At 49.2% G+C, this 281,326-nt stretch overlaps 11 protein-coding genes and 1 long non-coding RNA gene across 16 annotated transcripts in view; 6 read left to right on the forward strand and 6 right to left on the reverse strand.

Moving 5' to 3' along the window:
* The first annotated feature begins 7,758 nt into the window (after positions 1 to 7,758).
* ANO8 (anoctamin 8) lies at positions 7,759 to 49,863 on the forward strand. 2 transcript variants are annotated; one of them, XM_083720266.1, is made up of 18 exons: positions 7,759 to 8,293; positions 20,706 to 20,816; positions 23,985 to 24,117; positions 25,783 to 25,921; positions 26,645 to 26,741; positions 28,923 to 29,039; positions 31,507 to 31,634; positions 32,653 to 32,814; positions 33,503 to 33,655; positions 34,634 to 34,760; positions 35,377 to 35,432; positions 36,982 to 37,056; positions 39,435 to 39,578; positions 40,881 to 41,645; positions 43,455 to 43,646; positions 44,935 to 45,066; positions 46,083 to 46,193; positions 47,803 to 49,863. In XM_083720266.1, exons 1-18 carry the CDS (start codon positions 8,185 to 8,187, stop codon positions 48,484 to 48,486), a joined length of 3,435 nt encoding a protein of 1,144 aa, XP_083576392.1. In that variant the 5' UTR covers positions 7,759 to 8,184; the 3' UTR covers positions 48,487 to 49,863. The 2 variants fall into 2 exon arrangements, with proteins under 2 accessions (XP_083576392.1, XP_083576391.1); XM_083720265.1 differs by lacking the exons at positions 7,759 to 8,293; positions 20,706 to 20,816; positions 23,985 to 24,117; positions 39,435 to 39,578 and having other exon boundaries at positions 25,440 to 25,921.
* A 5,465-nt stretch (positions 49,864 to 55,328) lies between these two features.
* On the reverse strand, positions 55,329 to 67,131 carry DDA1 (DET1 and DDB1 associated 1). Its single transcript, XM_083720843.1, has 5 exons — positions 67,049 to 67,131; positions 63,560 to 63,640; positions 59,249 to 59,300; positions 58,057 to 58,118; positions 55,329 to 56,553 (listed from the first exon to the last, which is right to left on the reverse strand). Exons 1-5 carry the CDS (start codon positions 67,049 to 67,051, stop codon positions 56,443 to 56,445), a joined length of 309 nt encoding a protein of 102 aa, XP_083576969.1. The 5' UTR covers positions 67,052 to 67,131; the 3' UTR covers positions 55,329 to 56,442.
* Positions 67,132 to 68,411: 1,280 nt separating this feature from the next.
* MRPL34 (mitochondrial ribosomal protein L34) lies at positions 68,412 to 72,567 on the reverse strand (the record flags this gene model as incomplete). The annotated part of the gene is made up of 3 exons (XM_083720102.1): positions 68,412 to 68,968; positions 69,930 to 70,148; positions 72,446 to 72,567. The coding sequence occupies 3 exons, from the start codon at positions 72,565 to 72,567 to the stop codon at positions 68,674 to 68,676; spliced, it is 636 nt and encodes a 211-aa protein (XP_083576228.1). The 3' UTR covers positions 68,412 to 68,673.
* On the forward strand, positions 72,462 to 127,740 carry ELL (elongation factor for RNA polymerase II). Of its 2 annotated transcripts, none has more exons than XM_083720426.1 (12): positions 72,462 to 72,781; positions 100,772 to 100,819; positions 101,801 to 101,922; positions 103,065 to 103,228; positions 111,369 to 111,622; positions 113,181 to 113,305; positions 118,025 to 118,121; positions 120,559 to 121,030; positions 123,779 to 123,845; positions 123,984 to 124,155; positions 125,508 to 125,552; positions 127,302 to 127,740. In XM_083720426.1, the coding sequence occupies exons 1-12, from the start codon at positions 72,566 to 72,568 to the stop codon at positions 127,416 to 127,418; spliced, it is 1,899 nt and encodes a 632-aa protein (XP_083576552.1). In that variant the 5' UTR covers positions 72,462 to 72,565; the 3' UTR covers positions 127,419 to 127,740. The 2 variants fall into 2 exon arrangements, with proteins under 2 accessions (XP_083576552.1, XP_083576551.1); XM_083720425.1 differs by having other exon boundaries at positions 72,608 to 72,781; positions 103,062 to 103,228.
* LOC310835913 lies at positions 107,673 to 110,335 on the forward strand. The gene is made up of 2 exons (XR_014559790.1): positions 107,673 to 108,020; positions 110,220 to 110,335. It is a non-coding gene; the product is annotated as an uncharacterized lncRNA (long non-coding RNA).
* Positions 127,741 to 127,883: 143 nt separating the features above from the next.
* On the reverse strand, positions 127,884 to 141,183 carry LOC310835714 (uncharacterized protein). Of its 2 annotated transcripts, none has more exons than XR_014559738.1 (3): positions 140,897 to 141,183; positions 140,158 to 140,720; positions 127,884 to 131,735 (listed from the first exon to the last, which is right to left on the reverse strand). XR_014559738.1 is itself a non-coding variant. In XM_083720648.1 (3 exons), the coding sequence occupies exons 2-3, from the start codon at positions 140,671 to 140,673 to the stop codon at positions 138,819 to 138,821; spliced, it is 942 nt and encodes a 313-aa protein (XP_083576774.1). In that variant the 5' UTR covers positions 140,674 to 140,716; positions 140,889 to 141,183; the 3' UTR covers positions 138,540 to 138,818. The 2 variants fall into 2 exon arrangements, 1 of the variants encoding a protein (XP_083576774.1); XM_083720648.1 differs by lacking the exon at positions 127,884 to 131,735 and adding an exon at positions 138,540 to 139,244 and having other exon boundaries at positions 140,158 to 140,716; positions 140,889 to 141,183.
* On the forward strand, positions 139,844 to 157,163 carry ISYNA1 (inositol-3-phosphate synthase 1). The gene is made up of 11 exons (XM_083720462.1): positions 139,844 to 139,979; positions 141,692 to 141,815; positions 142,488 to 142,649; positions 144,433 to 144,562; positions 145,079 to 145,272; positions 146,296 to 146,445; positions 147,629 to 147,844; positions 150,558 to 150,722; positions 151,620 to 151,733; positions 153,069 to 153,286; positions 156,788 to 157,163. Exons 1-11 carry the CDS (start codon positions 139,849 to 139,851, stop codon positions 157,005 to 157,007), a joined length of 1,824 nt encoding a protein of 607 aa, XP_083576588.1. The 5' UTR covers positions 139,844 to 139,848; the 3' UTR covers positions 157,008 to 157,163.
* Positions 157,164 to 159,813: 2,650 nt separating this feature from the next.
* On the reverse strand, positions 159,814 to 201,977 carry SSBP4 (single stranded DNA binding protein 4). The gene is made up of 17 exons (XM_083720572.1): positions 201,679 to 201,977; positions 196,003 to 196,075; positions 194,205 to 194,266; positions 187,490 to 187,574; positions 182,853 to 182,942; positions 180,594 to 180,671; positions 178,282 to 178,341; positions 176,691 to 176,751; positions 175,363 to 175,430; positions 171,232 to 171,299; positions 169,392 to 169,437; positions 167,753 to 167,788; positions 166,882 to 166,981; positions 165,778 to 165,845; positions 164,515 to 164,593; positions 163,311 to 163,339; positions 159,814 to 161,887 (listed from the first exon to the last, which is right to left on the reverse strand). Exons 1-17 carry the CDS (start codon positions 201,732 to 201,734, stop codon positions 161,618 to 161,620), a joined length of 1,329 nt encoding a protein of 442 aa, XP_083576698.1. The 5' UTR covers positions 201,735 to 201,977; the 3' UTR covers positions 159,814 to 161,617.
* A 112-nt stretch (positions 201,978 to 202,089) lies between these two features.
* Positions 202,090 to 224,775, forward strand: LOC310835736 (uncharacterized protein). Its single transcript, XM_083720683.1, has 3 exons — positions 202,090 to 202,144; positions 214,496 to 215,332; positions 224,480 to 224,775. Exons 2-3 carry the CDS (start codon positions 214,497 to 214,499, stop codon positions 224,622 to 224,624), a joined length of 981 nt encoding a protein of 326 aa, XP_083576809.1. The 5' UTR covers positions 202,090 to 202,144; position 214,496; the 3' UTR covers positions 224,625 to 224,775.
* Positions 224,776 to 241,964: 17,189 nt separating this feature from the next.
* Positions 241,965 to 250,442, reverse strand: GDF15 (growth differentiation factor 15). 2 transcript variants are annotated; one of them, XM_083720653.1, is made up of 3 exons: positions 250,411 to 250,442; positions 245,060 to 245,476; positions 241,965 to 243,922 (listed from the first exon to the last, which is right to left on the reverse strand). In XM_083720653.1, exons 2-3 carry the CDS (start codon positions 245,355 to 245,357, stop codon positions 243,144 to 243,146), a joined length of 1,077 nt encoding a protein of 358 aa, XP_083576779.1. In that variant the 5' UTR covers positions 245,358 to 245,476; positions 250,411 to 250,442; the 3' UTR covers positions 241,965 to 243,143. The 2 variants fall into 2 exon arrangements, with proteins under 2 accessions (XP_083576779.1, XP_083576778.1); XM_083720652.1 differs by lacking the exon at positions 250,411 to 250,442 and adding an exon at positions 246,874 to 247,334.
* On the forward strand, positions 249,940 to 276,504 carry PCSK4 (proprotein convertase subtilisin/kexin type 4). The gene is made up of 14 exons (XM_083720858.1): positions 249,940 to 250,289; positions 253,853 to 253,957; positions 255,126 to 255,221; positions 257,552 to 257,680; positions 259,945 to 260,021; positions 262,210 to 262,298; positions 264,672 to 264,844; positions 265,852 to 266,064; positions 268,769 to 268,869; positions 269,986 to 270,089; positions 270,412 to 270,529; positions 272,325 to 272,510; positions 273,280 to 273,524; positions 275,902 to 276,504. The coding sequence occupies exons 1-14, from the start codon at positions 250,113 to 250,115 to the stop codon at positions 276,381 to 276,383; spliced, it is 2,295 nt and encodes a 764-aa protein (XP_083576984.1). The 5' UTR covers positions 249,940 to 250,112; the 3' UTR covers positions 276,384 to 276,504.
* Positions 276,505 to 278,251: 1,747 nt separating this feature from the next.
* The window catches only part of LOC310835684 (uncharacterized protein), a 9,020-nt gene continuing 5,945 nt past the window's right edge, over positions 278,252 to 281,326 (reverse strand). The window contains exons 3-4 of the mRNA XM_083720597.1: positions 280,500 to 280,713; positions 278,252 to 278,766 (exon numbers count right to left, since the gene is read on the reverse strand). Of these exons, the coding sequence (XP_083576723.1) occupies positions 278,565 to 278,766; positions 280,500 to 280,713 (416 nt within the window). The 3' untranslated portion in view covers positions 278,252 to 278,564. The remainder of the gene's footprint in view (positions 278,767 to 280,499; positions 280,714 to 281,326) is intronic.

The following is a 281,326-nucleotide window of genomic DNA, read 5'->3' on the forward strand; positions in this document are numbered from 1 at the left end:
CCTATATAAACTCGATAAATAATAACAATAATAATAATAATAATAATTTGGCTGATGGTTTTGTAAAGGCTTGCAAACGCTTGCCTATATAAACTCGATAAATAATAATAATAATAATAATAATAATAATAATAATAATAATAATAATAATTTGGCTGATGGTTTTGTAAAGGTTTGCAAACGCTTGCCTATCTAAACTCGATTAATAATAATAATAATAATAATAATTTGGCTGATGGTTTTGTAAAGGCTTGCAAACGCTTGCCTATATAAACTCGATAAATAATAATAATAATAATAATAATAATAATAATAATAATAATAATAATAATAGAGAGGGCGATGGGTTTTCTTGGGGTCCTCAGCACCTTTAACCCAAGAGCTGCAAAATAATGGACCGCTTCCCGGCCCTATAGCTCGCTTGCTGCTCTGTGAAGGACCGTGGGGGAAATGCACTCTGCGTATGCGCAGGTGCACGCTTGCCTCCCTCGCGAAACGAGCCCTCGCCTGCATTGCATCCCCCGAAAGGGAAGGTGCGTGCACCCAGCTGAACCCTGGGGTGACGTCACGTCCTTGCTGCTCCGGGGTGGGGGAGCCTTTTTGGAAATAATCACTGAGTGATCCATTACGACCTGGCCTGTCGCCGGATTGCAAAGCGAGCAACCTGCAGCTGCAATCTTTCCTCCTCCCTCTCGGCGTCTCCTGCCTCCTTTATGCAAAAAAAAGAGAGGAGAAAACCAAACGGGCTTCTCCTCGCCGCAAACCCGCCCTCCCGCATTACAGCGGTTGTCTGTGAAACATAACATTTTATTTGGGATCTCGCCCTGGCGCTGGGTTTTTGCAGGGCTGCATGGTCCTCTCTCTGTGTCTTGCAAACACCGTTGCACAGGACTCCTCCTGGGTCTCCTCCTTATCCACAGGGTGCTGTGCCGGAGGGTCGAGGAGGGTCTGGAAGGGTTGGTGGGGGCTCCCATCTGTTTTGTCCTCCATTCTGGTCTGTGAGCGCATGGGGAAGATTGCAAAAAAGTTTTACCCTAGTTTTATAGGAATTCTAAGGTCTTTATAAAAATTTATATATCTATATATACATATACATAAATATACATATATTTATAAGTATATATATATATATATATTTATACACATATATACACACACACATATATATATATATATTTATATAAATGTTCCGAAATGTACAAGGCAAACACATAAGTATACAAACCACGTGTCTGAAATAGTAAGGTAAAGGTAAAGGGACCCCTGACCATTAGGTCCAGTCATGGCCGACTCTGGGGTTGCGGCGCTCATCTCGCTTTACTGGCCGAGGGAGCCGGCGTACAGCTTCCGGGTCATGTGGCCAGCAGGACTAAGCCGCTTCTGGCGAACCAGAGCAGCGCACGGAAACGCCGTTTACATTCCCGCTGGAGTGGTACCTACCGTATTTTTCGCCCTATAGGACACACTTTCCCCCCTCCCAAAATGAAGGGGAAATGTGTGTGCGCCCTATGGGGCGAATGCAGGCTTTCGCTGAAGCCTGGAGAGCGAGAGGGGTCGGTGCGCACCGACCCCTCTCGCTCTCCAGGCTTCAAGAAGCTATCCGCAAGCCTTGGGAGCCCGCGGGAATTTCTGCGGGCTCCCTAGGCTTGCGGCTAGCAGCGTGCATCCCAAAGCCTGGGGTGCACTGAGCAGCACGCCCCGGGCTTTGGGCAGATATCCACAAGCCTGGCAAGCCCAGCGGGAGTTCCCGCAGGGCTCCCAAGGCTTGCGGATAGCAGCCTGTTCTGGGGGCTGGGGCCCTGCGCCTGGGGGGGAAATGATTTTTCCCCCTTTATTTCCCCCCCCCAAAAAAAAACTAGGTGCACCCTATAGGGCGAAAAATACGGTATTTATCTACTTGCACTTTGACATGCTTTTGAACTGCTAGGTTGGCAGGAGCAGGGACTGAGCAACAGGAGCTAACCCCCTGGCGGGGATTCGAACCGCCGGGCTCTGTGGTTTAACCCACAGCACCAACAATTCTGAAGCTGTTTTGACTCTCCTAAATTGACCTCAAATGTTTCTCTGCAAGGAGGAAGGAAATGGGAAAAGCTTTCCAATTGTCTTTGGCCCATAGGGGCTTACGCTTCCCTTTGCAAATACAGCCTGGCAAGTATCTGCTAAGCTGAGCGCACTCTCAACATGCGTAAGAGATTCAGGAATTAAGTATTTACCATCTCCAAGGAATGGCCCGGCTACCCAGAAAAGGCAATCAGATAAGCCATTGTCAGGTATCCTGGCAGACAGGAGAGAAGTAACACACTCAAATTTCAGCCAGAGACCACCTCTTTCTGTGATGTATGCATGATGTTTTGGGTGGTGGTCTTGGGCTACAGGGTGGGCAGTTTCAAAAGTATATATAAGAGCTTGCACAACAATGTTCTGGATTCCTCCCTCCCTGCGTGGGGTGAGCAGGGGACCCTGTTGCAACAGTTTAATAAAGATCAGGCTTACTTGCTGCTTTGCTTCTCAATACCTCGGGTTACATACGCTTCAGGTTACAGACTCCGCTAACCCAGAAATATTACCTTGGGTTAAGAACTTTGCTTCAGGATGAGAACAGAAATTGTGTGGCTGCAGCAAGAGGCCCCATTAGCTAAAGTGGTGCTTCAGGTTAAGAACAGTTTCAGGTTAAGAACGAATTAAGTACTTAACCCGAGGTACCGCTGTATTTACACAATGGTCCGCACATGATTGGCTAATTCTGGGGTTCTCCTGTAGGCCAATCAGGTTGTAGATTCACTTCCATCTGGAGCTGGATTGGGTGGCTCCTGTGGACCAGTCAGACTGCTGCATTTTGGGTCCTAGTCAGCTCAGTACCTAACATCGGCCAACCTTGAGAAGGGGGTGCTGGATGTTGTAAATAAAAAATATGCCCCTTTCCCTTATGGGGTATCCAAGAGCCCATATAGAGTCCTTACATAGGTTCCCTTTTGGTAGGAGAGAATAACAGAGGCCAACCAGAGAATATTGAGAAGCAAAGCAGCTAGTAATCTTGATCTTTATTGATCTGTTGCAACAAGGTGCCCCCCTCACACGCAGGAGAGGAAGAGGACCCACAAAAATGCTGTGCAAGGGCTTATAAAGACTTTTGAAATTCCCATCCTCTAGATCAAGACCACCCCCAGAAACATTATGCATACATCACAGAAGGGGTGTAACCTAAGACCACCCCTCAGATACATCCCACCTACATCACAGAAATTTAAATGTTGTTTTTCTCCTGTCACAGTTTATCTCCTGTCTGGCAAGTTACTTGACAGGATTGCCTGGGGAGCCTGGCCATTCTTTTGTAGTGGTAAAATACTTAGTTCCTGGGCCAGGTCACAGGCTCACACCCTAGTCATATCTTAAATGTGTCCTTAAGACAGGATTTGTGAGGAAAGACAATGGGGAGGCTTTTCCAGTTTGACCTTGCAGAGAAAACATTTGCTCAGTTTAGGAATCAAAATGGTTCCAGGTTGGCCTTCCTGTGTTGATCTATGTATGTGCGGTTATGAACATTGTTGTTGTTGTTTAGTCGTTTAGTCGTGTCCGACTCTTCGTGACCCCATGGACCAGAGCACGCCAGGCACTCCTGACTTCCACTGCCTCCCACAGTTTGGTCAGACTCATATTAGTGGCTTCGAGAACACTGTCCCACCATCTCGTCCTCCGTCGTCCCCTTCTCCTTGTGCCCTCCATCTTTCCCAACATCAGGGTTTTTTCCAGGGAGTCTTCTCTTCTCATGAGGTGGCCAAAGTCTTGGAGCCTCAGCTTCAGGATCTGTCCTTCCAGTGAGCACTCAGGGCTAATTTCCTTCAGAATGGATCGGTTTGGTCTTCTTGCAGTCCATGGGACTCTCAAGTGTCTCCTCCAGCACCATAATTCAAAAGCATCAATTCTTCGGTGATCTGCCTTCTTTATGGTCCAGCTCTCACTTCCATATCTAAGACCATAAAATTCCTATCACATGGACTAGTTGGGTGCTCCCTTTGGCCTGGTCCAGGAATCGGACCAGAAGAGGAACCTGCTTTAAAGCGGATTGGGCCGATTTGTGGAGAAGGAGGATTGCTATGTTTTCCATAGAGACATCGACCCAGGGTTGGGGACAAGGGCACCTCTGAATTCTTGCTGCGGATCACGAATGGAGGAGAACCGCTGTGGGTTTTCTGTTGGGTCATCTGCCTGGCCATCGTGAGAACAGGACACTAGACTGGCTGGGTCCCTTTTTGCTCTGCTGCAGCTGATGTCCTTAACCAGCAATATCTCTGGATTTTGTGTGTGTGTGCGCGCGCACACACAGTGAATTCTGAAAATGGGAGGCCAGCCATTTAAACCTAGCTCTGTTTCCACCAAGAAAAACTGTATTTACTGCTTAATCATTGTTTGGAATAAAGGCACTCTGCATGTTGACATTGGACGGCCTTAAAAACAATTATACATCTTTTTTAAAAATATATTGTTATGTACATACGGTACAAGTAAACAAACAAATAACAGAAAAATCAAACAAACCACCAGACTATAAGATATAAGAAGATTAATACAATTATCATCCTATATACTCCTGATACTGAACACAATTATAAAACTTATAGAGAAGAAATTTAAAACTGACTTCCAATTAATCTCACTGTACTTTATCTATCTGTTACTTTATACCGCACAGTTTGATATTTCTTATATAGTTTCTTTTTACCTCCCTACGAACTTATATTTATACTATACAGGGATCAGTCTAATTCTGCCAAGATGTTTCCTTTTATTCCATAGTTTTCTAAATATTCTTGTGTGTATGTGTGTATGTGCAGATTTTCAGAATGCTCAGCCCCACACTCGTTTTTTTAAAGGAAGCCCATCTAAATGCTACACGGTGCTGGCAAATTCAAGTTTGCGGAATGATCTGGAGCTTTAAACAATATCCCCAAAAAGTGCTCCCCTACCCACAAGGAAGCCAGTCCCTTGCAAAGTGGTGATGTTACCCCAAAATGACACTTCACACATGCATACACTGAACCCAAACACATTACAGCCCTTAAATTCAACCTCAGCAAAGGGACCTTGTACACCCCAGGTCAAGTTACCTTGCTGGTATTTTTAAACCCATCTCGGGTCCCTGTCTCTAGAAATAACAGCCTGACCTTTGGGGGACCCAAGGAGACGTCTGAGGTCAAGACAGGAAAACAACCCCGGAGAAAAGAGAAATCTGGGAAGGTTTTTAAGGCGACTTCAGCAAAAAGAAGCGGTGAGACGAAGTGGGGAAGGGGAAAGGCAGAAACAGCCTCCGAAGCGATCCGCAAGCTATTTTGGAGTTCTAACTCCCGGAGGGCCAAATATCACAACAATATCTAAGAAGAGGGATTATTTAGCTGTGATTCCTTTATTGCATAGATGGTTCTTGGGTCCCTTTTCAAGCCCACGATTCTGTGATTCTAAGAGAAACCCTTTCTCCTTGTCCCATAAATACCAAGGCTGATAATAATAATAATAATAATAATAATAATAATAATAATAATAATAATTTATTTATATCCCACCCATCTGGCTGAGTTTCCCCAGCCACTCTGGGCGGCTTCCAGTCAAGTGTTCAAAACAATACAGCATTAAATATTAAAAACTTCCCTAAACAGGGCTGCCTTCAGATGTCTTTTAAAGATAGGATAGCTGCTTATTTCCTTCACAACTGAAGGGAGGGCGTTCCACAGGGCGGGTGCCACCACCGAGAAGGCCCTCTGCCTGGTTCCCTGTAACTTGGCTTCTCGCCGTGAGGGAACCGCCAGAAGGCCCTCGGCACTGGACCTCAGTGTCCGGGCTGAATGATGGAGGTGGAGATGCTCCTTCAGGTATACAGGACCGAGGCCGTTTAGGGCTTTCAAGGTCAGCACCAACACTTTGAATTGTGCTTGGAAACGTACTGGGAGCCAATGCAGATCTCTCAGGACTGGTGTTATATGGTCCCAGCGGCCACTCCCAGTCACCAGTCTAGATGCTGCATCCCATGGGCAAACCAGTTGGGCAGTAATTTCAAGAGAGAGGGTGTCTTGGAATTGTGGTGGCCTTTTTTTAAATATAAAAAAGGAAGATTATTATTGTGGCAATGACAATTTGTCAAATAAACTCCGCAGAGGATAGAGGCCTAGGCAAACCAAGCCTCCATATTCAGGTGCGATCTTATCTCTCAGGAGCCGGATGGCCAAAATGAGATGTCCTTTCACACCCCGCTGGCAAACTCACACTGTTTCATTGATTTACTGGGTTCAACTGAGTTTGTTTGTTTTTTAATTCTGTGCACATGCATTAAAAACAAACAAACCACTTACAGATAGGTAGCCGTGTTGGTCTGCCATAGTCAAAACAAAAAAAATTCTGAAGAAGTGTGCACGCACACGAAAGCTCATACCAAGAACTGACTAAACAAACCACTTGTTTTATTGTAAGCGTTTTTGGGTTGCCTTTGCAGGAAAGCAGGATATAAATACGGTGTTTCTGTTTTGCTTTGTCTCGGCTAAAAATCCTGCCATATCCTTCACTAGGAATGTGGGGGGGGGGGATTAAATCAAACAATGTATTTTGGGTATATAGGATAAGTTATTGGAGAATTCCACCCGCCTCCTTCCATACGCTTCATTCCATAAGAGCCAACTCCTAGGGGCCGAAGTCCCTTCAGCCCCCTATCAAATATGTGAGCTCCCTAAAGTTAAAGTTTGAGCCTCCTAAAGTTAACAAGGGTGGCGGGTGGCGCTGTGGGTTAAACCACAGAGCCTAGGGCTTGCCGATCAGAAGCTTGCCGAACAGAAGGTCGGCAGTTCGAATCCCCGCGACGGGGTGAGCTCCCGTTGCTCGGTCCCTGCTCCTGCCAACCTAGCAGTTCGAAAGCACATCAAAGTGCAAGTAGATAAATAGGCACCACTCCAGCGGGAAGGGAAACGGCGTTTCCGTGCGCTGCTCTGGTTCGCCAGAAGTGGCTTAGTCCTGCTGGCCACATGACCCGGAAGCTGTACGCCGGCTCCCTCGGCCAATAAAGCGAGATGAGCGCCGCAACCCCAGAGTCAGTCACGACTGGACCTAATGGTCAGCGGTCCCTTTATCTTTATCTAAAGTTAATGGGCATTGCCATTCAAATGGTGTGCTTGTCTTGCATCTTGTGATCGATTATGTGGGGTGTCAGGGATTACCTGTTCCTCCCATAATATTTTATTCAAGTCCCCCCCCCCCCTGCTTCATTCCAACTGGGTATAATTTTTTTAACTGAGATGGCATGTCAGTGGAGCATAGGAGACTTGCCTGACCTTTGGCTTGGAATCAACTTGATCCCCTCCCCCTCTTTCCTTTTCCCTTTCTCCTTTTGTGATGGAACTCCTATTTGGGGACTTCCCTGGCTTTTTTCTGGCCCACGTAGGACCAGTCTGGATAGTTGGCCTTGGTGAAGACTTGACGTTTTCATTCCCCAAAAAGTTTTCGATTTGAGTTTCTGCTGAAATGAGGCTGCATTTTAATCTTGTTTTTAAGTTGTATTTCAATCAATTGTTTTTATACCTGGTGCCAGCCACCCTGAGCCCGGTCTTGGCTGGGGAGGGTATAATAAAATTTATTATTATTATCTCTCAAGAGTCGTGGGTTCGAGTTCCTTTCCAACGCCACAGTCCGATGATTCTGACTTATCTGCTAGCTCTCAAGTCTCAGAATCTTGAAGGAGGGAGGAAATTGATCCCTCGCAGGCTGCTGGCAGATGGCGCTGAGGAGACGCAGGCCAACCAGACTATTAAAAGCTCCTTGCCTTTTAACTTAACAGCTCCCCCCACCCTCTCCTTTGTCCCTCCTTCTGGCTGGCTGTCTCCTCGCTCGCTCGGAGGCACCTTTCGGCGCTGGTTGTGTTGGAGGCTCTCCGGCAGGGGCTCACCTGGCCCGGGAAAAGAGAGAGAGAGAGAGAGAGACCCCTCCTTTGCGCACCTGCCTCGGGTCTTTGCACCCCTCTCCTGCCAGCTCGGATGGCGCTTCGGATGCGGCAGGTAGTCGGCCGTCCTGCGCTCCCGCTGCAGCCGCCGCCGCGCTGGCTATTGTGAGAGCAGCAGCCCGGGGTTTCTTGGCTAGCGGGGAAGCCTGCATCCCGGCCTCTGCAATGCTGTCTTTGCGGTCCAGCCCTCAACCTTGAGCTCAGTCGCGATGCCAGAGAGCGGGGCAGGAGCGGCGCCGGGCTCCCAGGACAGCGAGCGCCACAAGAGGGGCGCCACAGATGGCGAGGCGTCCGGGCCAGCTGCCACCGGGGTCCTGGGTGAGTATTTGGCGAGGTTTGGGCCACCTCCGTTGCGCTATCCCTTGGGAGGGTGGGGGAAACAACAGTGGTGCAAGGGTGTGGGGGGTGGTAGAAGAGAGATGAGGCCGGATTTTCGGGGGTGCCCAGCAGACTTTGCCAAAGTTGGGGGAAAAGGAACCGTTGGACCCGACTAAACCCTGGATGGGGGAAGCAGGGTCGTCCGGCGCGAAAGGAGCGATGCGGAGCATCCGTGGTACCCGGGAAAGCGCATCTCTTGGGCGTCGAGCTATTGTCTGGAAATCGTTAAACCCCTTCCGCTGTCGAGGAAGGAAGACCCTCGCCCCAGCCTTTTGTTGTGCAATGGCCAGCCACGGGTTTTCGGGAAGAGGGTCTCCGGAAGCTGTTTCGGAAGGGGGTCCTCTTTTCCACCGGTGCGTATTTTTACGCACGCTTGGACCCGACACCGTTTCGGTCCGCTCTCTCTCTCTCTCTCTCTCTCTCCGCCTGATGTCATCCTTCCACAACGTGCCGGCGGGGGGGGGGAGCGGGGGATGCTCAGCCCATTCAGAAATTCTCCTCTGCCGTACGCTCCTGCGGAGGAGGAGTGCGGAATTGCCGCCGCGGGCACAGCGGAGCGGGAGAAGCAGCCCCGGCGCTGCGGTCCACTGCAGATGCGCTCCTCGGGATGGCACCGCCGGGGAGGCGTCCGAGGGGCTCGGAGGAAGCACGTGTCGCTTGAGCTGCGGGCGAGGAGGAGGCCGAGGGCCGTGGTCTGCCGCGGTGCCGAAGGACAGAGGGAGTGCAAATCCAAACGCCGAAGGCCTTTCGACCGGACCAACCAGGTTCTCCATACTGGACCCTTTTGGGTACACCGAGGCGTTGCGCCTTGACGCTTTTCGGCACGGTTCGTAGATCCGGGAGGATTGTTCTGCCCCCATTGGCCTGGGATTTATTTACATATTTTTTTAAAAAAATAAAATAAATAAACTCAGGCGTCTCCAGAAGAGAGTCCCTCCAATTCGGATGCGCTTAACAGCTGGAGATTCCTTGACCAGTTTGGTCCATCTTCTGCCCCTACAATGGGTGCAAATATCTCCATGGGACAGATAGAAGTCTATCCATAGGTGCCAACTCCCTGGGTGCCCGAGCACCCACAAATTACCCCTGCGAAGGAGCCGGGCACCCACAAATATCTGGGCCAGGGTCATGCATGCTGCGTGATGGCACCCTGTTGAGGCCAAGCTGACAGCCCTGAGTCTGACGGAGCTTTCTCTTCCACCACCAAGCTGCCAAACCACCCCAGTTGTCTGAATGAGCGACAGCTTTTTGATTCTGCAGCAAAGGTGACCTTAATTCAGCCTATCCAAGGTTAGAAAGGGGGAATCTGGGGAGGGATGCCTGCAGAACCGGCAGAAAGAGCTCAGGGGGACGGGGCAGGCCTGCTAGGGACCTGAGGCTCAAGACCCCGGGAACACCCACCTTTTGCTAATGAACACAACTGCCCCAGGACATGGTGGTGGGGGAGAGGTTCCCGAGCTATGGTTTAAAGCAGGGCATCTTGGTGCCATGGCATGCCGCAGAGGTCCACCTTGGAGGTGTATTATTCGGCCGCCCCCTCCCCCCTTGCTCTTATGTCTTGGGCCTTCTGGGAATGGAGAATTATTTCCAGTGCAGCTTGTTGGAAGATTCGGGACAGCTTAAAGCAGGGATCAGCAAACCTTTTCGGCAGGAGGCCGGTCCACTGTCCCTCAGAACCTTGTGGGCGCCGGACTATATTTTGAAAACTATAAATACCCTGCCTCCGGGCCTGGAGGAGGAACGTACTCTGCATGCGCTCAGGAGCATGTCTCAGCGCTGCCTACTCACCGGCGTTGTTGGCTAGCAGTGGCTGCTCCATCGGCCCATCCCCGCAGAGCTCCCAGGCGGCGTGCACCATGCGCTGCGGCCCGTCGCCCAAGGCCAGGTCGGCGGGCAGGCCACGCACATGGAGCACCGCCAAGCGTGCCACCTGCAGCAGCGCCGAGGTGGGCACCAGGCACAGAGCCAGCAGGAGTGCCAAGCTCTGGGTGAAAATAATAAGAATAAGAATAAGAATAAGAATAAGAATAAGAATAAGAATAAGAATAATTTATTTATACCCCGCCCATCTGGCTGGGTTTCCCCAGCCACTCTGGGCAGCTTCCAACAAAGTATTAAAATACAGTAGTCTGTTAAATATTAAGAGCTTCCCTAAACAGGGCTTCCTTCAGATGTCTTCTAAAAGTCTGGTAGTTGTTTTTCTCTTTGACATCTGGTGAGAGGGCGTTCCACAGGGCGGGCGGCACCACCGAGAAGGCCCTCTACCTGGTTCCCTGTAACTTGGCTTCTCGCAATGAGGGAAGGCCCTCAGAGCTGGACCTCAGTGTCCGGGCAGAACGATGGGGGTGGAGACGCTCCTTCAGGTATACTGGACCAAGGGCTTTCAAGGTCAGCACCAACACTTTGAATTGTGCTCGGAAATGTACTGGGAGCCAATGTAGGTCTTTTTATGTGGTCTCGGCGGCCGCTTCCAGTCACCAATCTAGCTGCCACATTCTGGATTAGTCACAATGCCCATGGCGCGGCCCAGACCCGCTGCCCGTTCGCTAACCTCTCTGTCTATGGCCACGCCGGGTTTACCTCAGCGCACGGGTGGCAAGGCTTCTGATTGGCTGCAGGAGCTTCCTGCAGCCAATCCGAAGCTGAGTCACGGAAGTCAGTCCCCGCACTGCGATACGTCCGCAGCTTCTGTTCAAGGAAACGCCGCACCGCGCCGGTTTAGCTCACCACAGGGACTGACTGAGCGGGCAGCAGGGTCCGCGGACCAGATTTACGAGCCTGGTGGGCCGCATCCGGACCCCGAGCCATAGTTTGCCAGCCCCTGGCTTAAAGGAAAGACATCTTCACACAGAGCAAGTTAAACATATACATATCATTTCCAACAATCATAGAACATAACTTCTTATCTTATACAATATTTTAGACTTCCGTCAACACCTCTGATGATTTTTCGTTCTTTATCACTTATTCTGCATTTCTTAATTTCTCTATTACACTTAATTATCATTAACTAGCATTTCTTCTTATAAACTTTCCTGCAATATTTCAAATAGTCCTCCTTGCAGATCTTCTTGCGATCCTACTAGCGTGATCTGCTCATTACCGTTCCTTTTCAAATAGTTCATATATTTACTCCAGTCTTCCAAGAATCACTGGTCCCGCAGGTTTCGAATCCTTCCTGTGAATTTATCTAATTCTGCATAGTCCATCAATTTCGTCTGCCGTTCTTCTTTCATCGGTAATTCTTCTTGTTTCCATTTTTGTGCCAATAATATTCTTGCTGCTGTCACTGCATATAAAAACAACTTACAATCCTGTCTATTAACATCATCTCCTACAATGCCAAGTAAAAATGCTTCTGGTTCTCCTTATGTCCTTACCTTACGTTAGGTCAAGTTTGTTAGGAGCTCCTGTCCAACGAATGCAGTAACTTACCAAGGCTGATTCAGTTGGGCCTATTCTGTTTTGAAGAGAAGTGTGCCGAATTTCTTCCTGCTAACTCTGGTGAGCGGGACACGGGTGGCGCTGTGAGTTAAACCACAGAGCCTAGGACTTGCTGATCAGAAGGTCAGCGGTTCGATTCCCTGCGACGGGGTGAGCTCCCGTTGCTCGGTCCCTGCTCCTGCCAACCTAGCAGTTCGAAAGCACGTCAAAGTGCAAGGAGATAAATAGGTACCGCTCTGGTGGGAAGGTAAACGGCATTTCTGTGCGCTGTTCTGGTTCGCCAGAAGCGGCTTGGTCATTCAAAAGCATCCATTCTTCTGTGATCAGCCTTCTTTATGGTCCAGCTCTCACTTCCATACATCACTACTGGGAAAACCATAGCTTTAACTATACGGACCTTTGTTGGCAAGGACCTCAGCTGCTAGGCCATCACAAACCTGCAGGCAACAGGTTTTTGTTTGGGTTTTAAATCCCCTCTGCCGGTTAATTGATGCCACGGTCCTGTGTGCACTTACTTGGGAGTAAGTCCCATCGGATTCAGCAGGACTTTTCTGCTGAGCAAAATGCACATAGCTCTGGGCTCTGTGGGAAGAAATAGTTGCAAGCTTTGCAAAAGGTGTTTGGGTTCTTGTCGGCACTTTTTGGTTAGTGACAAGAAGTTTATCCGGAGCCGACGTGTTAGAAAGGAAAAGCAGACCTCTTTGTCCCAGGGGCTGATTTAATCGGAACTAAGTCAGGGAACAGGATACACTTTGCAGATGTTTCCGGACGTACGGGCAACAAGAAAACACAGGGCATAGTCTTCCTGATTCAACATCACTGGAACTGTGCTGATTCCGAGTGCTGAAGGGAGTCTGCAACATCAGAGTTCTGCACTGCATCAAACATTCATCGGAAAGCCAAGTTGTTGCTGTCCCAGCCACCGTATTTTTTTGCTTTATAAGACTCACTTTTCCCCTTCTAAAAAGTAGGGGGAAATGTGTGTGCGTCTTATGGAGCGAATGCAGGCTGCGCAGCTATCCCAGAAGCCAGAACAGGAATTGCTGCTTTCGCTGCACAACGATCCCTCTTGATGTTCTGGCTTCTGGGATTCAGAATATTTTTTTCCTTGTTTTCCTCCGCCAAAAACTAGGTGCGTCTTGTGGTCTGGTGTGTCTTATAGAGCGAAAAATACGGTATGTCCTGTGTTTTTCCGTCTCCTCTGCGCTGCTATCAACGCCCTCCTCTAAGCCTAGGCTGCTGCCTGCCAGTGTGCATCTATCATGTACATATATTCTCCCAGCAATGCCAGCCTCTGCCCCCACTATTCCTGTGCCAAGGCTCTCCCTGGCCAGCCACAATGCCTGGACTGTTTCTTTCCTTGCTCCAAGAGAAGCAGTCTTTATTCCCGCCCAAACAGGACCCAGATGACTGTGATGGGTGAAGAGAGACCTTCTTTGTCAAGGCTCCGATCCATTCTGGATGAGTGGGGGTTTTTTGGAGGCTGAGCGGAGTTTTCAACGTCCTTCTCCAGAACCTCCCTAGCTTAGCAGGGGATGCCGAATCCTGAAACCGATTCAGCCTGGTGCGTAGGACAAGTTACGAGCCCATCAACATACCCCGGAAGAAAACTGGATTTGCTGAAGCCTGCGAAAATGGACCAGATTCACAGCTCACTTCTTAAGCATCCCAGAAAGGATGGAGCTGGGAACCGTGCAAGACTTAAACTCTCATCAGTCCCAGTAGCCAGCATGGCCAGTGGTCAGAGACGATGGGAACTGCAGTACGGGAACATCTGGAAGGAGGCAGTCTGTTCCAAAACCAAAGCGTTCCAAAACCAAGGCTCACTTTCCCATGAAAGTATTGCAAAACAGATTAATCCGCTCCAGACTTTTAAAACAACTCCTAAAATGGCAATTTAACATGGGTTTTACTATCTAACGAGACCATTGATCCATAAAATGAAAGCAATAATCAATGTGCTGTACTATAAAATGAATAAAACAGTACATGGGACGCGGGTGGCGCTGTGGTCTAAACCACAGAGCCTAGGGTTTGCTGATCAGAAGGTCGGCGGTTCGAATCCCCAAGACGGGATGAACTCCTGTTGCTCGGTCCCTGCTCCTGCCCACCTAGCAGTTTGAAAGCACAGCAAAGTGCAAGTAGATAAATAGGTATCGCTCTGGCAGGAAGGTAAACGGTGTTTCCGTGCGCTGCTCTGGTTCGCCAGAAGCGGCTTAGTCATGCTGGCCACATGACCCAGAAAAACTGTCTGCGGACAAACGCCAGCTCTCTTGGACAGTAAAGCGAGATGAGCACCGCAACCCCAGAGTCGTCTGCGACAGTTACAACAACAACAACAACACAGTGGTACCTTGGGTTGCATATGCTTCAGATTACAGACTCCGCTAAGCCGGAAATAGTACCCCGGGTTAAGAACTTTGCTTCAGGATGAGAACAGAAATTGCACGGAGCAGCTGGAGGCCCCATTAGCTAAAGTGGTGCTTCAGGTTAAGAACAGTTTCAGGTTAAGAACAGACCTCCAGAATGAATTAAGTTCTTAACCCGAGGTACCACTGTAATAATAATAATAATAATAATAATAATAATAATAATAATAATAAATAAAAAATAAAAATAAAAATAAAAAATATATACCCCTTCTGGCTGGGTTGCCCCAGCCACTCTTTTTCTACAGATGACTAAGGGCCGGGTGGAACTGAGCGGGGGCTTTTGGGGGCCAAAGGACTGACGGGGAACGGATTTGGGGTGAAGGATCTACAATAGGATTTTTCCGTGGGCACCATGGGGCAGGAGGAGCCTTCCGCACGACGCTTGGGAGCCTGAACCTCTGTCTCTGCATATAAATGAGCATATATGTAAGATTTATGCAAATTTGTGTCTCCAAGCCAGGGTGGGGATGGGCATGCTCCAAATCTTGCTAAGCCCTTAACGAAGCGGACGGAAAGCTAGAATTAATTTTGGTCGGCGCAGAGCTTTCGAGAGGGAGGTGCTTCAGGCCCCAGGGAACTCCCTGACCCCATTATTCCCCTACTTAGGGCGGCGAACCTTTGTTTGTTATCACTCTGCGAGGCCCGATCCGAGAGCAGCCGTGCTCTTTGCACCCCCTTGGCTTTCAACCAAAGCCTCTGGCCGTCCACACCCATTTCCTGCCAGCCTGCCACCCGTTCCAGTCCGGCCAGATATTTTTTGTGTGGCACAAGGTATCCGTGTTGGAGGCAGTAAATGTCTCTAATAACCATTTCTGGAAATCACAAGTGGGAAGAGTAATAATAATAATAATGGTAATAATAGTAAACACTGTTCTAAGGAGAACATGTTGGTGTGTATAGACTAAGTCTGTAAAACAGACCTAGGAAATAATAATATTCCAAGAATATTAAAGAAGAGATGTGTAAGATGCGATGTAAAAAAGAACTTTAAGGGGTACTGAGTATTGGAGGAGGGAAGTCTATTTATATTTCCTTTTTCTTTCTTTCCTTTCTTTTTTGTTTTTCCTTTATCATATGCATTATTATTTGTATTATTTGTATTTGTATTATCTGTGTTTCTGTTTAGGTGAGTGATGAATGTTTGTTTGTTTGCAAAATAAATAGTTTTATAATAATAGTAGTAGTAGTAGTAGTAGTAGTAAGGTAAAGGGTAAAGGGACCCCTGACCATTAGGTCCAGTCGTGGCCGACTCTGGGGTTGTGGTGCTCATCTCGCTTTACTGGCCGAAGGAGCCGGCATTCAGCTTCCGGGTCATGTGGCCAGCAGGACTAAGCCGCTTCTGGAGAACCAGAGCAGTGCACGGAAACGCCGTTTACCTTCCCACCACAGCAGTACCTATTTATCTACTTGCACTGGTGTGCTTTCGAACTGCTAGGTTGGCAGGAGCAGGGACTGAGCAACGGGAGCTCACCCCGTCGCGGGGATTCGAACCGCCGACCTTCTGATCGGCAAGTCCTAGGCTCTGCGGTTTAACCCACAGCGCCACCCGCGTCCCTCTAGATAGGCCTCCTTTGGGCCAGATCCAGCTGCCGGGCTCTTATGAATCATACGAATATGTGGCAAAACTGAATGCCCTTTGGACCTGTGAGTATTTCTACACAGACGGACGTACAAAATAGCCAAGCCTTGTTCTTGCCCCTTAATTTTGGACTTTCCGTTGCTCGGGAGAAGCAGAACGGGTGGGAAACAGAACAAAGGAGACCGCCTGGCCCCGTGCATCCGTTCTGGTGGGAACTCCATCACCGGAGGCGGTTGCCATAGAGACGGGTAGCGTTTAGCATCCCTGCTCCTTCCCCTCCTTTCTCTCCCCCTTTCCACTGTTTTCCCAGCGGAAGGCGCTGGCGTGGGGAACATATTGGCATCTTTCAGCAACCAGGTAAGGGACTTCTTTGATCGAGTTGCTGAGGGGCAAGTTGTTCGCACAGCAACGTCCTTCAGAGATGAGACAAACCAGGGAGCTTGCAGGCGCCGAGTTTTAGGCCTGTCGTAAAAAATTAGCAGCTGTCGGCTCACGCTGCGAACCTTTCATTCCGGCTGCAGAGCAACAGAGGAGCGTGTTTCTGTTCTTATCATTGTGTCGCTGGTTTTCATTCTGATGGCTTTTCGGGGTTACCTGTTTCTGAACGTTGCCACCTTTGTCCCTGTGCTGTGCAGCTGGGTGGAGGGTCAGGATTGCAAATGAGCTGGACGCGAGGTGGACTGCGGGACAGAAAGCCATACCTGTTGGGTTTTGGCTGCCAGGGTGGCCATTGAAAGCACAGGAACACTGCCCTTGAGGGGAGGTTTGGCAACCCTGCAGAGGAGAGAAGTATTGGTGGAGGGACTCCAGAGGTGCTTTCTGGCACATTTGTGATTATTTGTGCTCAGAACGGCAGCAGGGCGATTAAGCATCTTGTTTTCAAGACTTCAGAAGTTTCTGGGCAGGCGTTTCCCTACCTGTGCATGTCACCAAACTTCCTGCTGAAAAGGCTGGAACTTTTCACATCGTCAAAGTTCCGGTTATTTGTTTATTTTCTGCCGCTTTCGTTCTGCGGAAGCGCCCCCTCCCGGGCGGCGTTGATGCAATAACACTTGGGAAGCAGTGCAGAAAGGCGGATGGAGTGGAACGACGCATCGAAAGGGAAGGGTAAACCCCACCAGCGAATGCACAATTGTTACATCAGTGACATGTTGCAGTAGACCCCTGACATAGGCGCCTACTCCCCTCCCCTGGTATGCAAGGATGGGCTCAGAGGGCCTTCTCGGTGGTGGCGCCTGTCCTGTGGAATGCCCTCCCACCTTCCATCTTCCAGCCCGTACACTGAGGTCCAGCTCCGAGGGCCTTCTGGCGGTTCCCTCCCTGCGAGAAGTGAGGCTACAGGGAACCAGGCAGAGGGCCTTCTCGGTGGTGGCACCCGCCCTGTGGAACACCCTCCCATCAGATGTCAAGGAAATAAACAACTACCTGACTTTTAGAAGTCATCTGAAGGCAGCCCTGCTTAGGGAAGTTTTTCATGTTTGATGTTTTGTTGTGTTTTTAATCTTCTGTTGGGAGCCGCCCAGAGTGGCTGGGGAAACCCAGTCAGATGGGCGGGGTATAAATAATAAATAATAATTATTGTTATTATTATTAATCTGGGCCTCCCTGTGGCAGTGGCAGGCCTCTCCAGGCCTCTTCGATCCTCATGGCCATTTCCCGACGCACGTGATGTCACACATGTGACATCATGCACACAGAATGAGCTCCCCCGAAAATGTTGGGTGGAACTCGACGCCTCTCACCCCCAAATCCTCCAATCTGAAGGGACTCTCTCTCTGTGTATGTTTGTGGAGTTTATGAGCTTTAATCATAAAATCGCAGAAATGTAGAGTTGTAAGGGACCTCCAGGGGTCATCCAGTCCAACCCCCTCTGCAATGCAGGAATCTCAGCTAAAGCCTCCAGGTGGCCCTCCAACCTCTGCTTCAAAACCTCCGAGGAAGGGGAGTCCACCACCTCCCGAGGGAGAGCGTTCCACTGCTGAACAGCTCTTGCTTTCAGAAAGTTCAGTTGGAATCCCCTGTCCTGTAACCTGAATTCGGCAGAAAACAAGCTCGCTCCACGCGAAAGATTATTTGGTGCCATGTTTTTTTTTGGCCGCCCTGAACCTCTCATGCCAGGCCTTCCTCCTGTGCCACAGCTTCCCTCTTGCACCTGCAAGAGAAATGTCCGTAGATCCCTTGCCAGAGGAGCGAGAAACCCAGATCTCCCCGTGGGTATTTTAAGCTGGCAACTGACATCTCTCAAAACACGGTCGACGGTCAGGTGTCCAGCTAGGTCAAAACACGAGGGGGCCTGGCTGAACGAGGAACAGGGCCCAACCCTCACTGTCATCCAAATGCACTAATTTTTTTATTAATCTTAAAAAAGGACCTCATCAATGTAAACAGAAGCTTATTTCTCAGAGTTAGCCTGATGGACTATTAATAGGTTTAGCGTCATTCATTCAGAACGAGATGCCGTGCAGACACAGATCTGTTTATTTCATAATTGGACACCAGAAAAGCCCAGGTGCGCATTTTGGACTCACAGCTGCCCATGGAGGCGCAGGTCAATTCTGTGTCCAGGGCAGCTCCATATGGTACGTAGGATGAGACCCTCTATGCCCACGGACGGTCTCGCCAGAGTGGTGCATGCTCTGGTTATCTCCCGCTTGGACTACTGCCATGCACTCTCCGTGGGGCTACCTTTGAAGGTGACCCGGAAACTGCAATTAATCCAGAATGCGGCAGCTAGACTGGGGACTGGGAGTGGCCGCCGAGACCACATAACACCAGTTCTGAGAGATCTGCATTGGCTCCCAGTATGTTTCTGAGCACAATTCAAATTGTTGGGGCTGACCTTTAATGCCCGAAACAGCCTCAGCCCAGTATACCTGAAGGAGCATCTCCACCCGCATCATTCAGCCCGGACACTGAGGTCCAGCTCCGAGGGCCTTCTGGCGGTTCCCTCCCTGCGAGAAGTGAAGTTACAGGGAACCAGGCAGAGGGCCTTCTCGGTAGTGGCATCCGCCCTGTGGAATGCCCTCCCGCCAGATGTCAAAGAGAAAAATAACTACCAAACTTTTAGAAGACATCTGAAGGCAGCCCTGTTTAGGGAAGTTTTAATGTTTGATTTTTTTATTCTGTTTTTAATCTGTTGGGAACCACCCAAAGGACTGATAAATTGGAAGAATAGAGATATGATCCCCCTTAATCTATGGCTCAACAACGTGGAGATATTGGCAACATGAACGGACTGCTTATAGATGCAGACTTTCTTTGGAAAAATGCAACGATAACTGGATGGAGTTTAAGCAGACATATTAGTTTATTGGCAATTCATTATGTGTATTAGGATAATAAGAATATACACACCTGTATATTTTTCTTTCTTTTCCTGTCTCACTCTTAGATTTTTATAAATGAAATTCACATATATATTTGTATGGGTTTGGGACAACTTTGTCAGCGACGCTGTGAGCCAGACTAGTTTTTAAAGGCGCAGGAGCATGCCTAGCTTTGCTTTCTGATAAGTTGGCAACCCAACGGAGATGAAGATGCAATGTATAGATGGTATATAACACCGGTTAACTTAGGAAAAATGTATAAAGTTAGTAACAAATGTTGGAAATGTAAGGAAAAAGAGGGAACATTTTATCACATGTGGTGGGAATGTAAAAAGGTGAAATGCTTCTGGGAGATGATATATAATGAGTTGATAAAAAATGTTGAAATATACATTTATAAAGAAACCAGAAGCATTTTTTTGGGTATTGTTGGAAATGATATAAATAGAAAGGAATGTAAGCTTTTCTCATATGCAGTAACAGCAGCAAGAATACTATTGGCCCAAAAATGGAAGCAAGAACAATTACCAACGATGGAAGAATGGAGGATGAAATTAATGGACTATGCAGAACTTGACAAACTAACAGGAAGGATCCGAAAATGGCGGGACCAGAGGTTTACCGAAGACTGGAGTAAATTTACGGACTATTTGAAAAGTATTTGTGATGATCAGACGACGTTTGTAGGATTGCAAGAAGTTCTGTGAGGAGTATTAGGGGAAATATTGTAAAAACGGAAAAGGAGAGATGATATGTTAAAAGATGTAAAGGCAATATTAAGTTAAGAAATGCATAAGAAGTGATTAAGACGGAGGATTATCAGAGGTGCTGATGGAAGTCCAGTAAGATTGTATCTGTGATATATTGTGTGGTAGGTTTTATAATTCTGTATGCTAAAATTAATAAATATATATATATATAAAGAGATGAAGATGCAGTGTTGGTCTTGTTCCCACCTGCCATCGTACTGCACACCGCTCTTGAATCATAGAATCGTAGAATCATATAATCATAGAATCATAGAGTTGGAAGAGACCCCAAGGGCCATCGAGTCCAACCCCCTGCCAAGCAGGAAACACCATCAGAGCACTCCTGACATATGGTTGTCAAGCCTCTGTTTAAAGACCCCCAAAGAAGGAGACTCCACCACACTCCTTGGCAGCAAAATCCACTGTCGAACAGCTCTTACTGTCAGGAAGTTCTTCCTAATGTTTAGGTGGAATCTTCTTTCTTGGAGTTTGGATCCACTGCTCCGTGTCCGCTTCTCTGGAGCAGCAGAAAACAACCTTTCTCCCTCCTCTATGTGACATCCTTTTATATATTTGAACATGGCTATCATATCACCCCTTCACCTCCTCTTCTCCAGGCTAAACATGCCCAGTTCCCTTAGCCGTTCCTCATAAGGCATCGTTTCCAGGCCTTTGACCATTTTGGTTGCCCTCCTCTGGACACGTTCCAGTTTGTCAGTGTCCTTCTTGAACTGTGGTACTCCCTTAGCCGTCGTACTGCACACCGCTCTTGAAAGGCGGGATGTTTTAACTGGCTCATACTTGCTCTTCTTCACCCCACAGATAAGCTCTTCGGGAAGAGGCTGCTGCAGGTTGGTCGTTACATCATGTCTCACAAATCGTGGATGAAAACGGTGCCTACGGAAAACTGCGATGTCCTGATGACCCTGCCAGGTGCGTTTTGCCAAATTCGACAGTTTCAGTTCTTCGGTTCAAAACAAAGGGACATAGCAGACTGCCTGCTGCCAAGTCAGAACTCTGCTCCAACTAGCTCAGTTTAGCTTACACGGGCTGGCAGCAGCGGCCATCCAGGGTTGCAAGCAGAGGATCGGGTGGCGCTGTGGTCTAAACCACAGAGCGTCTTGGGCTTGCCGATCGGAAGGTCGGCGGTTCGAATCCCCGCGACGGAGTGAGCTCCCGTTGCTCTGTCCTAGCTCCTGCCAACCTAGTAATAATTTAATAATAATTTATTATTTATACCCCGCCCATCTGGCTGAGTTTCCCAAGCCACTCTGGGCGGCTCCCAATCAAGTGTTAAAAACAATACAGCATTAAATATCAAAAACTTCCCTAAACAGGTCTGCCTTCAGATATCTTTTAAAGAGAAGATAGCTGCTTATTTCCTTCACATCTGAAGGGAGGGCGTTCCACAGGGCGGGCTCCACCACCGAGAAGGCCCTCTGTCTGTTTCCCTGTAACCTCACTTCTCACAATGAGGGAACCGCCAGAAGGCCCTTGGTGCTGGACCTCAATGTCCGGATAGAATGATGGGGGTGGAGACGCTCCTTCAGGTATACTGGACCGAGGCCGTTTAGGGCTTTCAAGGTCAGCATCAACACTTTGAATTGTGCTCGGAAATGTACTGGGAGCCAGTGTAAATCTTTCAAGACCGGTGTTATGTGGTCCCTAGCAGTTCGAAAACACACCAGCGCAAGTAGATAAAGAGGTACCACTCTGGCAGGAAGGTAAACAGCATTTCCCTGCGCTCTGTTTTCTATCACGGTGTCCCGTTGCGCCAGAAGCGGTTTAGTCCTGCTGGCCACCTGACCCAGAAAGCTGTCTGTGGACAAACGCCGGCTCCCTTGGCCTAAAAGCGAGATGAGCACCGCAACCCCATAGTCGCCTTTGACTGGACTTAGCCATCCAGGGGTATTTACCGTACGGTCCTTCCCCCCCAGTGAACCCAGAGAATAGTAGAGACGGACAGTTAGGGATGGAGCCTCCACATCCAGGCACTGTCTACCTGCAAAGCCGCAAAGGAAAACGGGCAGGTGTAGAAGATTCCAGATCAGTTCTGCGTGCTGAAAAAAGCCGAATTTGCCAAGGCCCTGGCAGTTGGTGGCTCCCTTGCCTCCCCCCCCCCCAATTCTGGGCACCGAAACGAATATCGCTGCATGTTGGTTTCAGGCTCGATCTCTTGTAATCAGACACCAGGCTGGGCGAGAGGCCAGACCATAATGTAGTATGGAGGAAAAGGGGAGAGAGAGAGAGAGAGAGAGAGAGAGAGAGAGAGAGAGATGAGTTTCTCTACTTAAGCCTTCCGATGTGATCCCCCCCCCCCCCGCATTTCGATCAGGAAGGTCCCCCGAGGGAACCTGGCAATTGCGTCACTCGCCCGATTTATTTATTTTTAATTCGTTTCGTAACATACATAAACAGAGAGAGCGTAACGACACGTGAAAGTGCAAAAAGAGGAAAAGTGAACTACGAAGCAGGCACGTATAATGCACACTGTGGGAGCTTGTTATGCAAGAAAAAAACGTCCGCGTTATCGGATGTTCAAGTTTGGTTACAGATTCTCCAGGCTTGGGTTCTTAAAATGGTGGTTCCACTGTATATAACAATAACAATAACAATAACAATAACAATTTATTACTTACCGTATTTTTTGCTCTATAAGACTCACTTTTTCCCTCCTAAAAAGTAAGGGGAAATGTGTGTTCATCTTATGGAGCGAATGCAGGCTGTGCAGCTATCCCAGAAGCCAGAACAGCAAGAGGGATTGCTGCTTTTCGCTGCACAGCGATCCCTCTTTCTGTTCTGGCTTCTGAGATTCAGAATATTTTTTTCCTTGTTTTCCTCCTCCAAAAACTAGGTGCGTCTTATGGTCTGGTGCATCTTACAGAGCGAAAAATATGGTATACCCCATCTGGCCGGGCCAGTTACTCTGGGCGGCTTCCAGCAGAATGTTAAACACATAATAAAACATCAAACATGTGTTAAAGCAATGCCAAGTCATGTTAAAAGTGCCTGGAGGTTCTAGTCCTCATCGAAATCTCAAACTGCATGCAATTTCCCCCCTTATAGCTCTGTTTCAGAGGGATAATAATAATAATAATAATAATAATAATAATAATAATAATAATTTATTATTTATACCCCACCCATCTGGCTGGGCTTGCCCAGACACTCTGGGCAGCTTCCAAGAAATATTAAAATACTGTAATATATCAAACATTAAAAGCTTCCCTAAACAGGGCTGCCTTCAGATGTCTTCTAAAAGTCTGGTAGTTGTTGTTCTCTTTGACATCTAGTGGGAGGGCGTTCCACAGGGCAGGTGCCACTACCGAGAAGACCCTCTGCCTGGTTCCCTGTAAATTGGCTTCTCGCAATGAGGGAACCGCCAGAAGGCCCTCGGCGCTGGACCTCAGTGTCTGGGATGGATGATGGAGGTGGAGACACTCCTTCAAGGATACTGGACCGTTTAGGGCTTTAAAGGTCAGCACCAACACTTTGAATTGTGCTCGGAAACGTACTGGGAGCCAATGTAGGTCTTTCAGGACCGGTGTTATGTGGTCTCGGCGGCCGCTCCCAGTCACCAGTTTAGCTGCCACATTCTGGATTAGTTGTAGTTTCTGGGTCACCTTCAAAGGTAGCCCCACGTAGAGCGCATTGCAGTAGTCCAAGCGGGAGATAACTAGAGCATGCACCACTCTGGCCAGACAGTCTGCGGGCAGGGAGGGTCTCCTCCTGCGTACCAGATGAAGCTGATAAACAGCTGCCCTGGATACAGAATAGACCTCCATGGACAGCGGTGAGTCCAGAATGACTCCCAGGCTGCGCACCTGGTCCTTCAGGGGCACAGTCATCCCATTCAGGACCAGGGAGTCCTCCACACCCGCCCGCCCCCTGTCCCCCCAAAACAGTACTTCTGTCTTGTCAGGATTCAACCTCAACCCGTTAGCCACCATCCATCCTCCAACCGCCTCCAGGCACTCACACAGGACCTTCACCACCTTCACTGGTTCTGATTTGAAAGAGAGGTAGAGCTGGGTATCATCCGCATATTGATAACTTCTCTCTCTTCTTCTTCTCACTCTCCTTTTCCAAATGCCTCTCTAGACACGACCGACGACCACACGCTTCTGTGGCTGCTGAACCACATCCGGCTAGGTATCCCGGAGCTCATCATTCAGATACGCCACCACAAGCACACCCGGGTGTACGCCTTCTTCGTCACAGCGACTTACGAAAGGCAGGTCACGTCTCTGGAGGGTGGCAGATTTTGGGCGTGTGGGCGTACGGTGGGCCAGCGGGAAGCGAGGAGGGTCTTTCTTCCTTGCCGGACAACCCTCCTTTCCCTGCCTTTTAAAACCATGTCAGAATTATAAAGAATTCCAGTCGTGCCTCGGATCCCGAGCGCCTTGCGAGTCGAACGTTTCGGCTCCCGAACGCCGCAAACCCGGAAGCGAGGGTTCCGGTTTGCGAACGTCCTTTGGAACCCGAACGATGGACGGGGCTTGCGATTGGAGCCAATCGGAAGCTGCGCCTTGGTTTCTGAACGTTTTGGAAGTCGAACGGACTTCCGGAACGGATTCTGTTCGACCTCCGAGGTACCACTGCTTGGGGATCAGAGAATTCAGGATGTGGCCTCCAAGTCCACTGTCTCCACTGGATATGGGCTAGAACCTTTCGCACGCCTACCTAAACATGCTATCAGAGATGCATGGCACTTTTTGAATGGATGGGAAAAGTGTAGACAGCATTCCCTTCCCTAAAAAAAAAAAAAATAGTATTTTTTATTCTGCCCTGAGCAAATCCATCGTCTGTTGCTTTAAATCAAGATCAAAAGTCAAAGCAAGCTCATTTCGCTCAAGTCTGATCAGCAGTGCAATATAGAAACTTAATTGCGCAGGTCTGTGTCTCGAGGTATATTATATATAAATTGGTCATCGCTGTAGTTTAATGGTGTATCTTTGCGTACAGTGGTACCTCGGGTTAAGTACCGTATTTTTTGCTCTATAAGACGCACCAGACCACAGGACGCACCTAGTTTTTGGAGGAGGAAAACAAGAAAAAAAATATTCTGAATCTCAGAAGCCAGAACAGCAAGAGGGATCGCTGCGCAGTGAAAGCAGCAATCCCTCTTGCTGTTCTGGCTTCTGGGATAGCTGCGCAGCCTGCATTCGCTCCATAAGACGCACACACATTTCCCCTTACTTTTTAGGAGGGAAAAAGTGAGTCTTATAGAGCAAAAAATACGGTACTTAATTCATTCCGGAGGTCCGTACTTAACCTGAAACTGTTCTTAACCTGAAGCACCACTTTAGCTAATGGGGCCTCCTGCTGCTGCCGCGCCACCGGAGCACGATTTCTGTTCTCATCCTGAGGCAAACTTCTTAACCTGAAGCACTATTTCTGGGTTAGCGGAGTATGAACCTCAAGTGTATGTAACCTGAGGTACCACTGTATTCCTCAAAAGTGTGAATAGAATATCTTTTATCTCCTTTTTTTGGCTGAAATGCCCAAGGATGGTTGCAAACAACAACAAATAGACTTTGACTCAAGATTGTTGCCGTAGCTAGCAGGGGTGAAACCCTGAAATTAGGTTAGAGAATATTAAGTTGTCAACGGGCTGCAACATCTTCTATTGGATATGTCTGGTGGGAATAATGCACAGCAAAAACCCTTTGAAGGGGAACATAACTTTGACAGGAAATAAATGTTGCTATTGTGAAGTTAAGGGTGCGTTCGGCACAGCTGGGGGATTAAAAAAGGAGGAAAATATTGCTTTGCAGACCGAAAGCTGCAATAGCTGATAGGTTTGTCTAGTCGCCGCTTTAGCTGCTTGGGCTTCAGAGCACGTGCAGACTTCCTGCCCCTCTTAGTCTCCTTTCTCCACCCCCGTTCTTCTCGGCAGTTTGCTCCGGGGGGCGGATGAGATCGGCTTGCGGAAGCCGGTGAAAGCGGAGTTCGGAGGTGGGATGCGGAGCTTCTCCTGTGAGGAGGATTACATCTACGAGAACATCGAAAACGAACTTTATTTTTTCACTTCTCAGGTGGGTGTTGCCCGCAGGACTAGGTTGTGTGGGATGTGATACATAGATGGCAGTCAAGTGCAACAATCCTTGTTTTCCTAGAGTGGACATGCAGGGGGATGTTTGGGACTACAGTTCCTATCATCCCTGACCACTGGTCCTGCTCGCCCATAGCTGTCAACCGTCCCTTATTTGGCGGGAAGGTCCCTTATCCCAGCGCCATGTCCCGCTGCTGTCCCTTATTGATGATGTCCCTTAAATTTCCTGGGTTTCAAAGGAAGCAGCTCCTCTCCCTCCCTCCCTGCCGGCCAGGGAGGAGGGAGGCTCCAACTGTGTTGCTTGACTGCGTTGCTCACCCAATAAGGAGTCTAAGAACGACTGGGGGGTGGAGCTTGCATGCCTTGTGCCAATCAAATCGGCCGCGTTGCCTGGGGACTCGCCTTTGCTCAGCGCTTCCCAGCGGAGAGGTGATGTGGTTTTCCTTGCTGCATCCCCTTTGCCGGGTTGCTGCGCTGTGGGAACCACCGCTTGAGGCTTCGTTTGGCTGCTGGCTGGGCTTTCTGCCTTTGGCTCGGAGGGGCTCAGAAGTTGAACATACCTGTGCCAGGGAAATCCCTTATTTTGGCTGCTGATCCCTTATTTTCAAGGCTGCTGGTCCCTTATTTTCAAATCTGTTAGTTGACAGCTATGGGCTGGTGACCCCGGGTGGTCCATTCACTGCTTTCCCCTTCCCCCCTCTTTCAGGAACGTCAGAGCATCATCAGGTATTGGCTGGAGAACTTGCGGGCCAAACAGGGCGAAGCTCTGCACAACATCCACTTCCTGGAAGGCCAGCCAATCGGTGAGGGGGATGGGGCCAGAAGGCGGGGCATGTGGAGCGGCGTCTGTCTGTCTGCCTGAAGAGCTGGACTGAGATTTGTGTACCGTCAGAACAACCAAAGAGAATCCTTTGCTGACTCTTCTGAATTTTGGATCGTTTCCAATTTTGCTTTTGAAATTTGAAATTGAGTGGTGTCTGTCTGTCTGTCTGAAGGAAGAGCTGAACTGAGATTTGTGCATGTTAAGTTGTGGGTAAACATATCAGATGACACGGCAATTCTTCAAACAGCTCTTGTTTATTCACAGGCCAGGACAGAACTGAACTGAAGGGTTCAGTCAGCCTGCTTATATACAGCTCCAGTACAACGTTACTGTAGCAACCTTCTAAAACTATCCAATCACCGAACGTCACTTTCGATCCTTCATTTGCATAACTATCTATAGTATCCCCCTGCTGGCCCAGGGTGAGAACTTCAGTACATAACAGAGCGCTGTCCGAGCAACCAAACAGAATCCTTCGCTGGGTCTTTTGAATTTTGGAGAGTTTCCCATTTTGCTTTTGAAATTCAGCGACGTTTTAAAGAGCCACAAAACTCTGGGATATTATGGCATGTGTGCACCTTTTAAAAAGTAAGGGAGGAATTGAGTAGGATACAGCAGGCAGAATTCCTGGCCCAAATCCACCCCCCTTTTCTGAAAGGGGAGCCATTACAAATTTGTTAACTCCAGCGGGCGGGAGACAGGTTTGATATCCCCAAATTTAGATGCTTTTATCCTTTACTTTGCCGCCCCTCTCCAAATCATGACCATCTCCATAACAGGGAATACAGTGGTACTTTGGTTCTGGAACAGCTTAGTCGTCAAACAAATTGGCTCCCAAATGCTGCAAACCCGGAAGTAAGTGTTCCAGTTTGCGAACGTTTTTCGGAAGCCGAACGTCTGACGCTCCTGCAGCCAATCAGAAGCCGCGCCTTGGTTTCCGAATGGTTTCGGCAGTCAAACAGGCTTCCAGAATGGATTAAGTTCAAGAAGCAATGTTCCACTGTATTAAAAAAAGTTTCAATCGCACGTAAATTTCCAAATGAAACATATATTGTGATATTGGCAACATGTGTTTCGTCTAACTTTAGCTCTCAGATTTTGCTTTACGTTACTCTGGGCACCGCAATGAGGAGAGTTATATATCTATCCGTCTCTACATTACATAAAAGGGACGCGGGTGGTGCTGTGGGTTAAACCACAGAGCCCAGGGCTTGCCGATCAGAAGGTCGGCGGTTCGAATCCCCGTGACGGGGTGAGCTCCAGTTGCTCAGTCCCTGCTCCTGCCAACCTAGCAGTTTGAAAGAACGTCAAGTGCAAGTAGATAAATAGGTACCACTCCAGCGGGAAGGTAAACGGCATTTCCGTGGGCTGCTCTGGTTCGCCAGAAGCGGCTTAGTCCTGCTGGCCACATGACCCGGAAGCTGTACGCCGGCTCCCTCGGCCAGTAAAGCGAGATGAGCATCGCAACCCCAGAGTCGGTCACGACTGGACCTAATGGTCAGGGGTCCCTTTACCTTTACATTACATAAAATAACCAGCCAAGAAATAAAGCTCAGTTTAAAGTCAGTAAACACCAACCAGCTAGGAGCCCAACCGGAAGAAGGAAACATAACTTGGCCATTGTTGTCCTTCTGCCAGAGCCAGTGTGGTGTAGTGGTTAAGAGCGGTAGTCTGGTAATCTGGAGAACCGGGTTCGCTTCCCCGCTCCTCCACATGCAGCTGCTGGGTGACCTTGGGCCAGTCACACTTCTCTGAAGTCTCTCAGCCCCACTCACCTTACGGAGTGTTTGTTGTGGGGGAGGAAGGGAAAGGAGAATGTGAGCCGCTTTGAGACTCCTTAAAGGGAGTGAAAGGCAGGATATCAAATCCAAACTCTTCTTCATCATCATCCTCGTCCTAAGGGTCTACTCGTTCATCCATTTGGCAGACATTTCTGGGGGAGGTACCACTTCTGAGGAGTGGGCTTGGCCTGCCTGCCCACCCACCCAAAAGCTCATTCCAATCTTGGGGTCCGACAGGGCAAAGTAGGTCTGTTTTTAAACTTTTAAATTGCAAAGGACTGGAGCTTTGGTAGCTGCTGTTGGGGCATCCAGGGTCGCAGGGGGCATCTGTGGCACCCGTGCACCGCTCAACTCCTGCGCCCCCTTTCTTTTCTCCGCAGTTCCCGAATTGGCTGCCCGCGGCATTCTCCAGCAGGTCTTCCCCATCCACGAGCAACGGATCCTCAACCGGCTGATGAAATCGTGGGTCCAAGCCATTTGCGAACCGCAACCTTTGGGTATGCAATTCCATCTTTCCCTGTCTCCCTCCTGTTCCGAGATCACTTGGGGGGGCCACAGGTTCCCCTCCCTGTCCCTGATCTAAGGAGAGACGTTCTCCCCCTTCTCTCAGGATGCGGGTGGCTCTGTGGTCTAAACCACTGAGCCTCTTGGGCTTGCCGATCAGAAGGTCGGCGGTTCGAAGCCCTGCGACAGACCGAGCTCCCGTTCCTCTGCCCCAGCTGCTGCCAACCTAGTAGTTCGAAAGCACACAAGTGCAAGTAGATAAAGAGGTACCACTGCGGTGGGAAGGTAAACGGTGTTTCCATGCGCTCTGGTTTCTGACACGGTGTCCTGTTGCACCAGAAGCGGTTTAGTTCTGCCGGCCACATGACCTGGAAAGCTGTCTGCGGACAAACACCGGCTCCCTCGGCCTGAAAGTGAGATGAGCGCCACAACCCCATAGTTGCCTTTGGCTGGACTTAACCATCCAGGGGTCCTTTACCTTTTACCTTTTACACCTTTAGGCGCCAGGCAAAAACCTTCTTCAACCAGGCCTTTGGCTGATTGATATTCTACAGCTTTTCAAATGTACCGTATTTTTTTGCTCTATAAGACTCACTTTTTCCCCTCCTAAAAAGTAAGGAGAAATGTGTGTGCATCTTATGGAGCGAATGGAGGCTGCGCAGCTATCCCAGAAGCCAGAACAGCAAGAGGGATTGCTGCTTTCACTGCGCAGTGATCCCTCTTGTTGTTCTGGCTTCTGAGATTCAGAATATGTTTTTTCTTGTTTTCCTCCTCCAAAAACTAGGTGCATCTTGTGGTCTGGTGCGTCTTATAGAGCGAAAAATACGGTATTTTGTTTTTTGGGGGGAGTTGTTTTGTTGCTTTTAACTACTTATTTGTGTTTTTATCTTGCATTTTTATCCTGAGATCTTTTGATGAAGGGTGGTATAATAATAGTAATAATAATAATAATAGAAATAATACCCAGTGCTTTTTTCTTGGGGGGTACAGAGGGGTAAGCTTACCCCTAAACAATTTTGTTAATCTTTGTACTTTTGTCCATTTGCTGTATTTATTTTCCCCCATTTGAACTAGAAAATGGTTATTTTCTTGAATCAAAATAAAGAAAAAAAGCACTGATAATAAGAATAAGAATAAGAATGATATCTTGAGGGTACAGCCTTCTCCATTCCTGAGCAAAAAGAGAGGCGTGTTCCCTTCTTCATCCAGGAATGCATCTTTGAAATAAGAGAACAGGGTGGGCAGTATATTAACAACAACAACAACAACAATTGTTATACCTGAAGGAGCGTCTCCACCCCCATTGTTCTGCCCGGACACTGAGGTCCAGCTCCGAGGGCCTTCTGGCAGTTCCCTCCCTGCGAGAAGCCAAGTTGCAAGGAACCAGGCAGAGGGCCTTCTCGGTGGTGGCGCCCGCCCTGTGGAACGCCCTCCCATCAGATGTCAAAGAGAAAAACAACTACCAAATTTTTAGAAGACATCTGAAGGCAGCCCTGCTTAGGGAAGCTTTTAATGTTTAATAGGTTATTGCATTTTAGTGTTCTGTTGGAAGCCGCCCAGAGTTGCTGGGGAAACCCAGCCAGATGGGCGGGGTATAAGTAATAAATTATTGTTATTATTATTATTATGTTGTTGTTGTTGTCTGTAGGGTACAGCCTTCCCCTTCCTGAGCAAAAAGAGAGGTGGTACATTTCCTCAGGCAAGAAGGCATCTTCAAAATAAAAGAACAGGATGGGCAGTATAATAATAATAATAATAATAATAATAATAATAATAATAATAGAAATAATAATATCTGGAGGGTGCAGGCTTTCCCATTCCTCACGCAGGATTGCATCTTCTAAATCTAAGTTTTAATTCATATATATTTTTAACTGTTGCTATATCTGTATTTCGGGACGCAGGTGGCGCTGTGGGTTAAAGCCTCAGCGCCTAGGACTTGCCGATTGAAAGGTCGGCGGTTCGAATCCCTGCGGCGGGGTGCGCTCCCGCTGCTCGGTCCCAGCGCCTGCCAACCTAGCAGTTCGAAAGCACCCTCAGGTGCAAGTAGATAAATAGGGACCGCTTACCAGCGGGAAGGTAAACGGCGTTTCCGTGTGCAGCTCTGGCTCGCCAGAGCAGCGATGTCACGCTGGCCACGTGACCCGGAAGTGTCTCCGGACAGCGCTGGCCCCTGGCCTCTTGAGTGAGATGGGCGCACAACCCCAGAGTCTGTCAAGACTGGCCCCTACGGGCAGGGGTACCTTTACCTTTACCTTACCTATATCTGTATTGTCCCTGTTATTCCTAATTGCAAATTCAAATGTATCCCTATTGTGTTTTATGACTTCCTTGATATTGTATGTGGGCTGGAACTGGTCTGTGATAATAAAATTCATTCATCTTCTAAATAAAAGAACAGGGTGCTGAATTAACTTTGCTCCAGCTATGTTCTTATTTCCTTCCCCTTGCCACCCCCAGATGATATCTGTGACTACTTTGGCGTGAAAATCGCCATGTATTTCGCCTGGCTGGGCTTCTATACGTCGGCCATGGTTTACCCGGCTGTCTTTGGCTCCCTTCTCTACACCTTTACGGAGAACGATCAGGTGAGGACGGGTTACCTATAGAACAGGGGAGGGGAAGAGAGAGTAAAATAACAAGGGAGGCAGGGCCAGATTTCAGTTTGATGCGGCCCTCCGCTACTGAAGGTAATGGGGCCCTTTATATGTCCAGCTGTCCTTTGTCAACAACAAATTGCCGCTGTGTTTTTGTGTTGAATATATGCTATATGGTAGGCAAACTCGGCCCTCCAGATGTTTTGAGACTACAGTTCCCATCATCCCTGATCTCTGGTCCTGTTAGCTAGGGATGGTGGGAGTTGTAGTCCCAAAACATCTGGGACTACATATGGTAATTTCTGGACCTAATAGGTATCGAAAGCCATTTGCACATGGCAAAATATGTATTTTATCAAAGTAATTGTTGAACTGAAATACAATGAAGAAGAAGTATATATGAATAGTGAAATTCAGTGAAGAAGAAGTATGTGAATAGTGGAATAATTATTAAGCTCTAACTTAAAATGATTTTTGTATTCATAGCAAATTTAATGATGCAAACACACTGGCGTTTGGCAAGAACAAAAGTTCCTTTCGAAACACGGTTTACAAAGACTCATAATCTAGTCTCTAGAAGCTTGCTATAACATGAAATAATAATAGGTGTAACTATTTGATGCAAACTACTAATCATTAGGGACGCGGGTGGCGCTGTTGTCTAAACCACAGATCCTAGGGCTTGCCAATCAGAAGGTCAGCGGTTTGAATCCCCGCAACGGGGTGAGCTCCCGTTGCTCTGTCCCTGCTCCTGCCAACCTAGCAGTTCGAAAGCCCCTCAAAGTGCAAGTAGATAAATAGGTACCACTCCGGCGGGAAGGTAAACGGCGTTTCCATGCGCTGCTCTGGTTCGCCAGAAGCGGCTTAGTCCTGCTGGCCACATGACCCGGAAGCTGTACGCCGGCTCCCTCAGCCAGTAAAGCGAGATGAGCGCCGCAACCTCAGAGTCGGCCACGACTGGACCTAATGGTCAGGGGTCCCTTTACCTTTACCTTTATTCCCCCACCAGACCAGCCGGGACGTCTGCTGTGTGATCTTCGCCATCTTCAACGTCATCTGGTCCACCCTGTTCCTGGAGGAGTGGAAGCGGCGGGGGGCCGAGTTCGCCTACAAATGGGGTACCCTGGACACGCCGGCGGAGTCCATCGAGGAGCCGCGGCCGCAGTTCCGGGTCAGTGGCAGCACCGGATCCAGCCCTGGGAACTGGGGCAGGGGAGAGAACGTTGTGGGGAAGCCCAGACCATCCCCTCCCTCCCTTAAGAGAGAGGGTGTGGCCTAAGGAGTCTGCCGAGGGCCAGATGGAAAGGCTCTGGGGGCCGTAATCACCCCTCTGCTGCTGAGGTTCCTAAGGAGACCCTCAAGGGCCAGATAGAAAGGCTTCGGGGGCCACATTCACCCCTCTGCTCCTGAGGTTCCTAAAGAGATCCTCAAGGGCCAGATAGAAAGGCTTTGGGGGCCACATTTACCCCCCTGCTCCTGAGGTTCCTAAAGAGGCCCTCAAGGGCCAGATAGAAAGGCTCCAGGGGCCGCAATCACCCCTCTGCTCCTGAGGTTCCTAAGGAGACCCTCAGGGGCCAGATAGAAAGGCTCTGGGGGCCACATTCACCCATCTGCGCCTGAGGTTCCTAAAGAGACCCTCCAGGGCCAGGTAGAAAGGTTTTGGGGGCCACATTCACTCCTCTTCTCCCGAGGTTCCTAAAGAGACCCCCCAGGGGCAGATAGAAAGGTTCCGGGGGCCGCATCCGCCCCCAGGGGCCTGAGCTCTCCCTGCTGCAAGCGGGCCCACAATCTTCCCTCGCTCCTCCGGGCAGGCAGCTCTCTGCGGCCGCCACCTTGCTGACCCCTCTCCCCGCCCGCAGGGGGTGAAGCGCGTGAGCCCCGTCACCAACTCAGAGGAGTTCTACTACCCGCCCTGGAAGCGGCTGCTCTTCCAGTGCCTGGTCAGCCTCCCGGTCTGCCTCTTCTGCCTCTCCTTCGTCTTCCTCGCCATGCTGGGCTGCTTCGAGCTACAGGTGAGCGGGGAAGGCCGGGCGTTTTCGGAGGGGAGGAGGTTTTCGCGGGAGGAAGTTGCTGCGTAGAGACAGATTAAGGGTTTGTCGTCATCATCATCATTAATTAAACCTAGCTGTTGCTTTCTTCTTCTTATTTTTACAAGAAGTAACTGGATCCATTTCGGTTTCTCTGGACAAATCTCTTTCTCTCTCTTTTTTTTTTATCACCAGTACATTCTTACTGGACTTCCATCAGCTCCTCTGATAATCCTCCGTCTTATTCACTTTTTACACATTCCCTAATTAATATGGCCTTAATTAGAAACATATCCTCTCTCTTTTTTCATTTTTACAATATTTCTGCTATTAATTCTTCACAGAGCTTCTGGCAAACCTACAAACGTTGTCTGATCATCGCATATACTTTTCAAATAATCCGTAAATTTACTCCAGTCCTTGGTAAACTTCTGGTCCCGCCAGTTTCGGATCCTTCCTGTTAATTTATCAAGTTCTCCATAGCTCATTAATTTCATTCTCCATTCTTCCATCGTTGGTAATTCCTCTTGTTTCCATTTTTGGGCCAATAATATTCTTGCTGCCGTTACTGCATATAAAAAGAGCTTACAATCTTTCCTATTTATATCATTTCCAACAAGACCTAACAGAAATGCCTCTGTTTTTTTAATAAAAGTATATTTCAACATTTTTTTCAATTCATTATATATCATCTCCCAGAAGCCTTTCACCTTTTTACACTCCCACGATTCTCTGGACAAATCTCTCAGCTTATTTATTTGCCATACACAGTGGACCCTCCGGGTACGAACTTAACTCATTCCGGGGGTTCGTAAGTACCCCAAAAAGTTTGTATCTAGAGGCGCCACTTCTGCGCATGGTATTGGTTTTTAAAGGCATTTCCAAGCAGCGAGTTTTTTCGGGGGGGGGCCCTCCTTGTTGCCCTCCCTGCGCGGACCCCCGCTTTCTCTCTTCCCTCGCCAGGAATTTGTGCTGAGCATTAAGGAGCTGCCGCGCATCGTGCGTTTCCTGCCAAAAATCGTGCTGGCCGTCATCGTCACCGCCTGTGACGAAGTCTACAAGAAGATCGCCTACTGGCTGAACGACATGGGTGAATTCTTTGCAGGATCTGCCTTCCTTCCTTCCTTCCTTCCTTTTTTCTTTTCCTTCCTTCCTTCCTTTTTCTTTCCCCTTCCCTCCCTCCCTCCCTCCCTTCTTCCTTCCTTCCTTTTTTCTTTTCCTTCCTTCCTTCCTTCCTTCCTTCCTTCCTTCCTTCCTTCCTTCCTTCCTTTTCTCTCTCTCTCTCTCTCTCTCTCTCTCTCTCTCTCTCTCTCTCTTTCTTTCTTTCTTCCTTTCTTCCTTTCTTCTCTCCTTCCCTCCTTCTCTCCCTCCCTCCTTCCTTTCTTCCTTCCCTCCTTCCTTTTCCTTCCTTTCTTCCTTCCTTCCCTCCTTCCCTCCCTTCCCTCCCTCTCTGTTTCCCTTTCTCTCCCTCCCTCCCTCCCTCCCTCTTCTTTCTTTCTTTCTTTCTTTCTTTCTTTCTTTCTTTCTTTCTTCCCTCCCTCCTTCCTTCCTTCCTTTTTTCCCCCTTCCCTCCTTCCTTCCTTCCTTCCTTTTTTCCTTCCTTTTTTCCTTCTTCCCTCCCTCCCTCCCTCCCTTTCTTTCCCTTCCTTCCTTCCTTCCTTCTTTGAGATAGACATCCTAAACATGACATTTCCCTCTCCTTACAGAAAATTACCGCTTGCAGAGTGCCTACGAAAAACACCTCATCATCAAAATGGTCTTGGTGAGTTTCAGCTCCCCGGGTGCAACGGTTGGGCTGCCACACGTTTGTGGGAACGGTGGAGGGAGCCACTGATTTGCGTACAGAACGTACCAGGTTCAGTCCCCGGGAACCTGGAGGGCTGCTGCTGCCACCCAGTGTTGACATTACTGGCCTCAGTGGACCCGATGGTCCAAGTCCGGTGCGTCAAACTAGTGGGTTTGACAATGTCAAGACAGGAACAAGAGCCTTCGATAACCTGCTTGGCTTCCCCACTGGTGGTGTGTACAGCTAGAAGTGGGCTGCGTCGTCCTACTTCACCTGTTGGACAGCAGCCTGGGGAGCCCCAACAGCCCAGTGGGCTTGACAGTTTGTCGAGACAGCAAAAAGAGCCTTTGCTAACCGGCTGTAACCTGGCTGGCTTCCTCGTGGGTGGGGGGGGCAGCTAGAAATAGGCTGCGTTGTCCTACTTCACCTGTTGGACAGCAGGCTGGGGGAGAGAGAGAGCAAGGGAGAAAGGAGGAGGCAGCAGTACAAAGGAGGAGGTGCTGACCTTGAAAGCCTTAAACAGCCTCGGCCCAGTATCCCTGAAGGAGCGTCTCCACCCCCATCGTTCATCCATCTCCCGAGGGCCTTCTGGCGGTTCCCTCCCTGCGAGAAGCGAGGTTACAGGGAACCAGGCAGAGGGCCTTCTCGGTGGTGTCACCCGCCATGTGGAACGTCCTCCCACCAGATGTCAAGGAAATAAACAACTATCTGACTTTTAGAAGACATCTGAAGGCCGCCCTGTTTAGGGAAGTTTGGAGAATCTATAGTTACGCTGTCAGGGCATAACAGGTTTACAGGAAATGTGTCTATCTAGGAAAAACATGAATGGTTGTTTTTGACTGCCTTTTAAATATCCCACACTTATTCGGCTCAATTGACTAGTAAACTCAGAGGAAACTCAAAGCAAAAATTTGCGGAAAAGTGGGATGGTTATAGAAGATATGTTCAAAAATACAATAATAGTTTTGACTCCATGCTAGCATTCGAGTGATAAAGGAACTAAAAGGAGGTGGATAACAATTAAGGATTTATTATGTTTTGAGAATGTATTATAATAATTATATAGAAAGGTTTATTCTTTTGTGTACATTCAAATGTAAGATAAAATATATGCAAAGGGGCTTGACAGGAAGTCAAAGCTGAAGAAAAGATTTTGGAAGATAAAAAGGAAAAAAATATTTACTTTCATTATTATCATTTTGTGTGGGTGTGTGGGTGTCTGCACATATGTGTGTTGTTGTATGCAATGTTTGGGAGGAAATAAGACCGTAAATAACAAATAACAAACTAAATATCGATGTATGTAATTTTTATTTCTTAATTATATTTAGTGGTAGTATGGCTGTATTGTTTTTTGTAACATAAAACCATTCAATAAAAATTATTTTTAAAAAATAAAATAAATATCCCACACCTTATGCAGCCTTCCCAAGTTAGGTTAACCGGGGACAGACCCCAGGAGTTGGGGAGCGCAGCGCAGTAAATATATATATCTATAACATCTCCCCTCTCTCTTTTTCTCTAGTTTCAGTTTGTAAATTCATACCTAAGTCTTTTCTACATCGGATTCTACCTCAAAGACATGGACCGCCTCAAGGAGGTACGGGATTCGTGGGGTATAAATAATAAAATTATTATTATTATTATTATTATTATTATTATTATTATTATTATTATTATTATTATTATTAGGTCACAGTGCCCGAAGCTGTGAGGACCGGGGAAGAGGGTGGGAACCCTCCATTTCATTTTCTCTGGCTTTCCTCACTTCCCTCCTCCTGGATTCCATCTTCCACCTTCCCATTTCAGTCTGTGAATCAAGTACCACATTTTTTGCTCTGTAAGATGCCCCAGACCACAAGACGCACCTAGTTTTTGGAGGAGGAAAACAAGAAAAAAAATATTCTGAATCTCAGAAGCCAGAACAGCAAGAGGGATCACTGCGCAGTGAAAGGAGCAATCCCTCTTGCTGTTCTGGCTTCTGGGATAGCTGCGCAGCCTGCATTCGCTCCATAAGACGCGCACACATTTCCCCTTACTTTTTAGGAGGGAAAAAGTGAGTCTTATAGAGCAAAAAATACGGTATTTTAAAAAGTCATCACGAAAGCTAACCGTAATACTCACATTCCCATATTTTGCGATTTGGCCCAAGCACTCGCAATGAAGACTCCCCACTGACTCCACCCCACCTTGGAGAACCAAATTGCAAAATTCAGAAAAGTGACAATTTTGAACAATCGTGGCATTTCGTCCCCGCCTTGTTTCTAGAAGAGGGAACCCAAGTGGGTTGTGCAAATGGAACCAAAGTTCTTCCCATCCCCTTAAGGTAAAGGGACCCCTGACCATTAGGTCCAGTCGTGGCCGACTCTGGGGTTGTGGTGCTCATCTCGCTTTATTGGCCGAGGGAGCCGGCGTACAGCTTCCGGGTCATGTGGCCAGCAGGACTAGGCCCCTTCTGGCGAACCAGAGCAGCGCACGGAAACACCGTTTACCTTCCCGCCGGAGTGGTACCTATTGATCTACTTGCACTTTGACTTGCTTTTGAACTGCTAGGTTGGCAGGAGCAGGGACCGAGCAACGGGAGCTCACCCCGTCATCGCAGGGATTCGAACCGCCGACCTTCTGATCAGCAAGCCCTAGGCCCTGTGGTTTAACCCACAGCGCCACCCGCGTCCCTTCCCATCCCCTTAGCACCCGCCAATTCCTGCTTTTATCGCTGTTCCTCCGCCATGAGCTGTAATAAGAGCATTCCAGCTTTCTGCTCGCTCCCCAACGGATGCCAGCTTCGCAGAGCCAACGATAACACCAGAAACCAGCTTGGGGGGGGGGACCAAGAAAATGCATAGAGGGGAACGCTATCGAAGGGCTACTCAACACCGTAAAGATGTCCTCCAACCAATGTTGGAGACAGTAAATGCCTCTGTTTCCCCGACATCAGTTGCTTGGGGAACCACAAGAGGAGGAAATTGCTGTGGTTGTTCTCAGGACCTGCTCGTGGGGCTTCCCTTTGGGGGGAAGCATCTAGGTGACTTTGAGGATAAGAGTCTGGCCTTAGATGGCTCCCCTTTGGCCCGATCTAGCTGCAGAACATACCTTGGTTTCTTTTGAAAGAATGAGTTTCTCATTTCTTCTGCTGTCCGGATAGCAGAAGTCACTTGCGTGGTCAGTCCACAGCAAGTCCAAAGAAATGAGAAATTTCATGCAGTATATATATCCTCCAGGCACCCTCTCGCCCTTCCCCAGGAATCCAGCCACGTCAGCTTGTACACGCGGGTTGACATCACAGATGTTCCTGCTTTGGTACTCTTAACCATAAAAAGGGTGTTCCTCTTCCTGTACTCTCGACCATATAAGGGTATTCCTGTTCCGGCACTCTTATCTTGGGGTAAGAAGGTCACCAACTCTCCTGGCGCTGTTCCCGGACTAGGTCTGTGCGTCAGAGTGTGGTCGGATGTAAGATAAGACCCAGACGTGCCATCCCTGCTCCACTGGAACAGCCAAGGCCACTCATTACCGTCACAGACAGATAAGGGAGAGGGCTTTGAGCACTTGTTTATACAGCTTGTTTTTCTGTTTATACATCGATTCAAGCTCAAGCTTCCTGAGCTTGAAAAGCTCAAGTTAATGCATTTTAGAAATGCTCCCTTGGAGGAGGAAAAATGGGGATTTTGAGTCAGTTTCAAACTGACTGCACAGAAACCCATTCCTTTATTTTCGATTCCTAAATGGAGCCTCCATGGGCAGGGGCAGTCTACCTCTGCCTGGCGCAATCCTCCCTCTGGTACGTGAACCTGACGGGCGTCCATCAGCATCTTAAAGAACCCAGCCAATGCATCCAACATGGGTCGCCCGCCACTTTGAACCCTTCGTCTTCCCGTTCCGTTGCATCGTTTTTTGGTTCGCTTTTGATTTTGCATTTTCTCTCTCTCTCTGTGTCTCTCTCCCTCTGTCCGTCTGTCGGCCCTCCGCCTTCCTCAGCTCCTGCTCATCTTTTCCCTCTTCCAAAGCCTCGTGCGTCAGCTCAGAGACGCCCTCCTTCCTACCGTCATTCTCCAATTCCACCTCTGTCTCATCTCCTTTAAGGGCCTGTTGAGCTTCTGTTGGCAGCTGGCTGTCTCCAAAGTAGGAGCGCTGGGCTGGGGTCTTGGGGGGAGCGGAAAAGGCAGAGGGATGGAGTGGGGAGCTTGGGAGAAAGACCTGATTTTTAATCTCATATTGGTTGGCCTGTGCTGTTACGGGAACGTGCCTAGGGCCCAAGGGTCAAGGGTTGTGCCGTTCGAGACCCCGACAACGTCTCGCACAAGGGAGACATGGGCACCCGTTCCCCTATCTAGGAGGCAGCTTACAGCTCACTCCCAAAGGTGGCAGCAATGCTCCCAAACCTGGACGGTTTCCAGGGAGTAAAGGTAAAGGGACCCCGGGCCATTAGGTCCAGTCGTGGCCAACTCTGGGGTTGCGGCGCTCATCTTTCTTTATTGGCCGAAGGAGCTGGCGTACAGCTTCCGGGTCATGTGGCCAGCAGGACTGAGCCGCTTCTGGTGAACCAGAGCAGTGCACGGAAATGCCGTTTACCTTCCCATCGGAGCGGTGCCTATTTATCTACTTGCACTTTGACATGCTTTTGAACTGCTAGGTTGGCAGGAGCAGGGACAGAGCAACGGGGGCTCACCCCGTCGCAGGGATTCGAACCGCTGACCTTCTGATCGGCAAGTCCTAGGCTCTGTGGTTTAACCCACAGCGCCACCCGCATCCCTTCTTAGAGGGAGTCAATATCTCCAAACAGTCGCAAGGTATCACAAGCGAGGAGAGAGAGGATGTTTGTGCTTTCCCTTCTTGATTTTAGGGTTCCCATTGGGAGGATGGGGTTGGTTCATTTGGTTGGATTTAGGTAGGCCCAACTCAGCTGCCTAGGGGCTCTTCTTACGGTTCCTAAATAGAGCCCCCATGGACATAGCCAGTCTACCTTAGAACAGGAGTGGGAGAAGGCTGTAGCGCTCATATCCTGGTTCACCAGGAGGCTGGACTTATTGGGCCCCCTCTGGCCCAGCTCAGCTGCCTCGGGGCTCTTCTCATTATTCCTAAATAGAGCCTCCATGGACATGGCCAGTCTACCTTAGAACAAAAGTGGGAGAAGGCTATAGCTTTCTAGGGACTTCCCTTTTGGGGGGGGGTCTGCTTGGCCGCTTATGAAGACAGGAGTCTAGGCTTGGTGGGCCTCCTTGGGCTTGGCCCAGCTCCCGCTACAGGGATTCTCTTAAGTTAGAATTATAGCATTGGAAAGGACCCCCTGGGGGTCGTCAAATCCACACACCCCTGCAGGAATCTCAGCTCAAGCGTCTGGGTCAGGTGGCCACCCAAGGAAAGACGTTCTCGAAGTTGTCCTTTCCCTTACCAGCCTCCTTCTTCTCACGTCCCTCCCAACAGATGCTGGCGACTCTCCTCATCACTCGCCAGTTCCTTCAGAACGTCAAGGAGGTCTCCCAGCCACACTTGTACAGCAAATTCAAGCGCGGGGATCTGAGCGCGCAGAACCTCCGAGAGGCGGCCCAGACTATTCTTCGCCTGCTGGCCCAGAAGTGTGCCCCGGCCAGGCCCCGCGGAGCCCACCACCGGGGCCCCAGGCCCGGTGAGGACCCCCTGGCCGGCCACGGCCCGGAGGCGGCTGAGGGTCTGGAGGGGGCTCCCCGCGGGGAGAAGAAATGCCTCAACGGCGGGTGCGGCGTCCCCGAGGAAGAGGACGAGGAGAGGAAAGACTCCGACTCTGAGGACGAGAGCATCATCGACTGCGGGCTGAAGCTGAAGAAAGTGAGCTTCATTGAGAAGGCCGACCGCAAAGCCGGTGACCCGGGTCTGGAGGAAGGGGCCAGCTTCCTGGAGGAAGGCAGCCCCACCATGGTTGAGAAAGGAATGGACCCGGCCTCCGTCTTTGAGCTGTGCGAGGACGACGACGAGAGCGACGGGGCCTCCGGGAGCCCCTTGCGGGGAGCGCCGGAAGCCAAGGAGCCGGCGGTGACCATGAGGGCGCGGAGGCCACGGGGCGCCAGAAACCCCCTGGAAGAGGGCGAGGAAGGCGAGGAGGGAGAGGAAGGGCGGAAGCCCAGCAGGAGCTCCTGGATCGACCCGCCGGAGGAGGTTTTCGCTGCCCAGCTGGCCCAGGCCGAGGTGGAGAGCTGCATGAAGAAATACGAGGTGAGGCAGCCAGCATCCGGGGCAGCGCAGAGGAGGAAAAGGAAAGGAAGGCACATCAGGGTGAAGCACGGGGGGACGGACAGGGCATAGCTGTCAAGCGTCCCTTATTTGGCGGGAAAGTCCCTTATCCCAGCGCCGTGTCCCGCTGCTGTCCCTTATTGATGATGTCCCTTAAATTTCCCGGGTTTCAAAGGAAGCAGCTCCTCTCCCTCCCTCCCTGCCGGCCAGGGAGGAGGGAAGCTCCAACTGTGTTGCTTGGCTGCCCGGCCCGCCCCCCTCCGGCCTCCTCTCACCAGCCTTGGCCCCTGGGAGCCCCTTCCTGCCGGGACTGAGGAGCCTTGAGAGGAGAGCGAGGGCAACCATAGAGAAAGCAGTTCAGAGAGAGGAGGAAGAGGAGGAGGCGGAGGCGCGGGCAGGTGTTCCAAGGGCTACAAGTGAAGGACCGCAAGCGCTTCTCCCGTAGATTTGTAGTGGTAAATTAGCATAAATGGTCTGATCTGCGGGTTTACTTTGGGCGCTATTTCCCCCCCCCCTTACTCCCGCCCCACCTGATGGAACTGAGAGCTACAGATGGAGCACGAGAGAAATAATACAGAACTGCAACAGCATCTTCATAGCTCGGACTTAGTTTTGCGCAAAAAGTGGTTGCTGCTTGTAATTATTTAATTGCAGTGTTTCATCACCTGGTGTCTGGAGCAGCAACCTCTGGAAACGAAGGGCTAAAAGCTGCTCTCCCAAATTATCTGGTCCCTTTTAACTTCGTATTTCAGCTGGTTGGCTAAAATCCCTTATTTTGGCTGCTGGTCCCTTATTTTCAAATCTGTAAGTTGACAGCTATGGGACAGAAATGTGGTTGGGGACCTCAGGAATGAACGAGAGACAATAACCCAGTAGTCTCAGAGGCAAGAATAGGGGTCAGCAAACTTTTTCAGCAGGGGGCCGTCTGCGCATGCGCGGGTTACGATTCGGCACTTATGCGCAAAGTGCGATTTAGCGCCTCTGTGCATGCACAACCACCAAAACCCATAAGTAACCGGTTCCAGTACTTTTGGGTTTCGGCGGTCCGTAACCAGAAAAAACACAACCTGAAGCAGCTGTAACCAGAGGTATGACTGTATTATAATATATCCAGTTGCGTCCTCCTTGGACGAGGCGGGTTGAAACAAAGGAGTCATCATCAATGTACCGTATTTTTCGCTCTATAGGATGCACTTTTCCCCCTCCAAAAATGAAGGGGAAATGTGTGTGCGTCCTATGGAGCGAATCCAGGCTCCTTGGCTTCAGCGATAGCAACGCAAAGCCTCCGAAGCACAGAGGGAGCGCTCCCTCCTCGCTCCGGAGGTGTCGCGTTGCTTTCGCTGAAGCCTGGAGCGTGAGAGGGGTCAGTGCGCACCGACCCCTCTCGCTCTCCAGGCTTCATGGATAGCTGCCTGGAGCCTTTTGAGCACAGCGGGAACTCGCGCTGCGCTCCAAAGGCTTCGGGTTCCTTTTGATGAAGCAGGGAGAGCAAGACTCTCCTGGATTCAGCAGAGAGGGAGAGCTGCACAGCCCCTTCAGCGAAGCGGGAGGAGAAATGGAAGGGGCTCCATTTCTCCTGCTGCTTCTCTGAAGGGGCGCTGAGCAGAGAGGGGGAGAATTTTTTCCCCTTGTTCTCTCCCTCTAAAACGAGGTGCGGCCTATAGAGCGAAAAATACGGTAATAACATTATTGTTATTCTCTCTTGCAAACAAATAACCTCCCTTTCTCTCTCTCTCTCTCTCTCTCATACACACACCCATATTTCTCTTTCCCCCCTCACCCCCGATCCAGGACACTTTCCAAGACTACCAGGAGATGTTCATCCAGTTTGGCTACGTGGTCCTCTTCTCGTCCGCCTTCCCTCTGGCCGCCACATGCGCCCTGATCAACAACATCATTGAGATACGGAGCGATGCCTTCAAGCTCTGCACGGGCCTCCAACGCCCCTTTGGCCAGCGGGTGGAAAGCATCGGGGAGTGGCAGGTAAGGTAAAGGGACACCTGACCCTTAGGTCCAGTCGTGGCCGACTCTGAGGTTGCGGCACTCATCTCGCTTTATTGGCCAAGGGAGCCGGCGTACAGCTTCCGGGTCATGTGGCCAGCAGGACTAAGCCGCTTCTGGCGAACCAGAGCAGCGCACGGAAACGCTGTTTACCTTCCCGCCAGAGTGGTACCTATTTATCTACTTGCACTTGACGTGCTTTCGAACTGCTAGGTTGGCAGGAGCAGGGACCGAGCAACGGGAGCTCACCCTGTCATTGCGGGGATTCGAACCGCCGACCTTCTGTTCGGCAAGTCCTAGGCTCTGTGGTTTAACCCACAGCGCCAGATGGCCTGTATACCTGGAGGCTCCATTTAACTGTCATAGCCATCCATTAGGGCCTCACCTCACTCCCTGTGACTTGACATTCACCTGCCGAACCCAAGGCTGTGTCCTGAGGCAGCAGTTTCTGTAAATTTATTCTTCTTCCATGAAGCAAGTTGTTCGTTCCGTTTGTCCCAAATCTCCAGGCAAGTCCGTTACAACGGATGACCCTGACTTTCAGTATTATTGGTGATCCCTCCCTCCCTCCCTCCCTCCCTCTCTCTCTCTCTCTCTCTCTGTCCCCTTCTTCCACACCGGCCAATGTTTTATAAAACCATTTTTCTAAAAAAAGGTGAATTGCTTAGAATTCATGCTTTAACTTCCTTCCGATACTGTTCACGGGCCTCGGCCCTGTAGACCTGAAGGAGCGTCTCCACCCACATCGTCCAGCCCGGACACAGAGGTCCAGCTCTGAGCACCTTCTGGCGGTTCCCTCCCTGGGAGAAGTGAGGTTACAAGGAACCAGGCAGAGGGCCTTCTCGGTGGTGGCACCCACCCTGTGGAACGCCCTCCCACCAGATGCCAAGGAAATAAACAGCTACCTGACTTTTAGAAGACATCTGAAGGCAGCCCTGTTTAGGGAAGTTTTTAATGTCATATGTTTTATCGTGTTTTTAATATCCTGTTGGGAGCCGCCCAGAGTGGCTGGGGAGGCCCAGCCAGATGGGCGAGGTATAAATTAAAATAATAACAATAAAAATCCCCACAAACGAAACAGTCCCTGACTTCAGGTTTATAACTCTTACGAAGCCACGACACAAAAGGAAAACGGGTTGGTTGGGAGGAGGAAATAAGCAATCTCAGCAGCAAGTTCTTAGCTACGTAGCTGTTCTGGTAACCAGCAGGGGTTCTGCCAAAAATTGCTAGTCTCTTTTAGAAAAAAATGTCCTTCTTTTCCCTTCTGCAGAAGGTGATGGAAGCCATGGGTGTCCTAGCCATCGTGGTGAACTGCTACTTGATTGGTCAGTGTGGGCAACTTCAACGCCTTTTCCCCTGGCTCAGCCCAGAGGGGGCCATCATATCCGTGGTGGTGCTGGAGGTAACACCTTTTTCTGCCGTACACACACATACCCAATTCGGTTCTCCCCCTTCGGACCGCGATCCCAAGCTGAAATACCCCAGTTCCGTAACTGGGAAGTCCCAGGTCCACCCACTAAGATCTGCCTTTCTGCTTGGGCTCCATTTGAGCTAGAACACCAAAGTCGTGGTTTGGTGCTAACCATGGTTTGCTGAGCAAAGCACAGGTTGAGCAAAGAAACCAACGGTTTGCTCCTTGTGTGGCTCTTGCCTTTGCACCCCAGCTCAGCGAACACCATGGGTTGGCTTGCCGAACAAACGACCATTCAGCAAGGCCACCAGGTTCTGACATGGCAGCAAACTGTCAACCGTCCCTTATTTGGCGAGAAAGTCCCTTATCCCAGCGCCGTGTCCCACTGCTGTCCCTTATTGATGATGTCCCTTAAATTTCCCGGGTTTCAAAGGAAGCAGCTCCTCTCCCTCCCTGCCGGCCAGGGAGGAGGGAGGCTCCAACTGTGTTGCTTGGCTGCGTTGCTCACCCAATAAGGAGTCTAAGAACGACTGGGGGGTGGAGCTTGCATGCCTTGTGCCGATCAAATTGGCCGCGTTGCCTGGGGACTCGCCTTTGCTCAGCGCTTCCCAGCAGAGAGGTGACGGTGGTTTCCCTTGCTGCATCCCCTTTGCCGGGTTGCTGCGCTGTGGGAACCACTGCTTGAGGCTTCGTTTGGCTGCTGGCTGGGCTTTCTGCCTTTGGCTTGGAGGGGCTCAGAAGCTGAACATACCTGTGCTTGGAAAATCCCTTATTTTGGCTGCTGGTCCCTTATTTTTGAGGCTGCTGGCCCCTTATTTTCAAATCTGTAAGTTGACAGCTATGCAGCAAACCATGGTTCTAAAAAGCCATGGTTCGCAAGACTCTGGCAAACCATGGTTTCGCATGGGGAGGTGTTGGAAAGCAAGACAATAGCAGCAATGGCAATGTCTTATGCCCAGGGAGCTGTAGACCTCAGCCCTTCTCACCCCACTGTTTTCTCCCCATAGCATTTTGCCCTCCTGCTCAAGTACGTCATCCAAGTGGCTATCCCGGACATCCCCGGCTGGGTGGCGGAGGAAATGGCAAAACTGGAGTACCAGCGGCGAGAGGCTTTTAAGGTGAGTCTGGCCCAGTCACACGCGGTTACTCAGGAACAAGCTCTGATGACCCCGAGGATAACTTTGAACGTGCTGCAAGGGTAAACTCAGAATCCTGACAAACAGAAGTACTGTTTTTGGGGGGCAGAGGGTGGGCGGGTGTGGAGGACTCCCTGGTCCTGAATGGGGTCACAGTGCCCCTGAAGGACCAGGTACGCAGCCTGGGAGTCGTTTTGGACTCACAGCTGTCCATGGAGGCGCAGGTCAATTCTGTGTCCAGGGCGCCTGTCTACCAGCTCCATCTGGTACGCAGGATGAGACCCACCCTGCCCGCAGACTGTCTGGCCTGAGTGGCGCATGCTTTGCATTTAGGTTAAACACATTTAGGTTAAACAACAACAACAACAACAACAATAATAATATTTTACTATTTATACCCCACCCATCTGGCTGGGTTTTCCCAGCCATTCTGCTGGCTCCCAACAGAATATTAAAAACACAATAAAACATCAAACACTAAAAACTTCCCTAAACAGGGCTGCCTTCAGATGTCTTCGAAAAGTCAGATAGTTGTTTATTCCCTTGACATCTGATGGGAGGGCGTTCCTCTAATTGATGCTGTTAATTTTGCCATCGCCGCGAAGTCAAGAAATTTGGTTCTGCATTCTAATCATTCTAGTATCTCACGCGGTTAGAGGGAACTGCTGGCTTGCGGGGGACGGATTGGAAGGGATTAAATTGTTAAAGATCGGTTTAGTATTTAAGAGATTAAAATTTCTATAAAGATTCTATAAGTAAAGCAGAAAGCGGCAAGAAATATTAAGTAAAGGTATCAGAGAGGAGACCAGTGTAAATGAAAACATGAGACTTACGGTTTTGTTACATATGATTTTATTATGGAGTTGTCTGCTTATTCTGTAGTTGTTTGTTGTAAAGAATGTATATTAGGTAAAGGTAAGGGTAGCCCTGACCATTAGGTCCAGTCGTGGCCGACTCTGGGGTTGCGGCGCTCATCTCACTTTACTGGCCGAGGGAGCCGGTGTACAGCTTCCAGGTCATGTGGCCAGCAGGACTGAGCCGCTTCTGGCGAACCAGAGCAGCACACGGAAATGCCGTTTACCTTCCCGCCGGAGCAGTACCTATTTATCTGCTTGCACTTTGACGTGCTTTCGAACTGCTAGGTTGGCAGGAGCAGGGACCGAGCAATGGGAGCTCACACCATCGCGGGGATTCGAACCGCCGACCTTCCAATCGGCAAGTCCTAGGCTCTGTGGTTTAACCCACAGCGCCACCCGCGTCCCTCAAATAGGAGATCATTCATCTCTAATTCAAGAGCCTGCAAGAGTTTATGATGAGGACTAGCGACATGCCTGGTTTTGCACACACCTTCCCGCTGGAGCGGTACCTATTTATCTACTTGCACTTTGACGTGCTTTCAAATTGCTAGGTGGGCAGGAGCAGTGACAGAGCAATGGGAGCTCACCCCGTCATTGCGGGGATTCGAACCACCGACCTTCTGATCGGCAAGTCCTAGGCTCTGTGGTTTAACCCACAGCGCCACCCATGTCCCTGAATGTATATTATGTGAATTAAAAACAAGAAACATGACCCTGTGTTGTTCCTTCCGCAGAAACACGAGCGCCAGGCGCAGCATCACTTCCAGCAGCAGCAGCGCCGCAAGCGAGAGGAGGAGGAACGCCAGCGCCATGCCGAATACCACGCCCGCAAGGAGAGGGAGAGCGGCCGGGAGGAGGGCAAGTCGGACGGAGGGGGCCCCGAGACCAGCCACGAGAAGAGCCAGCCCAAAGGGAAGGGGCCGGGGGGCTCGGGCCACGGCTTGGAGAAGCCCAAAAGGCCCAGCTCCCTGCTGGCCACTAACAACGTCATGAAACTGAAGCAAATCATCCCATTGCAGGGGAAATTCCTTTCCGGTGGCGCGGGGGGCAGCGGCGGCGGCACGTCGGGGGCGCGCTCCCCGCAATCCCCCACCGGCACCGACAACAAACTACCCGGCTTCCTCAGCTTCAAGTTCCTCAAATCCCCGGAGACCAAGCGGGAGGCCACCACCGAGAAGGTCCAGTCGCCCACCAAGCCTTTCAACCCAAGCAAACTGTTCAACTTCAGCAAGTCGGAAGGGGGGAACGGCGCAGCCCCTCTTCCGCAGCAGCAGCAGCAGCTGCGGCCCGGGACCTCGGCGGACGAGAAACCCGCAGCTCAGAGATCGCACCTCAACGGGCTGGTGGACGATGAGGCTGACGAGGAACCGGAGATCCGAACGGCGGCGGAGGACGAGGGTCCGGGGCACAAACTCTAACCGTCCCCCTACCTCCGGGCGAGGGCTGGGGAGAGAGAGAGAGGGAAAGAGAGGACAGGGAGGGAGAGAAAGGAGGAACTGGGTTGCCGGTCGGTTCTTCAAGCAGATTTGGGGCGGGCGAGGTTTTTGAGCGGATCCACCATTTGGCCATGGTGGTGGCACTTGGGGGAGTCAGGGGGAGATTCGATTTGGCAGCTTGCTGAGGTTGCAGCCTGAAAAGGAGAGGTGAAAGGTTGCCCCTTCCCCAAATATCTCTTATGTTCCGGATGGATCAAGTTTGGTACCCGGTTTTGGCTACCACTGGCGGCCGACACGTTTGAGGCACGGTCCAACTCAGGACCGCCAGAGGCAGAAGAACCTCAAAATGGAGGGGATGTCTGCAGATTTTTGGGGTGCGGTCGTTGACTGGCGACACATGGCTTCCTCCCCAACCTCATCAGTTCCCTTATCAGAGCTGTTCCTGCAGTCTCTCTGAAGGGCTTTCCGGTGTATTTTGGAGGAGAGGACCGCATTCCACCACCCCCCTCTGTGGGCAAAAATCTGTGGGGTCTCAACCAACCCCCTATTTTAGGCTAGGGAGGGGAGCCCACAAACAGTGAGTTTGGGGGAATTCTATGAGGAGAACAAGGTCTGTCCTGACTCTCAAGAGTCCTGTCGGATTGTGTCCCCTCCTTCCAGGTAACCCACCCCCCTTTGTGTTTTGAGGGGCTGTTGAGCCCCACTTCTTAGTCTTGCAGCTATTCTACATCCTTCCTGAGGCAGATTTTTACAGGATGCGAAACCTCAGCTCAGATTTGCTCCTCAAATCCCTCCGCTCAACATGAGGAATGATGGGTAATGTTAAATCTCGGGTCTGTGTTTCCTTCTCCCACCTCGCTCTAACAGCAAAAAGTATATTGTATTTGGCAAAGTAAATCACTGCCTTAAAACAGAGATGTTGCTCTAAGTACCTCCCCTCAAAGGCTGCGTTTGAAAATCTGGAAAGAGGCAACCTTCGCAGCGAATTCATAGCCTCAGCTTTGCCTCATGTTGCATTAGCCAAATTTTATTCCAGTGATTTCAGAACAGGGTGTCTGCAAAACCAGCCATGTCGCTAGTCCTCATTGTAAATGCTTGTGGGCTCTTGAATTAGAGATGAATAATCTCCTATTTGAGGGACGCGGGTGGCGCTGCGGTTAAACCACAGAGCCTAGGACTTGCCGATCAGAAGGTCGGCGGTTCGAATCCCCGCAATGACGAGGTGAGCTCCTGTTGCTCAGTCCCTGCTCCTGCCAACCTAGCAGTTCGAAAGCACGTCAAAGTGCAAGTAGATAAATAGGTACCGCTCTGGCGGGAAGGTAAACGGCGTTTCCGTGCGCTGCTCTGGTTCGCCAGAAGCGGCTTAGTCCTGCTAGCCACATACCCGGAAGCTGTACGCCGGCCCCCTCGGCCAATAAAGCGAGATGAGCGCCACAGCCCCAGAGCCGGTCACGACTGGACCTCATGGTCAGGGGTCCCTTTACAGTGGTGCCCCGCAAGACGAATGACTCGCAAGACGAAAAACCCGCTAGACGAATTTCCCTATGGGCTTGCTTCGCAAGAAGGAAGCCCATAGGGAAATCTCCGGGGACCTCTTTTAAATGCTGGCAGAGGGGAGCAAAGCCTTTCCCCCCCTCCGGCCTTCAGAAGAGGTCCAGGAAGGCCGGCGGGGGCCAAAAGGCTTTGCTCCCCACCGCCAGCATTTTAAAAGCAGTCCGGGATAGCAGGGAAGCGCTTCCTGCTATCCCGGACGGCTTTTGAAGGCAGGCGGGGGGAGCAAAGACTTTTGCCCCCCCGCCGGCCTTCAGAAGAGGTCCAGGACCTCTTCTGAAGGCCGGCGGGGGGCAAAAGTCTTTGCTCCCCCCTGCCTGCTTTCCCGGGAGAGCGGAGAAACGCAGCGTGTTTCTCCGCTGTCCCGGACGCAGCGTGTTTCTCTTCTGTCCCAGAAGAGGTCCGCTGTCCAGGACCTCTTCTGAAGGCTGGCGGGGGGCAAAAGTCTTTGCTCCCCCCTGCCTGCCTTCCCGGGGGCTTTTAAATCGCCCCGGGACAGCGGAGAAGTCCTCCGCTGTCCCGGGGCGATTTTAAAATGCTGTCCCGGAGTTTTTTAAAATGCTGGGGGTGGGAAGAAAAGCCCTTGTCCCCCCCCCCAGCCTTCAGAAGAGGTCGGGGGACAGACTGTCCCGGACCTGGTCTGAAGGCGGTTTCCATAGGAACGCATTAATTGATTTTCAGTGCATCCCTATGGGAAACCGTGCTTCGCAAGACGAAAAACTCGCAAGACGAAAAAACTTGCGGAACGAATTAATTTAGTCTTGCGAGGCACCACTGTACCTTTTAAAATCTCCTATTTGCCTCTCACCTCTCCCCGCCGTTAAAATCAGCCCAGTAAAACAGAACAAGCCCCCTTCCCTTTTTCTGCTTGAAGAACAGAGGTGGAATTTGAAGTACCAAGGAATCGTTTGGGAGCAGACGAGACACTGTTTTGAACCAACCTCCATGCATGGTCAACATATCTTGCACTAAACAAAATGAAAACAAGGGAATTTTTTTTGTTTTTGCTTTTCCTGACGGTGCTCGTAAAAAAGCAGACTGGGGGTGGGTGGGGGCGAGAAGGGATGGTTCTGGAAAATCCATGATTTTTTATTTATTTTTTTATAATTTTCAGTGGCAGGGAAAACGAAGGCCGGGGAGACCTTGCCTCGCCTTTGCAACATGTGAAAGAGACCGGTGTGTGCTTTCTCTCTCTCAAAAAAGGACAAAATTATTGCAATAAGGACTTCAGCTCGCAGTAGCAGTGCCAAGGATGGAACTTAAACACCCACCTGCCGCTGCCTTTTCTTAATTTGCTGTGTGAATAGGATAGAAGCAGGGAGAGTTTGGGCCAGATTTTTTTTTTTGGGGGGGAGGGAAATTCACAATCAATTGCAGGTATTCTGCCGTTTTTAATTTGGTGCGAGCTGGAAAATTGGTCACTGTAGCTTAGAGAGGTAGTCACAGGTAGAACTTTTAGCCATTTGGGGGAGTGGGCAGGGCGTGTGCCTGGCAAGGCTTTGTGTGGGGTCGGTTTCTGCCCCCCCTTCTTTCCCCACAGTCGCGAAACTCTATGTCCTACGGAGGGGAAAACCCCCAGCCCTTTGCGCCCAACCACAGCTACACAGGTCTCCCTGCTCCAGCTGTTTTGAAATCACATTACCATCACACGCACCGACTCCCAGCTTGCAAAACGGTGCGGTTAGTGCTTTGCTCACCTTAGAAGGGATGGAGTTAGGGCCACCTTTCCCCTCCGTCCGTCGCGGCCCCCCCAAATGGATCACGCCGCAAGCCAAGAGACAGAATCTCAGGTCAGATCCCGAGGAAACGGCATATTTTGTCTTTTCCCCTCCATTCGCCACCTGACTTACGGAGAGTGCCGCTTTGCAGAAAGAAAAGAAAAATAAGGGAAAGAAATCGCCCCGCTCTCCAGATCTCTAGCTGTGTTTCCCACGACTTCGCTGGATTCGACGCACCGTTGCCCAATAGTGCAATTCCCCCCCCCTTGCTAAAAAAGCCATTGAATGCAGCCATGTGCTGCGAGGAACTTAAAGACAAGACGGCCGCTTCTATCGCCGACCCTTTGGGTTGGCGAGGCAAGGAAGAGCAGTACCCACATGTCTACATCTGCAAGCCGCTCTCTGAAAAACATCAGCCGTGGCGGACGAATGGACTGCATTTGCTTATATCGTTCTTCTGCGGCGGATGTGCTATGTTATTATTATTTTTTTGCAACGGGCAAGCTTTTTTTCCTTTTTTTTTTGGTAACAGCAATAACGCGACGTTAGCAGGTGGGGATGGGTGCCGACGACCCTTACGGATTTCTTGCAGATTACCACATTTTTTGCTCTATAAGACTCACTTTTTCCCTCCTAAAAAGTAAGGGGAAATGTGTGTGCGTCTTATGGAGCGAATGCAGGCTGCGCAGCTATCCCAGAAGCCAGAACAGCAAGAGGGATCGCTGCTTTCGCTGCGCAGCGATCCCTCTTGCTGTTCTGGCTTCTGAGATTCAGAATATTTTTTTCCTTGTTTTCCTCCTCCAAAAACTAGGTGCGTCTTGTGGTCTGGTGCATCTTATAGAGCGAAAAATACGGTACGCATCAGTGCGAGAAAGGCTTGCAAGGTTCTCGACACCCGCTGCCAAGGCGCTGGGACGAGGGTCCAGCTAGGAGTTCAAGGAAGGGTGGACTGCAGGCCCCTGAACCCCATCGTTGTTGTCCCCCCCCGAGAGCAGGACACAATTTAGCCAAAGTGGGCGAGCTCTGAACCCACTGTAGAAAAAGCGAGACTTGCAGCAGGTTATAGACGCTGCCTTCGCATTGCCTTTATTGTAGAAGGTGCTTTGACGGTGGCCCAGAAATTCATCAACCTTCATGATGTCAGCCTACCAAAGCTTCAAACCCGGCGGGGGGAATTTGGGGGAGTGCCTCTCTGATGCAACAGGGATCTTTGAAGGCGACAGGGAGGTGGTGGTGAGAATGCAGAGTTTGTAAACCCCCCAAAAAACCCAGCACCCCACCCCACCTATGGCAAAGCCCGAACACAGATCCCTGCGAGCAATTTATAAGAGCACCTGTTTCAATGTCTTACTCTTCCAAGCAATGAACTGGCCGAAAGAATTGTGGGGAGGGGGTTTGTGGTTGTCGTCGGAGCGGGACAAGAAAAGGGGGGGGGAGTAGTACTATTATTATTTATTAACTTGCTGCCTTTTAATTTATTTTTGGCGTCTCGGACAAAGGAAGGAAACAAAAGAAAAGTAAAGCGTGTGGGCGGGTTTTCAATTTCTTTTAAGTTATTTTTTGTCATATTTTTGTAATATCAGCAGAAATGCAATAAAAAAAAAAGATATATTTCAACAAGAGGGGAGCGAGATCCCCGGGGAGGAATTATTACACGCACCTCACAAACGATCCCTTCTCCGTAGGTAGAAGATACACACAGGGTCCCTTCTCCCAAACTCTTGGATTTGAAAGAAGTTTTAAGAATCAAATGGGAGTATGAAAAAATCACAATGGTGGGGGAAACTGTGACTCCAATCAACGGCATGACATAGCTCCATCCTTTTACAGTGGTACCTTGGTTCTCAAACTTAATCCATTCTGGAAGTCCATTCCAGAACCAAAGCGTTCCGAAACCAAGGCATGCTTTCCCATAGAAAGTAATGCAAAGTGGATTAAACCGTTCCAGACTCTTACAAACAACCCCTAAAATGGCAACTTAACATGAATTTTACTATCTAAAGAGACCACTGATCCATAAAATGAGAGCAATAATCAATGTACTGTACTGTAAAATAAATAAGACAGTGTAGTAGATGGTTAAAAAAAAATCTTACTTGCACTGATGATAGTCATTGTTTAGATGAGGGGCTTTTATCCATTTCCGCAATCGCACAATCAATCAATCAGTAGCTGAACTGGGTTCCACACAGTCACAAAAACAAATGAACCGAAAAAGCCTCAAAAACAAAAACGCAAAATAAATAGCAAAAACAAAAGCACCAAACTTAATGCATTCCAGAAGTCCGTTTGATTTAATGTTCAAAAACCAAGGCGCAGCTTCTGATTGGTTCAGGCGCCCCAGAAACAATAGCCAACAGCTGTATTGGACGTCCAGCTTCCGAAAAACGTTCGAAAACCGGAATGCTCACTTCCGGGTTTTCGGCGTTTGGGAAGCAAGGCGTTTTGAGAACCAAGGTACCACTGTACCAGACATTTGGGATATATCAGTATATTGCGATGTTTAGCTAGCGATGCATGACCTCTAAATCGAGTCCCGGGGGGGGGGGTGTCCCCCAACCTGGAGCAGATTTATGGGGTGCCTGGGAGGAAATGTCCCATTGCACAGCTAAACATCTAGCGGAACTGTTGGGTTAGATTCCATGGTGTGGTTCCTGCACTCCAGGAGGGTTGGACTCATAGCTGTCAACGTTTTCCTTTTTTACAGGGAAATTCCCTTATTCCAAATAGGATTCCTTGCAGCAAAAGGGAAATAGTTGACAGGTATGGTTGGACTTGGGATGCGGGTGGCGCTGTGGGTTAAACCACAGAGCCTAGGACTTGCCGATCAGAAGGTCGGTGGTTCGAATCCCCGCAATGACGGGGTGAGCTCCCATTGCTCGGTCCCTGCTCCTGCCTACCTAGCAGTTCAAAAGCACGTCAAAGTGCAAGTAGATAGATAGGTACTGCTCCAGCGGGAAGGTAAACGGCGTTTCTGTGCACTGCTCTGGTTCTCCAAAAGCGGCTTAGTCATGCTGGCCGCATACCCGGAAGCTGTACTGGCTCCCTCGGCCAGTAAAGCGAGATGAGCACCACAACCCCAGAGTCGTCCACGACTGAACCTAATGGTCAGGGATCCCTTTACCTTTTTATGGTTCGACTGCGAGTCCCTTGGGGGGTCCCTCACAACTCTATGATACAGCGCCCGTTGAAAAGGACGGCTTTTACTTAACTCAGGTCTGTTCAGTTCAGAAGAGGAGGAGGAGTTTGGATTTGATATCCCACTTTATCACTACCCTAAGGAGTCTCAAAGCGACTAACATTCTCCTTTCCCTTCCTCCCCCACAACAAACACTCTGTGAGGTGAGTGGGGCTGAGACTTCAAAGAAGTGTGACTAGCCCAAAGTCACCCAGAAGCTGTGTGTGGAGGAGTGGAGACGTGAACCCGGTTCACCAGATTACGAGTCCACCGCTCTTAACCACTACACCACGCTGGCTCTCAACGGGTTTCCTGCTAAATTGGGAGTCAACCCGGCACAGCTCACGGTGCAGAACCCCGAAATAAACCCAGCCAAATTGGTGAGAAAAATCCTTCTTTATTCTACTGCAAAAGTTGCACAGAACTGGTCCATTCATAGAGTGATCTGAGAGAGAGAGAGAGAGAGAGAGAGAGAGAGAGAGAGAGAGAGATATTGATTTGCGGGGGGTGGGTCAGGGGATGGAGGGAGAAAGGGGTCGGTGACAAACAGAAATGTTTTCCTTTCCTCTTCACAACCTATGGCTGACATGCTAACAAAACTCCCCAGAACAGAAAGCTAAAGATGGGTGTGTTTTTTTAATAATAAAAATAAAAACAATACAGCAGTTATCAGCTAAAGAGGACACCGACACGTCTGGTGAAGAGAATCCATCGAAGAAGGAACGTTGACGATATTTTTTCTAATTAAAAAAAAAAATGTTTCCCAGAAAACGAAAACATCGAAATGAAAGGGGAGAGGGAGGTCAGGATACGGCCTCCTCGCCTCAGATCACACTTAGATTAGGAGGTGCAAAGGAAGAATTTGAAAACCACACCCCCTCTTTTACGCACACCAGTAATTGTACAGATGGAAGGTTTGATTCCAGAAAAAAGTCAGGGGGGTGTTTCAGCATGAGCTTGGATACAGTTCACGTTAGTACAAAGATATTTTTCTTTTTTTGGGGGGGGGGAGAGATTAGCCGCAAAAGTGGGGGGGGGTGTCCTTTTTTTTTTTGCCTTTTCCCCCAAACAGAAAGGGAATGGATCACAGTTTAAACATCATTTTGTATTCCCAACTTGTTGCAACAGAGAGAGCGAGAGAGCACATAAATAATAATGGAGAGAAAAAATGGAAGAAGAAACCCCTCTCTCTCTCTCTTCTGCCCCGCGACACCCCCCCCCCGCCATGCCTCTTTCGTCCCCGCTTTCGCCAACACACACACAAATAAACAGAAATAAATACATTGGCTGCTACAGATCTAAAGTGGCTGCATAGTGAAGGGTGGACCAGCAGAGGAAGAAAGGCAAGCTGATTGTGGAAATGTGTGTGTTGGTGTGCATACATGGTCAACAGACACTCCCCCCCCACCACAAAAAAAAAACCCACACAGGAAGCCCCTGTAAATTTTAACACAGAAGACAAGCAAAAAAAAAAAAAGTTTGTTTTAGTTTTTAAGTGTCCTCATTCATATCCTGGCTGTCCGTCCGAGCGATTTTCCGGGGTGGAGCTGAATTCTCGCCTTCTATTTCCACCTGTTCGGGGTCTCTTTTCTTTGCTGCGTTCTGATGGGAGCAAGAAGAGTAGAGAGATGGAGGGTAGATAAGAGAAACCAGGGTGAGATTGATCCCTGATCGGGTTCGGAGCGATTCGTACACAGGTTTTCGCCCCCCGAAGTAAAGGAACGAGGCGGTTCTCCCACAAACAAGAACGGCAAAGAGGCAAGTTAAATTGGCAATGTACGCCTCCAACATCCTTAGGGGTCGACCCAAAGAAATGAACCGGGAGGGGTTTGTTTGCTTTGACGGGAGGCGAATGTTACACTCTAGGCCAGTGTTTCCCAACCTTGGGCCTCCAGCTGTTTTTGGACTACAACTCCCATCATCCCTAGCTAGCAAGACCAGTGGTCAGGGATGATGGGAATTGTAGTTCAAAAACAGCTGGAGGCCCAAGGTTGGGAAACACTGCTCGAGGCAGACCCACCAAAATGAATGGACACAAGAGACTCGGGTCTGTTGGTTTCAGTGGGTCTACTCTGGGTGTAACAGGGACGCGGGTGGCGCTGTGGGTTAAACCACAGAGCCTAGGGCTTGCCGATCAGAAGGTTGGTGGTTCGAATCCCCATAACGGAGTGAGCTCCCGTTGCTCGGTCCCTGCTCCTGCCAACCTAGCAGTTTGAAAGCACATCAGAGTACAAATAGATAAATAGATACCACTCTGGCGGGAAGGGAAACGGCGTTTTCGTGCGCTGCTCTGTTTCGCCAGAAGCGGCTCAGTCATGCTGGCCACATGACCTGGAAGCTGTATGCCGGCTCCCTCGGCTGTATGCCTTTACCTTTACTCGGGGTGTAACACAGCTGGATACAATTTCAAAGGGTTGCGTGTGTGTTTTGGGGCTTAGGTGCGTAATTCATTATTATTATCATCAATTTTGTTTACGGAGAGCTTCCCAGAGCACTTTGCTATGTAAGAATTCAACTGTTTATATATACAGTCGTACCTTGGATCTCAAACGCCTTGTGAGTCAAACGTTTGGCTCCAGAACGCCGCAAAGCTGGACGTGAGTGTTCCGGTTTGCGAACGTTCTTTGGAACCTGAACGTCCGGCGTGGCTTCCGATTGGCTGCAGGAGCTTCCTGCAGCCAATCGGAAGCCGCGCCTTGGTTTTCGAAAGTCGGACGGCTTTCCGGAATGGATTCTGTTCGACTTCCAAGGTACCACTGTATATATAGAATCAATCGCTTTTAAAACAACGGTGCGTGCAAAATAATTGTAATATAAAGAGAGCAGAAAAAACGACCACGCACATACAGAGATCAATTCAGAACCAACAGGGATAAAATTCTCATAAGGTTTATGGAAAGATGAGCAGGTTTAGCAAGAGCCCCAAACAGAACAGATGTGTTCCAGGAACGTAAGGCCAGGGTAGGCAGGTGCCGGTGTACGAAAAGAGGCTCTGTAGCCTTTTCCTACCACCCACCTTGCAGGGGACCTGAAAGAAAGTTTGCTGGGGGATGCTTTTGAAATTAGACAAGATTGCGCAAATTGCTAGCAGAGCACGTTCCGTACCTTTTTGTCCCACTGCTGATGTAGGTAACGCAAAAGTATGTTCGTCTTTTCTGTTACTATAACTGTTGGAAGAGAGAACCGGGGAAGGGGGGGAGATAAAGGACATTATCACAATAAATTTCTTTGTTTTAAATGGCCGTATAGTTTTACACATCACTTGGGAAGACAGGAGAACTAGGGCCAGCATACTGGAAGAAGCAAAGATCACCAGCGTTGAAGCGATGATTCTTCAACATCAACTTCGTTGGACCGGTCATGTTGTTCGGATGCCTGATTATCGTCTTCCAAAGCAACTCCTCTATTCCAATCTTGAAAATGGTAAGCGTAATGATGGTGGACAACGAAATAGGCTTAAAGACTCTCTCAAGGCAAATCTTTTAAAATGTAGCATAAATACCGACAACTGGGAATCACTGGACTGCGAGCACTCCAGTTGGAGAACAGCCTTTACCAAAGGTGTCCTGGGCTTTGAAGACACTCGAACTCAGGACGCAAGGGAGAAATGTGCTAAGAGGAAAGCACGCTTGGCAAACCCTCACCGGGATCAACTCCCGCCCGGAAACTTATGTCCCTACTGTGGAAGGACGTGTGGATCCAGAATTGGCCTCCATAACCACTTACGGACTCACTGTTAAAAGCGTGTTCATGGAAGACAATCTTACTCAGCTACGATGGATTGCCAAAGAAGAAGATATGGGGAAGGGTGTGCAGTTTTTAAAATCTATTTATAAAGACATTTATATACGCCTCTATTATTCACAACTGTCGTGCGACAATAAACCACATAATAAAAGCCATGCAGGAAGTTAAGATCAGGCAACTATTGCGGAAAGATATACTTTGCTGCCTGCATAAGGCTAACAGAAATGGAAAGTTTACAGCAGGCGCTAGCTGAGAAGCTGCCCGCAGGACCTTGTGGCAGAGAGTTCCATAGGCTCAGTTTATTATAGCCAAATGAACCTCACCGGCTCGGGGAACGACCGGTGGTGTTCCTGCAGGTGATCTCAGGTGATCGAGCGGCGAGGCAAGCGCTCACAGCCTTCTCAAAAATTGCATTGCCCAGTTCTCTTTTACACTGCCGACATTCCTGGACCCCGTCTCCCAGCAACCACCAGCAAAATCCGGAGGGCCACAGATATTTCCCAAGTGGAAAGCTCATGAAAAGAGGAGGAGCGAAAAAGCCAGTGCTTACTTTGTTCTGACGGATATTCCCTCGTAGGGAGATATACTGATGGCCTTCTGTTCTGTAAATTGAAAAAGAAGGAGAGAATGAGATTTTTTTGCGTGAGAGAGAGAGAGATCTTTGAAGTTCAACCATCATCTTGCTGATTACCCACATTGTCCCGTTAACTTGGTTCTTCTTGAAGATACTTGCCCACAAGGGCAAGAACAAAACTACAAACAAACCTCTGCCTGCAAAGAGCATACAGGTTAAAAAATAAAAGGTCCCTGGGGTCACTGTGCCCCTGAAGGACCAGTTGCGCAGCCTGGGAGTCGTTTTGGACTCACAGCTGTCCATGGAGGCGCAGGTCAATTCTGTGTCCAGGGTGGCTGTCTATCAGCTCCACCTGGTATGCAGGATGAGACCCTCCCTGCCCGCAGACTGTCTCGCCAGAGTGGTGCATGCTCTGGTTATCTCCCGCTTGGAATACTGCCATGCGCTCTACACGGGGCTACCTTTGAAGGTGACCCGGAAACGACAATTAATCCAGAATACGGCAACTAGACTGGGGACTGGGAGTAGCCTTCGAGACCATATAACACCGGTCCTGAAAGACCTACATTGGCTCCCAGTACGTTTCTGAGCACTGGGTGCTGACCTTGAAAGCCCTAAACAGCCTCACCTCAGTAGATCTGAAGGAGCGTCTCCACCCCCATCGTCCAGCCCGGACACTAAGGTCCAGCTCCGAGGGCCTTCTGGTGGTTCTCTCCCTGACCTTTTATTGTGTTTTTTTTCTGTTGGGAGCCACCCAGAGTGGTTGAGGAAACCCAGCCAGATGGGCGGGGTATAAATAATACTAATAATATTAACACTACTACTACTACTACTAATATCATTGTTATTATTCTAAGTCCAAAGATCCCAAAGTCAGGGCTGTAACCAATCTCTGGTTAGGAAAGACCTGCTGAAATTGACAGGCCCAAGTTAGCCACGCTCCTTAATTCCAACAGGTTTACTCCTGAGTATGGCTAGTATGGGATACGATCCTCACAGTGCTATTATTCCTCTAGTTTGCATTTTCCTTTCTCCAAAGGAGCCTCGCTGCGCAACAGCAAAAAAAAAAGCAGGAAAAGAAAACCAGGACAGACTTGTTTCAAAATGTCATCAATCCAAGTAAGTTATTTTTTCAATCATTTTGAATTGATCTTAAGCTACCAATCGATACCAGCTGCTTAAATTTCAGAAATGATAATGAATGGTTTAATGCGGATTGATAAATGGAGTAGTAATCCTCACAATATTGGGAATGTTAACTAACGTACGAGGAGTTGTTAACAAATGAAATCGCTATGAAATTATAAACAGCAATAAGGGGTAATTCTGGACACATCTAAGAAGGGGGCAGGAAGTCATTTTTTTGGAAACAGTTGTATAAAATTTGTTATGGGTTTGTTGAAAATGTGGAAAGTCGCTAAAAATTAATCTGGCAAGAGATAAAAACAGTTGGTTGTCATAACTAAAAAATGGAGTCAGATATGATAAGCACCCCCAAAGCAACCAGATATTAACAATAACATAACCAGCGGTACTATCCGAAGTGGTAGAAAAAGCGACAAATTACCGTATTTTTCGCTCTATAAGATGCACCAGACCACAAGACACACCTAGTTTTTGGAGGAGGAAAACAAGAAAAAAAATATTCTGAATCTCAGAAGCCAGAATAGCAAGAGGGATCGCTGTGCAGTGAAAACAGCAATCCCTCTTGCTGTTCTGGCTTCTGGGATAGCTGCGCAGCCTGCCTTCGCTCCATAAGACACACACACATTTCCCCTTACTTTTTAGGAGGGGAAAAGTGAGTCTTATAGAGCAAAAAATACAGTAATCACATAATTCTGCCTCCCCCGAAAGCTGGCTGCAGCTGGGTTGCATGCTACGAAGAGCTCAAAAACCACATCACACGAATCCTAGAAGGGAGGATAGACTGCAGTTTCATTAACGCATTTTCTGACGACAGGCTTATTTACTTTGCTTCTGATTTTCAAAGACTTCACCCCACTTTGCCACTAAAAACCACACAGGCCTGTTTCTCAATGGAGAAGGAGCTTGCAGACAGCTTGAAAGCTGTGCCTTATTTTTCGCTCTATAAGACGCACCAGACCACAAGACGCACCTAGTTTTTGGAGGAGGAAAACAAAAAAAACATATTCTGAATCTCAGAAGCCAGAACAGCAAGAGGGATCGCTGCGCAGTGAAAGCAGCAATCCCTCTTGCTGTTCTGGCTTCTGGGATAGCTGCGCAGCCTGCATTCGCTCCATAAGACGCACTCACATTCCCCCTTACTTTTTAGGAGGGAAAAAGTGAGTCTTATAGAGCAAAAAATACGGTACTTTGCTAGGATATGTTTCTCCTAGACACCTTCCTGTAGACTCTCCTTCTAATCCAGCAGGAAAACACCAGGGTTTTCCGACGGGGAAACACACTGCCGCTTACAGACAAGCGAATCTCAAGAGGCTGCGGGTCTGCGCTCTGGGAGAGAGACGATCTTGCCAAGACTTTAAGATGCTAGCCCTCATGGTTCTGAATAAAGGGCTGATTCCAACAGGAAAATAGAACAGGACCCAAGTTTCTGCATTTCTAAAATATTAAGCCGATGCACACTCAGTTTTTACACAGATAAACATGAAGGCACAGATGAACTGTGAGGTCAGACTTTGCCCGTAATTTCTGAGAACATGGTTGCAGATTTGAAAGCCATTTGTGTGTTGATGCTTTTTTTAAAAAAGGACCTGCTTATAATACGGATATTCCATTTTTGTTCATTCCCCTCCGCTGCCCAATTCCTACAGACAGATAGCACAATCTATTGATTTATAATCCATTGCTTTGCCTCTGCCTTCAACCAAAAGGAAAGCAGTGCCTAACAGAATAAATGATGTAAGGAGGGAGCTGCAATCCAAAATAGGAAACGAGGTGATAAGGAAAAACCTAGTGACTTTAAATGATTTTGAGGATCTTGCGGGTGCAATCTCAGAGCCTCTGTCTATAAACTTTGTGAATTCTTGGAGAACAGGGGAGGTTCCTGCAGAGAAATGTTGTCCCTCTTCAAAAACCCAGATAACTACTGACTTGTCAGCTTGACATTTAATACTGGGAAAGGTATTACTGTAATTCAACAGCCGGTCTGCGAGCGCTTAGAAAAGGATGCTATGATTACTAAGATGTAGCATTGTTGTTTAGTCATTTAGTCGTGTCCGCCTCTTCGTGACCCCCTGGACCAGAGCACGCCAGGCCCTCCTGTCTTCCACTGCCTCCCACAGTTTGGTCAAACTCATCCTGGTAGCTTCGAGAACACTGTCCCACCATCTCGTCCTCCATCGTCCCCTTCTCCTTGTGCCCTCCATCTTTCCCAACATCAGGTTCTTTTCCAGGGAGTCTTCTCTTCTCATGAGGTGGCCAAAGTCTTGGAGCCTCAGCTTCAGGATCTGTCCTTCCAGTGAGCACTCAGGGCTGATTTCCTTCTGAATGGAGAGGTTTGATCTTCTTGCAGTCCATGGGACTCTCAAGAGTCTCCAGAATATCTAAAGTACTACCACACAAACGACAGAGCAAGATTGTTTTCTGCCGCGCCAGAGGGGAGGACCCAAACCAATAGAGATTCCGACTAAACACCAGGAAGAAATTTCTGAGGGTAAGAGCTGTTCACCAGTGGAACTCACTCCCTCAGGAGATGGGGGACTCTATAATTCCTTGCGGGTTTCTAAACAAAGGTTGGATGGTCTCCACCCCCATCGTTCTGCCCGGACACTGAAGTCCAGTGCCGAGGGCCTTCTGGCAGTTCCCTCCCTGTGAGAAGCCAAGTTACAGGGAACCAGGCAGAGGGCCTTCTCGGTGGTGGCACCCTCCCTGTGGAACGCCCTCCCATCAGATGTCGAAGAGAACAACAACTACCAGACTTTTAGAAGACATCTGAAGGCAGACCTGTTTAGGGAAGCTTTTAACGTATTACAGTATTTTCATATTTTTTTGGAAGCCGCCCAGAGTGGCTGGGGAAGCCCAGCCAGATGGGTGGGGTATAAATAATAAATTATTTTTATTACTTATCATGCATGATTTAGTTGAGATTCCTGCACTGCAAGGGGTTGGACTACAAGATCCACAGGATCCCTTCCAACTTCACAATACTACGATTCTATGAAATCGTGCACAAATGGAGTGTCTTGGTGGGAGATCAATTCTGGGTTCACCCCCCCAAAAAACCCTGAAATAACCAGGACCCTCAACCCTCGAAAAGACTCAAGTGCGACTCTTTGTTGGATCTTCAAGCCAAGAGTTGGTACTCACCGATGCTTTACATACAGAATCTGCGTGGAAACGGCTGAAATTGCTTTTATTGTAGACAGGCAACCCTTTCAGAAAATCAGCCTGGAATGAAGCAAAACAGAAAGTGAAACCACAGACAGGCTTTTAAGCAGCAAGCATCTTTTGGGGCGGACGCTCCCCCTTTGCTTTTCTCTTGCTCTCATCAGCTCCATTCAGCGTGCCACAAATTCAGGAAGCTGCCTGACCTTTCGCAGCCCTTAAGGACTAGAAACTTGATCCCTCCCCTCCTGCAAAAAACCCCTTAATTTTAGCAACATATTTTTATTATCATTATATCTATAGGTAGAGGTAAAGGGACCCCTAACCATTAGGTCCAGTCGTGGCCGACTCTGGGGTTGTGGCGCTCTTCTCGCTTTATTGGCCTTTATTTTTGGTTTCTATGGAAGCCGCCCAGAGTGACTGGGGAGGCCCAGCCAGATGGGCGGGGTATAAATAATAAATTATTATTATTATTATTCTTACTGGTCAAGGGAGCCGGCGTACAGCTTCCGGGTCATGTGGCCAGCAGGACTAAGCCGCGTCTGGCGAACCAGAGCAGCGCACGGAAACGCCGTTTACCTTCCCGCCGGAGTGGTACCTATTTATCTACTTGCACTTTGACGTGCTTTTGAACTGCTAGGTTGGCAGGAGCAGGGACTGAGCTCACCCTGTCGCAGGGATTCGAACCACCGACCTTCTGATCGGCAAGTCCTAGGCTCTGGTTTAACCCACAGTGCCACCCGCGTCCCTTTCATTATATATATATGTTGCCTCTAAACAGTAAGTTACTAGTCTTCGTGGTTCCAAATACAGCCAAAATAGGAAGATGCCTTATATAAAGCCCTAGACTCAAATTGCTACATCTGCAATCCGCTGGGTAGCTTAATAATAATAATAATAATAATGATAATAATAATAATAATATTTAAACCCCGCCCTCCCCAGCCAAGACTGGGCTCAGGGCGGCTTAGTTGGTTAGAGTGCAGTGCTAATAACACCAAGGTTTGATTCCTGTCAGGACAGCTGCAAATTCTTGCATTGCGAGGGGGTTGGACTAGATGGTAGTCAGGGTCCCTTCCAAATCTATGATTCTGTGATTTCTTCTATGATGTCACCACACCCTATAAGCACCCCTGAGACAGGCAGCTGACTCACCCCAATGCAGAATCCGCTAACCTTATATTCTTGTGGTACAGAAACCGTCCAGACCAACAACAAAAAGTGTGACACAACGGTTTGGGTGTCAGGCTGCAGCCTGGCAGAGACCTGGGTTCAAATCCCCACTCAGCAACACAAAGTTCACTGCAGCGACTTTGCGGTCATCTGCTGCCTCTCTCAACCTAGCCTACCTTTTAGGGCTGTTGTAAGCACGGAGAATTGATTGCATAAAATGCCTGGAACCCTGACAACAAAGCTTGCTCTCTGAGCAAAGCCAACACCCCCAGCAGGAAACCTACTCAACAGTCGCCCCGAATCCCTTTGCCCCCCCCCCATGCCGACAGCAAACCCCAAACCTTTCTGAGTGCAAATCCTAAAAGCAACATTTTCCAGACACCCCACATGCAGGTCTGGGGTCTTCCCTAGTCATCCCAGCCTCACTGATGGATGCTTTTCCTGTCCCCCAAAATTTGCACCTCCTGCCCTATAAGCTCATTAAGACACCCCCTAACCCCCACCCCGACTTTGTTCACACAGCAACCCAACAGGGGTGCTTCTCTCCGCCAGCGCCAGTCGTAAGAAAGCCCCTCCCTGATGGAAGGGGGATGGGATGGGATGGGGGGGGAGAAGCTCCATAAAGCTCCCAAACAGCTCCCCCATTCATTGGGGGGGTGGTTTGGAGGCAAAAACAAGGACCACACCAATGGCCCCCTCTTTACCTCATCAGGCTCCCCTCCCTGCCGCCGACCTGAAAGCACCCCAGACCCAATCTGCCTCCCCACCCCACAGATGAGACACCCCCCCCCCGCTTAGCCCCACCAGTTCGTAATGCACAGCACCCCAACCCCACTGGACCCCCCACACTCTGTGCTGCCCCCTAAAAGCACATGCTCCCCCCACAAAAAATAACAGAGACCCAGGCCTCCTCCCCTTGCAAACCTGTGCACAGCCCCCCCAAATAATAATCACCCCCAGGCCCCTTTGCAGAGCCCCCTGCCCCACCTTGGAAGCCTGTACACAGGACCCCCCCCCAGCCTCACTGGACACCCCCAGCCTCAGTGTTCCTCCCCTTGCACGCCTGTGCACAGGACCCCCCCAGCCTCATTGGACACCCCCCATCCTCAGTGCTGCCCCCTAAAAGCACATTTCCCCCCCACAAAAAAACAGAGACCCAGGCCTCCCCCCCCTTGCAAGCCTGTGCACAGGACACCCCCCCCAGCCTCACTGGACACCCCCCAGCCTCAGTGTTCCTCCCCTTGCACGCCTGTGCACAGGACCCCCCCCAGCCTCACTGGACACCCCCCCACCCTCAGTGCCTCCCCCTAAAAGCACATTCCCCCCCCAAAAAAAAACAGAGACCCAGGCCTCCCCCCCCTTGCAAGCCTGTGGACAGGACCCCCCCAGCCTCACTGGGCACCCCCCAGCCTCAGTGCCTCCCCCTAAAAGCACATTCCCCCCCCAAAAAAACAGAGACCCAGGCCTCCCCCCTTGCAAGCCTGTGCACAGGACCCCCCCAGCCTCACTGAACACCCCCCATCCTCAGTGCTGCCCCCTAAAAGCACATTCTCCCCCCCCAAAAAAAAACAGAGACCCAGGCCTCCCCCCCTTGCAAGCCTGTGCACAGGACCCCCCCCCCAAGCCTCACTGGGCACCCCCCAGCCTCAGTGCCTCCCCCTAAAAGCACATTCCCCCCCCAAAAAAAACAGAGACCCAGACCTCCCACCCTTGCAAGCCTGTGTACAGGACCCCCCCAGCCTCATTGGACTCCCCCCCATCCTCAGTGCTGCCCCCTAAAAGCACATTCTCCCCCCCAAAAAAAGAACAGAGACCCAGGCCTCCCCCCCTTGCAAGCCTGTGCACAGGACCCCCCCAGCCTCACTGGACACCCCCCAGCCTCAGTGCCTCCCCCTAAAAGCACATTCCCCCCCAAAAAAAACAGAGACCCAGGCCTCCCACCCTTGCAAGCCTGTGCACAGGCCCCCCCCAGCCTCATTGGACTCCCCCCCATCCTCAGTGCCTCCCCCTAAAAGCACATTCTCTCCCCCCAAAAAAACAGAGAGCCAGGCCTCCCCCCTTTGAAGCCTATGCACAACCCCCCCCCAAATAATAATCACCATGCCCCCCCAGGCCCCTTTCCAGAGCCCCCTGCCCCACCTCCCCCAATGGGACCCCCCCACCCAATGGAGGCTCCCCTCCCCCCCCTCAATGAGCCCCCCACCCTCCGCCCCGCCCCCCAAGGAGGCCCCCCACCCGTTGGGGGGGCTCCTTCCCCCGGGGGAGGGGCTTGCGCGTGGCGGGCGGCCGCCCACCTACCATCTTCCCCCTCCAGGCGCCTCCTCGGCAACTTCTCGCCCCCCCTCCGGCCGCCGCCGCCTCCCCGGCCCCCCTCCCACAGCCAGGCCACGCCCTCTGCCGGCGCCCATTGGCTGCCCCGAGGCGGAAGCGGCGTCGCCATTGGACCGCGCGGCTGCCGCTCCGAGGGCCACGCCCCTCCTCCTCCGCCCTCCCTCGCCGCCCTTTCGCTCTCGCCGCCGCCGCCGCGGAAAAGGGAAGGCGAGTCAGAGGGAGGGAAGGCCGGATGTGGGTGGGCGGGGCTTCCGGGAAGGCATGCCGGGAAATGGAGTTTCTCCAAGAGGCCTGGGTTTTTAAAGGGGCTGCGGCTTGCAAGAGTCTGCGGGCAGGGCGGGGCTGGAGGAGGCAGCTGCACCTGACGGGTTCCTGCCTGCGGAAGTGGCTGCCTAGGCAGGAATCTGGAAGGCGCTGGGGATTTTTATCCAGGCATGGAGGCGCAATGGTGTGGGGCTGGAGGGTTTCTGCATAAATCACCTTCGTATGTTCCTATATGCCTGTTGTCTTTCTCCATGGAGTTTTCTTGGCAGGGATACTGGTGAGGCTTGCCGGTTTTCCCAGTATGTAGTGATGTATGGAAGTGAGAGCTGGACCATCAAGAAGGCTGATCGCCGAAGAATGGATGCTTTTGAATTCTGGTGTTGGAGGAGACTCTTGAGAGTCCCATGAACTGCAAGAAGATCAAAGTGATCCATTCGCTCAGCCTCGGTCCAGTATACCTGAAGGAGCGTCTTCACCTCCATCGTTCTGCCCGGACACTGAGGTCCAGCTACAAGGGCCTTCTGGCGGTTCCCTCCCTGCAAGAAGTGAGGTTACAGGGAACCAGGCAGAGGTCCTTCTCGGTAGTGGCGCCCGCCCTGTGGAACGCCCTCCCACTTGATATCAAAGAGAAGAATACCAAACTTTTAGAAGACATCTAAAGGCAGTCCTGTTTAGGGAAGATTTTAATGTTTAACAGGTTATTGTATTTTAGTGTTTTGTTGGAAGCCGCCCAGAGTGGCTGGGGGGACCCCGCCAGATGGACGGGGTATAAATAACAAATTATTATTATTCTGAAGGAAATCAGCCCTGAGTGCTCACTGGAAGGACAGATCCTGAAGCTGAGGCTCCAAGACTTTGGCCACCTCAGGAGAAGAGAAGACTCCCTGGAAAAGACCCTGATGTTGGGAAAGATGGAGGGCGCAAGGAGAAGGGGACGACGGAGGACAAGATGGTGGGACAGTGTTCTCGAAGCTACCAGCATGAGTTTGACCAAACTGCGGGAGGCAGTGGAAGACAGGCGTGCCTGGCGTGCTCTGGTCCAGGGGGTCACAAAGAGTCAGACACAACTATACAACAACAACAATTTATTTGCTTTGCAGAAAGGTGGGAAATAAATCTTGATTCCTGTATGGCAATGACACCTGCAAAAGTTTCGATTCAGTTGACAAATCCCCATAGAAAAATCATTGGCTTGCAATCCAAGCAAGGACCCCCACGGACATTGCAGAAATGGGAGACTTTCTGTTCCAATTTGTGGTGCGCAAGGCTCTTTAGCGCATTACAGCAAAATGAACCGGTTTGAAGCTTTTGACGCAGGGGACGTTTTTTTAATGGGTCAAAGATTTCCTGCCTTTCAACATCCGTCGGAGGATCACCTCGATGCCGCTCCGAGTGCGGATGCGCTTGATCCAGCCGTGCTTGTGTTTCCTCTTGAGGTTTGAGGGTTGGTACTCATTGCCGCGGGCTTTTGTCCGGATCTGTTGGCAGCCCCATGGCGTCACCAGCTGAGGGAAACTCCGGCAGGCAGCTGCTGGCTCTGAAGACAGCGACATGGAGAAAAGGGAACTGATCCCTCGCCGGTAAAGCACAGCAACCGAAATCCTCTGCATGAGGAGGAGGGATCTGGGGGTGGAGTGGGGGGAGAAAGAAAAGAAAACTTCGTTTATTGAGGTTTCATTACGACAGACATTTCTGGTTTTTTGTGTGTTGAGTTTTATGTTTTTATAAGCGTACAGTCATACCTCTTGTTACGCTTGCTTCAGGTTAAATCTTTTCATGTTGTGTCCCGCGGCGACCAGGAAGTACCGGAAAGGCTTACTTCCAGGTTTCGCCGCTCGCACATGCGCTCAAAATGACATCATGCGCAGAAGCGCATACACGCGTTGCGTTCTGCTCATGTTGCGAACAGGGCTCCGGAACGGATCCCGTTCGCAACCAGAGGTACCACTGTGTAAATTTTGATGAGGACGTTCAGGTCTCAGTAGAAAGGCTTAGACCTCTCCTCTCCAGGCAACAAATGCACTCTGTACATGCTCAGGAAGTACACTGTCTGCAGGGGGAAGAAAACACTTGCCTGTAAGACAGAGTTGTTCCAACTGGCCTTTGGCTTAGAATCAGTTTGATTCCCTCCCCATCTTTCTTTTTCCTTTCTCCTCCTGTGAAGAGGCTGCACCCTAATGTTTTAATGTTGTATCTTGTATTTTTATCCACTTGTTTTTATTATTGGTTGTTAGCCGCCCTGAGCCCGGTCTTGGCTGGGGAGGGCGGGGTAAAAATAAATTATTATTATTATTATTATTATTATTATTATTATTATTATTATTATTATGTTCACAGGTATTCTGTGTATGCTCTAGTGCATATTCGCACTCTGGAAGTGGAAGGAAAAGGCCCTGCACAAGGAACACCACGTCTTGCCACATGGCTTTAACAGATAAGGTGCACTCTGTGCATGCTCAGTGGCTTCAACCACCGGGGCAATTCTGCGCATGCGCAGAAGCTTCAATCACTTTGTGCATGCTCAGAGGCTCCCAGCACAATCCAGGCCTCCCCCTCTCTGCTGCTGCTCCGGCCGAGCCCTTACCTGCCTCCTGCCAAGCTGACCATGTTATCCTCGTCCCTCGCCTTGTCCTCTCTCTCCAGAAACGGAAGCGCTGCTTTGGCCCGTGACGTCGCACCAATCAAGATCGAAAGATTCGACCGGAAAAGGCGGTGCGCGTCCGCCGCTTTGCTTTCTGGGTAGCGTAGTTTTTTTTTGCGGAGGCGCGCTTCTCGGCTTCGACCAATAGAGGGCGGCGTCTCGCTGACGTCGGAAGGGTCGGGAAGAAGGAAAAACACATTGGCCCCGCCCCCTCGTGATGCAATACGTAGGCGTCATTTGAATGGCCCGCCCCCCTCAGCCACAGTATTATGAGTTTGACCTGTGACGCGCCTAGCAACAAGGAGGCGGGGAGAGAGAGAATTACCCAGCATCCTTTGCGCGCCTTATTTATTTATATTATTATTATTCCTTATTTCGAGAGATACACATAGCAGGCTGCTATGGACAGCAAGAATTATGTAATTATTTGGAAAAAATGTAATAGCGACGCTGTTATCCAGAGTGAAAAACAACACTTCCCAGCGTGCTTTGCGGCAAGGCGCTTGCGCACTGCGCGCCAAAGCGAAACGAAAGAGGCTTTTTGGCCCTCTCGAGCTGCCCTACATGTAGTCTTTCTCTACCTATGCCTGAGAAATTAGATTTCTATACTGTATAAAACTTTGTTAAGGAGTATAAATGCCACTAAACGCATAAGTACAATCGTGTGATCCATCAACATAGACTGAAATATAAAAAATTAATAAATAAAAGAATTGCCCAACATGCAAATAAGAGTTTAAAACCACATGAAATATAAATTGGGGGCAGTTGTTGCATAACCAGAGTAGACCCATTGAAAATCACTGGGCACAGCTAACGTAAGTCTGTTAATTTCCACACGCTTCATATATACTGTATATAAAAAGAACGATAAATTACACAAATAGCTGTTTATGCTAAATTAACTTGTTAATCAAATCTGCATCCAACTTCAGCCATGGGGCGGGGAGGCCCTTTGGAATTAATAGATTCTATTGGTTTATTATTATTTATACTCCGCCCATCTGGCTGGGTTTCCTCAGCCACTCTGGGCGGCTTCCAGCAAGATATTAAAATACAATAATTCATCAAATATTAAATATAATTTAGTATTAAATATTACTTATTATTTTCCCCCCAGTTTTTTTATTGGTTTTCACAGCATTATAAACAAACAAACACATAAAAGAAACAAACATACATCATAACCTTATTAAAAAGTACACTTATTAATTATTCAATTAATTATTATTATTATTTATTATTATTATTGTGATCACCATTATTTATTATTATTATTTATCATCGTGGTCGTTGTTGTAGAAGACAGCATGCCCTCCCCTCCCTTGTTTAATCTAGCGTGGGGCAGAGAGAGGGGCGGAAGAGAAGGGGAAGAAAAGGGGATCACACTTCAAAACGACCTTGACAGATTAGAGAACTGGGCCAAAACAAACAAGATGAATTTTAACTGGGAGAAATGTAAAGTATTGCACTTGGGCAAAAAAAATGAGAGGCACAAATACAAGATGGGTGACACCTGGCTTGAGAGCTGTACATGTGAAAAGGATCTAGGAGTCTTGGTTGACCACAAACTTGACATGAGCCAACAGTGTGACGCGGCAGCTAAAAAAGCCAATGCAATTCTGGGCTGCATCAATAGGAGTATAGCATCTAGATCAAGGGAAGTAATAGTGCCACTGTATTCTGCCCTGGTCAGACCTCACCTGGAGTACTGTGTCCAGTTCTGGGCACCACAGTTCAAGAAGGACACTGACAAACTGGAACGTGTCCAGAGGAGGGCAACCAAAATGGTCAAAAGCCTGGAAACGATGCCTTATGAGGAACGGCTAAGGGAGCTGGGCATGTTTAGCCTGGAGAAGAGGAGGTGAAGGGGTGATATGATAGCCATGTTCAAATATATAAAAGGATGTCACATAGAGGAAGGAGAAAGGTTGTTTTCTGCTGCTCCAGAGAAGCGGACACGGAGCAATGGCTCCAAACTCCAAGAAAGAAGATTCCACCTAAACATTAGGAAGAACTTCCTGACAGTAAGAGCTGTTCGACAGTGGAATTTGCTGCCAAGGAGTGTGGTGGAGTCTCCTTCTTTGGAGGTCTTTAAGCAGAGGCTTGACAACCATATGTCAGGAGTGCTCTGATGGTGTTTCCTGCTTGGCAGGGGGTTGGACTTGATGGCCCTTGGGGTCTCTTCCAACTCTAGGATTCTATGAAACAAACATACATCATAACCTTATTAAAAAGTACACTTATTAATTATTCAATAATTAATATTATTTTATTATTATTATTATTATTATTATTATTATTATTATTATTATCATCATTATTTATTATTATTAATATTTATCGTCGTGGTCGTTGTTGTAGAAGACAGCATGCCCTCCCCTCCCTTGTTTAATCCAGCGTGGGACAGAGAGAGGGGCGGAAGAGAAGGGGAAGAAAAAAAACCATCCCCAGACTACACTTCCCGGCGTGCCTCGCGGCTGCGCGATGGCGCCACGGGGGCGGAGCGAGCGTCGGAGGGCGCGAGGGTCAGGCGGAGGGCGTGGAAGGCGGGGCACGCGGCGCCGCATAATCTAGGCATGAGGGGGCGTGGCCGGGCGCCTGTGCCTCCGCCGCTGCCGCCGCCGCCTCCTCCTCCTCCTCCCTCGGCGGAGGTTCCCAAGATGGCGGCGCTGGCGGAGGGGGGCTACGCGCTGTCGTGCGGGCGGCTCGGCCGCGGCACCCGCGTCTCCGTCTTCCACGTCAAGCTCACCGACTCGGCCCTGCGCGCCTTCGAGGCCTACCAGGGGCGCAAGGTGGGTGGTCGCGGGGGGGGAGGGGAGGGGGCGGGGCTTCTGTGAGGGGGGAGGGGAGGCACGGACCCCCCCATATATAGGGGACCCCCCCACCACCACACACTCTCCCTCTCCTCTTGTCATTATAAAGGACGGTGGAGGGAAAGGCCACCCCCCTCATTAATGTGGGGAGCACCCCCTTTTTAAGAAGAGGACCCCCCTATTTAAATAGAGTCCCCCCACACACTCTCCCTCTCCTCGTGTCATTATAATGGACAGGGGAGGAAAAGGCCACCCCCCTCATTAATGTGGGGAGCACCCCCTTTTTAAGAAGAGGACCCCCCTATTTAAATAGAGCCCCCCCACTCTCCCTCTCTTCGTGTCATTATAAAGGACGGGGTAGGAAAAGGCCACCCCCCTCATTAATGTGGGGAGCACCCCCTTTTTAAAAAGAGGACCCCCCTATTTAAATAGAGCCCCCCCACTCTCCCTCTCTTCGTGTCATTATAAAGGACGGGGGAGGAAAAGGCCACCCCCCTCATTAATGTGGGGAGCACCCCCTTTTTAAAAAGAGGACCCCCCTATTTAAATAGAGCCCCCCCACTCTCCCTCTCTTCGTGTCATTATAAAGGACGGGGGAGGAAAAGGCCACCCCCCTCATTAATGTGGGGAGCACCCCCTTTTTAAGAAGAGGACCCCCCTATTTAAATAGAGCCCCCCCACTCTCCCTCTCTTCGTGTCATTATAAAGGACGGGGGAGGAAAAGGCCACCCCCCTCATTAATGTGGGGAGCACCCCCTTTTTAAAAAGAGGACCCCCCTATTTAAATAGAGCCCCCCCACCACACACTCTCCCTCTCCTCCTTTCATTATAATGGACAGGGGAGGAAAAGGCCACCCCCTCCTCATTAATATGGGGAGCACCTCTTTTAAAAAAAGAGAACCCCCTTTTTGAAATAGACAGTCCCCCCCTTCCTCATTATAATTTGGGGGAGAGGGAAGTGGGATCCCCTCTCCAAAAACACTCCTCATTAACAGGATACGAGGACCCCTGCCTCATGTATAGTGGGGGACCCCTGTTAAGGTAGGGAAGAAAAGGGGGGCCCCGACTTCATCACTAGAGTGGAGCACCTTCTTTTTTTTAAAAAAAGGCCCCCCTTTTTAATAGAGTCCCCTTCCTCATCATAATTGGGGGAGAGGGAAGATGGACCCACCTCCACACATATTGATAGGAGAGGAGGACCCCCCCCCACATCATGTATAGAGGGAAGGCAAGGGGGGGGGTCCTGTTTCGTCAGTAGAGAGTAGCCTTCCCCCTCATTGAAAATGGGACACCCCCCCCACAGTCCTCATTAATAGGAAAGGAGGACCCCGCTTCATGTATAGTGGGGGACCCCCCCACTGATAGAGAAGGGGACCCCCAGTTTGTCACTAGTTAGTAGCCTTCCCCCTCATTGAAGTAGGGGAGAGGAAAGGAGCCCCCCCATCAGTAGAGTGGGGGGCATTGTAATGGGGGGAGGAGGGGAGGAAAACCCTCCCCACCTTAGAGAAGGATCTGGGGACAGACACCCCTATATATTTACAGAGGGAGGACTCTTATCACCTATGGAGACCCCCCCTCTTATAACAGAGGAAGGAAAAGGGGTCAGCCCCCCCCTTAGGAACAGGCAAGAGAAGACTCAGTCCCTTATTAGTATGGGAAAAGGGGGGAAGAGAGACCCCCCCATCAATAAATGCCCCTTTTCTTATAATAAGGGGGTGGAAAAGAGGAGAGAAGTATAATGAGGAAAAGAAAGGGGGTCCCCCACATTGTTTAGATGGGGAGGGGACAGTGAAACCCCCCTTTTTTAAATGGGGTCGTCAGAGGTGGTAGCCCTCCTTTATTTCATAAAGGGGGGGGGAGGAAGATGAGAAGTGGCTCCCCCCCTCAAACCATGTAGGCACAAGATCCTCTACACTGAATGAGATGGACTCCCCCCCCTCAAATATATTAAGGGCTGGGTTGGAGGGGGTGGTTACGGGATTGGGGAGACAGATCCTTCCCCCCCCCACCACAAAAAAGTGGATTTTGCCCCCCTCCTTCTGTCGGCTCTTCCAAAATTAGTCTGAATAAGCGTGGAACACCCCCCCTTTCATAATTGCTTGGGAGGGGGGATGTTGAATGAATTGGGGGTCCCTTTTTCCCCCCTTCCCCAAAAGGGCCATTTTGTAGTGTGATTTCTTCTTCTCCCTACCCCCCACCTCTGGAAAAAGTAACCTGGAAAAGGAGGAAGTTGATGGAGGAAAGTTTGGGGAGGGGGGGAGGAGGTGTGTCCTTGGGGTGTGGTGAAATGAGGAAAGACAGAACTCCCCCTCCTTAAAAAAAAAAGGCTACTATTGTGAGATGCCCCCCCCCCAATACACAACGAAAGAGGCCTGAATACAAGCAGATCCATGTTTTTATAATTATGAATAGAGGTGACTTGGTTTGGGGGGGGGGATGTGACTGTTACAGGACTAAGGAAACAGAGACAGAACTGCCCCTCCCCACTAAGCACCTGTCTCTAAAGATCCCCCCCCCCCCGTTCCAAAAAATGGGCACCTGGAAAAAGAAGGGAATCCCCCTCCCCATTTTCATAGGGGAGCTGTGTAATATTAGAGCGTGATGTGGAAAGGCAGATTTACAAACTGCCCCCCCCCCATGTCCCAGCAGAAAATTGGGAGGGTGAGCCATAGACTGGACATACCCCCCCCCACTTTAAATATACCAGTTTGGGTGGTGAGTTATGGGCCTGACTTTGCCGACTCCAAAGTAACCCCCACAGAGTTCTATGGCTCTTCCTCCAAGAAAACAGGTCTAGCATTGGCAAGTTTTGAGTGTCTATTTGTGCCTCCTCCTTCTTCCCGACCCCCCCCCCACCCCAAAAAAGTCTGCTTTCTGAATGAGCATTGTATTGTACTGGAAAGACTTAAGGTGGAGGTTTTAAATCAATACCCCCCCCAATAATAATAATAATAGGGCACAGCTGAGTGGTGTTCCGACTAAAGACAGACCCCTCAAATTTATGGAGAATCCCTTATATGTGGGGAGGGGAGTTTAAAGGAGGTTTAATGCCCCCCTCCTCCAAAAAACCCAGTGCTCAACCCCCCCCCCAAGAATGCCATGTCAATCAAAGAGTGGGTCAATTTGGAAAGGGGAGAGTCTTTCAGAGGTGTTTTTTAACGACTGACCCCTCCAACAGCTTTTAAGAAATAAGTGCTTTTTCCCAAACCCCAGAGCTCTTTACTTTTAATCCATCCTTCGCTGCAAATTGCGGCATCCATTTGAGTAACCCGCGCGAAGAGACCCGTTTCTCAGTGGCAGGAAAATCGGGGTGCGTGCTCGCTGGACCCCTCAGTCTTCCTGCTAAGCGGGGGGGGGGACCCCGCTTTCTTTGACATGTGGGGCTAGGCTTGGGAAATGAGGGGCTCGGCTGCTCTGTGTGGGGTGCCCCATGCTTAGGGAGAAGATTAGAGCTTTATGTCCTTGGCTATGTTGTATTGCGGGCCTCCGTGTCACACAGGACTCTTCGGCTGGATAGTGGAACAAAACCAGCAGGTTCTTGCCCCATATTTCTCTTTCCCCCTCCCCCCGGTCCCCAAAATCTGGAGTTTTAAAGAGAACAGAGAGAGGAAGTCCATACTCTGCATCAGTTACAGAACCAGCTCTCCACCCACCTAATCTCTCTATCCCACCTCCAGCCTGAGAGTCCTGTGTAGCCCAGAAGCTTGCATCCTGCCTTTTTGACCCCCAGCCCCTACCCCCAAGCTGTGCGACAGGTTGAGGCCCGTTTGGGGCTTGCTTTCCAGGCTTTCTCAGGGCGGCGGGGGCAGCCAGTCCGCTTCCCACCCCCCTGGCAAAAACCCTTGGCACCCAGCTGCTTCGGTCTGAGTGTTTGTGCTCAACCTAGGGCACCACCTCTGAACTGACTTCAAAGGCGCAGGAGGGAGGGCTTGTCTCTTGCTTGCGTCGTGGGGCGAAGGACGGGGCGAGTCTGGCTTGTTGGGCGACCTCCTGGTGACGGAGATCCCAACTCTGGATTTCCTGGAGGGTTGCCAAACAATCCTCCGGATGTGCTCTTGCTGCGGCTCAGCAACTGTGTGAATGTTTTGAAACACTCCCTGGCCTCTTAAGACGGGCTCAAGTTTTTCCAGCGAGAAATAAAAAGTTTCCGCTCAGCAGGGACCCCTGAAAAATCTAATATTCTGGGTTTTTTCCTTCCTTTTTAAAGGGCACATTTCCCCTTGCCCGATCCATAGGCTGCCTGCCTGCTTGCCACCCCTCCCTCCGAGACGGGCCGGCAGGAACCAGGAGAGGCAAACCTGTTTATCGTTGGCAACCTCAGCCTCCGGTGAGGGCAATTTGGGACTGCGTCCCGGACTCTATTTTTAACGTAGGGTGTTGGTTACATGGCAAGGGCCTCAGCCGAGGGCAGGAGGAGGGTTTGTGCTAATTACACACTGGATGGCATGCCTGCTGCTTCTTCTTCTTCGTTACAGCAATTGCTTGCTAATGAGTGTTTATCAGCTGTAAGAGAAGGCAGAGCAAGGTTGCAGAAGGCTGCTTTGCTCTGCAACCCCGGAACGTGACTTTTTGGCCCGTGCGGTTTATTTTTCGGCGGGTTGCATGGGATGCATGTAGAACGAACAGGCCCGTTTTCATAACGGGGACAAGTGTAGGATCCCACCCCCTCCGGCGCACAAACCTTAAAATGAAATCGCAGGTGTGTATTGAACGAGTGGGTGCAGAACCAAGGAAATGGGGTCATTCTGCTGTTCTCAGCCTGTTTTGAGCCCCCCTGGGTGGCTGGGGGAGCCAGATTGTTGCTTGGGCATCAGCACTGTCCAGCTAGTCCAGTGTTAGAAATTAGCCAGGAGCCAGGCGCTCTTTGCTACTGGCGAGGGGTCCGTTTGCGACCGCGTGGCGAGCACAGTTAAAAAACCTCTTCCGTAGTCCATTTTTAGTGCCATTTCCATTTCCACTGTGTGTGTTTCTCCTTATTGCTAGCGAATTATTGCAAAATAGAATTGCCGTACGTCCAGAATTTCCCGGACATACCCGAAATACTGCAGCTGGAAATAGCGTCTGATCAAAAATCAGCTAAAATAGCTCAAAAAGCGGCATTTGTTATTTTAGCCCAACCCCCTGGCAAACAGACGTTCTGTGGTAGTGACCGTAACCTAGATTTTTTCTGAGTTTCTAACGCTGGAAGGGACTTTAAAAGGTAAAGGGACCCCTGACCATTAGGTCCAGTCGTGACCGACTCTGGGGTTGCGGTGCTCATCTCGCTTTATTGGCCGAGGGAGCCGGCGTACAGCTTCCGGGTCATGTGGCCAGCAGGACTAAGCCGCTTCTGGCGAACCAGAGCAGTGCACGGAAACGCTGTTTATCTTCCCGCCGGAGCGGTACCTATTTATCTACTTGCACTTTGATGTGCTTTTGAACTGCTAGGTGGGCAGGAGCAGGGATCGAGCAACGGGAGCTCACCCTGTCATTGTGGGGATTTGAACCTCCGACCTTCTGATTGGCAAGTCCTAGGCTCTGTGGTTTAACCCACAGCGCCACCCACGTCCCTGGAAGGGACTTTATAACCTCGCAAACCTCTGGCCCCACTGGCCCAATAGCACACAGATTCTGCAGGGTCTCGAATCCACATCCTTGCTCCTGAGGTTTGAGGAGTCGGGTTTGAGGAATCTAGCCCAGCACCCTTACTGTCTTCGCAGTGGCCCACCGCGACGCCTGCAGTGGGAAGCCCACTGCCAGGATTCAAGAGCAGCCTTCTCCTGCTCTTATTCGCCACTGAGGTAGACTGGCTCTGTCCATGGAGGCTCTGTTGGAAATCCACACTCTCACTGTGAAGCTCACTGGGTGACCTTGGAGTCAGTCACAACCTCTTGATCTACCTTGGAGGTTCGTTGCAGGGATGAACTGAGGAGGGGGCTGAACCACAGAGAAAAGGGTGGGAGATCAGCCCAACAAATAAGTTCTCCTGCTGACCTGCTTAAGAAAGCTGGAGGGGCCAGCTTGATGGAGATGTCAGCCGCCAGCCTTGGCACCCAGAGATCCCCACGTAGTCGCAACTGGACCTGCACCAGTCACAAAACACGCCTTGGCGCCCGGCTAATTTCTAACAGTAGAAAGCTACTGCTGCCACCTCCTACTCGAGGGTTTGCCTTTGGAGCACTGTGAGGACAGGAGACTGGGCTTAGGTAGGCCTCCTTTGGGTCGGATCCAGCAGCCGAGCTCTTATATGAACATGCGGTCTCAATCGGACCTGTGCCCGTTGCGAAACACGCCTAGCTAACAACAAGCCTGTGAGTCAGGGCAAGGCCGAGAGCGAGTGGCCAGGGAACTACCGTGTCCGAGTGCGGGGACTTGAACCCTGGTCTCCCACAGAACCCGAGCGCAGCTTCCTCGCCAGTCGGCTACTCTCTCTCTCTCTTTTTTTTACAAATAATTTTTATTAATTTTCCAACATACATTTATAATATCCAATCTAAATTTGTCACATATTTTCTCTTTTAGACTTCCTTCAGCCTCTCTAACAATCATCCATTATGCAATTTTTAAATTACGCATTTCCTAATTTTTATATTTCATTTTATATACCTTCACCCTTTCATTTTTCTTCCATACAATATTCCTCAAACATTCACAGAACTTCTTGAAATCCCACTAGCGTTGTTTGCTCATCACATATACATTTCAAATAATCTGAAAATTTTCCCCAATCTTCGATGAACTTTTGGTCTCGTAGATATCAAATCTTCCCCGTTAATTTATCCAGTTCTGCATAATCCATCAGTTTCATTCTCCATTCTTCTAACGTCGGTAGTTGTTCCTGTTTCCATTTTTTGGCCAGTAATATTCTCGCTGCTGTTACTGCGTAATGGAAAAGTTTACAATCCTTTATATTTATTTCATTTCCTACTATTCCTAAAAGAAAAGCCTCTGGTTTCTTAGCAAATGTATATTTCAACATCTTTTTCAACTCATTATATATCAATTCCCAGAAACCCTTCACCTTCTTACAATCCCACCACATATGATAAAATGTTCCTTCGGCCACACTCTCTCACGCCAGAAAGCCTGTTGCAACCCAAGGCCCGCTGTCAACGCCACAGCAGCTGGGTTGGTTGTGACACTCCAAAGTGAGTTGGCCCACATACACCCAGCTGGGCCTCTTTTCCTGGGGATGGCCATCCCAGGATGACTAGCAGCTGGGCAGAGAGGAAATCCGGTTAGGAAATTCCGGCACCCGATCTTGCTTTGAGAGAGAGAGAGAGAGAGAAAGAAAGAAAGAAAGAAAGAAAGAAAGAAAGAAAGAAAGAAAGATATCAGCTCATAATAATAATAAAAAAGATTTTTTATTTACACCCCTGCCCTTCCCGGTTCAAAAACTCAGGGCGGCTAACAACAAATCTAAAACAATTATAAAAGCGGCATAAAATACAATATAAAAACATGAATAACAATAAAAATCAATTTGGGGAAATAAGCATTAGATAATCTCCAGGGCTAGCTGGCTGAATTGGTCCTACTTGGGCCAGCGAGGAGGCCAGGGGAGAATTAGCTGTGGGGTCTTATGATCTTCATAAAAGGGGAGGGGAAGGGAAATAAAAGATCAGGCTGAATTCAAATTAAAGGCCAGGCGGAATAGCTCTGGCTTACAGGCCCGATGGAAGGAGGTTAAATCCTGAAGGGCCCTAGTCTTGTGGGACAGAGCATTCCACCAAGTCGGAGCCATCACTGAAAAGGTCCTGGCCCTGGTGGAGGATAGTCTGACTTCCTTTGGGCCCGGGACCTCTAAACTATGGTTATTCGTGGACCTCCTCTGCGGGGCAGACCAGGAGAGGCGGCCCTGTAGATACGAGTGCCCTAAGTCACAGCTCAGCAGTCTTTCTGTGTGCAGAAGCTCCTGGTTTCAAGCTGGGTTCGGGGAAAGGCGGCGCTGTGAACGTCCCTGGGACCTGCAGGTATAGGGCAGGATATAAATTCAATAAATAATAATAACCCACCAAGGGGATGGGGAGCAGACTTACAAGCTACAACATTTGTGGGTGGTTGTTTTTTTATTTCCAGTTTAGAGAAAACTGAAAGATGGGAGCGTATAAAATAATGCATGGCATAAAGAAGCTGAGTTGAGATTATTTCCCTCCCTCTGTCCTAACGCTAGAGCTCAGGGACATCCAGTGAATTTCTCTGGAGCGTTTTCCTTGCCGGAGTCATCGAATTGTTGTGTTGGAACTGACCGCGAGGGTCGTTTAGTTCTTCCAGTGCAGGAATATGAGGTCAGGCCCCCGTCAGCTCCTCTGACGACTCTCTCAGGTGCAAATTGCCATCTCGTATTTTTCCATGGGCATTGCCAGGATTGAACCAGGAGCTCTCTCTGTGTAAACCGTGTGGTCCGCCCTGTATTTTTAAATAACAAACAACCCATACCTCTCACCCTGCTTTGCAAATTTGCTTCTCTTAAGTTACTAGGTAAAGGTAATGGGACCCCTGACCGTTAGGCCCAGTCGTGGCCGACTCTGGGGTTGCGGTGCTCATCTTGCTTTATTGGCCGAGGGAGCCAGCATACAGCTTCCGGGTCATGTGGCCAGCAGGACTAAGCCGCTTCTGGCGAGCCAGAGCAGTGCACGGAAACGCTGTTTACCTTCCCGCCGGAGTGGTACCTATTGATCTACTTGCGCTTTGACGTGCTTTTGAACTGCTAGGTGGGCAGGAGCAGGGACCGAGCAATGGGAGCTCACGCCGTTGCGGGGATTTGAACCCCTGACCTTCTGATCTGCAAGTCCTAGGCTCTGTGGTTTAACCCACAGCACCACCCGCGTTAAGTTACTAGTCCACAGTAAAGGAAGAAGAAAAAAAGCACTTCCTGCTCGCACCCTCTCCCACACCTGTTAGTTAATTACTACTCACCATCAGCTGAAGAGTGACACAACTCTTCCTTCTCTTCGCCCGGCGATTGCTATGTCGCCATAGGCGAGCAGGTGCAAGGTGAGTGGAACTGTGACCAGTTTTCACCTCCAGTTACTTTCAGACCTCTTCCAGCGCTGTCAGGAGGGAAGAAGGATGTGTGCATGAAATTCATATGTGTGCATAAGGGACGCGGGTGGCGCTGTGGGTTAAACCACAGTGCCTAGGACTTGTCGATCAGAAGGTCGGCAGTTTGAATCCCCGCCATGGGGTGAGCTCCCGTTGCTCAGTCCCTGCTCCTGCCAACCTAGCAGTTCGAAAGCACGTCAAAGTGCAAGTAGATAAATAGGTACCGCTCTGGCGGGAAGGTAAACGGCGTTTCTGTGCGCTGCTCTGGTTCACCAGAAGCGGCTTAGTCCTGCTGGCCACATGACCCGGAAGCTGTACACCGGCTCCCTCGGCCAGTAAAGCGAGATGAGCGCTGCAACCCCAGAGTCGGCCACGACTGGACCTAATGGTCAGGTGGCCCAGTTGCTACGCCCGTAACTGGACAGGGATAGCCTAACTACTGTCGTCTATGCTCTGCTAGCCTCAAGGTTAGATTGCCGCAATGCGTTCTACGTAGGGCTGCCTCTGAAGACGGTTCGGAAACTTCAGCCGGGGCAGAATTCAGCGGCCGGGTCGCTCGCTGGGCGGCAAGACGGTTTGAGCACATCGCACCAATTCTGGGCCCAATTCAAAGTGCTGGTGTCGACCTATAAAACTAACCAGATATTTAACTGATAATCAGTCATGGTCAGTCTGTCATTTGAAAAACAAGGCTTTGCAGCTGTCTTGCCCCAAAAACAACATTTCGCTTTGGCGACAGAAACCTGGGTCTCAGGAGCCATTGGGCGCCTAGCTTATATATCTTTGGGTATGTCTTTAAGTTAACACCTTACATTACAAACCTGACAGTACCAAACTATCGAAGGCTTTTCACCAAAGCCAGACTAAAGGTCTTTCCTTCTGCAGTGTTGGATGGCAGGTTGAGAGGAGTTCCCTACCAGGACAGACTTTGCTCATGTGCTCAAGACATCAGTTCCATAAATCATATTTTGTTGCACTGTGCAAAATATGAGCAGGCCAGGGCTGAACTGATACTACCCTTTGCTGGTACCTTTCCCAGGAAAATCAGAGGCTCGCTATGTCAGGTTCCTACTGGAAGACCGGAGAAACGCTAGAACATTAGCAGTGGCAAAGTTTTTATTGGTGGCTTGCAAGAACCAATGATCCCTATATTCTGAACAAAGTGCTTGTTTAACCTGGAGGTAGGCTGTCTGAATTGTGTATTGCTTTGTAATGATTTGTTGGGTCTCTGGACTGTAGTAAAGATTGATGATGATATAGCTTTGAGTTTCAAACTTTGGCAGCAGTGTTTCCGAATACCAGTCACTAGAAGCTGCGGAAGGGGAGACTGTTCTTGCGTTCAAATCCTTTTGTTTTTTAAAAGTGATATTTATTAAGGTTTTAAGGGTTACAAAAAACAAAAGTAAAAACACCATATTAAACAAAAGCAAAACAACGCATCACAATAAGTAAAAGAAAAAAGAAAAACAGAAAAATACAAACAATTAAACACAGCAAATCTTCCCATAACTTATCTTTCATTCGCTTGTTTCCTTGACCTCCTCACACCTCCCTTTTTTGTATTCTAGTTCGGTTAGCTATTTCAGCAAATCCTTTCCATCTTTTCCAATTTTTGTCCTGTAATTTATCTTAATAATGTAACTTTACTTTCCCTCCTTTCACCAATTAACAGTCTGTTTTTTTCTAAACCTTTATAACTTTTCTGCTAAAACCACATAACTTCATAACTTCATAACATCCTTCTAACATTCATTAATTTTACAATGTTTCTGTAGATAGTCTTTAAATTTCTTCCAATCTTCCTCCACCGACTCTTCTCCCTGGTCTCGGATTCTGCCAGTCATTTCCGCCAGTTCCATGTAGTCCATCACCTTCATCTGCCATTCTTCCCGGGTGGGTAGATCTTGTGTCTTCCAGTACTTTGCGATAAGTATTCTTGCTGCTGTTGTTGCATACATAAAGAAAGTTCTATCCTTCTTTGGCACCAATTGGCCGACCATGCCCAGGAGAAAGGCCTCTGCTTTCTTCAGAAAGGTATATTTAAATACCTTTTTCATTTCATTGTAGATCATCTCCCAGAAAGCCTTGATCCTTGGGCACGTCCACCAAAGGTGAAAGAATGTACCTTCAGTCTCTTTGCATTTCCAACATTTATTATCGGGCAAATTCATTAATCTTTGCAAGCTTGACTGGTGCCATGTACCACCTGTAGATCATTTTCATTATATTTTCTCTTAAGGCATTACTTCATACCTGTGGTCCATAACTGTTCCCAGTCAGCCATCATAATATGTTCTTGCGTTCGAATCCTGCTCGTGGGTTTCCCATTGGGAGATCTGGTTGGCCACTGTGAGATCAGGATGTGAGGCCTGGGTGGACCATTGGCCTGTATTTGTGGATTTCAGCCGTCAGTGTGGAGTTGGGGGACCAGAATACGAACACTAAGTCTTAGTAGAAGGGAAGGTTGGGTCTTGCATTTCAGGAACTCTGAGCCTCCCTCCCTCCCTAACCTCCAAAAGAGCCCCTCCAATCCAGTCGAAACCTGAGCCTTTCTCCCCGAAGCTCTTTGGAATTATTGCCTGTGAAATTTACCTCTGAAACAAATACAGTTGCTATGGGATTCAGCAGCAAATCAGAAGGCTGTTGTGTTATCTTTCCCTTCCTCTCTCTGAGCACGCATTGCAGGTGGTGGTTGGAAGAGGGGTAAGCGAAAGATGCGGATATTTTGGGTAGGTCGGGTTGTAAGCTTCATAAATTTTATTTTGGGGAGCAGTGAGAAGGCTTGGCTTTTAAGGGCTTCCTGGAAAGTGGTTCGGTCAGCTGCGTTTGTCCCGCCAGTTGTGTTTAGCAGCCCTATAGCAAAACTCTTGAAGGGAAGCGGGTGGCGCTGTGGGTTAAACCACAGAGCCTAGGACTTGCCGATCTGAAGTTTGGCAGTTCGAATCCCCGCAATGACGGGGTGAGCTCCCATTTCTCGGTCCCTGCTCCTGCCAACCTAGCAGTTCGAAAGCACGTCCAAGTGCAAGTAGATAAATAGGTACCACTCTGGCGGGAAATTAAACGGCGTTTCCGTGCGCTGCTCTGGCTCACCAGAAGCGGCTTAGTCCTGCTGGCCACATGACCCGGAAGCTATACGCCGGCTCCCTCGGCCAATAAAGCGAGATGAGCGCCGCAACCCCAGAGTCGGCCACGACTGGACCTAACGGTCAGGGGTCCCTTTACCTTTTAGCAAAAGTCTTAATCCACTTCTGACACCCTGTTGCACTAGGGGAGTTGATGTTGCGGCGTTGGCCCCTGACATGGGTGACTTTGCCCGTGTTTGAAATTAGCCAGGCGCCAGGCCGCTTTGTGTACTGTGTGCATGCAGTCAGGGGCTGAATCCCCACTTAGGTCACACCCTGACCTCTCCTGGAGTCCAGCACTCTAACCATTGCCCCTCACTGCCTTGCATGCATGCAGCACACCTCAGCGGGACCAATGGAGCGGCTTAAAATGCCCAGGTAAAGTTTCAACCTCTCCTAGGAAGCATCTCTCGAGAACCTTTTATTGTTGGACTAGGCACTTGCCTCATAAGAAAACCAAAAAACTTGCTCCTATGAAATCACATGCAACACACAAAAAATGTGTTGCTTGGTCATACAGGTGAAACTCGAAAAATTAGAATATCGTGGAAAAGTTCATTGATTTCAGGAATTCATCTTGAATGGTGAAACTAATACAGTGGTGCCTCGCAAGACGAAATTAATTCGTTCCGCAAGTCTTTTCGTCTTGCGAGTTTTTCGTCTTGCGAAGCACGGTTTCCCATAGGAATGCATTGAAAATCAATCAATGCGTTCCTATGGAAACCGCCTTCAGACCAGGTCCGGGGACAGTCTGTCCCCCGACCTCTTCTGAAGGCCGGCGGGGGGGGGGTGAAAGTCTTTGCTTCCCCCCGCCTGCCTTCCCGGGACAGCGGAGACTTCTCCGCTGTCCGGGGCGATCTTAAAATGCTGGCGGGCGGCAGCGCTGCCGCCCGCCAGCATTTTAAAATCGCCCCGGGACAGGGCCTCTTCTGAAGGCCGGCGGGGGGCAAAAGTCTTTGTCCCCCCTGCCTGCCTTCCCGGGGGCTTTAAAATCGCCCCGGGACAGCGGAGAATTCATCCGCTGTCCCGGGGCGATTTTAAAATGCTCCCGGACGGCTTTTGAAGGCAGGCGGGGGGGGGGAGCAAAGACCTTTGCCCCCCCGCCCGCCTTCAGAAGAGGTCCAGAGGGCTCTCCAAGCTGCGGATAGCAGCCTGCTGCCCCGCGTGAGGGGCGCTCTGCTTAAGAGTGCCCCTCGCGCGGGGCAGGAGGCTGCTATCCGCAGCCTAGGCGGGAACTCTTCTGAAGGCTGGCGCGGGAGAAGGGCTTTTCTTCCCACCGCCAGCCTTCAGAACAGCCCTCTGAATGTTGGCGGTGGGGAGGAAAAACCCTCCTCCCACCGCAAGCCCCGGGAACAGAGGAGAAGCGCTGCGCACCTTCCCCTCTGTTCCCGGACCTCCCACCGCAAGCCTTAGGATAGGTCCGGGAACAGAGGAGAAGGCGCGCTGCGCTTCCCCGCTGTCCCCAGAGATTTCCCTATGGGCTTTCGTCTTGCGAAGCAAGCCCATAGGGAAATTCGTCTTGCGAAGCCGCTAAAAAATCGGAAAACCCTTTCGTCTTGCGGGTTTTTCGTTTAGCGAGGCATTCGTCTTGCGGGGCACCACTGTATATGAGATCGACTCGTGACATGCAAAGTGAGATGTGCTTCTACTTCTCCGAGGTCCAATCTTGCTCGCTTTGCAATCCTTGTTTTGCTGATTTCCTTGAACATTCTAATTTTCTGAGATGGTTAATTTGGGGTTTTCACCAGCTGTACGCCATGATTATCACAATTATCACAAATCAAGGCTTGACATATCTCGCTTTGCATGTCACAAGTCAATCTCATATATTAGTTTCACTTTTTAAGTTGAATTACTGAAATCAAGGAACTTTCTCACGATATTCTAATTTTTCGAGTTTCACCTGTAATTAAGCCCTCCATGCTTTTTATAAGGGATATAACCAGTCCAGATCTCCCTCCTTTTTCCTTTCCTTTCTTTCTTTTTTTTTTTTTTTTGCTTTGGGCACAGGGTGGATTTGGTTTAAATAAAATCAATTTAAATCACTAGTAAGTAAGACTCGATTTAAATCTCTCTTTTTTTTTTTAGAGAAAGACTCATTCTTGCTGATATAATCTTAATGTTTACAACCAGATGGAGGTCTCATTTTCAGAATAACAATTTTTCAGAGCATTTTTTACAGTTATATAAAAAATTACTGATTTGTTTTACTGATTTTTTACAGTTATATCAAAAATTACTGATTTGTTTATACCCTCAGAAATACATAGACAGAAAATTATGAAATTATTGTGAGGTTTAACAAGTCAACTGTTTACATTTGGACAACTTTTCTGCTGTGCTTTATTGGCAGGAGAAAAATAACCATTACCTTAGTAACGATTTGAACAACTTATTTAACTAAAACAGTAACATTATAGCATATATGTATACCATGTTTGCTAACTGATGTGGTTAAACGATTTTTAAAAAAACCAAACTTAGACTGAGTTTTAGCACACATGAAAAACTTAAAACAAATCCTTGTTTCCTGATGATAGCCTTTGGACCAGGGGTCAGCAAACTTTTTCAGCAGGGGGCCAGTCCACTGTCCTTCAGTCCTTGTGGGGGGCCGGACTATATTTTTTGGGGGGGGGGGGATGAACGAATTCCTATGCCCCACAAATAACCCAGAGATGCATTTTAAATAAAAGGACACATTCTACTCGTGTAAAACACGCTGATTCCCGGACCGTCCACGGGCTGGAATTAGAAGGCGATTGGGCTGGATCCAGCCCCCGGGCCGTAGTTTGCCTACCCATGCTTTGGACCATAATAGGCGTCCTCAACCTTGGCCCTCCAGATGTTTTTGTCCTACAACTCCCACGATCCCTAGCTAGCAGGACCAGTGGTCAGGGATGATGGGAATTGTAGTCTCAAAACATCTGGAGGGCCGAGGTTGAGGAAGCCTGGACTGTAATGTAACTTAAATAGAAAACTATCTTTAGAAAGATTTTCCCTCTAAAAGCATTTTACAGTGGTACCTCGGGTTAAGTACTTAATTCGTTCCAGAGGTCCGTACTTAACATGAAACGGTTCTTAACCAGAAGCACCACTTTAGCCAATGGGGCCTCCTGCTGCTGCCGTGCCACCAGAGCACAATTTCTGTTCTCATCCTGAAGCAAAGTTCTTAACCTGAAGCACTATTTCTGGGTTAGAGGAGTCTGTAACCTGAAGCGTATGTAACCCGAGGTACCACTGTATTTTAAAAATCCGATTAAAATAAAATTAAAAATCTGATTAAAATTTTAAAAAATCTGATTTATTTTTAATCATTGATTTATATCCACTCGGATTGGGCAGTTGTTGAGATTGGGGGTTCTTGCCGTGTGTAGGTTTGTGTCTTGTGTATGCATGTGTGTGTGTGTGTGTGTGTGTGTGTGTGTCCCGCCTCCGTTCTTTCGCAGTCTCTTCTCGGAATTAGCCTCAAGCCTCAAGCGCTGGGCTGCAACTCTGTCTGTGCAAATCCTGCAATAACAACCTGGCTTTCACAGCTGAGCCTTGTAATAACAAACAGGGAGAGGTGGGGGGGGGGGGAGAAAGTTGAGCAAGGAAGTGGGTTTCTGGTTTCCAAGCCTTCCCGGAGACTTTCATAAGCGGGAAGGCCGGCAGTGTGTATTGCAGGCCGTCGGGTTTTTTTTTCTCTCCAAGAATATTTATTAAAGTTTTCAATAATAATACAATAAAAATCAAAAAGAAAAAATAACAAAAATACAAAAATAAAAATAATTAAAAACACATAAAGTTTCCATTACTTATTTTTCATTAACTTATTTCCCAGACCTCCTCGTACCTCCCTTTTTTGTATTCCAATTCAAATTGTTGGTTCAGCAAATTCTTATCAATAAATTTTAACCTATTTCTAACCCTTCCCCCCCCCACCCATATTCTCTTAAAGCATTACAGCTGAAAACCACTTAATTTCTATCCGACATCATTCTAACATGCATTAATTTTGCAATATTTCTGTAAATAGTCTTTGAATTTCTTCCAGTCTTCTTCCGCCGACTCTTCTCCCTGGTCTCGGATTCTGCCAGTCATTTCTGCCAATCCCATATAGTCCATCACCTTCATCTGCCATTCTTCCAGAGTGGGTAGATCCTGTGTCTTCCAGTACTTTGCAATGAGTATTCTTGCTGCTGTTGTAGCATACAAAAAACCGTCGGGTTTTTGGTGGTGGATGGGGGGGTCCCCTTTCTGCCTTGGGGTTCTTAAAACCACCGCGTATCACGAACCCAGCGCCATTATGGGGTGTGCCTTGGGGCAAAGGAATAGAACCAAAGAACTGGAGTTGGATGGGGTTTAGTTCTCATATTTTGCTCAGGACTTCATGACATGCAGTGGTTAAGAGTCTCGGACTGGGACCTGGCAGAGGCCAGGGTTCGAATTGCCACTCGCTGGCTGTGACGCTCGCCGGGTGAAGTTGGGACACTTGCAAAACGCTCGGCCTCGCAGGGTCTCCCTCGCAGGGTTGTTGCGAGGATGAAACTTTGTACGTCCCCTTGAGCTGCCCATGGCCAGGGAAGGTGGCATATAAACGCAGTAAACGACAAGACTATAAATGCCGTAAATGAGCAAACTTCCTTGGGTACAGTGTTAGAAACTCAGATCTATAAGCTAGGCGCAAAATAGCTCCTTAAACCCGACTTGCAGTGGCCGAAACGGAATGCCTGGTTGCCATTTTGGGAGCCAGGTGGCTCGAAAGTGGTACAGTGGTACCTCGGGTTACATACGCTTCAGGTTACAGACTCCGCTAACCCAGAAATAGTGCTTCAGGTTAAGAACTTTGCTTCAGGATAAGAACAGAAATCGTGCTCCGGCAGCACGGCAGCAGGAGGCCCCATTAGCTAAAGTGGTGCTTCAGGTTAAGAACAGTTTCAGGTTAAGAACGGACCTCCGGAAGAAATTAAGTACTTAACCCGAGGTACCACTGTATTTCTCCATACAACTTGGTTCCTGAAATCCATTGTGCAGATATATTTTACGGGTAGAATTCTGCAGGATGTGTTGCCGGTGTGTGAAAACAGCCAAGATCTAAGAATCCCCAGGCATGCGTCTCCAGATAGTGGAGGAGACATCGGGGAAGTGGCCGGTAAAGGTAAAGGGACCCCTGATCATTAGGTCCCGTTGTGACCGACTCTGGGGTTGCGGCGCTCATCTCGCTTTACTGGCCGAGGGAGCCGGCGTACAGCTTCCGGGTCATGTGGCCAGCAGGACTAAGCCGCTTCTGGCGAACCAGAGCAGGGCACAGAAACGCCGTTTACCTTCCCGCCAGAGCGGTACCTATTTATCTACTTGCGCTTTGACGTGCTTTCGAAGTGCTAGGTTGGCAGGAGCAGGGACTGAGCAACGGGAGCTCACCCTGTTGCGGGGATTCAAACCGCCGACCTTCTGATTTATTTCCATTTCCACTGTGTGTTTTTCCCTTCTTGCATACTGGGACAAGTGAATTGCTGCAAGAGCGAGCTGCAGTTGAGCGATGAGATTGTAGTATTGGAATGGGACCCCATGGGTCATCTATTCCAACCCCCAGGCGAACAGACATTCCATTGTGGTGACCGCAGCCTAGGTTTAAGGTGCCACGCAGAGAGAGTCAGTATAAAACCCTCCCTGCGGCCTAGTCCTGCAGCCGGACAGCGTGCGTTCTGTATTCAGACGCACGGTTTACTCTGTACATGTGCCCGTGTTTTATAAAAATGTACACACCGTTTGGTTGTAAAGAGAGAACGGGAGGAAAAGCTCAGGGCAGTTCACAGAACAAAACAATGAAGCGATCAGCAGAAACAACTCTTTAAAAACACTTGAAAGATAAAATAAACCATAAATGTAAAAGCAGATTAAACCCAACACCTGAATTCTGCATGTCAGGGCAGGCTTGCTTAAATGAAAAATGCTTTTTGGCAGGTGCTGAAAAGAGTAAGGGCTTCGTCACACTAAAATGCACATTGTATTCATTACCATTGTGGAGTGAATTATGCGGAACCTCAGAGCAGTTGAGAGGGTGTTTATGGTAAGGCGATATTTGCAAGCGAACTCGTTCCAAGCTGTTAAGGGCTTTATATACTAAAAATATACTCATTTTTAAACTGTCTTTCGCCATTGGTCGCCAACTTTGTTTTCTGTACCATAGAGCAGTGGTTCTCAGCCTTGGGTCCCCAGATGTTTTTGGCCTACAACTCCCATGCTCCCTAGCTCACAGGACCAGTGGTTAGGGATGATGGGAGTTGTAGGCCAAAAATATCTGGGGACCCAAGGTTGAGAAAGGCTGCCATAGAGTATTAGCTTTCGCCCAGTGTTGGAAACTTGGGTATAAAAGCTAGGCGCCAAATGGCTTCTTAAAACCAGGGTTAAAAAGGTAAAGGGACCCCTGACCGTTAGGTCCAGTCGTGACCGACTCTGGGGTTGCAGCGCTCATCTCACTTTATCGGCCAAGGGAGCCGGCGTACAGCTTCTGGGTCATGTGGCCAGCAGGACTAAGCCGCTTCTGGCGAACCAGAGCAGTGCACGGAAACGCCGTTTACCTTCCCGCCGGAGCGGTACCTATTTATCTACTTGCAATTTGACGTGCTTTCGAACTGCTAGGTGGGCAGGAGCAGGGACTGAGCAACGGGAGCTCACCTGTCATTGCGGGGATTCGAACCACCGACCTTCTGATCAGCAAGCCCTAGGCTCTGTGGTTTAACCCCCAGCGCCACCCATGTCCACCAGGGTTAAGAGTCGCCAAAATGGAATGGCTTAGTTGCCATTCTTGGGCCAGGTTGCTTGAAAGGTGTATTTTCCAGTACGACTTTTGGTTCCTGAAATTCTTTCTGATGGTGCTGAGAAAATAGAATGGATGGAATTCTTACAGGATGGGGTTTGAGAGTGTGAAAACAGATTCAAGGATCTCCAGGCATGCACCTCCAGATTTTGGAGATACCGGGTGCAAAAAGCGCATGTTGAGTTTTGAACTCTGCTTTCACCCTTGATTCTAAGAACCAGCAGTCTAAAAAGCTTTTGTTCGGGCTGTTGCTTGCTTAAACTATCTCTGGCAACCAGACGGGCGCCTGGGTGGTTTCGAGAATTGCCATCTTTCGCACGCAGAGCCTTAGGTGGTTTGGTATCAACTCGGATACGAAGAAATATATTTAAGTTACTACGCTGATGGCATTTGACACCATTACGGTGTACCTGTGTTGATAAAACTATCCCACCGCTGTTCTGCAGAGGCTTCAATAGTTATAGGTACATTATTTCACATGTGGTGGAACTGCCCTGAAAGCCTTGGGGGTATAGGGCTGTATATAAATTCAATAAATCCATCCATCAATAAAACGTGAACTCTTCTGGCAGAGAGCGCTCACCGGAATAACCTTTAATATCAACATGTGCAACGTACCAAAGTTTGAGATTGTTAACTATTTTTTAAGAAGAGCAATCTGACTTTAGTTAAAAAAACTAATTAATTTTATTTTAGTAGCAGCTCCGAATCGGAAAGGGACCTCTGTGTATCTCTCGTTGGAAACAGAATGTACGGTCTCCCGCTGTTATAAGAAAAATTATCGAAGAGATATCCATTGCATAATACGAACAATGCGTAGACTGTTTTGTTGAAATGGGCTATCCTTTTGAGAAAACACTTTCCTGCTAACTTTCCTGGCAAGCTACCAAAATTGTCACTTTTGCAAACATCCAGTTTTCAAAAAACGCAAATACCGCCTTTGACTTCCCTGCCCCACGCAATTTCCACGCTACATCTCCTTTCTAATTCCAGTGATGAATAAATCCCTTAATATCGCTTGACGTAAATTTTGGCTGCGAGTTCCAAATCAGTCCTGCTGCTAATGAATTTAGTCATTTGCAAGGATTTATCGAATACATTGTATACTTCCCCTTTTCTTTATTAAAAGAATTGATATTTCCTGGTTTCTAGTTCTTCCTGCAAGTTTCGGACATTTCGGCGTAGTCCATTTCGCAAATTTAACTGGATTGATCCGCCGGGGAGTGTTGAGTTTTGCTTTTGTATTTTTCTCTCTATTGCAATTGCTAGGTATTGGAAATTAATAAAACTATGTATATATTTCTGGCAGGATCTTCAGGTTGGGCGAGGGCAAAGGGATCTCAGAGCAGTTTCCCTGGGTCTTATTTTTCCAGCAGTGTCTGCATGGGGAGGTACCACCCCCCCAGCTAATTACCGCCCCGGCGCCTATTAGCTGTGAGCTCTCGGCTTGCCATCTGACCCCAGCCAAGCTTGCTTTCCTTTGGGTTCTTCCCTTGGCACACCCCGCAAAGCCGCTTGGAGTTTTCGAATCTCTCTTTCTCTCATTAGAGCTGGCGGGAGGCAGGGAGAGACCTGCGCCTTCTCCCAGCTTCGTAAGGACTCGTTTTTTCCTTCCTGATACTGTCTCTTTTCCTTCCTTCCTTCCTTCCTTCCTTCTCCGCCTTGTGGCATCAGCAGCACCTTGGAAGCGCACGGGGAGGGGGAAGAGGGCCTCTTCCGCCTCACAACCCTAGCACGCAAGTTACTAGTCCACAAGGAAAACAAAACGGTCACTCTCAAAGCTCTTGACCTAGCTCAAGGTTGTCCTCTGAACTGTTTGTTGTTTAGTCATGTCCGACTCTTCGTGACCCCCTGGACCAGAGCACGCCAGGCACTCCTGTCTTCCACTGCCTCCCGCAGTTTGGTCAAACTCATGCTGGTAGCTTCGAGAACACTGTCCCACCATCTCGTCCTCTGTCGTCCCCTTCTCCTTATGCCCTCCATCTTTCCCAACATCAGGGTCTTTTCTAGGGAGTCTTCTCTTCTCATGAGGTGGCCAAAGTCTTGGAGCCTCAGCTTCAGGATCCGTCCCTCCAGTGAGCACTTAGGGCTGATTTCCTTCAGAATGGAGAGGTCGGATCTTCTTGCAGTCCATGGGACTCTCAAGAGTCTCCTCCAGTACCAGAATTCAAAAGCATCCATTCTCCGGCGATCAGCCTTCTTTATGGTCTAGCTCTCACTTCCATACATCACTACTGGGAAAACCATAGCTTTAAGTATACGGACCTTTGTTGGCAAGGTGATGTCTCTGCTTTTTAAGATGCTGTCTAGCTTTGTCATTGCTTTTCTCCCAAGAAGCAGGCGTCTTTTAATTTTGTGACTGCTGTCACCATCTGCAGTGATCATGGAACCCAAGAAAGTGAAATCTCTCCCTGCCTCCATTTCTTCCCCTTCTATTTGCCAGGAGGTGATGGGGCCAGTCCTCTGAACTAGCCAGACGTTTAACTGAGAATCAGCCACAGCCAATCCATCATTTGGGAAATGAGAAGTGCCCCAAAATGACACCTGGGCATTCTGTTTTGGCGACTGTAACCCTGATCCAATGAGCCGTTTGGCGCCACGTTTATATATCTGAGTTTCTAACACTGGCCAGGGCCTGGAAGGGGTGGGGAGGGTCTGTTTCCACGTTCTTAAGATCCCTTGGCCCAGTGTATAGGATGCTGCCCGTATCCTAACATAAAACTGTTTCCGGCAACTTTGCGCCTTCCATAAGTTTCGTACTACAACTCCCAACCTGGCGCCGGGTTGCCGGAGCTCATCAGCTGGTTTTGCTGTGGCGGGGGCAGGGGGAGACACGGAAAGAGGTTATTTCCTCAGGCTCCTTAGCTTTTGAAGAAGCTGGTAGTCCTCATGGGTGCAAATTCAGCGCAGGGGCATAGAACCACCGGGGACCGTGCAATTGTTTTGCGTGGAGGGGCAGAGAAGGGTGTCTTGTTTCTCCCCCCCCCCCCGTTCGCCTCTCCAGCTTTTCTGCGCCTGCAGCAGTGCACCTCTCTTGGGGGAGCAGGAGAGAGTTGTGGAAACCATAGGAAACCAACCTCCCTGCAGGGACAGCCTTTTAAAAGCGCCGCCCCGTCGTTCTGCCTTAGGCGGAGAGATAAAACCGTACACTTATGTCATGGGGGAACAGGCTCCAGTCTGTTCCCAGGTCTACCAGAGTGTTTCGTGGGGCGGGCGGGGGGGGGGAATCCAAGCAGAGAGAACCCCCCAAGTCCCTTTAGAGCTGGCAGAGCCTTCGGGATATTGGAGAGGGCGGTGGCAGTCGGGTGCCCCTGCCAGCATGGCGTCCTGTAGACCTGGCAATCGGAAATAAGTCTGCGGAAGTTGCTAGTCCACAAGACAAAACGGTTTATGAGCCTGCCTTGGGTGGGTATGTGGTAGAGCAGCTGCTTTGCATTTAGAAGGTCTCAGATTCAGTCCTCAGTGGCGTTCTTCAGGTATGGCAGAAAAAGACAGAGAGAGAGAGAGAGAGAGAGAGAGACAGCCGGTCAGTTCATCTACCGCGCAAGGTTGTTGTAGGGATGGCCTCCATCGTTCTGCCTGGTCACTGAGGTCCAGCGCCGAGGGCCTTCTGGCGGTTCCCTCCCTGTGAGAAGCCAAGTTAAGGGAACCAGGCAGAGGGCCTTCTCGGTGGTGGCGCCCGCCCTGTTGAACGCCCTCCCACCAGATGTCAAAGAGAAAAATAACTACCAAACTTTTAGAAGACATCTGAAGGCAGCCCTGTTTAGGGAAGCTTTTAATGTTTAATAGGTTATTGTATTTTAGCGTTTTGTTGGAAGCCGCCCATAGTGGCTGGGGAAACCCAGCCGGATGGGCGGGGTATAAATAATAAATAATTATTATGATTATGAACTCAGATATATCAGGTAATCAACAAACGGCACCTGAAACCTAGGTTGCAGTCGCCACAGCAGAATTTCTAGGTACCTTTTCTTTTTGCAGCGAAGTTTATTATTATTATTTGTTTCAAAAATATTTTTATTGAAAGTTTTCACCATAAAGATACAATAAAAACCAATCTAATCCAAACAAGAAAGAGATAAAGAGTACCGTAAATAAGACAATAAAAAGCAAGGTGAAAGAAAAGAAAACAAAACAGATTTTTTTAAAAGACTGTAGTCTAAACCACTGAGCCTCTTGGACTTGCCAATGAAAAGGTCGGCGGTTTGAATCCCTGCGAAGGGGCGAGCTCCTGTTGCTCTGTCCCTGCTCCTGCCCACCTAGCAGTTCGAAAGCACACCAGCGCAAGTAGATAAATAGGTACCGCTCCGGTGGGAAGGTAAACTGTGTTTTTGTGCGCTGCTCTGGTATTGCCAGAAGCGAACTTAGGTTGTCTACCCCTGGGTCTGTCTTTGTACAAAGCAGCTTACTGTTTTCTTATGGATGCCCCTTATTTATGTGTCTGTTTGCCTATCTGTAAGTTGCGCTCTCATAAAAAATACATCAAGGATTTTAAAAAAAGAAGTCAGCAATAAAGTGTTGGTTATTGGTTTAGAAGAGAAAATCGCTTCATTTGCGGGAATAGGCTCTGTGTGGGATGTTTCGGAGGGAGAAACCAAGCTTCCTTATCTGCAAAAAGCTTTGCAAACTTCTCTGCCCGAATGCCCGGAGGCATTATGCCTCCACTTGCCACAACCAACCCTGTCATAAGGAAAGTTCCCAATGTTTGTTTCAGATCCCCCCCCATAGCTTAGCTTCTCGGTTCTCATCTGCCTTCCTCCTTCCTGCCAACTTTCTGTTTCGAAACCTTTGCTGAAAAAAGGCGTCTTTTTTTTCTTTTCTTTTTTTAAAGAGATAAGTCTGAATACAGAGACCCCGGAAGCTTCTGCTTATTGGAAACCAAAAGGCAGAATAAGAATAGAACAGTGGGAATTTTTTTAATTTTAAAAAATCTCTCCTGGTTGGAAGCCAGGGACTTTTTCCCTCTGCAGAAGGGGAAGTTGGCAAAGAGAGAGAGATTAGATGCCCTTCCTAAGGGAGGAGAGGAAATAAAAAGTCTATAAGGTTGGCGGGGGGCATTAAAATGCCTGGCAGCCCCCACCCCGAGAGGCACAAACGCATACCCCAAAGTGACACAACTTTGAGTGTGTTGTTGGTGTTGTTTAGTTGTTTAGTTGTATCCGCCTCTTCGTGACCCCCTGGACCAGAGCACGCCAGGCACTCCTGTCTTCCACTGCCTCCCACAGTTTGGTCAAACTCATGCTGGTAGCTTCAAAAACACTGTCCCACCATCTCGTCCTCTGTTGTCCCCTTCTCCTTGTGCCCTCCATCTTTCCCAACATCAGGGTCTTTTCCAGGGAGTCTTCTCTTCTCATGAGGTGGCCAAAGTCTTGGAGCCTCAGCTTCAGGATCTGTCCTTCCAGTGAGTACTCAGGGCTGATTTCCTTCTGAATGGAGAGGTTTGATCTTCTTGCAGTCCATGGGACTCTCAAGAGTCTCCTCCAGCACCAGAATTCAAAACATCCATTCTTTGGTGATTAGCCTTCTTGATGGTCCAGCTCTCACATCACTTCTGGGAAAACCAAAGCTTTAACTATACGAACCCTTGTTGGCAAGGTGATGTCTCTGCTTTTTAAAATGCTGTCCTTTTAAGATGAGTGTGTACACACAAATAAACACTTGCATGGGGGGGGGGGGGGACAGAGGACAATGGCAATGCAAAGCCGGGCACTTAATCTCTGGCTTTTGCAAACTACTGATTTTTATTAGCGGGCCGTGATGATGATAAGTAGCAGACCTCGAGCTCCTAAGGAGGTGAAGAGAAGCTCAAAAGTGTCTCAAAGTGCCTGGGGAACCTCAAAATCCAACCCGGGGGGTGCTTTCCGGGAGCGTATTCATCAAAACTATGGCTAGGCAAACTAAGGCCTGGGGGCCAGATCCGGCCCAATTGCCTTCTAAATCCGGCCCATGGACGGTCCGGGAATCAGCGTGTTTTTACAGGAGTAGAATGTGTCCTTTGATTTAAAATGCACCTCTGTGTTATTTGTGGGGCATAGGAATTTGTTCATTCCCCCCGGCCCCCCACAAGGTCTGAGGGACAGTGGACCGGCCCCCTGCTGAAAAAGTTTTCCAACCCCTGATCAATACATTGTGGGTTGAATTGCGCGATCGGGGTGTGTTTTTATTTACTTTTTTAATTGGCCGGACGGGTCAGATCTTTATCTCCCCGCTGCCGTGTCTGCACAGGCCAGCTTCTGGTGTCAAGTCCTGCCCACTCGCCCAAAGCTGTCCAGTAGGAGAGAGAGCGACCACGCAGGATCGAAGCCCTTGCCCATCACTTGTATGTGCTTCAATCCTGCGTTCTGGACTCTCAAAGAGTGCCTGGCTTTTATTATTTAAATGACCTTCTTCCACTTCTGCTCATCGTGGGATGAGTTCACGGAGGCCACAGCCGAACCCCCACCCACGGAGGGAGTCTTATCTCCAAATACCAGCTGCTTGGCAGGGTCTGGACTTCCCCTCTTGCCATCGCTTCTGCAACTGGCTGGTTGGGACGTTGGACAGGGTGGAAAACTGGCCTGGGCCGGCCAGGAGCCGCACGCCGATTCTGAGGTTTCCCAGGCGGCGCCGGCAAACTTTCAAGGTTCTAGAAACTAGAAACGGCGACGCTATTATTAAGTGAAAACAAGAGATTCGTATGAACTCTCGGTACTGAACAAGACCACCCACTTCCTGCGCCCGCGCACCTGCACAGCACCCTGGCAGGATGGCAACCTTCTGCAACGGCAGGGCAGATATAGGGCAAAATAAAACCGCAGGGTGGTAGCCGAAGGTAACCGCAGGTCAAAGCCGCCCTGAGCCCGGCTTCGGCTGGGGAGGGCGGGATATAAATAAAATTTATTATTATTATTATTATTATGGTTATTATCCTTCAAGGGCCACCACGTGGGAGGTGGGGGAAAAAAATCTGTTTTCTGCCGTTCCGGAAAGCAGGGCCTGAACCACTGCCGTAAGTGGGGAAGAGTCGCTTCTGTTGTGCTCAGGTCGTCTTGGGTCAACTTGTTGGCCACGGCGAGGGCAGATAGCCCCCCCTTTCAGCCTGATGCGGCTACTATCTGTTCTCCTCTTAACAAGGTTCCTAAATGGAGCCTCCATGGACAGAGGCACTCTACCTTAGAATGGCAAAGGAGGAGGAGGAGAGCGGGAGGAAGCTATCGCTCTCGCCTCCTGCGTGTGGGGCTTCCATGTGGTAAGGTTACCAGATTTATTTCAGTGAAATCGGGGACACAGTCAATCAAAAGAGGAAAGAAGTTATTAAAGGAAATAAAGAAGTAATATCTTCTCTTCTGTGGTCTCCTCTGTTGCGCGGCCATCCTCTGGGTCCCGGCCTTTCTTGGAGCGCGCGCCGTGCTGCCCCCACCCTCCCTCCTTGCACTGCGATCCCCTACTCAGGAGGAAGCGTTAGTTAACCCACAGGAACGCGGGTGGCGCTGTGGGTTAAACCACAGAGCCTAGGACTTGCCGATCTGAAGGTCGGCAGTTCGAATCCCCGCAATGACGGGGTGAGCTCCCGTTGCTCGGTCCCTGCTCCTGCCAACCTAGCAGTTCGAAAGCACGTCAAAGTGCAAGTAGATAAATAGGTACCGCTCCGGTGGGAAGGTAAACGGCGTTTCTGTGTCCTGCTCTAATTCGCCAGAAGCGGCTTAGTCCTGCTGGCCACATGACCCGGAAGCTGTACGCCGGCTCCCTCGGCCAGTAAAGCGAGATGAGCGCCGCAACCCCAGAGTCGGTCACGACTGGACCTAATGGTCAGGGGTCCCTTTACCTTAAACGTTAGCAGAACCCCCTCCTCCTCCTGCTGCTGCCCTGCCCGTCTGTCTGGGCATCTTCTGTGCAGGCATCGCCCAGCGGCTGCCCATCTGCGCTGTGGCGCGCCCAGTCAGCGGGTCCAGGGCAGGATCAGCTCGTCTCCTGCTCGCCTCTCGTCCATGATGGCCAGCGACGAGCTGGCCAACAAGCTGAGCCGCCAGTTGCAAGTTGAGGAGCGCAATGGCGGAGCCGCAGCAACAGCCGCCCAAGCACTACCCAGAGTCCAAGCCGATGGCCTTGGGCGGTGGTGCCCATGGCGAGCTGGGGGCCAAGTTGCAGCAGCACACCAAGCCCAACGACCCCAAGCAGCTTTCGCCCAGCTGTGGTGCCCAGCGCTGTGTCTTCAACCCATGCTCAGAGTCCCCAGCACATCATATGGGGACTTCCAGCGAGACAAAGTGGTGGGCACCACGGTAATAATAATAATAATAATAATAATACAGTGGTACCTTGGGTTAAGTACTTAATTCGTTCCAGAGGTCCGTTCTTAACCTGAATCTGTTCTTAACCTGAAGCACCACTTTAGCTAATGGGGTCTCCTGCTGCTCCTATGCCACTAGAGCACAGTTTCTGTTCTCATCCTGAAGCAAAGTTCTTAACCCGAGGTACTATTCCTGGGTTAGCGGAGTCTGTAACCTGAAGTGTATGTAACCTGAAGTGTACGTAACCCGAGGTACCACTGTAATAAATTTTATTTATACCCTGCCCTCCCCAGCCAAGACCGGACTCAGGGCGGCTAACACCCGATATAAAAACAAATTGATTGAAATACAACTTAAAAACAAGATTAAAATATATTAAAATATTAAAATACAGCCTCATTTCAATGGAAACTCAAATCAAAAACTTTGGGGGGGGGGGATGAAAACGTCAAGGCTAACTTTCCAGAGTTAGCAGGCAACTCCTGAAGCTAGCCAGAGCCAACTGTGGTACCAGGCTGGCTCTCGGCTGCTGGGACTGCCACAGTTCCCGGGGACATTAGATGAAATCCGGGGATGGAATTTGTCCGGGGGGCAAATCTGCAAATCCGGGGACTGTCCCCGGGAAATGGGGATGTCTGGTAACCCTACCCTATGGGGCATCTAGCTACCCTTCGGGTCTGATTCCAGCTGTTGCAAGAGTTTCCGTAATGTCCCCACATTAATTTCTCTCCTCTCTCTGCTCTTCTCTTTACAGGACTCTGTGGCGCTGAAGCCGTCGATTCAGTTCGAAGGAAGCCAAGGGGTAAGTCGAAGGCCTGTGACTGAATGTTAAAAAAAATCTGCTTTGCGCTCTCTCTTTAAAAATAATCATAATGGCCTCTCCGGCGCTGAGTCGGGACAATGGGATTTTGGTTAGGAGGTTCAGAATCTGGGCCGAATCTCGAAGGAGCCCCCTTTTTTAAAAAAAAAAAAAGTAGTTCAGATATGAGTTTTCAGTAAGAAACTGGAAACGGCCGTTATTCTATTCTTGGGGCTGGTTTGTTGGAAACTGAGCCTTTTCTTTTTCCCTGTTTCGCTTTGTGAGAGCCGCTGATGGCACCTGACATCTCTCTGTCATTCAGAACGGTTTCTGAGCACCCCTCTGCAAGGTCCACTTCCACCCTTAAGCTGGGAACTGGGGCGGAGGCTTTGCATAGGGCACGCGTTTCCTTTACAAATTTAATACACAATAATAATAATAATAGATTGGAGGTTTTTGAACAGAGGTTGGGACCGCCAGATCTTCAGGCGGCATTCCTGCGTCGCAGTGGGTTGGATTGGATGAGCCCTGGGTGCCCCTTTTAAATCTCCAGTTCCCTTATTCTGTGACCCGCTGGCTAAGGCTTCACATGTACAGTGGTGCCTTGCGAAACGAAATTAATCCGTTCTGTGAGGCTCTTCGTATAGCGGTTTTTCGTCTTGCAAAGCAAGCCCATTGACAGCTTAGCGGATTAGCGCTATTAGCGGTTTAGCGGCTTTTAGCGATCAGCTGTTAAGCGACTTATCAGCAGATCAGCTGATAAGCGGCTTAGCGGCTTAGGGAAAGGGGGGGAAAAACCCGCAGGAACTCGCAAGACATTTCCGTCTTGCAAAGCAAGCCCATAGGGAAATTCGTTTTGCGAAGCGCTTCCAAAACGGAAAACCCTTTCGTCTAGCGGGTTTTCCGTCTTGCAAGGCGTTCTTCTTGCGGGCCACCACTGTACATCTTCTAATCTTACTTTCTTTTGGGAAAAAAACAACCCAGCACATCTCGATACCTCGGCCGGACGGAGCAGCAGGAGCCCAGACGTTCTCGTTTTACCTCTCCAACATCGGGAAGGATAGTCCCCAGGGGAGTTTTGACTGCGTCCAGCAATATGTCTCCAGGTGAGTCCAGGCCCCAACCCCTGCATTTCCCACGGCCGGCAATGTGGGTTTTCCGCAGATTTTCAAATGGGAACAGAATGCCCCTGAAAACCTCCTGACGCCGATAGGGCAATTTGCGACATGTTCGACTCCGGGGTGGGAGCCTTCCCCCTGGTGGGCAGGGCGCTGGGTGCAAGTACTACCTTTGCACATTAGGCTCGTTTCTGCACATGCTCAGGAACCCCTCTTTGTCCCCCGATCCACACAAGCAGAGTGTCTGGCCAGAGAAGTCCATGCTCTGGTTATCTCCCGCTTGGACTACTGCCATGCGCTCTACGTGGGGCTACCTTTGAAGGTGACCCGGAAACTGCAACTAATCCAGAATGCAGCAGCTAGACTGGGGACTGGGAGTGGCTGCCGAGACCATATAACACCGGTCTTGAAAGACCTACATTGGCTCCCAGTATGTTTCCGAGCACAATTTAAAGTGTTGGTGCTGACCTTGAAAGCCCTAAACAGCCCAGTATCCCTGAAGGAGCGTCTCCACCCCCATCGTTCAGCCCAGACATGGAGGTCTAGCTCCAAGGGCCTTCTGGCGGTTCCCTCCCTGCGAGAAGTGAGGTTACAGGGAACCAGGCAGAGGGCCTTCTTGGTAGTGGCAGCTGCCCTGTGGAATACCCTCCCGTCAGATGTCAAGCAAATAACTGTCTGACTTTTAGAAGACATCTGAAGGCAGCCCTGTTTAGGGAAGTTTTTAATGGATGAGGTGTTGTCACCAAGAGCGGTTGGGGAAACCCAGCCAGATGGGCAGGATATAAGTAATAAATTATTATTATTATTATTATTATTATTATTATTATTATTATTATTATTATCATCCTCCTGCGGACAGCACTGAGGGCCACACAGGGAGGTCCCAAGGGCCGCATAGCCTAGAAAGCCAGCAAACCGGGAGACTTTTAGAGGAAGGCGAAGAAACTGAGGCGGGCAGAGATTTTAATCTGGGTCTCTCCCAGGCACTCTAACCACTATGCAACACTGTCTCTGACCTGAGGTGGGGTGGTGACCTGTGCTTTAGGTGTGATGACCAGGCGGCTTCTTCTTCCCGAAAGACTCCGGTTCCTTTATGCTTTTCATTTCTGCCTCTGCTTACCCTCCAGCAGCAATGGGAACATCCAGTTGGACTGCCTTGGCACCATCCAGGACAAAATCACCGTTTGTGCCACTGACGACTCCTACCAGAAGGCGAAGCAGAGCATGGCGCTGGTGGAGGAGGAGACCCGGAGCCGGGGAGCCATCGTCATCAAGCCCGGGGGCCGCTATGTTGGTGAGCAGCGACAGCGTTGCGTACGGTCAATCTTTGCAGCAGGGGAGAAGTGCGAGCCTCTCTGGCCTGGGAGCAGATCCGGGGAGTCGTTTCGAAACCCACAATCTCTTGCAAGCAGCCTCCGGGGGAACAGAGCCGCGCGTTGGTTTCCGAACATTTTGGAAGTTGAATGGACTTCCGGAACGGATTCCGTTCGACTTCCAAGGTGCGACTGTATTGATCTGAACATTTTTGACCCGTCAATATATTGCGAATCATGATGTGTGTCAGGGGCAGGGCCGGTTGACGCATCAGTCAAACCCAGTTTGAAGTCTGTATCGTGATACCGGTTTCATAATTTTTATCCTGGCAGTATACTGTGGGTTAAAGCACAGAGCCTAGGGCTTGCCGATCAGAAGGTCGGCAGTTCAAATCCCCGCAATGTGGGGTGAGCTGCCATTGCTCGGTTCCTGCTCCTGCCAACCTAGCAGTTCGAAAGCACGTCAAAGTGCAAGTAGATAAACAGGTACCGCTCCGGCAGGAAGGTAAACGGCGTTTCCGTGTGCTGCTCTGGTTCGCCAGAAGCGGCTTAGTCATGCTAGCCACATGACTCGGAAGCTGTACGCAGGCTCCCTCGGCCAGTAAAGCGAGGTGAGCGCCACAACCCCAGAGTCGGCCACGACTGGACCTCATGGTCAGGGGTCCCCTTTACCTTTATATTGCAAATCATATTTGTGTGTGCTGTGCAAAAATCTCAGTGCAGGGAGAACCGTGAAGCCAGCCTATCCTTCGACATAGCTCCAGCCTTGTTCCAGACATTGTGATATATCGGTATATCGCGATGTTTAGCTGCTGATATATCACAAAGTTGGAAACCAGATATTGCCCAGCCCTAAGGAAGTTTTTCCTGCCAACCTAGCAGTTCGAAAGCACGTCAAAGCGCAAGTAGATAAATAGGTACCGCTCCGGCAGGAAGGTAAATGGCGTTTCTGTGCCCTGCTCTGGTTCGCCAGAAACGGCTTAGTCCTGCTGGCCACATGACCCGGAAGCTGTACGCAGGCTCCCTCGGCCAGTAAAGCGAGCTGAGCGCCGCAACCCCAGAGTCAGCCGTGACTGGACCTAATGGTCAGGGGTCCCTTTACCTAGGGAAGTTTTTAATGTTTGGTGTTTTATCTTGGTTTAAATAGTCTGTTGTGAGCCGCCCAGAGTGGCTGGGGAAACCCAGCCAGATGGGCAGGGCATAAATAATACATTATTATTATTATTAGTGATCAGAAGGGAGCCCATTTCAGACTCTCTGAGCTGACAGTGCTTGGCCTGCATCTCTCGCCCTTCCTCCGGGGAGTCCGTGTCTGTAAACAGGAGCAGATTGCAGATTGCTGAGTTATCCCTGACTCATCGTTTTGGTGTGCGTTGCCAGCCAAACTCTTGCAGGAGCAAGCAATGGCAGGAAGTGTGTGTTTTCCTGTGTGCTGGGAAGAACAACGCAAGGGGTTTTTTTCCCCATCGGGAGGGGGCGGGAAGGCTTATCGGCAAGCAGTAAAAGGCGACAGGCCTCTCCTGCAGCCGCCTTCCTGCCAAAACGAAAAGCTTCGGAACTTTTCTCAGGGGCAAAGTTTCATTTCCTCTGGGAAATTTTCCTCCAGTGCAAATTAGGTGGTTGTTGGACGGGTGTCAGCCAGGCGTGAATCTCCTCCTAAACACAGCCTTCTGTAGCAAAGGTTCTCTGCGTCAGAGAGAGAACAGCTGTGACGAACAATGAATTTATTTTTTAAGACAAGGCTATAAAACCAGGCATGTACTGTAGACTTGAGTCCAGTTGCACAGGGGTTAGAATGTTGTTGTTGTTTAGTCGTGTCCGACTCTTGGTGACCCCCTGGACCAGAGCACGCCAGGCCCTCCTGTCTTCCACTGCCTCCCGCAGTTTGGTCAAACTCATCCTGGTAGCTTCGAGAACACTGTCCCACCATCTCGTCCTCTGTCCTCCCCTTCTCCTTGCGCCCTCCATCTTTCCCAGCATCAGGGTCTTTTCCAGGGAGTCTTCTCTTCTCATGAGGTGGCCAAAGTCTTGGAGCCTTGGCTTCAGGATCTGTCCTTCCAGTGAGCACTCAGGCCTGATTTTCTTAAGAATGGAGAGGTTTGATCTCCTTGCAGTCCATGGGACTCTCAAGAGTCTCCTCCAGCACCATAATTGAAAAGCATCCATTCTTCGGCGATCAGCCTTCTTTATGGTCCAGCTCTCACTTCCATACATCACTACTGGGAAAACCATAGCTTTTAATATGCAGACCTTTGTTGGCAAGGTGATGTCTCTACTTTTTAAGATGCTGTCTAGGTTAGAATAGGGGTTAGAATAAGAAAGCGCAAATCAAGAATATCAGCGCTTATCTGAATGGCAAGCATAAATTCAGATTTGCTTAGCTTGTGACAAGTGTTGTCTTGAAAACGACAAGTGTAAGATACAAAGGAATAGCAAATTGCATAAGAAGGTGCGTGGAGTCTGTCGTTGCAATCTCAAATGATGCATGATTTTCTCTGTTATAGCTATATCTCAGGCTGAGCGGTACACCCGGTGTCAGATTTTTGGGCTGTTTTCCATTGAGTTGCAACGACTTCTTGAGCCGCCAACGTCGTACATAAAACAGTTCTTTTGACAATATGTCTGCATTGGCATAACCCAAACGCATTCGCTGATGTTAATTTTGGGCAGGAAACAGCAGTTTCTTTCCTACAGCTCATTGTTTCCGTCCAAAAATCAAACCCCCAAAATATTGCACCAATGTACGTGAATGCCCCTGGGGTTGTCTCTGTGATAGCTCAGTCAGTAGCAGAGGTCAGCAAACTTTTTCAGCAGGGGGCCGGTCCACTGTTCCTCGGACCTTGTGGGGGGGCCGGAATGTATTTTTTTTGGGGGGGGGGGAGAATAAATTCCTACGCCCCACAAAAACCCAGAGATGCATTTTAAATCAAAGGACACAGTCTACTCATGTGAAAACACGCTGATTCCCGGACCGTCTGTGGGCCAGATTGAGAAGGCGATTGGGCCGGATCCGGCCCCCGTGCCTTAGTTTGCCTACCCATGCATGAGTTTTAATCTCAGTGTCACAGGTTGGGACCCCACATTGGGCAAAACGTTCCTGCATTGCCAGCAGAGTGGATTTGAGTTAAATCAAATTGATTTCAATCATGATTTCAGTCACTAGTAAGTAAGACTTGATTTAGATCCTTTTACAAAAAAGACTCATTCTTGCTGGTAGAATCTTAATATTTACAACCAGTGGAAGGTTTCATTCTCGGAATAATAATTTTTCAGAGTAGTTTTTTAACAGTTACATCGAAAATTACTGTTAGAAATACGTAGACAGATAATTATGAAATTATTGTGAGGTTTAACTAGTCAACTGTTTATATTTCGACAACTTTTCTGCTGTTGGAAGGAGAAAAATAATCATTTCCTTAATAACAATTTATTTAACTAAAATATTAACATTGTAGCATATGTATCCATGTTTGTTAACGGATGTGGTTAAACATTTTTATTTTTTTTAAACAAAGCTTTGAGTTTTAGCACACATGAAAAACTTAAAACAAATCCTTTTTTCCTGATGAATAGCCTGTGGACTGTAATGTAACTTAAATAGAAAATCCAGAAAGATTTTTCCTCCAAAAGCATTTTATTTTTAAAATCTGATTTAAGTAAAAAACAAACAAAAATCGGATTTAAATTTTTTAAAAATCGGATTTAAATAAAGAAAATCCAATTTCAATTTTAAAAAATCATTGATTTTTATCCACCCTGATTCCCAGGTGTTTGATTAGATGGCCCTTGGGTTGGGGGGTGTTGTAAACAAAAATTGCCCTTTCCCCTTATGGGGTATCCAAGAGCCCGTATAGAGTCCTTACGTAGGTTCCCTATTGGTAGGAGAAAATAACAGAGGCCAACCAGAGAATATTGAGAAGCAAAGCAGCTATTAAGCCTGATCTTTATTGATCTGTTGCAACCGGGTCCTTACTCCCCACACGCAGGAGGGAGGAGGAACCCAGAACAAAAGTCTGCCTACCCTTATATAGACATTTAAAATTCCCTCCCTGGAGTCCAAGACCACCGCCAGATACATCATACCTATATCACAGAAAGGGCGGTCTACAGCGGAAATCTGAGTGCTTTGTTTACCTCTTGTCTGCCAGGTTACCTGTTTAATGGTCACTTGATTGGATTGCCTGGGGAACCTGGCAAGTCTTTTGTAATGATAAATACTTCGTTCCTGGGCCAGGCCACAGGCTCACACCCTATTCATATCTTAAACGTGCCCTTAAGACAGGATTTGTGAAGGAAAAGACAATGGGGAGGCTTTTCCATTTTCTCTTGACCTTGCATGGAAAACATTTGGTCAGTTTGGGAATAAGAAATGGTTCCAGGTCGGTCTTCCTGTGCCGATCGATGTACGCGCTTGGTTGGTACACTTTGTTGTTGTTGTTGTTTAGTCGTTTAGTCGTGTCCGACTCTTCGTGACCCCCTGGACCAGAGAACGCCAGGCACCTCTGTCCTCCACTGCCTCCTGCAGTTTGGTCAAACTCATGCTGGTAACCTCGAAAACACTGTCCCACCATCTCGTCCTCTGTCGCCCCCTTCTCCTTGTGCCCTCCATCTTTCCCAACATCAGGGTCTTTTCCAGGGAGTCTTCTCTTCTCCTGAGGTGGCCAAAGTCTTGGAGCCTCAGCTTCAGGATCTGTCCTTCCAGTGAGCACTCAGGGCTGATTTCCTTCCGAATGGAGAGGTTTGATCTTCTTGCAGTCCATGGGACTCTCAAGAGTTGGTACACTTATGAACATTTATTATGTATCTAAGACCTCAAAATTCCTATCACAGGGATACAATTCTATGATTCCCACCACATATTGAACTTTCTTTCCTAAAACATTGGGGTGCTGCTGTTGCTTAGGCAAAGCTCCTCTTAACGTCCAGCCTCTGTACAAAATAAAATAAAAACAGAGAGCAGCTTTGACCCTGCAAGCTTTGCTGTATTCTTGGAAGGCAAGGGTTTTCGGTGTGTGCGTTTGTTTTTAGAATAGGAAATTGAGGCGAGCCAGGAACAGGAAGCCCGTTCATCTCGGAACGCGATCAGCCCCGTTCTGGCCTCCTATCTGATTTAGGTTCCTAAGAAAAAAGGAAGCTGCATTCTGCCGCGTCAGATCCTGTGGCCTGTCTGGCTCAGTGGTGCCTGCCCAAACTGGCAGCCTTTAGTGACTTGGGTTAGGGGGTGTCTTTCGGGGCTACCACAGGCCAGCATCGTTTTCTGTCCTGTTGTAAACAAAAATTGCCCTTTTCCCTTACGGGGTATCCAAGAGCCCATATAGAGTCCTTACATAGGTTCCCTATTGGTAGGAGAAAATAACAGAAGCCAACCAGAGAATATTGAGAAGCAAAGCAGCTAGTAAGCTTGATCTTTATTGATCTGTTGCAACAGGGTCCTCACCACATGCAGGAGGGAGGAGAAACCCAGAAAAATGGCGCGCAAGGCCTTATAAAGACTTTTGAAATTGCCACCCTGTAGATCAAGACCACCCCCAGAAACATCATACCTACATCACAGAAGGGGTGTAACCTCAGACCACCCCTCAGATACATCACACCTACATCACAGAAAAGGCGGTCTAAACAGAAATTTGAATATTGTTTTTCTCCTGTCCTTGTTTATCTCCTGTCTGGCAGGTTACTTGATTGGATTGCCTGGGGATCCTGGCCAGTCTTTTGTAATGATAAATACTTAGTTCCTGGGCCAGGTCACAGGCTCACACCCTATTCATATCTTAAATGTGCCCTTAAGACAGGATTTGTGAGGAAAGAGACAATGGGGAGGTTTCCCACTTTGGCCTTGCAGAGAAAACATTTGCTCAGTTTAGGAATCAAAATGGTTCCAGGTTGGCCCTCCTGTGCTGATCTATGTACGTGCTTGGTTGGTACACTTATGAACATTACCATCTAAGACCATAAAATTCCTATCGCAGTCCAAATGATAGAAGTGTTGTCCAATAAACTCAGAATATTACGTTCTGTTGTATAAAGCCGTTGGTACTGTTGCAGGAATTTATGTATAGGTTGGGGGGGTTGCCCCTCCAGCAGATATCACGCGCATGCAGCCCACTACCAAAACCATCACAATCGCTTTTGTGACTTTTGTGATTTGTCCCCACAAAACACTTCATCACAGTTTCTTCTTATCTATTCAAAGGGCCTCTGCTGCACGATACCAAATTTAAGAATTCACTGATCTATGTACTGGCTCACTAGGAAAACTTCAGAAATTCATATAGACATGTGAGCTCAGCTACTCAGCAGCCCCTCTGCCTGAGTGATAATCCCTGGCCTCCTGATACCTGAGTGTCAGACAGGTAGCCATTCCAGAAATAACAAACCCAGATGAAGACAAATGGGTGTGATTAACATGGCTAGGAAACAGTGAAATGTAAATATCTCTTTTGTTTCACTTGATGGGTGTTTGGTGGAGGGCAAGGGGAACCATGGGGCAGGGTCCAGGATGCTCAGATTACTGCCACCAGACCTCCCCTTTCATGATGTAACCGTGATGTATGAGTGATGTAGTTTGGGGGGGTGTAACATGGGGATTGGACACGGGTGGCGCTGTGGGTAAAACCTCAGTGCCTAGGGCTTGCCAATCACATGGTCGGCGGTTCGAATCCCCGCGGCGGGGTGAGCTCCCGTCATTCGGTCCCAGCTCCTGCCCACCTAGCAGTTCGAAAGCACCCCTAAGTGCAAGTAGATAAATAGGTACCGCTTTATAGCGGGAAGGTAAACGGCGTTTCCGTGTGTTGCGCTGGTGCTGGCTCGCCAGAGCAGCTTCGTCACGCTGGCCACGTGACCCGGAAGTGTCTCCGGACAGCGCTGGCCCCCGGCCTCTTAAGTGAGATGGGCGCACAACCCTAGAGTCAGACACGACTGGCCCGTACAGGCAGGGGTACCTTTAACATGGGGATTAGCAGCTAAGAAAAGTTTGGGTTCTCTTTTGTTTGGGGCTTCCATCTTGTTCCACCTTGTGGCACGTGGGAGTCCTGTCGCGACAGTATTCAATAAAGACCAAGCCTACTGGCTGCTGTTTTGCTCTGGTATTCCTGGCTGGTGTCCTTGTTTTTTGTCCAAGGGAGCCCTCAGATTTCTCTGTTAACATTACCAAATGGCCAGAACGCTTTGCCAATCAGTCGTTTCTTAAGAGTCTGCACATCCAGCTTGCCTGTTGCTAACACATATATAGAAAGCGACCACTGCTTTTTCGCTTTTGAAAGATCAGTCCACTTGTTCCAATATCTCTGTTGTCTTGAGAGCCCTTATAAGGAGTGGTAGCTGCTGCTACAGCAGTGCCCCGTTTTTTGGACGTAATCCATTCCGGAACACCGTTCCACTTCCGAAACGGTCATAAACCAAGGCACAAAGGGCGGTCTGCAGAAAAACAGGGCATTGGAGAAATAATGTGTACACCCAGCGGAAGCCGTTCGACTTCTGAGGCGCATTTGAAAATGGAAGCATTTATTTCCGGGTTTTCGACGTTTGGGAACCAAAACGTCCGGCTTCTAAGACGCCACCGAAAACCGAGGTATGGCCATTGGGCTGCATCGGACTGATGGCATTTGTCGCTTAGAGATGTAAACACGGAAGAATCCATCTTCCTCATCTCTTGGTTGGCCCAAAGTCGATACAGTGTTACCTTGGTTCTCAAACGCCTTGGTGCTCAAACAACTTGGAACCCAAACACTGCAAACCTAGAAGTAAGGGTGGTGGTTTGCGAACTTTTCCCCGAAGCCGAACATTCTCTGTTTTGAGTGTTATGCTGAGGTCTGTCTGTTTTTGCTGTTTATTTTGCATTTTTGCGGCTCTTTTTGTTTTGTTTTTGGGACTGTGTGGAATCCAGTTCAGCTACTGATTGATTGATGGATTGTGCGACTGCAGTACATTGTTTATTGCTCTCATTTTATGTACCAGTGGTCTCATTCGATAGTAAAGTTCATGTTCAGTAGCTGTTTTAAGGGTGGTTTTTCAAAGTTTGAGAACCAAGATACCGCTGTATATCCATTTTTCCATATCCCCACCCTTTCTCCCCCCCCAAAACAGCACGGACCCTAACCTTTTCTTTTTCCTCTCGCTTAGGCAAGACGGTCAAGGTGCGAAAACCGGCCCCGGTGGCTTCGGAAGCCGTCCCCTCGCGGATCCGCCCGACGCCCGTCAACCTGGCCAGCGCCATCAAGAAAGGCAACAGCGCCGTCTCCCAGCGGCCCTTCAGAGACCGCGTCCTGCATCTGCTGGCCCTCAAGCCCTACAAGAAGCCGGAGTTGTTCTTGCGGCTGCAGAAGGACGGCCTCACGGCGCAAGATAAGGACTCTCTCGATGGGCTCCTGCAGCAGGTGGGTCGGTGCGCGGTCTGATTCTCCATAGAAGTCGCCTTCAGTTGTCTTTTAAAAGTAAAATGCCATATTTTTCACTCTATAAGACGCACCAGACCACAAGACGCACCTAGTTTTTGGAGGAGAAAAACAAGAAAAAAAATATTCTGAATCTCAGAAGCCAGAACAGCAAGAGGGATCGCTGCGCAGTGAAAGCAGCAATCCCTCTTGCTGTTCTGGCTTCTGGGATAGCTGCGCAGCCTGCGTTCGCTCCATAAGACGCACACACATTTCCCCTTACTTTTTAGGAGGGGAAAAGTGAGTCTTAAAGAGCAAAAAAGATAGTAGTTTTTATTACAAATTCGTTCATCCTCACAATCACAAACAATAAAAAATTCACAAGTTTCTTCCGAATCTCAAGACCTCCCTCCGCCATGCGTTCTTTAAGCAGCTTTCTAAAAAACTGCGTATTATAAGTCCATCTAATTTACAATCCTCCGTTGTATCCAAAGTCCTTGCAGGAGTTATTTAAAACCTGCCCAAGAGTTCAAGTGTTTGCAGTGGTCTTCCTAGTATAATGCAGATTTGTCTCTTATTGAGGTTTTCATCCTCCTGGTTTCTGATTTTCACGGTTAGTTTCTGCGTAGTCCAATAATTTCACCTGCCAGTCCGCCCTAGACTCTCGTGGTCCCTCCCAACTCTTGGATTCTGTGTTTGTTGTTGTTGTTTAGTCGTTTAGTCGTGTCCGACACTTCGTGACCCCATGGACCAGAGCACACCAGGCCCTTCTGTCTTCCACTGCCTCCCGCAGTTTGGTCAAACTCATGCTGGTAGCTTCGAGAACACTATCCAACCATCTCGTCCTCTGTCGTCCCCTTCTCCTTGTGCCCTCCATCTTTCCCAACATCAGGGTCTTTTCTAGGGAGTCTTCTCTTCTCCTGAGGTGGCCAAAGTCTTGGAGCCTCAGCTTCAGGATCTGCATTCCCTAACCCCCTGTTATAAGAAAAACTGCTCCTTTTCCCTTATGGGGTACCCAAGAGCCCATATAGAGTTCTTTTGTAGGTTCTCTATCGGTAGGAGAAACATGTTGTTGTTGTTTAGTCGTGTCCAACTCTTGGTGACCCCCTGGACCAGAGCACACCAGGCCCTCCTGTCTTCCACTGCCTCCCGTGGTTTGGTCAAACTCATCCTGGTAGCTTCGAGAACAGTGTCCAACCATCTCGTCCTCCGTCGTCCCCTTCTCCTTGTGCCCTCCATCTTTCCCAACATCAGGGTCTTTTCCAGGGAGTCTTCTCTTCTCATGTGGTGGCCAAAGTCTTGGAGCCTCGGCTTCAGGATCTGTTCTTCCAGTGAGTACTCAGGGCTGATTTCCTTCAGAATGGAGAGGTTGGATCTTCTTGCAGTCCATGGGACTCTCAAGAGTCTCCTCCAGCACCAGAATTCAAAAGCATCCATTCTTCGGCGATCAGCCTTCTTTATGGTCCAGCTCTCACTTCCCTACATCACTACTGGGGAAACCATGGCTGTGTTTAGGGATTGATAAATAAACCCTTCCCTGTCCTCTCCCTCCCTCTTCCAGGTTGCAAACATGAACGCCAAAGACAGCACCTTCACCCTGAAGGATTACCTTTACAAAGAGGTGCAGAGGGACTGGCCAGGATACTTGGAAGGAGACCAGCAGTTGCTGAAGAGGATCCTGTTCCGGTAAGGGCTCTAGCGGGGGGCATTTCCCCTTGGGTTAAGCGTCCCTAGGTGTTAGTATCACAGAAGGGGACTCGGGTGGCGCTGCAGTCTAAACCCTTGAGCCTCCTGGGCTTGCCAATCAGAAAGTCGGCGGTTCGAATCCCCGCAATGACAGAGTGAGCTCCCGTTGCTCGGTCCCTGCTCCTGCCAACCTAGCAGTTCGAAAGCACACCAGCGCAAGTAGATAAATAGGTACTGCTCCGGCGGGAAGGTAAACGGCATTTCCGCGCGCTCTGGTTTCCGTCACAGTGTCCCGTTGCACCAGAAGCGGTTTAGTCCTGCTGGCCACATGACCCGGAAAGCTGTCTGCGGACAAACGCCGGCTCCCTCGGCCTGAAAGCGAGATGAGCGCCGCAACCCCAGAGCCACCTTTGACTGGACTTAACTGTCCAGGGACCCTTTACCTTTTTTAAACTTTAGTATCACAGAATAGGTGGGACGCAGGTGGCGCTGTGGGTTAAAGCCTCAGCGTCTAGGACTTGCCGATTGAAAGGTCGGCGGTTCGAATCCCTGCGGCGGGGTGCGCTCCCGCTGCTCGGTCCCAGCGCCTGCCAACCTAGCAGTTCGAAAGCACCTCCGGGTGCAAGTAGATAAATAGGGACCGCTTACCAGCGGGAAGGTAAACGGCGTTTCCGTTTGCGGCTCTGGCTCGCCAGAGCAGCGATGTCACGCTGGCCACGTGACCCGGAAGCGTCTCCGGACAGCGCTGGCCCCTGGCCTCTTAAGTGAGATGGGCGCACAACCCCAGAGTCTGTCAAGACTGGCCCGTACGGGCAGGGGTACCTTTACCTTTACCTTTTACCTATCACAGAATAGGGGCAGGGAAGGTCTGAGGCCTTCCTAAATGTTGTTGGGGGTCAGCCGCGTGACACAGAGCGTCTGTCCCACATGCATAAGTTTCCAGGTTAAATCCCTGCCTGCTCCCTGTTTCCTAATAATAATAATAATAATAATAATAATAATAATAAGCGAAAAAACATCAAAAATTAAAAACCTCCCTAAGCAGGGCTGCCTTCAGATGTCTTTTAAAGAGAAGATAGCTTGCTTATTTCCTTGACATCTGGTGGGAGGGCGTTCCACAGGGCGGGCGCCACCACCGAGAAGGCCCTCTGCCTGGTTCCATTTAACTTCACTTCTTGCAGTGAGGGATCTGCCAGAAGGCCCTCGGAGCTGGACCTCAGTGTCCGGGCAGAACGATGGAGGTAGAGACGCTCCTTCAGGTATACTGGGCCTTTGAGGCCGTTTAGGGCTTTAAAGGTCAGCACCAGCACTTTGAATTGTGCTCAGAAATGTACTGGGAGCCAAGATCTTTCAAGATTCTCAGTGGCTGCTCCCAGTCTGGCTGCCGCATTCTGAATCAGTTGTAGTTTCTGGGTCACCTTCAAAGGCAGCCCCATGGAGAGCGCATTGCAGTAGCGCAAGAGGGAGGTAACCTGAGCATGGACCATGTCACCACACAAACCGTCTCGTGAAAGGTGAAAATAACAAGTTACTCGGAGTGCTTGTTGGAAGAGTAACACACAACAGGCAACTTTGTTCAGGCTTAAACCAGTAATTCAGTTTCAAAGTTGTGCTCAGTGGAGATGCACCTTCAGGTCTACTGGGCCTTTGAGGCCGTTTAGGGCTTTAAAGGTCAGCACCAACACTTTGAATTGTGAACGTCCTGCTAGCTCCTCCTTTCTCCCCAGCTATCTCTCTCCCCCCCCCCCCAACCTCATGAAGGACCCGGTGCTACCAGCTGCACTGGCTCCCGGTGGAGTACAGGATCAGGTTTAAGGTGCTGGTTTTAACCTTCAACGCCCTATATGGCCTAGGACCCTCGTACCTACAGGACTGCCTCTCCTGGTATGTCCCACGGAGGAACTTACGATCTTCAAACAAAAACATCCTGAAGGTCCCAGGCCACAGAGAGGTTAGGCTGGCCTCAACCAGAGCCAGGGCTTTTTCGGCTGTGGCTCCGATCTGGTGGAACGCTCTGTCCCAAGAGACTAGGGCCCTGCGGGACTTGACATCTTTCCGCATGGCCTGCAAGACAGAGCTGTTCCACCAGGCCTTTGGCCAGGGCACAGCCTGACCCCCTCCTTTGGCAATCTTCACAGAACTCAAGCCCAATGGTTGCCATCAATTGGATTTGAATTAATTTTATAATGAAATGATTTTAGAATGTTGTATTATTTTATTGTTGTTAGCTGCCCTGAGCCCGGCTTCGGCTGGGGAGGGCGGGATATAAATTAAAATTTATTGTTATTATTATTCCTTTTGTGTGCCCTGAATCTCCCAACCATCCTCTCCATCGAATGCCCACAAATTCCAGGGTTAGGAGAGAGGGAGGAATGCTTTTCCTGCATGCCCTTTCTCCGTGCCACGCGAAATTTTGCAGACCACGCCGCCTCTTCCTTGCCTTCTCTCTTAAGCTAGAAAGTCCCACACGCTGCCGCCGCCTTTCTCCATGGGAAAATTGCGCCTGTGGGGATGCCAGTGAAAAATAGGAGGCATCGTGTCAGTTTGGATAAGAAAACACAGCTCACCTGCCCAGCTGTTGCAGGTGCAAGGATATGGTCTTCCTGGGTGCAGATTTTTTAAGAAATGGGAAGGCAGCCCTCGCTTCTAGCCTGGTGGGTTCAGTTTTCTCTGCTCAGGCGGCCAGATCCTTGTCAGTGGTTATTTTTAGGCTGTTGCTCATCTAGATGCCAGGATATACGTGCCCGGGGGGGGGGGGGTTGGCGAGAGACGTAACTGCTTCATCCTCCTCCTCCTCCTTGGGAAACAGCGGCACAGCTACCGTATTTTTTGCTCTCTAAGACTCACTTTTTCCCTCCTAAAAAAGTAAGGGGGAATGTGTGTGCGTCTTATGGAGCGAATGCAGGCTGCGCAGCTATCCCAGAAGCCAGAACAGCAAGAGGGATTGCTGCTTTCGCTGCGCAGCGATCCCTCTTGCTCTTCTGGCTTCTGAGATTCAGAATATTTTTTTTCTTGTTTTTTTCCTTCAGAAACTAGGTGTGTCTTGTGGTCTTGTGCGTCTTATAGAGCGAAAAATACGGTGCACACCTCCGCGGCACGACTGCGTGTCTGTGTGTCTGTGTAGGCCTGTTTGCAAACTTGTAATTTTCCATTTCAATTAAAATTTGGCGCCCAGACCTTCCCAATGCACATACACACACAGAGAGAGAGACAGCCTCCAGGGACCTCGTCCCTTGCCAAAGAAAACTCTCGCCGTTTTTCAGACTCCCATTAAACCAACCTCGTCTCCTCCGCGAGCCAACTGGGTTTACGGACCATGGAAACTGTTCAAAACAGAGGGTGGGGGGTGCGCGGGGGGAGGAGAGGGGGGAATGCGTTTTTGTTTTTGTTTTGCCTTAGCTGGGTCGGGGGGGAATAACTGCAATAGAAATAACCTATTGACACCCCCCTTTTGCATTATAACAGAAAAGGTCCAAGCCCAGTGGCGCCTTTGCAGACTCAATTATTTTATTGGGTGTTGCTAACAAGCTGGTTTCAGGAAAGAGAAATAAAGACAAATAAGGTTGTTTTAAAATAATAATAATAATAATAAAATAAAAGGCATACATGATACTGCTGAACGATAATCGAACAGCACAGGAGGGAATACATGCTTGGTCTCTGTGGCATAAATTCGAACTAATTTCTCATACAGTCGTACCTCGGATGCCGAACGCCTTGCGAGTCGAACGTTTTGGCTCCCGAACACCGCAAACCCAGAAGTGAGTCTTCTGGTTTGCGAATGTTCTTTGGAACCCGAACGTCCGACGCGGCTTCCGATTGGCTGCAGGAGCTTCCCTTTGGTTTCTGAACCGCGCTTTGGTTTCTGAACATTTTGGAAGCCGAACGGACTTCCGGAACAGATTCCGTTCGACTTCTAAGATACAGCTATAATGAAAAGAGTTTTTTTTTTTTTTTAATTGGATTAATGCTTGGATCTTGACGACTTCTATTCCCATAAGTTTTTGTATGCCCGAGACACTTGCTGCTGCTGCTGCTTCTGGCCTTAGTTGATATTTTTAAGCCTGATATTTGAAGCACAAATAGCACCAAAAAATATTTAAGTTGGCACCCTTGGTTAGGAAGGGCAACATGCTAAGCCTTGGAATGCCAGCAGTCCAGGTTATTGGGTTGAGATTCCTTCCCTGGGCGTGTTTTAAATAACATTTGCTTGCCTCCCATCCTTAGGGGACGCGGGTGGCGCTGTGGGTTAAACTGCAGAGCCTAGGATTTGCCGATCAGAAGGTTGGCGGTTCGAATCCCTATGACGGGGTGAGCTCCTGTTGCTCGGTCCCTGCTCCTGCCAACCTAGCAGTTCGAAAGCACCTCAAAGTGCAAGTAGATAAATAGGTACCACTCCGGCAGGAAGGTAAACGGTGTTTCCGTGCGCTGCTCTGGTTCGCCAGAAGCGGCTTAGTCCTGCTGGCCACATGAACTGGAAGCTGTACGCCATCTCCCTCGGCCAATAAAGCGAGATGAGCGCCGCAACCCCAGAGTCGGCCACGACTGGACCTAATGGTCAGGGGTCCCTTTACCTTCACCATCCTTGATTACACCCGTTGGTCCCTTTTACGCAACAAAGAAGAAGAAGAAGACTTGGTGTGGTTTAACATAACAAACACCTTTTCGTTTTTTTTTTTTTGTTGTTGTTGTTCTCCGCTCCCCCCTCCCTGCCCCCAGGAAACTCTGCCAGCCGCAGAACACCAGCTGCCCCCTAGAGGCACCAGCTCCCGCTTCACCAAAAGACAATGCAAACTCCTCCTGCTCTCCGCCCCAGGTAGGTTATGAGTACAACCTAAATTGGGTATACATAGCAGTTAACCATGGCTCAGCATCCTTCGAATCCAAAGCCTGGATCTCTCAAATACCTTCTTGGAGCTATTAACAGCAGTCACAGCTGCTTGCTGCTTAGAGGAGGAAAACAAGGGGGGGGGGAATTCTAAACGAAACAGTGGATGTATGATTTTTGTGGTTCATGCTGTGGCCACAGACATGTGATCTGACAGTGAGTTTGGAGTAGCCCAATGCAAAAATCCTGAGGATCCATGTGGATCCGTGCTTTGTAACCACGTTTTAAGTGGGGAGGGAAGGAAAAGCACTCAAGGGACAAGGAGCACGCGTGGGGTGTGTGGAGAAGGATGCTGCTAATAATGCTATTTAGCAAGCTGAGTGGGGAGGAGAGAGGGACAGAGAGCCTGCTTGCTTTAAAGGAGCCAACCAGACAGGAGCCGCTTATACTCGTGTAAGCGGCTCCTCTCCTCTCCCGCTTTGCTCCTTTAAAGCAAGCAGGCTCTCTGTCCCTCTCTCCTCCCCACTCAGCGGCTCTTCTCCCGCTTTGCTGTTTCAAAGCGAGCCACGGAGGAGGGAAGGAAGGGGAACCATGGATCCTCTGCTCACGACTGCAGCAGATCCCCCCCCCCCCCGCCACCCGTAGGCATTCCCTCCAGACATTTCCCCTTACTTTCTAGGAGGAAAAAAGTGAGTGTTATGGTGCAAAAAATACGGTAAGTCTTCAACACACTCCTCTTCTTTCTTAGGAGAAAAGTGGCCTGTAGTGAACAGTGGTTCCCCCAATTCTCAACCAGAGCATTCAGAGGGTCGCATAGAGGCCGTAGCACTCTTGAAATCCTCTGAACCATCTGATTCGGTTTCAGATTCAGAACCAGAACCTTCATCAGAGGGTATGGAGTTTAGCTGCTGTTTCTCCTCAGTCTCTTCACTGTCATCAGGATAACATTGGAAAATTCCCACAATGAGCCCCCATCGCAGGGGTATGGCTTGGTGAGGTTTTCTGCTCCCAGGCAGCCTGGTGGCATCCTCAATGTTCGGGAAAAGGGAATTTTCCCGCTTGCTGTGAAGTTTGTGGCTAACAGGGGCCCCCCCTTTTTAATTTTTTTTTTTTATTATTAATATTCTTTATTTTTTTGCTCGTGTGCTCAAGACATCGATTCCATAAAACATATTTTGTTGCACTGTGCAAAATATGAGCAAGCCAGGGCTGAACTGATACTACCCTTGCTGGTACCTTTCCCGGGAAAATCAGAGGATGTCAGGTTCCTGTCGGAAGACCGGACAAACGCTAGAACATTAGCCGTGGCAAATGGTTGCAAGAACCAATGGTCCCTATATTCTGAATAAAGTGCTTGTTTAACCTGGAGGTAGGCTGTCTGAATTGTGTATGGCTTTGTAACGATTTGTTGGGTCTCTGGACCGTAATAAAGATTGATGATGATGATGATTGCAGTCATACCTGAGCTCCCAAACGCCTTGGGAGCCGAACGTTCTGCCTCCCGAACGATCGGAAACCGGAAGCGAGTGTTCCGGTTTTCGAACGTTCTTTCGGGAGCCGAACGTCTGACGCGGCTTCCAATTGGCTGTTCAAGGGAAGCCAGTGTTGGCTTTTCCCTCCTGAGTTTCTGTGGTCCTTTGAGCTATCGTATTTTTAATATTCTGTTGGAAGCGACCCAGAGTGGCTGGGGTGTATAAATAAATTATTTTTGTATTGGCATCATATGGAACGCCAATCCTTCTGCTAATGTATCTAAGTCCGTATCATCAAAAATACTCTGCAACGTTATTTTTGGGCGACGGAACAATTGTTTCCTTAGTGATATTTATCATTTCCATCTAAACCAAACTGGTGGTTCCTTCCTGTTTACTTGCCATCCTCTAACCCTGTGGGGCGGGACGCGGGTGGCGTTGTGGCCTAGGACTTGCCAATCAGAAGGTCGGCGGTTCGAATCCCCGCAACAGGATGAGCTCCCGTTGCTCAGTCCCTGCTCCTGCCAACCTAGCAGTTTGAAAGCACGTCAAAGTGCAAGTAGATCGATAGGTACCACTCTGGCGGGAAGGTAAACGGCGTTTCCGTGCGCTGCTCTGGTCCGCCAGGAGCGGTTTAGTCCTGTGGCCACACGACCCGGAAGCTGTACGCCGGCTCCCTTGGCCAATAAAGCGAGATGAGCGCCGCCGCCCCAGAGTCGGTCACGACTGGACCTAATGGTCAGGGTTCCCTGACCATTGCCAAAAAAATAAAAAAGGTTTGGAACCACTGCTCTAACCCATAGTTTCCCAAACTTTGGTCTCTTTGGACTACAAATCCCATCATCCTGAGCTAGCAGGGCGCAAGGGATGATGGGAAATGTAATCCAAAAACGTCCCCATGTTTGGCGGAAACCCTGCCTTAACGCTTTCCGTTCTTCTTCCCTCCACCCTAGAAACGACCCCAGCCCACCGATTTCACCGACCCTCTGTCCAACAAAAAGCCCCGCATCTCCCACTTTGCCCAAAGGACCCAGCCCACGCTCAACGGAAAACTGCGCTCGGCCAACGGCAGGGAAGCCCCCCTAGCGCCACCCCCGGAGGCGGTCGCCTCCAGTAACCTCTTGCCGGCCCTGGAGCTCCCCAGGCCACACAACCCCCTTGCCGACGTTAGCAACGACCTGGGGCACGGCGGCCCCAACTTCGAGGCTCCGGATCCCGCCGAGAGGCTGGCGGGTGCGGCGGCGGAGGTCCCCCTCCAGCCGGTGACGGACTCTGTCCAGGTCAGCAAAAGGAGCAAGAAGAGGCTAAAGAAGGAGAGGGAGAGGAGAGGGGCTGAGCAGGAGTCGGAGCCCCGGGAGAAACCGAACTGCAGCCTCAGGAAACGCAGCTCAAAGACCACGGCGCCTTCGTCGCAGGACACGGCAGGTGGGTTCGGTGGCGCTAGGATTTGGGGGTTTGCGGGTTCCTCTGCATATTATAGTGACAGCAAAAGTGCCGGAACATGACATTCCCTATATGGAGACGGCGAAACGGGCGGCGAAAATACGAGACTGAAAAGGTGGCAGGTTTGCGGGAGAGTGGAGATCCTTTTCAGGCTATCTGGGGAAATGTTATAGTCGATTGAAATCACAGGCAGGGCTGGAAACCTAGCCAATGAGCGAGAATGGGAAACGGAATGTAATGTAGGGTATCTCTGTTATAAACAAAAATTGCCCTTTTCCCTTATGGGGTATCTAAGAGCCCATATAGAGTCCTTACATAGGTTCCCTATTGGTAGGAGAGAATAACAGGCGAACCAGAGAATATTGAGAAGCAAAGCAGCTAGTAAGCTTGGCATTTATTGATCTGTTGCAACAGGGTGCTCCCCTCACACGCAGGAAAGGAGGAGGACCCAGAAAAATGGCACACAAGGCCTTATAAAGACTTTTGAAATTGCCACCCTGTAGATCAAGACCACCCCCAGAAACATCATACATACATCACAGAAGGGGTGTAACCTAAGACCACCCCTGAGGTATGTCATACCTACATCACTGAAAAGGCAGTCTTAAAACAGAAATTTGAATGTTGTTTTTCTCCTGTCCTTGTTTATCTCTTGTCTGGCAGGTTACTTGATTGGATTGCCTGGGGAGCCTGGCCAGTCTTTTGTAATGATAAATACTTAGTTCCTGGGCCAGGTCACAGGCTCACACCCTAGTCATATCTTAAATGTGTCCTTAAGACAGGATTTGTGAAGGAAAAGACAATGGGGAGGCTTTTCCATTTTCCTTTGACCTTGCAGAGGAAACATTTATTCAGTTTAGGAATCAAAGTGGTTCCAGGTTGGTCTTCCTGTGCCGATCTATGTACGCGCTTGGTTGGTACACTTATGAACATTACCATATATCTAAGACCATAAAATTCCTATCACATCTGTTACCGAAATAAGTGCAGTGGCCCTTCAGTTTTTGAACGTCTCGGAAGTTAAACGCTTTGAATGCCGAAAACCTAGAAGCAACTGCTTCGGTTTTCGAACGCTTTTCAGAAGTCGAATATGCCACCCGGCGTCTGTACTGAGTTTTCCAGAAGTAAATGCTTTGGTTTTCAAACGTTTCGGAAGTCAAATCATCTTCTGGAACGGAATATGTTCGAAAACCAAGGTACCGCTGTATTACATTTAAGGCAGTAGGTAAAAGGATTGGGAGAGAAAAACATCACAGATGGGAAGTCAAAATGCTGGGGGAATATTGCATGGAAAGTGAATTCGTTAAGTTGTATGGAAATCCAATAAAAATGTATGGCAGGGCGGAGAAATGCAAAGTTCTGAAAAAAAAAAATTCTCCGAGCCACAGTTTCAGGATACAAAATGGCTTGACGCAACTGCTTTGTAACAGGACGCAACATAGGACGCAACGGCTTTGTAACAGGATCACAGGACATCCAGAAAAAAATTAAGAGATCTATGCACATTCTGCAAAATGTAGATCCGTATTTTGATAACCAACTGAACAGCCCCAAATTTTTGTTCTTTGGCTTTCCCTGTGGCTAGGTGCTTTTCCCTTGGTGTGGCCACTAGGTGGTGCTCAAGGTCAACACGAATACAGTGGTACCTCTGGATTCGAACAGCCCCATTCGCACCCTGAAGCGAACACAACCCACGCCCGCGGCTCACGATTCACCGCTTCAGCACATGTATGTGACGTCATTTTGACCGTCTGTGCATGCGCGAGCAGCGAAACCCGGAAGTAACGTGTTCCGTTACTTCTGGGTCGCCGTGGAGCACAACCCGATAGTGCTCAACCTGAAGCAACTTAAACCCGAGGTATGACTGTACCCATGTAGCAGGAAACCCCCCCCCCAATTATTCTGTTTGTACAAACTTCACACACACTACATACGCTACGCTTCTGTTATAAATTCATAGAAAATCAACCATACATCGGATTTGCACTGTTCCACTTTTATTTTACTCCATGAAGGAAGGACTACAAAATGGGGAAGGTTTGATACAGGGCAGCCATAATCCCTTCAGCATACCAGCACATCCACAGGAGCCCTGCCCAGTTGCTATGCCAACCCTGATGGTCCCAGACAGAAGACCATCAAGGTCACAAAGAACTTGCGTATGGGAGTGGATTCAGCACAGACTGGAACAAAGGACAATAATCAGCTCTTCCCTCTGGGGGCAGGAAACTGCAAACTCCCCTCTGTCACCTGGAAGGTACTCATGGGGAGGGGTAAAGGGGGAACCAGCCAGGTGACAAGATACTCAGGTTACCACCACAACTCCTCCCTCAACCCCTCCTTTCTGTGAAGTATGTGTGATGTTTCTGGGGGTGGTCTTGATCTACAAGGTGGCAATTTCAAAAGTCTTTATAAGGTCTTGCACACCATTTTTCTGTGTCTTCTTCTCTCCTGCAAGTGAGGGGAGCACCCTGTTGCAACAGATCAATAAAGGCCAAGCCTACAGGCTGCTGTTTTGCTCCAAGTAATCCTGGTTGGTGTCTTTTGTTTTTGTCCAAGGGAGCCCTCGGATTTTTCCGGGAACACCCAGAAACTCTAGTGTGTGAAAGCAGTCCAGATCTGCCTTTAAAGCAGAATGCCTCTGTTTGGAGGGCATCTTTGGCGACATGGGGCCAGGAGCTCTCCTTAGGACTGATTTTCTCATCTCCTTCTTCCTTCCCTGTTCTCCAGGTTTAAACGGGACGTGCAACAGCGCCAGCAATCCCACGTCGACGTCCGAAACTCAAGACTATTTTATGTAAGTGTTGGCGAACCCCTCGTTAGCCGCCCTGAGCGTATAAATTTTAATATTATTATTTTTCTGGTCACCAAGGGGCAATGCAAGCCTGGGGTTGTTGTTTTTTGTCCTTCATTTCCGTCTTTAATTTTCTCGCAGCAAATACGGCCCCATCTCCTCGTCTGAGCAGCGGCAGAGCTACAAGAACGACTTCAACGCGGAGTACAGCGAGTACCGCGACCTTCACGCCAGGATCGAGCGGGTGACGCGGCGGTTCATGCAGTTGGACTCGCAGCTCAGGCAGCTCCTCCAGGGCACTGAGGAGTACAAGGTGGGCTGGCGTCAGCCTAGGACTACAATTCCCATCATCCCTAGCTAACAGGAGCAGTGGTCAGGGATGATGGGAGTTGTAGTCCCAAACATCTGGAGGGAGGGGTGGAGTTTGCCTATGCCTGGTTTAGGGCCTCTAAAGGTACTGTATTTTTTGCTCTATAAGACTCACTTTTTCCCTCCTAAAAAGTAAGGGGAAATGCGTGTGCATCTTATGGAGCGAATGCAGGCTGTGCAGCTATCCCAGAAGCCAGAACAGCAAGAGGGATTGCTGCTTTCACTGCACAGTGATTACTCTTGCTGTTCTGGCTTCTGAGATTCAGAATATTTTTTTCCTTGTTTTCCTCCTCCAAAAACTAGGTGCGTCTTGTGGTCTGGTGCGTCTTATAGAGCGAAAAATACGGTCTTGATCTGGTCCTGACCACAAGCTCCCATAAAAACATACAATCTCCTTACAGTTAAAACAGCATAAAATGTAAAACAGAGCAACAATATACTATAGAGCAGAGTTTTCCAAACTTGGGTCTCCAGATGTTTTTGGACTACAACTCCCATCATCCCTAGATCTAGCAGTGGTCAGGGATGATGGGAATTGTAGTCCAAAACATTTGAGAGACTCAGGTTTGGGAAATACAGTGGTACCTTGGTTCTCAAACTTAATCCGTCATTGAAGTCTGCTCCAAAACCAAAGCGTTCCAAAACCAAGGCGTGCTCCCCCATAGAAAGGAATGCAAAACCGACTCATCCGTTCCAGACTTTTAAGAACAACCCCTAATACAGCAGTTTCACATGAATTTTACTATCTAACGAGACCATTGATCTATAAAATGAAAGCAATAAACAATGTACTGCAGTCGCACAATCAATCGGTAGCTGAACTGGGTTCCACTCAGTCACAAAAACAAAACGAAAAAGAGCCGCAAAACCAAAAAGGCAAAATAAATAGCAAAAACAGACAGACGTCAGTGTAATACTGAAAACAGAAGTTTGGCACTCAAATTGGAAGCGTAACACTTAAAACTGAGCACGTTCGGCTTCTGAAAAATGCTCGCAAACTGGAATACACACTTCCAGGTTTGCAGTGTTTGGGTTCCAAGTTGTTTGAGTACCAAGGCGTTTGAGAACCAAGGCACCACTGTACTGGTTTAGTGAAAGGGGAGTACGAAAATTGGATCATCATCTGATGTGGAGGGTCTAGAAGCCAGAAATCGTCTGTCCTAAGAAAGCTTGATCTCAGATCGGTGCCTAAATCTCATTAAGATGCTGCCAGCTTGATTTTCAAACCTTTATATGCCTTGCTTTGCCATTTGTTGCTGTTGTTGTTTAACACATGGTATGTCCATTCTTTTGCAGTCTATCCACGATCAGATTCTGCAAGAATACCGGAAAATTAAAAAAGTGAGTCTTGCTTGCTTATTTCTATAAAACGGTTGCGCCAAAAAAGAGAGAGGCTTACATAATAATAATAATAATTTTTATTTATACCCCGCCCTCCCCAGCCAAGGCCCGGCTCCAAGCGGCTTACAAGCAATAATAAAAACAAGTTGAATGATTACAACTTAAAAACAAAATTAAAATACAACATTAAAACATTGAAACATTAAAATATTAAAATGTAGCCTCCTCGCAGGAGGAGAAGGAAAAGAAAAAAGAAAGAGGGGGAGGGAATCAAATTGGCTCCAAGCCAAAGGCCAGGTGGAACAACTCTGTCTTACAGGCCCTGCGGAAAGAGATCAGATCCCGCAGGGCCCTGGTCTCATGAGGCAGAGCGTTCCACCAGGCCGGGGCCAGTGCTGAAAAGGCCCTGGCTCTGGTTGAAGCCAATCTTAACTTCCTTAGGGCCACATGCAGTCAGTTTCTAAATGAGACAGTCCTTGCGCCCCCACCCACCTTAGAAATGACACACAAGGAAAAAGGGAGGAGGAGGGAAGAGGAAAGAAGGAAAATTGGGTGGCCCCAGTTCGTACCCCGCCCTTGTCACAGCAAAGCAAATTTCCCCCCGCTGTGTGTGTGAGAAGCAACTGGCAGGCTCCTGGAGAAAGGAGGATGTCAAAACAGCCTTTCCTTCCAGCCTTGGTTGCTCCCAGATGTTTGAAACAGCAGCTTCCAGTTGTAGGACAGAAACGTCAGGTGGTCATCAGGGCGGGGCGAAGGAATGGTGGCTAATGGGTAAAGCTCCCTGTTCAGCAGCAGTCTACCTTAGAATGTCAGTTGCCAGAGAGCAAAAAATTAAAAAATGGTGGAGATTCCTGCATTGCAGTGAGAGGGCTTGGACTATGCTAAAGCTAAAGGGACCCCTGACCATTAGGTCCAGTCATGACCGACTCTGGGGTTGCGGCGCTCATATCGCTTTACTGGCCGAGGGAGCCGGCGTACAGCTTCCGGGTCATGTGGCCAGCAGGACTAAGCCGCTTCTGGCGAACCAGAGCAGCGCACGGAGACAACGTTTACCTTCCCGCTGGAGTGGTACCTATTTATCTACTTGCACTTTGACATGCTTTCGAACTGCTAGGTTGGCAGGAGCAGGGACCGAGTAACGGAAGCTCACCCCGTCATTGCGGGGATTCGAACCGCCGAGCTTCTGATCGGCAAGTCCTAGGCTCTGTGGTTTAACCCACAGCGCCACCCGCATCCCTATGAACTATGCTACATCATCATCATCATCATTATTATTATTATTTCAATTTATATAACACCCTTTCAAAGATCTCAGGGCAGTGTGCAGCATTAAGGTGTATTTTACAGAGCGTAATAAAGAAACTTAAAACATATCAATAAGATATGTCGAGCGGACTCCCGGAACGGATTAAGTTCGACAACCAAGGTACCACTGTAATACAGTGGATGCTCGGGTTGCGAACATGATCCGTGCGAGATGCACATTCGCAACCTGCGGCGTTCGCAATCCGCAACGGAGCGTCTGCACACGCGTGGGTTGTGATTTGGCGCTTCTGCACATGCGCAAAGCGCAACTGCCGAAACCCAGAAGTAACCCGTTCCGGTACTTCCGTGTTTCGGCGGGTCCGTAACCTGAAAAAACGAAACCTGAAGTGTCTGTAACCCAAAGTATGACTGTATAATTATAATTGTAATAATAATAATAAATTTCTTTCCCCCTTCCATCTCTCTCTCCCTCCTTCCTTGCAGACGAACCCAAACTACAGCCAGGAGAAAAACCGCTGCGAATACCTGCACAACAAACTCGCCCACATCAAAAAACTGATAGCTGAATACGACCAACTGCAGTTCCAGTCTTGGCACTGAGAGGGGTGGGGGGACGGTGAAAGTTTTTGCAGAGAGCCCACCACCCTCCGGTTCCGCTGGCGGCGATTGCAAACCTGTGAACAGCTTCTGCAACAGGGAAGAGGAGCGGCAGCAGCAGGAGGAAAATGTTTGAGAGATCTCTGTGCGGCACGGCAAGGATCAGCGTGCGATTCGCACCCCCGCGTGAGAGACGACCCATCGCTTTTGCTGTAGAAACCCCGGAGTTTGGGGGGGGCATTGGGGGGGGGAGGTACAAGGGGCCCGGTCCCCATTTTATATAAGCAATTCTCTTCCCGGATATTAAAGAAGACAGTGAAAGAAAGGAGAAGTTTGCTTATTTTTCGGATATCATCTACTCAAAAAAACGAGAGAGAGACTGTTTTTCACATTGGCCCCTCCACGACTTGCAGGAAACCAAGAACTGTGTAGATCATTGATGGCCAAACTCGGCCCTCCAGCTGTTTTGGGACTATAGTTCCCATCATCCCTGATCACTGGTATAATAATAATAATAATAATAATAATAATAGTAATTTATTATTTGTACCCCACCCATCTGGCTGGGTTTCCCCAGCCACTCTGGGCGGCTTCCAACAAAGACCAAAAATACAGTGGTACTTCAGGTTACATACGCTTCAGGTTACAGACTCTGCTAACCCAGAAAATTGTGCTTCAGGTTAAGAACTTTGCTTCAGGATGAGAACAGAAATCGTGCTCTGGTGGCGCGGCGGCAGCAGGAGGCCCCATTAGCTAAAGTGGTGCTTCAGGTTACGAACAGTTTCAGGTTAAGTACAGACCTCCGGAACGAATTAAGTACTTAACCTGAGGTACCAATGTACACTGTTAGCTAGGGATAATGGGAGTTGTAGTCCCAAAACAGCTGGAGGGCTGAGTTTGGCCATCACTGGTGTAGATAAATCAACGGGGAGGGGGGGTTTCCCCCACAATGTTTCTGGGGCAAAGTTGGCGGGGAGAGCTTGTGGGACGACGACCCCCAGCACTGCTGGGTCTCGCTTTGGGCAGAATCTGGCCTGGCACACCCCCCCCCTTTTCCCCCAACGCCCCAAAGGCCCCGTGAACACCCCAGAAGAGACAACGGGCCTTTGCTTTGCTTTTCCCAGGGTTTCCTTGAAACGCAGCCTGGTTTTGTTGATTCCCAACGGGTCTAAATTTTTGCATATTCTTTTATCGTTCTCATTTTGGGGAGCATTCGCGAGCCCTGCTTTTCATTGTTGGCAGCTTTTGAGCCCCTCCCGGAGCCCGAGAAATGGCGGGGCGAGCAGATCATGCGCGTGTTAAAAGGTGTGGGGGCGCTTTGGAAAGGGGGCGCAGAATTGCCATAGGAACCCCCCGTTCTTTCCTTTCAACTCATGCACACAGCACAGAACAATAATAATTTTGAAAGCAGAGGGGAAACCGGAGGGTTGGTTTCAAGCAGGAGAGCAAAAGCACAACGACAATACTTGCCCTCCGATTTGGGTGCCCGTCCCTGCCAGCTCCCTCAAGAACGGCCTCTCCCCAGTCTTCCACTCCTTTTCCAAACTTTTCCGCCTCTCAGGAACTATGGGTCTGTTGGAAACTGAAAACAGCCTCTTGCAAAAAAAGGATGTTCCTATTCGGTGCAGATTATTCGGGTACGTGCAGTGCAGATTGGGGTATGATTTTTTTGCTTTCCGCTTTGGCCAAAAAGGGACGCGGGTGGCGCTGTGGGTTAAACCACAGAGCCTAGGACTTGCCGATCAGAAGGTCGGCGGTTCGAATCCCCGCAACAGGGTGAGCTCCCTTTGCTCGGTCCCTGCTCCTGCCAACCTAGCAGTTCGAAAGCACGTCAAAGTGCAAGTAGATAAATAGGTACCACTCTGGTGGGAAGGTAAATGGTGTTTCCGTGCACTGCTCTGGTTCGCCAGAAGCGGCTTAGTCCTGCTGGCTACATGACCCGGAAGCTGTACGCCGGCTCCCTCGGCCAATAAAGCGAGATGAGCGCCGCAACCCCAGAGTCGGCCACGACTGGACCTAATGGTCAGGGGTCCCGTTACCTTTTTGGCCGAAAAGGCCTCATCAGGTAAAGGGAGGGCAGCGTCCCCATCTTCTCGGGCACAACACCAGCCTCTCGCGGCGGGCCTTCCTAGGAGTCGAGAGGAGAGGGATCCGGGATGGTCGTCGAAAGTCCTAGGAGCGCAAAGAGTTTCCCATCAACAGGAAAGCTGGTTTAGTGTTTTTCTGAAAACGCGGAAAGCATTTTTTCTCTGCTCTGAACCAGATCTCTGGGATCGCGCTCTCTCTTTCTGACGACCAGCTTTTTGCGACTCGGAAATCTAGAGCCATTTTAGGAGGGGTTTCTTCCCTCCCCTCACCGTTGGGTCAATTCATTCCTGAAACCGTCATCACCAAATCTCTTGACCGAGGTTGATTTAGCGACAAACAGCCCAGGCTGCAGAAATCAGGTGGATCCCGAGTTAATGCAATGAGGATTTATCGCTCAGAACTTCTAATAATATTGGGGAGGGCTGTGGGAAGAGGGGAGGGGGATGAATTCTTATAATTACTATTTTTGGAGGAGGGAGACTGTAGACAAGAGAAAGAGACAAAAAAAATGGACCTCTGTTCTTTATATGACAAACCTGCTCTATAGATAATATTTTTGCAAACGAGAGTTGGATACAAAGATATATTGTGTACATTACACAACTTGTGTGTATGTGTGTGTGTATATATATATAAATATATATATATATTCTGGGAATTTGTAGAATTTGGAAATAGATATTTAATGACTATCCAAAAGGAGGAAAGGGGGGGGGGGAATACTGTGAGATTTTGGTTTTTTGCTGCTTCTTTTTCCGAGACCGTGTGTTTTGATGGGAGCACAGTTTCTTTTCTCAAACGCCCTCTTTTTATTTTTTCTGTTCCTGGTTCCGTGGTTGATTTGGGCAAAACGTTACGCTTGGGCCTGGCGGGGGGGGGGGGGAGGTGTCGCCAAAACCCCTTAAGCTAATTTGAACATTATCTTAACTTATTCCATAACGCGATGGGTTTTCCCCCCTCCTTTGTAATAACAGTACAATGGATAAAAATACCTTGAACCATGAAGTCGTTTACAGTATATATGTGTGTTTGTGTGTTTATACACCCAAACACATACACAAAAGGGTTTTTCTCCCCCACGTTGCCAAACTCGCCATTTAAAAGCAGCTTAAAGTCCTTTCTCCGCTTGCCTTTTTTAAAATAAAAAAGCTGGTATCTCTCCATTTTTTATACACAGGAGGGGAAAAAACCAATACAAAACCGAATATTTCTCTCTCTTTTTCTTTTTGCAACACATAATAAAGTCATTGTATGAAAACATGTCTGCCTTTGGAGCTCTGTCTTTATAATAACCTTCCATAGCGTTTTGCATCTTCCACGACTCTTCTTTACCACTCAAGCTGGTCTGCCAGTCAGAGCCTGGGCTGAGGTCCAAGGTGGGGCCAGGATAACTGAAAATTTCTCCCCCAGACCCAGTTCCCTACTACACTCGGCAGCTGAGGGCCTTGTGTAAAGTACCGTCTTGCGAAGAAATCTGTCTCATACAGCGTTCTGGTCTCCTCGCCTCAAAATGGATATCGAAAAGGTTCAAAACGGGCACCAGTCATTACATACCCGGCAAAAACATTCCTCTTAAATCGGGCGCATGGCTGATGGACATTCTGTGGCCTTTTTTAATGCATCTGGGGGGGGGGGAGTATGTGCTATTCATGAAATTCTACAAGGTGCGACCGGACAGTTCAGTGAATGGTCACAGAAATCGACCGCGAGAAATATTCGAACATACAATCAGCATTGGAAACCCACGAAATGCTCACGATTGTGTACGGAGATGGAGCCATAATTTGAAAGACAGTGTATGAGTGATTTCTGTGAAGGGCGGAAAACCATCGAAGATGACCCTCAGTTTGGCAGACCGGCGGCGAGCAGAACAGCAGCAAATGTCAACAGAGTCCGCAAGTTATTGATGTGGGATCGGCGTTTGTCCGTCCGAATGATGGCGGAAGAATTGCATATTCTGCACAAAATCGTTCCTGAGTTGTCCCACCCTCCGTATTCTCCTGATCTGGAGTCACTGGATTTCTTTCTGTTTCCAGAGCTGAGATCTGGACTGAAAGGGCACAGATTTCCCCAACATTTAACACGTCCAAGCCACTGCGACGAGGGAACTGGAAGCAGCACGGAAAGAGGACTTCTCCAGAAGTTTCCAACAGTTCTATGAACATTGCCAACGGTGTGTTGTATCAGACGGGACCTACTTTGAAGGACTGTAAGGTGCAGGCTCCATGATCACTGCAGATGGTGACAGCAGCCACGAAATTAAAAGACGCCTGCTTCTTGGAAGAAAAGTGATGACAAACCTAGACAGCATCTTAAAAAGCAGAGACATCACCTTGCCAACAAAGGTGCGTATAGTTAAAGCTCTGGTTTTCCCAGTAGTGATGTATGGAAGTGAGAGCTGGACCATCAAGAAGGCTGATCGCCGAAGAATGGATGCTTTTGAATTCTGGTGCTGGAGGAGACTCTTGAGAGTCCCATGGACTGCAAGAAGATCAAACCTCTCCATTCGGAAGGAAATCAGGCCTGAGTGCTCCCTGGAAGGACAGATCCTGAAGCTGAGGCTCCAAGACTTTGGCCACCTCAGGAGAAGAGAAGACTCCCTGGAAAAGACCCTGATGTTGGGAAAGATGGAGGGCGCAAGGAGAAGGGGACGACAGAGGACGAGATGGTGGGACAGTGTTCTCGATGCTACCAGCATGAGTTTGACCAAACTGCGGGAAGCAGTGGAAGACAGGAGTGCCTGGCGTGCTCTGGTCCAGGGGGTCACAAAGAGTCGGGCACAACTAAACAACAAAATTGCTTGAAGAGGCCACGCTGTGGACTAGAAACCTAAACAGGCTTGCCTGGCGTGCTCTGGTCCTGGGGGTCATGAAGAGGCGGACACGACTAAGCGACTAAACAACAACAACAAGGTGGTATGTTCTTGGTGTCCTATTTCTGTGACCATTCACTGAACTTTCTGGTCCCATCTTGTCAAATTGGAAGAACTCTCAAGGGACATCAAGTCCAACGTCCCCACAATGCTGGAATCTGGATGGGTTCGGTCTGCTTTTTGTTCCTATTCTGAAGTTTGCCTATTCCTTGAAGGTTTGCCACCCTTCACAGGAACACTTAAACCACTCATATACACTGTCTTTCAAGTTACGACTTCATCTCCATCCACAATTGTGAGCATTTTGTGGGTTTCTGATGCCGATTTTATGTTTTCTCGCCGTCCGATTTCTGTGACCGTTCACCGAGCTTTTCCAGTCACACCTTGTAGAATCAGTCACTTGGGTGGTGGTGGTGATAATAATAATAATAATGCAAATATTTGCTAAAAGTAACAGTAGGGGAAATTGCTTTGCGAACGTATGCATTGTTAGAAATCTTCGGGGGTGGGGGGAAACACCAGCGAATCTTCGTGCAGGCTTTCCAAAATCTTGAAAACGGAACTGAATTTAAAGTCAGGGAAAATGAGGATCTGTTTATGTCTCCTTGCCAGGCCAGGCCTCACGGTGGCAGAGATGGAAATTTCCACATGGCAGTGGGTGTCCTTGCTCTGCGTTGCCCCTGGATCCTTGCTCTTGGGGCGGGGGGGGGGGGGGAGACGGGTGCAGCCCCCTGAATATTTAAACATGCTGGAACTCTCTGTGTGCTAAAGCTAAAGTCGGTTTTATTTTTTAAGAGGCCCGTATGACCTTTGAGGAAGGCAGCTAGCAGCTCTTTTGCTGCAAGAGTTATTTTGGGAATGGCCCAAAATGAGAAAGTTGAATGGGTCTGTCTTGTTCTTCCGACACCCTCCAATCCATCAGGCCTCCTTTTATTCCCAGAGGCTTCCGCTTCCCTGCCGAGCGCAAAAGATGAGATTCAGGCTTCCCAGTGGAAAACTACTGGCACGCAGGAGCTCTTGTGACTGTCATTATCTGGGCAGCGAGATTCCACCCTGGCCCCCTTTTGTACGGGAGCAACCTGGCACCCCTGCTTTGCATGCCGATGGGGTGTTTTAAACTGATGTGTTTTTTAGGCCAGCCCTCCGAGCGGGTTGCAAAAACGAAACGAGACCCCGGCAAATATTCTTTATCATATCCCTTTGCAATCTCACCTTCCCCACCAATAATAGGTCTCGGATAAAATTACAAATCAAGTGGAGAAAGCCAAAAAATATTTTGTTTTTTAGTCGTGTCCGACTCTTCGTGAGCCCCTGGACCAGAGCACGCCAGGCCCTCCTGCCTTCCACTGCCCCCCGCAGTTTGGTCAGACTCATGCTGGTCGCTTCGAGAACACTGTCCCACCATCTCGTCCTCTGTCGTCCCCTTCTCCTTGTGCCCTCCATCTTTCCCAGCATCAGGGTCTTTTCCAGGGAGTCTTCTCTTCTTATGAGGTGGCCAAAGTATTGGAGCCTCAGCTTCAGGATCTGTCCTTCCAGTGAGCACTCAGGGCTGATTTCCTTCAGAATGGATGTGTTTGATCTTCTTGCAGTCCATGGGACTCTCAAGAGTCTCCTCCAGCACCAGAATTCAAAAGCATCAATTCTTTGGCGATCAGCCTTCTTGATGGTCCAGCTCTCACTTCCATACATCACTACTGGAAAACCAGAGCTTTAACTATACGGACCTTTGTTGGCAAGGTGAGTGTCTCTGCTTATAGTCACTAACAAATAATAGTAAAAATGCTACAACAACCCAAATCTACAGATTATGATTGCAGAGAATATGAACCTCGCAGCACTATTAAAAGCCCTTTCCTAAAAGAAAGCGAAGAAAACTAGGCAGTTGCCAATCAAATCCATTAGTGCAACAGGATCAATAAAAAAATTGCACAGAAAAACCCAGTGATAAAGGGCCATCTATTTTTTCTTGAAAGGGTGGCGCTGTGGGTAAAAACACAGAGCCTAGGGCTTGCTGATCAGAAGGTTGGTGGTTCGAATCCCTGCAACGGGGTGAGCTCCCGTTGCTCGGTCCCTGCTCCTGCCAACCTAGCAGTTCAAAAGCACGTCAAAGTGCAAGTAGATAAATAGGTACCGCTCCGGCGGGAAGGTAAATGGCATTTCCGTGTGCTGCTCTGGTTCACCAGAAGCGGCTTAGTCCTGCTGGCCACATGACCCGGAAGCTGTACGCCGGCTCCCTTGGCCAGTAAAGCGAGATGAGCGCTGCAACCCCAGAGTCAGCCACAACTGGACCTAATGGTCAGGGTTCCCTTTACCGTTACCAATTTTTCTTGAGGGCTAGAATCATGCTTTCCAAAACAAAACGGAAACGAAAAAATATGAGATTTGGCATTTTTGCCAGCCCACAGAGAAAAACATGGACCTCAGAAAGGGATTTAATTTTTTGCACCTTGTAACACTGGCAGTAAAGGCACATTCCCCCGCACAAAGAAACCTGGGTGCTGCAATTCCCAGCACCCTCAACAAACTACATTTCCCAGGATCATTTGTAGAGGCGGAACATGTGCTTTAAACGCGCTGCGTATGCACAACGATAGATTTCCTCACCGCATTTCTCGGGGCTGTCGAGATTTGAAATCCCAACCTAAGAAGGGCCTGTTCAATCGGGTCCAGCATCCTGGAAGCAGGATTCGAACACAAGAGCAACTCCCCCGTTGTTTCCAGCAATTCAGAAGCATTTTTGCAATACAACAGGAACCACTGTAGTTTAATGGTGGATTTTGGATATAATGGAGAGGTGAAAGATTTGGATTACTATATAAAATGCAAGAGGAAATGATTGACAACAGGACCCCACAAAGGGGAGGAGATTCCAGGAGATTCCATGGAATCTTTATGTTGCATGTTGGATATGTGATTGTAAAACTGTACAGTGGTACCTCGGGTTACAGACGCTTCAGGTTACAGACTCCGCTAACCCTGAAATAGTACCTCGGGTTAAGAACTTTGCTTCAGGATGAGAACAGAAATTGTTCTCTGGCGGTGCGGCGGCAGCGGGAGGCCCCATTAGCTAAAGTGGTGCTTCAGGTTAAGAACAGTTTCAGGTTAAGAACGGACCTCCGGAACGAATTAAATACTTAACCTGAGGTACCACTGAGGTAATTTGAAAAAAACCAAATAAATAATTTAAAAATAATCTTAAAACGATGAACTTAATGGGGTATCCAGGACTTATCGCGTTAGGAAAGAGGGAGAAGGATAATTTTTCCATCCGCTTTATGCCATGCCCAGTTTTACAAACTTCCATCCTGAGGGCCCTTCCCTGTGCCTTTCCTCCAAGCTGAAAACGCTGCAACCTCTCTTCATAACCATAGTTTAGAGGTCCCGGGCCCTAAGGAAGTCAGACTATCGTCCACCAGGGCCAGGGCCTTCTCAGTGATGGCTCCGACCCAGTGGAATGCTCTGTCCCACGAGACCAGGGCCCTGCAGGATTTAACCTTCTTCCGTCGGGCCTGTAAGACAGAGCTATTCCGCCTGGCCTTTAATTTGAATCCAGCCTGATCTTTTATTTCCCTTCCCTTCTCTTCCCTCCCCCTCCCCTTTTATAAAGATCACCCGCTCTGAGACCCCACAGCTAATTCTCCCCTGGCCTCCTCACTGGCCCAAGTAGGACCAATTCATCCAGCTAGCCATGGGGATTATCTAATTGATTTTTGAATTTTATTGTTACTCATGTTTTTATACTGTATTTTATGCTGCTTTTGCAATTAAGTGTTTTAAATTTGTCGCTATCCGCCCTGAGCCTGGTTTTTGAACCGGGAAGGGCGGGGTATAAATAAAACAAATACTATTAATTTATTAAAGGTAAAGGTAAAGGTACCCCTGCCCGTACGGGCCAGTCTTGCCAGACTCTGGGGTTGTGCGCCCATCTCACTCAAGAGGCCAGGGGCCAGCGCTGTCCGAAGACACTTCCGGGTCACGTGGCCAGCATGACATCGCTGCTCTGGCGAGCCAGAGCCGCACACAGAAACGCCGTTTACCTTCCCGCTAGAAAGCGGTCCCTATTTATCTACTTGCACCCGAGGGTGCTTTCAAACTGCTAGGTTGGCAGGCGCTGGGACCGAGCAACGGGAGCACACCCCGCCGCGGGGATTCGAACCGCCGACCTTTCGATCGGCAAGCCCTAGGCGCTGAGGCTTTTACCCACAGCGCCACCCGCGTCCCTATTAATTTATTACTATTGGTGAAATCGTGGAATCGTGGAGATGGAAGGGGACCCAGCGGTCATCTAGTCCAACCCCACCCCCCTGCAATGCAAAAATCTCAGCTCGAGCATATGGCCACCCAACCTCTGCTTTAAGGAGAGTCAAACAGCTCTTGCTGTCAGAAGGCTCTTCCGGACAATTTAGCTGGAACCTCCTTTCTCGAAACCTGAAGCCGTGGGTTCGAGTCCTACCCTCCGGAAAACAAGACCCAAAAGGAATTGGCAGTTGGGTGAGGCAAGCTGCTGGCTCGGTGCCCCAATTCCAGAAAGATCTGACCGCAGTGGGGGGGTTTGGCACTGCCACCTCTCTAGATGGCATGGGGCCAAACGGTCAGCCCTCAAGGCTGCTGTGGGGCGGGCGCCGCCGCGAGCCAGTGGAAATGTACCCACTTGGCATCGCCGAGCCCCAGAGAGGACAAAAGAAGTGCTACATTTGTTTCCCCAAAACATGCTGAGCTTGGGAGATTCCAGAGCAGGGGAAAAAGGATCATTTTGTCCTAATATTCAAACAAGCGTGCCATCGCGGGAGGCCTGGCAGAGCCCAGCTTGTCGGGGGAGAGGAAACTATTTCTCTGCCCTCCCACAAACACCCCCACCCCGTGGGAAAATGTGCTTTCGCTGGTGAGAATTACGGGGTGAAATTATAGGGGGAGAGGAGAGGGTCACTGATAAGGGACAGCTATATTTCTGAAGGACAGGACAGGATGTCGAAAGAGAAGGGTGGTTGGTCATAGCTGTCAACGTTTCCCTTTTTTTAAGGGAAATTCCCTTATTCCGAATAGGATTCCTCGCAAGAAAAGGGAAAAGTTGACATCTATGGGGGGCGTAGATGGATTAGAGAAACCATACACCCTCATTACTCACTGGGAGACCTTGAGCCCAGGGCCAGATTTACATATAAGATAAACAAGCTATAGCTTAGGGCCCCAAGCTCTTGGGGGTCCCCCAAAAAAATTAAAGGAAAAAAATATAAAATAAAAAACAAAACCGACATACAGCAACAGTGTTTGTGTTGTGTAGGCCCCTATGGTGTAAGTCATGGGCCCCGCCTGCTCGCCTGCTCCCTAAAATATCACGGGTTTACTCCTTTCTATATATAGGGTAGGGATGCGGGTGGCACTGTGGGTTAAACCACAGAGCCTAGGGCTTGCCGATCGGAAGGTCGGCGGTTCGAATCCCCGCGACGGGGTGAGCTCCCATTGCTCCGTCCCTGCTCCTGCCAACCTAGCAGTTCAAAAGCACATCAAAGTGCAAGTAGATAAATAGGCACCACTCCGGCGGGAAGGGAAACGGCGTTTCTGTGCGCTGCTCTCGTTTGCCAGAAGCGGCTTAGTCCTGCTGGCCACATGACCCGGAAGCTGTACGCCGGCTCCCTCGGCCAATAAAGCGAGATGAGCGGTGCAACCCCAGAGTTGGCCACGACTGGACCTAATGGTCAGGGGTCCCTTTACCTTACCAGACTTAAAATCGTGGAGAGACCTGGTCTGAATAGAGACATTGGATTCTTATCTCGTTATACATGATAAAGCTGTTTTTAGCCATCTCACCCCTTGGTTTTTCCTGTAAAACCAATTGCAGTCATTAATTACCACACCTATCATCCAATCACCCATTCCCACCACCCTTCTGAGTAATACCCCTCCCCACCCTCTCACTATATATAAAGGTCTGGTGACTTCTGTTTCAGTGTGTTTGAAGAAGTGTGCATGCACACGAAAGCTCATACCTAGAACTAACTTAGTTGGTCTCTAAGGTGCTACTGGAAGGAATTTTTAAATTTAATCTTATTTATTTTGATTTGTTTCGACTATGGCAGGCAAACACGGCTACCTACCAGTAACTATGTCTATATGAATTTCTGAAGTTTTCTCAGTGAGGCAGTACATAGATACATTTATCAGTGAATTGTTACATTTGGTATCATGCAGCAGAGGCCCTTTGAATAGATAGGAAGAAACTGTGATGGGGTGTTTTGTGGGGAGAAATCACAAAAGCCACAAAAGCGATTATGCTGATTTTGGTAGTGGACTGCATGTGCATGATATCTGCTGGAGGGCCAAACCGCCCGCCCCCCCTACACATAAATTCCTGCAACAAATGTAGATGTTAAAGATTTGGATTGTATTATAAAAGGCACGCGGGTGGCGCTGTGGGTTAAACCACAGAGCCTAGGACTTGCCGATCAGAAGGTCCGCGGTTTGAATCCCCGCAATGACGGGGTGAGCTCCCGTTGCTCGGTCCCTGCTCCTGCCCACCTAGCAGTTCGAAAGCACGTCAAAGTGCAAGTAGATAAATAGGTACCACTCCGGCGGGAAGGTAAACGGCGTTTCCGTGCGCTGCTCTGGTTCGCCAGAAGCGGCTTACTCCTGCTGGCCACATGACCCGGAAGCTGTACGCCGGCTCCCTCAGCCAATAAAGCAAGATGAGCGCCGCAAACCCAGAGTCGGCCGTGACTGGACCTAATGGTCAGGGGTCCCTTTACCTTGACCTTATAAAAGATGCAGGAGGAAATGATTGATAGCAGGTCCCACAAAGGAGAAGAGGGAAGTCCAGGAGATTCTATGGAATCTTCGTCTTTACGTTGTGTGTCGGATACGCGATTGTAAAACTGTAATTTGAAAAAAAACAAATAAATAAAATTAAAAAAAGAAAGAGTCATCTAGCCCAACCGTCTTGCAGCACAGGAATCGCATCACAGGACTGCCAGGTCCCTGCAGCCAGCAGGGCCAATGGTTAGAGACGATGATGGCAGCTGGAACGAGGCAACAATTCCTGCCTTGTGGGGGGTCAGACTGGATGACCTTTGGGGACCCCTCCCAACTCTACAATCTGGAGATGCTGCCTCCCTCAGTGGAAGGATGGCGGTTAGATGATGCAAGCAAATTCCCCCCCCAGCGGTTCCGGGGCGGGGGGGGGCACTTTCATTCATGAAAATGCTCCAGGAAATCTGAAAACCTTGAATGCTACCCCCCTCAAAAAAAGTAGTAACAATGAGGTTAAGATTTCCTAACGCCCCCCACCCAAAAAAAGGCCACAAGGGAGGAAGGCTAACCCCCGCAATGCAGAACCTTCCTGGAGAAGAATGTGGGGGTCTCCATCTCAATGCCAAAGGGGGGGGGGTTTCAGTGGCAACAGCTCCTCTACCCAAATAGGGGGCCCCCTTGGAGCACGTGGCTGGCGGGGGTGAGGGGGGGTTATTGGGCACGGAGTGGATGGAAAATTTTTCCAGAGGGGGCGGAGCCGCGAGGGGGGGGGGAGAGGGAGAGGCGGGTCCCGGGAAAGAATTAAGGCGCCGCCGGCAGGAGGCTGAGCGCATTGCGCAGAGCGGAGGAGCTTCGGTCAGGTGCGCCCGGGCTCGGGGCTGGGATATGCGTCACCCCAACACCGCAGCCCTTTGTCCTTGCTGGAGCCCCTCTCCCTTCGAAGATGGCAAGGGTGGTTGGTGGGCTGAAGGTTTGGGCTTGGAAGAGGGGGGTTGGGCGCCGGGGACCCCTTTGGCGTCTCCAAGACGCCCGCTTTACCTTTTCCAGGACGCCTGGGTCCTCTTCTCTCTCTCTCTCTCTCTCTCTCTCTCTCTCTCTCTCTCTGTCTCTCTCTCTCTCTCTCTTTCTCTCCCCTCCTCCCACCTCTGTTCCTCCAGGACGCCTGGGTCCTCTTCCTCTTCCTCTCCACCCCCCTCTCCACCTCTGTTCTTCCAGGACGCCTGGGTCCTCTTCCTCTCTCTTCCCCTCCTTCCCTCCTTCCAGGACGCCTGGGTCCTCTCTCTCTCTCTCTCTCTCTCTCTCTCTTTCTTTCTCTCTCCCCGACTCCCACCTCTGTTCCTCCAGAACGCCTGGGTCCTCTCGTCCTCTCTCTCCCTCCCTCCCTCCCTCCAGGACACCTGGGTCCTCTTCATCTCCCTCCCTCCACCTCTGTTCCTCCAGGACGCCTGGGTCCTCTTCCTCTTCCTTTTCCTCTCCCCCACCCCTCTCCACCTCCGTTCCTCCAGTACGCCTGGGTCCCCCCTCCCTTCCTCCTTCCCTCCTTCCAAGACGCATGGGTCCTCCCTCCAGGACGCCTGGGTCCTCTTTATCTCCCTCCCTCCCTCCACCCAGTGGCGTAGCGTGGGTTGTCAGCACCCGGGACAAGGCAAGTAATTTGCGCCCCCTAACCCGTGGATTTGCGCCCCCTAAACCCGTGAATTTGCTCCCCCTAACCCTAACCCCCAGATGTTGCGCCCGGTGCGGCCGGCCCCCCTGCACCCCCACGCTACGCCACTGCCTCCACCTCTGTTCCTCCAGGACGCCTGGGTCCGTCTTCTCTCTCTCCCTCTCCCTCCCCTCACCCCCGGACGCCTGGGTCCCTTTCCCCTCCTGCTTTGGAAAGGGAGGCGCTGCATTCCCCCCCCCCCGAGCTTGAGGGGGCCTTCCTCCAGGTTTCAAAGACCTCTTCGCCTTTTCTTTTTCTCCTAAATTGTCTAGATCGGATGAAGAAGAGGGGGGGAGGGTCGGACACCTGGGTCCCCTCCCCCCAGCGTTACCACTTAGTTAATAATTGGACAGTGCGGTGTGGTTATTTCTTACAACAATGCAAAAATGCAATGTTTAAATGGGTTAAAACCATTTAGGGTGGGTGGGCCAGTGACCTCAACTGGCAGTCTGGAGTTGGGGGGGGGGGGTGTTTCTCGGACACCTGGGTCCGCCCCAGCCCCCTTTCCACTCTGTTTACTTCCCCATGTTTCCCCGAGATTTATTTTTCCTGTCTTAATGCAGCCACGCCATAAGGATTCCCGTTCCTCTTCCTGCCGTGCCTCTGCATGAGTCTCTGTTCAGGCTTCTTCCACCTTCTGAGTGCTGGGATTGGCTCCTTGCCCTTTCACTCCCCCTTTTTCCGGCACAGAGACTCTGCAGGAACGCTTCTGCCCTTTTCCTTCCTCCATCCATCCATCCGGAACAGGAACTCGCACAGAGAGACGCATCCCTCACTCTGTGCTTCCGCAGAAGGCAGAGCAAAAGTGTCCCTTAGGGAGATTGAAGTGGCTGCCAGCTATTTAATTCCGCCCTCTTTCTCCCCCAGAACAAACATCATGACATCCCCGTTTGTGGTGGAGAGCCCGGACGTCAAGTATACCCCAGATTTCATTGAGGCCAGATACAGCTACCCCACAGCTCAAGTCTGCCAGGAAAACGGAGTGACCAAGGTATGGTATAAAATGGGGAATGGAGGAGGGGACCTCAAGATGGGTGAGTTGAATGAAGGAGTACAGGTGAGGGGGGCATCAGACGTCCCTTAAACTGGTCCACACCAATTCGAACTATCTGGCAGTGTACAGAGGTACAGTGATACCTCTGGTTAAGTACTTAATTCATTCCGGAGGTCCGTTCTTAACCTGAAACTGTTCTTAACCTGAAGCACCACTTTAGCTGATGGTGCCTCCTGCTGCTGCTGCGCCGCCGGAGCACGATTTCTGTTCTCATCCTGAAGCAAAGTTCTTAACCCGAGGGACTATTTCTGGGTTAGCGGAGTTTGTAACCCACTGTATATGGCTGGCGGGCATGCAGCTTCCCTCCCAAGTCTTCACGGGAGTAGAGTGATCCCCTCAGAGGCTTGGGAAAAGGTCAACAAATTGACAACTCTGGGAAACGGGTGGGGGGCAGAGGGATCTTTGCACCACGGCGCCAGGTATGCTTAAGACGGCCCTGACACTGTCCAACCATCTCATCCTCTGTCGGCCCCTTCTCCTTGAGCCCTCCATCTTTCCCAACATCAGGGTCTTTTCCAGGGAGTCTTCTCTTCTCATGAGGTGGCCAAAGTCCTGGAGCCTCAGCTTCAGGATCTGTCCTGACGTTCTTCTGCATTGTCACTCCCGCAGGTGAAGCCATCCTCTACCAATGTCGTTTTCCGCACGGAGAGGCGTGTCCCCAAGCTGGGGGTGATGCTCGTCGGCTGGGGCGGGAACAATGGCTCCACGGTGACGGCTGCTGTCTTAGCCAATCGGCTGGGCCTCTCCTGGATGACCAAGACGGGGCGGAAGGCGAGTGTAACTGGGGGCTGCTATCGGGCTTTATGTGGGAACGAGTTTCTTGGCACAAGGGCTAAAAGCGAGAGCGATGGAAATTTCGTTTCGGGCCAAGTCTGACTAGCATTTTGGTATCTTTCGCCCTATAAGACGCACCAGACCACAATACGCACCTCGCTTTTGGAGGAGGAAAACAAGAAAAAATATATTCTGAATTTCAGAAGCCAGAACAGCAAGAGGGATCGCTGCGCAGTGAAAGGAGCAATCCCTCTTGCTGTTCTGGCTTCTGGGATAGCTGCGCAGCCTGCACTCGCTCCATAAGACGCACACACATTTCCCCTTACTTTTTAGGAGGGAAAAAGTGAGTCTTATAGAGCAAAAAATACAGTAGATAAAATCTTTATTTCCCTCAGCCACAGCAAAGGAATCAAATGCAATCAAATAGAAATCTAGTTGGCTATACGAAATACATTCTGAGAACTTACTATACAAATGAAAGAGTTGATAACTGCCCTTGACCACAAATATAGCATATGAACGAGTGGAATTTTTCCTTACTAAGCGTTAAACTGGTTGGGGAACCTTTGACTCTCCAAATGTTGGTGAACTGCAAATCCCATCAGCTAGGGATGATGGGAGTTGTAGTTCAGCCATACTGGAGGGCCAAAGTTTCCTCGCACCTGATCAAGATAACCTCTGGGAAGATCACAAGTGGAGAGGGAGAGGCAGAGAGTCTCTAAGGTTACCAGATTTTTTTTCAATGAATGCAGGGACACTTCAACTTCCTACTAAAAAGATGGATTTTGTCAGGGAACTGATTTGTAAATCCGGGGATGTCTGGTAACGTTACCCCAAGGGTGATAATCCAACCCTTCTCACTGCAATGCAGGAATCTCCACCATTTTTTTTTATTTTTGGCTCTCTGGCAGCTAACATTCCAAGGTAGACTGTTGTTGAACAGGGAGCTTTACCTGTTACCTAACTAATTTGTAAATCTGGGGACCACCTCTCACTTCCCTACATCACTACTGGGGAAACCATAGCTTTAACTGCGCGGACCTTTGTTGGCAAGGTGATGTCTCTGCTTTTTAAGATGCTGTCTAGGTTTGTCATTGCTTTCCTCCCAAGAAGCATTTCATGACTGCAGTCACCATCTGCAGTGATCATGGAGCCCAAGAAAGTCAAATCTCTCACTGCCTCCATTTCTTCCCCTTCTATTTGACAGGAGGTGATGGGCCCAGTGGCCATGATCTTCGTTTTTTTGATGTTGAGCTTCAGACCATATTTTGCACTCTCCTCTTTCACCCTCATTAAAAGGTTCTTTAATTCCTCCTCACTTTCTGCGATCAGTGTTGTGTCATCTGCATATCTGAGGTTGTTGATATTTCTTCCGTCAATCTTAATTCCGACTAGGGATTCATCCAGCCCAGCCTTTCACATGCTGAATTCTGCATATAAGTTAAATAAGCAGGGAGACAATATACAGCCTTGTCGTACTCCTTTCCCAATTTTGAACCCATCAGTTGTTCCATTTCCAGTTCTGACTGTAGCTTCTTGTCCCACATAGAGATTTCTCAGGAGACAGATGAGGTGATCAGGCACTCCCATTTCTTTAAGAACTTGCCAGAGTTTGCTGTGGTCGACACAGCCAAAGGCTTTTGCATAGTCAATGAAGCAGAAGTAGATGTCTTTCTGGAACTTTGCTGGGTACCCTCCCTGAATCGGGAAGGTTGTAGGCTGAAGCTCTGAGCCGAGATCTCAACGTTTCTAATAGGTCTCCTTCCTTTCTCTCTCCTAGCATGCAAATTATTATGGATCTCTCTTGCAAGCTTCCACCGTTTGTCTGGGCAGCGGGCCAACCGGCGACGTCTACATCCCTTTCCGGGATATTCTTCCAATGGTACACCCCAATGATATCGTCTTTGACGGTAAGTGCTGGGTTCGAATCTCCCCGGACGTAGCCAGGATTTGGCCGTCGGAAACGGCGTCTGGGCAGAAATTGCTTAAATGTTATTTACAGATAAATTAAAGGTAAAGGGTAAAGGGACCCCTGACCATTAGGTCCAGTCGTGGCCGACTCTGGGGTTGCAGCGCTCATCTCGCTTTATTAGCCGAGGGAGCCGGCGTACAGCTTCCGGGTCATGTGGCCAGCATGACTAAGCCGCTTCTGGCGAACCAGAGCAGTGCACGGAAACGCCATTTACCTTCCCACCAGAGGGGTACCTATTTATCTACTTGCACTTTGACGTGCTTTCGAACTGCTAGGTTGGCAGGAGCAGGGACTGACCAACGGGAGCTCACCCCGTCGCGGGGATTCGAACCGCCGACCTTCTGATCGGCAAGTCCTATGACCCATGTCTTAGATAGCTCTAAGGTATTGGGGGTCCAGTATATTCACAGTGTGTCCATTCATGTGACCGCCTTGCCCTTTTTCCTCCCGCTAGGCTGGGACATCTCTTCCCTGAACCTGGCGGACGCCATGCACCGGGCGCAAGTCCTTGACTGGGAGCTGCAAGAGCAGCTGCGCCCCTACATGGAGAACCTGAAGCCAAGGGCCTCCATTTACATCCCCAAGTTTATCGCGGACAACCAGGAGGAGAGAGCCGACAACGTCCTGACGGGAACCATAGCGGAGCAGGTGGGCGCTTGGGACTAGCGGGTGCGGGGCTCCCAGCTGCTGGCATTGCCCCTCGTGATGGATCCAGACCAACTGGGCTGTTCTGTGCGCAGGATAGCTCTGCAAAGCTCGGGTTTATTACAATGTCCTGGGTTCAATTTCTGCAGCGTCGCCTGGGAGAGAAACGCTGCCAATCCGTGTTTACCAAACAGGGTTTGATTTGGCCTAAAGCAGCGTTCTCAGATTTTAAACCAGTCGTTTATTCAGAAGCTTGAAGACTTGTCTTAGTTTCTAAGGGAGGAACCGCAGCTCAACTGTTCAACATCCCATAATGCTCCTGGGGAAAACTCCCTTGTCATAAACCCTGGATAGCTGCTGCCAGCCAGTGTATACAATACTGGCTTATGTGGACCTTTGGTCTGTAGGAGGCATTTTTTCCTATATTCCTACTTAAAACGACCCCTTTTATTGAAAACCACGAGAACTGCGTAGGTTTTGTAATAATAATAATAATAATAATAATAATAATAATAATAATAATAATAATTTTATTTATGCCCCGCCCTCCCCGGCCAAAACTGGGCTCAGAGCGGCTAACATCAGATCTATAACATCTTACCATAAAATCAAGCAATCAATTAAAATACATCCTAAAATGAAATCGGAATCAAAGTGAAATCTAATCAGATGGCAACCCACAAATTAGGGACGGGGACCTTAAATGCTTAGATTCCTAAAAAAATGAACGGTCCCATAGGGCAGTAATGGAGCACCTGCTTTGGATGTGATTTCTTCGAGTTCAGAAGTACCACTGGATCCATCCCCTTGCCTGAAATCCCAGCAAGTTGTGGCTGCCAGTCAGTGTGGGCAGCAGCTAGATGGACTTAGCTGGCTCCTCAAGCCATCCCAGGGATTCGTTCGCCATTTTGGGTTGGGAAATGACATTGTAGCAATCTCCCCCCCTCCTCCCCTTTACTTTACTCAATCTCCCCCCCTCCTCCCCTTTACTTTACTCAATCTCCCCCCCTCCTCCCCTTTACTTAGATGGCCCAGATCCGACAAGATATCCGGGACTTCAAGAATTCCAGCGGGGTAGACAAAGTGATTGTGCTCTGGACGGCAAACACAGAGTGCTTTTGCGACGCCCAGCCCGGTGTGAACGACACAGCCGACAACTTGCTCCAAGCCATCGAGGTCAGTTGCCCAAATACCTGCCTTCACCTTCCTCCTCTTTAATCTGCAGCGCCTCTTTTCCTGAGCCTTCTCCTTCAATTGTTGGTTGGTTTGTTTTTAAATGAATTGCAGGGTCCTTTTTCTGCAAAGCGAGTTCAAACTTCCCTTGGCTCCCAAACTTCCCTTGGCTCCTGAGCAAGCGAAGGGGCCATGGGAAAGGCAAGGGGGTCCATGGGAAACTAAGTTCTGCAAAGGAGTTGGCAGCCATTTTTGGGACGCCATTTCTCCAAATTGTGGTTGGGGGGACATATCTGTGGCCCTCCAGACCTTGCAGGACCCAGGCTTCCACGGCTGTTGCCATCATCATCTCTGACGGGGGGCTGATGCGAGTGCGAGTCCTGCAACCTCAAAAGGGCCACAGGTACTCACCTTCCCTGATCTGAGGATTTTTTCCCTCTCAGGAAAGGGAAGGTCTTTGCTAAAGAGCAGGGGTCGCCAACCTAAGATGCAACCCACGGAGGCCTTCTAACCGGTCCACGAGCCGCCCCCCAACTGAGCCGTCTGCTTGGCGAGTCGCGACGCGCTGCGCTAAACTGGTGCAGCGCAGGGACTCTCTTCCGCGGCTCTGGAAATTGCGCCTGCATGTGTCTGTGCCGCCGGAAATCGCTTCTGCGCACGCCCAGATGCCGAAAATCGCTTCTGCGCAGGTGCGATTTTCGGCATCTGGGCATGCGCAGACGCGATTTCCAATGTCTCCCTGCGCCGGCCCGGCCCACAGAGGATCTCCATGGGACTGATCTGGCCCATGCCTCGTAAGCCTTGCCGACCCCTGCTAAAGAGAAACACTCGCCCGACTCTCATATAAAGGGATGCTTGCAAAAACCCAAATGAGTCTCTGCAGGACAGAACCCAGCAAGTTCCTAGTCCCTGGGGTGTATGGTTTTAGGGAGAGGGGATCTAGGGTCATTTAGCCCAACCCCCTGCAATACAGGAATTTTTTGCCCAACCTGAGACTCGAACCCACAACCCTTCGATTGAGAGTGAGGGATCTTGCTGGCTGCCGAGAGTTGGGATCTAGAGGCCCTCCCCAGTGAGTTTTTGTGGTTGGGGGGCGTGCCTGGCTGGGAGAGGTGCCGCCCAAGACATCTTCTGCCTTGCCGCCCATCAAACTCCCCCTTTTCTCTTGCTTTTTTTGGGGGTCCAGTGCGGCCTGGACGTCTCCCCCTCCACCCTCTTTGCCGTCGCCAGCATCTTGGAGGGGTGCAGCTACATCAACGGCTCCCCCCAGAACACCTTTCTGCCGGGGGTCATCCAATTGGCGATCCAACGCTGCGTCTTCATCGCCGGCGATGACTTCAAGTCTGGTCAGACGAAGATGAAGTCGGTCCTGGTGGATTTCCTCATCAGCTCTGGGATTAAGGTGAGCCGCTTAACCCAAAAGGTCCTAAGAAAACTTCCCCAACCATTCTCTTTTTGTTGGGATGCTGTCTTCTTTCCAATAGGGGAAACGTTGCGCGTACAGTGGTGCCCCGCAAGACGAACGCCTCGCAAGACGGAAAACCCGCTAGACGAAAGGGTTTTCCGTTTTGTAGGTGCTTTGCAAAACGAATTTCCCTATGGGCTTGCTTCGCAAGACGAAAATGTCTTGCGAGTTCCTGCGGGGTTTTTTCCCCTCCCCCCCTTTTTCCTAAGCCGCTTATCAGCTGATCCGCTAAGCCGCTTAACAGCTGATCCCCTAAGCCGCTTTTTAGCTGATCGGCTAAGCCGCTTATCAGCTGATCGGCTAAGCCGCTTATCAGCTAATCCGCTAAGCCGCTAATAGCGCTAATCCGCTAAGCTGCTAATGGGCTTGCTTCGCAAGACGAAAAAACCGCAAGATGAAGAGACTCGCGGAACCGATTCTTTTCGTCTTGCGAGGCACCAATGTACTTGGAACTAGCAAAACCGATGGATATAATAATGAGGAAATCCAAAACCATGGTTTTGAAGCAATGGGAGTTCTTAAATGATTACCATATTTTTTGCTCTATAAGACACACCAGACCACAAGACGCACCTAGTTTTTGGAGGAGGAAAACAAGGGAAAAAATATTCTGAATCTCAGAAGCCAGAACAGCAAGAGGGATCGTTGCACAGTGAAAGCAGCAATCCCTCTTGCTGTTCTGGCTTCTGGGATAGCTGTGCAGCCTGCATTCGCTCCATAAGACGCACACACATTCCCCCTTACTTTTTAGGAGGGGAAAAGTGAGTCTTATAGAGCAAAAAATACGGTATTTACAAAACCAGGGCTCGACTACAAAAACCTGGTTGTGTTTAGAATAATCTTGTGTGTAATATAAAAAACACAAAGTGAGACATGAAGGAAATCCAAAGGGAAAATATGAAGAACGAACGGATTATAAAAAACGCGTGAGGCAAACGATGGAAGTCTTTGAAAAACAACAACACTTTTTAAGGTAGATAAGGACAAGATGAAATTATGCAATTGAATATAAATATAGATGGGAAACGGCTATGTCTAGTGAACGCTTATCTACTTTTAAAAATTTTCACCTATGATTCTTTTCTTTTACTTCTTTATTTTTTCTTTGTTATTTTTTTAATTTCCCCCCGATATCTTTCCTTTCATTTCACTCCTTTATTATGAACAGCATTTTTTAGAGGTATAAATAACTGTAAATATGAAAAGAGGCAAAGTATTCTGTATTTTTTTCCCCTTGGCTATATGTATTTTCTTTTTTCTTTGTATTTTCTTTTGTTGTAAATATGTATGTTTTCTAATTTGTACATAATAATAATAATAATAATAATAATAATAATAATAATGTCCTAAGGAAACGTCGAAACCATTCCTTGCTCCAACTGCTATTGCCTCTGGACCCCCCTATCGCTGGCATGTCGCCCCCAAAACGTTGCCCAGAAGTGACTCTTGATACAGAAACGAGAGCAGTAGGCAGATCTGTCCATAGGAGTCTCTGCTAACCCCTAGCTTGACCCCTGGGGCAGCCAAACCGGCTCAACTGGTTCCAAACCGGACTCTCGAACCAGGAGAAGGTAGCTGTTAGGTGTCTGCTCTGCAACAGTCCCACTTTGCTATTTAATCGAGCTGTTTTCTGAGGCCTAGCAACTTTGTGTCATTTTAGTAATATGAATAGTAATAATTTTATCATTTAAATACCGCCCAGCGGACTGCCGTAATCACTCTGGGCGGATGCCAGCAAAACATTAAAAACGTGATAAAACATCAGTAGTTAAAAAATTCCCCAAACAGGGCTGCCTTCAGATGTCTCCTAAAAGTCAGGTAGTTGTTTATTTGCTTGACATCTGCCGGGAGGGCGTTCCACAGGGCGGGCACCACCACCGAGAAGGCCCTCTGCCTGGTTCCCTGCAACCTCGCTTCTTGCAGGGAGGGAACCGCCAGAAGACCCTCAGAGCTGGAGCTCAGGGTCCGGGCTGGACAGTAGGGGTGGAGATGCTCCTTCAGGGATACTGGGCCATTTAGGGCTTTCAAGGTCAGCACCAACACTTTGAATTGTGCTCAGAAACGTACTGGGAGCCAGTGTAGGTCTTTCAAGACCGGTGTTATGTGGTCTCAGCGGTTGCACCCAGTCCCCAGTCTAGCTGCCGCATTTTGGATTAGTTGTAGTTTCTGGGTCACCTTCAAAGGTAGCCCCACATAGAGCGCATTGCAGTAATCCAAGCGAGAGATAACTAGAGCATGCACCACTCTGGTGAGACAGTCTGCGGGCAGGGAGGGTCTCATCCTGCGTACCATACTAGGAGCCAGTGAAGGTCTTTTAGGACCGGTGCTATATGTTCCCAGTCACAAGTCTGGATTAGCTGCCGTTTCCGAGTCGCCTTCAAAGTGAGCCCCACGTGGAGCGCATGGCAGTAGTCCAAGCGGGAGATAACCAGAGCATGGACCGCTGTGGTGAAACCATGCGCAGGCAGGGAGGGTCTCCGATGGAGCTGATGGACACAGAATAAACCTGCACCCCCACGGACAGCTGTGAGTCCAAAATGACCCCCAGGCTGCGCACCTGGTCCTTCAGGGGCACAGTCACCTCATTTGGGACCAGGGAGTCCCCTATGCCAACCCTCTCATTGCTGCCCCCCTCTCTCTCTGGTTCCAGCCCGTCTCCATCGTCAGCTACAACCACCTTGGCAACAACGACGGGAAGAACCTCTCTGCCCCTGCCCAGTTTCGCTCCAAGGAGATTTCAAAGAGCAACGTCGTGGACGACATGGTACAGTCGAATCCCATTCTCTACGGGCCCGGCGAGAGACCAGACCATTGTGTGAGTATGGGCAGAGGCTTGCCTGGATGCTGCAAGGAAAATAATAATAATAATAATAATAATAATAATAATAATAATAATAATAATAAATTATTTATATCCCGCCCATCTGGCTGAGTTTCCCCAGCCTCTCTGGGTGGCTCCCAATCGAGTGTTAAAAACAATATTAAATATTAAATTAAATTAAATATTAAAAACTCCCCCAAACAGGGCTGCCTTCAGGTGTCTTCTAAAGATAGGATAGCTGCTTATTTCCTTCACATCTGAAGGGAGGGCGTTCCACAGGGCGGGCGCCACTACCAAGAAGGCCCTCTGCCTGGTTCCCTGTAACCTTACTTCTCGCAATGAGGGAACTGCCAGAAGGCCCTCAGCGCTGGATCTCAGTGTCCGGGCTGAACGATGGGGGTGGAGATGCTCCTTCGAGGTTACTGGGCCGTTTGGGGCTTTAAAGGTCAGCACCAACACTTTGAATTGTGCTCAGAAACGTACTGGGAGCCAATGCAGATCTCTCAGGACCGGTGTTATGTGGTCCTGGCAGCCACTCCCAGTCATCAGTCTAGCTGCCGCATTCTGGATTAATTGCAGTTTCCGGGTCACCTTCAAAGGTAGCCCCACGTAGAGCGCATGGCAGTAGTCCAAGCGGGAGATAACTAGAGCATGCACCACTCTGGCGAGACAGTCCGCGGGCAGGTAGGGTCTCATCCTGCGTACCAGAAGGAGCTGGTAGACAGCTGCCCTGGACACAGAACTAACTTTTGCCTCCATGGACAGCTGTGAGTCCAAAATGACTCCCAGGCTGCGCACCTGGTCCTTCAGGGGCACAGTTACCCCATTCAGAACCATGATTGTTTCCCCTGTTTCCTCACCAGCGCCTATTCCCTTCCTCTCCCCGGACAGGTGGTGATCAAATATGTCCCCTACGTTGGCGACAGCAAGCGGGCTCTGGATGAATATACCTCTGAGATTGCAATGGGCGGCACGAGCACCATAGTCATTCACAACGTCTGCGAGGTGCGTGAGGAATGGCGCCGGGAGCAGATGAGGAAGTGGGGAGTGTTGTTCCCTACTCCAAGTCCCCACTTGGACGAAGAGAGCTAGAAAATGAGCGGCTAAGATTCACAGGCTATGAAGGACTTGCTCGCAAATTTTATCGACAGCTGCACGAATCACCGTATTTTTCGCTCTATAAGACGCACCAGACCACAAGATGCACCTAGTTTTTGGAGGAGGAAAACAAGAAAAAAAAAAACCATTCTGAATCTCAGAAGCCAGAACAGCAAGAGGGATCGCTGCGCAGCGAAAGCAGCAATCCCTCTTGCTGTTCTGGCTTCTGGGATAGCTGCGCAGCCTGCATTCGCTCCATAAGACACACACACATTTCCCCTTACTTTTTAGGAGGGAAAAAGTGAGTCTTATAGAGCAAAAAATACAGTATTATATCTAGGAAGTGGAAGGGGCAAGCAAAATAGGGAGGATTGGTATATATATAGAGGTGTGGGATATAATATTGATGATAACATGTGCGGTTAAGGCAGCCTTTCTCAACCTGTGGGTGCCCAGATGTTGTTGGACTACAACTCCCATCCTCCCTGAGCTATGGCCTTGGTAGCTAGGGGCGATGGGAGTTGTAGTTCAACAACATCTGGGGACCCACAGGCTGAGAAAGAAAGGCTGCGTTAAGGCAAGGCGGGAAATACACAGGGTAAATGATTTGGAGGAGATGTGGAAGGTGTTTGTGGAACTTGGACTGTTAAAACGGAAAGGGGTCAAACCATTGCAAGAGGTGTTGAAATTTTGGGAGGTTGGATAGTTACAATGGAATGGTCTTTATTTATGATTATTACTTTGTCAAAATAGGGACCCGGGTGACCACAGAGCCTAGGGCTTGCTGATCAGAAGGTCGGCGGTTCGAATCCCTACGACGGGGTGAGCTCCCGTTGCTCGGTCCCAGCTCCTGCCAACCTAGCAGTTCGAAAGCACCTCAAAGTGCAAGTAGATAAATAGGTACCACTTCAGTGGGAAGGTAAACGGCATTTCCATGCGCTGCTCTGGTTTGCCAGAAGTGGCTTAGTCCTGCTGGCCACATGGCCCGGAAGCTGTACGCCGGCTCCCTTGGCCAATAAAGTGAGATGAGCGCCGCAACCCCAGAGTCGGTCAGGACTGGACCTAATGGTCAGGGGTCCCTTTACCTTTACCTTATTTTGTCAAAGTAATAAAATATTGGGGGGAGGGGAGAAATAATGAGTGGCTATTTTCAAGCTGGGGAGACAGGTCCGTGTTATCGCGTCCGAGGGGGACGGTTTGGAACAACATGGCAATTCCTTCCTGCTGCTCCTATCTCTGTAGGATTCCTTACTGGCCAGCCCTATAATCTTGGATTTGGTGATCCTGGCTGAGCTCTGCGAACGGATCCGAGTGACTGTCGAGGGTGACTCGGAGCCTGAGCCGCTTCACAGCATCTTGTCCCTCCTGGGTTTCCTCTGCAAGGCTCCCCTCGTTCCCGAAGGAGCGCCGGTGGTCAATGCTTTCTTTCGCCAAAGGGCCGCCATCGAGAACCTGTTCAGGTAATCGCAGGAAACTGGGTGGTAGCCGGCCTTGGTCCTCCTTTTGAGGAGACCCATCAAACTGAGCAGGCGTAACTAACTTGGATCCGTTCATTGTCAGGGGGTTTGCTCTGAGAGGGACGCGGTTTGGTCTAGGGTATCAGGACGTGGCTTTAAGTAACCATAGCAAGCTAGCTATCTTCCTATATAAATATAAACGTAAGCGTGTCATCACGCTGCAGTCTGCATAGCTGCCAATGGAAGTGTGTGCATTTGTGCACATAAACACACACACACATTTACTGTGGACCATGGTTTATATTTGCCCCCTCCCAAAAACGTTTTGTTGTGTTTCAAAGCACACACACACGCAATTTGCCATTTTGAGATCCTTTTCCAGCTTTAAACATATTGTTACTGACCTCTCATTTGAGTCCTCCCCCGTGAAGCCTTTTATATATATAATAAACTAATTGTTATTATTTTTAAAGCTTGGAAAACGAATATACAGGGCCGCCCAGGCCTAAGAGTCCACATCACTGAGGCAGTGCTGACAGAATAGCCCATACTGAGCTTTAGAACAGAGACCCAGTTTCAGTATCACAAAGGCCTCATAATTCCTGGTCCAAGGCCTGGAAACGATGCCTTATGAGGAACGGCTAAGGGAGCTGGGCATGTTTAGCCTGGAGAAGAGGAGGTGAAGGGGTGATATGATAGCCATGTTCAAATATATAAAAGGATGTCACAGAGGAGGGAGAAAGGTTGTTTTCTGCTGCTCCAGAGAAGCGGACACGGAGCAATGGATCCAAACTACAAGAAAGAAGATTCCACCTAAACATTAGGAAGAACTTCCTGACAGTAAGAGCTGTTTGACAGTGGAATTTGCTGCCAAGGAGTGTGGTGGAGTCTCCTTCTTTGGAGGTCTTTAAGCAGAGGCTGGACAACCATATGTCAGGAGTGCTCTGATGGTGTTTCCTGCTTGGCAGGGGGTTGGACTCGATGGCCCTTGGGGTCTCTTCCAACTCTATGATTCTATGATTCCTTTTCCTTCCTTCCAAACACATCTTCCGGAGGCTTAGCCCCCAAACCCGTTGGTTGTGTCTGAGGCTATTCCAGGTTACTCCAGGTGCAAACCAGCCCCAAATCTGGACCTTTAAAATAAATAAACCTCCCAAATATTATATCTATATGTCACCCATTTGACAGGGTTTCCCCAAGCCACTCTGAGCGGCTGCCGACAAAATACTGAAAACGCAACAGAACCTCAACCGTTAAAAAAACTTCCCTGAAAAGGTCTGCCCATTTTGGCGATGCTCTGGTAACCATGGAAACCTCCTCCCTGTATCTTTTAACTCTCACCCCCCTCCAAAGGGATGAGTTGCACCAGTAACCATGGCAACCCTGGGCCTAGCGAAACCCTCATTGATTGGGGTCTCCATGGTAACCCTGTGGGGTGAGATGGAAAATAGGGTCTGTTCCTGGCACTAGGGAGATGCTGCCAGTCAGGGTAAGGCAATACTGAACTGTATTGCTCACTGGTCTGCGCTGTCCGATTTGTTGTTGTTGAGTCGTTTAGTCATGTCCGACTCTTCATGACCCCCTGGACCAGAGCACACCAGGCACTCCAGTCTTCCACTGCCTCCCGCAATTTGGTCAAACTCATGCTGGTAGCTTCAAGAACACTGTCCCACCATCTCGTCCTCCGTCGTCCCCTTCTCCTTGTGGCCTCCATCTTTCCCAACATCAGGGTCTATTCCAGGGAGTCTTCTCTTCTCATGAGGTGGCCAAAGTCTTGGAGCCTCAGCTTCAGGATCTGTCCTTCCAGTGAGCACTCTTGGCTGATTTCCTTAAGAATGGAGAGGTTTGATCTTCTTGCAGTCCATGGGACTCTCAAGAGTCTCCTCCAGCACCAGAATTCAAAAGCATCCATTCTTCGGCGATCAGCCTTCCTTAGGGTCCAGCTCTCACTTCCATACATCACTACTGGGAAAACCATAGCTTTAACTATACGGACCTTTGTCGGCAAGGTGGTGCCTCTGCTTTTTAAGATGCTGTCTAGGTTTGCCATTGCCTTTCTCCCAAGGAGCAGGCGTCTTTTAATTTCGTGGCTGCTGTCACCATCTGCAGTGATCATGGAGCCCAAGAAAGTAAAATCTCTCACTGCCTCCATTTCTTCCCCTTCTGTTTGCCAGGAGGTGATGGGCCCAGTGGCCATGATCTTTGTTTTTTCCCCGTCCAATTTAAACAAGTGCTTCAATCAGAACCAGGAGGACTGGAATCTTAGCTTATTTTAAACGCTTTGCGTGTAGAAGGTCCCAGGCTCCCTGGATAGCCACGGCTGCCAGTCCGTGCTGGCAGTAAGCTCAGCGTAAGCTCACTATAAAAGCAGCACCCTGTGTTCCCTATCCGAATCAGCCACGAGGAGTAGAAACTCACCTTGTTTTTAGGAATACAGCGGTACCTTGGTTCTTAAACGCCTTGGTGCTCAAACAACTTGGAACCCAAACACTGCAAAGCCAGAAGTAAGTGTTCCGGTTTGCGAACTTTTTTTCGGAAGCCGAACGTGCTCCATTTTGAGTGTGACACTTCCTATTTGAGTGCTACGGTGAGGTCTGTCTGTTTTTGCTATTTATTTTGCGTTTTTGTGGCTCTTTTTTGTTTTGGTTTTGGGACTGCGCGGAACTGTTACCGATTGATTGTGTGACTGCAGTACATTGTATATTGCTTTCATTTTATGGACCAGTGGTCTCGTTAGATAGTAAAATTCATGTTAAATGGCATTTTTAGGGGGTTGTTTTTAAAGGTCTGGAATAGATTAATCTGTTATATTATTATTGTTGTTGTTGTTGTTGTTGTGGTTGTTATTATACAGTGGTACCTTGGGTTAAGTACTTAATTTGTTCCAGAGGTCCATTCTTAACCTGAAACTGTTCTTAACCTGAAGCACCACTTTAGCTAATGGGGCCTCCCGTTGCTGCCGTACCTCCGGAGCACGATTTCTGTTCTTATCCTGAAGCAAAGTTCTTAACCTGAAGCACTATTTCTGGATTAGCGGAGTGTGTAACCTGAATCATATGTAATGTGTAACCTGAATCATATGTAATCATATGTAAGCGTATGTAACCCGAGGTACCACTGTAGTAGTAGTAGTAGTAGTAGTAGTAGTATAATAATAATAATAATAATAATAATAATAATAATAATAATAATATTTTATTTATATACCGTCCTCCCCAGCCGAAGCCGGGCTCAGAGCAGCTAACAACAATAAAAGTAACACAGCATTCTAAAATCAATTCAAAATCAAATTAATGGCAACCATTGGGCTAGAGTTCTATGAGGATATTGCATTGATTTCTATGGGTAAGCACGCTTTGGTTTTGGAGCGGACTTCTGGAACGGATTAAGCTTGAGAACCAAAGTACCACTGTAAATGAGTTCAGGATTAGGGAGATACATCTTTACCTCTCCTTGCACGGAAGATGCTCCGAGTGCGTAACTCTGCTTTTTCTCGCCCTACAGAGCCTGCGTGGGCCTCCCCCCACAGAACCACATGCAGTTGGAGCACAAGACCCGGAGGACGTGGCCCCGCGCCAAGCAGGCCCCCCTGACGCCTGAACCCCCGGCGGCTTGGCCGGCCGCCCCCAAGAAGGCCGCCCCCCACGTGAACGGATTTGTGCGGTCGGCAGAGAGCAACGGGCACCAGCCTCCCGCAAGCCACCTCCTCGGTTTGCAAAACTAGGCTGGCACACCGAATCGTGGCCAAGCCACACAGCTTGGTTAGTTTTTTTGTGGGGGGCAGTGGGAACGATTCTTCTCTTTCCAACTAAAATTCAGAAGCTGCGGGTGTTTCGGGATGTCTGTTTTTTAGTTTGAAACAATAAAGACTTAGCTAAGAGTCGTTCTGGTAGTTTTTGTGTGAAGGGTTTGCTGGAATAATAATAATAATATTTGGGTAAAGGGTAAAGGGGACCCCTGACCATTAGGTCCAGTCATGGCCAACTCTGGGGTTGCGGCGTTCATCTCGCTTTACTGGCCGAGGGAGCCGGCGTACAGCTTCCGGGTCATGTGGCTAACATGACTGAGCCGCTTCTGGAGAACCAGAGCAGGGCACAGAAACGCCGTTTACCTTCCCGCCGGAGCGGGACCTATCTATCTACTTGCACTTTGACGTGCTTTCGAACTGCTAGGTTGGCAGGAGCAGGGACCGAGCAACGGGAGCTCACCCAGTCGCGGGGATTCGAACTGCCAACCTTCTGATTGGCAAGTCCTAGGCTCTGTGGTTTAACCCACAGCGCCACCCTCTTTAATTCCCCAACACCCCCCTTGCCAAACTGGCTGTGTTTGAAACGAATAAAGGAGGATAGAAATTGCACTGTTCGTGGGTCAGAGTCCCTGCTTGGCATGTAGAAGGCTGCAGGGTCCGTTCCTGTGTGAGGCTGATAATGCGGAATGTATGAGTGCTTTGTTTGCATTCATGAGGACTGCAGCCTTAGCTTATTTTTTAAGCAGAGGGCAATAGTTTAGCAGCAGAGGCTGAAGTTCTGCGGCTCAGCAGTCAGAGCAGCTGCTTGGCTTGCAGAAGGTCCGTGCTGGTCCCGGGGGGGGGGGGGTTTACCATGAGGCGTGGTCAGAGTCCGGCCCTGGGTCAAGGGTCTGGAGACTGTCCACCAGGGGCGAAGCGGGGTACAAGGCAAGGAGTCGGGTGAGGTCAGGAACTCTGGAAGAGCAGGACAGGGTGCTGGCAGGAACAGGTTTCCAGCGACGTTGCTCCCGCAACCTGGGACTGGGCTAACTGGCCTTTATCTCCTCCAAGGCATAGGGCGGCCCCGGTCCACAGGTGACTCGCCTCTCCTGGCCTGGAGGCAAGCCCTCCTCTTGCAGGAACTTAGTTCCCTCCGCCTCTCTGCCCTGAGCCTCTGCAGCTCAGGAGACGCTGGAGGGTTAGCGGACCCAGAGGCAACCTCAGCTTCCTTTGACGGTGGAGCACCTGCAGGCAATGGGCCCTCCATCACCTCCGGAGCCAGAGAAGACTCAGCTGACGCCTGCACCTGAGGATCCAGCACAGGTGAGGACCCTTCAAGCTCATGCCCCAGCCCCGGCTCAGCTGGTTCTGGAGGCGGGGAATCCTGTGCAGGCTGGGATCCCTCCAGTTCAGCCTCTGAATCGGATACCCAGGCCATCACATCAAGACTGCTTCGGGGAGGTAGGAAGCTTTGATTTCATCAACTTGCTTCCCATGGAAAAATAGCTGCTCTGCTCATTAGGCCTGGCACTCGGCCAAGTCTGTGCAGATCGACCTTTTTTTGCTAAGGGAGAGCTAACTCCAGTGTGATTTACGACTGGGTGGAAGGCAGCTTCCGGAGTTTAAATCTACATTTCACGCGGGATCATGAGGACTAGTGCCTTGGTATGTCTTTACAGTAGGGGTCATAGCTGAGCAGTGCATCGCATGCCCTGCCTGCGCAAGGCCCTAGCTTGCTGGCAGTCACCGTGGAACTGCAGAGCTGGGACCCTGCCCTCGCGAACAAGACTGAACTACCGTATTTTCCGCTCCGTAAGACGCACCTAGTTTTTAGAGAAGGAAAACAAGAAAACAAATATTCTGAACGAAGTGGATGTATGATTTTTGTGGCTCATGCTGTGGCCACAGACGTGATTTGATGGTGAATTTGGGGTGACCCAATGCAAAAATCCTGAGGATCCATGGGCTTTTACCTCCTCCTCCCAGGCAGCCTCCTTTATCGCTAGCCTCCCTTATCTCCCTCCCGATCGCTTGCCAATCAGCTGCTTTCTTTCAACACCCCCTTCCCTCTTGTTTGCCTTAGTGTCTTTTCCTTAGCTGGAGCAGTTTTTTGCTCCTCCTTTTCTTCTAACTTCTCTACTCATTGCTTTAGTCTTCCTGTCTCCTCTCCTTGCAAGTTTGCTGTCTTTACCTCCCCGCTCCCAGGCAGCCTCCTTTACTGTGTCCCTTATCTTCCTCCCGATTGCTTGCCAATCAGCGGCTTTGTTTCAACACCCACTTCCCTCTTTTTTTAAAAAAAGCATAATCCGCTTTTTGCCCCTGGGCAATTCGGCTCCAGGGACCACGCATTCGCTCCATAAGATCCACAGACATTTTCCCTTACTTTTTAGGAAGAAAAAGGTGCGTCTTATGGAGCGAAAAATACAGTATACAGGTATATGCAAGTAGTCTCTCTTCCCATGTAGCAACCATTGCTAAGGCCACAGTGTGTTTGTGGCAGGTGGGAAAAAAACTGCACCTGTTGAACTACCAGGCTACTACAAAGCTAAACTTAAAGGGGCGAGTAGCCCTCTCTTACCTGGGGGCTGTCTGCATGTGAGCACCCAGTGAAATTGGGTGTGGGGAATCTGGAGGGGTGCTGTTTGGGGGACGGGAATCCGGTGGGAACCCCCCAAAAATGTATCTAAATGAAACATCAATCCTGGATTTTTTTGGGGGGGTGTAGACTAGATGACCGCTGGTGTTCCCTTACCAACTCTGTAGACCCTTGCTTTGCGAAAAGAACACACACAATTCCCCTCCATTGTTTTTTCTTTAAAAAATCCAAGTTAACATTTATTGATGCAAGGTTTTCTATTATTTTTTCCCTCCTTGTCGGCGACTTTTTTAAAAAAACTGCAGCGGCTTTCCAAAAAATGGTAAGTTCTATTTACAACGTCGAAAGAAACCACCCAGGTTTTGGGGGGCGAGGCAAGGAATTTCTACCCCATCCCAAAGATACCCCCCCTTTGCAATAATAATAATTAATAATAAGGTAACGTCAACCAGCCCGGGTGAATCTTGCTCTCGTTGCCCACCACCCGTTCTGAATTCAATTCTTTTTACAAATTGCATGAGGTTCCGTAGCAAAACCAGAATGTTTTAAAAAATATAAAGTTTAAACGGAAGGGGAGAGCGGGTTATCTGGCAGGCTTCCCCCATTTTGCATACAGAATCGTTGATCTGGAAAGGACCATGAAATCACCTTTTATCAAAAGTTTAGGAGCAATTTAGTGGCAGTGAACGTGCATTAAAAAATAATAATGCCACTGGGGATTTATATAGGAAGGGAAAGGAATGATTTTTCCAGCCTCTGAGCGACCTCATGCCAGTTCTGGGGCGGAGCCAAAGGCTAAATGTGGGCGGAGCAACTGTTTATATGGACACCCCCCCTTTTCTTAAAGGCCCACAACTACCACTCCTCTAGTCCAGCATTCTTCAAAAAAAAAAAAAATGGGGGGGGGGGGGGCATCCCCAGATGCAGCTGGACCACAACTCCCATCATTCCTGGCCACTGGCGCTGATGGGATTTGTAGTCCAATGACATCTTTGCAGGGTGGAGGAATCGAGGTTGATGATCGCTGCTCTTGGCTGACAGAAACGGGTGGGAGTTTTAATAAATTGGGACGCAGAGAGGTAAATAAAAAACCCTGCAAAAGAGCGCCGCCCTGCTGGCCGCTACAGGAATTTCAAGCCAGCTTTAAAAAAATAATCCAAGATTATTTTTTGGGGGGGGGGGTGAGAAGAGAGGGAAGGGGAAAAATGTGGGGATTCCCTCACACCAACGACGAATCGTCTTGCAAAACCAAAAACCACAAACATTTAAAAGAAGCAAGGCCGGCACTGAACCAGTATTAAATTGGGGTTTGGCGTGGGTTTCTTGACCAGAGGCTACTCCCCCCCCCTGGGGGCTGGAGGCAAAAGTGGGCAGGGCCACGGATGCGAATTGCGCCTCTGTACACAGGCCATATTTCGATATGCACGAAACCCTCTCATCTTCCATCGGGGAGGCGGTCCGAGTTCGAGGGTGCCAGGAGAAAACACTTGAGGGAGGTGCAAAAGCAGGGTTCCCTCGAGCCGGCCCCCCCACAAGCGCTGCCCCTCTTCCGCCCCACTTACAAACCATGCCCCCAACTCAAGTCCCCAATACAGAATCCAGCCCCTACGCCGCCCCTCTCCCCGAAAGACAATCCCACTCTGCAGCATTTTTTTTTGGGGGGGGGGTTGCCCAGCACCACCCCCAAGAATCCCAGGTGCTCCTGGTGTCTTTGAGGGGCTGTAATGTCCGAAAAAAGCCGGGAGGTGGGGAGAACAAGGGAGTCCAGCCTGCCCCATTGTAAGTCCCCCATGGAGAGCGTCTGAGAGATCGGGGCGACCAAAGTCGATCTATAAATCTGTTTGGATCAGCAGTTCCGAGTTGGGATAAAGGACCTCCCTGTCTTGTCCCCACGGCGGTCAGTCCAGGTCGTATCAAAGGAGGCCGATGCTAGGGAAATGTCACTGGAGTGTTTGGGGACCAGTGGCGTTGGTTCATAGCGAGAGAAAAGGGGGGGCAGCTGCCCCCGGGGTCACAACTCGGACAGCTGCCCCTGTTTCCAGTATGAGATGGTGTCGTCGGCGTTGGGAGTGGCCGGTCCGGTCCTGCCTGGCCACGGGGCACCCCGGCCCCCACGCGGACCCCGGGACCCGCGGGAACCTCGTCCCCGCCGCGGGCGTCGCTCAACGCAGGACCTGGCGCTTTCGCTCTGGAACGGGTTGACGAATCCGGCGCCCATCTCGCCGTCGTTCCGCGGGGTGCCGGGAGGGTTGCTCAAAGGCGGCAGGCTGCTGGGAGAAGCCTTGAGAACCGGGAATGAGAAAAGGGGGGTGGAGAGCCAGTTAATTCCATTCATCATAAAATTGTAAAGGGACCCCTGACCGTTAGGTCCGGTCGCGGACGACTCTGGGGTTGCGGCGCTCATCTCACTTTATTGGCCGAGGGAGCCGGCGTACAGCTTCCGGGTCATGTGGCCAGCAGGACTAAGCCGCTTCTGGCGAACCAGAGCAGCGCACGGAAACGCCGTTTACCTTCCCGCCAGAGTGGTACCTATTTATCTACTTGCACTTTGACGTGCTTTCGAACTGCTAGGTTGGCAGGAGCAGGGACCGAGCAACGGGAGCTCACCCCGTCATTGCAGGGATTCGAACCGCCAACCTTCTGATCGGCAAGTCCTAGGCTCTGTGGTTTAACCCACAGCGCCACCCTCATCCCATACATAGAAGGGGCCATCAAAACCATCTAGTCCAACCCCCACATAATGCAGGAATCGTCCGCCCAATGTGGGGCTCGAATCTACGACCTTGAGGTCAAGGGTCTCGTGCTTGACCGACAGAGCTACCTCACCCAGCAGAACCCAGCTCCCAGGGGAAACCTCAACAATTTGTTGCTTTGAAAATTCAAGTTTCTAGCCCTTAGGATGCTGGCATTGACCTGCCTGGACGGACAATGGAGTGCGCCTCTGGGGGTGAAGCCAGATTGCTGCGTTAGCAGCACTGAAGTGACCTCCCCCCGGGGAGTGGGTCTGGAGGTCTTGGGCTGCCAAGATGACAAGACCCCGGTCTCGGCCTCAAAGATGGGGGTCCGAAGGAAAGCAGAGCGAGACGTTTGGCTGGCATGCAGGAGTTGCTGGAAGGAGGCGTATAGGGTGCCGTCCAGCCATCTTAGGGACTCCGTTCCGGATATGTAGGGCTCAAAAGGTAAAGGACCCCTGACAGTAAAGTCCAGTCGTGGCCAACTCTGGGGTTGCGGCGCTCATCTCGCTTTACTGGCCGAGGGAGCCGGTGTGCAGCTTCCGGATCATGTGGCCAGCAGGACTAAGCCTCTTCTGGCGAACCAGAGCAGCGCACGGAAACGCCGCTTACCTTCCCGCCGGAGCGGTACCTATTTATCTACTTGCACTTTGATGTGCTTTCGAACTGCTAGGTGGGCAGGAGCAGGGACCGAGCAACGGGAGCTCACCCTATGGCGGGGATTCGAACCGCCAACCACCTGAGCGGCAGGCCCCTGCCCTTAAAAATAAAGCAAGTTTCTGGTCCTCAGGACTGATTTAAATAAAGAAACGTCCTAGGGGATGTTTTGCATGCAGAGCAGAATCGCCCTTGGAGCCCCCCCCCCCCGGCTGAGACAATTCCCCGACAGTACCCCCCTCCAATTAAACAGACCCTAACCGCTAGGCCCTCCTGCCTTCCCCTCCCCTAGGGCAGCACCATGCAAAATCTCACCTTCGACATGGGTTCCATTTCACCAGGACCTGTGGATGAAATAAGGAGGTGGTTGGAATGAAACATTTGACCTCGTTCCAGACCCTGTTGGAAGGGGCTTGGGGGTAAAAACTACTACTACTACTACTACTACTAATAATAATAATAATAATAATTTATATCCCCAACCATCTGGCTGGGTTTCCCCCGTCACTCTGGGCGGCTCCCAATAGAATATTAAAAACACGATAAAAGATCAGTCATTAAAAACTTCCCTAAACAGGGCTGCCCTCAGATGTCTTCTGAAAGTCAGATAGTTGTTTATTTCCTTGACATCTGATGGGAGGGCGTTCCACAGGGCGGGTGCCACCACCGAGAAGGCCCTCTGCCTGGTTTCCTGCAACCTCACTTCTCGCAGGGAGGGAACCGCCAGAAGGCCCTCGGAGCTGGACCTCAGTGTCCAGACTGGACGATGGGGGTGGAGACGCTCCTTCAGGGATACTGGGCCATTTAGGGCTTTCAAGGTCAGCACCAACACTTTGAATTGTGTCTGGAAATGTCTTGGGAGCCAATGTAAGTCTTTCAAGACTGGTGTTATGTGGTCTCCACTCCCAGTCCCCAGTCTAGCTGCCGAATTTTGGATTAGTTGTAGTTTCCGGCTCACCTTCAAAGGTAGCCCCACGGAGAGCGCATGGCAGTAGTCCAAGCGGGAGATAACCAGAGCATGCACCACTCTCGCCAGACAGTCCACAGGCAGGGAGGGTCTTAGCCTGCGTACCAGATGGAGCTGATAAACAGCTGCCCTGGACACAGATTTGACCTGCGCCTCCATGGACAGCTGTGAGTCCAAAATGACTTGTGACACGTCAAAGGTCCTAGGAACCGTGAGAAGAGATTTGATGGAGATGGCCAACGGGCCATCAACACCCGATTCTCACAGTGGCCAAAGGTCTGCCCCATAGGCAAGACCCCCACCTCCATCTCTGCCTCTCCGGATGGAATTTTAACTGGAGAGATGGGAAACTATTCGGATTTTGTACTTACGGAGGAACCTACGGACTATGTTGAATCGGCAAAGCTTAACAGCTATAATAGGAGACTCTAATGAGGACTGGTTGGTTTTTTGGGGGTGGGTTTTTTTCCTCTTTTTTTGTAAGCGGGATTACTAGAACAAACGCTACAGGATGAAGAATCCGTGAGCAGGACAGGCGATTCTTAAACCAACCTAAGGATCCATTCATGTGTTGCGGCTCCATCGCGTTCATTCCGGGCATTGCGCCTTCGGGGCTCAGCCCCATGGAGAACTAAAAATGGGGGGGAGGCAGGGAGGGGGACAGGGTGTGTGGGGTGGGAGAAGTTGGGTGGGTGGGGGTGGAGAAAGAGTTAAACATTTCTTTCTAAAATGTAGCTGCGAACCAGTCAGGGGTTGGTCTGGATGACCTTTGGGGTCCCCGTTTCGACCCCACATGTTCCTGCAAATTAGTCCAATCAAGAATACTCAAAAGCAATTGTTGGAATACATCGGAACACATTGAGAACCAGCAATGAAAAGCCGGTCTTCATCTGTGCCTCGGTTTTCATAGAATCATAGAACTGAAGTGTTGCAGGAACCGCAACTACAGTGGTACCTCGGGTTAAGTACTTAATTCGTTCTGGAGGTCCGTTCTTAACCTGAAAGTGTTCTTAACCTGAAGCACAACTTTAGCTAATGGAGCCTCCTGCTGCTGCCGCGCCGCCGGAGCATGATTTCTGTTCTCATCCTGAAGCAAAGTTCTTAACCTGAGGTAATGTTTCTGGGTTAGCGGAGTCTGTAACCTGAAGCGTCTGCTGCGTGGCAGCAGCAGGAGGCCCCATTAGCTAAAGTGACTCCTTGCTTCTTGATCCTCGGACCCTTGACTTCATGACTCCTTGTTCCTTGACCCTTGGACCCTTGACTTCGTGACTCCTTGCTCCTCGACCCTCGGACCCTTGACTTCGTGACTCCTTGCTCCTTGACCCTTGGACCCCTGACTTCGTGACTCCTTGCTCATCGACCCTCGGACCCTTGACTTTGTGACTCCTTGCTCCTCGACCCTCGGACCCTTGACTTCGTGACTCCTTGCTCCTTGACCCTTGGACCCTTGACTTCGTGACTCCTTGCTCCTGGACCCTTGGACCCCTGACTTTGTGACTCCTTGCTCCTTGACCATTGGACCCCTGACTTCGTGACTCCTTGCTCCTTGACCCTTCACTTCGTGACTCCTTGCTCCTTGACCCTTGGACCCCTGACTTCGTGACTCCTTGCTCCTCGACCCTCGGACCCCTGGCTTCTGGACTCTCGTTCCGGCTCCCACCCCGCCATCTTGCCCCCAGTCCCGACGTCCTCAGCCAGGACTTCAATCACCCGTAGACCGGACCGTGACAAAGGGATTTCAGCACCCAGGTAGGTGTTCATATGTGAACAGCCTGGGCCCAAGCCATACTGAAGTTTTGTTCGATAGGTACTTACGCTGAGCCGACTTCCGGGGGGTCCAATGGGATTCATCAGGTACATGCTTTCGCTGGAGTTGGTGGAGTCTGGGAAGAGAAGGGAGGGAGATGAGACCCCGTTGGGCTTGGGCGGAAGTCTCTTAAACTCGACTGCAATTCTCAAAGGGTAAGGTAAAGGTAAAGGGACCCCTGACCATTAGGTCCAGTCGTGGCCGACCCTGGAGTTGCGGCGCTCATCTCGCTTTACTGGCCGAGGGAGCCGGCGTACAGCTTCCAGCCAGCATGACTAAGCCGCTTCTGGCGAACCAGAGCAGTGCACGGAAACGCCATTTACCTTCCCGCCGGAGTTGTAGCTATTGATCTACTTGGACTTTGACGTGCTTTTGAACTGCTAGGTTGGCAGGAGCAAGGACCGAGCAACGGGAGCTCACCCCGTCGCGGGGATTCGCAACCCCAGAGTCGGCCCTGACTGGACCTAATGGTCAGGGGCTCCTTTACCTTTACCTTATATGATTTTAGCTTAGCTGATATCTAAGTGGAATTAGAAGGTCAAATTAACATTCTAAGTTAAACTAATATAAGAATATATATGTGTGTGCGTGTGTGTGAACTTAAATCTGTAATAACATTAATGAATTTCAATAAAGAATTTTTTCACACCCCCCCCCCCAAAAAAAGGAACCTGAACATCCGATGGGGTTTCCGATTGGCTGAAGCCGCGCCTCAGTTTCTGAATGTTTTGGAAGTCAAACGGATTCCGGAACGGATTCCGTTCGATTTCCGAGGTACGACTGTACTGACAAGAAGTAAATTATTGTATTTTTTTGCTCTATAAGACTCACTTTTCCCCTCCTAAAAAGTAAGGGGGAATGTGTGTGCGTCTTATGGAGCGAATGCAGGCTGCGCAGCTATCCCAGAAGCCAGAACAGCAAGAGGGATTGCTGCTTTCGCTGCGCAGCGATCCCTCTTGCTGTTCTGGCTTCTGAGATTCAGAATATTTTTTTTCTTGTTTTCCTCCTCCAAAAACTAGGTGCGTCTTGTGGTCTGGTGCATCTTATAGACCGAAAAATACTGTAACTGAGAACTGATCACTTTCCTTCTGGACTGTGTAAAAAGCACTCACCTCCAGGGCTGGGCAGGAGCGGGGTGCCAGGGGGGCCCCCACCTCCAGGGGGGCCCTGTGGCGAAGCCGAGAGAGACAGGACGGTGGCGTTCGCCTGGGTCTACAAGATAAATAGAAACCCTGAAGTGTTTTCTTTTTTTTTTTAATGAATTTTTATTAATTTACATCAAAAGAAAACACAAACAAAAAACATATTAATTTCACATCAACATTTCACAACATATTCCTTTTCAGGACTTCCTCCAGCTTATCCGTAAATCATCCGTAGTTATAATTTAAGTTACGCATTTCTTAATTTTGTATTGACATTGTTTATATCTTTCTTTCTATTCCCTTTAGACAATATTTCTTAGTCTTTCACAGTGCTTCTTTAAACCCCATTAGCGTTATCTGTCCCTAACGTATATGTTCCAGATATTCCACAAATTTCCCCCAGTCCTCGATGAACTTTTGGTCTCTTAAGTATCTAATCTTTCCTGTCAATTTGTCCAGCTCCACATAGTCCAACAACTTCATTCTCCATTCTTCCACAGTCGGTATTTCTTGCTGTTTCCATTTCTGGGCCAGTAACACTCTTGCTGCTGTTACTGCATATTGGAAAAAATTACAATCTTTTCTTTTTATCTCGTTTCCTAATATCCCTAACAGAAAGACTTCTGGTTTCTTTATAAATGTATATTTTAGAATCTTCTTCAATTCATTATATATTTTTCCCCAGAAGTCTTTCACTTTCTTACATTCCCACCAAAACCCTCCACCCTCCACCAGTCGGCCTCCCCACATAGACTCGCCCTGCACCGAAACTCGAACACCCCTTGCACAGGGGTTCTCAGCGCCCCCAGATTCTCACGCCACCCCACGGGAAACTCACCCCATAGCTGCCTGGAGACGAGGAGGAATACGGGACCTGAAAGAAACCAGACAGAGAGGGATATACAGTGGTACCTCGGGTTAAGTACTTAATTCGTTCTGGAGATCCATTCTTAACCTGAAACTGTTCTTAACCTGAAGCACCACTTTAGCTGATGGGGCCTCCCGCTGCTGCCGCGCCGTTGGAGCCCAATTTCTGTTCTCATCCTGAAGCAAAGTTCTTAACCTGAGGTACTATCTCTGGGATAGCGGAGTCTGTAACCTGAAGCGTATGTAACCCGAGGTACCACTGTAATAGGAGTTCAGGCACGGAACCCATCGCTTATCCTGCCCTCTGGTGCAACAGAAAATAAGATTGCTCCATCTCCCTTTGGATATTTGAAGACGGATCTCCTATCTCCTTTCAGTCTCCTCTTCCCCAGGCTGAATGTACCCAGCTCCTTCAACCGTTCCTCATCAGGCTTGGTTTCCAAAGCCGTGACCATTTTGGTTGCCCTCCTCTGCACACCTTCCAGCTTGTCAACATCCTTCTTAAATTGTGGTGCCCAGAACTGGACACCGTATTCCAGGTGTGGTCTGACCGAGGCAGAAGAAAGCGGGACTATGACTTCCCCAGGGGTCAGCAACCTTTTTCAGCCGTGGGCCGGTCCACCGTCCCTCAGACCTTGTGGTGGGCCAGACTATACTGGGGGGGGGGGGAAATGAACGATTTCCTATGCCCCACAAATAACCCAGAGATGCATTTTAAATAAAAGCACACATTCTACTCATGTAAAAACACCAGGCAGGCCCCACAAATAACACAGAGGTGCATTTTAAATAAAAGGACACATTCTATTCATATAAAACACATTGATTCCCAGACCATCCGTGGGCTGGATGGAGAAGGCGATTGGGCTGGATCCGGCCCCCGGGCCTTAGTTTGCCTACCCCGATCTAGAACATGGATAGGGAAGCTAAGGCCCGGGGGCTGGATATGGCCCAATCGTCTTCTAAATCTGCCCTGCGAACGGTCCGGGATCAGCATGCTTTTACATGAGTAGAATGTGCCCTTTTATTTAAAATGCATTTCTGGGTTATTTGTGGGGCCTGCCTGGTGTTTTGACATGAGTAGAATGTGTGCTTTTATTTAAAATGCACCTCTGGGTTATTTGTGGGGCATAGGAATTATTCATTATTCTTTTTTTTCTTCAAAATATAACCCCCCCCCCAAGGTCAGAGGGACAGTGGACCGGCTCCCTGCTGAAAAAGTTTTCTGACCTGATTCTAGACACTAGACTTCTGTGAATGCAGCCTAGAATAGCATTCACCTTTTTTACTGCTGCATCACACTTCGGGCTCATGTTAAGTTTGTGGTCCACCAAGACCCCTTACATCCTTTTCACATATACTGCTGGCAAGCCAGGTGTCCCCTGCCCTATATTTGTGCATCTGGCTAGGGTACAGTTTTCCCGCAAACACCCATATACATGTCCGTGGAGAGAGCACGCATGAGGGCTCAGTTTAACATATAAACAAGCCTTTCTCTGTAAGGAGAAATCACATTGGTGAGGTCTTAGGAAGTGGGGTTCAATTAGTGTGAACGAATCCTGCAGTTCAGAATTTTATGGCAGGGGTGAGTTGTTGTTTTTTAAAGTTACCGAATTTGCATTCATATTTGGCCAGGGGCTTCGCACACCAGGACCTCTGCAAAAAAGAAAAGAGAGAGAGAATATATACATTGACATATTCTATTGATCATTTTAGCCATTTTTCGGAAGCACCTTGGACTTTTGACTATTTCTGGGCTTGTTCAGAGGATTCGACCCTGCATTTAGGCTGCATTGCGATGTTCTATTGTCGTCTGCAAGCCGCTTTGAATAGAATAAAGGTAAAGGGACCCCTGACCATTAGGTCCAGTCGTGGCCGACTCTGGGGTTGCGGCGCTCATCTCGCTTTATTGGCCGAGGGAGCCGGCGTACAGCTTCCGGGTCATGTGGCCAGCAGGACTAAGCCGCTTCTGGCGAACCAGAGCAGCACACAGAAACGCCTTTGAATAGAATAGATCGGATCAAATATAAGAGGTTGCTTGGATGATTTATTGAATTTCTATACTGCCCTATACCCAGGGGTCTCAGGGCAGTTCACAGAATAAAATCAGGATATAAAACCACAAAATACATAATAAAAATAGGCAAAGGTAAAGGGACCCCTGACCATTAGGTCCAGTCATGACCGACTCTGGGGTTGCGGCGCTCATCTCGCTTTACTGGCCGAGGGAGCCGGCGTACAGCTTCCGGGTCATGTGGCCAGCAGGACTAAGCCGCTTCTGGCAAACGAGAGCAGCGCACGGAAACGCCGTTTACCTTCCCGCCAGAGTGGTACCTATTTATCTACTTGCACTTTGACGTGCTTTCGAACTGCTAGGTGGGCAGGAGCAGGGACCGAGCAACGGGAGCTCACCCCGTCATTGCAGGGATTCGAACCGCCGACCTTCTGATCGGCAAGTCCTAGGCTCTGTGGTTTAACCCACAGCGCCACCTGCGTCCCATATAATAAAAATAAAAACAACCCAACAGCCCCCTCCCTACAGAAAAAAACAACAGATTTTAAAAGGGCATAGGATGTCAATCAGACCAACTAAAGGCCTGGTTAGAAAGAAAAGAGGCGGGCCTTGAGGTATTGGGGTCCTGAGTCATTTAAGGCTTTATAGGTCAGAACCAGCACTTTGAATTGGGCCCAGAAACTAATTGGTAGCCAGTGCAGTCGGACCAGGATCAGTGCAATGTGCTCAAACCATCTTGCCACCTGGTGAGTGACCCGGCCGCTGAATTCTGCACCGGCTGAAGTTTCTGAACAGTCTTCAGAGGCAGCCCTACGTAGAACACATTGCAGTAATCTAACCTTGAGGTTACCAAAGCATAGATGACAGTAGTTAGGCCATCCCTGTCCAGACAGGGGCGTAGCTGGGCCACCAGCTGAAGCCGATGGAAGGCACTCCAGGCCACCTGAGCCTCGAGCGACTGTTGCAATGCCAGCCTGAACATTTACCATATTTTTTGCTCTATAAGACGCACCAGGCCACAAGACGCACCTAGTTTGTGGAGGAGGAAAACAAGAAAAAAAATATTCTGAATCTCAGAAGCCAGAATAGCAAGAGGGATCGCTGCGCAGTGAAAGCAGCAATCCCTCTTGCTGTTCTGGCTTCTGGGATAGCTGCGCAGCCTGCATTCGCTCCATAAGACGCACACACATTTCCCCTTACTTTTTAGGAGGGAAAAAGTGAGTCTTATAGAACAAAAAATACGGTATTTATTATACAGTCTTGGAACTCGGGACGTTTTGGTTCTCGAACGCTGCAAACCAGGAAGTGAGTGTTCCGGTTTGCGAACATTCTTTGGAACCCGAACGTCCGCCGGGGCTTCCGATTGGCTGCAGGAGCTTCCGGTTTCCGGCTGTCTACCCCCTCCCCAAAAGGAAAGCAACCCGGGGGTTCCTTACGTGCTCATCGCCGGCATGCCAGGACCTGCAAAGGATCCATGTGGGGGTCTCATCACGGCACCGTAACTCTGGAGGGTAAGAAAAGAGGTGTGTTCCTGTGACAAGGCAAAGGGCTTTCCGGAAATGATATATAATGAATGGAAAAGGGTGTTTATATTGGCAATCTCCACCCCCCCCCCCCAATACCCGAAGCCTTTTTACTAGGAATAATTTGGACAGAGGTTCTGGGACAGCTGAGTTTATTTATGTACGGGACAACAGCAGCCAAAACTTTCTACACACAGAAGCGGAAAGGTTACCAACGGAGGAGGAACGGCTTACGAAACTGATGGGACTATGCTGAAATTGACTGCAAAATTAAGAGGACATAAAGGTAAAGGGCAAAGGGACCCCTGACCTTTAGGTCCAGTTGTGGCCGACTCTGGGGTTGCGGCGCTCATCTCGCTTTACTGGCCGAGGGAGCCGGCGTACAGCTTCCGGGTCATGTGGCCAGCAGGACTAAGCCGCTTCTGGCGAACCAGAGCAGCGCACGGAAACGCCGTTTACCTTCCCGCCGGAGCGGTACCTATTTATCTACTTGCACTTTGACGTGCTTTCGAACTGCTAGGTTGGCAGGAGCTGGGACCGAGCAACGGGAGCTCACCCCATCATTGCGGGGATTCGAACTGCCAACCTTCTGATCGACAAGTCCTAGGCTCTGTGGTTTAACCCACAGCGCCACCTGTGTCCCTTAAAATATTGCGCCCAAGGTGGGGGATAATGAGTGTTTAAGGAAGAAAGAAGACCTATCAAAATATCACTAGTTTCTGAGGTCACACGCAGCAATCTGAGACTGCGCCGGCGTGCGGCCAACCTGTCCTCCGCCTTTTTCATGCCTCTACTTGTTCTGGGAGACCAGAAGGAAGGGCGGCTGGTTGCAGCAGGAAGCAAAACACTTCTGACTGCTCCTCCTAGTCTGCTCCCTGTTCTCTTTCTGACCGCTCATCATTGTTCCACCCTTCCACCCTGGGCTCTGAGCCTTCTTCCCCTGGGGGGTTTCCTACCTGGTTTCCTCTTCGCATCCAACCAGTCCATGACAACTGCCTAAATCATGGGTAGGCAAACTAAGGCCCTGGGGCCTGATCCAGCCCAATCGCTTCCTAAATCCGGCCTGAGGACGGCCCAGGAATCAGTGTGTTTTTACATGAGTAGAATGTGTCCTTTGATTTAAAATGCATCTCTGGGTTGCTTGTGGGGCATAGGAATTTGTTCATTTGCCCCCTCAAAATATAGTCTGGGCTTCCACAAGGTCTGAGGGACGGTGGACCAGCCCCCTGCTGAAAAAGTTTGCTGACCCCTGGCCTAAATCTCCTCTTCTCCGGGGTCTTTCCCCAAGCAATCTGAGACTGTGTCTGCAGGAAGCCAACCACCCCTCCACCCTTTTCACGCCTCTCCTGGTCCTAGCTATCAACCGTCCCTTATTTGGTGGGAAACTCCCTTATCCCAGCGCCGTGTCCCGCTGCTGTCCCTCATTGATGATGTCCCTTAAATTTCCCGGGTTTTATGCTCGCCTGGCTCGGGAGGGAAGCAGCGGCTAGGGGTCCTCCGCCACGAGAGAGCGCGCGCATGAGCTGCCGCGTCTCCGTCTCTCCCTTTTCTCCTCAGGGGAGCGTCGTGAGGAGATGGGTGGCGGCGGGCAGGCAGGCAGCTCCTCTCTTGCGAGACTTCCGCCGCGCTGCCAGGGGAAGCCGGAGGCGGCGGCGGTGGCTGAGGAGGCGGCCTGAGGGAGGAGGAAGAGGAGGGGATGGGGAGGGACGCAGAAGGGCAGCGCTTCAGCAGCCGCCGCGGTGCCACAACCGCCTCATCCTGGGCTCACAGCGGCATGTGCGAGAGTCTCTCTCCCTCCCTCTCTCTCGGGCAGGGAAGGGCCGATGGAACTCCTCGCGCCAGGACAACGACAGCCCCGACGTGCTGCTTAGCATCCCCTCCAACCAGTGCAGCATCTTAATGTAGTGGTTTCCCCCTCTGCATCCCTTTCATAACCCTATTTTTATAAATCATTTGTCCACCCGTAGTCCAAGTTTTTACTACAAGTTTTCTGTCCATCCTAGCAATGTACAGTCGTGCCTCGCAAGACGAAATTAATCCGTTCCGCGATTTTCTTCGTCTAGCGGTTTTTTCGTCTTGCGAAGCAAGCCCATTGACAGCTTTGCGGATTAGCGCTATTAGCGGTCTAGCGGCTTTTAGCGATCAGTTGAGAAGCGGCTTATCAGCGGAACAGCTGATAAGCGGCTTAGCGCTTAGGGTAAGGGCGGAAAAAAGCAGAAAAAAACGCGGGAACTCGCAAGATTTTTTCGTCTTGCGAAGCAACCCCATAGAGAAATTCGTTTAGCGAAGCGCCTCCAAAAATGGAAAACCCTTTCGTCTAGCGGGTTTTTCGTCTTGCGAGGCGTTCGTCTTGCGGGGCACCACTGTATGTAACTCTTGACAATAGCTTTTCAACTACAGTGGTGCCTCGCAAGACGAAATTAATCCGTTCTGCGAGTTTCTTCGTCTTGCGGATTTTTTCGTCTTGCGAAGCACGGATGCACCCTGGTACTGTATTATGAACATTATTACAGTACAGTACTCCTTTTATAATGGGATAGCGGGCAAAGCACAAAGCGGGTCGCTCCCCAGCCTGGAGGAGTTTCCCCAGCCTGGAGGATCTGTTGCCGGGAAGAGGCAAAGACACCCCCTCCCACCTCCCTACGAAAACAGCCCCCCTTCCTCTGTCGCCAAGCCTTGCCGCGTCTTCGCTCTGCCAAACCGCGTCCCACATCAAAGCCCCAGCCCGCTCCTCTCCCTCTCTCTCCACGAGGTGCCAAAGGAAGTTCGAGCCCAGGAACCGAGGGCGGACGCACGAAGCACCCGGCGCGGACTCTCCCCCCGTTACCTTGCGCCATGCCGCCGGGCTCCCCACAGTCTCGGCAGCTGCTCCCGGCTTCTTCCCACCCCCGCAAAGGCGCCTTCGCAGCGGCCCAAGCACAGTGGATGCCTTCTCCTCCTCCTCCTTAGTCCCCTCCTCCTGCCTTCGCGCAGTTAGGGCAAAATGGAGCAGCCACGTGGGGAGGGGGAGAGAGAGAGAGAGGCGGCGGCGCAGAGACCCAGCCAGATCCACTGGATCCCAGCCCACCTGCCTCCTCTGTGCCCTCTCCAGAAGAGGATCCCTCTGGAAAAGGTAGGTCGCTCCCTTGGTAATACTGTACCAAGTTTGAAGTTCCCGCTTCAAACTTGGTACAGTATTAACGGCTTTAAGAAAAAGGAAACAAACTCGCAAGACGGTTTCGTCTTGCGAAGCAAGCCCATAGGGAAATTTGTCTTACGAAGCAACTCAAAAAACGAAAAACTCTTTCGTCTTGCGAGTTTTTCGTCTTCCGAGGCATTCGTCTTGCGAGGTACCACTGTAAATGATAAACTTTCCCCATTCTTTATTAAAGAGGTCCTCTTCCAGGTTTCTAATTCTGCCTGTAAGCTTTGCCATCTTGATGTCGTTCATCAGTTTTGTCTGCCACTCTTCTTTGGTGGGAGTTGTAGACCCTTAAGATCATCTAGTCCAACCCCCTGCAAAACACAGTCAGTGGCAGCAAAAGTAGCCTGGCTCCAGGAGTGGCGGATTTCTGTATAAGCTAATCCTTATTTTGACTGCTGATCCCTTATTTTTGAGGCTGCTGGTCCCTTATTTTCAAATCTGTAAGTTGACAGCTATGCCCCTGGTTCTGGGAGAACCAGAAGAGAAGACAGCTGGTTGCAGCAGAAGACGACACCCGGGACTCTTCATCTCTGTTCCCTAGGCCACCCTCCTCTGCTGCTTCAGCCTCCAGTTCTGAACTGCTCTCTGGCACAGACTCTCCCCGCTCACTAAGCCCTGTTGCCTCTCCAGCTTCTGACACCTCCTCCTCCCAGTCTACTCCCTCTAACCACTCGTCGTTGTCCCACCACCAATCCCCGGCATCTGAGCCTCCTTCCCTTGGGGGGGGGGGTCCCCCAATCTGGTTCCTAGGACCGTCCCTCTGCACCCAACCAGTCTGCAACACCTTCGAAGGGACCCAGGAACCTCAATGCGAATTCTGGGCATTTGGTGACCCCGGGCGTCACTTTGGGGGTGCTCACCTGTGGGGCCATCCCTGTCAGGCCACGTGGGGGGCTCATGCGCTGCATTGGACCCACGGAGGGGTGCCCTGGTGAGGAGAAGAGAAGAGAAAGAACAAGAAGACGCTTAAGGCAGCGACACAGAACCTGCTTGCTAACCTCATGAGATCCGTAAGCTTGGGTCTGGTTTTTTTGGGTATTTGTTTTCTATTATTATTATTATTTTATTTCGACAAAGTAATTATCATAGATAAACAAGAATAAAAATGTGCACCCCACACCCTTGAGACCATTCCATTGTAAATACCCAACTTCCCAAAATTCCAACACCTCCTGTGATGGTTTGACCCCTTTCCGTTTTAAAAGTATAGCGGACGCTCGGGTTGCAAACGTGATCCGTGCGCGGGTTGCAATTCGGCGCTTCTGTGCATGTGCAAAGCGTGATTTAGTGCTTTTGTGCATGCGCAAGCGCCAAAACCCGGAAGTAACCTGTTCCAGTACTTCTGGGTTCTGCGCGATGCATAACCTGAAATAGCGTAACCCGAAGCGTCTGTAACCCGAGGTAAAGGTAAAGGGACCCCTCACCGTTAGGTCCAGTCGTGGCCGACTCTGGGGTTGCGGCACTCATCTCGCTTTATTGGCCGAGGGAGCCGGCGTACAGCTTCCGGGTCATGTGGCCAGCAGGACTAAGCCGCTTCTGGCGAACCAGAGCAGCGCACGGAAACGCCGTTTACCTTCCCGCCTTTACCTTACCTATTTAGCAACTTGTGCTGGTGTGCTTTTGAACTGCTAGGTTGGTAGGAGCGGGGACCGAGCAACGGGAGCTCACCCCGTCACGGGGATTTGAACCGCCGACTTTCTGATCGGCAAGTCCTAGGCTCTGTGTATATCAAAGTGCAAGTAGATAAATAGGTACCGCTCTGGCGGGAAGGTAAACAGCATTTCTGTGCGCTGCTCTGGTTCGCCACAAGTGGCTTAGTCATGCTGGCCACATGACCCGGAAGCTGTACACCGGCTCCCTCGGCCAATGAAGCGAGATGAGCGCCGCAACCCCAAAGTCGGTCATGACTGGACCTAATGGTCAGGGGTCGGTCCCTTTACCTTTAATAAATATTGGGTCTGTTTTTGCAGTGAGGGCCCTGAATCTTGCTTGGCGTGTAGAAGGCAAACTTCTTCTGCGGACGATCTTTTGTGCAGACCCCTGGAATGCCGCCAGCCCCCAGGAAGTTGGGGACAGGCAGAAACCAACTTCACTGAGCCCGACCCGGGGACAAGAACCAGCTTCCTCCACAGCCCCCCCCACCCATTTGCCAGGCGAACCTTGTCGCCCACCCGACCCCACAACTCACCTTGCACCCATGATCCGGGGTCCATCGCGGGAGGCTGGGGTCCAGGCACGCCCCCCGGTGGCTATTGGAGGAAACGCAAGAGCAATGAATCTGAGCACATAAACCTGTCTTTAACTTTGGAACTCCCTGCCACTTGACCCCAGGCCGTTGCTGTTTTCCTTTTGGCGTCTGCTTGAAACATCTTTGTTTAGGCAACACCATGTTGAAAGTCGACATGGGTCTTAATTAATCTTGGTTTTGTTTGGTTTTTTAAAAAATGTTTTATATGTTTTTAATTTTTTTTCACATTTTATTTACTTTTGCACAAAAAATTGTCCAGGGAAGTAGAAAAGCCATCACAGCAAGTAAGAGCTTAACCATATAGCTTTCCTCTGGATGTGTATTTTTAATTACCATATTTTTCTGCCCTATAGGGCGCACCGGTGCCCATAGGGGGCACCTAGTTTTTTGGGGGGTAAATAAAGAAAAAAAAATTATTTCCCCCCAGGCGCGGGGGAAGCCGAAGCTTCCCCGACCCCAGCCCCCAGAACACGCTGCTATCCACAAGCTTCCTAAAGCCTGGAGAGTGAGAGGAGTCAGTGTGCACCGACACCTCTCACTCTCCAGGCTTCAGCATAACGAGGGTGGTGGTATTCCAATGCTAGTCCTACTCAGAGTAGACATATTGAAAGTTATGGGAAGTTTTTAATATTTCAATTTTTAATGCTGTACTGTTTTTAACACTTGATTGGGAGCTGCCCAGAGTGGCTGGGGAAACTCAGCCAGATGGGCTGGGTATAAATAATAAATTATTATTATTATTATTATTATTATTATTATTATTATTATTATTAAAGTCAACGGGCATGGCTAACTTAGCTTTCGTTCCAACAGGTCTACACTTCTATCTCACTTTTTTTTTAACTTCCAAGAAATTGCTCCCTTTCACTGAATTCCAACAACAGGTAGGCTAAGCTGAGAGACAATGACTGGTCTCCAAGTCAGCTTCCTGGCCAAACTGTGTGTGTGTGTTTTGAACCCTGGTGTCTCCCGGATCCTAGGCCGACACTCTAACCACTAAACCGCACTGCCTCTCTGTCGAAGACAACCCTGGGGTTGCCGTGTTAAAAGAAATCCTCAGCGCCATTGGCCAGGGAGATCGTTTCTGCCACTACCCGAAAGAAAGGTTTCTCAGATGGCCGAAGAATGGATGCTTTTGAATTCTGGTGTTGGAGGAGACTCTTGAGAGTCCCATGGACTGCAAGAAGATCCAACCTCTCCATTCTGAAGGAAATCAGCCCTGAGTGCTCACTGGAAGGACAGATCCTGAAGCTGAGGCTCCAAGACTTTGGCCACCTCATGAGAAGAGAAGACTCCCTGGAAAAGACCCTGATGTTGGGAAAGATGGAGGGCACAAGGAGAAGGGGACAACAGAGGACGAGATGGTGGGACAGTGTTTTTGAAGCTACCAGCATGAGTTTGACCAAACTGTGGGAGGCAGTGGAAGACAGGAGGGCCTGGTGTGCTCTGGTCCAGGGGGTCACGAAGAGGCAGACACAACTAAACAACAACCCTACGGACTGGGTGGGTGCCCTTTGGTGGGTGGTCTCACCTGGCTTGGCATCCGCAGCGAAGGCCGCAGTCCGGCCGGGAAGCGTGGAGACATGAACGGCTGCGGGAGACACAGAGAGAGTCAAAGAGCAAGTCAGCTGTAAATCACACTGGAGTTAGCTCTCCCTTAGCAAAAAACGCGATCTGTACAGACTTGGCCGAGTGCCAGGCCTAATGAGCAAAGCAGCTATTCTTCCGTGGGAATCAAGTTGCCATAATCGAAGCTTCCAACCTCACCGAAGCAGTCTTGAGTCCCCTCCCCTCCAGGGTTTTTGCCAAGCAATCGGAGACTGTTCCTGCGGGCAGCCAACCTCTCCTACACCCTTTTCATGCCTCTCCTGGTTCTTGGGAGATAAGAGGAGGAGGGGAGTTCATCACAGCAAGTGCGGGAGACAGCTGTGACTTTTGGCCAGCCGGGCTCCTCTCTGCCACTCCTGCTTCTATACAATGGTACCTTGGTTTCCGAACAGCTTAGTTCTCGAAAAACCTGGAACCCGAACATTGCAAACCCGGAAGTAAGAGTTCCAGTTTGCGAACATTTTTCGGAAGCTGAACATGCTCCGTTTTGAGTGCAACGCTTCCGATTTGAGTGCTTGCTGAAGTCTGTCTGTTTTTGCTATTTATTTTGCATTTTTGTTTTTGCGGCTTTTGTTTTTGAGACTGTGCGGAACCCAGCTTGGCTACTGATCTTTCAGGTCTTTGAGGACTGGTGTTATATGGTCCCAGTGGCCACTCCCAGTCCCCAGTCTAGATGCCGCATTCTGGATTAGTTGTAGTTTCCGGGTCACCTTCAAAGGCACCTCCACGTAGAGCACATTGCAGTACTCCAAGCGAGAGATAACTAGAGCATGCACCACTCTAGCAAGACAGTCCACAGGCAGGTAGGGTCTCATCCTGCGTACCAGATGGAGCTGGTAGACAGCTGCCCTGGACACAGAATTGACCTGCACCTCCATGGACAGCTGTGAGTCCAGAATGACTCCCAGGCTGCACACCTGGTCCTTCAGGGCCACAGTTACCCCATTCAGGACCAGGGAATCCTCCACACCTGCCTGCCTCCTGTCCCCCCAAAACAGTGCTTCAGTCTTGTCAGGATTCAACCTCAATCTGTTAGCCGCCATCCATCCTCCAACCGCCTCCAGACACTCACACAGGACCTTCACCGCCTTCACTGGTTCTGATTAGAAAGAGAGGTAGAGCTGGGTATCATCCGCATATTGATGGACACCCAGCCCAAACCCCCTGATGATCTCTCCCAGCGGCTGCATGTAGATGTTGAAAAGCATGGGGGAGAGGACGGAACCCTGAGGCACCCCACAAGTGGGAGCCAAGCAGTCCCTGGCAAGAGTGTGGGGCAGAAGAACAGCCCCCTCCAAACTTTAAAAAATTGCAAGCACACATAGACCCCCAGTGGCGGGCTGGGGGCTTTCAAATTTCAGCAGCCCCTACCCTAAAACCATCTCCGACGCCTCTATCTTTCACGGAGGAAATTCCTGCAATGCAGGAGGTTGGACAATTCTGCAATTCCTACCTGCCCACAGACTGTCTCACCAGAGTGGTGCATGCTCTGGTTATCTCTCGCTTGGACTACTGCAACGCGCTCTACGTGGGGCTACCTTTGAAGGCGACCTGGAAACTGCAATTAATCCGGAATGTGGCAGCTAGACTGGAGACTGGGACTGGCCGCCGGGACCAGATAACACTGGTCCTGAGAGATCTGCATTGGCCCCCAGTACGTTTCTGAGCACAATTCAAAGTGTTGGTGCTGACCTTTAAAGCCCTAAACGGCCCAGTAGACCTGAAGGAGCGTCTCCATCCCCATCGTTCTACCCGGACATTGAGGTCCAGCTCCGAGGGCCTTCTGGTGGTTCCCTCATTGCGAGAAGTGAGGTTACAGGGAACCAGACAGAGGGCCTTCTCGGTGGTGGCGCCCACCCTGTGTAACACCCTCCCTTCAGATGGAAATAAGTAGCTATCCTATCTTTAAAAGACATCTGAAGGCAGCCCTGTTCAGGGAAGTTTTTAATATTGAACGCTGTACTGTTTTTAACACTTGACTGGGAGCCGCCCAGAGTGGCTGGGGAAACCCAGCCAGATGGGCGGGGTATAAATAATAAATTATTATTATTCTTATTCCATGGGTCAACCCCCAGTGTTACAAAAAAGGAGGGGGTTTGGATTTGCAAGCGACGTCGAATCGTCGAGTGGGAAGGGGACCCCCCAAAGGTCATCCAGTCCAGCCCCCTACAATGGTGGAATCTTTATAGAGTGAGAACACGGAAATGTCGCAGTAGAATGGCTCTGTAGTCTCACCTGACATTGCAGTCCCATCATCGCGGCACTGGGGTGGTGTGGGGAGCCCTGGGGGGGCGGCTGGGAGCCTGGAGGTCCCTTGTGGGACACGGAGGGAGACAGAAACAAGAGTTACGGTGGGGAGGGCCCTAGGCCGTGGCTCCAGCCTCCCGTCCTCACCCCCCAAAAAATGCCATTTTCCCACAGCTGATGAGCCAAAATGGAAGGTGCCCCCCCACTTGGGAGGAAGGTTGGGGTACAGTGATCAGAAAGTCCAGGAGGGATCAATTGGGAAGGAACTGAGAATGGCAGACGAAGGTGATGGACTATATGGGACTGGCAGAAATGACTGGCAGAATCCGAGACCAGGGAGAAGAGTCGGTGGAAGAAGATTGGATGAAATTTAAAGTCTATCCACAGAAATATTGTGAAATTAATGAATGTTAAAATGATGTTGGGTAGGAATTAAGTGGTTTCCAGCTGTAATGCTTTAAGGGAATATGAAAAAAGGGTTATAAACAGGTAAAAATCTAATGGTAAGGATTTGCTGAACCAACAATTTGAAGTGGAATACAAAAAAGGGAGGTATGAGGAGGTCCGGGAAATAAGCTAAAGGAAAATTAGCAATGGAAAATCTGTGTACTTTTAACTACTTTTTTTTGGTATTTTTGTTATTTCTTTCTTTTCTTTTTCATTTTTCATTGTAATACTTTAAAAAAACTTAATAAATATTCTATATATATAAAAAAAACAATTGGGAAGGAACTGAAAATAAAAGCTGCCGGTGCTGTAATAACGTTAGACAAATTGATGGTGTGGCTGGAATTGGGAGTGCTCTGGTCGCCTTAGCTCAAAAAGGATATTGTAGGGTTGGAAAATGTTCGGGAAAAGGATGATCTGAGTGATAAAACCAAGAGATGGAGGTCTATTATGAGGGAAGGTTGCAGGGTTTGGAACCAGGGGTAGGCAAACTAAGGGCCAGGGGCCGGATCCGGCCCAATCGCCTTCTCAATCCGGCCTGCGGATGGTCTGGGAATCAGCACGTTTTTACATGAGTACATGTGTGTTTTTATTTAAAATGCATCTCTGGGTTATTTGTGGGGCATAGGAATTCGTTCATTCCCCCCTCCCAGTATAGTCCAGCCCCCCACAAGGTCTGAGGGACGGTGGACCGGCCCCCTGCTGAAAAAGTTTGCTGACCCCGGGTTGGGACTTGTAAGTTTTAAGTTTGTAAAACAATGCACGGCACGGGGAAATGAAGGTTTTTTTCCTCCCTCTCTCAGACCGCCAGAGCTGACCATCAAGATTCGCAAAGGGGGAAAAGACAGGACTTCTTCCAGCAGTGCAGAGCCTGTGGAACTCTCTCCCACAAGAGACAGGGACGGCCACCAAACCGGATGGCTTCAAAAGAGGGCCGGCCAAATTGATGGGAACAGTAGAGAGTGATCAATGGCTATCATTGATTGGCTTCGCTTGGCTTCTGCGGTCAGAGGCAGCAACGCTTATGAATCCCAGTCGTCGGAAACTGAATCGACCGGGATTCCGCTAGGGGGAGCTGTTGGTTCACACACACCAGGGAAGATAAGAGCTTCTCTCTGCCTCCGGATTTCCCTCTCTTGTTCCCCCCACCCTGGCCATCCCCCTCCCCACATAATTTACATATGACCCCCCACCTATACCCCCAACCCCACCCCAGGAAATTCCACAAGCAAGGCACCATCTAATACGCAGGTTCTCCCTGTCGGGCTGAGGTCTGATGTAGACTGCTCCTGCAGCTGGAGGTTCCATTCCAGGAGAGAAAATCCTACCGGACTGCCTCTCCTGGTATGTCCCACAGAGGAACTTACAATCTTCAAACAAAAACATCTTGGAGGTCCCAGGCCACAGAGAGGTTAGGCTGGCCTCAACAAGAGCCAGGGCTTTTTCGGCTGCGACTCCAACCTGGTGGAACGCTCTGCTACAAGAGACTAGGGCCCTGCGGGACTTGACATCTTTCCGCAGGGCCTGCAAGATCCACCAGGCCTTTGGCCAGGGCACAGCCTGACCCCCTCCTTTGGCAATCTTCACAAAACTCTAGCCCAATGGTTGCCATCAATTTGATTTGAATTAATTTTATAATGAAATGATTTTAGAACGCTGTATTGTTTTATTGTTGTTAGCCGCCCTGAGCCCGGCTTCAGCTGGGGAGGGCGGGATATAAATAAAAATTTATTATTATTATTATAAAGAGAAAGAGAAAGGCGCTTTGCTGGCTCAGACCTGAGACCCCACAAGCCTTACCTGGAAAAACCCAGACATCATCGGACTGGGCGCCATTCCATCCCCCGGGGCCACATTTGCCATCACAGGACTGGGTGCGGCCGTGGAGCTCTGTCGAGAAAGAAAGTAAAGTGGGTGGGTCAGAGCAGCATGCGGGTTGGACTAGATGACCCCACCGGGTCCCTTTTAACTCTTGTGATTCTACTATTCTATTCTACGACTCCAATAAACCAGATTCAGAGAAAGCAACACGGAATATAAATCCCGGGCCAGAGGGAGCCAGTTCTGGTACCTGAGGGGGGTCCCAGAGATGAGAGTGAGCGACAGAGATGCTGCTACAGTGGTACCTCGGGTTAAGTACTTAATTCGTTCCAGAGGTCCGTTCTTAACCTGAAGCACCACTTTAGCTAATGGGGCCTCCTGCTGCCGCCACACCACGATTTCTGTTCTCACCCTGAAGCAAAGTTCTTAACCTGAAGCACTATTTCTGGGTTAGCGGAGTCTGTAGCCTGAAGCGTATGTAACCTGAAGCGTATGTAACCTGAGGTACCACTGTATTTATTTATTTCGCAAACGTATACACTGCTCTTGTGTGCAAACACACACACACACACACAAACAAAACACCTTGAAAACCGTTAACAAAAAAATAAAAATGAAACAGTACAATTGTGCCCAAAGAAAAATCAACAGCAGCAAATTGAGGCTTTTAAAAAAAGTTGAAATAACACATTAGAACTTGCACAGAGTTTTCCAAGCCTGTCTGAACAAGAATGCTTTTAAAGGTAAAGGTAAAGGGACCCCTGACTATTAGGTCCAGTCGTGGCCGACTCTGGCGTTGCAGCGCTCATCTCGCTTTATTGGCCGAGGGAGCCGGCGTACAACTTCCAGGTCATGTGGCCAGCAGGACTAAGCCGCTTCTGGTGAACCAGAGCAGCGCACGGAAACGCCGTTTACCTTCCCGCCAGAGCGGTACCTGTTTATCTACTTGCACTTTGACGTGCTTTCGAACTGCTGGGTTGGCAGGAGCAGGGACCGAGCAACGGGAGCTCACCCCGTCGCGGGGATTTGAACCACCAACCTTCTGATCCGCAAGTCCTAGGCTCAGTGGTTTAACCCACAGTGCCACCCACATCCCTAAGAATGCTTTTAGCAGGCAGCAAATGGAGGACCGTGAAGTTGCGTGCCTGATTTCAAGAGGCAGAGAGTTCCAAAGAGCAGGTGCTGCAGCCACACGAAACAATCAAGGCGGACCCCTCGCAACCGGGATCCCGTTCCATTTCCTCCAGCGCACTCAGAGAAGGCTCAGGACTCCTGTTTCCTTCTGCCCCACCCGAACAACACTCTTGTACCCCACTGAAGATATGGGGAACCATTGGAAAGTGTGGTTGCAAGATTCAATCCCACCCCCTCCGGCAACAACCACTATCCAGACTCTTTGTTGGGGTGCAGAGTTGGGGAACAGGCTGAGAAACCTGATCACCCACCCACAAACACCCCGTTTCAAACAGCGCCCCTGATACGCAGGATGAGACCCTTCCTGCCCACAGACTGTCTGGCCAGAGTGGTGCATGCTCTAGTTATCTCCTGCTTGGACTACTGCCATGCGCTCTCCGTGGGGCACCCTTTGAAGGTGACCCGGAAACTACAACTAATCCAGAATGTGGCAGCCAGACTGGTGACTGGGAGCGGCCGCCAGGACCACATAACACCGGTCTTGAAAGACCTACATTGGCTCCCAGTATGTTTCTGAGCACAATTCAAAGGGCCTTCTGGCGGTTCCATCATTGCAAGAAGCAAAGCTACAGGGAACCAGGCAAAGGGCCTTCTCGGTGGCAGCGCCCTCCCTGTGGAACTCCCTCCCATCAGATGTCAAAGAGATAAACAACTACCTGACGTTTAGAAGACATCTGAAGGCAGCCCTGTTCAGGGAAGTTTTTAATGTGTGACATTTTAATGTATTTTCAATCTTTGTTGGAAGCCGCCCAGAGTGGCTGGGGAAACCCAGCCGGACGGGCGGGGTACAAATAATAAATTCTTCTTATTATTATTATGAATCCAATGCTCCACATGCCTTGAGCGGCTGGGCTTCTTTAGGTGTCGCAGAGTTCAACTATGGAACTCCCTGCCACTTGAGGCAGCGATGGCTATGAATTTGGATGGCTTCAAACGAGGACTCTATAGATTCAAGGAAGAGGGAGAGGGCTATTGATGGGTAAGTAGCCAGAATGGCTATGCCCCCTATTCTAGAACTGGAGGAAGCGGCACTTCTGAATCCCAGTTGCTGGGATTCTCCAGGAACGGAGAGTTGTGCTCACACTCAGATCCTATTCCCTGCTTTCCCACGGGCGTCTTGCTGGCCCACTGGCTGGATCCATCAGCTGCATCTTCTTGCGTTGTCGCGGGTTGGACTAGATGACCGCCAGGTGTCCCTTCCGAGGCTACGATTCTACGTTCACCCAACATCTTAAGTCTCACTGGCCCCCCAGCAAAGAGAGAGAGAGAGAGAGAGAGAGAGAAGGGGGGAGGCAGGCAGAGCCGGGGGGCTGTGGGTCTCTCTGTGTGTGTGTGTGTGCTGGAGGAAAGGTGGTCCAGAGAGGATGCGGTTTCCATGGAAACCGGCAGGGAAGGATGCTGAGCGCGAGGTGTAGAGATGCCAGCCACCTACAGAAGCAGCCGCACAGAGCTCGTTCTCGGAAAACAGAGTCAACCGAAGAACGCTGAATTCTTTTCTACCTATCCTTCGCTCCACTGCCCCCCCATTACAGTTTAATTTCCCCTGTCAATGTGTCTTTCCTCGTTGTTGGTTTTCGAGGCGAACACATTCCCCTCCACCCTGATTTTAAAACGGTCTTTCAAATCCCCCACCCCCCCACCCTGTGGTTTTATAATCATCCGATTTGTATATCGCCACATCATTTTTGGGGGGGGGGTTACAGCAGCAAAATAGAACAATAAGAAAGAAAGAAAGAAAGAAAGAAAGAAAGAAAGAAAGAAAGAAAGTTAAAAACCGTAAGAAAATTAAAAAGGGATGCTAATTAACCGTTGCGGGAGGGTCTCTTCTTAATTGCCTGCACAGGCCTGGGCAAAATAGGCGCTTGGAATGCAAAAACCGAAAAATGACTGCTATGTCTCTATAGCTAATAATAATAATAATAATAATAATAATAATAATAATAATAATAATTTTCATTTATACCCCGCCCTCCCCAGCCAAGGCCGGGCTCAGAGCGGCTTACAAGCAATAATAAAAACAAGTTGAATGAATACAACTTAAAAACAAGATTAAAATACAACAATTAAAATACTGAAACATTAAAATATTAAAATGCAGCCTCATCACAGGAGGAGAAAGGAAAAAGAAAAAAGAAAGAGGGGGAGGGAATCAAATTGGCTCCAAGCCAAAGGCCAGGCAGAACAACTCTGTCTTACAGGCTCTGCGGAAAGAAATCAGATCCTGCAGGGCCCTGGTCTCATGAGACAGAGCATTCCACCAGGCGGGAGCCAGTGTTGAAAAGGCCCTGCCTCTGGTTGAAGCTAATCTAACTTCCTTAGGGCCCGGGACCTCTAGGGTGTTGCTATTTATGGACCTTGAGGCTCTCCGTGGGGCATACCGGGAGAGGCAGTCCCGTAGGTACGAGGGTCCTTTTTTAAAAATAATAATAATAATATTTATTCAAATTTTAAAGATTACAAAGAGAAAATTAGAAAAAAGAAGAAAAAAGAAAAATAAAAAATACAGAAAAAATACAAACAGTCAGGGAAAAAAACAGTTCAAACCTTTACATAACTTTCTTTCCTTTGCTTATTTCCTTGACCTCCTCACACCTCCCTTTTTTGTATTCTAGTTCAATTAGATATTTCAGCAAATCCTTTCCAGCTTTGTTTTTATCCTAATAATTTATCTTAATATACTGTAATTTTACACTCTCGTCTTTCACCAATTAAAAAATCAATTTTTACCTAATCCTTTATATCATTTCTGCTAAAACCACATTACTTCATTCCAACATCCTTCTAACATTCCTTAATTTTACAATGTTTCTGTAAATTTTTTTCCAATCTTCTTCCACCAACTCTTCACCTTGGTCTCGGATTCTGCCCCGTAGGTACGAGGGTCCTAGGCTCTGAAGGGCTTTCAAGGTCAAGACCAGCACCTTAAATCTGACCCTGTACTCCACCGGGAGCCAGTGCAGCTGGAAAAGCCCTGGGTGAATATGCTCCCATGGCAGAGACCCCGTGAGGAGCCTCGCTGCAGCATTCTGCACCCGCTGGAGTTTCTGGGACAGCTTCAAGGGCAGCCCCGCGTAGAGCGAATTACAGTAGTCAAGCCTGGAGATGACCGTCGCATGGATCACTGTGGCCAGGGTGGGAGTATTATAGCTGTGGAGTATTTGCTAACTTGGCGCCCAGCAGATGTTTTAGGGAGCGCCAGACGAGGAATTGTAGCCAGATACATATGGGAGGTTCTCAATTGACAAAACCGTTTATTATTATTGGGGGGTTAAACACACACCTCCCCAAAACTGCTCCCTGCTGAACGTTATAGCAAGAAGAATCGGTCCCTGGCCTTGCTTTTTTCTTCTCCTTTCCTCGTCCCTCCTCCTCGCGCCTTCCTCGCATGCCACGCCTTTGAGACGGCAAACGTGCGTACTCACGTAATCGTGGAAGGTCTTGGCTTCGCTCGAGTGCTCGCACGTCTCCCTCCGGTCAGGTGCAGCGCAGTACAGGTCCCAGAAGACACTGCGGAGTGACGGGGGGGGGGGCAGAATTAAGATACGTAGCTCTGTCCTAGACCAGATCAAGACTAATTTGCCCATCCAGCAAAGGGCCAAAGTGGTCGCTCTAACTGCTTTACATACGTTCTAACACGAAATACCTTTAAAAGCAGGGTGCATGAAAAGGGATGATTTTATATAAAAATAAATTGATTATTTTGATTTAAATTGGATTTTTAAAATAAAATCCTTTCGGAGGAAAAATCTTTCTAAAGATTTTCTATTTAAGTTACATTAGGAAACAAGGATTTGTTTTAAGTTTTTCGTGTGTGCTAAAACTCTGTTAACTGATGTGGTTCAACTTTTTTTAAAAAAAACAAACAAACTTAGACTGAGTTTTAGCATGGATACATATGCTATTTTATGTTGCTCCTTTAGCAAAATAAATTGTTTAAATTGTTATTATTTTTCTCCTTCCAATGAAGTACAGTGGTGCCCCGCAAGACGAATGCCTCGCAAGACGAAAAACCCGCTAGACGAAAGGGTTTTTCGAGGCGCTTCGCAAGACGAATTTCCCTATGGGCTTGCTTCGCAAGACGAAAACGTCTTGCGAGTTCTTGCGAGTTTTTCTCCTTCCCCCCCCCCTTTTCTAAGCCGCTAAGCCGCTAATGGCTGCTAAGCCGCTAATAGCCGCTAATAGTGCTAATCCGCTAAGTCGCTAATGGCCGTGCTTCGCAAGACGAAAAAACCGCTAGACAAAGAGACTCGCGGAACGAATTATTTTCGTCTTGCGAGGCACCACTGTACAGCAGAAAAGTTGCCCAAATGTAAACAGATAACTTATTAAAACTCACGGTAATTTCATGATTATCTGTCTATGTATTCCTAATAGTATAACCAAATCAGTCATTTTTTTATATAACTGTCAGAACTACTGTGAAAATTTATTTTCCAAAAATGAAACCTCCCTCTGGTTGTAAATATTAAGATTATACCAGCAAGAACGAGTCTTTCTGTAAAAATATATATGATTTAAATCAAATATCACTGACTAGTGATTTAAATCCACCCTGTTTAAAAGAAAAACTTCTTATAAGGTTTCCTTTTTTAAAAAAACAAACCCAGACGTCAATCTTAATTAACCTTAATCTTAATGACAACATTGTCTTAATTGCCTGCACAGACCTGCCGGAATAGACAAGTTTTCGGCAGGCGATGCCGGGAAGTTAAAACAGGAAGCCCCCCTGGTGCATCTCTAGTGGCAGAGAGTTCCACCGGATGAGGCCGAATGGGCCTCGCTAACTCGGGAAACGCCGAACGACACTCCTGCAGGCGGTCTCAGCGACCCATAGAATTGGAAGGGACCCTGAGGACCAACTAGGGCTGAGCCCATGGGGCACAGAAAACCCCACCTTTTTCCAATGTCCACCAAACTTTCTGGGATAATGAATTTTTATTTTTATTGGGGGAAAACAATTGATTTAGCATGATCTTATCTAGAGGTGGCTGAGGGAAGGCCAATACACAGCATATAGGGCAGGGGTGCCCAAATTTTTTTCAAAGAGGGCCAGATTTGATGAAGTGAGGGCCGACCACAGCTGCTGAGCTTTTTTAGGACTGAAGTTCTTGAGCTTTTTTCACTATTTAACCCCAAAATTCTTGAGCTTTTTAAAGGATTTTACCCCATGACATATACTGCCACAGGGACCGGATTAAATCGATCGGTGGTCCAGATTAGGCCCCTGGAATGGACTTTGGAAATGTATAGGGGGTAATCTACTAGGAGCAGAAATATTTGGGGAACTGAGAGATGGGACTCGATGATTCTACAAATGGAAAAGGGACCGGCTTGTTTGTGGGTCATCCAGAGTGGGGGGGACACAAACCAAATTAAATAATTTATTTTGGAGTGATGTGTTAGTTAGTTAGTTGTTTACAGGCGTACCTTGGTTTTCGAACAGATTAGTTCCTGAACGTTTTGGCAAACCCGGAAGTGACTGTTCCGGTTTGCGAACTATTTTTGGAAGCCGAACGTCCTAACGGAGCTTCTGCGGCTTCCAACTGGCTGCAGGTTTTGGTGCTTGCGCATGTGCAGAAGCGCTAAATCGCGCTTTGCGCATGCACAGAAGCTCCGAATCACGACCCACGCGTGCGCATGTGCAGCGCTGCAGGTTGCGAATGCGCTTCCTGCACGGATCACGTTTGCAACCCGAGCGTCCCCTCTGTGTGTGTATACAGTGGTACCTCAGGTTAAGTACTTAATTGGTTCTGGAGGTCTGTTCTTAACCTGAAACTGTTCTTAACCTGAAGCACCACTTTAGCTAATGGGGCCTCCTGCTGCCGCCACACCACGATTTCTGTTCTCATCCTGAAGCAAAGTTCTTAACCTGAAGCACTATTTCTGGGTTAGCGGAGTCTGTAACCTGAAGCGTATGTAACCTGAAGCAAATGTAACCCGAGGTACTACTCTGTGTGTGTGTGTGTATACAGTGGTACCTCGGGTTACATACGCTTCAGGTTACATACACTTCAAGTTACACACTCCACTAACCCAGAAATAATACCTTGGGTTAAGAACTTTGCTTCAGAATGAGAACAGAAATCGTGCTCCGGTGGCGCGGCGGTAGCAGGAGGCCCCATTAGCTAAAGTGGTGCTTCAGGTTAGGCACAGTTTCAGGTTAAGTACGGACCTCCAGAACGAATTAAGTACTTAACCCGAGGTACCACTGTATATATATATAAAATGTGCTATATTCATCTTGCTATAGAAATAGAAACGTAAGGCTGTCGTCACGCTGCCTTTCGGCAGCGCAAACGGCTCTCCCTGCTCGGCGTTGGCCTTCGTTGAAGAACCCATGCTGCCTCTGGCGGAGGAAGGGGGAGCATAGCCATCGTGGCGAGTAGTCACTGATAAAAAGAAAACCGAGAAAAAGAAAAGAATTGGGAGGGGGGTGGCAGAGACACAGAAAAAACGATGGAGAGAATGAGAAAGCAAGGAAATATTTGACCCCTGACTAGAGCGTTGGGGGGCTGCCAGGAAGGATTCCGCACACACAAAAAATAGATGCCTGCTATTCCAAGCAAACCCCATTCGTCTCCCCCCCCCAAGCAAAAAAAAAATTGTGGTGTTATTTGAAGGAGAAAAATGGGGGGAGACAAAAAGGGTACGCATTTATCAGTTGAGGTCTCAGCCCCTCAACTCTCCTCTTGCCCCCCCCCAGCGAAAAATGAGGCAGTTTCCCCCCCTCTGTTCCAAATTATATCCATGTGTGCAGAAGCAAGGCAGCCAGACTGTGTAGAGGGCAGGGAGGGGATATTTCCGGGGGTTTTTTTGGGGGGGAGGAACGAGGAAGCGGAGGGAGAGAGAGGAGGTTTTGAACGCGTTCCAGTTCTGCCTGAAGCCAGAAGCCGAAGGGAAGGGGGGGAGGAAACTATACTTGGCTTTATTAAATAGGAACCCCCCCCCCCAATTTGGGATCTCCCCCCCCCGGCAAAAAAAACTTGTGCCAAAGTTTTGACCTCGGTTTGTATCTTGGTTTTTTGGGGTTAACGGCAAACCCCCGGTTTGATGAATCGATCACACGGTTTGTTTGGGGGGGGTTAACAAAACAAGCCCCCCTCCAGGTACAAAACTTTGGCACAAGTTTGGAGGGGACCCCAAATTTCTGGGTTCCTGATTAATATCCTTTCCAACGCCAAGTTCTTTTAAAAATTTCAGCTCCCTGAAATGAGGCTGCGTTTTAATGTTGCGTTTTAATCTTGTTTTAAAGTTGTATTTTAATCAATTGTTTTTATAGCTGGTGTTAGCCGCCCTGAGTCCGGTCTTGGCTGGGGAGGGCGGGGTATAAATAAAATTTATTATTATTATTATTATTATTATTATTATTATTATTATTATTAAATCTGCAGCTCACAGGAAGCTGGATCTCACAATTGCCTAGAATCACATAATTGCAGAGAGAGATGGGTCCCCCAGCGGACATCTAGCTCAACCCCGGTGATGCAGGCGTCGCCTCGACGGGGCGGTGCAAAATTTAGTATAGCAGCGCCATCAAGTTAATTATTTCCAGGCTGGCGTTGGTGAAGTGGTCAGAGTGTCGGGCCAGGATCTGGGAGGGTTCAGGGTTCAAATCCTACCGCAATGAGCCACGAAGTTCCCATTGCGTGATGATGGGGCGTCCAGTGACTCACTCTCAGCCCAACCTACCTCACATGGTTGTCGTTAAGATAACATGAGGAATGGGTGGAGGACCCTGAAGGTGGACAGCAAATGTAATCCAAGAAATAAATATTATTGAAACTGATTAGCCATCTTTTTTTAGAATTCATCATGCGAAAGGCTGGGCTGGATGAATCCCTAGCCAGAATTAAGATTGCCGGAAGAAATATCAACAACCTCAAATTTGCAGATGACACAACTTTGATGGCAGAAAGTGAGGAGGAATTAAAGAACCTTTTAATGAGGGTGAAAGAGGAGAGTGCAAAATATGGTCTGAAGCGCAACATCAAAAAAACGAAGACCATGGCCACTGGGCCCATCACCTCCTGGCAAATAGAAGGGGAAGAAATGGAGGCAGTGAGAGATTTTACTTTCTTGGGCTCCATGATCACTGCAGATGGTGACAGCAGCCACAAAATTAAAAGACGCCTGCTTCTTGGGAGAAAAGCAATGACAAACCTGGACAGCATCTTAAAAAGCAGAGACATCACCTTGCCGACAAAGGTCCATATAGTAAAAGCTATGGTTTTCCCAGTAGTGATGTATGGAAGTGAGAGCTGGACCATAAAGAAGGCTGATCGCCGAAGAATGGATGCTTTTGACTTATGGTGCTGGAGGAGACTCTTGAAAGTCCCATGGACTGCAAGAAGATCCAACCTCTCCATTCTGAAGGCAATCAGCCCTGAGTGTTCACTGGAAGGACAGATCCTGAAGCTGAGGCTCCAAGACTTTGGCCACCTCAGGAGAAGAGAAGACTCCCTGGAAAAGACCCTGATGTTGGGAAAGATGGAGGGCACAAGGAGAAGGGGATGACGGAGGACGAGATGGTTGAATAGTGTTCTCGATGCTACCAGCATGAGTTTGACCAAACTGCGGGAAGCAGTGGAAGACAGGAGTGCCTGGCGTGCTCTGGTCCAGGGGGTCACGAAGAGTCAGGCACAACTAAACAACAAAATTGCTTGAAGAGGCCACGCTGTGGACTAGAAACCTAAACAGGCTTGCTCTTTTTTCCTTTGAAATCAGATGTCTTCACAGCAAGGGAGGCCTTGCTTCCTGTCCCTGGATGTACCACGATCGAGGGTTTCTGCCTAATCATTTTTTTGTCACAAGTCATCACGGACCTAGGAAGTGTTTTATATGGGGGGAATCCTGAACTCACAGCAACGTCGGGTTTTCAAACCTCTAGTATGATGAAGAGTTCTGCGTTACTGCAAAGCTTGCACGCTATTTCATGAGATTTTGGGAGTCAGCCTAAAATAAGGTTTGGGGATTTTGAGGGAGGGAATTTTTTTGGGGGGGAAGGCATGGTTGACATGTCCGAGGCCTATAAATCTATGCCCAGTTTTGAGAAGGTTGGGGGAAGAAATGTCCTTCTCCCCCTAACACGAGAACCTGGCGGGAGTCAGGACAGGCAAAAGGAAGGAATTCGGGTTCAACTGTGGAAAGGAGGCAGCAACGGCCACCGACGACTTTAACATAACATCTCCAGGTTGTGGGTTCGAGTCTGACCCTGGGCCAAAGATTCCTGCATTACAGGGGCGGGGGTTGGGCTGGATGACCCTCAGGGTCCCTTCCAACTCAGTTTTGCTAATAATTCGCTATCAACTAATAATTCGCTATCGACTAGGGTTCTAGGCTAGGGCAAAGTCGTGATGGGGGTTTCTAGCCAACATTCTCCCTCTGCTATTGGGGGCAGCGATGCCTCGGAGAACAAAATGGGGAGGGTCCTGCTGGGGAGGGCATATGGTTGGCCACTGAATCGGCCCCCTTTGGCCTGACCCAGCCACTGGCTTCTTCTTAGTTTCTTTGTTGTTTAGTCGTGTCCGCCTCTTCGTGACCCCCTGGACCAGAGCACGCCAGGCACTCCTGTCTTCCACTGCCTCCCACAGTTTGGTCAAACTCATGCTGGTAGCTTCGAGAACACTGTCCCACCATCTCGTCCTCTGTCGTCCCCTTCTCCTTGAGCCCTCCATCTTTCCCAACATCAGGGTCTTTTCCAGGGAGTCTTCTCTTCTCATGAGGTGGCCAAAGTCTTGGAGCCTCAGCTTCAGGATCTGTCCTTCCAGTGAGCACTCAGGGCTGATTTCCTTCAGAATGGAGAGGTTTGACTCTTCTTGCAGTCCATGGGACTCTCAAGAGTCTCCTCCAGCACCAGAATTCAAAAGCATCCATTCTTCGGCAATCAGCCTTCTTGATGGTCCAGCTCTCACTTCCATACATCACTACTGGGAAAACCACAGCTTGAACTATACGGACCTTTGTTGGCAAGGTGATGTCTCTGCTTTTTAAGATGTTGTCGATTCCTAAATGAAGCCTCCATGGACAGAGACAGTCTACCTTAGAGTAGTCTCTCTCTCTCACACACACCCCTCCCTGGACAGCTCCAGGCCACCAGCCCCACCCCACCCTTTCGAGAAGGACGTAAAATGTACTTACCACCACCAGGCGTGCAGAAATCCGGGCGGTTCTCCAAGCGTGATGTTTTTTTCCCACCGGATCTGGCCCAAAAAACACACCCCACAACCCAGTTAAGACAGGCTGGAGGGAAAGTGGTTTGGTACCCCAATTGGGGGAAGCTTCTAGGCGAGAATGCAAAGGGAAGGATGCCCCGAAGGTTGGGACGACACCGACGCAGATGTGAGTCGGGGGCAGAACCCCTGCTTGGGATGCAGAATGTCACTCCTTGGCGCCCGCTATTAAAAAAACCAGCTCTTTCCTCGGAGCAGGAGACTTGAAAATTTATTTTTTAGAGGGTGTGTGCCGTTGCTTTGCAGGTAACAGCAGCTGCTGGGCGTGCAGAACGTCTCCAGGCATGGGCTGGGAAGGACTGCTGCTGCCAGTCCGTGTCGGCGGACCGAGGCTCTTCCTGCCTGCATTTTGCCTGCGTTCAGTGAATCACCGTATTTTTCGCTCTATAGGACGCACCGGACCATAGGACGCACCTTGTTTTAGAGGGGGAGAACAAGAAAAACATAATTCTCCTCCCTCTCTGCTCAGCACCCCTTCAGCGAAGCGGCAGGAGAAACGGAGCCCCTTCCGTTTCTCCTCCCGCTTGGCTGAAGGGGCGCTGCGCAGCTCTCCCTCTCTGCTGAAGACAGAAGAGTCTTGCTCTCCTGGCTTCAGCAAAAGGAACCCGAAGCCTCTGGAGCGCAGCAGCTATCCCTGAAGCCTTTGCAGCGCAGTGCAAGTTCCCGCTGCGCTCCGGAGGCTTCAGGTTCCTTTCGCTGAAGCCAGGAGAGTCTTGCTCTCCTGCTGCGCTCCGGAGGCTTCAGGCGGCTATCCCTGAAGCTTGGAGAGCGAGAGGGGTCGATGCGCACCGACCCCTCTCGCTCTCCAGGCTTCAGCAAAAGCAACACGAAGCCTCCGGAGCACGGGGGGAGCTCTCCCTCTGCGCTTCGGAGGCTTCGCATTGCTATCGCTGAAGCCAAGGAGCCTGCATTCGCTCCATAGGACGCACACACATTTTTGAAGGGGGGGGGGCATTTTATCATATGTGGTGGGATTGTAAGGTAATTAAAAAATTATGGGAAATGATATACAACGAATTGAAGAAAATGTTCCATTTAACATTTGTTTAAAAAACCTGAGGCATTTTTGTTGGGGATTGTAGGGAAAGACCTGCCAAAAAAGCTGAAAAACATCTTCATGTATGCGACAACAGCCGCAAGAGTTTTAATAGCACAAGGATGGAAGACTGAAGAAACCCCAACTAAAGAATCATGGCAAGAAAAATTGATGGACTATGCAGAACTGGCAAAACTGACATATAAGCTACGGGACAAGGATAACTGTGACTTTAAGGATGAATGGGAACCCTTTACAAAGTATCTGAAGACGCAACAAAGCGAACTGGACTCCTTGGCAGGTTTTGAATAAACGTTCACAAACTTTTTATTGATAATAATCAGCTAAATAGTTTGAGGATCTATACAACTGTGTAACATGCAGAAAACAGCATTCTTAGAGAAACCAAAGACTGGAACTGAGGGAAGTCGGGGGGGGGGAATGGGGGGGACACACACAAGGATGATATGTTTTTGGATAATATGTCTTGTTATAATTTTGAATTAAAAAAAAATTTAAAAAAGAATTTGGAGGGGGGAAGTGCATCCTATAGAGCGAAAAATACGGTATTTGCTTCCTCCATCTCCCCAAAATAAAATAAACAGGTACATATTTTTTTGCAGGTTATGGGTCCTCCCCCCTCCCGTCTTCCAGACCCCTATCTCCTCACCTCTGAGAGGAAGGTCTGCGCTGATTTCTGCGCCCCGATGTGTAGAAGGTATTCATAAACGTACAACGCCAACCTGGAGGGGTGAGAGGCATCAATCAAGGGCCTGCCAGGCCTGGATAGCTCAGCTGGTGAGAGCAGGGTGCCGAAAATGCAGAGGTTGCACGTTCGAATCCCAGTCATTTCAGGGGGCTGGTCTAGATGACCGCCAGGGTCCCCTACAATTCTATGGTTTCTGATTCTATTATGCTCCCCCTCTACCTATTCCCAGCAAATCCTTTGTGCGGGGATAAGGACCGTATCCGGTCCCTTTCAAATACCGCTGGGCTCCCAGCCAGCCAGCAGGACCAATGGTTAGCGTTGGTGCAGAGAGATGCTATTTTGAAAAGAGGGATTCTCTCCTGAGAGGGGAAAAGGCGTCTCAAGAACAGGGGCAACAGCTACGACCTGCGAAGGCAATGTTCTACACTCCCCTGTCAGAGGCAGTAAATTCCGCTGGATAATATCAATTGCCGGGAATCACAAGCCGGGAGCAGCGCCGGATTTTGGCGCTTTCCCTGAACCAAGTGCTGAGCAGTAAAGGGACCCCTGACCATTAGGTCCAGTCGTGACCGACTCTGGGGTTGTGGCGCTCATCTCGCTTTACTGGCCGAGGGAGCCGGCATACAGCTTCCGGGTCATGTGACAGCAGGACTAAGCCGCTTCTGGCGAACCTGAGCAGCGCACGGAAATGCCGTTTACCTTCCCGCCAGAGCGGTACCTATTTATCTACTTGCACTTTGATGTGCTTTCGAACTGCTAGGTTGGCAGGAGCAGGGACCGAGCAGCGGGAGCTCACCCCGTTGAGGGGATTCGAACCGCCGACCTTTTGATCGGCAAGTCCTAAGCTCTGTGGTTTAACCCACAGCGCCACCCGTGTCCCTTGTGCCGAGCAGACGGGGGCACAAAAATATCACAATTATTATTTATTAGATTTGTCAGCCGCTCTTCCAACCACAGAACCCAGGGTGGTTCGCAGCAGGAAAATGTAAGATAACAAAACACACAATGCATAAGGATGTGCTTTCGCTGCTCAGCTACGGTCCCAAGGTCTTAGTCCTCATTGACAACTGTAGAATCGTGGAGTTTGCAATGGGGAATTTCAGCTGAAGAATGCAAGGCAAGACGGCCTTCGAACCTCTGCTTAAAAACCTCCAGGGAAGGAGACCACCTCCAGAGGGAGGGAGAACAGCTTTTACTATACAGGATGCTAGCATAACAACAAGGACATGGGTGGCGCTGTGGGTTAAACCACAGAGCCTAGGACTTGCCAATCAGAAGGTCGGCGGTTTGAATCCCCGCAATGACAGGGTGAGCTCCCGTTGCTCGGTCCCTGCTCCTGCCAACCTAGCAGTTTGAAAGCACATCAAAGTGCAAGTAGATAAATAGGTACTGCTCCGGCGGGAAGGGAAACGGCGTTTCCGTGCGCTGCTCTGGTTCACCAGAAGCGGCTTAGTCCTGCTGGCCACATGACCCGGAAGCTGGACGCCGGCTCCCTTGGCCAATAAAGCGAGATGAGCGCCGCAACCCCAGAGTCGTCCGCGACTGGACCTAATGGTCAGGGGTCCCTTTACCTTTTAGCATAACAACAACAGCAACAGCAACAACAACAGTAGCAGCACCAGCACAAGCATCTATTTCATATTTTCACAATACAGTGGTCCCTCGGTTCACAAACTTAATCCGTTCCGGAAAGTCCGTTCCAAAACCAAAGCGTTCCAAAACCAAGGTGTGCTGCTTTCCCACAGAAAGCAATGCAGAACGGATTAATCCATTCCAGACTTTTAAAAACAACCCCTCAAACAGCAATTTCACATGAATTTCACTATTGAACGAGACTGTCGATCCAGAAAACGAAATTGATAAACAATGTACTGCAGTCACACAAATCCATCCATCAGTAGCTGAACTGGGTTCCACACAGTCGCAAAAGAGCCGCGACGACAAAAACACAAAAATAAATACAGTGGTACCTCGGGTTAAGTTCTTAACCTGAAACCTGAAACTGTTCTTAACCTGAAGCACCACTTTAGCTAATGCAGCCTCCTGCTGCCGCCACACGATTTCTGTTCTTATCCTGAAGCAAAGTTCTCAACACGAGGTACTATTTCTGGGTTAGTGGAGTCTGTAACCTGAAGGGTATGTAACCTGAAGCGTATGTAACCTGAGGTTACTGTAGCAAAAACAGACAAGACCTCAGCGTAACACTCAAATCGGAAGTGTGACACTCAAAAGGGTGCACGTTTGGCTTCCGAAAAAAGTTCACAAAGCGGAACATTTACTTCTGTGTTTGCCCTGTTTGGGTTCCAAGTTGTTTGAGAACCAAGGCGTTTGAGAAGCAAGGTACCACTATAATTCATTTTGGTGCATTCATGAATCTTCTCATTAGGTACCTGTATGAATATAGGTAAAGGTAAAGGGACCCCCGACCATTAGGTCCAGTCATGGCCGACTCTGGGGTTGCAGTGCTCATCTCGCTTTACTGGCCGAGGGAGCCGGCGTACAGCTTCCGGGAAGACACCCGAGGACACCAAAACCTGCATTCCTGTACCCGTGAAAATCTACGAAAGCAAATATATATATATATATATATATATATGTTCCTTAAGAACAAAAGAAGAAAAGGCACACTAGCCTGGGAACTTCCTCTCTGCCCAGAACATTGGAGGCTAGACACCACACCCCCTCTACAGTATTTATAGGAACTCAAACATTGAGATCCCGCTCTGTTCCAGTAACAAGAAGCCGAAAGCACCAGCCTGAAGATGACGAGTGAGACCTCGTCGAAACGTCGCCTAGACACCCCAACTTTTACACGGGAAGACACCCGAGGACACCAAAACCTGCATTCCTGTACCCGTGAAAATCTACGAAAGCATATATATATATATATATATATTGGGGGGTTCCTTATTTTGTCCTCGCTCAGGGCAGCATATTATCAAAGTCCGCCTCTGTGGGGAGAGTCGATTCCCCTATGGGGGAGCAGCTGTTTGGACATGGGGGCAACCAGACTGGACCTGCCCCTTTGGGCCTGATCCTAGCCCAGTGATCTTCCTATGTTAGGAAGCCTGCTATCCTCTCTAGGTGTTGGGTACCTCAAATTCCCAATAAGCCAGCATGGCCAATGGTCAGAAATGGAGGGAGTTGGGGGTCCAGGGAAGACAACAAATTCCCTTCCCTGTGCCTGGGGGGTTTAACTGAGACTCCCCCCCCCCAAGGCTCTGTAGGGTTGGAGATGGTTCTGTTGCATCGGGGCAAATCACCTGGCGTGCAGAGACTCCTAATGCCACATGTGATCAGTAAGATAAAGGTAAAGGGACACCTGACCATTAGGTTCAGTTGTGGCCGACTCTGGGGTTGCGGCGCTCATCTCGCTTTATTGGCCGAGGGAGCCAGGGTACAGCTTCCGGTTCATGTGGCCAGCAGGACTGAGCCGCTTCTGGCGAACCAGAGCAGCGCATGGAAATGCCGTTTACCTTCCCGCTGGAGCGGTACCTATTTATCTACTTGCACTTTGACGTGCTTTCGAACTGCTAGGTTGGCAGGAGCAGGGACCGAGCAACGGGAGCTCACCCCGTCATTGTGGGAATTCGAACCACCGACCTTCTGATTGGTAAGTCCTAGACTCTGTGGTTTAACCCACAGCACCTATTTAATAAATTTATAGGCCGCTTTGTGGGAGAAAAAAACTTAATGCGGGACGAGTTGTAATACTCGCATTGCAGGAGGCTGGACCATAGCGGTCAACGTCCCCGTTTTCTTGCGAGGAATCCTATTCGGAATAAGGGAATTTCCCTTTAAAAAAGGGAAGCCTTGACAGCTTTGGGCTGGACTAAATGACTTCTGGGCTTCTAACTCTGCAAAACTAGGCATCTCGTATAAAGGGCAAAAACAATATACGCTTCCCCCCGGAAAATAAAATAAAATAACCATTTCAGCAAACTCTGGAGCGAAACGAAACTAAAAATTGTTACAGCAAAATAAACAACAACTGGATAGTAGCTCAGCTGGTTAGAGAGTGGCTTCATTGGAAGGGGTTATAATAAATAAATGAATAAATGAATAAATAAATAAATAAATAAATTATTATTTATACCCTGTCCACCTGGCTGGGTTTCCCCAGCCACTCTGGGCAGCTTCCAACAAAATATTAAAATACAATAGTCCATCAAGAATTAAAAGCTTCCCTAAACAGGGCTGCCTTTAGATGTCTTCTCAAAAAGTAGGCTAGAGGACTTCCGCGGTCCCTTCCAGTGCGACTATTTTACAATTCTATAACACCCCCCCCAAAAAAAAAACCCAATATAAATATGCAACGCACAGACATTTTAATCCGAATCGCAGATCCTAAACTCCGTATGTGTGGATGGCCAATCCACGGCTCACTGCCTGGTAAGCTGCAGGTAGACTGCGTCTGTGGCTGGGGGCTTGATTCTTAGCCGTCACCATTGCTCAGAGTTCCGCCTTTGGGGCTGAATTTTTTTTGGGGGGGCAGGGAATTGGGGACGAAGACTTGTGCTCTAATCAATTTGCCATTAGCCCTTATTCAGAGACCCATCCTCTCCAAAAAATAATAATAATAAATGCCCAGGAAGGCTGCTGGATGTGACTGGATGCAGCCCCCCCAATGGGCATGCCCCCCCCGAACTGTCCACCAGGTCTGCCAAACATTTGGGGGGAAAGCAAGTTATGAGCAGGTCATTTCAACTTGACAACATCCTCTAAGGTCCAGTGCACACCCATATTTTTTTGGGGGGGGGGCACACACACTCTCTGCCCCCTCTCCCTCTTTTCACCTCCCCCTCCCAGAAATACTTTCAGACCCGCTCTGCCCCCCAACTCCAAAGCCCCCCTCTCTGTTGTGGCCCTATCCATGAAACCACACACAAACCCATAGCTAACCCCCCAAAAACTAATTTTCCTTTTGACAGAGCCCATGAATTGCTAGGGAAATAAAGGGATGGGGAGGCAGGTCAGGACACCCCCCCAGCTTTGAAACACCCCCCAAGCCTGCTTCTGATTCATGGGGGGGGGGGTCCTCTGCATGGGAAAGTCGACACAGGAAGTTTGCAGCAAGGAGTTGGGCTGATTCTGGGAAACGGGCTCCCCAAATCTTCAAAGGAAATTGATATTTGGGGGGGGTGTCTTTTTGGGGAGGGGGTCCCGCTGCCTGATAAAACTCCCTCTGGGAAGTTTCGGGAGTGCATTTGGAGTGGGGAAGGGGGGTGAGTGAAACCGGGCTGATTTTGAGGGGAGACGGGGGTGCCCAAATTTTAGGTAAATTGATATCTGGCAAACTGATATTTGGTAAAGGGTTCCACCGTCTGAAAAGCGAGGAAGTTTCAGGAGTGGGTTTTTCTCTGGTGGGGGGAGGTGAGTGGAGCTGATATGGGGGGGGGGAAGACCCCCAGATTTCCAAGGGGGGCTATTTTGGGGAGGCGAAACTCCACCTTGGAAGTTTTAGGAATGCTTTCAATTTTGTGTGTGTGTGGGGGGGGTAGGGTTTGGGCTGAGAGGCACTGAGCTGATTTTTTTTGGGGGGGGCCCTCTAGATTTCCAAAGAAAGGGGTCTTGTCGGGGTGGTCGTGGGTTTTTTTTCGGGGGGGGAGGGAAGGAGGGAGGGGGTTTCCAACTCACTTTTCTCGCGCCTGTCCGTCGGAAGGTACGCCGGAGCCTTTCCCTTTGGCGTACATGGCTGGCTGGAGGGGGGGTCTCTCCGGCGTCTCTGGAGGGAGGGAGGGGGGGTCGCACCTGCAGCTAGAGGCAGGATCGGGGCCGCCACCCCGGGGAGCATCGCCGCATGGCGCCCTCAAGGCTCCTCGGCTCCAGGAAGCGGCGGGCGCGCCAGGCTCGACGCCGCCGCGGTGATGGCTCCTCCGGGCGGGCTGCTGGAGACCCTCCCTCCCTCCTTGCCTTTGCTTTTCTCTCTCCCCCCCACCCCCTTAAAAAAAAAACCCTCTTTTTTTCCAGTGGCTCTTCCGAGGAAGGAGCACCCTCCCTCTTCGACTGCAACGCGCGCGCTCTTAAAAGGGCAACGGCGCCGTCGGAAAGGAGTGGGGCGCGCGCGCGCGTTTTTGGAGACGCGTGTCCCTTCCATCGCCAGGTAAAAAAAGGATGCTTGCGTATCCTGACCTGCGGCGCCGGGTTTACGTGTAATCCAAACAAGCTACAGCTCGCCCCTAAAAAAAATTATACACAAATAACATTGGGATTCATTGATTGTATAGGAAAGTAAATTGGGAAGGTATCTGTAAGCTAAACAAGATATAGCTCGCCCCTAAAAAAATTTATACACAAATAACATTGGGATTCATTGACTGTATGGGAAAATAAATTGGGAAGGTATATGAAAATATACCTGTAAGCTAAACAAGCTATAGCTCGCCCCTAAAAAAAATTATACACAAATAACATTGGGATTCATTGATTGTATGGGGAAACAAATTTTGAAGCTATATGGAAATATCTGGCAAGGACCACATTGCATACAAAGATTAAAAGTACAATACTTTCCTTTTTCTTTTCTTTTTTGCCTTTATCATCCTTTATTATTTGATTCACATAATATACATTCCTTACAACAAACAACTCCAAAGTAAACTGACAGCTCCAAAATCAAATCAAAGATTGGGATTCATTGATTGTTTGAGGAAATAATTTGGGAAGCTATATGGAAATATCTGGCAAGGACCCAGTTACATACAAAGATTAAAAGTAAGTACAATACTTGTTTTATTTTGCTTTTATCATCCTTTATTATTTGATTCACATAATATACATTCTTTACAACAAACAACTCCAAAGTAAACAGACAACTCCAAAATAAAATCGGGGGGGGGGGGATTAAAAAATTAAAGGAGGGAAAACGACAACAACTGGATGTACATTTCCAAAATACATAAGATTAAAAAAAAGAATAAAATGAAACCTACATACAGCAACAGTGTTTTGTGTTGTGTAGGCTCCGATGATGTATAAGTCATGGGCCCCGCCCATCAGTGGACTACTATGGTGATACAGTAAAGGTAAAGTTAAAGGGACCCCTGACCATTAGGTCCAGTTGTGGCCGACTCTGGGGTTGCAGTGCTCATCTCGCTTTATTGGCCGAGGGAGCCAGCGTACAGCTTCCAGGTCATGTGGCCAGCATGACTGAGCCGCTTCTGGCGAACCAGAGCAGCGCATGGAAACACCGTTTACCTTCCCGCTGGTAAGCGGTCCCTATTTATCTACTTGCACTTTGACGTGCTTTTGAACTGCTAGGTTGGCAGGCGCTGGGACCGAGCAGCGGGAGCGCACCCCGCCGCAGGGATTCGAACCGCCGACCTTTCAATCGGCAAGTCCTAGGCGCTGAGGCTTTAACCCACAGCACCACCTGCGTCCTCTTCAGGTTTATACATCTCACTAAATTTACCATCATTTTGACGTATCAAAACTTGACTTCCTTCCCCCTCTTTCTGCATTTCCCTAAATTTATTTTTAATATCTTCTGCATATTCCAAATTCGCTTAATTTGCTCATTTATTCGTCTACATTAAATATATTCGCTTATGAAACTGCAGGCTGTTACAATAGCCCTGCCAGTGTTCTGATCTGTTTACAGTTTATCTATAAATATTCAGTAAACAGTTTCCATTCTTTTATAAAAAGTTTCACCATTTCTGCATATTCCATAAGGTTTTTGTATCCATTTTTTTCGTTTACTGGGACTTTTTCTTTTTTCCATTCTGGGGCGAGTAACATTCTTGCCACTGTAGTAGCATACATAAATAACATCAAGGCTAGTATGTTTCCGAGCACAATTTAAAGGTGCTAACCTTGAAAGCCCAGTATATCTGAAGAAGCATCTCCACCCCCATTGTCCAGCCCGGACATTGAGGTCCAGCTCCGATGGTCTTCTGGCGGTTCCCTCCCTGCGAGAAGTAAGGTTACAGGGAACCAGGCAGAGGGCCTTCTCGGTGGTGGTGCCCACCCTGTGGAATGCTTTCCCATCAGATGTCAAGGAAATAAACAACTATCTGACTTTTAAAAGACATCTGAAGGCAGCCCTGTTTAGGGAAGTTTTTAAAGTTTGAGCTTTTATTTTGTTTTTAATATCCTGTTGGAAGCTGCCCAGAGTGACTAGGGAGGCCCAGTCAGATGGGTGGGGTATAAGTAATAACATTGTTGTTATTATTATTATTATTATTATTATTATTATTAGTCCACCAGTGGGTGGTGCTGTGGGTTAAACCATAGAGCCTAGGACTTGCCGATCAGAAGGTCGGCGGTTCGAATCCCCGCAACGGGGTGAGCTCCCATTGCTCAGTCCCTGCTCCTGCCAACCTAGCAGTTCGAAAGCACATCAAAGTGCAAGTAGATAAATAGGTACCACTCTGGCGGGATTGTAAACAGCATTTCTGTGCGCTGCTCCCTCAGCCAATAAAGCGAGATGAGCGCCACAACCCCAGAGTCAGCCACGACTGGACCTAATGGTCAGGGGTCCCTTTACCTTTAACCTCAGGCATGGCTATACTGGCTATACTGAATAGCAGCAGTTGTGGAGGAGTTCAGGTAGAGTCTTTCCCAGCGCTACATAGTGACAGGCATTTCACCCTTCTGCATGCAAAGCAGGTGTTCTGAGGTGCAGCCCTGCTATATTCATAGACCTGGGAATAAAAACCACATAGCACTAGATGGATGGAGACAAACCCAACTGTGGCTGATGTTTGCACGTTTGGCAAAGGCCACCAGGTGGCGTCCCAGTGCTAGCGATGGATGGGGAAAGGTTTTCATCCGAGAACTGTACAATTGCAGAGTTCGAGGGGACCCCAGAGGTCATCCAGCCCAACCCCCCGCCATGCAGGAATCTCAGCTTAAATCATCCATGACAGATGGTCGTCCAACCTCTACTTATAAACATCCAAGGAAAGAGAGACCACCACTTCCCAAGGGAGACCATTCCACTGCCAAACAGCTCTTAACATCAGAGAAGTTATTCCTGATGTTTAGTCTACTGTAACATGGAAGCCACGGGTTCAAGTCCTACACTCCATGGGTTCAAGTCCTACACTGCCTGTGTGACAGCCCTTGAGATATAGGAAGATGCCTCTCATATCTCTCTCTCTCTCTCTCTTTTTTAAAAAAGATATTTATTAAAAATTTTAGAGGTACAAAAGGAGAAAACAAAAAACATCATTTTAAACAAAAATAAAATAGAATACAAAAAAGAAAAAAGAAAAATAACAAAGAACAGAGAATTAAAATCCATTAAGAAAAAAAGAAAAAACAAGAAAAAATACAACAAATCTTCCCATTACTTATCTTTCATTAGCTTATTTCCCTGACCTCCTCACACCTCCCTTTCTTGTATTCTTTTCACATTTTTGTCCTGTAATTTATCTTGATATTAACATGACTTTACTTTCCCTCCTTTCCCCAATTAGCAGTCTGTTTTTTCCTAAATCTTTGTAACAATTCTAGACAACCGCTCTTCATAAGGCTTGGTTTGATCATTTTGGTTGCCTTCCTCTATGCATGTTCCGCTCACTGGAAGGACAGATTGTGAAGCTGAGGCTCCAAGACTTTGGCCACCTCATGAGAAGAGAAGACTCCCTGGAAAAGACCCTGATGCTGGGAAAGATGGAGGGCACAAGGAGAAGGGGATGACGGAGGATGAGATGGTGGGACAGTGTTCTGGAAGCTACCAGGCTGAGTTTGACCAAACTGCGGGAGGCAGTGGAAGACAGGAGTGCCTGGCGTGCTCTGGTCCAGGGGGTCACGAAGAGGCGGACCCGACTAAACGACTAAACAACAACAATGCATGTTCCAGCTTGTCAACATCCTTCTTAAATTGTGGGGCCCAGAACTGGACACAAAACTCCAGGTTGTGAATGTAAAGCAAATGAAGGAACATTCTTTCACCTCTGGTGGACTTGCCCTAGGGTGAAGGCCTTCTGGGAAATGATATATAATGAGCTGAAAAAGGTATTTAAGTATACCTTTACCAAGAAACCAGAGGCCTTCCTTCTGTGTATTGTCGGCCAGCAGGTGTTAAAGAAGGACAGAACATTTTTTATGTATGCAACAACGGCAGCAAGGATACTCATCGCTAAGAATTGGAAAACTCAAGATCTACCCACACTGGAAGAGTGGCAGATGCAACTGATGGACTATATGGAACTGGCCGAGATGACTGGCAGAATCCGAGACCTGGGAGAGGAGAGGGTTGAAGAAGACTGGAAGAAATTTAAGAGTTATTTAAAAAAACATTGCAATTTGGTTGAATGTTAAGAAAGGATGCTAGATCATAAATAATTGTGCACCACTAAATTAGATGAAATTATGATGATAAGTAAATTGAGGTTAAATTATAAACCTATTGGAGAATTAATAGACTATAGTTAAATGAATGTGACATAAGATTGCAAACAAGATGATAAATTGCGGGCAAGAATTGACAACGATGTAAATGGGAGCGGGAGATGTGAGGGAGTCCTAAGTAGTTAAGAAAATATGTTATGATATGTTACATTGTTCTTTATCTTTGCATTTATGTTCAAAAACCTTAATAAAAAATATATTAAAAAAAAAACCTCCAGGTTGTGGTCTGACCAAAGCAGAAGACAACAGGACTATGACTTCCCTAGACTTCTGTGATCGCAGCCTAGAATAGCATTAGCCTTTTTTGCTGCTGCAGCACGCTGTTGACTCACAGTTGAGCTTGTGGTCTACCAAGACCCCCTAGATTATGGTTACCAGGTTTTTTTCAGTGAATCCGGGGACACTTTATTTTTTTGAAGCTGAGTAGCAACAGGGAATCAGTAGTGGGGATGGTGAGGCAAAAGACCCTGGGCCCAAGCACACATGCATATTGTATAAAGGTGCAAAGCCCTTCTTTCACACCCTGTGAAACATACTGTGTTATTTATTTTATAGTACAGTACATTGATTATTAGGGACGCGGGTGGCGCTGTGGGTTAAACCACAGAGCCTAGGACTTGCTGATCAGAAGGTCGGCAGTTCGAATCCCCGCCACGGGGTGAGCTCCCATTGCTCGGTCCCTGCTCCTGCCAACCTAGCAGTTCGAAAGCACACCAGTGCAAGTAGATAAATAGGTACCGCTCCGGTGGGAAGGTAAACGGCGTTTCCATGCGCTGCTCTGGTTCGCCAGAAGCGGCTTAGTCCTGCTGGCCACATGACCCGGAAGCTGTACGCCGGCTCCCTTGGCCAATAAAGCGAGATGAGCACCGCAACCCCAGAGTTGGCCACGACTGGACCTAATGGTCAGGGGTCCCTTTACCTTTAAGCTATTGAAGGTAATGGGGCCCATTATATGTCCAGCTGTTCTTTGTCAGCAACAAAGTGCCGCTGTTTTTTGTGTTGAATATATGCTATATGGTAATTTATGGACCTAATAGGTATCTCAAGCCATTTGCCCATATTGCCATGCAACCAGTCCATGCAGAATGCAGGCACCCTATATATAGAAATGAGCAAACCAGTGATATTTTAGCGAGCAGGCGGGGCCCATGACTTACATCAGAGGAGCCTACACAACACAAAACACTGTTGCTGCATGTCACTTTTATTTGTTTTTTGTCTTATATTTTGGAAATGTACATCCAGTTTTTTTCTCCTTTTTGGGGGTCCTAAGCTATAGCTTGTTTAGCCTATACGTAAACCCAGCACTGGTTCAAAGGACACAGCGTAGAAGCTTTCTCCAACTCAGCTCTCGAAACCGAAAGCCTAGAGTCTCCTTTAGCTGCAAATGGCTTTGGCAAGTGGTAAAATGAGGAAAGGATTCTGAGACCGTTTCGGAGAGCTCTGATATGAGCTTCAGCTGTAGCTGATGATCTGTTATTTTCTCCAGAGCTTTCCGAGAATCGAGGGGGGGGGGTGAGGGGGTGTCCCCATAAAAGGAAGTAACCTTTCCTGTGTTCTGCCTCAGAAGAATGTGGTCAAACCAAATGCAAAACTCAGGAGGTTTGCAAAAGAGGAACACAACTCCAATGGTTAAATGCTGGAGGACAGGCAGATATGACAAATAAATATAAATAGCTACGGGAGACATTGCGGCCTCAATATCAAGCATTCCCCTTCTTCACTTTCTCAAAATTCTCTCACAGAATTGTAGAGTTTGAAGGGATCCCAAGAGCAATTTCGTCCTGTCCTTGGCAATGCAGAAAGTGCCCCCGGTTCTTAGGAATTCAAAGAAGAAGAAGAAAGACCACACCATTTTGAAACCAGCGGTTAAAATCTGTTCCGGTTGACCCAGTCTGCCATATTGGTCCCAAATGGCGTCTGCTTTGTGATAGGAATTTTGAGGTCTTAGATATACATGGTAATGTTCCTAAGTGTACCAACCAAGCACGTACAGTGGTACCTCGGGTTACATACGCTTCAGGTTACAGACTCCACTAACCCAGAAATAGTGCTTCAGGTTAAGAACTTTGCTTCAGGATGAGAACAGAAATCGGGCTGCGGCGGCGCGGCGGCAGCGGGAGACCCCATTAGATAAAGTGGTGCTTCAGGTTAAGAACAGTTTCAGGTTAAGAACGGACCTCCGGAACGAATTAAGTACTTAACCCGAGGTACCACTGTACATAGATCAGCACAGGAAGACCAACCTGGAACCATTTTGATTCCTAAACTGAAGAAGAGTTTGGATTTGATATCCCGCTTTATCACTACCCGAAGAAGTCTCAAAGCGGCTAACATTCTCCTTTCCCTTCCTCCCCCACAACAAACACTCTGTGAGGTGAGTGGGGCTGAGAGACTTCACAGAAGTGTGACTGGCCCAAGGTCACCCAGCAGCTGCATGTGGAGGAGCGGAGATGCGAACCCGGTTCACCAGATTACGAGACTAATGCTCTTAACCACTACACCACACTGAGCAAATGTTTTCTCTGCAAGGCCAAAGTGGGAAACCTCCCCATTGTCTCTTTCCTCACAAATCCTGTCTTAAGGGCACATTTAAGATATGAATAGGGTGTGAGCCTGTGACCTGGCCCAGGAACTAAGTATTTATCATTACAAAAGACTGGCCAGGCTCCCCAGGCAATCTAATCAAGTAACCTGCCAGACAGGAGATAAACAAGGACAGGAGAAAAACAACATTCAAATTTCTGTTTAGACCGCCTTTTCTGTGATGTAGGTGTGATGTATCTGAGGGGTGGTCTGAGGCTACACCCCTTCTGTGATGTAGGTATGATGTTTCTGGGGGTGGTCTTGATCTACAGGGTGGCAATTTCAAAAGTCTTTATAAGGCCTTGCATGCCATTTTTCCGGGTTCCTCCTCTTTTCCTGCGGGTGAGGAGAGGACCCGGTTGCAACAGCTTTAATAAAGATCAGGCTTAATAGCTGCTTTGCTTCTCAATATTCTCTAGTTGGCCTCTGTTATCTTCTCCTACCAATAGGGAACCTATGTAAGGACTCTATATGGGCTCTTGGATACCACATAAGGGAAAAGGGCAATTTTTGGTTACAACCGCTTGGATCGAAACGAATAAAACAGTTCCCTGATCTCAGGAACTGATGTGCAAAACCTCCTTTATGCCATCTCTTTTTTGTATATATATGTTGTTGTCGTCTTGTCGTTTAGTGGTGTCCGACTCTTTGTGACCCCCTGGACCAGAGCACGCCAGGCCCTCCTGTCTTCCACTGCCTCCCACAGTTGGGTCAAACTCATGTTGGAAGCATCGAGAACACTGTCCCACCATCTTGTCCTTTTTTCACCTTTTCACCCCTTGCTTCTCCCTGTAAGACCTATTGCAGTCGTTATGAGTCGTCAACAGGCTCATCACAGCTATCTGCCAACCACCCATTCCCACCACCCTTCTGAGTAATACCCCTCCCCACCTTCTCACTATATAGAAGGGTCTGGAAACTTCTGTTTCAGTGTATCTGAAGAAGTGTGCATGCACACGAAAGCTCATACCAAGAACTGACTTAGTTGGTCTTTAAGGTGCTACTAGAAGGAATTTTTTTTGTTTTGACTATGGCAGACCAACACGGCTACCTATCTGCATCTTGTCCTCTGTCGTCCCCTTCTCCTTGCGCCCTCCATCTTTCCCAACATCAGGGTCTTTTCCAGGGAGTCTTCTCTTCTCATGAGGTGGCCAAAGTCTTGGAGCCTCAGCTTCAGGATCTGTCCTTCCAGTGAGCACTCAGGGCTGATTTCCTTCTGAATGGAGAGGTTTGATCTTCTTGCAGTCCATGGGACTCTCAAGAGTCTCCTCCAGCACCATAATTCAAAAGCATCCATTCTTCGGCGGTCAGCCTTCTTTATGGTCCAGCTCTCACTTCCATACATCACTACTGGGAAAACCATAGCTTTAACTATACGGACCTTTGTTGGCAAGGTGATGTCTCTGCTTTTTAAGATGCTGTCTAGGTTTGTCATTGCTTTTCTCCCAAGAAGCAGGTGTCTCTTAATTTCGTGGCTGCTGTCACCATCTGCAGTGATCACGGAGCCCAAGAAAGTAATATCTCTCACTGCCTCCATTTCTTCCCCTTCTATTTGCCAGGAGGTGATGGGACCAGTGGCCATGATCTTTGTTTTTTTGATGTTGAGCTTCAGACCATATTTTGCGCTCGTGTGTATATACCGTATTTTTTGTTCTATAAGACTCACTTTTTCCCTCCTGAAAAGTAAGGGGAAATGTGTGTGCATCTTATGGAGTGAAGGCAGGCTGCGCAGCTATCCCAGAAGCCAGAACAGCAAGAGGGACTGCTGCTTTCACTGCGCAGCGATCCCTCTTGCTGTTCTGGCTTCTGGGATTCAGATTATTTTTCTTCTTGTTTTCCTCCTCCAAAAACTAGGTGCGTCTTGTGGTCTGGTGCGTCTTATAGAGCGAAAAATACGGTGTATTTTGTGTATGTATGTATACATATACATATATATATATATAATTTTCTGTTTTACAATTTAAAATACTCCACCTTAGCTTCTCCCCTCTATTGAACAGCCTCTGTCTCTTGGACCACCAGCTCCCATCGTGGCCCCTTGGGCTCAGGGCCCTCGAAACCGAAACCCCCCAATTCTTGAAGGGTGTCTGAACACTTCCTGGCTTGTCGGGTTGAGCAAGGCAAGGTTTCCCCAGAGCAAACTTTCCTTTCTGCTAGTATTTCCTCTCTTGCCTCCCGCCCCCCCCCCAAAGAGGGAAGTTGAGCTTCTCCTTTTTCCCTCCCCACAAGCGATGTCAAGAGTCCTGAAGGCAGAAGGCAGACGTCCGAGATCTCTGCAAGAAACAGGTAGGGCTGGGGTGTTTTGGGGGTTGGTTGAGGGGGCGCTAAGCACGGAATTGAGGGCCTCTCTGCCCTGGAGGGAGTGGGGGGGGGTCAGTGCTGAAACTGTCAACATGTGAGCTGTTGAGTCAGGCCATTTGGGTCAGTGTTGTCGGCACGGACCGGCAACAGCTGTCCCGGGTTTCCCAGCTTGGCGGTGGTGGATGGGCACCGCCAGTCAGGACCTAGAGGTGTCAGGATTCGAACCCAGGACCTCCCACGTGCAAAGGATGAGCTGTGATCCTTCCCGGGAAGGCGTCCCAAGGCCCTAGTCCTCATGAACCCGAATAACCACAGAATCATAGAATCGTGCTCCAGCTTGCTGTAGGGCAGGAATCTCAGCTTAAAGCATCCGTGGCAGACGGCCGCCCGACCTCTGCCTAAAAACCTCCGAGGAAGGAGAGTCCACCACCTGAGTCGGATTCTCCTCTCTCGTGACTTGAAGCCGTGGGTTCGAGTCCTGCCCTCCAGAGCAGGGGAAAACAAGCTTGCTCCCTCTTCCGTGCGACAGCCCTTGAGATATTTGAAAAGGGCTTTCATATCTCCTCCTTCCCAGGCGAAACATACCTAGCTCCTTCAACCGTTCCTCATCAGGCTTGGTTCCCAGACCCTTGGCCGCCCTCCTCTGCACGCTTTCCTGCTTGTCTGTACCCTTCTTAAAATGGGGTGCACAGAAATGGACACAGTATTCCAGGTGTGGTCTGACCAAGGCAGAACAGAGAGGGACACTTACTTCGCGCTGGTGCAAACGGAGGACGCTGCCTTATCAGTCTTGTCCACACTGACCGGTAGCAACTCTCATGGGGTTTCCGCAGCGCCTGGGATGGGCGTAGCCTGGAGAGAGATGCAAGGGCCAGGGAGAGGAGTTTGGGGGCCAAATCCAGCACCCACCGCTGCCTTAAGAGTATGAGATACACCTTCCTGTAACAGGTCCTCATCGCAGGCAGCAAATGTCATGCTCTCCTATCATTGTAAAACGCATCTCCCATTGGCCTCACGCCAAGGCTTCTGGGAGTTGTTTATTATTATTATTATTATTATTATTATTATTATTATTATTATTATTATTATTTATTTATTTTACAAGGTTGTTAATTGCACTTCACCAGATGTTAACCTATTACAGCCTTTGTAAGAATGGATTCCAAGTATCGTTGAATTTGTCCATGTTTATATGTTGTTCAGGGACGCAGGTGGCACTGTGGGTTAAACCACAGAGCCTAGGACTTGCCGATCAGAAGGTCGGCGGTTCGAATCCCCACGACGTGGTGAGCTCCCATTGCTCAGTCCCTGCTCCTGCCCACCTAGAGGTTCAAAAGCACATCAAAGTGCAAGTAGATAAATAGGTACCGCTCTGGCGGGAAGGTAAATGGCGTTTCCGTGCGCTGCTCTGGTTTGCCAGAAGCGGCTTAGTCCTGCTGGCCACATGACCCGGAAGCTGTACGCCGGCTCCCTCGGCCAGTAAAGCGAGATGAGCGCCGCAACCCCAGAGTCGGTCACGACTGGACCTGATGGTCAGGGGTCCCTTTACCTTTACTTTAGATGTTGTTCATATGTTGTGACTTTGTATAAGTTTTTGATCCAGTCGTAGAAGGGGGCCACATTTTTATTTTCCCAATTCAGCAGGATCAGCCTTTTTTGCCATGCTTAAGGCAGCCATAGGCAACCTTTGACCCTCCAGATGTTTTGGGTTTTTAATTTTTTTTATTAATTTTCACAAAATTATAAACAAAACAAACAGATACACAAACAGGCATAGATCATAACCTTCTTAAAATTACACTTATGAACATTGTTAAGTGACTTCCTCGCTTCCCCGTGGTTGAATTTCCATACACTTCCTTTTAACGGTTTTCCAAATCAAAGTTCTTATGAAATTTCACTTGAACATTAACATCCTTATATCCTTTAATTTTAAAATTAAACATATTGATTCATCACTTAACGTATATAAAATCCTAAGCCAATTAAATACCCGCAAGCTGTTTCCAATTAATTTAATTTTACATGTTTAACTAAATAATCATTAAATTTTGTCCATTCTTCCTAATACTCCTCCTCCTTCTGGTCGCGGACTCTTCCGGTTAGGTCGGCTAGCTCCGAAAATGCCATCATCTTCATCTGCCAGCCCTCCAGATGTTTTGGACTACAATTCCCATCATCCCTGACCACCAGTCCTGTTAGCTAGGGATCATGGGAGTTGTAGTCCCAAAACATCTGGAGGGCCGAAGGTTGCCTATGCCTGGGTTAAAGACATAGAGAGTCCATTTGTATTGTCCTTTTCGTAAGGTTCCATGTGCTGGGCAGACAATTCATGAGGATATTTTGCTCTGTAAATGTAAGGTTGTTCCGTACGGTTCTGTGGACGGTTTCAGTTACCTTCTGCCGAAAATCTTTCAATACAGTGGTACCTCGCGTTAAGTACTTAATTCGTTCCAGAGGTCTGTACTTAACCTGAAACTGTTCTTAACCTGAAGCACCACTTTAGCTAATGGGGCCTCCTGCTGCTGCCGCGCCACCGGAGCACGATTTCTGTTCTCATCCTGAAGCAAAGTTCTTAACCTGAAGCACTATTTCTGGGTTAGCGGAGTTTGTAACCTGAAGCATATGTAACCTGAAGCGTATGTAACCTGAGGGAGCTAAAAGCCCATGGATCCTCAGGAATTTTGCATTGGGTAACCCCAAATTCACCATCCGATCACATAGCATGTCCATGGCTACAGCCTGCACACAAAAAACCACGCACCCACTGTTGCGTGGGGCCGCAATGGTGCAAAAATGTGGTTACAAAGCACGGATCCACACGGATCCTCAGGATTTTTGCATTGGGCTACCCCAAACTCACCATCAAACCACGTCTGTAGCCACAGCATGAACCACAAAAATCATACATCCACTGTTTCGTTCAGAATATTTGTTTTCTTGTTTTCCTTCTCTAAAAACTAGGTGTGTCTTATGGAGCGAAAAACACGGTATCAGTCTAGATGACTCTTGTGGTTGCTTCCAGCGCCACAACTCCATGACACAGCTAAGATGTGTGAAGTGGGAACTGACCCAAATTGGCTCCATGCTCGGGCCTGACCAGGGAATGATGGGAAGGGGTCTTCACTGCCAACGGGACCCCCTGCCAACCTTTCCTTCCCCACATTCACCGCAGCCCCCTCCCCCTTTTCAAATTGTGTCTCCGCAGGATGTGGAGACTCCTGGTGACTGCCATCTTCTGCCTCCTCGCCCAGCCCGTGTACCCCAAGTGCCCTCTGCCCAACCAAACCCACCCCGCAGAGAATCTGGCCCGGTTCTTCCGGGACTCTGCGGATACGCTGGCACTCGCCGGCTGCGGAATCCCTGAAATCCCTGACGACGCCACTTTGGGGCCCCGAGTGAAAGAGCTGGACTTGTCCGAAAACGACCTCCGAAGCTTGCCGGACGGTTTCCTGAGCCGCGCCGCCAAGGTGAGAAAGCTCCGCCTGTCGAACATCAGCCTGCAGGAACTAGCTCCCCAGTTCTTCGCCAATGCGTCTGGGCTGCAAGAGCTGTGGCTGGAGAAGAACCCCCTCCGCTGGGTGCCAACCGGGGCGTTCCATGGCTGCCTGGAGAAACTCGCCGTGGACTGCCAGTGCCCCGTCGCCTGGAGTGTCCTGTCCTACTGCCAAAACTGCTCCACCGACACCGATTGCCAGTGCTTCACCTCGGAAAGCCAAGCCAGAAATGTGAGCGACTTCCACGCCCAGCAGTGCCAAAGCATGCCCGGTTCGCTCTATGCTGCCATCGTGGTGCCCATTGTGGCTGTGGTCCTCCTTACCGGACTCGCTTATTTCCTGATCCGGAGGAAGGGGGCGGCTGCCATCAGCCACAACAAGAGGGACTCCTCTGCGTCCGAGGGGGTCCACGGGCAGCCGAGGTACATCAGCCACGCTGGCCCGCAGGGCGAAGGGGGCCACGGCTGCCACGCCAACTACGAAAACATCGACCACGGGGCCGGAACCAGGCAAGGAAAGCGGCGGGCCAGCAAGCCGTCGACAAGCAGGCAAGCTTTTTCTTTTAAAAAATGATTTTATTTTTGCCTTCTTCATTCCTTAAAACTGTAAGGAAGAATGGGGAAATCTTTATATACTGTATTTTTTTTGCTCTATAAGACTCACTTTCCCCCTCCTAAAAAGTAAGGGGAAATGTGTGTGCGTCTTATGGAGCGAATGCAGGCTGCGCAGCTATCCCAGAAGCCAGAACAGCAAGAGGGATTGCTGCTTTCACTGCACAGCGATCCCTCTTGCTGCTCTGGCTTCTGAGATTCAGAATATTTTTTTCCTTGTTTTCCTACTCCAAAAACTAAGTGTGTCTTGTGGTCTGGTGCATCTTATAGAGCAAAAAATATGGTATATACTCGCCAGAGTGGTGCATGCTCTGGTTATCTCTCGCTTGGACTACTGCAATGTGCTCTATGTGGGGCTACCTTTGAAGGTGACCTGGAAACTACAACTAATCCAGAATGTGGCAGTTAGACTGGTGACTGGGAGCGGCTGCCGAGACCACATAACACCGGCCTTGAAAGACCTACATTGGCTCCCAGTACAGTTCTGAGAACAATTCAAAGTGTTGGTGCTGACCTTGAAAGCTCTAAACGGCCTCAGCCCAGTATATCTGAAGGAGTGTCTCCACCCCCATCATTCTGCCCGGACACTGAGGTCCAGCTCCAAGGGCCCTCACTGTGAGAAGCCAAGTTACAGGGAACCAGGCAGAGAGCCTTCTCAGTGGTGGCGCCCACCCTGGGGAACACCCACCCACCAGATGTCAAAGAGACAAACGTTTAGAAGACATCTGAAGGCAGCCCTGTTTAAGGAAGCTTTTAATGTTTAATAGGTTATTGTATTTTAGTGTTTTGTTGGAAGCTGCCCAGAGTGGCTGGGGAAACCCAGCCAGATAGGCGGGGTATAAATAATTATTTATTTATTTATTTATTTATTTATTTAGGAGACCACTGCTGATGAAAAACATGTTGGGATAATTGACTCTGTGTGAAGCTGCACAGAATGCACGTAGTCAAAAATCCCAACTTGTTTACTCTTAAGTAACCAAGTTACTAGTAGCAGCGCCTTGTTCCTGCTTCGTCCGTCATGCCTGCAACTGATTGTTTTCTGGAACTCTGCTTATGCTCTGCTAAGGTCTGGCTAAGGTCCTGCAACAGGTCAAATTTGCAAAACACCAATAAAACATTAGCAGGATTTTAACATTTCTTGTAATGTAACAACCACTTTGGATAATACAGACAGGTATGAAACATAGATTATGAAATAATTTGTTGTTGTTGTTGTTTAGTCGTGTCCGCCTCTTTGTGACCCCCTGGACCAGAGCACGCCAGGCCCTCCTGTCTTCCACTGCCTCCCGCAGTTGGGTCAAACTGGTAGCTTCAAGAACACTGTCCCACCATCTCATCCTCTGTCATCCCCTTCTCCTTGTGCCCTCCATCTTTCCCAACATCAGGGTCTTTTCCAGGGAGTCTACTCTTCTCATGAGGTGGCCAAATTGAAATAATACACAGTTGCAAAGACCCATGGAAGGGTCTCGAGATTCAGAGAAATCTCTCTATACGGATGTGCATCTGGTATTGTTATAAATTTTTATTTGAAAAACCGAATGAAAGCAATTTCAAAAAATGTTAATTTATTGCTGAATGTTTCAATTTTGCAAACGTCACAAAAAAACAGAAAACAGATGGCGATGGAAGGCTTAATGGCAAATTCAAAATATTTTTAAAACTTTTTTTAAAAAAGCATTTTCATAGCGTTTTTAATATGAGTCTAGAAGGGGAAGAAATGGAGGCAGTGAGAGATTTTACTTTCTTGGGCTCCATGATCACTGCAGATGGTGACAGCAGCCACGAAATTAAAAGACGCCTGCTTCTTGGGAGAAAAGCGATGATAAACCTAGACAGCATCTTAAAAAGCAGAGACATCACCCTGCCAACAAAGGTCCATATACTTAAAGCGCTGGTTTTCCCAGTAGTGATGTATGGAAGTGAGAGCTGGACCATAAAGAAGGCTGATCGCCGAAGAATGGATGCTTTTGAATTCTGGTGCTGGAGGAGACTCTTGAGAGTCCCATGGACTGCAAGAAGATCCAACCTCTCCATTCTGAAGGAAATCAGCCCTGAGTGCTCACTGGAAGGACAGATCCTGAAGCAGAGGCTCCAAGACTTCGGCCACCTCATGAGAAGAGAAGACTCCCTGGAAAAGACCCTGATGCTGGGAAAGATGGAGGGCGCAAGGAGAAGGGGACGACAGAGGACGAGATGGTGGGACAGTGTTCTCGAAGCTACGAACATGAGTTTGACCAAACTGTGGGAGGCAGTGGAAGACAAGAGTGCCTGGCATGCTCTGGTCCAGGAGGCCACAAAGAGTCAGACAAGACTAAATGACTCAACAACAACAAAGCTTCCACCTGGGAGGCCCCCAAGGTCACATCTAGGGGGTTCGAATCTGGGGGAGGGGCAGTGTCCTAGGGAACTGTCTCCCTGGTTTTGTCTATTTTCCTCTTGACTCAACTCCCAGGAACTTCATTCCGGTCAAAACACGGCTTGCAAACTCTTCCATAGGTTCGGTTTTCCAAACTTGGGTCTCCAGCTTTTGATGGGACTACAACTCCCATCACCCCTAGCTAGCAGGGCCAGTGGTCAGGGATGATGGGAACTGTAGTCAGAATACAGCTGGAGGGCCAAGTTTTGGGAGAACCTGATTTAGAAAGTGGAAGAGAGGTGTCAGCAGACCTTAACTCCGAAGCAGGAAGTCCATTCTTCCTCCAAAACACTTCCCTCCAGCCCAGAGGTGAACCGAAAAGAAAAACCGAAATGCAAACTCTCTTAAAATGCTGACTATCAGCAATTTGGGCTGCAGCGCCTGCAGAGGAGCTGGCTTTGCAGAAGAAGCTGAGGCAGAAACGAGATTTCGCCTGTGGTTTTTAAATGAGCGGCAGGGATCTTGTTTGTCCTCCGTTTGCGAAGCAGCAGAAGGCAGCTTTCTTCTGAAAGCAAGTCGCAAAAAAAGGCAGCTGTCTTATTTGCACAGTGTGTCGCAGAGCGGCGGAACTCACCGCCACAGGAACCAGGGATGCCCGGCAACTCGGAGAGCTTTTAAAAAGGATCAGACCACATGCACGAAGGATCAAGGCTCTCCACAGTTACTAGCCACAGTTCCTCAGCTGCTGTTGGCATGTGGGTCTTGTCTTTTCTTTTCCAAATTTTAAAATTCATTTTATAACACTAATAAACAACACAAACAGAAAAACAAACAATGCAAACAAATTCTTGTCTTACCCTTCTTTTTTCTAAACATTGACATTTAGCCCCCCCCCCCCATCTGATTTTCATTTTACCTTATCTTTAGCAGTTTACATATACAGTGGTACCTTGGGTTACAGACGCTTCAGGTTACAGACTCCACTAATCCAGAAATTGTACCTCAGATTAAGAACTTTGCTTCAGGATGAGAACAGAAATTGCAGCAGGAGGCCCCATTAGCTAAAGTGGTGCTTCAGGTTAAGAACAGTTTCAGGTTAAGAACAGACCTCCGGAACGAATTAAGTACTTAACCCGAGGTACCATTGTATCATAATTTTTAACCATTTTTTAATCATGCTTACTTTTAAAATCTTCACATATTATCCCTTACAAATAATACTATTTTAAAATACACTCTCTTCAAACCCTACAGCCTATATCCGCTTCCAAAGCTATTTTAAGATTTAAATATTAACATTTTTTCCCCTTCAAATATTCTTTAAACTTCTTCCAATCTTCTTCCACTGTCTCTTCTCTCTGGTCTCGGAGTCTCCCAGTCAGTTCAGCAAGTTCCATATAGTCCATTGTCTTCATCTGCCATTCTTTGATAGTTGGTACATGTGGATCTATAGGGGACGCAGGTGGCGCTGTGGGTTAAAGCCTCAGCGCCTAGGACTTGCCGATCGAAAGGTCGGCGGTTCGAATCCCTGCGGCGGGGTGCGCTCCCGCTGCTCGGTCCCAGCGCCTGCCAACCTAGCAGTTCAAAAGCACCTCCGGGTGCAAGTAGATAAATAGGGACCGCTTACCAGCGGGAAGGTAAACGGCGTTTCCGTGTGCGGCTCTGGCTCGCCAGAGCAGCGATGTCACGCTGGCCACGTGACCCGGAAGTGTCTTCGGACAGCGCTGGCCCCTGGCCTCTTGAGTGAGATGGGCGCACAACCCCAGAGTCTGTCAAGACTGGCCCGTACGGGCAGGGGTACCTTTACCTTTACCTTTACCTTTACATGTGGATCTTAAAAGAGCCATCTTGTTGGTGACTGTGAGGAAAGGATTCTGAGCTGTGATGAGCTCCCTTGGGCCTCATCCAGCTCCTTGTAGGGCTCTTCTTAGTTTCATTTTGTTGTTGTTGTTTAGTCGTTTAGTCGTGTCTGCCTCTTCATGACCCCCTGGACCAGAGCACATCAGGCACTCCTGTCTTCCACTGCCTCCCGCAGTTTGGTCAAACTCATGCTGGTAGCTTCGAGAACAGTGTCCAACCATCTCGTCCCCTTCTCCTTGTGCCCTCCATCTTTCCCAACCTCAGGGTCTTTTCTCATGAGGTGGCCAAAGTACGTTTCCGAGCACAATTCAAAGTGTTGGTGCTGACCTTTAAAGCCCTAAACGGCCCAGTAGACCTGAAGGAGCGTCTCCACCTCCATGGTTCAGCCCAGACACTGAGGTCCAGCGCCGAAGGCCTTCTGGCGGTTCCCTACCTGCGAGAAGTGAGGTTGCAGGAACCAGGCAGAGGGCCTTCTCGGTGGTGGCGCCCGCCCTGCGGAATGCCCTCCCACCAGATGTCAAAGAGAAAAACAACTACCAAACTTTTAGAAGGTAGCCCTGTTTAGGGAAGCTTTTAATGTTTGATGTATTACAGTATTTTAATATTTTTTTGAAAGCCGCCCAGAGTGGCTGGGGAAGCCCAGGCAGATGGGCGGAGTATAAATAATAAATTATTATTATTATATTATTATTAGAGTCTTGGAGCCTCAGCTTCAGGATCTGTCCTTCCAGTGAGCACTCAGGGCTGTTTTCCTTCAGAATGGAGAGGTTTGATCTTCTTGCAGTCCATGGGACTCTCAAGAGTCTCCTCCAGCACCAGAATTCAAAAGCATCCATTCTTCGGCAATCAGCCTTCTTGATGGTCCAGCTCTCACTTCCATACATCACTACTGGGAAAACCATAGCTTGAACTATACGGACCTTTGTTGGCAAGGTGATGTCTCTGCTTTTTAAGATGCTGTCCAGGTTTGTCATTGCTTTTCTCCCGAGAAGCAGGCGTAACAGAGTCTCCGTGGACAGAGGCAGTCTACCTTAGAGTGGCAGAGAACAAGAGTGGGAGAAGTCGGTGGCTCTCACATCCTCATGGGGCTTCTCATTTAGGGCATCTGTGAGGACAAGGATGCCGGATCCAGAGGGTCTCTTTTTAGATTCCCCGCTTTCAAAATTTGCACCTGAATTTTGCGATCTGAGCTCCCCAACACACCAGCGGGCCCCCCCAAAATAGCATATATTGTGGGGAGAGCAAGCAAAACACTTATATCCCTGAAAATATCACGCAGCCCATTAGAGGAAATTGTGAAAATGTGTACCTGCTAGCAGAACTGTTCGTGTACAACAGTTGAATTTGGTGAATTTTCACGATGATCTTTCGTTTCTTATTTTTTGAAAATTGCAGTAGAAACTCTGAGGGATTGAGGAAATGAGAGAAATGAATAGAAAGTGAAACTGCTTATAGAGGAATATATTGGGAGGGAAAGTCACAGAGATGTTGAACGGCTGTCCGTTTTGGACGGGGCTAGGAGGTCACCCCAGGCTGTGCGTTGCGTAATTTGGTGGTGTCAGAAGTGGCCATGGGGAAATAAACTCGGTCTGGAAAAAGCAGTGGATCCGACCCCTGTCCCTGCCCCCAACAGAACAAACCGAGGGGCGTCCATTGTGGCGGCAGAGAGCACCATATTTTTCACTCTATAAGATGCACCAGACCACAAGACACACCTACTTTTTGGAGGAGGAAAACAAGAAAAAAAATATTCTGAATCTCAGAAGCCAGAACAGCAAGAGGGATCGCTGCGCAGCGAAAGCAGCAATCCCTCTTGCTGTTCTGGCTTCTGGGATAGCTGCGCAGCCTGCATTCGCCCCATAAGACGCGCACACATTTCCCCTTACTTTTTAGGAGGGAAAAAGTGAATCATAGAATCATAGAGTTGGAAGAGACCACAAGGGCTATTGAGTCCAACCCCCTGCCAAGCAGGAAGTCTTATAGAGCAAAAAAATACCATAATTTTTCTCTTCCACGGCTAGCAATTCCAATTGTTGCTGAGTCACAGAGACTCTTGGATGTTGAGACAGGATCTTGCGAGCCGGGCGTTTGTGCGCACCCGTTCCAAAGGTGGCGGGAGAGTCACACGCCCATCCCAAGACAGCTCACACTCTTAGCTAATTTCCGATGGGGCAATTTGCTCGCTCTGAGCTGACAGGAATAGATGTGAGGGGGGGGGTTGGGTGTGTGTGCAAATCCACAGGGTGCGACACAACAGCTTGTTCCAAGGAAACTGGGAGGGGCTGCAGCTCAGGGGAGAAATACTTGCCTGGCATGCAGAAGGCACCGGGTTCAAGCAGGTTGCCTCAAATTTCAGCAGCAACACCAAAATCAAGCCCGTTTCAGTTGCAGCTCAGCCTCACCACTGGGAAAAGACTTTCAGGCTGAGACCCTCCCTGCCCACGGACTGTCTTGCCAGAGTGGTGCATGCTCTAGTTATCTCCCGCTTCGACTACTGCAATGCGCTCTACGTGGGGCTACCTTTGAAGGTGACGCGGAAACTGCAATTAATCCAGAATGGGGACTGGGAGTGGCCGCCGGGACCACATAACACCAGTCCTGAGAGATCTGGATTGGCTCTCAGTATGTTTCCGAGCACAATTCAAAGTGTTGGCGCTGACCTTCAAACCCCTAAACGGCCTCGGTCCAGAATACCTGAAGGAGCGTCTCCACCTCCATCGTCCAGCCCAGACACTGAGATCCAGCGCCGAGGGCCTTCTGGCAGTTCCCTCATTGCGAGAAGTGAGGTTACAGGGAACCAGGCAGAGGGCCTTCTCGGTAGTGGCACCCACCCTGTGAAATGTCCTCCCTTCAGAAGTGAAGGAAATAAGCAGCTATCTTATCTTTAAAAGACATTTGAAGGCAGCCCTGTTTAGGGAAGTTTTTAATAAAGCACTGAGCCTCTTGGGCTTGCTGAGCAGAAGGTTGGCGGTTTGAATCCCTGCGACGGCGTGAGCTCCCGTTGCTCGGTCCCTGCTCCTGCACAACCTTTACCTAATGCTGTATTGTTTTTAACACTTGATTGAAAGCCGCCCATAGTGGCTGGGGAAACTCAGCCACATGGGCAGGGTATAAATATATTATTATTATTATTATTATTATTATTATTATTATTATTATTATTATTTCTTCTGCCTTAAACCGTGGGCAACCTCTGCCAGTTCGTGTAGACAGCATTGGCAGTTTCCTTTGGCCTTAAATGATGAGGACCGGAATCTTGCTTTATCCTGAAGGAAATGACCAAAGTTCACTGCTTGGCACAGAGAGGGTCCGCAGTTCAGTTTCCCAGGCATTGTTTGGAAAAGGTTAAAGGTAAAGGGACCCCTGACCATTAGGTCCAGTCACAGACAACTCTGGGGTTGCGGCGCTCATCTCGCTTTACTGGCCGAGGGTGCCAGCGTACAGCTTCCGGGTCATGTGGCCAGCAGGACTAAGCCGCTTCTGGCGAACCAGAGCAGCGCACGGAAACGCCGTTTACCTTCCCACCGGAGTGGTACCTATTTATCTACTTGCACTTTGACGTACTTTCGAACTGCTAGGTTGGCAGGAGCAGGGACTGAGCAACGGGAGCTCACCCCATCATTGCGGGGATTCGAACCGCCGACCTTCTGATCGGCAAGTCCTAGGCTCTGTGGTTTAACCCACAGCGCCACCCGTGTCCCGCAGGGAAGAGGTTGCTTGTCCCCCAAAACCCCAAAAATCTGGGGAGCTGCTGCCAGTCAGTGTGGGCAGCTAGATAGGACAAGGTGAGCCAGTCTTTCTGATTGTGGTTGTGTCGAGAAGCAACAGAGCGCACCGCCTGGGCGTGAAGTCAAACTGCTGCATTGGCACCGCCGGTGACTTTCTCGGGGTGCAAGCCTGGGCTGTATGTCTGGAGGTCCTGGGCTGCCCAGACCCCCCTCTCGGCCTCAAATATGGGGTCCGAAGGAAAGCAAAGCAAGACGTTTGGCATTGCTGGGCTGCAGGAGTTGCTGGAAGGAGGCGTACAAGGTGCTGTCCAACTGCCTTAGGGACTCCGCTCCAGATTTGTGTAGGACCACAGATCATAGCTGTCAACTTACAGATTTGAAAATAAGGGACCAGCAACCTCGGAAATAAGGGATCAGCAGCAAAAATAAGGGATTTTCCAAGCACAGGTATGTTCAACTTCTGAGCCCCTCCGAGTCAAAGGCAGAAAGCCCAGCCAGCAGCCAAACGAAGCCTCAAGCGGTGGTTCCCACAGCGCAGCAACCCGGCAAAGGGGATGCAGCAAGGGAAACCACCGTCACCTCTCTGCTGGGAAGCGCTGAGCAAAGGCGAGTCCCCAGGCAACGCAGCCGATTTGATTGGCACAAGGCAGGCAAACTCCACCCCCCAGTCGTTCTTAGACTCCTTATTGGGTGAGCAACACAGCCAAGCAACACAGTTGGAGCCTCCCTCCTCCCTGGCCGGCAGGGAGGGAGGGAGAGGAGCTGTTTCCTATGAAACCCGGGAAATTTAGGGGACATCACCAATAAGGAACGGTTGACAGCTATGCCACAGATATGCCCCCCCCCAATTTGGAGAAACGCTGTCCCAGAAATTGCGGCCAACTTCTTTGCAGAATTTCAGTTTCCCATGGACCCCCTTGCCTTTCCCATGGCTCCTTCGCTTGCTCGGGATCCAAGGGAAATTTGGGAGCCAAGGGAAGTTTGGACTAGCTTTGCAGCAAATGGCCCTGCAATTCATTTAACAACAAACAAACACTTGCAGTAGAAGAAAGGAAGGTGGTGGCTCAGGGAGGGAGGCACAAAAACGAAAAACGAAAACAAAATCCAATTGCTTTAATTTCTTCCTTTCGTCCACAGGATGAGCCCCGGAGCCCCTGATCCAGACGTCCCTCACGACGACCAGCCTGTCTATGCCAACACTCAGGATCTGTATTACAACTACAGTGGGGGCACCCCCTCGGGAAACACCGAGGAGGACATTTATATTGTTCCTGATCAGTGACCCACATAAAACCCCACACCGGCTGGCTCCCCTCCGCATTGCATCTGATGGTTTTATGGCAACTGGTGTATTCAATGCTTCTCTGGTGGAACACGCCCCCCCAACTCACTCCTTCCTTCCTTCCTTCCTTCCTTCCTTCCTCCTCCCTCCCTCCCTCCCCCACCCCTCCCCTTCCTTCCTCCTCTCTCCCTCCCTTCTTCCCTCCCCCTGCCTCCTTCCTTCCTTCCTTCCTTCCTTCCCCTCCCTCCCTCTCTCCCTCCCTTCTTTCTCATCTTACTTTTCCTTCCTTCCTTCCTTCCTTCCTTCCTTCCTTCCTTCCTTCCTTCCTTCCTTTTTCCCTCCCTCCCTCCCTCCCTCCCTCCTCCTCCCCCTCCCCCTCCCCTCCCTCCCCTTCCTTCCTCCTCCCTCCCTCTCTCCCACCTTACTTCCTTCTCCCTCCCTCCCCCTCCCTTCCTCCTCCCTCCCTCCCTCCCTCCCTCTCTTTCTTTCTTTCTTTCTTTCTTTCTTTCCACCTTTAAACAGAACCTTGGAATGGCAGAGTTGTAAGGGGACCCCCAGAGTTCTCTAGCCCACCTCTTGCAATGCAGGGTTCCCTGACAGCTGGCCATGCAACCTCTTTTTAAAAAAAAAAAACCTCCAAGGAAAGAGCCCACAACCACCAGGAAGTGCTTTCTAACGCTTAAATCGCTTAAATCGGGGTTCCTTCTTGAATCCGTTGGTTTGCGTCCTATGTGTGCAGTTCCCCTCTTTGGCCCGCGGGGCAGCCTTCCCACGCTATCATGGGACCATCTCTGACATCAGAAGTGTAGATCTCTGTAAGCAAAGTGTCACGGAATCCTCAGATTGGGACCCCGAGGGCCAAATAGCACAATCCTGTGTGATGCTGCACAAAGCGCAACTCTGCACCTGCACATTTCATGATGCATTTGTGCTAGCGCATGGGCATCATTATTGAGGGGAAGTGCGTGGAATAGGTGTCAGTGTTTCGATTTCTGGGAATGGAGTTGAGAGACGACCTAACCTGGGGAGAAAACAACAAAGACCCGATGAAGAGAGCACAGCAGAGGTTATATTTTCCGGAAAAAGAATCTCTCAAAGGACCTGTTGATGGCATTTTACCATTGTACTGTGGAGAGTGTATTAACTTATGGTCTGTGTGTGTGGTTTGGGAGCTGCACGGCCAGGGAAAAAACAACGCTGTCCAGGGTTGTAAAGACTGCGGAGAGAATAATTGGGTGCACTCTTCCCACCTTGGATCAAATCTATGCTTCCAGGTGCCATAAGAAAGCTGCAGAGATAGCGCAGGATAGTGCACACCCCGGAAATGATCTCTTTCAGTTTTGGAAGAAGGTACAGGGTTATAAAGACTAGGACTAGCTGCCTGAGAAACAGTTTCTATCCAAATGCGATTTTGGTTTTAAACGCAGTGTAAGGTAGTCTTTATGGGAGTATATTTAATTATGGGGTATCAGAGTTTTTAGGGGGCTAGCCAGGCTGGGATAGCAGGCTTGTTGGTTTTTGAATGTCTGATGTAGATTTTTTCAATTCCGTTGTTCTGTATGGGACAATGACAATAAAGATTATCGTATAGTATTGTATCGATGCTCACGAGCTCTGCAAAAGAAGCACACACACAAACACCACTGTTCCCCAATGATGTGTTTTTCTTCTTGTTGTTGTTTAGTTGTTTAGTCGTGTCCGCCTCTTTGTGACCCCCTGGACCAGAGCACGCCAGGCACTCCTGTCTTCCACTGCCTCCCGCAGTTTGGTCAAACTCATGCTGGTAGCTTCGAGAACACTGTCCCACCATCTCGTCCTCTGTCGTCCCCTTCTCCTTGTGCCCTCCATCTTTCCCAACATCAGGGTCTTTTCCAGGGAGTCTTCTCTTCTCCTGAGGTGGCCAAAGTCTTGGAGCCTCAGCTTCAGGATTTGTCCTTCCAGTGAGCACTCAGGGCTGATTTCCTTCCGAATGGAGAGGTTTGATCTTCTTGCAGTCCATGGGACTCTCCAGAGTCTCCTCCAGCACCAGAATTCAAAAGCATCCATTCTTCGGCGATCAGCCTTCTTTATGTTCCAGTTTTTCTTACTAGGGACCTAAAAGACTTGAGGGACCTGTTTCTCATGCAAAAGGCTGTAAATTTAGGCCAATTTTGGGAAGTACCCTGAGGTGTACTTAATTGTCTTTTGAGACAAACAGAGGCCAACCGAAGCAGCTCTGTGTTGCTTGCCCAGCAAAATTCTCCTGCCCCACAACTCTGATGCCCCTGGAAAACTTGGGGAGCTTAAAGCAAAAAAATGACAGTACAAACAGTACAACGAGAATGATTGGAAGGCTCGTTTTGTCGTTTTTTATTTAAGTGTTTAATTAAGTATTAATTAGGAAGATTAAGTGTTTTTTTACGTACATAAATTTGCTTTATTTTCTTTCTTTTTTCTGTATTTTCTTCTTAATTCTTTTTTCTTTAGTTTTCTTTTTGCAGTATGAGATTGTGAATACTTTGCATAAGTGTGTTATTTAAATGGATAAAGATTATTTTTTAAAAATAAATAAATAAAGCGAAAGATGAGAAATCCCACACTGACAACAGTTCTGCAGGCTGGGTTACACTTTGCAAGAGATGAGCTGCTAAGCAGGAAGCCTTTGCAAGAGGTCAGCTGTTCCAGGATCTTTCTTTCTTTCTCACTCTCTTTTAGGGACACAGGTGGCACCGTGGGTTAAACCACAGAGCCTAGAACTTGCCGATCAGAAGGTTGGTGGTTTGAATCCCCGCGATGGGGTGAGCTCCCATTGCTCAGTCCCAGCTCCTGCCAACCTAGCAGCTCGAAAGCACGCCAGTGCAAGTAGATAAATAGGTACCACTCCAGCGGGAAGGTAAACGGCGTTTCCGTGCGCTGCTCTGGTTCGCCAGAAGCGGCTTAGTCCTGCTGGCCACATGACCCGGAAGCTGTACGCCGGCTCCCTTGGCCAGTAAAGTGAGATGAGCGTCGCAACCCCAGAGTTGTCCGCGACTGGACCTAATGGTCAGGGGTCCCTTTACCTTTACCTCTTTTGCAACACAAGTTATGACTCAAAGGTACGAAACACCCTCATTCTCTCTCTGCCTCCTTTCATCACTTGCCATAAAATCGTCAGGATTCCCAGCCATGCTGGGGGGATCCTGATCGCACGGGAGTATAAACTGAACAAAACCTGGGCAGGAAATGAGATTCATCAAAGCATCGGGAAAGTGAGACATAGCAAATCACACGATGATCACACTTTATTTACTGGGCTGTAGGTCTCGCCTGCCAGCGCCAGGAGTTCAAAGCAGTTCAAAGCTCAAGCAACACCCTGGTTTGGCGGCTGCTCCCCTTTCCTGACCTTTGACAAGACAGAAGTACTGTTTTTGGGGGGACAGGGGGCGGGCGGGTGTGGAGGATTCCCTGAAGGACCAGGTGCGCAGCCTGGGAGTCATTTTGGACTCACAGCTGTCCATGGAGGCGCAGTTCAATTCTGTGTCCAGGGCAGCTGTCTACCAGCTCCATCTGGTACGCAGGATGAGATCCTCCCTGCCCGCAGACTGTCTCGCCAGAGTGGTGCATGCTCTGGTTATCTCCCGCTTGGACTACTGCCATGCGCTCTACATGGGGCTCCCTTTGAAGGTGACCCGGAAACTGCAACTAATCCAGAATGTGGCAGCTAGACTGGGGACTGGGACTGGCCACCAAGACCACATAACACCTGTTCTGAGAGATCTGCATTGGCTCCCAGGACATTTCCGAGCACAATTCAAAGTGTTGGTGCTGACCTCTAAAGCCCTAAACGGCCTCGGCCCAGTATACCTGAAGGAGCGTCTCCACCCCCATCGTTCTACCCGGACACTGAGGTCCAGCACCGAGGGCCTTCTGGTGGTTCCCTCATTGCGAGAAGTGAGGTTACAGGGAACCAGGCAGAGGGCCTTCTCGGTGGTGGCACCCGCCCTGTGGAACACCCTCCCTTCAGATGTGAAGGAAATAAGCAGCTATCCTATCTTTAAAAGACATCTATTTTCTCCTACCGATAGAAAACCTACTTAAGGACTCTAGATGGGCTCTTAAAGGTAAAGGGACCCCTGACCATTAGGTCCAGTCATGACCGACTCTGGGGTTGCAGCGCTCATCTCGCTTTATTGGCCGAGGGAGCTGGCGTACAGCTTCCGGGTCACGTGGCCAGCATGACTGAGCCGCTTCTGGCGAACCAGAGCAGCGCACAGAAACGCTGTTTACCTTCCCACTGGAGCGGTACCTATTTATCTACTTGCACTTGACATGCTTTTGAACTGCTAGGTAGGCAAGAGTTGGGACTGAGCAACGGGAACTCACCCCGTTGCGGGGATTCGAACCACCAACCTTCTGATTGGCAAACACTAGGCTCTGTGGTTTAACCCACAGCGCCACCCGCGTCCCTTAGACAGGCTCTTACATACTCCATAAGGGAAAGGGAGCAGTGTTTTTCTTACAATAAAACGAAGCAGGAATGCTCTCTCTCACCCTCAAACGCACATGGTCAAAACAAGACTCGTTGGAATGGCACCTGAAGAATAGGGTGTGTGCGGCGGGACTCACACAACAGGTGTCTCTCACCTGGCCTGCCAGAGGCAACATTCCAACCCTTCCCCAAATATGAGAAGCAGTCAGACATGGCCCCTATTTATCTTCCCATCACAGGCTCAGTTCCTAGAAATCCAGGGTGCCTACAGGGTGTTTGTTTCTGCAGAAACACCCTCCAGCCATCTCTGCCCTGCTGAACCTTATAATTTCTTGCAGGTGGGGCAGAGGGCATTCTTCCCCCTCCCTTTAGCGGTTTGGAGAAAAACAAAAGCGGGGCAATGGGTTCGGAGGGTCCGTTCTTTTCCGAGACCCCTCGGAAAGGCAGGGCTGTGTGGCTCAGTGGTTAGAGCAGCTGCTTTTGCAGACAGGCAGACCACCCCGAGATAGCATCTCTGGGTCAGGCCGCTGCTGCCAGTCTGTGCTAGGTAGGCCAGTCTCTTCCCATGTTGCGATTTAAATCGGGTTCATGAGGACTAGGATTCTGATTTATCGTTTGGCGAAGAAGGGCCAACTAAATCTGTAGGAGAGGCCCGTTTTCCCGCTGCTGGTCTGTCGGTGGAGGAGATCCCACTTCTGCCACCATCTCTCTTGGGATGATGCAGCTATAGGGTCTCACATGCCCACCAGCATGTCATTAATCCATTTTGCGTTACTTTCTACGGGAAGGCTCGCCTTGGTTTTGGAACACTTTGGTTTTGGAGCGGATTTCCAGAACGGATTACGTTTGAGAACCAAGGTACTGCTGCAAATACAGTGGTACCTTGGGTTAAGAACTTAATTTGTTCTGGAGGTCCGTTTTTAACCTGAAACTGTTCTTAACCTGAAGCACCACTTTAGCTAATGGGACCTCCCGCTGCTGCCACCGTGCGATTTCTGTTCTCATCCTGAAGCAAAGTTCTTAACCCGAGGTACTATTTCTGGGTTAGCAGAGTCTGTAACCTGAAGCGTCTGTAACCTGAAGTGTCTGTACCCCGAGGTAAAAAGGTAAAGGTACCCCTGACCATTAGGTCCGGTCGTGACCCACTCTGGGGTTGCAGCGCTCATCTCGCTTTATTGGCCGAGGGAGCCGGCGTACAGCTTCCGGGTCATGTGGCCAGCAGGACTAAGCCGCTTCTGGCAAACCAGAGCAGCGCACGGAAATGCCGTTTACCTTCCTGCCGGAGTGGTACCTATTTATCTACTTGCGCTTTGACGTGCTTTCAAACTGCTAGGTTGGCAGGAGCAGGAACCGAGCAACGGGAGCTCACCCCGTCATTGGGGGGATTCGAACCGCCAACCTTCTGATCAGCAAGCCCTAGGCTCTGTGGTTTAGACCACAGCACCACCCGTGTCCCTGTAACCCGAGGTACCACTGTACATAAAGGAAATGGCCATTGAGAACAGGCATTTTCCCACGGCTGATAAACTCCACCTTTCACCTTCTGTTTTCGGAAGGTGCTCAGGCCTTCCTTGAAGAGGCCGTCTCGCCCCTCCTGGAAACCTCTGGGGTGTCTTCCTTTTTCACAACTCTCTGACCCAAGTCTTGACCCCTGCTTTGTCCCTCCCCGCCCCACGGAGGGAGGAGATTGTTTGGGCCTCCATATGGACTAGTAGCTTGTGTTAACGGAAAAATCCGAGGGCTCCCTTGGACAAAAACAAAGACACCAACCAGGATAACTTGGAGCAAAACAGCAGCCTGTAGGCTTGGCCTTTATTGATCTGTTGCAACAGGGTGCTCCCCTCACTTGCAGGAGAGAGGAGGGACACAGAAAAAAATGGTGTGAAGACCTTCTAAAGACTTTTGAAATTGCCACCCTGTAGATCAAGACCACCCCCAGAAACATCATACACACATCACAGAAAGGAGGGGTTGAGGGAGGGGTGGTGGTGGTAACCTGAATGTCCTGTCACCTGGCTGGTTCCCCCTTTCCCCCTCCCCATGAGTACTTTCCAGGTGACAGAGGGGAGTTTGCAGTTTCCTGCCCCCAGAGGGAAGATCTGATCATTGTCCTTTGTTCCAGTCCGTGCTGAATCCACTCCCTTATGCAAGTTCTTTGTGATCTTGATAGTCTTCTGCCTAGGACCATCAGGGTTGGCATAGCAACTGGGCAGGGCTCCTGTGGATGTGCTGGTATGCTGAAGGGATTATGGCTGCCCTGTATCAAACCTTCCCCATTTTGTAGTCCTTCCTTCATGGAGTAAAATAAAAGTGGAACAGTGCAAATCCGATGTATGGTTGATTTTCTATGAATTTATAACAGAAGCGTAGCGTATGTAGTGTGTGTGAAGTTTGTACAAACTGAATGTTTGGGGGGGGGGTCCTGCGACATTTGCGTTGCCTAACCTGGAGTTGGTCAGCCAGAGTCAATTCGAAGAACGTGAGCCGGCCCATTTTGGTGGAGGGGTTGACCTGCCACTCAGGGTTTCAGAAATAATTCTCCCTAGAATAACTGTTGATCTAAATAGATCCAGGCGAGCCATTTCCATGAATTAAAAAAAACAAAAACTGTAGAGTTTGAAGGGACCCCAGGGTTCATACAACCAACCCCTGCCATGCAGAAATTTCAGCTAAAGAGATTTAATTTTAATCCAGTTCCAAATGTCTGCTCTAACATGGGATACAGACCTTGTTGTTCGGAAGTTTAATTTATCAACCACTTGCAACGTATGGGCTTGAGTATTACATTAGTCCAGCTCATAGTATATTTTCTTGACATCTGTTTGTCTTGAGAGACAATGGAGTGTGCTTCTGGGGGTGAACTCTGGCGGCAGTTATTTGTTCTGGATCTTAGGAAGTAAACCCGAAAATTGCAATTTTGGAGCGTTAAAGGTAAAGGTAAAGGGACCCCTGACCATTAGGTCCAGTCGCGGACGACTCTGGGGTTGTGGCGCTCATCTCGCTTTACTGGCCGAGGGAGCCGGCATACAGCTTCTGGGTCATGTGGCCAGCAGGACTAAGCCGCTTCTGGCGAACCAGAGCAGCGCACGGAAATGCCGTTTACCTTCCCGCTGGAGTGGTACCTGTTTATCTACTTGCACTTTGCCGTGCTTTTGAACTGCTAGGTGGGCAGGAGCAGGGACTGAGCAACGGGAGCTCACCCCGTTGCGGGGATTCGAACCGCCGACCTTCTGATCAGCAAGTCCTAGGCTCTGTGGTTTAACCCGAAGAATTGATGCTTCTGAATTCTGGTGCTGGAGGAGACTCTTGAGAGTCCCATGGACTGCAGAACCGATCCATTCTGAAGGAAATCAGCCCTGAGTGCTCACTGGAAGGACAGATACTGAAGCTGAGGCTCCAAGACTTTGGCCACCTCATGAGAAGAGAAGACTCCCTGGAAAAGACCCTGATGTTGGGAAAGATGGAGGGCACAAGGAGAAGGGGACGACCGAGGACGAGATGGTGGGACATTGTTCTCGAAGCGACCAGCATGAGTTTGACCAAACTGCGGGAGGCAGTGGAAGACAGGAGGGCCTGGCGTGCTCTGGTCCAGGGAGTCGGACATGACTAAACGACTAAACAACAAAAGCTTATTTCCGGTGCACATCTCAGTCGGAGCAGGCCCGTGCATATGCTCACAAGCTATTTCTGGTGCTCCTCCGACCCAGAAGTGCGCCGGAATAGTGTGTGCGCACGCGTATCGGCACGCGCTCCCCTGCCCTCCGGCCCACCGCGCAATCGGCACTGGAAACACCGGCCCGAGGCGCCGTAAGTTTGCTGACCGCTGCCCTTGCTAGTCGCCTTATCATAAACAGTTCCCGTGCCTCTCCATCCTTCCCCAGGTTCGCTCTTGCAAAAACACCTTTGCTTTCCCTGAACCTTCCTCCTAACCTCAGGTTTCCTGACCCCTTGAGCTCAGCAAGCGAGAAAATTGTGCCCGGAAGCTGAGTGGGGCTCAGTAGGGTAAGGCCAAAGGTGGCATTTCTGAAGACGCTCCTTGATCTCTGACTCAGTGAAACAGCCAGCTGGGATGTTTAGCTGGAAGGGATCAGGGATCATCTCTGGAGATCATCCCACGCCTAGCCCTGGTGACTGGCAGTGTTTTGGTGCACTCAAGTTCCCAGTCCATATGGAGGCAGGTGGCCAAAGTTTCCCCTCAGTTGGCTATTGCGAGAACAAGGTGCTGGTCTAAAGGAGCTGCTCGTTGGAGCCAGCGATTGTTTGTTTGCGAATTAAATTTGTACGCCACTTTTTGTCCCAAGACCACGGTGCAGTTTTGCAACATAAAACACAAAGTGTTTGAACCTGGCTTGAATGAACCTCTGTGTTAGGGAACTGTGGTAGTTTGTACCTCAACAGCCAAAGCAGAGACATTTACCTGAGGAATTTTTCAACGTCAAGCGACTGATAACCTTGGAGAGGTTCTTCGAAGACCAGAAACCTCCTCAGTTGCACTTTGAGAGAGCCCGAAAACTGGTTAAGCAACTGGAAATTTCCATTTCACCGGTTGATAAAGCCTGACTTAAAATATGCCTTTATTACCATACCTGAAAAAAAAACCCTTCCCTCCTTTAAAGAAGTTGAGTTTGAATTACAGTGGTACCTCGGGTTACATAGGCTTCAGGTTGCATTTGCTTCAGGTTACAGACTCTGCTATCCCAGAAATAGTGCTTCAGGTTAAGAACTTTGCTTCAGGATAAGAACAAAAATCGTGCTTTGGCGGCGCGGCGGCAGCAGGAGGCCCCATTAGCGAAAGTGGTGCTTCAGGTTAAGAACAGTTTCAGGTTAAGAACAGACCTCAGGAACGAATTAAGTACTTAATCCGAAGTACCACTGTACATTGTGTGCTATGTGCAAACCACAACCCTGGCACATACAAAATGCTAATCAAACCATGGTTTTGTGTGAACAGGCAAACAATTGGGCTGCAGTAGGGGAGATAGAAGGGACGCAGATGGCACTGTGGGTTAAAGCCTCAGCGCCTAGGACTTGCCGATCGAAAGGTCGGCGGTTCGAATCCCCGCGGCAGGGTGCGCTCCCGCTGCTCGGTCCCAGCGCCTGCCAACCTAGCAGTTCGAAAGCACCTCCGGGTGCAAGTAGATAAATAGGGACCGCTTACCAGCGGGAAGGTAAACGGTGTTTCCATGTGCGGCTCTGGCTCGCCAGAGCAGCGATGTCACGCTGGCCACGTGACCCGGAAGTGTCTCCGGACAGCGCTGGCCCCTGGCCTCTTGAGTGAGATGGGCACACAACCCCAGAGTCTGTCAAGACTGGCCCGTACGGGCAGGGGTACCTTTACCTTTACCTTTAGGGGAGATAGAAAACCAGGGATGTTATGTACTGAAGTTCTCACCCTGGGCCAGCAGGGGGATACTGTAGATAGTTATGCAAATAAGGGATCGAAAGTGACGTTCAGTGATTGGATAGTTTTAGAAAGTTGTTACAGTAACGTTGTACTGGAGCTCTATATAAGCAGGCTGACTGAACCCTTCAGTTCAGTTCTGTTCTGGCCTGTGAATAAACAAGAGCTGTTTGAAGAATCACTGTGTCGTCTGATATGTTCACCCACAACTTAACAAGGGAAGATTGGCTTATTCCTACAATTTGAATGCTATCATTATTCTGCTATATATTCTCTACTAACTATTAGCCTACGTGTTGTGTTTGTATTGTTGTCAGCGGGGAGATAGGGGATATTTTGGTCTTCTTCTGGTCATCCACGGTCCGGTCAAAGGTGTCATCGAAACCAGACATTTTCTCAACTGATTGGCAGTTTTTATTACATCCATGGGTAAAAATGAACGCGAGAGGAGGTCTCCCCTCACATTGTGAAACTTTCCGGCTCACTGTCTATCGACTTTATACAAATAGGAGTCTGGGATAAGAAGTTCTTTTTTTTTTTGGGCAAAGGTGTTTTGTTTTGTTTTTAAAATTCATTTTGCAGAGAGGAACCGTTGCGACAACAGATGGACAATAGAAGGTGGAAAACAAAACTATAAAACACTGTGGGAGTCCCCATTGCACCGAGGTTAAAATAACAAAGTCCAAGACTATCAGCGTTATCTGATATCAAGTTCAATTCCAGATTCACTAGGCGTAGGTGGCCTTGAGAATGATGCCTCTGCTGTGTTGTGTACGAAATAAACGCGTCTGAAGACTCTAGTCCTCAGCCAAATCTCAAATTATGTGTCATTTTCTTCATATTCCTGATACCAAGTGCCCAGTGTCGGATTCTGGGCTGTTTTCCGCTGAGCGGCAATTCCTACTTGAGTCACCTAGGTCATATATAAGACCAAAACCTTGCAATATTCGGTTGCTAATTTGTTTGTACAGTCATAGCTTGGGTTAGAGACACTTCAAGTTGCTTTTTTGGGGGTTAGGGACCACCAAAACCCGGAAGCACCAGAACAGGTTACTTCCAGGTTTCGGCGGCCGAGCATGCGCAGAAGTGCTAAATCGCGCTTTGCGCATGCGCAGAAGCACCGAATCGCAACCCACGTGTGCGCAGATGCGCCGCTGTGGGTTGCGAACGCTGCGGGTTGCGAATGTGCATGCCGCAAGGATCACGTTCACAACCCGAGTGTCCACTGTATTGCCTAAATGCAGTGGTACCTCGGGTTAAGTACTTAATTCGTTCCGGAGGTCCGTTCTTAACCTGAAACTGTTCTTAACCTGAAGCACTACTTTAGCTAATGGGGCCTCCTACTGCTGCCGTGCCACCAGAGCACGATTTCTGTTCTCATCCTGAAGCAAAGTTCTTAACCCAAGGTACTATTTCTGGGTTAGCGGAGTCTGTAACCTGAAGCGTATGTAACCTGAAGCGTATGTAACCCGAGGTACCACTGTACTGGCTTTTGGGATAGGGTTGAATATTTCATGATTTATCTGTATGATGTTATATTAAAAACACACACACACACAGAGAGAAGCCTTGCTGGCTCGGACCTGAAACCCCGCAAGCGTTACCTGGAAAAAGCCAGACATCATCAGACTGGGCGCGATTCCATCACCGGGGGCCACATTTGCCATCACAGGATTGGGTGCGGCCGTGGAGCTCTGTCGAGAAAGAAAGGATAGCGGTGGTGGGAATGTAAGAAAGTGAAATGCTTTTGGGAAATGATTTATAATGAGATGAAAAAAATGTTGAGATATACTTTTGTTAAGAAACCAGAAGCATTGTAACTAGGCATATTAGGGAATGATGTTGAAAAGAAAGATGTGAAGTTATTTAGATATGCAGTAACAGCAGCCAGAATTTTGTTGGCCCAAAAATGGAAACAGGAAGAAATGCCAACGAGGGAAGAATGGAGAATGAAACTGATGGAATATGCAGAAATGGACAAATTAACGGGAAAAATTCGAAACCAACGCGATCAGAGATTCACCGAGGACTGGAATAAATTTACAGAGTATATTAAAACTGTGTGTGATCAGGAAATAACGCTTGTTGGATTTCAAGAAGCTCTGTGAAAAGAATAGATAGGAATGTCGCTCAAAAGAGAAGATAAAATAAGGATTGTTAAAGTGCAACATAAATTTAGGAAATGTGAGAAGTTGTGATAAATATGAAAATTGTCAGATAGGCTGATGGAAGTCTAAAAGGATGTATAAGTTAAATTGGATGTTTAATTATAAATGGAATGGTTATTGGAAATTTGAATAAAAATTAATTTAAAAAAAAAGAGAAAGAAAGGATAGCGGGTGGGTCAGAGCGACAAGTCACAAAATGTGCCATGATCTGTCCTGCGAACCTTCATTGCCGGGGTTGGACTAGATGACCGAGTGGGTCCCTTTTAACTCTTGTGATTCTACTATTCTGTTCTACGATTCCAACAATCCAGATTTGGAGAAAACAACACAGACCATAAATCCTGGGCCAGAGGGAGCCAGTTCTGGTATCTGAGGGGGTCTCAGAGATGAGGGTGGGCAACAGAGATGCGGATATTCATTTATTTCGCAAATGTATACGCTGCTTAAGTGTGCAAAAAAGACACAAACACAACACCCTGAAAACAGTTAACAAAAAAAGAAGATAAAATAAGAGAGAGAGAGAGAGAGAGAGAGAGAGAGAGAGAGAGGGGATGAGAAGGAGGAAGAACTACGTATGCCATCTCAAGCTCCTTGGGGAATAGATAGTCATGTGCTTAGAACCACAGACTTAGAACCATATACCGTAATAATAATAATTTATTATTTATACCCCGCCCATCTGGCTGGGTTTCCCCAGCCACTTTGGGCGGCTTCCAACTGAATATTAAAAACAATACAGCGTCAGACATTAAAAACTTCCCTAAACAGGGCTGCCTTCAGTTGTCTTTTAAAAGTAAAATACCATATTTTTCGCTCTATAAGACGCACCAGACCACAAGACGCACCTAGTTTTTGGAGGAGGAAAACAAGAAAAAAAATATTCTGAATCTCAGAAGCCAGAACAGCAAGAGTAATCACTGCGCAGTGAAAGCAGCAATCCCTCTTGCTGTTCTGGCTTCTGAGATTCAGAATATTTTTTTTCTTGTTTTCCTCCTCCAAAAACTAGGTGCGTCTTGTGGTCTGGTGCGTCTTATAGAGCGATAGCTTTATAGCTGCGCAGCCTGCATTCGCTCCATAACACACACACACATTTCCCCATACTTTTTAGGAGGGAAAAAGTGAGTCTTATAGAGCAAAAAATATAGTAGATGTTTATCGCCTTGACATCTGCTGGGAGGGCATTCCAAAGGGCGGGCGCCACCACCAAGAAGGCCGTCTGCCTGGTTCCCTGTAACCTCACTTCTCGCAGGGAGGGAACCGCCAGAAGGCCCTCAGAGCTGGACCTCAGTGTCCGGGCTGGATGATGGGGGTGGAGATGCTCCTTCAGGTAAACTGGGCCCAGGCCGTTTAGGGCTTTCAAGGTCATCACCAACACTTTGAATTGTGCTCGGAAACGTCCTGGGAGCCAATGTAGTTCTTTCAGGATGGTGTTATATGGTCTCGGTGACCACATCCAGTCTAGCTAGAATTGCAGAGTTGGAAGGGACCCCCTGCAACGCACAGATCTTTCACCCAGTGTGGGTCTTGAACCCACAAACCTGAGATTAATCTTCGCCCCTTAGCTGCTCCAGGAGGAATCAGACGCCATCCCCTCCATCTCTCCAACACAGGGCACTGCTCATTTCGTTTCCCTTTTTGTTTTGTCAGCCTACCTTGCAAGGTCGTTGTGCCGGGCGGATTAAATGGGGAAGAACCATGTACAGCAAATTCGAGCTACTTCGGAAGTGGGGGGGGGGGGAGAGTGGGGTGTACAATGCAACAAATAAGAGATAAACTAAAATGAGAATTTTTGTGTGTGCGATTGCTAAGTGAGATGGGGAGAAATTGAGCTATCCCTGGTTCCTCGTAACAGCCTGGCAACTCAGCTCCAGAAAGGAAATCGGAAGGGGAAAGCTCCCGTTTAAAGGTGCAGGATGAGGCCGTTTGCCTTGACTTCTGGGCTGGCATTCTGGCAGACTGCAGTCTCTTTGCCGGGCTGGCTGGGAGCCCAGAGTTTATGCCCGTCGCTGATAGCCTCAAGGCCGGGGAGAGACACAGAGAGCTTCTTCCAAGGCCGCCAATTCCAAGGCCGGAGAACCCTCTGCAGAGGATGAGCAAATGAACGTGGAACCGTAGAACCGGAGAGCTGGAAGGGAGCCCAAGGGTCATCTAGACCAACCCCTCCCCGCTGCAATGTTGACGCTGCTATTCCTCCCGGCCAGCAGAGGGAGATTGGCCCAGGGGGGAAAGGCACCCAGATTTCCAGAGGTCGGGCCGGGAGAAGCGTTTGGGCAAGCATGAACTAGGGGCAGAAGGGTGTAGAGGGTCTCCGCTAGGGCCAGGGCCTTTTCAGCACTGGCCCCGACTTGGTGGAACGCTCTGTCACAAGAGACTAGGGCCCTGCGGGACTTGACATCTTTCCATAGGGCCCGCAAGACAGAGCTGTTCCACCTGTCCTTTGGTTTGGACTCAGTCTGACCCTTATGTTTCCCTCCCCTTATGGTTTTGATCTATGGGCTACTTTTAAAATGAGGCTGCATTTTAAATTGCATTTTAGCCTGTATTTTAAATTGCCCCCCCCCCCATTATGTTTTTACTGTAATTTTACTGCTGTTAGCCTCCCTGAGAACAGCTCTGGCCGGGGAGGGTGGGGTAATAATAATAATAATAATAATAATAATAATAATAATAATAATGGGAAAGGCATGGAAACCCAGCCAGCACATTTACCTTGGCAATACGCTCCCTTTATTCAGCACCTTGAGGACTACCACCTTATATTGCAGGGATAGTGAGTAGCTCAGCAGCAAGTTCAAACCATGGCATTGAAACCTTGGAGAGCTGCTGCCTCAACCCAGCAGACCTGAAGGAGCGTCTCCACCCCCATCATTCTGCCCGGACACTGAGGTCCAGCGCTGAGGGCCTTCTGGCAGTTCCCTCCCTGCGAGAAGTGAAGCTACAGGGAACCAGGCAGACGGCCTTCTCGGTAGTGGCACCCGCCCTGTGGAACGCCCTCCCACCAGATGTCAAAGAGAAAAATAACTACCAGACTTTTAGAAGACATCTAAAGGCAGCCCTGTTTAGGGAAGCTTTTCATGTTTAATAGGTTATTGTATTTTAGTGTTTTGTTGGAAGTCGCCCAGAGTGGCTGGGGAAACCCAGCCAGATGGGCGGGGTATAAATCATAATAATATATTATTGTTAGTAGTAGTAGTATACTAAGTGAGATGGAGGGACACGGGTGGCGCTGTGGGTTAAACCACAGAGCCTAGGACTTGCCGATCAGAAGGTTGGCGGTTCGAATCCCCGCGACGGGGTGAGCTCCCGTTGCTCAGTCCCTGCACCTGCCAACCTAGCAGTTCGAAACCACGTTAAAGTGCAAGCAGATAAATAGGTACTGCTCCGGCGGGAAGGTAAACGGCGTTTCTGTGCGCTGCTCTGGTCCGCCAGAAGCGGCTTAGTCCTGCTGGCCACATGACCTGGAAGCTGTACGCTGGCTCCCTCAGCCAATAAAGCGAGATGAGCGCTGCAACCCCAGAGTCGGCCACGACTGGACCTAAAGGTCAGGGGTCCCTTTACCTTTACTAAGTGAGATGGATCAATGGGCTGAGTTGGTTTAAGGCGGCTTCCCACGCCCCTCTTCAAACCAGACCCAGTAATTACCATGATGAGGGATCCTTAAGGCAAGAGGCCATTGATTGGGGAAAGCCTTGAAAGCAGAATGTTCCAGGGTTCGAAGTCATGGCCTCCAAAATGAAAATATGTGTAGGAAAACAGAACCACTGCTATCCAGAGGAGCAAAAAACCTGGCTGGATGGATCAATGGTCTTACGCGGAGTAAAGGTAAAGGTAAAGGACCCCTGGACGGTTAAGTCCAGACCAAGGCGACTCTGGGGTTGCAGCGCTCATCTCGCTTTCAGGCCGAGGGAGCCAGTATTTGTCTGCAGGCAGCTTTCTGGGTCATGTGGCCAGCAGGACTAAACTGTTTCTGGCGCAACGGGACACCGTGACGGAAACCAGAGAGCACAGAAACGCCGTTTACCTTCCCGCCAGAGTGGTACCTATTTCTCTACTTGGGCTGGTGTGCTTTGGAACTGCTAGGTTGGCAGCAGCTGGGACGGAGCAAGGGGAGCTGGTTTGTGTGTACCAATCTGTCAACTCCAGTTTCTCCCTCCCTCCCTTCGTAAGTGTATGCATATATTTATACAGTGGTACCTCGGGTTAAGTACTTAATTCGTTCCGGAGGTCCGTTCTTAACCTGAAACTGTTCTTAACCTGAAGCACCACTTTAGCTACTGGGGCATCCCGCTGCTGCCGTGCCGCCGGAGCACGATTTCTGTTCTCATCCTGAAGCAAAGTTCTTAACCTGAACTTTTGGGTTAGCGGAGTGTGTAACCTGAAGCATACGTAACCTGAAGCATATGTAACCCGAGGTACCATTGTATATGGAATTGCTTTTACGTTAACACTAATCGTTTCCAACTGTTTCCTTATTCTGGATGTTTTCACTGCGAAAGTCCTTTGAGATATTGCAGTGGGGAGAGATTCGCAATAAATAAACCGTTCTGGTGTGGGCAGTCGTAAGTCCTCCTGATTGAGATAAGTCAGTCGGTACACGGTGAGACTTTTAACCTTGGGGTTGCGAGTTCGAGTCTTGCATTGGGCAAAAGGCTCCTACATTGCAGGCAGTGGCGTAGCGTGGGTTATCAGCACCCGGGGCAAGGCAAGTAGAAGAAGAAGAAGAAGAGTTTGGATTTGATATCCCGCCTTTCACTCCCCTTCAGAAGTCTCAAAGCGGCTAACCTTCTCCTTTCCCTTCCTCCCCCACAACAAACACTCTGTGAGATGAGTGGGGCTGAGAGACTTCAAAGAAGTGTGGCTGGCCCAAGGTCACCCAGCAGCTGCATGTGGAGGAGCGGAGACACGAACCCGGTTCACCAGATTACGTGACTACCGCTCTTAACCGCTACACCACACTGGCTCTCAGTAATTTGCGCCCCCTAACCCACGGATTTGCGCCCCCTAACCCGTGGATTTCCCTAACCCCCAGATGTTGCGCCCGGTGCGGCCGGCCCCCCCTGCACCCCCCACGCTACGCCACTGATTGCAGGAGGTTCTACCACAATTCTATGATACTTCCAAGATTCCCCAGGATTTTGTAGAAGGAATTCAGAACAGCTGGATGAAACATTAGAAATCTCCAATGCATTTGGGGACAGATTTGGGTTGGGTTTTCTCTGTGTTGGGTACAAGATAGTGGAGAGGCTTTTTACAGCCCCTAATCTTTACCTTTGGAATGAAGAACATAGACAAGACCTATTTGGAGAATTTTTTTATTGCTCTTTTCATTACTCCCCACCCAGATAAATCTTATATAAATAATACAAACCAACAACACATCCAAAACACTGGTGACACAAATGAGAATAAGTTAACAATAAATAAGAGGACTGGGTTTTAAAAACAAACACACACACACACACACACATTTAGAACCACAAAACAGGTTGGGGTTTTTTGACAGGTGTTCAGAGAACAGGGGGACATGATCAAACTTGTCTGTCACTCACACACCCCCCGCAAGACCCTGCTTTTGACATATACGCCCTCAAAGAACCCCAGAATTACTAGTTATCCTCTACATTTAATACCACCCACTTATAAATAAAGCTCTTTGTTTGCTGCATTAAAGTGCTTGTAACCTATAATGGTGTTTCGCTGACACTGCGCTCCCCCATTGGTTGGGTTTTTAGTGGACCAACCCTGATTGGTTGGGACGGACTTTTGAGATAAGAGGTACCGTATTTTTCGCTCCATAAGATGCACCAGACCACAAGACGCACCTAGTTTTGGAGGAAGAAAACAAGAAAAAAAAGATTCTGAATCTCAGAAGCCAGAACAGCAAGAGGGATCGCTGTGCAGTGAAAGCAGCAATCCCTCTTGATGTTCTGGCTTCTGGGATAGCTGCGCAGCCTGCATTCGCTCCATAAGACGCACACACATTTCCCCTTACTTTTTAGGAGGGGAAAAGTGAGTCTTATAGAGCAAAAAATACGGTATTTGGTTGGGACAGGGTTTTGTGAAAAGAGACCCCGGTTGGGATGGGCTTTTGATAAAAGTGGTCCCTGGTTGCCTAGGACAGACTTTCGAGAAAAGATGACCTACATAGGTCCTTGATTCCTGATTGGTTGGGAAGGGCTTTCGGGAAAATAGGTCCCTGACTGGTTGGGATGGTCTTTTAGGAAATGAGGTCCCTGATGGGTTGGGATGGGCTTTTGATAAAAGAGGTCCCTGGTGGGTTAAGACAGACTTTTGAGAAAAAATGACCTAGTAGTAAAAAGGAGCTGCCAATTGGGCAATGCACTGGCAAGAAGAGGCGATGTTCAGCACACAAATATCCTCCCGAAAAGTGCTGTTTTGCACCAGAGTTGGCACTGAGCCTGGGCTGTTCCTATTGTCCTCTTGCTCCGGACAGACAGGATGCCGCTTCCCGCAGAACCCCTCTCTCCGCCCTCCCTGGGCTGCTACGCACAATGGCAACGTGTGACGATCATGTCGTCGAAGAGCTGCGTCACCACCTTCCCGTCGCTGGCATAGTGCATGAGGACCATGGGTTCGTAGGCGGCGGGGACGCAGCAGGGAGCCGGCGTCTCCCCGGACAGGCTATGGAGCCTGGCCTTGATCTGGGCATGCATACTGGCCGGCTTGTAGTTGTGGGGGCACGAACCCTCGCAGAACCTCATGGAGTAGCTGCTGGGCGCCAGCACCCAGTCGGACCACCCGATGTCAGCAAAAGAGACCTTGAGCGAACGGAGGCAGCATTTGGTGTCGCCTTTGCCGCACTCCTCGTCCAGCTGCCTCCGCTTCCGGACCTGCCTGCGCTCCTGCGTCTCAATGTCCAGGGGGAGCCACTCTCTGCCTTCCAGGACGGAGGAAGCCACATCCGTGGGAAACTCCAGACCCAAAAGGAGCCTCGGGTCAGGCCCGGCTAGCCACTGCCCCACGGCGTCTCCGAGGTTGAGGACGGGTGTGGTCCTCGAGACCACCTGAGAGGCCAGGAGCGTGGTGGTTTCTCCATCCCCACCAGTCAGTCTGTAGATGTTGACGCGAGCCAACCTGGTCGAATTGAGCTGGGAGATGCCGGGGACGTGCGAGAACTTCTTGGACAGAGACAGCTCAGCTCGAAAGACGTGGAGGTCCCGGCTGAGTGCTGCTGTCCTGGAGACTTCCAGACTGTATAGGGGCCTGAGTGGGTCGCTGGTGACCCCTGGACCTGCAGCCAATCCATGACCCAGAAGCTTAACTGTGGAGAGAATGAAGAGAGGAAGACATTAGGAGCGAGCTAGCAATAAATCACACAGAGCAGGCCATGTTAACTCTTTCTTAGCAAGAACACAATCTTTTTGTTATTATGCATTTCTGATACACACAATACAATAATACACAAAGATACAAAACACAAAAATATAAAATAAACATGTGACAAAAGAAAAACACAAAAAATAATATAGATAAATTTACATTCCCACCACCCAACCTTGGCTCCCCTCCACCCCAATTTCTGTTTTCTATTATGTTAAATCATTGCCTTGCATTTCTTATCTGATTTTCTTTCATATTCCATTTGCACATCATTCTTCTTATACATTCTATAGTCTTAATCTATACATATCAACGTATTATTTTGTGAACAGTGTTTATATAATCTTCAAAGCATTTCCATTGCAATCTTAACTTTTGATTTGACTAGCAATAACACAGTCTGCACAGAAAATCTAACAGAAAATCTAATTTTTTTGAAGAACGGAAGCCCTTTTCGGATTATTTGAAGAAAAATTACAACAGGAAGAATCCGCGACCGGGTCTTGAGCTATGAGCAACAGAAAGAATGAGATGTGATTGTGTTACGATTATGATTTTTAAAAGATGCAGTGAAGATGCAGCAAAATTGGAGAGGGATAAGGAAAACGACTCGGAAGCGGAAAATAGAAAAGAAATCTCTTTTTAAAATGCATTTGGAATTTTCTGTGTAAATTTTTCAAAATTTAATAAAAATATTACTGTATTAAAAAGAAAAAGAGAGAGAGAGAGAGAGAGAGAGAGAGAGAGAGGGATGAGAAGGAGGAAGAACTACATATGCCATCTCAAGCTCCTTGGGGAATAGATAGTCATGTGCTTAGAACCACAGACTTAGAACCATGATGAAACCACGATCAGGATTCGAATAGCAGGCTAGGGAAGGAGAATAAATAGATGACAGTAATATAAGTCATAATGCAGTATAAAATAAATGGCAGTTACGGCAGCTTGTATAGTCATACAACAGGGGCATCATAGACACACAGCTGGGAAATCGAAACATAAGGAATTATGAGATTGAAAGTGAACTGAACGATGTCAAATTTTGTGTCAAAAGCTTTAGGAATGCAGTGAAGCTTACCTTTCGCCCTCAAGGTATGAACAGTTTTCGCTGCCGTTGTCAAGGTCTGGTTCGCTCTGAGTTGTGCCAGTATCTCCCGGTAGACCAGGTGAGCCTCTTGCAGCCCACCTTGACCCAAAGCCCCTCGGACGCTGGGAGGTTTCTCCATCCCAAGCCGTTCTAGGATGCTTTGTTTGACAGCCTCCAGTTGCGGGTGGGTGTCTTGGGGGCCATGGGGTCGCAGGTCAACCACGCCGGACAGGAGAGACTGCAGGAACAGCACCCAGAGGCTGGTGACAAGGCGAGAGGCTCCAGGCATCGTGGTTGGAAGTCAGAGACTTCGGAGGTGGCAAATTTCTCCAGCGAGCTGTGCTTGGCTGGCCCAGACCTTTGGTTTTATACCCGAGGCGAAGTTAAGTCACCAATGACGTGGAAGTACTGTAAACAGAGAAAAGGAAGGGGGAAAAAAGAAAAAGATTTTGACAGTCGGCTGTGTGTGTTTTTCTTCCTTGGAGCAGACAGGTTTATAATAACTCGAAGATGCTTGGGGTGTGTGGGGCCAAAGGCCAGGACTTCTGCCCTCTGCGGCAGTGCCCAACCGGACAGCGATTTTTGGGAAGCCGCAAAGCGGGAACGGCTGCATTTCCCTAGGTTGTGGACTCTCCTTCCTTGCGGGTTTTCAGCAGAGGTCGGATGGTCATCTGCCGTGGGTGCTTGAGCCGAGATTCCTGCATTGCCGGGGTTGGGCTGAATGACCCTCGGGTGTCCCACACAACTCTAGTTCTATGATTTTCCATGTGGTTTCCAGGTACTGGGTCTCAGAGGCGTACTCTCGGCTCAAGCAGATGACCATCCAACCTCTGCTGAAAAACCTCCAAGGGAGACCGTTCCACTGTCAAACAGCTCCTACCACCAGAAAGTTCTTCTTCATATTTAGCTGGAATCTCCTTTCTTGTAACTTGAAGCCGTGGGTTCGAGTCCTCCCCTCCAGAGCTCAGGCTTGCAAAGTGACGGGTCAATACAGTGGTACCTCGGGTTAAGTACTTATTTCGTTCCGGAGGTTCCTTCTTAATGTGAAACTGTTCTTAACCTGAAGCACCACTTTAGCTAATGGGGCCTCCTGCTGCTGCCGCGCCGCCAACGCACAATTTCTGTTCTCATCCTGAAGCAAAGTTCTTAACCTGAAGCACTATTTCTGGGTTAGCGGAGTCTGTAACCTGAAGCGTATATAACCTGAAGCGTATGTAACCCGAGGTACCACTGTAATAATAATAATAATAATAATAATAATAATAATCCAGCCACTCTGGGCGGCTTCCAAAAAAATATTAAAATACTGTAATACATCAAACATTAAAAGCTTCCCTAAACAGGGCTGCCTTCAGATGTCTTCCAAAAGTCTGGTAGTTGTTGTTCTCTTTGACATCTGGTGGGAGGGCATTCCACAGGGCAGGCACCACCACCGAGAAGGCCCCTGCCTGGTTCCCTGTAACTTGGCTTCTCGCAGGGAGGGAACCGACAGAAGGCCCTCGGCGCTGGACCTCTATAGAGTTCAAATTGGGCTTTCAGCCAGATCCAGGAAGGCTCTCTTTTTGAGTTTGCTCCTTCTCCAAACGAGCCTTTGGCTTTTGCTTTTCTGGCAACTGGTCTGAACAGAAAACATCAGCCAGAGGCGGGTTCCAATCCGCCTCCAAACATGGCCATTTTGTATGTCCAACTAAGGCAAAAGACCAGGATGGGGGGCAGGAGGGCACCTATGGCTCCCTCCATATGTGTATGGCCTCCCAAATCCCACCAGCCTCAACTGAATGGTCAGGAATGATGAGAGAGACCACCAACATTACACTGCGGGGGTTGGACTAGATGACCCCTGGGTCCCTTCCAACTCTGCAATCGCATGATTCTGATGTTCCCTTCCTTTGATGCGAGGCTTCCTTTCAGAACCCCCGGCGCAAACTGGATCGCACCCTCTCCAAAGGGGCTAGAACGTCAAGTGTTTTTTTGGGAATCTGGGCCTCCTTTTCCCATCCAAATATTTTTGCGGTGATTCGACGCCTTCCATTATTGGGTCAGTCGGTGGTGAGCTTTCGTGAAGAGTCTTCGTTCCGAAAATGCCGGCCGGGCGATTTACAAGGCAGAGGAAGCCATAAAACAGGCCCGGGTGATCCGTGTGGAATGAACCCGTCCAAACATTGGAGTCAAGAGGGATGCTGATTCACGACGGCGTCATTGCCGCTGCATCCCATACGCTTCCCCTTCGCCCATCACTAGGGGACCTGCAACCCAAAAACCCTTCCCTGGAGGGAAACAAGACTCTCGCAATCATTTCACAACCTCCCCTCCGGGACTAGGAACAAATTCCTCACCATATTTGAGAAGCCGCGAGCCAATTCTGTTGGGAAACCTTCGCTGAAAGCATGGCTTTGGAGCTGTTTGCGAATGTTTCAGCTCTATGAGACCAGAGGGCTGTTCCTTTTTTTTTTTTTTTAATGATATTTATTATAAATTTCAAGTATTACACATAAAAACATAACCACAATACAAACAAACACAAACAAAAAAACAAGTATAATTTCAATCTTTATTTTCTTATAACTTACTTCCCCGACCTCCTCATACCTCCCCTTTCTGTATCCCAATTTCTAATTATCAAATCAGCAAATCCTCTCCCTTATTTTTCATTTACTTTTTAACCTTCTTTTTCTTTTTACTTAATCATTACCGCTGAAAACCATCTAAGCTTCTAAACCCACATCCTTCTAGCATTCATTAATTTTACAGTATTTACTAAGATAGTCCTTAAATTTCTTCCAATCTTCTTCCACCGTCTCTTTCCCCTGGTCCCGGATTCTGCCAGTCATCTCTGCCAGTCCCATATAGTCTATCATCTTCATCTGCCATTCTTCCAAGGTGGGTAGATCTTGTGTCTTCCAATACTTTGTGATGAGTATTCTTGCTGCTGTTGTAGCATACATAAAAAATGTTCTACCCTTCTTTAGCACCCCTTGGCTGACCATACCCAGGAGAAAGGCCTCTGGTTTCTTCAGAAAGGTATTTTTAAATACCTTTTTCATTTCATTATATATAATCTCCCAGAAAGCCTTGATCCTTGGGCACGTCCACCAAAGGCAGAGGGCTGTTCCTTATAGGGAGGGGATTAGCTTTATGGGACGCTGGGGGGGTTGGTTTGGGGGGAGCGGGGCCTCACAGGGAGTGGCCCAGGCCCCCAAATCATATATATTTTTAATGACCTCTGTTCAGGCAATTGATTTAGAGGGGGGAATCTGAATTGGTTTCTCTCAGCCGTCCATGGAGAATTGAAGCTTCTGAGACGTTCGTTGTGCAAAGAGGATCCTTTTCCCGGGAGACTGCAACCTTCTCACAAAGAAAGTACAGTGGTGCCTCGCAAGACGAAAAGAATCTGTTCCGCGATTCTCTTCGTCTAGCGGTTTTTTCGTCTTGCGAAGCAAGCCCATTGACAGCTTAGCGGATTAGCGCTATTAGCGGTCTAGCGGCTTTTAGCGATCAGCTGAGAGGCGGCTTATCAGCGGAACAGCTGATAAGCAGCTTAGCGGCTTAGGAAAGGGGGGGAGCGAAAAAAACCCACGGGAACTCGCAAGATTTTTTCGTCTTGCGAAGCAACCCCATAGAGAAATTCGTTTTGCGAAGGGCCTCCAAAACGGAAAACCCTTTCGTCTAGCGGGTTTTCCGTCTTGCGAGGCGCCACTATATGTCATTTCAGGGTCCCCTAAAAGGGCAGTGAAAACAGCCCAGGAGGTGTCAGCGAGACGCCCAGAAAGCGTTGAGATTCCACAGCAGAAGAATTCATCGAGGCTGCTTCCAGGCAAAAGTCAAACCCTGCTGCTGCAGCTCCATAGAGATTCTTTCCATTCCAGAAATCCAGCGTCATCATTGATGGAGGCGAGAAGAGGACCAAAAGGCCAGTTTTGACCTGGATCCCACCCAACCATGGAGGAGTTGATGAACTCACTTCTCTGGGCGGCAAGGCCAAAAATAAAACATTTATATATGGGAGTAGTTCCAGGTGGTGCTGTGGGTTAAACCACAGAGCCTAGGGCTGGCCAATCAGAAGGTCGGCGGTTCGAATCCCTGCAATGATGGGGTGAGCTCCCGTTGCTCGGTCCCTGCTCCTGCCCACCTAGCAGTTCGAAAGCAGACCAGCACAAGTAGATAAATAGGTACCACTCCGGCGGGAAGGTAAACGGCGTTTCCGTGTGCTGCTCTGGTTCGCCAGAAGCGACTTAGTCCTGCTGGCCACATGACCAGGAAGCTGTATGCCGGCTCCCTCGGCCAGTAAAGCGAGATGAGCGCCGCAACCCCAGAGTCGGGCATGACTGGACCTAATGGTCAAGGGTCCCTTTAGACAGAGATAGCTCCCTATCATAGATGCTTTAGCCGAGATTCCTGCATTTCAGGGGGTTGGACTAGATGACCCTTGGCTCCCAACTCTTAAAATTCTATGATTCTGTGATTCTCTCCATTGATGAATGCCCAGGTACTCTGCAGATGGGCAGAGGCACGCTTTCTCTCTCCTATTTATGACTGTAAACCACTTTTTGCATTAATGGAAATGTGGTACTTTATAGTTTTATTATGAATATTTGGGCTGCCAGTAAAAGCATCTATGTAAAAAAGTAATAAATACTGCACGTAGATAAAATCAAGTAGATTGTGGGTGTGCTGTTTTAAGCACACCTGCACCGTTTACAAACGCAAACGAGCAACTTATTCACAATAGGGCGAACGCCTTGCTTTAAGAAAATAAAAAAACTTCAACTCCCAGCAGAACTTGCGCCCCCCGCCCCTTTCCTTTCGCTTTGCAAATAAACGCAAGGCCTCACGGGACTCGTAGTTCCCGCGCCCTCCCGTTCCGGCTTCCCGTCGCCATGGCGACCGCGCGCCTCCGAACACGTGGAGCTTGACGAGCCCGCCCTTGGCCCCCTGACGGCGGGCGTGGAGTGAAAATCGAGGCCCAGGCTTCGGCGGGGCGTGCTAGGCCGCACCCCGCTATAAAAGCCACCTGGGAGGGCAGGTCTTCCTTTCCCTGGAAGCCATGAAGCGGGTGGTGGCTGCGGGGCTGCTGCTCTGCCTCTTGCTCCTCTGGGGCCGGTTCTCCCGAGGGGCCGCGGGGCCGCGCGTCTACCTGAGCAGCTGGGCGGTGCGCGTCCCCGCGGGCGCCCAGGTGGCACAGCGCCTGGCGCGCAGGCATGGGATGCTTTACCTGGGACAGGTGAGGGTGGCTTGCATCTACCTGGCAAGGAGAGCAGCAGCCATCCTTCTCCCCAGTGAAATAGGATGGGGGGAATAATTATTATTAATAATAATAATAATAATAATATTGTGTCCCCCACCCATCTGACTGCCCTTCTCCAGGGATGAGAAGGGATAGGAAAGATGGGGCCAATTACTTTCCCTGGAAAGAGTCGGGTCGAGTGTGGCCTCTGAGCACGCACGGAGTGCATTCTGCACTGGAAGACTTGGTGCCAGCCGTTGGTGGTTGCCCCAATATGGAGGTTTGATTGAGCTGGATTGATGGGATCAGAGCGACCCACGGGGAGTCCCAAAGCTCTGCCCTCCTAGCTTGGGTCGAGTGTGTCCTCTGAGCATGTCTGGAGTGCTTTTGCACCGAAAGGCTGCGTCCAGGTTTTGTGAGTGGCCCGATAGGCTGCTTTCAAACATGGAGGTTTGATTGAGCCAGGTTGACATGATCGCGGCAACCCGCAAGCCGTCCCAAAGCTCTGCCGTCCTAGGTCGGGTTGAGGGTGGCCTCTGAGCATATGTGGAGTGCCTTCTGCACCGAAAGACTTGGCGCACCCGGACCGAACAGTCTCAAAGCTCTGCACACCTAGGTCTGGTCCTTACAGATAGACTGCTTCTGAGTTTGGGGTTTCCACTTAGTCTTGGCAGCTGATAGCGCCCGGGTGCGGCATCTCAATTCATTTGTTCAGGGAAGTTTTTCATGTATGGCATCTTAGTGTATTTTTGGTCATTGTGGAAGCCGCCCAGAGTGGCTGGGGAAACCCAGCCAGATGGGCGGGGTACAAATAATAAATTATTATTATTATTGTTGCCGCTGTTGTGTCTTGCGGTAGTGTAGTTGCCTTTAAGCGACAAAAAAGCTATGCATTCCTTTTTGTGTGTTTTGTTTAGAATAGGGTTGTGGGCAAAGTGTCTCTGGACCTATGCAGAATGCCGTAATTGTAACAGCTAACAACTCTTCTGTGATAACACACACACACAGATTCAGAAGTGTAGAATTTGAAGGCACCCCAGAGCTCATCTAGTCCAACCCGCCGCAATGCAGGAATCTTAGCTAAAGCATCCAGGGCCCACCAGTGTGTAGATATTGCTGGACTCAGCCATGTGAGCAAAACGAAATAGGTCCATGCCCAAGGGAGCTTCCAGTTGAAAATTCAACACAGGGTGGCTATTGAGAACGGTAAGAAATATGGGCTGCATCAGCCAGAGTCGGCATGTTGTTGTTGTTGTTTAGTCGCTTAGTCATGTCCGACTCTTCGTGACCCCATGGACCAGAGCACACCAGGCACTCCTGTCTTCCACGGCCTCCCACAGTTTGGTCAAACTAATGCTGGTAGCTTCGAGAACACGGTCCCACCATCTCGTCCTCCGTCATCCCCTTCTCCTTGTGCCCTCCATCTTTCCCAACATCAGGGTCTTTTCCAGGGAGTCTTCTCTTCTCATGAGGTGGACAAAGTCTTGGAGCCTCAGCTTCAGGATCTGTCCTTCCAGTGAGCACTCAGGGCGGATTTCCTTCAGAATGGTGAGGTTTGATCTTCTTGCAGTCCATGGGACTCTCAAGAGTCTCCTCCAGCACCAAAATTCAAAAGCATCCATTCTTCGGCGATCAGCCTTCTTTATGGTCCAGCTCTCACTTCCATACATCGCTACTGGGGAAACCATAGCTTTAACTATACGGACCTTTGTTGGCAAGGTGATGTCTCTGCTTTTTAAGATGCTGTCTAGGTTTGTCATTGCTTTTCTCCCAAGAAGCAGGCGTCTTTTAATTTCGTGGCTGCTGTCACCATCTGCAGTGATCATGAAGCCCAAGAAAGTCAAATCTCTCACTGCCTCCATTTCTTCCCCTTCTATTTGCCAGGAGGTGATGGGACCAGTGCCCATGTTGAGCTTCAGACCGTATTTTGCACTCTCCTCTTTCACCCTCATTAAAAGGTTCTTTAATTCCTCCTCACTTTCTGCCATCAAGGTTGTGTCATCTGCATATCTGAGGTTGTTGATATTTCTTCCGGCATACCGGAAGAGTCGGCATAACCTTCCATTTTTGAGGTTTCCTTATATATGGTAGTCTTTCATCCCGCCCCCCAAATCATGCCCCAAAACCAATCCATAGCACCATTGTTGGCGTCCGTCCATCTTGAGAGACAATGGAGTGCGCCTCCGGTGGTGAAGTACCGCCGCATTGGCAGCACCGAAGTGACTTTCCCAGGGTGCAAGCTTGGGCTGTGTGTCTGGAGGTCCCGGGCAGCCCAGACGACAACACCCCCTCTTTGACCTCAAAGATGGGTCCAAAGGAAAGCAGAGTGAGATGTTTGGCACCAGTTTGGCTGCAGGAATTGCTGGAAGGAGGTGTACAAGGCGCCATCCAACCGTCTCTAAATCTGTGTCGGATTTCCTCGTGCTTTTTCTTTCCCCAAAGATGTCCCCGCAAAATAGTCAGGCCTTCGGGTCAGAGCTCGTACAAAAACCCACCTTTTTGACTGTTCGACCCATCCTTGCTCGCACCAACACCACCTCCAGGAGCCTGTCTTTGCATGCAAAAATAGGTTTATTTATTCATTCCGTCTAAATCACAAATTTCCTCCCCATTGTATCTTCTCAACAACCCTAGGCCGGAAAGAAAGGACAGGCCACCCAGTGAGTTTCATGACTGAGTGGGGACTTGCACCCCAGGTACTGATCTGACACTCTAACCCAGGGGTCAGCAAACTTTTTCAGCAGGGGGCCGGTCCACTGTCCCTCAGACCTTATGGGGGGCCGGACTATTTTTTTGGGGGGAAATGAACGAATTCCTGTGTCCCACAAATAACCCAGAGATGCACTTTAAATAAAAGCGCACATTCTACTCATGTAAAAAAAAAACCAAGCAGGCCCCACAAATAACCCAGAGATGCATTTTAAATAAAAGGACACACATGTAGAAACACGCTGATCCCCGGACCGTCTGCGGGCTGGATTGAGAAGGCAATTGGGCTGGATCCGGCCCCTGGGCCTTAATTTGCCTACCTATGGGATAATAAGGGTAAAGGGACCCCTGACCATTAGGTCCAGTCGTGACCGACTCTGGGGTTGCGGCGCTCATCTCACTTTATTGGCCGAGGGAGCCGGTGTACAGCTTCTGGGTCATGTGGCCAGCATGACTAAGCCGCTTCTGGCGAACCAGAGCAGCGCACGGAAACGCCGTTTACCTTCCCACCGGAGCGGTGCCTATTTCTCTACTTGCACTTTGACGTGCTTTTGAACTGCTAGGTTGGCAGGAGCAGGGACCGAGCAACGGGAGCTCACCCCGTCGCGGGGATTTGAACCGCCGACCTTCTGATCAGCAAGTCCTAGGCTCTGTGGTTTAACTCACAGCGCCACCCGCATCCCTACCCCTGGGATAGGTCTTTCCTTTTGCCACTGCCCTCCTTCTGTGTCTTAAAAATGCTCCCTTTCCTCTGAGCTGAAGTTTCCCCCTTGCCTTTTTCAGTCCTGTTGGCCAAGGAGGAGGGGAAAGCTCAGCCTAAGACTCCCCGATTCTTCCTTTCGTTCTGGCAGGTGATTGAGGGGGAGCCTTATTACCACCTGAAGCACAGAGGCATCGCACAGAGGTCACTGACTCGACACTGGGGCTGGCACCTCCGTCTGAAGAGAGAGCCTCTGGTAAGCCGAGCGAATTGTGGAAGGGGGCTGCAGGAAGAGAGAGACTCAACTCCTTTTACCTTGGCTCTATCCACTACTGCCTCCCAATGCATGCAGTGTGTGCAAATTTCAGAAATTTTAACAAACTAACTTCAACTTTAATACACATTTGCCTTAATGGTTTGACTTCCCACCCTTATCTTCGTGATGTTTTCATTCCCACCCTTTCCCCCTACTGTATTATGTAGAATCAGGGAATTGTAGGGTTGGAAGGGAGCCTCTGGAGGTCATCTAGGCCAACCCCCTGCAATGCAGGAATCTCAGCCAAACACCCATGCCAGATGGCCATCCAACCACTGCTTAAAAACCTCCAAGGAAGGAGAGCCCACCACCTTCCGAGGGAGACCGTTCCACTGCCGAACAGCTCTTACTGCCAGAAAGATTTTCCCAAACGTTTTGTCGGAATCTCCTTTCTTGTAACTTGAAGCCATGGGTTCCAGTCCTGCCCTCCAGAGCAGGAAAAAAACACAAAACTAAGCCTGTATTTATATCTCATACTTATTTCCTCTATTACAATTGTTGCCATTTCCCTTCCGCTGCTTAAATTTCGAATCCTGCTATCATACTTCCTTCAAACAGTCCAAAAGGGGTTTCCTTTACCACCTGTATATCATTTTCTTTAAATGTTTAAAGGTAAAGGGACCCCTGACCATTAGGTCCAGTCGTGGCCGACTCTCGGGTTGCGGCGCTCATCTCACTTTACTGGCCGTGGGAGCCGGCGTACAGCTTCCGGGTCATGTGGCCAGCAGGACTAAGCCACTTCTGGTGAACCAGAGCAGCGCATGGAAACACCGTTTACCTTCCCGCCAGAGCAGTACCTATTTATCTACTTGCACTTTGAGGTGCTTTCGAACTGCTAGGTGGGCAGGAGCAGGGACCGAGCAACGGGAGCTCACCCCGTCATTGCGGTGATTTGAACCGCCAACCTTCTGATCGGCAAGTCCTAGGCTCTGTGGTTTAACCCACAGCGCCACCAGCGTCCCTCTTTCAATGTATAGCCAACAGTAAATTTCATATTGACTACACTGCATGCAATATTGACAGGCAGCCCATAAGATCATACTGGCATTACTGGGGTGGCGAGTGAGGAGGGAAACCCTTTTTAAAATGCCTGTCATTTTGCTTTTAGGTCCCCTGGTTTGAACAGCAGACAGTGAAGAGGAGAGCGAAGAGAGCCGTCACAGTCGTCCCCACCGATCCGTGGTTTTACAAGCAGTGGTACATAGTGAGTGTCATCAGAAACAGCCTGGGGCAAAGGCAAGGATTTGGAGGAGGGTACGCAAGTAGTTCAGAGAGGTTCTGGCAGGGGTAGGCAACCTAAGGCCTGGGGCCCGGATCCGGCCCAATCGCCTTCTCAATCTGGCCCATGGACGGTCCAGGAATCAGCGTGTTTTTACATGAGTCGAATGTGTGCTTTTATTTAAAATGCACCTCTGGGTTATTTGTGGGGCCTGCCTGGTGTTTTTACATGAGTAGAATGTGTGCTTTTATTTAAAATGCACCTCTGGGTTATTTGTGGGGCCTGCCTGGTGTTTTTACATGAGTCGAATGTGTCCTTTTATTTCAAATGCGTCTCTGGGTTATTTGTGGGGCCTGCCTGGTGTTTTTACATGAGTAGAATGTGTGCTTTTATTTAAAATGCATCTCTGGGTTATTTGTGAGGCCTGCCTGGTGTTTTTACATGAGTAGAATGTGTGCTTTTATTTAAAATGCATCTCTGGGTTATTTGTGAGGCCTGCCTGGTGTTTTTACATGAGTAGAATGTGTGCTTTGATTTTAAATGCATCTCTGGGTTGCTTGTGGGGCCTGCCTGGTGTTTTTACATGAGCAGAATGTGTGCTTTTATTTAAAATGCATCTCTGGGTTATTTGTTGGGCATAGGAATTCATTCATTTTCCCCTCCAAAAATATAGTCCGGCCCATCACATGGTCTGCGGGACGGTGGACCGTCCCCCTGCTGAAAAAGGTTGCTGACCCCTGGGCTCAGGGGTTGGCCCAAGAGGTTGCTGGGAGAAATGGGGCAAATGTTTTTATTATTGTTTCGATTTTGATTTTATATATTGTGATCCTTTCTGTGAATCGCTCCAAGACCTCTGGGTATAGGGCAGTATATTAAATCAATCAATGAAATAATATATAAATAAGTAAAGGACTTGATTTAAATCATTTTAGTTTTACAGAAAGACTCCTTCTTTGCAACCAGATGAAGGTTTCATTTTTGGAATAATAAATTTTCAGAGTGGCTTTTACTGTTATATCAGAAACGACTGATTTGGTTATACTGTTAGAAATACATAGACAGATAATTATGAAATTATCGTGAGGTTTAATAAGTTAACTGTTTGGACAACTTTTCTGCTGTACTTTATTGGAGGGAGAAAAGCAACCGTTTCCTTAATAACAATTTGAACAATTTATTTAACGAAAACAGAAACATTATAGCATATGTATCCATGTTGTTTAACCACATCAGTTAACAAACATGGATACGTAGGCTATAATGTTACTGTTTTCGTTAACTAAATTGTTCAAATTGTTATTAAGGAAATGATTTTTTCAATTGTTTAAATTGAAAAAAAGAAACTTAGTCTGAGTTTTAGCACACATGGAAAAACTTTAAACAAATCCTTATTTCCTGATGAACTTTGGACTACAATGTAACTTAATGTAATGTAACTTGTATAATGTAACTTACAGCCCTTGGACTATAATGTAGCTTAAATAGAAAACTATCATTGGAAAGATTCCCCCCCCCCAAAGCATTTTATTTTAAAGATCTGATTTAAGTTAAAAAATCTGATTTAAATAAAGAAAATCGATTTAAAAAAAAATATCTGATAGATTTGATTTTTTAAAAAAATCATTGATTTTTATCCACCTTGCTCCTTTGAAAAGATGGGTTGAGAGAGCAATTGCTGTTGTTTAGTTGTGTCCGCCTCTTCGTGACCCCCTGGACCAGAGCACGCCAGGCACTTCTATCTTCCACTGCCTCCTGCAGTTTGGTCAAACTCATGCTGGTAGCTTCGAGAACACTATCCAACCATCTCGTCCTCTGCCGTCCCCTTCTCCTTGTGCCCTCCATCTTTCCCAACATCAGGGTCTTTACCAGGGACTCTTCTCTTCTCATGAGGTGGCCAAAGTCTTGGAGCCTCAGCTTCAGGATCTGTCCTTCCAGTGAGCACTCAGGCCTGATTTCCTTCAGAATGGAGAGGTTTGATCTTCTTGCAGTCCATGGGACTCTCAAGAGTCTCCTCCAGCACCACAATTCAAAAGCATCCATTCTCTGGCGATCAGCCTTCTTTATGGTCCAGCTCTCACTTCCGTACTATATGGACCTTAACTATATGGACCTTTGTTGGCAAGGTGATGTCTCTGCTTTTTAAGATGCTGTCTAGGTTTGTCATTGCTTTTCTCCCAAGAAGCAGGCGTCTCTTAATTTCGTGGCTGCTGTCACCATCTGCAGTGATCATGGAGCCCAAGAAAGTAAAATCTTTATTGTACAGAACAGCAAAGCCAACCTTGTTTCCTGCCGACTTTTGTGCTTTTCCATTTCAGAACAGCGATGTGTTTCCAGACCTTAACGTCCTCTCAGCCTGGAGCCAGGGCTATACGGGCTCTGGGGTGGTGGTGAGCATCTTGGATGACGGTATCGAGAAAGACCACCCTGACCTCGTGGCAAACTACGTAGGTAGAATCGGGGTCTCTTGTCTAGGGAGGGAGAGAATCACCATTCAGCTCACAGTGATCCATGCGACGGTCACCTCCAGGCTTGACTACTGTAATTCGCTCTACGCCCTTGAAGCTCTCCCAGAAACTCCAGCGGGTGCAGAATACTGCAGCGAGGCTCCTCAGAGGGTCTCTGCCATGGGAGCATATTCACCCAGTGCTTTTCCAGCTGCACTGGCTCCCGGTGGAGTACAGGGCCAGATTTAAGGTGCTGGTTTTGACCTTTAAAGCCCTTCACGGCCTAGGGCCCTGGTACCTACGGGACCACCTCTCCCGGTACGCCCCACAGAGAGCCTCAAGGTCCATAAATAGCGACACCCTAGTGGTCCCAGGCCCTAAGGAAGTCAGATTAGCTTCAACCAGAGCCAGGGCCTTTTCAACACTGGCCCCGGCCTGGTGGAACGCTCTGTCTCATGAGACCAGGGCCCTGCAGGATCTGATTTCTTTCCGCAAGGCCTGTAAGACAGAGTTGTTCCGCCTGGCCTTTGGCTTGGAGCCAATTTGATTCCCTCCCCCTCTTTTCTTTTTCCTTTTTCCTTTCTCCTCCTGTGATGAGGCTGCATTTTAATATTTTAATGTTTCAGTATTTTAATTGTTGTATTTTAATCTTGTTTTTAAGTTGTATTCATTCAACTTGTTTTTATTATTGCTTGTTAGCTGCCCTGAGCCCGGCCTTGGCTGGGGAGGGCAGGGTATAAATAATAATAATAATAATAATAATAATAATAATAATAATAATAATAATAAATTCACATTTTCTGAAACGATAAACAAACAGCCTTTCTTCTTCATGTGTCTCCTTCACGAGAGGGTGGCAACACAAGAACAGGGTCTTTACTGCGGTGGCTCCCCATCTGCCTCCCACAACACTGTACATTTCCGAGCACAATTCAAAGTGTTGGTGCTGACCTTTAAAGCCCTAAATGGCCTCAGCCCAGTAGACCTGAAGGAGCGTCTCCACCCCCATCATCCAGCCCGGACACTGAGGTCCAGCGCCGAGGGCCTTCTGGTGGTTCCCTCATTGTGAAAAGTGAGGTTACAGGGAACCAGGCAGAGGGCCTTCTTGGTGGTGGCGCCAGCCCTGTGGAACGCCCTCCCACTACATGTCAAAGAGGAAAACAACTACCAGACTTTTAGAAGACATCTGAAGGCAGCCCTGTTTAGGGAAGCTTTTAATATTCAATAGACTATTGTATTTTAATATTCTGTTGGAAGCCGCCCAACAGTGGCTCGGGAAAGCCAGCCAGATGGGCGGGATATAAATAATAAATTATTTATGATGATGATGATGATGATGATGGAATGCTCTCCCCAGGGAGACTCGCCTGGTGCCTTCATTATACACCTTTATACACCGTATACGCGAAGCGAAAACATTGCTTTGCAACCAGGCTTGGGGCTGATTAACACCCTTTTAAATGTGTTTGTGGGTTTGGGTTACTGGTTTTGGGGGGGGTTTGTTCTTATTTTTATCGTGTGCTTCCTGTTTTTATATTGCATTTTTACGTTGTGAACCTCCCCGAAAGCTGCGGACGAATGGTAGGATACAAATTTAACAAAATCCTTTGACATTCACACTTGCTGCTGTAGCAACATTCATAAATACCGTATTTTTTGCTCTATAAGACTGACTTTTTCCCTCCTAAAAAGGAAGGGGAAATGTGTGTGTGTCTTATAGAGCGAATGCAGGCTGTGCAGCTATCCCAGAAGCCAGAACAGCAAGAGGGGTTGCTGCTTTCACTGCACAGCGATCTCTCTTGCTGTTCTGGCTTCTGAGATTCAGAATATTTTTTTTCTTGTTTTTCTCCTCCAAAAACTAGGTGCATCTTGTGGTCTGGTGCGTCTCATAGAGCGAAAAATACGGTAAATTTATACCCCTATCTGTCCCTATAATTCCCAAAAGAAAAGCTTCTGACTTTTTTTTGAACATCCTTTTCAATTCATTGCATATCATTTCCCATTAAGCTTTAACCCTACTACAAGACCCCATCTGATAAAAAGAACCTTCTTCCTCTTTACATTTCCATCATTTGTTTGATTTAGATTTATACATTTTTGCCAACTTACTCAGTGTTAGATACCAACGATATATCATTTTCATATAATTTTCTCTTAAACCACATCATGCTGTAAATTTTATATCCATATTCCACTCTCACCGGACTGCTATTAACTGGTTTCTTGGGAACTGGAGATTCATTGATCTTGGCTTTTTCTTTTAGGACCCTGAGGCCAGTTACGACTTCAATGACGACGACCCTGACCCGCAACCTCGATACAATGCATGGGATGAGAATCGGTGAGTTTATTCTTCTGCCAGAGTCTTGTGGCGTGGAGTCAGATCTGTTCTGGCAAGCGCGATCCATCTTGGAGTGGCTGCAACTGGACTGAGGAACACGGAGGAATTATTTGACAAACATTCTTCCTAAATCCTAATTCAGTACAGTGGTACCTTGGTTCTCAAACTTCATCTGTTCCGGAAGTCCGTTCCAAAACCAAAGCGTTCCAAAACCAAGGCACGCTTTCCCATAGAAAGTAATGCAAAACGGATTAATCGGTTCCAGATTTTTAAAAACAACCCCAAAAACAGCAATTTAGCATGAATTTTACTATCTGACGAGACCATTGATCCATAAAATGAAAGCAATAATCAATGTAATGTACTGTAAAATAAGACAGTATTGTAGATGATAAAAATTAAAATTATTACTGTTTTCTTACCTGCACTGATGATCATCATTGTTTGGATGGGGGGTCTTTTATCCATGTCCGCAGTCACACAATCAGTCAATCAATCAATCAATCAATCAATCACTGGGTTCCACACAGTCACAAAAACCAATGAACTGCAAAAGCCTCAAAAACGAAAGCATAAAATTAATAGCAGAAACAGAAGCGCCAAACCTAATGGTCAGGGGTCCCTTTACCTTTAATCAGTATAGAAATCAACAAATCAGTCGAATAATCTCTATTGACAAGCTGGAATGTGTGCCAAGAGCAACCAGGTCTCTAGAAACTAAGCCTTATGAGGAATGGTTGAGAAAGTTGCGTACGTTTAGCTCAAGGAAGACGCGATTGAGATATTATATGTGACAGGGATCTGAAGGGCTGTTCCATGGGAGATGGAGCAGTTTCGTTTTCTCCGAAGGGTAGGACCCGAACCAATCTATTTATGTTATACAGTGGTACCTTGGTTCTCAAACTTAATCCGTTCCGGAAGTCCGTTCCAAAACCAAAGCGTTCCAAAACCAAGGCGTGCTTTCCCATTGAAAGTAATGCAAAACGGATTAATCCATTCCAGACTTTTAAAAACAACCCCTAAAACAGCAAATGAACATTAATTTTACTATCAAACGAGACCATCGATCCACAAAATGAAAGCAATAAACAATGTACTACAGGCACACAATCCATCCATCAGTAGCTGAGCTGGTTTCCACACGGTCACAAAAACAAATGAACCGAAAAAACCTCAGAAACAAAAAATGCAAAATAAATATAAAAAACAAAAGCGCCAAATTTCTGGAAGTTCGTTTGACTTCTGAAATGTTCGAAAACCAAGGTGCAGCTTCTGATTGGTGCAGGCGCCCCGGAAACAGTAGCCGACAGTCGCATCGGACGTTTGGCTTCCCAAAAATGTTCGAAAACCAGAACACTTCCAGGTTTGCAGCATTTGGGAACCAAGGTATTTGAGAACCAAGGTACCACTGTACTCTGCATTTCCCCATCAATTTGCAATTTATTAATTTTTTTTAAAAAGTCACCATGAAAATTCACCAGCGTTTTAGTGTGAATTTCCTTAAATGTATATGTTTGCATGCCATTTCGCCTCCTGCCCTAACCCTAATAGGTGCGTATTTCTGATCCACCCGTTGGCTGGAGAAACTCACTGCAGAACTCTTGTTGTTGTTTAGTCGTTTAGTTGTGTCCGACTCTTCGTGACCTCCTAGACCAAAGCACGCCAGGCACTCCTGTCTTCCACGGCCTCCCACAGTTTGGTCAAACTCATGCTGGTAGCTTCAAGAACCCTGTCCAACCATCTCATCCTCTGTCGTCCCCTTCTCCTTGCGCCCTCCATCTTTCCCAACATCAGGGTCTTTTCCAGGGAGTCTTCTCTTCTCATGAGGTGGCCAAAGTCTTGGAGCCTCAGCTTCAGGATCTGTCCTTCCAGTGAGCACTCAGGGCTGTTTTCCTTCTGAATGGAGAGGTTTGATCTTCTTGCAGTCCATGGGACCCTCAAGAGTCTCCTCCAGCACCAGAATTCAAAAGCATCCATTCTTCATGGTCCAGCTTTCACTTCCATAAATCACTACTTGGAAAACCAGAGCTTTCACTATACTGCAGAACTCAGAGAAGCACAAATTTTAAAACGCAGCAGTGTTTAGGTTCGCGAGTTGCTTTGTTTTTTGGTAGGTTCGCCTTTAAACGCAGAACAGAACTGGACTGCTCCCTTGTCCTTAACTGCTGTTTACGTCTTTTAATCGCAGGCACGGGACTCGCTGCGCTGGGGAGGTCGCCGCCACTGCCAACAACGACGTTTGCGGAGCCGGCATCGCTTACCGGGCAAAGATCGGGGGCGAGTGAGCCCTTGTTTTGGGGATGACTTGGGGAAAGTAATGGGGTTTGGGGTTTGGAGTGAATTGCAAGAGGATGGCAGTGGCGGAAACAGCCCAGGTTCCCTTACCAGGAGGCTGCTACAAGAAAGGGGACAAAAGACTCCAGATTATATGACTGGGTTTTTTTTGTTTCATGCACCCCATACCTTTAAAGTACACCCAAAGCCCACACACCTCCAAGAATCCTCTCTCAGCTACAATTCTCAGCATCCTTAAACTACAGGTTAAGAGGTCCCGGGCCCTAAGGAAGTCAGACTATCGTCCACCAGGGCCAGGGCCTTTTCAGTGATGGCTCTGACCTGGTGGAATGCTCTGTCCCACGAGACCAGGGCCCTGCAGGATTTAACCTCCTTCCATCTGGCCTGTAAGACAGAGCTATTCCGCCTGGCTTTTAATTTGAATTCAGCCTGATCTTTTATTTCCCTTCTCTTCCCTCCCCCTTCCCTTTTTATGAAGATCACCCGCTCTGAGATCCCACAGCTAATTCTCCCCTGGCCTCCTCACTGGCCCAAGTAGGACCAATTCAGCCAGCTAGCCATGGGGATTATCTAATTGATTTTTGAATTTTCTGGTTATTCATGTTTTTATACTGTATTTTATGCTGCTTTTATAATTAAGTGTTTTAAAGTGTTTTAAATTTGTCGTTGGGGACGCGGGTGGCGCTGTGGGTTAAACCACAGAGCCTAGGACTTGCCGATCAGAAGGTCGGTGGTTCGAATCCCTGCAACGGGGTGAGCTCCCATTGCTCAGTCCCTGCTCCTGCCAACCCAGCAGTTCGAAAGCACGTCAAAGTGCAAGTAGATAAATAGGTACCACTCTGGCGGGAAGGTAAACAGCGTTTCCGTGCGCTGCTCTGGTTCGCCAGAAGCGGCTTAGTCCTGCTGGCCACATGACCCGGAAGCTGTACACCGGCTCCCTCGGCCAGTAAAGCGAGATCAGCGCCACAACCCCGGAGTCGGCCACGACTGGACCTAATGGTCAGGGGTCCCTTTACCTTTACCTTTTTTTATTTGTTGTTAGCTGCCCTGAGCCTGGTTTTTGAACCAGGAAGGGCGGGGTATAAATAAAATTTATTATTATTATTATTATAGTTCCCAATTTTTTGTGGTGTGGTGAAATGCAGTTTAACGGTACGGGTTGTATGTAGCCCGTGCTGCAAACAGCACCAGATTGCATGTTTGGACTCTGCTTACATGGGTTACCTATTCGCCAGCATTTAAAGACACCTGAGAGCAAAAAGAGGATATTCTGATTTTGTGGCCTGTAACCTGGGATTATAGAGCTTAAAAGGAAGCCAGGTGGCCCCAGGAACACGAGGAGACTGCATTTAGTATCTTGTAGGAAGAACATCATGGGAAAGGGGAGACCAACCTGGGCTTGCCCATAGGCCAGAGAAGGAGCAAGCTGCTTGCTTTCCTCCTCCCTCTGCACCGCTTTTTCCTTTTGTGTCGTGTCAGCAAACCTGCTGCCCTAGGAACTGGGTGTGGTTGAGGCCAGCTGAACGGGACCAGCTGTGGGCAGCCTGAGGAGCTACCATCTACCTTGGCACCCATAAATAAAAAGCCCAAAGACAGAGATGAACAGGCATGGCCAAACTTGGCCCTCCAGCTGTTTTGGGACTACAACTCCCATCATCCCTAGCTAACAGGACCCAGTGGTCAGGGATGATGGGAACTGTAGTCCCAAAACAGCTGGAGGGCCAAGTTTGGCGATGCCTGGACTAGAATGATGCCTGCTGTTTCTAGGAACTCACTGTTGTGAGACTTTTGTGCGTGAGCTGAGAGTTTGCTGAGTGAGAACCTGGAGGCTGAGAGGGAGGGAAATGAATTCATAATTGATTTATAGGTATCAGCAACTTGGTATTAATGTACCTCCTTGTACAAGCAGCCGTGAATTTTTTTGGGATATATTTCTGTTTAATTTGTCTCTTGTGGCTTCAGGTTTAAGATATACTGTATTTTTTGCTCTATAAGACTCACCATTTCCCTCCTCAAAAGTAAGGGGAAATGTGTGTGCGTCTTATGGAGCGAATGCAGGCTGCGCAGCTATCCCGGAAGCCAGAACAGCAAGAGGGATTGCTGCTTTCACTGCGCAGCGATCCCTCTTGCTGTTCTGGCTTCTGAGATTCAGAATATTTTTTTTCTTGTTTTCCTCCTCCAAAAACTAGGTGTGTCTTGTGGTCTGGGGCGTCTTATAGAGCGAAAAATACGGTGTTTTTTAAGATGCTGAACTGTATGGAAAATAACTAAACATATGAGTATAAATAAAATAATGGAGACTGCGGCCTGGGAAAACTGACAGAGCATCTCATCCTTTTTCCCTCTTCCTCTCAGGGGTGAGGATGCTGGATGGCACCGTGATGGACATTGTCGAGGCTGAGTCCTTGAGTTTCCACCCTCAGCACATTGATATCTACAGTGCTAGTTGGGGCCCGGAGGATGATGGGAAAACAGTGGACGGTCCCGGCATTCTGGCCACGGAAGCCTTCCGCAAGGGCATAATTAATGTAAGATTTCGCATCCGCCCAAACGGTCCCCGGCAAATTGTTTCCAGCGTTTGGAATGCTGCAAGCTGCTGGGCTGAAGTATAGCCTCTTGGGCTTGCTGATCAGAAGGTCTGTGGTTCGAATCCCCACAACGGGGTGAGCTCCCGTTGCTCTGTCCCAGCTCCTGCCGACCTAGCACTTCAAAAGCACGCCAGCGCAAGTAGATAAATAGGTACCGCTCCGGCGAGAAGGTAAACGGTGTTTCCATGTGCTCTGGTTTCAGTCACGGTGTCCCTTTGCGCCAGAAGCAGTTTAGTCCTGCTGGCCACATGACCCGGAAAGCTGTCTGTGGACAAATACTGGCTCTTTCGGCCTGAAAGCGAGATGAGCACCACAACCCCATAGTCGCTTTTGACTGGACTTAACCATCCAGGGTCCTTTATCTTTTAAAGGTAAAGGGACCCCTGTCCATTAGGTCCAGTCATGGCCGACTCTGGGGTTGCGGTGCTCATCTCGCTTTACTGGCCGAGGGAGCTGGTGTACAGCTTCTGGGTCATGTGGCCAGCAGGACTAAGCCGCTTCTGGCGAACCAGAGCAGCACACGGAAACGGCGTTTACCTTCCCGCCAGAGCGGTACCTATGTATCTACTTGCACTTTGACGTGCTTTCGAACTGCTGGGTTGGCAGGAGCTGGGACTGAGCAACGGGAGCTCACCCCGTTGTGGGGATTCGAACCGCCGACCTTCTGATTGGCAAGCCCTAGGCTCTGTGGTTTAACCCACCCACAAATTCATCTTTCTTGATGGTAAAATTTCCTTACCTCCCACCAGTGCTCGATGGAACGAGGATTCAGCTTGTTCCCCTACCGCCCCCCCCCCCCGAATCCTGAAACACCCACTATTGGGCTGTAGGGAGCAGGTTGAAAACCCTTGATCTATGCATATCTACATGCAGGAAATGGATCCATCAGAATGATGCAGCTTTATGGAATAATATCCCCCCAACAGATTTTCTCCTTCTGTTTTCAGGGCCGCCAGGGGCTGGGCTCTCTCTTCGTCTGGGCCTCGGGCAATGGCGGCCTCCGCAGCGACAACTGCAACTGCGACGGCTACACCAACAGCATCTACACCTTGTCGGTGGGCAGCACGACCGAGAGGGGCAAGGTGCCCTGGTACAACGAGGCCTGCGCCTCGACCCTCACTACCACTTACAGCAGCGGGGCAAAAGGCGAAAAGCAGATTGTGAGATGCCTTTTTGCTCGCGGTTCTCTTGACGGGGACAGGGGGCAATTGGAGGGCAGGCAGGGCATTCAGCCAATCTCACACACACGCAGTTTGGTAAAAAGGCTGTTTTCAGAATACATACATCTTCTTCTTTGGCGATCCCTTGTAGTCGAGTGTTACGGTAAAATCTGGGTGCGAGGCTGCTCTGCCACCCAGCTCGTTGGACTAAGTCCGCGGGTCCCTGCGGAGGAAAATGAGCTCAGCCGGAGACAGGAGCAAGCTGCAGAAGATCCGAGTTTATTGCGCAACAGGTTCAAGGCGAGATTGAACAGCGAGAAAGGGGTGACATGAACTTTTGAAACTTCCCTCCATGCCCCAGAATACAGTGCAAAACACATCCCAGTTACAACATGAATACATTAAGAAGAGGTTGGGTTACACAGGATTAACATATGGAGGAGGGAGGGGGGCATATGCAGAGCTGGAGATATGCGCAGATAAGCACATCCTGAGTACCGGTGATGAGAAGACAATGGTCCATGTACTGGCATTGCCTGGAGGAAAGGCTTGGCAGAGTGTTTTGACAGGATTAGGGTCTTGACACCTTGCTTGAGGGATTATGGAGGGCAGGGGAGGTGTCATGGAGTCCTAGAGAAATTGAGCAAATTGGCACGTTGATTTTCTATGAATTTTATAGATTTTAGTCCCTTTTGACATTGACAATTGGAAATAAATGGATATATTGTAGCGAAGAAGAAGGTGAAGAAGACATGCCCCCCCTTCCGTATCACGAGTAAGATTGTGTTCCATAAACACGGTTTTAACCCTGAGTCCGTAAGTGACTGTGGAGGCCAATTCTGGATCCAAACTTCCTTCCGCAGTGGGGACATAGGTTTCCGGGCGGGAGTTGATCCCGGTGAGGGTTTGCCAAGCGTGCCGTCCGCTTAGCATGTTTCTCCCTTGCGTCCTGAGTTTGAGCGTCTTCGAAGCCCACAACGCCTTTGGTAAAGGCTGTTCTCCAATTGGATGAACTCGTGACCAGTGTTCGACAGTGGAATTTGCTGCCAAGGAGTGTGGTGGAGTCTCCTTCTTTGGAGGTCTTTAAGCAGAGGCTTGACAAGCATATGTCAGGAGTGCTCTGATGGTGTTTCCTCCTTGGCAGGGGGTTGGACTCGATGGCCCTTGTGGTCTCTTCCAACTCTATGATTCTATGATTCTAGGATGCGAGCTATGAGTAGCAGAGAGAGTTAGAGATTGCTGTATTAGAGTTAGGATAGGAAAGGAGGAAGATAAGGTCTACAGCAAAGAGTGGAAAGGAAAAATATCACAGAAAATGGGGGGAGGGAAGTCAATAATATAAAAGAAAAACTTACGTCCTGGAATTTTATGTGCAATTTGTGGAAATTTAATTTGATATACACATACTCACACACAGTATATTAAACTACAAGAACAACAAAACAACAACAACAACAATAAAGACTTGAGAAATGGCCCGACCCCAAAGACCACTGTTAGAGGATTTATATATATGAGACCTTTGTTGTTGTTGTTTAGTCGTGTCCGCCTCTTCGTGACCCCCTGGACCAGAGCACGCCAGGCACTCCTGTCTTCCACTGCCTCCCACAGTTTGGTCAAACTCATGCTGGGAGCTTCGAGAACACTGTCCCACCATCTCGTCCTCTGTCGTCCCCTTCTCCTTGTGCCCTCCATCTTTCCCAACATCAGGGTCTTTTCCAGGGAGTCTTCTCTTCTCCTGAGGTGGCCAAAGTCTTGGAGCCTCAGCTTCAGGATCTGTCCTTCCAGTGAGCACTCAGGGCTGATTTCCTTCTGAATAGAGAGGTTTGATCTTTTTGCAGTCCATGGGACTCTCAAGAGTCTCCTCCACCACCAGAATTCAAAAGCATCCATTCTTCGGCGATCAGCCTTCTTCATGGTCCAGCTCTCACTTCCATACATCACTAACAGGAAAACCATAGCTTTAACTACACGGACCTTTGTCAGCAAGGTGATGTCTCTGCTTTTTAAGATGCTGTCTATGAGACCTTAGAATTCCTCTAACACCACCCGAAAGAATCATGCAAGCATCACAGAAAAAGGCGTTCTGCAACAGAAATGTGAGAGAGTGTGGCTTTTGTCTCCTGTTTTGTCGAGATACCTGATAATGTTTGCCGATTGCCTTAACCTGGCCATTCTGGGCCGTTATATTGAGGTGGCAAATACCTTAGTTCTCAAACCCAGTTCTCTGGCCTCCCCTATTCACACACAAAACATGCCCTTTTGATTGGATTTCAAGCCTTTGGGAATGAAAAGAACGATTGGGAGAGGTTTTCCCCAAGATATTTCATTCTGTAGAGGAAATATGGGGGGAGGGTCATTAAGATTTGCGGGATAGCTCTCCTGTACTATTTCGGAGCTGTGGTCTATGTACCTTGCCCATAAACATTTGTTTTATTGACGGCACCTTCAGTGGCGTAGCGTGGGTTGTCAGCACCCGGGGCAAGGCAAGTAATTTGCACCCCCTAACCCGTGGATTTGCGCCCCCTAGCCCTAACCCCCAGATGTTGCGCCCGGTGCGGCCGGCCCCCCCTGCACCCCCCACGTTACGCCACTGGGCACCTTAGAACTATTATAATAATGGGAGAAGATTGGAGGCTGGCTGAGGAATCCGTGCAACCTGTAATTCTTATTTTATTTTTTGTGATTCTCTTTCCCCTCGCAGGTGACCACAGACCTGCGCCACACCTGCACCAGCGGCCACACAGGAACATCTGCTTCTGCCCCTCTCGCGGCCGGCATGATTTCACTCGCTTTGGAAGCCAAGTAAGAAGGGAGGAGAGTCGGCTAACCTCTTTGGGGTCCAAGGGCCCCACCGCAAATCTTCCGGAGGGGCTGGGGCACAAATCTGACTTGATCTTTCAAATCGGAACCAGTGAAGGCGGTGAAGGTCCTGTGTGAGTGCCTGGAGGCGGTTGGAGGATGGATGGCGGCTAACAGATTGAGGTTGAATCCTGACAAGACTGAAGAACTGTTTTGGGGGACAGGAGGTGGGCAGGTGTGGAGGATTCCCTGGTCCTGAATGGGGTGCCCCTGAAGGACCAGGTGTGCAGCCTGGGAGTCATTTTGGACTCACAGCTGTCCATGGAGGCGCAGGACAATTCTGTGTCCAGGTTGGCTGTCCACCAGCTCCATCTGGTACGCAGGCTGAGACCCTCCCTGCCTGTGGACTGTCTTGCCAGAGTGGTGCATGCTCTGGTTATCTCTCGCTTGGACTACTGCAATGCACTCTACGTGGGGCTACCTTTGAAGGTGACCCGGAAACTGCAACTAATCCAGAATGCGGCAGCTAGACTGGTGACTGGGAGCGGCTGCCGAGACCACATAACACCGGTCTTGAAAGACCTACACTGGCTCCCAGTATGTTTCCGAGCACAATTCAAAGTGTTGGTGCTGACCTTTAAAGCCCTAAACGGCCTCGGTCCAGTATACCTGAAGGAGCGTCTCTACCTCCATCGTTCAGCCTCGACACTGATGTCCAGCGCCGAGGGCCTTCTGGCAGTTCCCTCCCTGTGAGAAGTGAGGTTACAGGGAACCAGGCAGCGGACCTTTTCGGTAGTGGCACCCACCCTGTGGAACGCCCTCCCACAAGATGTCAAAGAGAAAAATAACTACAAAACTACATCTAAAGGCAGCCCTGTTTAGGGAAGCTTTTAATGTTTAATAGGTTATTGTATTTTAGCGTTTTGTTGGAAGCCGCCCAGAGTGGCTGGGGAAACCCAGCCAGATGGGCGGGGTATAAATAAATTGTTGTTGTTGTTGTTGTTGATTAGAGCCTGGTGCTGATAAGTCCAAAGTCAGGGGCTCGATCTCCATACAGGCCACCTGCATATTCCTGCATTGCAACTCTTATGATTCTCACTCCCTTCTCCATCTTTGTAGCCCAGCCCTGACCTGGCGTGACATGCAGCACATCGTCGTGAGGGCTTCCAGACCAGCCCACCTCCAGGCAGACGACTGGGTTGTGAATGGCGTAGGGCGCAAAGGTGAGGCTGGGGAGAGCTGGGGTCGAGGCAACATCTGGAAGTCCATGGGACTCTCAAGAGTCTCCTCCAGCACCAGAATTCAGAAGCATCAATTCTTCGGCGATCAGCCTTCTTGATGGTCCAGCTCTCACTTCCATACATCTCCAAATCAAACTTAGGTCTCCAGCTGTTTGGGGACTACAACTCCCATCCTCCCTAGCTAGCAGGGCCAGTGGTCAGGGACGATGGGATTTGTAGTCCAAGTTTGGGGAAACGCTGCTGTAATTCCTCCAAGGGAGCAGGATCTCACCACTGTTTCTCTTGTTTCTCTCCCCCGCCTCAGTGAGTCACTATTACGGATACGGGCTCTTAGACGCCGGACGCCTGGTGGATCTGGCCAAGAGGTGGAACACGACTGGGCCCCAGAGGAAATGCTCCATCAGAATCATCTACAAGCCATTGTAAGGGACGGGCTCTCAAAAGGCAGAGGGCCTTCTTGGTGGTGGCACCCGCCCTGTGGAACGCCCTCCCATTAGATGTCAAAGAAATAAACAACTATCTGACTTTTAGGAGGCATCTGAAGGCAGGCCAGCTTAGGGAGATTTTTAATGTTTGATGTTCTTTTGTGGTTTTAATATTTTCTTGTGGGGTTTTAAAGGTAGAACACTATAATTCTGATATTGGTAGGGTCATTTTCCTTCCGGTGACCCGGAAACTGCAATTAATCCAGAATGCAGCAGCTAGACTGGGGACTGGGACTGGCCGCCGGGACCACATAACACCAGGCCTGAGAGATCTGCATTGGCTCCCTGTACGTTTCCGAGCACAATTCAAAGTGTTGGTGCTGACCTTGAAAGCCCTAAACGGCCCAGTATCCCTGAAGGAGCATCTCCACCCCCATCATTCTGCCCGGACACTGAGGTCCAGCTCCAAGGGCCTTCTGGCAGTTCCCTCCCTGCAAGAAGTGAGGTTACAGGAAACTAGGCAGAGGGCCTTTTCGGTGTTGGCACCCGCCCTGTGGAACGCCCTCCCTTCAGATGTGAAGGAAATAAGCAGCTATCCTATCTTTAAAAGACATCTGAAGGCAGCCCTGTTCAGGGAAGTTTTTAATATGTAACGCTGTACTGTTTTTAACACTTGATTGGGAGCCGCCCAGAGTGGCTGGGGAAACCCAGCCAGATGGGCGGGGTATAAATAATAAATTATTATTCTTATTAATTATTATCATTATTATTATTATTACAGTCATACGCTTCGGGTTGCGCACCATGCTGAACCCAGAAGTACCGGAACGGGTTACTTCTGGGTTTCACTGCTCACGTATGCACAGAAGCGCTAAATCACGCTTTGCACATGCGCAGGAGTGCCGAATTGTGACCCACGCATGCGCGGACACGGCGCTGCGGGTTGGAATGCTGCGGGTTGCGAACGTGCCTCCCGCACGGATCACGTTTGCAACCTGAGCATCCACTATATTATTATTATTATTATTATTATTATTATTATTATTATTATTACATACCCTCCAAGCAACTTGGCAACTAATGTGCTAGCTAAAAAAGGCACTTTCCGGGTCATGTGGCCAGCAGGACTAAGCCGCTTTTGGCGAACCAGAGCAGCACACGGAAACGCCGTTTAGCTTCCCACCGGAGTGGTACCTATTTATCTACTTGCACTTTGACGTGCTATCGAACTGCTAGGTTGGCAGGAGCAGGGACAGAGCAACGGGAGCTCACCCTGTCGCGGGGATTCGAACCGCCGACCTTCTGATCGGCAAGCCCTAGGCTCTGTGGTTTAGAGCACAGCGCCACCCACCTCCCTTCGATATATTTTAGACTTTGACAAATTAGACTGTTTGCTTTGGTAAGGCCGAAATCCAAAGGTAAAAGGTAAAGGGACCCCTGACCATTAGGTCCAGTTGTGACCGACTCTGGGGTTGCGGCGCTTATCGCGCTTTACTAGCCAAGGGAGCCGGCGTACAGCTTCCGGGTCATGTGGCCAGCAGGACTAAGCCGCTTCTGGCAAACCAGAGCAGTGCATGGAAACGCCATTTACCTTCCCGCCGGAGTGGTGCCTATTTATCTACTTGCACTTTGACGTGCTTTCGAACTGCTAGGTGGGCAGGAGCAGGGACCGAGCAACCGGAGCTCAACCGGTCGCAGGATAGCTCCTCTTGAAAGGGGCTGAGCATGTTCCAACCCTACTGCAAATAACTCTGCCTCTTCTTCCTCTCCCTCCCCTTTGGCTTTTTGGCAGGCCGATTGGTTCAAGGCTCTCCATCGCCAAGAACGTCACCTCTTCCTCCTGCCAGAGGAAGGACCAGAGCATCCGTTCCCTGGAGCACGTCCAGGTCCAGCTCTCCCTCCGCTACAGCCGCCGAGGAGATTTAGCCATCTCTCTGACCAGCCCCATGGGGACCAAATCTATTCTGGTGGCTGTCAGGTAAGGCAAGGCGATATATTGCTACGTCATCCCAACCCGAAGTCCATATTGTGATGTCAGCTTCACTGTTTCTGACTGGCCCTAATTTCACAAATCATGATGGGCTGTACAGTGGTACCTCGGGTTAAGTACTTAATTCGTTCCGGAGGTCCGTTCTTAACCTGAAACTGTTCTTAACCTGAAGCACCACTTTAGCTAATGGGGCCTCCTGCTGCCGCCGCGCTGCCAGAGCACGATTTCTGTTCTCATCCTGAAGCAAAGTTCTTAACCTGAAGCACTATTTCTGGGTTAGCGGAGTCTGTAACCTGAAGCGTATGTAACCTGAAGCGTATGTAACCCGAGGTACCACTCTATTTTGCCCTGAAACCAGTTTCAAGCCTGTGTTGTGATATTAATCATTATAAATTTCCCCCAAATAAATAAAAGATAGTTAGTCAAGCATTTCCCAATACAGTGGTACCTTGGTTTAAGAACAGCTTAGTTTATGAACAACTTGGATCAATAATAATACCTTTATTGTCATTGTACAACCTGTGTAACGGTGTTTCCGTTACTCTGGTTCGCCAGAAGCGGCTTAGTCCTGCTGGCCACATGACCCGGAAGCTGTAGGCCGGCTCCCTCGGCCAATAAAGTGAATATTATCACCCTTGTTTTAGACACTATGTAATTCTGTGGATGCAGCCCAGAAGAGCGTTAGATTTTTTTGCTGCAGCATCACACCGTCGGCTCATGTTAAGCTCGCACACGATTTCTCTATTTTGCCCGCCAGGCCTCACGACACCAGCCGCGAGGGGTACAGGGACTGGTCTTTCATGTCCACACACTATTGGGACGAAAATCCGCGGGGCGTCTGGTCCCTTCTGCTGGAGAACAAAGGCGATGCGTACAACACGGGGTCCCTCGACAGCTTTGTGTTAAAACTGTACGGCACAGAGGAAGATATGAGGGCGAGACCGGTCGCAGCCTCGATGGTGGGCAGCTGTGCTATGCGAAGCGCTGATGGAGAATGCCTGGGTAAGTTGCGTCCATCCCTCCTTACCCTGGATGGCGGGCCGTGGAGCCTGCAGAACTCCTTGCCACTGGATCCCAGTAACAAAATAAATGGACTGTTGGGCAATGGGAGGGGTAGGGCTCTTTTGGTTTGGCGGGTGGGACCATTAATCTCCCCCACCCCAGGCCGATTTTGGTAGGTGATTGACAGGAGGGGGAGCCCGAACCATCTAGTCATGTGCGTTGATGTCTTTCCCGCTGGGAAATGCAGCGCGCAGTAGGTGCAGGCGCCGATCAGACTTTGGAATGCTGGCGCCGCCGGATCAAGTACCGTATTTTTCTATAAGACGCACCAGACCATAAAACGCACCTAGTTTTTGGAGGAGGAAAACATGAAAAGAAATATTCTGAATCCCAGAAGCCAGAACAGCAAGAGGGATCTGGCTTCTGGGATAGCGGCGCGAAGCCTCTTCAGGGCAGAGGGAAGAAGGCTCCCCCAAGAGCCACACTCCCTTTAAAGAGCTTGCGGAGCATGTGTGCGGCTCTTGGGGGCTTTTCCCCGAGGAGGGAGAAGGGCAGCTCTTTAAAGGGAGCGCTGAGCAGAGCCTCCCACCTGCATTCGCTCCATAACACACACACACATTTCCCCTTACTTTTTAGGAGGGGGAAAGTATGTCTTATAGAGCGAAAAAGCCTGGTTAGAAAGGAAAGATGCGGTCCTGGAGGTATTGCGGTCCTGAGTCATTTAAGGCTTTATAGGTCAGAACCAGCACTTTGAATTGGGCCTGAAAACTAATTGGTAGCCAGTGCAGTTGGACCAGGATCAGTGCAATGTGCTCAAACCGTCTTGCCACCCAGTGAGTGAGCTGGCTGCTGAATTCTGCACCAGCTGAAGTTTCTGAACCATCTTCAGAGGCAGCCCTACGTAGAACGCATTGCAGTAATCTAACCTTGAAGTTACCAGAGCATATACAACGTAGTTAGGCTATCCCTGTCCAGATAGGGGCGTAGCAGCTGGGCCACCAGCCGAAGCCGATGGAAGGCACTCCAGGCCACCTGAGCCTCGAGCGACTGTTGCAATGCCAGCCTGAACATTTACCGTATTTTTTGCTCTATAAGACGCACCAAACCACAAGACGCATCTAGTTTTTGGAGGAGGAAAACAAGGAAAAAAATATTCTGAATCTCAGAAGCCAGAACAGCAAGAGGGATCGCTGCGCAGCGAAAGCAGCAATCCCTCTTGCTGTTCTGGCTTCTGGGATAGCTGCGCAGCCTGCATTCGCTCCATAAGACGCACAACCATTTCCCCTTACTTTTTAGGAGAGAAAAAGTGAGTCTTACAGAGCGAAAAATACGGTACATCAAATTTCCCACGAGAGTTCTGGGTTTGGAAAAATGCGCAATGAATAATACAGTAAAATCCAAGCCGCGAAACCTCCGCTGCTTTTAACACTGTTGTCTCTTGAGACAGGCGGAGGCCAACAATTCTGAATATGGCCGTGCTTCGGAATAATAATAATAAAAATAATAAAAATAATAGTAATAATAATAATTTATTCCCTGCCCACTCTGGGCGGCTTCCAACAAAACACTAAAATACAATAACCTATTAAACATTAAAACCTTCCCTAAACAGAGCTGCCTTCAGATATCTTCTAAAAGTTTGGTAGTTACTTTTCTCTTTGACATCTGGTGGGAGGGCGTTCCACAGGGCGGGCGCCACCACCGAGAAGGCCCTCTGCTTGGTTCCCTGTAACTTGGCTTCTCACAGTGAGGGAACCGCCAGAAGGCCCTCGGAGCTGGACCTCAGTGTCCGGGCAGAACGATGGGGGAGGAGATGCTCCTTCAGATATACTGGACCGAGGCCGTTTAGGGCTTTAAAGGTCAGCGCCAACACTTTGAATTGTGCTCGGAAACGTACTGGGAGTCAATGTAGGTCTTTCAGGACCGGTGTTATATGGTCCCGGCTGCCGCTCCCAGTCACCAGTCTAGCTGCCGCATTCTGGATTAGTTGTAGTTTCCGGGTTACCTTCAAAGATAGCCCCAAATAGAGCACATTGCAGTAGTCAAACTTCCAAAACATTTGGAAAGCAAGGCGCAGCTTCGGATTGGCTGCAGGAAGCTCTTGCAGCCAATCGGAAGCTGCGTCAGAACATTCGGGTTCCAAAGAACATTTGCAAACCGGAACGCTCGCTTCCGGGTTTGCGGCGTTCGGGAGCCGAGACGTTCGACTTGCAAGGCTTTTGAGGTACGACTGCAATGCTGTTTTTACAGGGTGGGGGGGGGCATTCCTGGGAATGAGTTCATGGAACCCTGCGGCTGTTCCGACAAAATTTGGGAACCGTTGTTCTCCGCCTCCGGCGTCTCTTCTGCATCGCTCACCCTCTCTTTCTCTTCTCAGAATGCCACGGCCCCTTCTATGCCCTCCAGCGCCGATGTGTCTCATACTGCCCCCCCAGATATTACGCCCTCTCCCGGCCCTCGCTGGCTCCCGATGGGACGCCCCGCAACGCCCGGTCCTGCGCCGCTTGCCACCCGTCCTGCTACACCTGTCTCGGAGGCGCGGAAAACAACTGCACCGCTTGCCCGCCTTTCAGTAGCTTCGAAGAGGCCGCCCACCACTGTCTCCAGCACCCGTACTACACGTCCCGGGGAGGGGAGGTCGCCCGGGGGCATGGGCACCTTCCGCTCCTGCTTGCGGTGGCCCTGATGTTTGTGGGGCCCGTTGTCTTCTCCCTCCTCTACGGGGCTTACCGCCTGGCATCCCAAAGGGGCAAGGGGCGGAAGGGGGCAGGGGCCCGGGCCGAATCCGGGTCGGAACCGCTGTGCCTGAACGAGACAGAGGAATGTTTAAAGGAGCCACTGCGGAAGCCTTTCCTGTGAAAATGAAAGCTGGGGGACTCGAACTCGGCTCTGCATTGATGCCTTGTTTTGTTTTTTTACTCTCACTCCAAAAAACACTAAACCCTGTTTTTTCTTGAATGCAATACAATCTCAGCCTGTGTATTGTGTGTTTGTGATTTAGGGGTTCAGTTTCAACCCCCCGCCCCCAGAATCTATTTATTTATTTTTACTTATTGAATTCATATGAGGGTCGCGGGTGGCGCTGTGGGTTAAACCACAGAGCCTAGGACTTGCCGATCAGAAGGTCGGTGGTTCGAATCCCCGCAACAGGCTGAGCTCCCATTGCTCGGTCCCTGCTCCTGCCAACCTAGCAGTTCGAAAGCACACCAGTGCAAGTAGATAAATAGGTACCGCTCCAGCAGGAAGGTAAACGGCGTTTCCATGCGCTGCTCTGGTTCTCCAGAAGCGGCTTAGTCCTGCTGGCCACATGACCTGGAAGCTGTACGCCGGCTCCCTCGGCCCATAAAGCGAGATGAGCGCCGCAACCCCAGAGTCGTCTGCGACTGGACCTAATGGTCAGGGGTCCCTTTACCTTTACCGTTACCTTGTGTCTTTAAGTTTTGCAGGTTGTTTATTATTGCTTGTATCTCGAGGGTTTGTGCCAGAGCACACCTGGTAGCGCTTACCAAAGGGAACTGCACTCTGCACATGCTCGGTGACATTTCTTTTACTGCTATCCCTGCCCGCTGCAGGCCAAGGCTTCTGGTATTCCTCGAGTCCTTGCTTTGATGGTCCATTTCTGAAAACGGAAAAAGCCTCTGGGTTCACCCTTGACTTGGGAGCTTCCCTTGGGCTTCCAGTTTTCGATATGGGAGTGGGAGGGAACAGCAACACTTTGCATATGCTCAAAAGCACTATGAACAATCACATCGCTGGAAGGGGATTTCATACGTCACCGATTTCCAACCCATTACAAACACAGGACATTCGAGTGCGGAAAATTAAATACTGTATTTTTCGCTCTATAAGACGCACCAGACCACAAGACGCACTTAGTTTTTGGAGGAGGAAAACAAGGAAAAAAATATTCTGAATCTCAGAAGCCAGAACAGCAAGAGGGATCGCTGCGCAGCGAAAGCAGCAATCCCTCTTGCTGTTCTGGCTTCTGGGATAGCTGCGCAGCCTGCATTTGCTCCGTAAGACGCACACACATTTCCCCTTACTTTTTAGGAGGGAAAAAGTGAGTCATAGAGCAAAAAATACGGTACTTCTCTCTGCACATTCCCCAGAGGCTCGATTTAAATCCGTTCTTATTTATGGAAGACATTTTCCCCTTATGACATCAGATGTTCGGTAGGATCGCAAAAGTGTAGAGTTTAAAGTGCCCCCCAAAGTTTATCTGATCCAACCCCTTGGCAACGCAGGAACATTTTTGCAAAGAGAAATTTCACAGAATAGTAGAGTTGGAAGGGACCCTGAAGAAAATCTAGTCCAACCCCTTTGCAATGCAGGAATACGCAGCTGCCTCACCCGGGAATCGAACCTGCGACCTTGGCGTTATCACCACCACGCTCTCACCAACTGAGCTTTCCACGCTCAGTTGGCAGACACCCCTGTGCGTTGTGTATACAGTGGTACCTCTGGTTGCGAACGGGATCCGTTCCGGAGGCCCGTTCGCAAGATGAAAAGAGCGCAACCTGCAGCGGCGCATCTGCACATGCGCGGTTGTGATTCGCCACTACTGCACATGCGCATGACGTCATTTTGCACTTCTGTGCATGCACAAGCGGCGAAACCCGGAAGTAACCTCTTCTGGTACTCCTGGTCGCCACAGGGCGTAACCTGAAAGAATGTAACATGAAGCGGACATAACATGAGATATGACTACCAGGAACCGTCAAAAAAATCCCCTGCATGTGGAAATTCAGTATTTCAAGGGGGGGGGGGCCCTCCAGCCTAGCTTCCTTCTGAAATGCTAACATTTGCTTTTTTAAGGGAGGAGCATTTGACCCTGCCTGCAAATTTAGTCCTTTCTTGCAAAGCCACTGGGATTTTGCAAACAAACCCCGTGTTTCGAAGCAGATGGCTGGTCTCTTTTAAGTCCTCCTGGAGATGACCCAGAAATTTACAGTGGTGTTGCAGAGTTGTTGGTTTTTTGCGGGGATGGGGAGCTTGAGAAGGGGGCGGGGGGCGGAGACAGTTTTGTAGGCGCCTCGTCCCTCATCTCTTGGGCATAGTCAATTCGAGCGTCGGAGCGGATGTGTTGCGGACGTCGGGCAAGGCTGCGAACAGGAACCCCAAGCCCAGGTGGTAGAGGCAGAAGAGGTTGTAGATACTCATGGCGACTGTCGGGAAGAAGGAGAGGCCGAACCCGAACCCACGGTATGTGCTACAGAGGTGCAGGCATGCCCAGTAGCAGCATCTGTGAAGCGAAGCACAGCAAAGAAGAAATTCTCAATCAGCTTTTCCCAAATTTGGTTCTCCGGTTGCTTGGCGACTACAATTCCCATCATCCACGGCCGCCGGTCTTGCTAGCTAGGGATGATGGGCGTTGTAGTCCCCAAACATCTGGAGACTCAAGTTTGGGAAACTTTGCTCCAAAGGGACAGAAAGAGAACGAACTTGAACATAACTAGAAGTCATTAAGGTTCCTAACCCCAAACAAACGTTGTTCACATTCAATTTACCGAGAACCTTTCAGGAGAAGTTCGGAGATTTCTGAACCGGATCGGCGAACTTCGATAAACTGAACCGGTTTGTTCCTATTCAGGGCTCCCCCCCCCCCCAGCTAGAACTCTATTCTAAGAGAACAACAGAGGCGTTCGTGGTGAGTTCCAGCACCTTTTTTTCTAGAAAAATAGCACTGAATTAGTGGCATTCGTTAGGGACGCAGGTGGCGCTGTGGGTTAAACCACAGAGCCTAGGACTTGCCGATTAGAAGGTTGGCGGTTCGAATCCCTGCGACGGGGTGAGCTCCCGTTGCTCAGTCCCGGCTCCTGCCAACCTAGCAGTTCGAAAGCAGATAAATAGGTACCGCTCCAGTGGGAAGGTAAACGGCGTTTCTGTGCACTGCTCTGGTTCGCCAGAAGCGGGTTTGTCCTGCTGGCCATATACCTGGAAGCTGTATGCCGGCTCCCTTGGCCACTAAAGCAAGATGAGCCCCGCAACCCCAGAGTCGGCCACCACTGGACCTAATGGTCAGGGGTCCCTTTACCTTTACCTTTAGTGGCATTCGTTAAATGCAGCATGTTGCCATTAGCAAAATCAAACAAGGCTGCTTACAGTGGAACCTCGGAAGCCGAACGCCTTTCAACTGGAACGTTTCGACTCCGGAACGATCGAAAACCGGAAGTGATTGTTCCGGTTTTCGAATGATTTTCAGAAGCCGAATGTCCGGCGTGGCTTCCAATTAATATAATAATAATAATAATAATAATAATAATAATAATGTATTATTTATACCCCGCCCATCTGGCCCAGCCACTCTGGGCGGCTTCCAACAAAACACTAAAATACAATAACCTATTAAACATTAAAAGCTTCCCTAGCCTTTAGATGTCTTCTAAAAGTTTGGTAGTTATTTTTCTCTTTGACATCTGATGGGAGGGCGTTCCACAGGCTGGGCGCCACCACCCAGTGGCGTAGCGTGGGGGGTGCAGGGGGGGCCGACCGCACCGGGCGCAACATCTGGGGGTTAGGGTTAGGGGGCGCAAATCCATGTGTTAGGGGGCGCAAATCCACGGGTTAGGGGGCGCAAATTACTTGCCTTGCCCCGGGTGCTGACAACCCACGCTACGCCACTGCCACCACCGAGAAGTGTTTTGTTGGAAGCCGCCCAGAGTGGCTGGGGAAACCCAGCCAGATGGGCGGGGTATAAATAACAAATTACTATTATTATCATTATTATTATTCCTGTGTTGAAGGCAGGACTGCTTCTGGAACAATGAGGTCTGGGAACTTGGGTATTGTTTTTAGAGGGCAGGCTGCAATCTGTTTGAGAGGTACGTTCCTGTCGGGCAAAACCCCTTGACGAAAAGTGTAGAGCAGGATTTTCGGAGGTTGCCTAGCCTGGAGATTTGAGGGTTTGGCCCGAGAAAGGTCCCAAGGGCCAGGCAGAGATGCCTAGGGGCCACAGTCCCCGACCCTGCACCTCACCTTCCAACAGCAAAGAGCCCCACAAGGATCGGGATGAGACCCAGGTGCTCCTGGGGGAGGAAAGTCGCTGTCACCACCACGTTGAGGGCAAAGACGGAGAGCTGGTCCACGGAGCCCACGACAAAAAGCTGGTGGAGGAGGACGGGTGGAGAGCGAGTGCCCAGGGGGCCGATGTTGTCCAGGCACAAGGCCGAAAAGGCCCTCAGAACAATGCCTGCAGCCAGGAGAGAAAGGAGGGCAGTTTTTTCCGGAGACCATTTCCAGTTCAGCAGCATCGGAGTGAAATGGGAATACAGTGGTACCTTGGGTTAAGTACTTAATTCGTTCTGGAGGTCTGTTCTTAACCTAAAACTGTTCTTAACCTGAAGCACCATTTTAGCTAATGGGGCCTCCTGCTGCCACCGCATGATTTCTGTTCTCATCCTGAAGCAAAGTTCTTAACCTGAAGCACTATTTCTGGGTTAGCGGAGTCTGTAACCTGAAGCGTATGTAACCTGAAGCGTCTGTAACCCGAGGTACCACTGTATATCAGACTATAATGATACACTGGGTGAGAGACTTTGGGTACAATATACAACTTACAGCTTGGGAGAAGTTATGAAAACGGGATTTAAAGTTCACGGCGTGTTATACAGTGGTACCTCGGGTTACATACACTTGGATGTGTTTTCGAACTGCTAGGTTGGCAGGAGCAGGGACTGAGCAATGGGAGCTCACCCCATGGTGGGGATTCGAACCGCCGACCTTCTGATCGGCAAGTCCTAGGCTCTGTGGTTTAACCCACAGCGCCACCCGCATCCCAAATACAGGTGGTAAAGGGACCCCTG

The sequence above is a fragment of the Podarcis gaigeae genome, assembly GCF_964106915.1.
Source record: "Podarcis gaigeae genome assembly, chromosome: 18".
NCBI lineage: Eukaryota > Metazoa > Chordata > Lepidosauria > Squamata > Lacertidae > Podarcis > Podarcis gaigeae.

Bases quoted from the DNA above. Each gene is read 5' to 3' on its own strand.
- GDF15 (XM_083720653.1), bottom strand. From the start codon at position 245,357: ATGCCTGGAGCCTCTCGCCTTGTCACCAGCCTCTGGGTGCTGTTCCTG. The intron at 243,923-245,059 runs GTAAGCTTCACT...TTCTCTCCACAG, and splicing joins TCATACCTTGAGGGCGAAAG to TTAAGCTTCTGGGTCATGGA.
- PCSK4 (XM_083720858.1), top strand. From the start codon at position 250,113: ATGAAGCGGGTGGTGGCTGCGGGGCTGCTGCTCTGCCTCTTGCTCCTC. The intron at 257,681-259,944 runs GTAGGTAGAATC...TTTTTCTTTTAG, and splicing joins CTGACCTCGTGGCAAACTAC to GACCCTGAGGCCAGTTACGA. The intron at 268,870-269,985 runs GTAAGAAGGGAG...CCATCTTTGTAG, and splicing joins TCACTCGCTTTGGAAGCCAA to CCCAGCCCTGACCTGGCGTG.
- LOC310835714 (XM_083720648.1), bottom strand. From the start codon at position 140,673: ATGCGTCTTGGAAGGAGGGAAGGAGGAAGGGAGGGGGGACCCAGGCGT. The intron at 139,245-140,157 runs GTAAAGCGGGCG...TTCAAATTACAG, and splicing joins ACCCAGGCGTCCTGGAAAAG to TTTTACAATCGCGTATCCGA.
- ISYNA1 (XM_083720462.1), top strand. From the start codon at position 139,849: ATGGAAAATTTTTCCAGAGGGGGCGGAGCCGCGAGGGGGGGGGGAGAG. The intron at 150,723-151,619 runs GTGAGTATGGGC...CTCCCCGGACAG, and splicing joins GCGAGAGACCAGACCATTGT to GTGGTGATCAAATATGTCCC. The intron at 151,734-153,068 runs GTGCGTGAGGAA...CTATCTCTGTAG, and splicing joins TCATTCACAACGTCTGCGAG to GATTCCTTACTGGCCAGCCC.
- LOC310835736 (XM_083720683.1), top strand. From the start codon at position 214,497: ATGTGGAGACTCCTGGTGACTGCCATCTTCTGCCTCCTCGCCCAGCCC. The intron at 215,333-224,479 runs GCAAGCTTTTTC...TTTCGTCCACAG, and splicing joins AGCAAGCCGTCGACAAGCAG to GATGAGCCCCGGAGCCCCTG.
- ANO8 (XM_083720266.1), top strand. From the start codon at position 8,185: ATGCCAGAGAGCGGGGCAGGAGCGGCGCCGGGCTCCCAGGACAGCGAG. The intron at 29,040-31,506 runs GTATGCAATTCC...TGCCACCCCCAG, and splicing joins TTGCGAACCGCAACCTTTGG to ATGATATCTGTGACTACTTT. The intron at 32,815-33,502 runs GTCAGTGGCAGC...CCCCGCCCGCAG, and splicing joins AGCCGCGGCCGCAGTTCCGG to GGGGTGAAGCGCGTGAGCCC.
- ELL (XM_083720426.1), top strand. From the start codon at position 72,566: ATGAGGGGGCGTGGCCGGGCGCCTGTGCCTCCGCCGCTGCCGCCGCCG. The intron at 101,923-103,064 runs GTGAGTCCAGGC...ACCCTCCAGCAG, and splicing joins GTCCAGCAATATGTCTCCAG to CAATGGGAACATCCAGTTGG. The intron at 113,306-118,024 runs GTAAGGGCTCTA...CCCTGCCCCCAG, and splicing joins CTGAAGAGGATCCTGTTCCG to GAAACTCTGCCAGCCGCAGA.
- DDA1 (XM_083720843.1), bottom strand. The intron at 59,301-63,559 runs GTGAGTACCAAC...TTCAATTTACAG, and splicing joins ATTCTGTATGTAAAGCATCG to AACAGAAGGCCATCAGTATA. The intron at 56,554-58,056 runs GTACGGAACGTG...TGCTCCCATCAG, and splicing joins ATCAGCAGTGGGACAAAAAG to AACGCAGCAAAGAAAAGAGA.
- SSBP4 (XM_083720572.1), bottom strand. From the start codon at position 201,734: ATGTACGCCAAAGGGAAAGGCTCCGGCGTACCTTCCGACGGACAGGCG. The intron at 167,789-169,391 runs GTAACTTTAAAA...GGTTTCTTTCAG, and splicing joins CAAATATGAATGCAAATTCG to GTCCCGTATTCCTCCTCGTC. The intron at 161,888-163,310 runs GTGAGATTTTGC...CCGGTTCTCAAG, and splicing joins AAATGGAACCCATGTCGAAG to GCTTCTCCCAGCAGCCTGCC.